The following is a 288,358-nucleotide window of genomic DNA, read 5'->3' on the forward strand; positions in this document are numbered from 1 at the left end:
AAGTGCAAAAAGTGTTTTTTCCACACTAATACAAGTGCAAAAGTGGTTTCCTGCACCAACACAAGTGCGAAAAGTGGTTTTTCAACACTAACACAAGTGCGAAAAGTGGTTTTTCAACACTATCACAAGTGCAAAAAGTGTTTTTTCCACACTAATACAAGTGCAAAAGTGGTTTCCTGCACCAACACAAGTGCGAAAAGGGGTTTTTCAACACTAACACAAGTGCGAAAAGTGGTTTTCAACACTAACACAAGTGCGAAAAGTGGTTTTTCCACACTAATACAAGTGCAAAAGTGGTTTCCTGCACCAACACAAGTGCGAAAAGTGGTTTTTCAACACTAACACAAGTGCGAAAAGTGGTTTTTCACCACTAACACAAGTGCGAAAAGTGGTTTTACAACACTATCACAAGTGCAAAAAGTGTTTTTTCCACACTAATACAAGTGCAAAAGTGGTTTCCTGCACCAACACAAGTGCGAAAAGTGGTTTTTCAACACTAACACAAGTGCGAAAAGTGGTTTTTCAACACTAACACAAGTGCGAAAAGTGGTTTTCCACACTAATACAAGTGCAAAAGTGGTTTCCTGCACCAACACAAGTGCGAAAAGTGGTTTTTCAACACTAACACAAGTGCGAAAACTGGATTTTCAACACTATCACAAGTGCGAAAGTGGTTTTTCCACACTAATAAGTGCAAAAGTGGTTTCCTGCACCAACGCAAGTGCGAAAAGTGGTTTTTCAACACTAACACAAGTGTGAAAAGTGGTTTTTCAACACTATCACAAGTGCAAAAAGTGTTTTTTCCAACACTAATACAAGTGCAAAAGTGGTTTCCTGCACCAACACAAGTGCGAAAAGTGGTTTTTCCACACTAATACAAGTGCAAAAGTGGTTTCCTGCACCAACACAAGTGCGAAAAGTGGTTTTTCAACACTAACACAAGTGCGAAAAGTGGTTTTTCAACACTATCACAAGTGCAAAAAGTGTTTTTTCCACACTAATACAAGTGCAAAAGTGGTTTCCTGCACCAACACAAGTGCGAAAAGTGGTTTTTCAACACTAACACAAGTGCAAAAAGTGTTTTTTCAACACTATCACAAGTGCAAAAAGTGTTTTTTCCACACTAATACAAGTGCAAAAGTGGTTTCCTGCACCAACACAAGTGCGAAAAGTGGTTTTTCAACACTAACACAAGTGCAAAAAGTGTTTTTTCAACACTAACACAAGTGCGAAAAGTGTTTTTTCAACACTAACACAAGTGCGAAAAGTGGTTTTTCCACACTAATACAAGTGCAAAAGTGGTTTCCTGCACCAACACAAGTGCGAAAAGTGGTTTTTCAACACTAACACAAGTGCGAAAAGTGGTTTTTCAACACTATCACAAGTGCAAAAAGTGTTTTTTCCACACTAATACAAGTGCAAAAGTGGTTTCCTGCACCAACACAAGTGCGAAAAGTGGTTTTTCAACACTAACACAAGTGCGAAAAGTGGTTTTTCAACACTAACACATGTGCGAAAAGTGGTTTTTCCACACTAATACAAGTGCAAAAGTGGTTTCCTGCACCAATACAAGTGCGAAAAGTGGTTTTTCAACACTAACACAAGTGCGAAAAGTTGTTTTTCCACACTATCACAAGTGCAAAAAGTGTTTTTTCCACACTAATACAAGTGCAAAAGTGGTTTCCTGCACCAACACAAGTGCGAAAAGTGGTTTTTCAACACTAACACAAGTGCAAAAAGTGTTTTTTCAACACTATCACAAGTGCAAAAAGTGTTTTTTCCACACTAATACAAGTGCAAAAGTGGTTTCCTGCACCAACACAAGTGCGAAAAGTGGTTTTTCAACACTAACACAAGTGCGAAAAGTGGTTTTTCAACACTAACACAAGTGCGAAAAGTGGTTTTTCCACACTAATACAAGTGCAAAAGTGCGAAAAGTGGTTTTTCAACACTAACACAAGTGCGAAAAGTGGTTTTTCAACACTATCACAAGTGCAAAAAGTGTTTTTTCCACACTAATACAAGTGCAAAAGTGGTTTCCTGCACCAACACAAGTGCGAAAAGTGGTTTTTGAACACTAACACAAGTGCGAAAAGTGGTTTTTCCACACTAATACAAGTGCAAAAGTGGTTTCCTGCACCAACACAAGTGCGAAAAGTGGTTTTTCAACACTAACACAAGTGCAAAAAGTGTTTTTTCAACACTATCACAAGTGCAAAAAGTGTTTTTTCCACACTAATACAAGTGCAAAAGTGGTTTCCTGCACCAACACAAGTGCGAAAAGTGGTTTTTCAACACTATCACAAGTGCAAAAAGTGTTTTTTCCACACCAATACAAGTGCAAAAGTGGTTTGCTGCACCAACACAAGTGCGAAAAGTGGTTTTTCAACACTAATACAAGTGCGAAAAGTGGTTTTTCAACACTAACACAAGTGCGAAAAGTGGTTTTTCTGCACTAACACAAGTGCGAAAAGTGGTTTTTCAACACTAACACAAGTGCGAAAAGTGGTTTTTCAACACTAACACAAGTGCGAAAAGTGGTTTTTCAACACTAACACAAGTGCGAAAAGTGGTTTTTCATCACTAACACAAGTGCAAAAAGTGGTTTTTCCACACTAATACAAGTGCAAAAGTGGTTTCCTGCACCTACACAAGTGCGAAAAGTGGTTTTTCAACACTATCACAAGTGCAAAAAGTGGTTTCCTTCACCAACACAAGTGCGAAAAGTGGTTTTTCAACACTAACACAATTGCGAAAATTGGTTTTCAACACTATCATAGGTGCAAAAAGTGGTTTTTCCACACTAATACAAGTGCAAAAGTGGTTTCCTGCACCAACACAAGTGCGAAAAGTGGTTTTTCAACACTATCACAGGTGCAAAAAGAGGTTTTTCCACACTAATACAAGTGCAAAAGTGGTTTCCTTCACTAACACAAGTGCGAAAAGTGGTTTTTCAACACTAACACAAGTGCGAAAAGTGGTTTTTCAACACTATCACAGGTGCAAAAAGTGTTTTTTCCACACTAATACAAGTGCAAAAGTGGTTTCCTGCACCAACACAAGTGCGAAAAGTGGTTTTTCAACACTAACACAAGTGCAAAAAGTGTTTTTTCAACACTATCACAAGTGCAAAAAGTGTTTTTTCCACACTAATATAAGTGCAAAAGTGGTTTCCTGCACCAACACAAGTGCGAAAAGTGGTTTTGCCACACTAATACAAGTGCAAAAGTGGTTTCCTGCACCAACACAAGTGCGAAAAGTAGTTTTTCAACACTAACACAAGTGTGAAAAGTGGTTTTACCACACTAATACAAGTGCAAAAGTGGTTTCCTGCACCAACACAAGTGCGAAAAGTGGTTTTTCAACACTAACACAAGTGCAAAAAGTGTTTTTTCAACACTATCACAAGTGCAAAAAGTGTTTTTTCCACACTAATACAAGTGCAAAAGTGGTTTCCTGCACCAACACAAGTGCGAAAAGTGGTTTTTCAACACTAACACACGTGCGAAAAGTGGTTTTTCAACACTAACACAAGTGCGAAAAGTGGTTTTTCCACACTAATACAAGTGCAAAAGTGGTTTCCTGCACCAACACAAGTGCGAAAAGTGGTTTTTCAACACTAACACAAGTGCAAAAAGTGTTTTTTCAACACTATCACAAGTGCAAAAAGTGTTTTTTCCACACTAATACAAGTGCAAAAGTGGTTTCCTGCACCAACACAAGTGCGAAAAGTGGTTTTTCAACACTATCACAAGTGCAAAAAGTGTTTTTTCCACACTAATACAAGTGCAAAAGTGGTTTCCTGCACCAACACAAGTGCGAAAAGTGGTTTTTCAACACTAACACAAGTGCGAAAAGTGGTTTTTCAACACTAATACAAGTGCGAAAAGTGGTTTTTCAACACTAACACAAGTGCGAAAAGTGGTTTTTCTGCACTAACACAAGTGCGAAAAGTGGTTTTTCAACACTAACACAAGTGCGAAAAGTGGTTTTTCAACACTAACACAAGTGCGAAAAGTGGTTTTTCATCACTAACACAAGTGCAAAAAGTGGTTTTTCCACACTAATACAAGTGCAAAAGTGGTTTCCTGCACCTACACAAGTGCGAAAAGTGGTTTTTCAACACTAGCACAAGTGCAAAAAGTGGTTTCCTTCACTAACACAAGTGCGAAAAGTGGTTTTTCAACACTAACACAATTGCGAAAATTGGTTTTTCAACACTATCATAGGTGCAAAAAGTGGTTTTTCCACACTAATACAAGTGCAAAAGTGGTTTCCTGCACCAACACAAGTGCGAAAAGTGGTTTTTCAACACTATCACAGGTGCAAAAAGAGGTTTTTCAACACTAACACAAGTGCAAAAAGTGTTTTTTCCACACTAATACAAGTGCAAAAGTGGTTTCCTGCACCAACACAAGTGCGAAAAGTGGTTTTTCAACAATAATACAAGTGCGAAAAGTGGTTTTTCAACACTAACACAAGTGCGAAAAGTGGGTTTTCAACATTATCACAAGTGCAAAAAGTGTTTTTTCCACACTAATACAAGTGCAAAAGTGGTTTCCTGCACCAACACAAGTGCGAAAAGTGGTTTTTCAACACTAACACAAGTGCGAAAAGTGGTTTTTCAACACTAACACAAGTGCGAAAAGTGGTTTTTCCACACTAATACAAGTGCAAAAGTGGTTTCCTGCACCAACACAAGTGCGAAAAGTGTTTTTTCAACACTAACACAAGTGCAAAAAGTGTTTTTTCCACACTATCACAGGTGCAAAAAGTGTTTTTTCCACACTAATACAAGTGCAAAAGTGGTTTCCTGCACCAACACAAGTGCGAAAAGTGGTTTTTCAACACTAACCCAAGTGCAAAAAGTGTTTTTTCAACACTATCACAAGTGCAAAAAGTGTTTTTTCCACACTAATACAAGTGCAAAAGTGGTTTCCTGCACCAACACAAGTGCGAAAAGTGGTTTTTCAACACTATCACAAGTGCAAAAAGTGTTTTTTCCACACTAATACAAGTGCAAAAGTGGTTTCCTGCACCAACATAAGTGCGAAAAGTGGTTTTTCAACACTAACACAAGTGCGAAAAGTGGATTTTCAACACTAACACAAGTGCGAAAAGTGGGTTTTCAACACTAACACAAGTGCGAAAAGTGTTTTTTCCACACTAATACAAGTGCGAAAAGTGGTTTTTCAACACTATCACAAGTGCAAAAAGTGTTTTTTCCATACTAATACAAATGCAAAAGTGGTTTTTCAACACTAACACAAGTGCGAAAAGTGGTTTTTCAACACTAACACAAGTGCAAAAAGTGGTTTTTCCACACTAATACAAGTGCAAAAGTGGTTTCCTGCACCAACACAAGTGCAAAAAGTGGTTTTTCAACACTAACACAAGTGCGAAAAGTGGTTTTTCAACACTATCACAAGTGCAAAAAGTGTTTTTTCCACACTAATACAAGTGCAAAAGTGGTTTCCTGCACCAACACAAGTGCGAAAAGTGGTTTTTCAACACCAACACATGTGCGAAAAGTGGTTTTTCCACACTAATACAAGTGCGAAAAGTGGTTTGCTTCACTAATACAAGTGCAAAAGTGGTTTCCTGCACCAACACAAGTGCGAAAAGTGGTTTTCAACACTAACACAAGTGCGAAAAGTGGTTTTTCAACACTATCACAAGTGCAAAAAGTGTTTTTTCCACCCTAATACAAGTGCAAAAGTGGTTTGCTGCACCAACACAAGTGCGAAAAGTGGTTTTTCAACACTAACACAAGTGCGAAAAGTGGTTTTTCAACACTATCACAAGTGCAAAAAGTGTTTTTTCCACACTAATACAAGTGCAAAATTGGTTTCCTGCCCCAACACAAGTGCGAAAAGTGGTTTTTCAACACTAACACAAGTGCGAAAAGTGGTTTTTCAACACTAACACAAGTGCGAAAAGTGTTTTTTCCACACTAATACAAGTGCAAAAGTGGTTTCCTGCACCAACCAACACAACTGCGAAAAGTGGTTTTTCAACACTAACACAAGTGCGAAAAGTGGTTTTTCAACACTATCACAAGTGCAAAAAGTGTTTTTTCCACACTAATACAAGTGCAAAAGTTGTTTCCTGCACCAACACAAGTGCGAAAAGTGGTTTTTCAACACTAACACAAGGGCGAAAAGTGGTTTTTCAACACTATCACAAGTGCAAAAAGTGTTTTTTCCACACTAATACAAGTGCAAAAGTAGTTTCCTGCACCAACACAAGTGCGAAAAGTGGTTTTTCAACACTAACACAAGTGCAAAAAGTGTTTTTTCAACACTATCACAAGTGCAAAAAGTGTTTTTTCCACACGAATACAAATGCAAAAGTGGTTTCCTGCACCAACACAAGTGCGAAAAGTGGTTTTTCAACAATAACACAAGTGCGAAAAGTGGTTTTTCCACACTAATACAATTGCAAAAGTGGTTTCCTGCACAAACACAAGTGCGAAAAGTGGTTTTTCAACACTAACACAAGTGCGAAAAGTGGTTTTTCCACACTAACACAAGTGCGAAAATTGGTTTTTCCACACTAATGCAAGTGCAAAAGTGATTTCCTGCACCAACACAAGTACGAAAAGTGGTTTTTCAACACTAACACAAGTGCAAAACGTGTTTTTTCAACACTATCACAAGTGCAAAAAGTGTTTTTTCCACACTAATACAAGTGCAAAAGTGGTTTCCTGCACCAACACAAGTGCGAAAAGTGGTTTTTCAACACTAACACAAGTGCGAAAAGTGGTTTTTCAACACTAACACAAGTGCGAAAAGTGGTTTTTCAACACTATCACAAGTGCAAAAAGTGGTTTTTCAACACTAACACAAGTGCGAAAAGTGGTTTTTCAACACTAACACAAGTGCGAAAAGTGGTTTTTCAACACTAACACAAGTGCGAAAAGTGGTTTTTCATCACTAACACAAGTGCAAAAAGTGGTTTTTCCACACTAATACAAGTGCAAAAGTGGTTTCCTGCACCTACACAAGTGCGAAAAGTGGTTTTTCAACACTATCACAAGTGCAAAAAGTGGTTTCCTTCACCAACACAAGTGCGAAAAGTGGTTTTTCAACACTAACACAATTGCGAAAATTGGTTTTCAACACTATCATAGGTGCAAAAATTACCACACTAATACAAGTGCAAAAGTGGTTTCCTGCACCCAACACAAGTGCGAAAAGTGTTTTTTCAACACTAACACAAGTGCAAAAAGTGTTTTTTCAACACTATCACAAGTGCAAAAAGTGTTTTTTCCACACTAATACAAGTGCAAAAGTGGTTTCCTGCACCAACACAAGTGCGAAAAGTGGTTTTTCAACACTACACAAGTGCAAAAAGTCTTTTTTCAACACTATCACAAGTGCAAAAAGTGTTTTTTTCCGACACTAATACAAGTGCAAAAGTGGTTTCCTGCACAACACAAGTGCGAAAAGTGGTTTTTCAACACTAACACACGTGCGAAAAGTGGTTTTTCAACACTAACACAAGTGCGAAAAGTGGTTTTTCCACACTAATACAAGTGCAAAAGTGGTTTCCTGCACCAACACAAGTGCGAAAAGTGGTTTTTCAACACTAACACAAGTGCAAAAAGTGGTTTTTCAACACTATCACAAGTGCAAAAAGTGTTTTTTCCACACTAATACAAGTGCAAAAGTGGTTTCCTGCACCAACACAAGTGCGAAAAGTGGTTTTTCAACACTAACACAAGTGCGAAAAGTGGTTTTTCCACACTAATACAAGTGCAAAAGTGGTTTCCTGCACCAACACAAGTGCGAAAAGTGGTTTTTCAACACTAACACAAGTGCAAAAAGTGTTTTTTCAACACTATCACAAGTGCAAAAAGTGTTTTTTCCACACTAATACAAGTGCAAAAGTGGTTTCCTGCACCAACACAAGTGCGAAAAGTGGTTTTTCAACACTATCACAAGTGCAAAAAGTGTTTTTTCCACACTAATACAAGTGCAAAAGTGGTTTCCTGCACCAACACAAGTGCGAAAAGTGGTTTTTCAACACTAACACAAGTGCGAAAAGTGGTTTTTCAACACTAATACAAGTGCGAAAAGTGGTTTTTCAACACTAACACAAGTGCGAAAAGTGGTTTTTCTGCACTAACACAAGTGCGAAAAGTGGTTTTTCAACACTAACACAAGTGCGAAAAGTGGTTTTTCAACACTAACACAAGTGCGAAAAGTGGTTTTTCATCACTAACACAAGTGCAAAAAGTGGTTTTTCCACACTAATACAAGTGCAAAAGTGGTTTCCTGCACCTACACAAGTGCGAAAAGTGGTTTTTCAACACTAGCACAAGTGCAAAAAGTGGTTTCCTTCACTAACACAAGTGCGAAAAGTGGTTTTTCAACACTAACACAATTGCGAAAATTGGTTTTTCAACACTATCATAGGTGCAAAAAAGTGGTTTTTCCACACTAATACAAGTGCAAAAGTGGTTTCCTGCACCAACACAAGTGCGAAAAGTGGTTTTTCAACACTATCACAGGTGCAAAAAGAGGTTTTTCAACACTAACACAAGTGCGAAAAGTGGTTTTTCCACACTAATACAAGTGCAAAAGTGGTTTTTCAACACTAACACAAGTGCGAAAAGTGGTTTTTCAACACTATCACAGGTTGCAAAAGGTGGTTTTTCCACACTAATACAAGTGCAAAAGTGGTTTCCTGCACCAACACAAGTGCGAAAAGTGGTTTTTCAACACTAACACAAGTGCGAAAAGTGGTTTTTCAACACTATCACAGGTGCAAAAAGTGGTTTCCTGCACCAACACAAGTGCAAAAAGTGGTTTCCTGCACCAACACAAGTGCGAAAAGTGGGTTTTCAACACTAACACAACTGCGGAAAAGTGGTTTCCTTCACCAATACAAGTGCGAAAAGTGGTTTCCTGCACCAACACAAGTGCGAAAAGTGGCTTTTCAACACTAACACAAGTGCGAAAAGTGGTTTCCTGCACCAACACAAGTGCGAAAAGTGGTTTTTCAACACTAACACAAGTGTGAAAAGTGGTTTTTTCCACACTATTACAAGTGCAAAAGTGGTTTCCTGCACCAACACAAGTGGGAAAAGTGGATTTTCAACACTAACACAAGTGCGAAAAGTGGGTTTTCAACACTAACACAAGTGCGAAAAGTGGTTTCCTTCACTAACACAAGTGCGAAAAGTGGTTTTTCCACACTAATACAAGTGCAAAAGTGGTTTCCTGCACCAACACAAGTGCGAAAAGTGGTTTTTCACACTAACACAAGTGCGAAAAGTGGTTTTCAACACTAACACAAGTGCGAAAAGTGGTTTTTTCAACACTAACACAACCGCATCCCAGTCTTCCCCCCCCCCCCCCCCCCCCCGCGATATAATTGCCTGCTCACGTTAAACGCCACGCGAAGGTGCCGGCCGTTCATTGCTGCGGTACGAGTGAACACCCGGAGCGCGAGGTCGGAGCTGGACCTCACCTCCTACCATCGACGCCTACCTACCAGCTGCCCGGACCCTTCTCCTCCTTCCCATCAGCCCTGCCATCCCATCCTTTCGTGTAAGTGTGTTTGTTCTGTCCTGGGAGTGATATATAAGAGTGTATAAGGTTTGCCCTGTGTATCTGCTTCTTCTTCTTCACTGTACATGCCCTTTCGTTTCTTCCTTGGTTGTGGTTTTGTACATAATTAATAAACCTGTGTTCTTCCTTCTTATTCTTTGGGTTTCCTCTCATCCGGTCGCTTTAGTGATTTCTCCACGCCGCATCGATATACGTGGCACGATTTGGCCGACCGTTGTAATCGGGTTTGTCTTTTGTTAACGGCCTGAGTCGTGGCTCGCTTTGCTCGGCGTGTCCATTACAGCCGCGGCCTGGGCGGGGCTCATTTCCTCGCTTACCGGAAGGCGCTGGTAATTAGGTAATAGGAGCAATTGGCCTACCACCCTATTCAGCGCTGACCGGAAGTGACGTCATAGCTCCAGGACTCGGACGGTCAGCTTAATAGACGAGGGGATTGACCCCCCCCCCCCCCTCGGTAAGGGGAGCGCCGTAACCCGAGATCCGCAACAATATATAGTTATTTATTGCTTAGAAAACCGATGACGTTAAACATCCCAAGGTGTCCTTTGCGAAGATGAAGAGAGTTGTTAGCATACCTCCGTCAGGTAAACATTTTACGTTTTGTATCCCAGAGTAGACAAGAAAATCACAATACAGAATCACATTTCATCAAAATCATCCATCCACAACTTTTTGAGATATCCTGCTTTGTATCGTTTATGGCCATATCTCCCAATGGTGAAGAATCACTTTAAAAATTTTAGTAGCCGGATCCGGATCCTCACCAAAATTGAATCGATTCTTCCTTGTCACACACACAACCTGTCCACCAGGTTTTGTCCAAATCCATCTATAACTTCTTGGGATATCCTGCTATATGTTGGTTTTAGCCCCATCTCTCAATGGTGAAGAATCACTTTAGAAATTATACTAGCCGGATCCGAATCCGGATCTTCACCAAAATCTAATAATTTCTTCCTTGTCACATACGCTACCTCACCGCCAAATTTCGTCCGAATCCGTCCATAACTTTTTGAGATATCTTGTCCACAGACAGACCGACAGATAGTGGTGAAACCATAACCTCCATCCACCTTTGGTGGCGGAGGTAATTTTTTTTGAGGTCAACATAGGCCAAAGGACAACAATTTAGGTGCCATTTCTAAAATCCTCAATTGTCATCCGATTGACTTAAATTTGAACAGGCGTTGTATGTTGTCACTGAAGTGTTGTTCTTGAGGTCAAAAGGGCAAAGTTGCAGCGACTAATTTTGCAAGTACCGGTCTATGACCGCTTATTTATTTGTTCATTTTTTTTAGTTTATTAATTTATTCTGTTTGTTTGTTTATGAATTTATTTAAATGTAAAATGTTCATTTCCCATTTTAAGGTGCAGGATGGACCACTCTCTCCTTCCAACCCATTTAAATGATCCTCGATGAGGGCTTGCCTTATTATTATTTTTTAAGATGAAGAGACCACATAAAAAATGAGGAATGAATTGTAGAAGTCACCATTTTATTGGAGCCAGAGCTTACATTGGAATAATCATATCGATTTGCAAAAGATGAAGTTTCACAACAGTGAGCAGGAACTTTTAGTAAGTATAAAGTCTTAATCTCTGCCAGTTTGAGAGTGGGACCATAAATCCATTGTAGAAATAAAATGTACTATGTTATATTATGCTATTTAATACCGTGATTGCAGCAAGGTTGGTGTTAAACTATCATGTTCTACAAGTAGGTTTATTACGATTAAAGTCACAAATCAAGGAGGGGAAGGAGGGCTGTGCAGTCTTTGGGGCACGCGTAAGCTTGTCCGACAGTCCGAGGCATTTGGTACATCATGTACCAGCACTGCCGGGTGCGTGGATAACAAGAAACGTTACCGCAATGCTTCTACCTCGTCGTTACCCTAATCTCTTGGAGGAGTGTGTTTGACATGTCAAGTCTGTTTTTCATTGTTCTGAGAAAAAAGAGCAACAGAATAAAAAGAACCACAATGTTAAGCTCGATTGCATGGGAGCTTACAAGCTGCATGCTGTGATGTGTTTGTAAATAGTATTAACTAGCGTGGATCGGCTCGCTACACTCGCCACATCACATATCGCTACAGAGGCACGGGCTTGCTTTAACTGAGGATAATGACTGTGTTGTGTCATGATTTACACTAATCATAATACAAACATTTATTTTGTACAAATGTATTTGTAATATTGGTGATATTATTTATTTGTAATTTATTTGTAATCAAAAAATGTCCAAGTGGTATAAAGCTCTAAATGGTCAAGGGTCCAAGCTGGTCAAATGGATGTAAAGTGTCTTTAGGATCTTAAGGGTCGTTGTGGTCTTTGGGGTCTGTGTCTTTTGGGTCCTCTGGGTCTTGCAGATCTTTATTGCCTTAAAGGGCCTTTAAAGGTATAAGGGGTCTCAACGGTCGAAAGATATATCCCAACAGTATGTAATTAGACGTACGTAATTAATAGACAGGAATGCCTTCACTCGACATTCAAACAGTACGTAATAGATAGTCGCATGGCTTCACGGACCATGTTTTCCGTTTTTATAGATACGAGAACATAAGACCCATCGCTTTGCTGACGGAAATACCAATCTTTGCTGTGATGGCTAATGTATGGGGGAAGAAAGAAAAAAGGATTCCTGGGAGATCCTCCTCTCCGGGCAGAGAGAACCAACGTTTGATCATCAATGGTGTTGGCATTTGCAGTTTTGACACGTGTGTCCATGTACCCACACAAAAAAAAAAGATTAGCTTTTTAAACACAAATGAAACAATGTCGCTAATGCTGCCTACAACATTAAAGAAAGAAATTTGGAGGAATCCCAACATCAGTGAGGTAAGTTTTACTTGCAGAACTGAGCGAAGATCTATTGTAATCTATATACCCCACAAGTATATAGATTACATCAACTCATCCTGGGAATTCTTCCAATGTAAACTGCTCTCTCTCATGCACAGATTTATCCCATTTCGTCTTCAGTTGTCATACCCTTCCTCCCGTCCATGATACACTGAATCTTGTGGTGAGGCAGTTGCCCAGAAACAACTTGCCTTCACCTCATGGAAGGCTAATCCAACGGAAGGAAATCTCATTTCCTTTCACAAAGCTCGGAACAAGTGTGTGTCTACCCTCAGGAGAGCTAGGAAACAATATCTCTCCTCTCTCAAGACTGAACTCTCAAACCTGTCTCCCTCCTCCAAATCTTGGTGGTGTCTGGTCAAATCTGTTTCTGGTGTTCGTTCCCCCTCCATCCACTCCCTTACCTCAAACGGCTACACGGCTGACATTGCACGTGAAAAAGCTGAATGCCTCAAATCTGTGTTTGCCTTAAAATCTTGTGTCCCAAACCCATCTCTCTCGAAAACCCCACCTTACCTAGTCGAGCCCAGCTGCTCCCGGACTCTGTGTCCTTCTTTCCCGACAAGATGGAGAAGTTTCTGTCAAACCTCGACTCTGATTCTGCAACTGGACCTGACGGCATCAGCCCACGGGTCCTAAAATCCTGGTCTTCCGCTCTTTCTGTTCTCTTCACCCTCCCTTTTTCTCAAGGTCATCTGCCATCAGCTTGGAAATAAACAAACATCACCGCTTTACACAAAAAGGTGCAAAAACAGATTCTTGCAACCACAGACCAATCAGCTGTCTCAATATCATCAGCAAGGTAATGGAATCAATCATTGCTTCTGATATTAAATCCTTCCTCTTCTCCAATGGCTTGATCTCGGATCATCAATTTCGATTCAGACCAGGTCACTCTACTCTGGACATGCTGCTTCTGCTGTCTCAACAATGGATGGAGGTCCTTAATGCCAAACAGGAAATTAGAGCTGTCTCCCTCGACATATCACGTGCCTTCGATACGGTCTGGCACCCCGCTCTGCTCACCAAACTCTTCTTATGTATCCATGGTAACCTCCACGCATGGCTTGCTGACTTCCTCTCCTCTCGTAGTTAACATGTGGCCCTAAATGGAATACTCTCATCTCCTTTTCCTGCTCAGGCTGGAGTTCCTCAAGGCAGTATTCTAGGCCCTGTGCTTTTTCCAATCTTCATCAATGATCTCTGCCACTCTCTGAAAAATCCTCTCTATCTCTTTGCTGATGACTCCACTCTCTGCCGCTCCATTCCTCATCCCTCAGATCGGCAGTCTGCAGCCTCCTCACTCTCTGCAGACCTGGACAAAATCACAGACTGGTCAAACAAGTGGAACATGTCTTTCAATCCTGACAAATCTCACACTCTTACAATGTCTCTCCGAAGAAACCATCTGGCAAAACCCTCCCATCTACTTTCTTAACAATCCTCTCAAAGAAGTTCTGTCACTCAAGCTTTTGGGTCTCACTATCTGCCATGATCTTTCCTGGGAAAACCACATTTCCAAGCTGGCCTCCAAAGCCAGTCGTCAACTGGGCATTCTCCGTCGTGCGAAGTCCTTTCTTAGCACACCTAAGCTCCTCACCACATATAAAGCTTTAATCTGCAGTGAAGTGTGGTGAAATGAAAAAGTGAATGAACAAGTGAAGGTGAGCAGAGAGTCTTGATTTTGGCAGTTTCACCATAAGAGGGTAGCTGGCAGATCTTGTGCGTCCTGCAGGAATATTTGGGGGACAGAACCCAGAGAGAGCTGAGGGAGCAAGGCTGGAGAGGAGTCGGTAGAAGACAAAGACCACAAACCTGCCTGCGGTGAGCGAGTGAAAGGCCCTCGGAGTTAGCTTCATCGCAGGAGATTCCAATGATTCCGAAAGCTTTGGTTTCGACAGCGTGAAGCCGAGCTAGGTGTGAGGCAGGAGCACCAGAGTTAGGTGCTGTTTTTGTTCCTCACCCTGATTCCCCCTCTTCTTTCCTGCTCCCTTTATTAGTCCCCTACCGGTTTACACCGGAGGGGACTATAGGTTTGCACGCCGTCCCTCCGTCCGTCAGTCCGTCAGTCCGTCAGTCCGTCAGTCAGTCCGTCAGTCCGTCAGTTCGTCAGTTCGTCAGTCCGTCAGTCCGTCAGTCAGTCCATCATGCAAAGAACAGTTTTCCGGACTTTTTTTTCTAAACGCTTAATGCTAATGATTTCAAACTTGTCACATGGTTTCCTCATGATACGTTACAGGTCAAGTTCGAACTTCACGACGTTTCGATCATTTTTGACAAAGTTATGGCACTTTGAACTTTGGTAATTCTGATAATTCTGATGATCCTTAGCTCAGTGCCATTTTAAGTTTTAATTTCCTTTAAAAACCCATTTCTCTGCAATAATTGGACCGATTGAGATCAAATTTTCACCACATGATGGACTCGGTCTGAAGAATATTTTAATGGTAATTATGACGTCACAGGTCACGTGGTTCGGCCGCCATGTTGTTTTTCGTGAAAACACGAAAACCCCTTTTTCTCTGCAATGGCTGAACAGATCGAGGCCAAACTTTGCAGGTAGAATCGCATACCCATGACGAAAAAAAAAGTCAGCGAGCATGACGTCATGCATCACATGGTTTCAGAGTTATGACATTTTTAAGCATGAACCTTTAAAACCGAGCTCCTCCGTCATTTTGATCCAATCGAGGGGAAACTTCACAGATCTGTTCAGCATGTCAGTCTACTAAAATGTCATTTTGGAATTCGCGATAGGGCACGTGGTTTGGCAGATATCGTTAATTAAACGAAAATAATTTAAAAAAAAAAAAAAAAGGATATCTCTTGAATCGCTCGTACCTCAGACCATGAGTTGGTAATTAGATAATTCACACTGCAATACGTGCAGGCCGCTCCACGGAGCGACCTTGCGGTCTTATCAACGAGGCGAGGTGACACACGTGTCTCAGCATACCTCAGATCAAGTTTGAAAACCAGCAGCAACCGTGCATAAATTTGCATATTCGATCATTTTTGACAAAGTTATGGCACTTTGTTTATTCTAGAGTTCTCCTCAAGCCGTAACGCGCACCCTCAGCCTCGTCTCGCGAACGTCAAAAGCGCGACAGAGCGCGCTCTTTCAAGAGGGGCGGAGCCAAGCCGAGCAACATACACATCGATCATTGATCTTGAAAAACAACGTATTTTGTCGTGCTTCTGCTGACCTGTCTGCGAGTTGTATAAATCGAAGTCCCGAGTGCGAATCACAGGTGAGCCCGTCCTGAAGTAATTAGTGATTGGGAACGATTCAGAACCTGTAGGTAAATAACCCTTGGTAATTTCCCCAACAGTTTTCCGGACTATAATTTGGAGCGCGGTAAGTCAAAGCTGTTAATATTCCTTGTGTACAATATGCTGTAATCGTGGACTGTTCTTTAAAATGCTTTCCTAGAATAAGCATCAAGTCAAAAACGTTTTCACTGAATTTTGTTTCCATTGACACAATTCTTCATATCAGGCAAGAATACATTGAATTCACATAGTTTACCAATAAATCAACAATACATCTAGGGAGGTTGGAGTGTCACTTTACCATATGCTTCTGTGCGTATAATCTGCGTGAATACTTCTTTAAATACTTGTATGTATATACTTGTATGTATCTCATACTCTGCCCTCTTAGCAGTATATACAGTACGCGTCAGAAGTAACCTAGCTTCCACGGTCCGCGAATAACCTGGTTAGGATAACCCGGTCAGGATAACCCGGGCAGGATAACCCGGTCAGGATAACCCGGTCTCACATCATCCGCGCCCACATCCAACCGTGCATAAATTTGCATATTTAATGAGGTTCGTCTGTCACACTTTGGCTTCGTGCGACAACTCCACCAAACATTGGCTGATTTCAACAAAATTTTGTACACACGTGTCTCAGCATAACACAGATCAACTTTGAAAACCAGCATCAACCGTGCATAAATTTGCATATTTAATTAGATCCGTCTGTTCGTCTGTCACACTTTGGTTTCCGTGCAATAACTCCACCAAACATTAGCTGATTTCAACAAAATTTTGTACACACGTGTCTCAGCATAACTCAGATCAAGTTTGAAAACCAGCATCAACCGTGCATAAATTTGCATATTTAATTAGATCCGTCTGTTCGTCTGTCACACTTTGGTTTCCGTGCGATAACTCCACCAAACATTAGCTGATTTCAACAAAATTTTGTACACACGTGTCTCAGCATAACACAGATCAACTTTGAAAACCAGCATCAACCGTGCATAAATTTGCATATTCGATCATTTTTGACAAAGTTATGGCACTTTGAACTTTGGTAGGGGACATGTATTGCAGCGCAATACTCAGAATGCTTGTTTTATGTTAGCTCTTGTATGAGCCTCGACTTAGTATACACACATATATATATATATATATATATAATATATATATATATATATATATATATATATATATATATATATATATATATATATATATATATATATATATATATATATATATATATAAATATATATACTAGCAGAAGTACCCGGCATTGCCGGGCGGGGGAGGGGAGGGGGGAGGGGAGGGGAGGGGAACGGGGGGGAGGGGAGGGGAACGGGGGGGAGGGGAAAAGAGGGGGGGAGGGGAGAAGAGGGGAGGGGGAGGGGGAGAGGGGAGAAGAGGGGGAGGGGGAGAGGGAGAGGGGAGAGAGGGGGGATGGGGAGGGTGAGGGATGGGAAGGGAAGGGGAGGGGGAGGGGGAGGGAGGGGAGGGGGAGAGGGAGGGGGAGGGGGAGGGAGGGAGGGGGAGGGGGGAGGGGGAGGGGGAGAGGAGGGGAGGAGGGGGAGGGGGAGGGGAGGGGGAGGGGGAGGGGGAGGGGGAGGGGGGGAGGGGAGGGGGAGGGGAGGGGGAGGAGGGAGGGGAGAGGGGGAGGGAGGAGGGGTGGAGGAGGGGGAGGGGGAGGGGGAGGGGGGAGAGGGGAGACGGGAGGAAGGAAGGGGGAGGGGAGGGGTGGAGGGTGAGGGATGGGAGGGGGAGGGGGAGGAGGAGGGGGAGGGGAGGGAGGAGGGGGAGGGGAGGGAGGGTGGAGGAGGATGGAGGGGGAGGGGAGGGGTGAGGGGAGGGGGTAGGGGGGGGAGGGGGAGGGGGAGGGGGAGGGGTAGGGGGGAGGGGAGGGGGGAGGTTACATTACACCGATTTACATTGAAAACTGCTGAAATATGTACGCAACTTCAACTTAGCACAGTTTAGTAAATACTCGAGATAAATCCATGCGGTAAAAGATTGCTGAGAGTTGCTAAGACCTACGACTTAGAAATTCCACCTGGACACACTTCAGGGGGCACTTTCAAAGGGGAGATGTGCTTATTCTTTCTAAAAAATATTTTAGGTGTGGTATAGACACGATATTTGCATGCATCGGTATCAAAAATCGAGCAAATATGGTAAATATTACTCACGTGAAACCAGGATCCGTCTCGGTGGTAGCCATGAATGTGTAGATGTCACATGATCGGTCATGAAGTGGTTAAGTCCAAAATATGACATACCATGGCATAAAAACGATTTGCCCGCAAAGCATTGCACCGCAACGGCGGTCACAGAGTGCCATCCACAGCGTGACGTAAGTAGTGCGCGCAGCGCCCCTGGCGGAATTACCGGTCCCTATCAAAGACATATAATTCATATCGCACAAAATCGACAAAAATTGACACAAAACACGATCGCTTTTCGCTCTGAATTACGTGCAAACGTGTGACGGAAATCACCATCGCCCAGCATCGAATGCCAACCAAGATGGCGCCCGGTAACTGCATCTCCACCTATGTGGAGTGAATGGCAATGGTCACATCACGTGATCGCTCTGAGCGAATCAGCGAGCTGTTCTGACACCGGCTGAGATTAGCGGGTACTTCGCTGAAATGCGCCTGAGGTAAATATGAATAAAAAATATGGATCTCGTCAAATATTTTGAGTTCGGCCATGTTCGTCCCAGGCTCAATTGCCATGTTTATGCCAAATATCAAGCACGTGAGCCTGTTTCGGAGTCTATCGGTAACATTACACACACACGCACACACAAACTGTGTTTTATATATATAGATATAAGCAAGTGGAGGTGGATGTGCACCTGCTGGCCCACCTTAGCTGACCGTAGAGGTTGAAGGGCTGGAACGGGATGATGCTGAGGTCCTCGATTGAGGACCCGGTCAATGAGGCACACTTGTGCCGGCCAGGTGTGTTTTGAAAAAAAAAATATATATATATATATATATATATATGAATGAATGATGAATTCATATGTATAATTCATTCATATAATTCATTCATTCATGCATATATATATATATATATATCAATGAATGAATGATATATATCTATCTTTAAAGAAAAGAAGAATATGAATAATTGTAAAACGGCTATTTTTGATCGGTCAATTATGTATTTTAACGATGTTGTCCAAAAATTGCATTGATGCTAATGGATGTGAAATCCACCACTGACAACTTGTTCGTACTTTATAGGTTTCAACGTTTGTATATTGGTTGATTTTTTGAGACTGTGTTGTATTAAATCTATGGCGTGTTTCAGTCATCCCTACATAGGAAGTCCACCAACTTTCTGATAAAAGCCAGTTATTTTGTGGACCATGTATGTGTGGACTGACTGCCATTGTCCCATTGGTTTGATAGGTTGCCTGACTCCACCCACAACTGTACCATCAAAAAACAAAATCATACGGCTGCCATTTTGTGAAGCCACATCGGCCGTAGGCCTATGGTGTCAGCCCATGGCCCAGTGCAATTGGAATTATCCGAGCTATATAACGATGATGTATTATACAATGCATTCAGAAAGTATTCAGACCCCTTCACTTTTTTCACATTTTGTTATGTTGCAGCCTTTTGGTGAAATCGTTTAAATTAATTTTTTCCCTCATCAATCTACACTCAATACCCCATAATGACAAAGAGAAAACAGGATTTTAGAAAGTTTTGCAAATTTATTAAAAAGAAAAAAAAGAAATATCACATTGACATCCCCTCCATTACTAAAGGACTTTAGGTGCTTTTTTGCAAACTCCTAGCGAGCATTCATGTGTCTTTCACTGAGGAGAAATTCATGTCTGTCATTCATGTCTGGCCACTCTGCCATAAAACCCAGATCGGTGGAGTGTTGGAGTGATGTTTGTCCTTCCGGAAGTTTCTCCCATCTCCACACAGGATCTCTGGAGCTCAGCCAGTGACCATCGGGTTCTTGGTCACCTCTCTTACCAAGGCCCTTCTCCCCCGATTGCTCAGTTTGTTCGGGCGGCCAGCTCTGGGAAGAGTCCTGGTTGTTCCAAACTTCTTCCATTTAAGAATTATGGAGGCCGCTGTGCTCTTGGGAACCTTCAATGCAGCAGAAATTTTTTTGTAGGCTTCCCCAGATCTGTGCCTCGACACAATCCTGTCTCTGAGCTCTGCAGGCAGTTCCTTTGACCTCATGGCTTGGTTTTTGCTCCGATATGTATTGTCAGCTGTGAGACCTTATATAGACAGGTGTGTGCCTTTCCAAATCATGTCCAATGAATTGAATGTACCACAGGTGGATGCCAATCAAGGTATAGAAACATCTCAAAGATGATCAAGAGAAATGGGAGGCACCTGAGCTAAATTTCAAGTGTCATTGCAAAGGGTCTGAATACTTATGTAAATGTGATATTTCAGTTTTTTCTTTTTAATAAATTTGCAAAACTTTCTAAAATCCTGTTTTCTCTTTGTCATTATGGGGTATTGAGTGTGGATTGATGAGGGAAAAATGAATTTAAACGATTTCAGCACAAGGCTGCAACATAACAAAATGTGAAAAAAGTGAAGGGGTCTGAATACTTTCTGAATGCACTGTATATGCACATAAGCACGCATGTTTTTGCTTCATTTATGTACCAAGGGTTATTTTAATTATTTTTGGGAGGGATTGCAGCAGTGGTATGTGGCCTATATAACCCTCTCAAATAAAGGAATCAGCAATTTGTGTAATAAATTAAGGTTTTTGTACACACTTTGGGTTTTAGCCCGAGTTTTCAAGGCTGAATAGTGTAAAAATACAGAAGGTCGCCCGTCATTTTGACAAGCTTTTCTGCTTGTAATAATAATTAATAATAACTAGGGCATGCCCGTACTATATCTATATCTAAAATTATATCCCCCCCTCTATTTACATGAAATGGTTTGGTCCATGAAATGTTTTGGTCCATTCGCAACGCCAAAGCGAACGGCGAACGCTTTACATGAAATGGTTTGGTGCATGAAATGTTTTGGTCCATTCGCAACGCCAAAGCGAACGGCGAACGGCTTGCGAGTACAGTGACAATCCCCCCGGGGTTTTTATTAGTTTTAAAACATAGTTTAACGCCAACATAGCGCCAACATAGTTTGCAAACGTGAAATAAATGAATACGCTCTCAAATGTGCCATCCGAGGCAGAGTGTGTCCGCCACGTTCGGCACACGCGATAGCTCGCTGCTCTCTGATTGGTTGAATCGTTTTTTGGACATAGCTCGGTAAGTAATTGTCCGATTAATATGAAACCTTGAAAAGGCACATCCTCGGGTCCCCAGCAATATACCTGGCAAGTTTCAAGTATATCGGACCCGTGGTTGTCGAGAAACAGCGGTCACAGACAAACAAACGTACAAACAAACACACAGAGATTACTGGAATTATAGATAGACTAGGGCATGCCCGTACTATATATAAGCTAGGACGTGCCCGTACGTGGGTGCCCGTTCCTTGCCAAAAAAAAAAAAAAAAAAAATTTGTGTAGGGGTGTGTGTGTGTAAACATCCTAGGGCGTGCCCGTACGTGGGTGCAAAAAAACATGCGTGCAAACAACAACAACAAAAAAAAACTTTGAAACCACGTGGCAGTAACGACCACAGAACCCCCCCCCCCCCCCCCCTCTATTTACATGAATGGTTTGGTCCATTCGCAACGACCACAGAACCCCCCCCCCCCCCTCTATTTACATGCAATGGTTTGGTCCATTCGCAACGCCAAAGCGAACGGCGAACGGCTAAATCGCCATAGCTCGGTAAGTACTTGTCCGATTAATTTCAAACCTTGAAAAGGCACATCCTCGGGTCCCCAGCAATATACCTGGCAAGTTTAAAGTATATCGGACCCGTGGTTGTCGAGAAACAGCGGTCACAGACAAACAAACAAACGTACAAACGTACAAACGTACAAACAAACACACAGAGATTACTGGAATTATAGATAGATAAAGGCCCATATTTTTGACAGATCTTTGGGGCGTTCCAACAAGTCACCAAACATTTTAAGGCGAGAGCCTATCTTGGACAGATGACCACTATCACAGCATGCCCAAATGAACATGCAACAACAACAACAACATGCATTTTAAGGCCATTGTCCCTGCTAGAGCGGGGGTTAGCCTTGCGGTCCCCATGACAATCTTCTCCATTTTGCCCTATTTTCTGCATCTCTCCTTGTTAACCCCCTTGCCCGCATTTCTTCTTCCACCGTCTTTAGCCAAGTCTTTCTCGGTCTTCCCCGTCCTCTACTTCCTTCTACATTCATTTCCATCACTCTTCTCAACCAGTCACTTTCATCCTTCCACAACACATGACCAAAACATCTCAACCTGTTTCTCTTCACAGCATCAATCACAGGCTGGATGGCATCACCATCCATCACACACAGGCATCACATGGCATCCATCATGACATCACATGGCATCTATCACGGATGGCGTCACCCAAACAACCCTTTATAATATTCGTTATATAGCAAATGAACATGCAGGAATTTGTAATTTGTTCAGGGTGCCAGTGATATCTCGCCAGTTCTTCGCGAAATACAATGTGGGGTATTAGACGACAACCAACACCCCAGTGCTGGCAGACGGGTCATCCAGGTTACCTCCCATCAGAGGGATGGTGCACACATTGACGACAGCTCCTTGTGTGCGAAACACCAGCGTGACAGTCTATAGGTTGGTCCAGATTCGAACCCAGGCTAGACAGCTGAAACTCACATACCGCCAACTTATCCTGCCAACCCGAAATTTTAATAACACCGGATATATTCAACAAGCATTTTGCAAAAGCATCACGAGTAACCACGTGCAAATGCAATGTGCTTCATTTCAAACTCTTGGGATGCATGGATAAAAAAACGACTCCATTGTACCAAGTGCAACATGAATGGACTCAAATTCTGCCTTACCTGAAAACATCCAACATTCGGAAAGATGTGTTACGGAACTTGAACACGGTACACAAATTACGTTAATCGCAGAGAACGCCTTATTGAGAATGTGAATAAAGCAAAGACAGAACTTGAGATTTTAAATATATTTATTCAAACTCAAACATTCAAACCTCCAATTAATTTACAAAACGCAAGATCATTTTGAATGATGGAGGTAAGAATCGTAAAGAATATTTGATTAGACATAGCAAAGTGTTTGATTCGATTTTACATTATCGTTCACGAGCAAAGGGGATTTCTGAACAACCAAGATGCTGAGGTGCAAGAATACATGCTGTAACATCGAATTCCTTACACCATCTACTAAAGATCACTTCCCCTTTCAACGAGAGCACCGACGAGATCACCCGTCAAGGACAGGTGTACATGTTAATCAGCAAAATCATTGCTTTCACTTGATTCAATGAATGCACCTTGTAAAAGCCCGAGGGAAGGTGCTTACATTGGAGGAGATTACAAACAAACAGACATATTGCTTCCAAATTTATGGTCTTTTGGTGCCATGTTTGGAAAAGTACAATTTTTACTTGAAAAATGTGCACAAGTAATTAAAAGTAATTACATTTTTACACAAATGTACATGATCAAGGCAAATGCCCTCTCCCATTACCAACCCTTCCTTTAAACTATGTAAATATCTCACTCACTACAATAAGTTAAACTAGGATACTCGGTAGAGCGCATACCTCCGCCAGGCTGAACACGTTACGTTTTGTATCCAACTGATTGGCCGGATCTGGATTCCGACCTGAACCAAAATCTAATCGGCTTGTTCTTGACCTAACCAGCTCGTCCACCAAGTTTAGTCATAACTAGTCCATAACGTTTTTTAATATCATGTTAAATAATCTGTTTTAGCCTGATCTCTCAATGGCGAAGAATCACTTGAAATTAAATAATTAGCGTATCCGAATCCATATCTAGATCTTCATCAAAATTGAATCAATTCTTCCTCGTCACACACCCAACCTCTCCACTAAGTTTCGTCCAAATCCATCCATAACCTTTTGAGATATCCTGCTATGTATCGGTTTTAGCCCCATCACTCAATGGTGAAGAATCACTTTTAAAAATTCTACTAGCCGGATCCGAATCTGGATCTTCACCAAAATCGAATAATTTCGTCCTTGTTACATACACTACCTATCTGCCAAATTTCGTCCAAATCCGTCTGCAACTTTTTGAGATATCTTGTTCGCAGACAGACAAGACAAACAAAAAGACAGGGGAGAAAACATAACCAAACCATAAATAATATATATATCTGAATTTATAGAGTGCAATACATGTTAAGAGAGGAGTCCAGAAATCTCAGTTGTAGGGACTGATGACATGTAATTTTTCGTGTGTTGATGACAGATCACCTGCCAGCAGCAGCCACCTCCCAACCCCGCTCCGCCAAACCTCACCCCATTCATTGCCAACTTTCCTTCTTGCAACCATCATCCTACAAACCTTTTCATCATCTTTTCAATGCTGGTGAAAAACACAGTCTCCTTCAGAGCAGATCCAGCTTCAGAATGGTTTGCAGTCAGTCAATGGGCCTGTTAGGGTAGCTAATCGGCATCTGATGCAAATGACGAACGTCCTGCTGGCTGTCTTCATCGTTTATTGAAGAGAAGTCGTGAAAAGCAACGAGGACAACCATCTCGGCTTACAGCGAGGTCCCAGTCTGAGAAACACGAGTTAAAATCAATTTAATGACAGAGAATGACACTTCGTGGACAACCCTGTTCTTGCACATGATTGCCATCTTGATATGATAGACAATGAAATGTGGAATTTGATTTATCAGAATGTGTTGTCTATTTAAGTAACTCTATTAATGACAAATTAAAGATAAGCATAGAATATTTCTCGATTTCTATCTTTTTGGGTGGGGAGGAGAGAAGGGGAGTTTGGGGGGAGGGGGGGGGAGTGAAAGGGGTGGTGAGGGTGGATTGGTCAATGCCAGGGTGATATGTCATGGCCTTAATTTACTCTTTTTTGAGGAGGGGAGTAATTTCCATATTACAACTTTATGAAAGAACGACCGATCCATGGAACAAATGTGTTTGTAAAATAAGATCCTACTGTACCAGAGACACGTCAAGGACACAGAACGGGGCACGGCACGTGGGGCAAGGTGCTCGGCCACCGAGCCAGCGTTCCGGCCGCTGTTGGTCCTGCCGACTGGCAAACCACCTACCCATGCAGGCCAAGCACCACATGGGTCGGCATCTGCACATCTCACATTCACCAGCCGCTGATGCACCACAGCGATGGAACAGTTTAACATTGGCTGGGCCCTGCATGCACCCAATGCATGGCTCAAATTCCTAAGGAGTAGAACGAAAACAAGTACATGCAGCGGTCATCCATAACTGCATAGATATTTTTTTAACACCAGCAAATGCCAATATTACCGGTCTCTTTTAGTGACAAGACAGGAGTTACGTTTATTTAGGCAATGTCATATGTAGGAAGGATTTATAGAAATAACACGATGAACAAGTGTTTCTGACATGAAACGTCACATTATTAGATCTCTGTTCTGGGACATCAAAGGCAATTCAAACAAGCTTTACGCCTAGGTCCCCCGTCGGTGAAGTGATGTGAGTTGACAAAGTGGAAGACGCAAGGCGGCCATCTTGGATTTTGACGTGGCGACCCAATTTTCAATAGCGTTCTTCCTTATCCCTAGATACACCCACACACCAGATTAGAAGTTGGTACTTCGCTTATTTTTCAAGATATTTCGCTCACAAGGTTCAGACATACATGGCGATGGCCATCTTGGATTTTGACTTGGGTTGCACCCACACACCAAATTAGAATTCCGTCCTTCGCTTACGCACGCACGCACGTACGGACACACGGACGGACACACGGACGGAGGGGAAAACTATAGTCCCCCTTTCGCTCCGCGGTGCGACGGGGGACAATAAAGTGGTTTTTCCTCAATAAGCCTATTGTACACAGTCGGTTACGATGGGAAAAAACCATTCTACAGATTCAGGAAGATAATTTGGAACAAAACTGTCGTGCACCCCACACACCCATAAGATAACTGAATAAACCTTCACTTCTATCAGGGACATACATTGCTGCATTCATTTTCGGCAGAATTGGTATCAAATGAAGACCAAGGCACTTCTGCAAAGGACTTCTATGACTCCATGGGACCGACTCAATTGGTGAATTTTTCCAACCCTGATGTCTCCCAATGGCAAATCTTCCCTTATGGACTTGGTGAGGACCATCTTCCCTTATGGACTTGGTGAGGACCAACTTCCCTTATGGACTTGGTGCGGACCAACTTCCCTGTCAATTTTTCTCTGCCCCAATTGGCTCATTTGATCGTGTTTTTGAAGGTCAACATCTCTCTGGCCATTCTCAGAGAACAGTCTTAGCACCGGCGAGTCTGGCATGAATGAAAATCAGCCATCACACTTCAGGACTGGTCTCCTACATCTACTGCCTCTGATATGAACGCAGTCTGGGAATACTTCCACAGAAACCTGCTCTCTCGTATGCGCAGATTAATTTCATCTCGTTTTCAGTGATCTTACTCCTACTGTTCACTGGTAATTCCCTGTTTGTCGTAAAAAAAAAAGGCGACAAACAGGGTTGGCGGCAGGAAGGGCATCCGGCCGTAAAACATTGCTTCAAAAAGGGGACCGAAAAACAACAACAACCACGGTGCCCGAAAAAGGCCAACCCCCGCTTGCGGGGGAAAATGGCCTCTAAAGGTGTTTTTTTTTTTTTTTACTCCTACTGTTCTTGGAACTCTGAATCCTGTAGCGAGACAGTTGCTTTAAAACAACTTGCATTCTCTTCCTGGAAGGCAAATCCAATCGAAGGCAACCTCAGATCATTCCACAACAAGTCTGTGTCTACTCTCAGGAGACAGAAAACACATCTGTCCAATCTCAAGAATGAGCTTTCTAACTTGTCTACATCCTCAATACCTGATAGTGCGGGAGCCCAGAAACATTTGTTTCACATCTCGAGTACAAAAGGTTTGAGGCCTGGAATATATGCATCTATGATAGGAGACCCCAAAAAGGCAATTCTTAAGTTCTGCAATTCTGCACAGCAACCAGGGGGCGCCACCAAAGACCCCTAAATGTGACTCTTAATTCACAATTTGAGTACATCTTTCAAACTTGTCTTAAAATGTTCTCTATAGGAGTGGAAATCAGAATTCCCAATTCTTAAGTTTTCAATTTGTGTATTAGGTCGCTTAAGAACGACCTAATTAATGCTAATTAACGCTAATTAGCATTTTTAATTCACAATTTGAGTACATCCATGAAACATATGGCAATGTATTCCTTAGGTCATCCTAAATCAAGATCAGTCATTCTTAAGTATCCATTTCATGTATTAACCCACTTAAGAACGCAAAATGTACTCATTGACCCCGTCCCTGGCAAGGTGAGTGTTAATTCACAATTTGAGTACATCTTTCAAATTGGTCCCAAACTGTTCAGTAGATCATCGTGAATCAAGAACAGCAATTCTTATGTGTCCATTTCATGCATCAACCCACTTAAGAATGCAGTCAGTATTGTAACGGAATTTGGGTTGTCACTGGCTGCTATCCCCCCTCCACTCCCTGGCTGGCCCTCCCTTATATGCAAGGGAGGGGCTGGAGTGCTGACCTGAGGGCAGGCCCCAAGTAGACACCCACACCAGTGCTGAGCATGCACACACCTGTCTGGCTGGCCGGATCGAGGGTGTTCAGTTTTGGTTAAGGAAGGAGTTTTGGCCTCCCAACCAATGGGGAGGCTTCTTCCCTAACTTGAGCCAATTACACCCTAAACAGGAAGTGCCTCTCTACAGAAATGACTGTCCTGCAGTGAATAACTGGGACCAATATACAACATTGTTTGGGGAATAATAACCAGTGACTTAAAGGGAAATATTAACACATTATCAATCCAGGTTTGTGACACTATCTTGAGGGACGAACTTTCTGGGACACCCTGTAGAGGGAGTTGTCGGTTTATCATAGGACCTAATCATGGGGAATCTCCTGCTCTTTCCCTCCATAGATTCTCTGAATCGGCTGCAGAATGTCTGATGTTGCCTGCAATGCCTAGATCACTGCTTAGGTAAGTCAACAAATAGGGTTAGGGTTTGGGGTTAGGTGGCAAAACCCCGGCAGAGGTTGTAGAAGGTGACGACTCCTTGGATGGACATAAATGTGGGGCATTGCTATGGTGAACATCACTGGTGGCTTTAACAGGTGGCGTTTGGGATGAGATGGCGGTAAAGTTCTTGTAACAAGAAACATGGTAACCCTAACCCTAACCCTAACCCAACCCTAACCCTAACCCAACAAACAATACTATGCTGTAGGCCTAATAAGCATTCGGGGCCGATACAGAATTATGTAGCCCTAGGCCTAGGTGGCGCGCAGGAAATGTCCAGGCAGATGAGGGTATCCAAAGTTCTGTATGCATACCGATTTCAGGTTCGAACCACAGCTGAGTAGAAAATAATGACTTATTGCCTCAAAATTTGAAATAACTTCTTTTGGATTTCACTGACCAAAACTGACTGACTCGCCATGCTCACTGACCACCCGCTGTGATTTTATTTTTCAGACAATGATTTGAAACATGCAACCATGGAATCGGCCACCAATACTACGCCTACTGTCCAGCCTACTGTCCAGCCTACTGTTTCATCATTGGAACGCAGATGTATTCTTCACATCCAACGCAGTGCAGACAAGAAAGCTCGTCCAGACGTTCTACCTTTCAAGGATACGCAATGGGAAGCAGTAGAAACAGCAGCAGCTAATAGACGGCAAAAGCAACATTTCCAGGACTCTGTCTATTGTGGTGTAGTTCAGAGATTGCCTACGTCTCCTGCTGAAATGGATGGTTACCATGTTTCTTGTTACAAGAACTTTACCGCCATCTCATCCCAAACGCCGCCTGTTAAAGCCGCCAGTGATGTTCACCGTAGCAATGCCCCACATTTACGTCCATCCAAGGAGTCGGCACCTTCTACATCATCTGCCGGGATTTTGCCACCTGTTTGTCTATTCTGTGAAAAAAAGATAAAACGACTCAAAGGTGGAAGCGTCGAACTGTTGGGAAGATGTGAAACCATTGAAGCCGGTGTATCGATCCAAAATGCAGCAAAGACATTAAATGACAGTAAGGTTATTCCAAAAGTAGTTGATACGGATTTAATTGCCAAGGAGGCCCACTACCATCATTCATGTAAAAGTGCGTATTTGTTGTCAGCCAATCGAGTTTCCCAAAAGGACACACGTGAAACAAAAACGCCTTCTGAGACCAGTGTGTTGGACATTTTTGCATACATTGAGCAATCTGTAATAATAGACAACAGACCTGAACTTCTTAATTCTGTATATGAACGTTATCTTGATATTTGTTCGGCATCCGCAGAAACGCCCAGGGGAAGCGCCTTCAGCCTCTCTAGGACATTGATGAGTCACTTCAAAGCGCGCATAAAGATACAGAGTTCACTTGGGAAAAGGCTTGGAAACATCTTATATAATGCAGAAACCGCAGATGATGCAATTCGTGTTGTATATGATTACACATCTACTGATGAGAGAACAATCGCCAAAGCAGCATTGCTTTTGCGCAACCAGTTGCTCAAGGTTGAAAAGGTCGACCTTCCTGAATGTCCGACATTGGAGGATTTAAGAAACGGGGACTCGTCACCCCCAAAACTTGTAGTAGATTTTTTCAATATTTTGTACGGAGGGCTAAAACCAGAGCGATATACAGAGTCAGTAAAGCGCCGCGCAAATTCGTCTAGTCAGGATGCCTTGTTCATTGTACAACGGGGTCGCGCAAAACCTGCAAAACATGTAGCTCTTGGTATGAGTGTTAAGTCGGTCACTGGCAGTAAAAAAATGGTTCAAGTCCTGAACAGGTTTGGTCACTGTTTAAGCTACAACACATTGGAAGAAGTTGAAACTGCCACAGCTGAATCCATTCAAGAACAGAAGCTTGCTTGTCCAAAAGGAACAGTCGTAGGTAAACCAGTCGGATTAGCCTTCGACAATTTCGATGAGATGACTCAAACCATGTCTGGAGCCAATTCGCTGCACGATACCATGGGTATTCTGTACCAAAATGTGCCAGCACCTGATGAAGAACGTGAAGCATCTGCTGTCATGGCAGTTTCAACCTCAACTAGTGCTCGGCAAGTAAAGACAGGCAAAAGGAAGAGAACCCTTGAGAGTACAGATACTGCACTCCAGCCATATAGGAAGATACCAAAGATGACGAAGTTCAGTTACAAAAACACTGCAGTCTACAGCCTTCCAGATGTTAGCAACAAGGCTCGCCACCTGGACCTCGTGTGGATGATGAGCCATGCCATTGGCAATGATGTATTGCCTATTATGTGGGTTGGGTTTAATGCAAGCATTTGCAGTGACCACCTTCCAAAACAAGAGGTTCTATATATGCCAAACTTACGCCAGCCTATCACCAGCCTAGAGGTCGTGCAGGAGACTCTCCTCATCACGCAGAGGTGTGCTAATGAGACGGGACAGAAATACGGAATAGTCAGTTATGATCTGGGCGCAGCCAAGCCGGCACTTCAAATACAAGTGACTGAGAAACCGAAATTTGATAACATTTTCATAATGTTAGGCCCATTCCACATCGAAATGGCTTTCTTCAAGGCTATTGGGAAACTCCTGTCCAACTCTGGAGGACCAGAAATGCTGATTGAATCTGAGGTACTTGCAACCGGATCCTTAAACGGATTTTTGACGGGGAAACATTTCAACAGGTGCAAGAGATTGCACCCCATACTAGCCCTTGCTCTTGAGATGCTACACTTCTCATCCTTCTTAGACTCTTACCCACACAGAGAAGAAACAGAAGCATTGATAAGCAGCATTCAACTGACCACGTGGGAGCAGCTTCAGTCTGCTCTAGACTCGGACGTCTTCAAAGCATGCACAGCCGCGTATGAAGCATATACCCAAGTGACAAGATCTGGAGGCCATGGTGCAACCGCCCAGTTTTGGAGAATGTATATAGATTACATTCATAAATACCACGAGCTCGAACGGGCGATTCGAACGAATGATATCGATCTCTATACATACTCACTGACCGGACTCATTGGACTGTTCTTTGCTACAAACCATGTAAATTACAGTCGGTGGCTGACAAAGTTCCAACTCGATTTGATGAACATGGAAGACAGCCATCCTGGCCTACGTCAAATACTGGAAGCAGGCGTCTTTACTGTACGACGAACAGAACATCCATTCAGTAGATGCCCGGTCGACTTGACTCTAGAACAGACGATTAACGCGGATGCAGCTTCGAGAAGAACTGGATTCACTTCTTCAACGAATAATTATGCGGCACGACTTCGCTGGATGCTTACGAAATCCACTAGAGCTTCATTCGTTAGTCTACTCCACGAAATGGCTGGGCTGATAGTCAAAGAAGACACAACTGCTGAACTGAGACCTGCACGAATAAAACGTGACGATAGAGATGTGAAAACCATGGTGAAACAAATCCAGGATAGTTGCAATCCGTTTGGGAACGAAACAGATGCAGATACCATGTTGTACAACATCCATACAGGAAGGGCAACTAGTGAAACAGTCCGCGAAAGTTTACTGAATGTGCCAGCAAGTGGAAGGACATTACACCAGGCATTCATCACAGCATGCGAGGCCGATGACAGTAGGTTTGAACAACCCATAAAGAAAGCTCCTCTCAAAACATTCGTAGACGAATGTGCCAGAAATAGACGAACACCGGATAAGAAAGTGGCAGTTCTGAAGTGTACTCGTGATTTGATGGGCCGCCTAATAATCCTTGCATCAAAGCGTGATGTTGACCTGCAGCATATATTCCAATATCCCCTTACACCAGTACCACTCACGATGTGCAATCCTGATGAGAGCATGGTCAAGACAGATAAAAGTAAGTTGCTTAACTTACTGGAGAGCAAGGAGATCAAAGGAGACGGACCTCAACAGATCAATGCATACGTAGTAGATGGACAATATCTTCTGCACACCCTACCTCCAAACTTACCACCCACATATGGAGGTCTAGCGAGGAGCATACTCTACCAAGTATTGTCATTGTCCAAAGTCCGGGTACACGTAGCCTTTGATGATTACCCTCAACCGTCACTGAAGGATGCAGAAAGAGCCAGACGGGGGACAACAGCCGAGGACAGCAGATCCTACATTATTACTGGTCCAGCACAAAGAAGGCCCAACGATATCAGCAAAGCGCTAACGTCCAGGTCATTCAAACGGGAACTTCCTGATTTTCTTGCAAGAGAATGGCAGGATCAAGCATACGCTCATATACTTGGGACCTGTGATGTCTTCCTAGATGTTCCGTCAGGCCAGTGCTTCCATTTCCACGTAAGCGAAGGAGAGGTCAAGCGAGATACCGTAGACATGCTCAGTAACAACCATGAAGAAGCGGATACCAAGATCTGCATGCATGCAAAGGCAGCAGACACCTCGAATGGAAATGTAGTAATACGCGCCTCAGACACGGACATAGCTGTTATTCTGCTCTATCATTGTGAGAAATTCAGCAGCCACATCTGGATGGATGTCGGTACTACATCCAAGCGTAATCGGAGGCTCATTGACCTAACAGCGATATCCAAGTCACTGGGACCACAACTGTGCAGTTCCCTCCCTGCCTTCCATGCCTTTACCGGCTCGGATTACACCGCAGCATTTGTAAGAAAGGGCAAGGTTCAGCCCTTTAATAAGCTGGAAAAGCTGCCCGATGTACAGCAAGCTTTCAAAGCTTTGTCAACAGATGGACTGCCAAGCGAGAAATGCAAGGACACACTCTTGAAATTCACTGCTATAATGTATGGAGCCAAAGAGAAGTCGAAGGAAACGTTAAACGCCTACAGGTTCAAGACCTTTGAAAGAATTTACAAGCCCAAGTTAAGAGGAAAGAACCCACTTGAAAAGCTGAAGGGAGCTGATGCCAGTAGTATTCCTCCATGCGAAAGAGAGGTTGCTGCCCACATAAAGCGTGTATCGCTTGTTTCAAGAATGTGGGCCAATGCTGACCAGCCAATCATCCAGCAACACCCATCAGAGGATGACGGATGGGAACTAGTGGGAGATCAATATAAACCCATCTGGTTTGAGGGAGACCAACTTCCGGAGTCGCTCGTTCCAGATGATGAAGAATTAGCTGATGCTGACGATGATGAGGTCCTAGCGCAGTCATCTTCTGATGAAGAGGACGTTGAAGGAGATGGTGATGATGGTGATGTGTAGGTTTACAATCGACCAAACCTGTTCATACGATTATATTCAGTACGGTACATATCCAAAGCATCCTGACAGGGAATTTGTAATGTTTTTGAAATTTTAAGCAAAATAATGTTAGGAATGTTGGATAAAACAACATATATACAATCATGTTGATGTTTGAGATAAATTCAATAATTTTTCGTTGATATAGTTAGTTGAGTTTTTACATACATTAAAATTTGTTTTTAGTTCAGGGTAATTAGCTTAAACATGTTAAATAGTTTATAAGCGATAGTCAGAGATAAAACAGCAATATCGCTAATAGAGTAAAAGTTAGACATTAGGTATTAATTTTTATAAAATTAACATTAAAAATTGTTTTTTGTTCCGAGATTTGAGATTTAATTGTTGATGGGCGGTAGAACCAGGACGCCAATTTACTACATGACTTACTATGATCTGATTTTGAAGCATAATTCATGCATACTAAGTACATTTTTGTGTAGTTTATAAAAAAATAAAACATTGTGTTTGTATACAATCTATGTTTCTCCTTTTTGTCAGTGTGCATTCTTAAGTGGGTTAATACATGAAATGGATACTTAAGAATGACTGATCTTGATTTAGGATGACCTAAGGAATACATTGCCATATGTTTCATGGATGTACTCAAATTGTGAATTAAAAATGCTAATTAGCGTTAATTAGCATTAATTAGGTCGTTCTTAAGCGACCTAATACACAAATTGAAAACTTAAGAATTGGGAATTCTGATTTCCACTCCTATAGAGAACATTTTAAGACAAGTTTGAAAGATGTACTCAAATTGTGAATTAAGAGTCACATTTAGGGGTCTTTGGTGGCGCCCCCTGGTTGCTGTGCAGAATTGCAGAACTTAAGAATTGCCTTTTTGGGGTCTCCTATCATAGATGCATATATTCCAGGCCTCAAACCTTTTGTACTCGAGATGTGAAACAAATGTTTCTGGGCTCCCGCACTATGATGGTGCCTTGTCAAGTCTCTGATGTATTATGCTCTCCTTCCATCCCTTCCTTCTCATCGAATGGCACCACAACCGACTCAGCTTGTAAGAAGGCCGAACGCCTCAATTCTGTATTTGCTTCAAAATCTTGTATCCCAGACTCCTCTCTCTTTGTACCCACCTTTCCCAGTCATATCCAATTGCTCCTGAATCCTGTGTCTTTTGCACCTGAGAAGGTGGAAAGGTTTCTGGCAACAATTGACTCTGTCTAACTGGACCAGACGACATCAGCTCATGTGTCCTAAAAACCCGACCTGCTGCTCTTGCACTTCCTCTCTTTGTCCATTTCACCCTGCCATTTACCACAGGTCATCTTCCATCGGCTTGGAAATCAGTCAACATCACAGCATTACATAAAAAGGTGCAAAATCCGGATCCCATTAACTACAGACCAATTAGCTCACTTCCAATCATCAACAAGGTCATGGAATGAGGAAGACATCACAGTTGATATAAAATCATTCTTTTTTTTTTCCACCAACCTCATTTCACATCATCAATTTTGATTCAGACCACATCACTCTACCTTGGAGGCCCTCAATGTCAGATAAGAGATCAGGGCCGTCGCTCTTGACATATCTCGAGCTTTTGATAAAGTCTGGCATCCCGCCTTACTCTCCAAACTCTCTGTCTATGACGTCCAAGGCCAACTCCTCTTGGATTACTGACTTCCTCTACTTTCATAGCCAACGTGTGTGGCTCTCAATGTAATCCTTCCATCTCCTCTCTCTGTCAGGCTCGAGTGTCCCAAGGCAGTCTCCAGAAAATCCTCTTTGTCCATTTGCTGATGACTCCACCCTCTGCCGTGACATCCCTCATCCTTCACACAGACAGGCAGTAGCCTCTTCCCTCTCTTCAGATCTTGAAAAAAAAATCACAAGATGGTCAAACACTTGAACATTTCTTACAATCCTGAAAAATCCCGCAAACTCTCTCTCCAAAATCACAGTTCCGCAAACCCTCCCATCAACTTTCTCAACAACCGTCTCCAAGAGATTATCACTCAAGGCTATGATCTCTCTTGGGCAAGACACATTTCATCCTCCATCGTGCAAAGTCCTTCCTTGGCACACCTGAGCTCCTATCCATCTGCATGGCTTTCATCCACAGCTTTATGGACAACTGCTCTCCCCTCTGGGTTGGCGCCCCTACCTCACATGTTGGTCACCTTGGTAAAGCAACCCACGACCCCTCCCAAAAGTTTTTACTTATGCATCCATTTTGTTCACCCCTTGTCTTCTCCCCCACCCCTCTGTTTCCTGAATCCCTTGTTTGTCCATCTCCAGCTACTTTCCCCCTTCTCCTGCTGTTCCTTTTGTTATGCTGCTTCCTTATCCGTTTTGTGTTCTCGCTCTTCCACGAGCCTTACCTCTATGTGAAAAAGGGTTTCATTTGTTTTGTTTCTTTGTTTTTTTGTATACTGAATCGAGGCTCGTGAAAGAGCTAACATTTACATCACAAACAAATCAACCAGACAAACAAAATATATAAAAAGAGGGAGCGGAAGACAAGATGGGGAGAGAAAGGGAAGCACACAAACACAACATTTGAGAGCAGGGAGATGTGTGGGAGCGAGAGGGCTTGGGGGCAGAGGGCGTGGGAAGGGGGGGGGGGGGGGTGGGAGAAGTATAAAACACAAGGACACCAAGGACTTCCAGGACAGAAGTTGGTATTTCAAAAAAGTGGAATTGGGGTGAAATTAGCGGAGGTAGAAAAGATCAAGGTTTTAGATGGGGGAAGATAAGAGATGGTGGTGAACAGCTGTTTTAAAGACCTGGAGGGTGGAGTGGGATTGAAGAGAGTGAGGGAGTTTGTTCCAGAGGCAGGAGAAAAGAGGAATGAAGGAGTGAAGGTGAGCAGAGAGTCTTGATTTTGGCAGTTTAACCATAAGAGGGTTGCAGGCAGATCTTGTGCGACCTGTAGGAATTTTGCAGGACAGAGCCCAGAGAGAGCTGGGGGGGAAAGGCCAGAGAGGAGTCGGTAGAAGATGGAAAGAGCACCAACCTGCCTGCGGTGAGTGAGTGAGAGGCCCTTGGAGTTAGCTTCATTGCGGGAGATTCTAATGATTCTGAACGCTTTGGTTTCAACAGCGTGAAGACGAGCCAGGTGTGAGGCAGGAGCACCAGCCCAGAGGGGAGAGCAGTATTCCATTGAGCTGCGGATGAAAACCTTGTATGTGGTGAGGAGCTCAGGTGTGCCAAGGAAGGACTTCGCACGACGGAGGATGCCCAGTCGGCGACTGGCTTTGGAGGCCAGATTTGAAATGTGGTTTTCCCAGGAAAGATCATGGCAGATAGCGAGACCCAAAAGCTTGAGTGACAGAACTTCTTGGAGAGGATTATTCAGAAAGTGGATGGGAGGGTTGTCCAGTCGGTCTTTTCGGAGAGACATTGTAAGAGTGAGATTTGTCAGGATTGAAAGACATGTTCCACTTGTTTGCCCAGTCTGTGATTTTTTCCAGGTCTGCAGAGAGTGAGGAGCCTGCAGACTGCCGATCTGAGGGATGAAGAATGGAGCGACAGAGAGTAGAGTCATCAGCAAAGAGATAGAGAGGATTTTCAAGACAGTCAGAGAGATCATTGATGAAGACCAGAAAAAGCACAGGGCCCATAACACTGCCTTGGGGAACTCCAGCCTGAACAGGAAGAGGAGATGAGAGAAACCCATTCAGGGCCACACATTGACTACGACTAGAGAGGAAGTCCGCCAGCAATGCGTGGAGATTTCCATGGATACCAAAAGAGGAGAGTTTGGGGAGCAGAGCAGGGTGCCAGACCGTATCGAAGGCACGTGATATGTCAAGGGAGACAGCTCTAATTTCCTGTTTGGCATTGAGGACCTCCATCCATTGTTGAGAAAGCAGAAGCAGCATGTCCAGAGTAGAGTGACCAGGTCTGAAACCAAATTGATGGTCAGAGATCAAGCCATTGGAGAAGAGGAAAGATTTCATATCTGAAGCATTGATGGATTCCATGACTTTGCTGATAATTTGGAGAAGGCTGATTGGTCTGTAGTTGCTGGGATCTGTTTTTGCACCTTTTTTGTGCAAAGCGGTGATGTTGGCAGATTTCCAAGCAGATGGCAGATGACCTTGAGCAAAAGAGAGGGTGAAGAGAACAGAGAGAGGGAGTGAAAGAGCGGAAGAACAGGATTTTAGGACCCGTGGGCTGATGCCGTCAGGTCCAGTTGCAGAATCAGAGTCGAGGGTTGACAGAAACTTTTCCACCTTGTCAGGAGGAAAGGACACAGAGTCCAGGAGCAGCTGGGTACGACTGGGTACGGTGGGTACAGAGAGGAATGGGTTTGGGACACAAGATTTAGAGGCAAACACAGAGTTGAGGCATTCAGCTTTTTCACGCCTGGTGTTGTTTCCATTTCTCCATTTCACGCCTTAAAATGCCTGGTGTTGTTGTTGTTGTATACTTAAGGTTAACAAGGTGGTTAACAAGGGGAGATGCAGAAAATAGGGCAAAATGGAGAAGATTGTCATGGGGACCGCAAGGGCACAAGACTAACCCCCCTCTTGCAGGGAAAATGGCCTTAAAATGCCTGTTGTTGTGTTGTAAGAGATCATCTTCCCGAATTTAGAGTTTGAAACTCACCTGCAGGTGTGCAGGCATGGCACAGTGAGGGTTTAGTTCCACCTGTGCACGAAATGCATCCAGGAAAAGGTCGTTGAGGGTCTGGTGAATCACTACATTGCTCACAGCATGAATAGGGGCCTGGAGTTTCTCTCTGAGCTCTCCATATTCTGTGGAGTTCAATCTGTATGGGCAAAACATGTGGTTATCATAAAATGGAAACTGCAGAACATCTCAGATGACTGCTGCTGTCACAACTGACTGCTGTCTGACTGACTGCTGTCAAACATCTCAGATGATCTCAAAAGTATTGCCATATTCCCTCAACCGTCCACCTTCTTAAATCACAGTTGGTGCGAATACGTCACTTTCAAAATGAAGTAATCTGTCACAAAATGCTGGACACGCTTGCATAGAAACTCCCAACACCGGGATTCATTGGGGCAGTCGAATGTATATCGTGCGCACCAGAAAGGATTGCTACCTAAAAATCATTCACAAAGCTTCTAAAACAAGTTGAAAATACTTGTAAACGTATCGTCGGGAAAGGGGTGTGCCTCTGCACAACAAAAGAGTTGTTGAACTTTCTGAACTTGCACAAAAACCTGATAGCCTGTACACATGGCACAGCGCAAGTGGTTTACTGAGCCCAATTGGACAAAGGGGGAATTACTATCCCCAGCATAAAATGTATTTGCCATACTTCCCAACCATCACCAATACCCCCCCCCCCCAACCCCCACCGCTTTCCAGGACCCCTCCCAAAGAGAGTGGTTATTTTTAGACATACTGCATGAAAATGAGGGTATTCTCGTGTGTACGTCTGCTCATTATTGAATTCAAAATGGCTGGACCAATCTGGCTAGACAACTTTCAATTTTCACCTGCAATATGTGGAATAGCGCAAGTGATTTAACGACTGATCCCTGCCTAATGGATGGGGGCATTGACACTAAGTTTCGCTCCTAAGGATTCCAAAACTTACTGCTATAATACAAGCAAAAATGTTGACAATAAAACCCGTCAAGTTAATTTTTTTCATGTCTATCCATTTTTCATGTCATATGTTGCAGAATGTCTAAGTAAGCATCACAAGTTCGGATGAAACACAGGTCTAATATTTAGCACACCAACCTGATGTCAAACGGTGTCACTTGAGGGTTTCTGCTGCTCACGCGTACCGTTAACATCTGCACAGCTGTGCTCGTTTCGGCCGAAAGGGTGTGATGCCGTGCCTCCGCCAGCTCAAGGCGTGCATCCCTCTGCAAGGCCACATTTACACCGTACGCCGCAGTGCGAACCACCCACGAGTCTGTCACGACAACACGACCCTCTGGAGGGCCCCGTGAAAACTTGTCGATGCGACAAAACTCGGTGTTAAGCAACGAAGCAGCCGCTCGCCAGCCTGCACCCGTCGGCGCCTGGATCGCCAGGCTATGCGCCAGCGGATGCCCATCCCAGCTGTTACGGTGCCATGCCAATCCCACAAGGGCAGCCCAGATTGGCAAGCCAAAAGCCACCGTAAGAAAGACCCGCCAAGTGAATGTATCGGGAAGTGTAGAAAACAGATTCTTGTGAGGTGCGGCCACTCCGAGACCCACATAATAAACTGCAAGCACAACATACAGACAACGTTTCCAACAGCAAAGCATGCGAACCGCTCAAGAGTCAGCTCATTACAGCTGAAACAGCATAACACTCCACCAATCACCTTCTTCTTCTTCTTTCGTATGCAGCAAATGGCTGCTGGTCGCATCATTTGCTGGGGAGCAGCTGCACCACTGATGCAGTGCTCCCTGTAGATTAAAGCAGGAATTCGTAATTTGATCACGTTGCCGGCAATAGCTCGCCTACTCTTCACAAAGGACAACGTGGAATCTTTAACGTCCACCAACTAATGTCGGCAGACGGGTCGCACAATTTAATGTCCATCCGGGTGACGGCACGTGCATCGATACCTCGCATTGTCTGAAAGGATGATAGTTTATAGCTGGGTCGAGATTCAAACGCAGACTAGACACTCAGAGATGAGTGTGCATACCTCTAAGGCCTCGGCTATCTTTCCAGTCCTACCATTTACATAATGAAAGGTGGAATTTTCAGTCAGACAAAATCATGCAAATCAGTTTCTTGGTTTTAGAATCTTTTTGTTTTTAAACGTAGTTGAGGAAGTAATATCATCGGAGTTGATGAGTAATGAAGTATATTTCATGAAAAAAGTGCAAATGCAATGCAACAACTTCCTTAAAACCAGCTAACCCCTCAAAATAATAGAGATGGCAACTCACAAAGAGGCAAAAATGAGTGAAGTAGCAGTGCAGCGGCCGTACGGCGCATGTGGAAGCGAACAAAGTCCAGGTCCTCACTGCCCAAGAAAGCAGCTAGCAGGCCATGGACGGTGATGCCCGCAGAGCGAAACTCGGTCGGTGTGAGCAGGAAGCAAATGGCGAACAGCAAGTAGGCAAAAGTGAAGACTGCTTCAGGCGATTCCATGCTGTCTGTGAGGCTAAGAAAGAGCGTACAATGGTTCAATATCCTGCGAGGATTTAATCGCAGAGGAATCAGATGAAAACTTAAGGCAAAAGGTTAAAGGATATTAAACAATCACATGAACAAAATCTTGTGAACATATTCACAACGGAGTAAACATCCCTGCCATATTCCAAATTTGGAACAACATCCATTTTTTCAAGAAAAACAAATACATGTATAGAGCCACAAAAGTTAAACGGATTACTGTATCGCAAAGCACAACTAGAACAGCACTCAGTAGAGAGCACACCTCCACCTGGTTGGCCATATCAATTATCACTCAATGATGAAGAATCACTTAAAAAATTATACTGGCTGGATTCAGATCCGGATCTTCACCAAAATTGAATCGATTCTTCCTTGTCACACACACAACCTGTCCACCAAATTTCGTCCAAATATATCCATATTTTTGAGATATCCTGCTATGTATTGTTTTTGGCCCAATCTCCCAATGCAATGGTGAAGAATCACTTAAACAATTAAATAATTCTCATATCCGAATCCATATTCAGATCTTCACCAAAATCGAATCGAATCCCCTTTGACCTTTTAGTTTTAAGACCCTTTAAACCCCTTAAGACTATTGCAACCCTTTAGACAGACTTTAAATTACACCCTTTTTAGATCCCTTCACCTTTACACCTTGCGATCTTTAGACCATAACTTTTCAGACCTTTGACCTTTACACATTTACAACTAGACCACTTAGACCTTGAATTTAGCACATCCTTCCATTTAATTTCCACGCAAAACAAGTCCTGATTAAGGTCTGTAATCTGCGATTGCTCTTTCTTGTTCCCAATTCGGAAATTCAACGCAGGAGGCCATTAGGCCCATCATCCCGCTTATAGTTATATTTCTGCCAATATCCATGTACCCCTCCATACCCAATAGTTACATTCTAGGCACGGCACTTTAATTAAACCTTTCCAGGGACTCATTTAACGCATTAACTAATGCGAGTGAAAGAGCTGGCCTTATCTTAATGTCCGTACCTTCAAGTTCGTCGATGTGAAGCCAAGCGGGTTCTTTTTTGTCAGAAGTTACTTTACAAACAACTACGGGATCCCAAAATGATAACAAAGGGTAGTTGAACCAATATCTCAGCCTGGGATTTAATTTAGAAACATTATTATACCTTTAGTAACAGGAGTCAACATAAACCGTGTACATTTCCGTCACTATCTCTACTCCTTCACATACCTTCGCCTTCAGGCTGCATTCGCTAATTCATTAATTGAGTAATACTAATAACTCATTCCTTCCAGACGATGAATGATACGTGTCTATCTAATTCGTGTATTCCTCAGTAGTGAAACCTTCAATAATATTCCTCTGGGTAGTGGGGATACTTTCTAAAAAATACACCATAATCTAAATACTTTTTTTTTTTAATTAATAAAATAAAAAAAGAAGCCCCCGCTAACTACACCGCTTAGACATCATGCACATAAAGTACCGCTAACTACACCGCTTAGACATCATGCACATAAAGTACCGCTAACTACATCGCTTAGACATCATGCACATAAAGTACCGACAACTACACCGCTTAGACATCATGCACATGAAGTACCGCTAACTACACCGCATAGACATCATGCACATAAAGTACCGCTAACTACACCGCATAGACATCATGCACATAAAGTACCGCTAACTACACCGCTTAGACATCATACATATAAAGTACCGCCAACTACACCGCTTAGACATCATGCACATAAAGTACCGCTAACTACACCGCTTAGACATCATGCACATAAAGTCCTGCCAGCTACACCGCTTAGACATCATGCACATAAAGTACTGCCAACTACACCGCTTAGACATCATGCACATAAAGTACCGCTAACTACACCGCTTAGACATCATGCACATAAAGTACTGCCAACTGCACCGCTTAGACATCATGCACATAAAGTCCTGCCAACTACACCGCTTAGACATCATGCAGATAAAGTCCTGCCAACTACACCGCTTAGACATCATGCACATAAAGTACTACCAACTACACCGCTTAGACATCATGCAGATAAAGTCCTGCCAACTACACCGCTTAGACATCATGCACATAAAGTACTGCCAACTACACCGCTTAGAGATCACATAGCGTGTAATATAGAAAAAGCTGCACCGACAGGCGGACGTCGGAGTTGCATTGTCGGAATGATCCATTTCAATTATAAAAGAGAATCAACTGAGAATAAACTTTCAGCTTCTCCTTAAATCAACGTTTGGCTCCTACTGCCGCTGATATTAGTGAATGGCCCTCTTTTTCTAGAACGGTTTCGGACGAGTGTCCCAAATACCTCAGAGCCTAACTGCCACGATATTGTGTGAAGCTATAAAATAAATAAATAATAATATGAATTTTGAAGAACTCCGCAGACGAAGTAGTTCCATCATTGAGATTATGATATTACCCACCGATTATTATCAGAACGGTCAATCCTCACATACCTACGGTAGTCAGAACCATTTCCGAAGTCGACGTTTGTGAATCCCCTTGCTATTCTTAAATGTCACAAAGATTTATTTTCTGTTGGTACAAAACAAATTATTTTTAATCCTGTTTCTTTCCAGAGAAGAAGAAGATTCGCCACACGTGCGCGGAAGGAAGTTGACCCGCACGTGTCGTGCGTTCCGTTCCGTGAGTGCTGTAGAGTTCGTCCTCTGTAAATCGATGAGTAATGGCGAACGCGGTAGAAATGCAGGAAAAAGTAAACAACGCTGTAAATGAGATGTTAGAAACGTTAGATAAGGAGCATATCCGAAAGATGCAGGTAATTGTCTCACTCTTGGTTTGTCCGACTCATAACTTTGGAGGTAATTCTCTGCCTCGTACCTTTTCCTGTCGAGAAATGCAAAAGCCTGGGAGGATTATAAAATGACCGGTTGTTAAGAGCATTTGTAATTGGAGCTTTAGACGTACCAGGAGTGCCCCTCTTCGTGTTTTTGGATACAAAATGGGGGCTTGTGAAAAAGTGAGCTGACAAAGGGTATAAAGACAACTTGGTGGCAGTAAGGCCACCTGTTGGCTGAAACAAGCGGAAGGGGAGGGAAGGAAACGCTAATTGACCTGCAGGTAAGAGATTCAGTGAGGTAGAATTCATGGGGGTAGAAAAGATTGTGGATAGGGATGGGTGATGACCTGAGATGATGGTGTACCAATTACTTAAAGTCTTGGAAGGAAGAGGGCAGCTGAACCGTCTCCAGCAGGCAGTTCGACAAACTGGAAGAAAAATATATAAAGGAGGGGGCACAGGTGGAAAGCCTCAATTTGGAGAGTTGACCCACAAGGTGGTCAGTTTGTGCCTCGGATAAGCTGGACGTGGGAAAGAAGAGGAGGGCTAGACCGCAGGAGAAGCTGTGAAAAACGAAGTCCACTGACTTCTGTGATAAGAGAACAACAGGCCTTGTAGTTTATTTAGCCTCTTTGTGGGAGATGCCAATTATGCTGTGTTTTCGGTTCCACAAATTTCAGGAAAGACAGATGTGATGCTGGAGCCCCAACCAGTAGGGGAGAGCAGTTGCGATTGAACTCCGGACAAAGTTCGCATAGGCTGAGCAGTTCTTGTTTATCAAGGAATGACCCGATACTCCGGAGATTGCCTCATCCCTAGCTGACTTTTAAGCCCACTTTTACTGTGTGGTTAGCCCAAGAGAGATTATGGCTCATGGTGAGGGTGAGAAGTTCAAGGCACTGAACTTTCATCAGACCATCGTTTAATCCATCCGAGGTCGACCAACCGCTGCCCGCCTGTCTATGATGGAGTACTGTACGACATGTCGTGAAGCCTTGTGCAAAAAGGAAAATAGTTTTCCAGAGCATAGTGAGGTTAATGTTGATGAGGAACAAGACTGGGCCGACGACACTCCCTTAGGGAACTTCACCCTGCGCCAAAGAAAAGAGGGTTCTTTTGAGCGCACTGCGGTGCCTACTGTGTAGTGGAGGTGGTCAGAAACCCTTCTGTAACTAAAGGCAGCGAGCATGGAAAGCAGAACAGGTTGCCACACAAAAACATCCAAGATTTGCCCAGGTAGATGGTCCTAACTTCCTGTTAGGACCATCAGGTGAGAGAGGAGTAGCAGCCTATCCAGAACTGAGTGATCAGGATGGAATCCAAACGGAGTCAGAGGTCAGGCTGTTAGAAAATAAAGATTTGACATCACCAGCAGTGAGAGAGTGCATGACTCTGCTCATAATTGGAAGTAAGCTTGCAGGTCCATCCTCTTGTGGATGGGAGTCATCGTTGCAAAAGTGGGACAGACATATGCGTGCTTTGTCCCACAAGTGGACAACATTTGATGAATACAAAATTTTATGGTTCATAAAACACCCAAAATTGAAAACACCGTTGGTGTGACCATAAATGCTATTTAATGTTGAAGAAAGTTGTGCAAAAACTTTTTCATAGTTTCTTTTTCCGGATTTTCAGAATGAAACGCCTGTTGATTTCCTGAACCCGCAACGCCACTTGTACAATTGTATAAAGGTGTACAAAAGTTGTGAACTTTTTTTTTTTCTTCATTTTGGGGGAAAATAACATTTTTCTTCATTCCAACAATAATGATTATTACGTCGCATGATTAAAGTTACATGGATTTAAGAAAAATTGGCAATACATAGTTATTTGGAGTTTCTTTTGTACATTTGTAACAATTCCAAGCCCATTGAAAAAAAATGATCATCTTGTTTGTTTTCAAATTAGGGTGTGTGAATTATGCCCTATGTGTGTGCCCTATAGTGCCCCCTATAGTGTTATCTCACCCCCTCTCTCCCACAACTCTCTCGTTTAGTACATAATATGCAGATGGCCTCCTTGTTGATATAATTGATGTGCGAATCGAATCGTTCAGTTATCTCTCCTGGCGGACAATGAGCATGTTGTGGCGATTATCATCTGTTGCAGGCCCGCATGTTCCGCTGCAGTGCCGAGTGCTGTGACGGCAACAAAGGCTCCACTCAGTCTGTCCGGCAGTGTATCGAGCGCTGTAACGCTCCGCTTACCCAAGGCCATGCTCTGTTTACCGCCGAGTTACAACGATTTCAGGTGAAACCGTTTTCCTTTGCTTTTACAGTTCAGTTTGAGCTGAGGCTCTCAAAGGTTTAACGTGAATGATTCTCTACATTTACACACAATAGATGTACCCAGTTCTGACAACTTGGAGGTAGAAACATTGGTGTCTGCACTAGCTGTAGCCATCTTGTTAGAAAATGTTGTCTTGTGTGTGGTGGTAGTAAAGAGATTCATGACCATACAGTGAAATAAATAATTAAATGTCTGATCCAGGTCTTTGAAATGATGCCAAACGAGTCCCAGCATTCTATTGGCGTTCTTGGCAGACTCGCCAATATGAATATCGAACTGCAAACTAGATTTGCAGGTGACTCCGTGGTCTTGACCCCACACGCGTAGCTCAAAGCGGGGTTAAGCAATTGCTTCACTCTGTCCGTCCATCAGTCTATTTCTATGATTGAGGAACTACTTGATTTCAGTTTAATTTTATATTTTGAACGCTATAGAACATGAACCTGCAGTTTAGCAGGACTGTCCTTTGCCTCTGAATTTGGCCAATTGTACGGAATCTCGTCCCGAGCGTGCATGCGGACAACGCGGTATCGCAATTGCTTCAGTCTGTCTGGCAGTGAAACAAAATTGAAAATCATTCCAAACAGGAAACTCACTGTTTTAAGGACATCCTAAAGGACAAACAACAGGCATGAAGAACTAATGTAACATGTTAAATAAGGTGGTGTATAAGACTGTGCATCAACGGCGGTAAACTTCCAATTCAATGTTTTTTTCTACAACCTTTAAAACTTATTTTATTTCAATTTAATTATATATTTGAACAATATTGAACACTAATCTTTTTTTTCACTTCCAAAATCGCTCAATTTAGCAGTACTTGAGCAAAATATATAAAAGATATTGTTACGGTTCTCCGCCGCCCTTCTTCCCTTTACCAAGGGGGGATTAATCCCCTTGTTCTTTCTGGGCTTGGCGGAACCGAGAGACTTGAAACGCCTCTTCCGGACAAACGCAAGGTAGGGTTTCGGGACAATCCTCGCTCGTACCTAAATCCCTGCGCCGCCACGGAAGCGGGGAAGCAAGCCTCGCACGAGCCACGTGTAATTTGGGGTCCACCGAGCGGATTGCGTACCACGTGGTCCGTGCAGTCACCGTTAATTATTGGACCCCGATTCGAGCGGTTCTACTCGTACTACGCTTAATCAATGAGGAAATCACGAGAACGATCGAATGGAAAAGGAAGAACACAGGTTTAATTATTATTCCCACACATATATACAATGATCGGTGGACGCAGAGACACAGAGCAGTACTTAGTCAGTCTTATCTTACTCCCAGACTCGAGCCCGTCACACTCACACAGGGAATTGCAGGTAGGTTGATGTTCCAGCCAGACGCGTCGACGTGGTCGTCCAGGAACGGCCCCGTCCGGCTCTCCACGGTCCCAGCACGTCCCGCGAAGATGGCAAGCAGGCGGTGGAAGGAACCTCGTAGCGTGTCTCCCGAACAAAGGCAGCCGATGAGGTAGAACGGAAAATACGCGTCTCAGCGTGGCTGGCGGTTACACAGCCGTTATCACTCGCGTGACTTAATGCACTGTACGCGGCTCGGCCTCCAGCTCAACTGAGCGTCACTTTATAATAGCGCGTATTCCGGTTCATGTGCGTTTTCCTCCACTCGCGTATCTCTCAATTCCTGCTCATCAACGAGTCCTCTCATCAGTCCTTCAGTTCATCAGCCAGTCCTCCCGCGCTAGTCCTCCCACGCTAGTCCTCCCGCGCTAGTCCTTTGTTCAACGAGTCCTCCCGCGCTAGTCCTCCTGGGGGCTTTGCGCGATGGGTTATATAGATACGCCCCGACCCTTCTTGAACCCTCTCGAACCTTCCAACCACGCCCTGTGACGCAGTGCTGCCACCACAACCTCCGAGCCCTGATTGGCGGCTCGTGCTTACCGTCAGCTCCTCTGGCGCCCCTCATTCGGCTCCGCCCCGACCCTCCTAGGCCTGCCTCGTGTTAATTCGCCCAAAATGAACCAAAGTCAGCGCAAAGGGGCATGAGGCTAGGGAGGCTGGAGAGTCAGTAGAAGTAGGACCTATTCTCCTGACTCTACTCAACGCAGAACTAACATAGGAAAAGGACTAAGCTCACAAATACTAAGAGATAACTACACTATCGCGAGGCTACATGTTGCTTGTGTGACTAACTATGAGGGGGAAATTTTAACCTTTATTATACTGACTGTACAAAACTCAAAACCGCAACAATGTTACCCCGTCTCGACCAATCAAAATTGGCACACACCTAGGGCGGAGGAACAGGGAGATCAGGACAAAGTTGCGGCGACTAGTGATGCAAAGACAGAGCTAACTTTGGTCAACATATCTTTATTTAATTACATACAGGGTGAGTCAAAAGTAGCGCTCGATTTCAGGGTGAATCAAAAGTAGCGCCCGCGCCCGATTTGCTGTTTTTTCGGCTGTCAGATTCTTTCTGGGATGTCATGTTGTTAATAATTGTCTTGCAGATTATTAATTTTCTTAATTTATTTATTTTTGTTTTTGTTTTGCAGGTTATTGCTGAGAGTTTGGAAAGTTACTGAATATTTATAAACAGAAATCGGGCGCTACTTTTGACTCACCCTGTATGTACATCTTTCTCAAATGTTGTTCCAACATTGTCAGTTTCTCCAAGAAGAGTTGGCAGAAGGTCCAGTTCCTGATTGTTCCGTTTGACCTATCAGCTTCGTACAGTTGCCATTGTGTCCGTTATTCCGAGTTCACGAGCAAAGCTAACATAGATCGTGCTCTGAAACGCAATGCAAGAGTTTGAAAGACCTTCCCATGTCCTTTATCTCAAGACTTCACGGTAAGGTGTTCTATGAACTCGAATTTTTTTCTAGTGCTTTTAATGCTTCGGATAAACTTTTTTGCATGAGCTTGCATTTTTCTAAATTAAACGAATAAGCCATGTAGGTCATTTCTGCTTACAGTCCAAATGTTCTTGTAAGGAAGTGTTGGTGCAGTGATGACTGTGGAACATTTGCTTTGGTATTATCTGTAAAGAGGTCTGCTGAGGTCACTGGTAGCCTCGTCGATATAAACCAGAAATGCTTGCAGAACTCCAATTGCAACAATAGCCCACGATGATAGATGTGTGTCCTTCGACTCCGACACAATCCAACGTGGGCTCTCTTATTATATACAAGCTTACATATATGGTCTTCCTGCTCCTGCCCTCAATTACCTCGGCCTTCCCCAAGCCAGCCCAGGTTGCTTGCATTCCTCAAGAAACCCACACCTGCTCACTCTCATTGAGTTGAGGCTGCCTTCATCTGCCCCCTTATTCTTTCAAATGTGCTGCTCATCACTACTTCACGCACATTCACAACCTCTTGTGCATGCGCAAAGCTCAAATTGCCAGCCATTGCCGGTTGGTTCGATTGACATTGAAATATAGTATCAGAGACACCTATGCCTCCAACCCAGGTTGATTGATGCATGAAAAAAAGAGGCTTCTTCATTCTTATTTTTCTTCTTCCTGCTCATTGTCTTGCCTGCTGCGTCAACTTGTCGTGCCACGGCCCTCCTCTCATTACTCTGTCGTATATTCTCCGTCACATTTTATGTCGACCCAACATGATGTATCTGGAAAAAATCACCTCATAGAGTCGTAGACCATGTTGAAGAAATCTTATGATAATTTTCTTTTCTAACATTGCAGTTTGGTGTCGTTTCAGGAACGACTACAAAGATGTGCGATCCAGTGCAGTGACAAGGCTCAGGATGCGCACGATTTGGGTTCTTCCAAGGCTGAAACTCAGACCCGGCTGGAGTCGTGTGTAACTTCCTGCGGCAAGGAGCATCTTGAACTTTTGCCTGGAATAACACGACGTCTCCAGGAAGCTTTTGCAAATGTACCTCACTGAGGATGCGTTCTCCAAACTTTGGCCAGAACAATTTAACTTTCTGTCAACCGATGTCAATTTAATGGCGTGGTCTCCTAGTCTGCGATTGGCTACACATTTCAAGGACCACTGTTGGCAAATTTGATCTCCACCAATAGCATCTCGTATTTGACCTTCACTGCATTCTCCTCCGTGTTAATTGTGCACGTCTGATGCGAATCCTATTTCCCTCACCTGTATCCCTTGAAGGCTCTAACATTGCAATTAAACGTTGTGTTCCGATGTAACTTGTAATGGCAGTCATTTTTATGGACATTTTTGATCCACATATTAAAATATAATCACAAATAGTCTTGGGGAAAAAACCCGTTGATTCAATGTGTTTGTGTTTTCAAAACACACCGGCCTACACAAGCATGCCTTGCTTACCTGAATCATCAGTCAATGGACCCCATAATCATTGTTGTTTCAGCCACTTGTATTGAGGCTCTTGGAGGAGCAAGAACACAGAACGGATCAGGATGTAACAAAACAAAAGGAACAATAGAAAGAGAGGGGAGACACAGCAACGGGAGGGTTGAGGATCAAAATAGAGGGAAACTTAGACAAATAAAGGATGTGGGGAAGACCGAGGGTTAGGGGAGGACACATGGGATGAACAAGATGGATACGGCCACAAACTCTAAGGAAGGAAAAAGTGTAAACGTGGAAAGAGGTGGGATTTGGGAGGGTTAATGGAGGTACAAAATATCATGGTTTTGGATTGGGGATGATCTGAGATGGTGGTTATACATCTGGAGGAGAGAATGATATTTAAAAGACTATGGAAGTTGGATCCCCAGGATTGAAGACTTCCTAATCAAATTTAATAGGCCTCCATTTGTGGAGATCTATGGCTGTGCCAACTCACGACGCCTGTCATGGACGCTCTGGCTCACTGACTCTTTTCTCCCGCACTTGGAGTCCAAGTTACAAAACCCATCGATGCAGAGGGATCTCCATCAGAATTGGTCATTAACTTCCTTTTTTCAACCACAATAAATATGCATCAGTCACGTCCTCAAAACCAAGCTTGGCGTTGGCTTAACTGTTAACATGGCTGGCTTAAGATCTTGGAGTCTTTAGTTTGAGCCCGTCGTCCTGTTAAATAACACAAGGTGGGTTGCTCGAGTCTGTCATCCTTAGGAGGTCGGCAAAATGAGTACCAGCTTATTGGAAACGGGGCACTGCGTCAGTGGAACATTGCGCTTTCAAAAAATGATGCAACCTTAATTAAGTTGTCCGAGCAGTGTCCATGTGTTGAATACCTCTCCCACCCCCACCCCCTTCCCGTGCCTCCTCCCCCCAAACCATCTCCCTCCCACAGATCACCCGATGTCCCTGCTCTCAAATGTTGTACTTGTGTGCATCCCTCTCTCTCCCCATCATCTCCCGCTCCCTTTATCTTATGTTTTATGTGTCAGTTTGCCTTTTTATGATTAATGTTAGCTCTTACACGAGCCTCGATGTTGTATACAAAAATAAATAAATAAATAACCAGCAGCCACAGGCTGCGCACGAAATAATAAAAATCCCCCAAACCGAATTATTTAAATGCATCTTTATTTTGGATGGCTGGTGGAGGCAAATGAGGTAGTCGGTCATTGGACCACTTTCTTTTTAGCTTTTGAAAGCGCAAATTAGGCAAAAATCTAAACAAAAGGTTTTGTGCAAAGAATGGATGAAATTCCAGCGTACATTTTAATCGTTGCGGCTAACATTGGTCACAATTGAACTTGTAAAATTTCTTACTGAAATTTAATAATTAAAAGTACCTAATCAAAATCGGTCTGTACATATATGAATTTGTGCTGTAATCAAGGCTGAAACAAAATCCCGTGTCATGTTTTCAGAGTTTTGGACGCAGAGATCCCACGATGGGTTTATGGCCGCAGAACTCCTGCCACCACGACGGTCTCTCGAAAACCTTCTCCCCCTGCAGAATGGCTCCCCAGAGATTTTGATATATCTGAAGGGAGGCAAGAAAGGATGTGTGAGGAGCCACAGTAAAATTAGCTCATAAGTAGATGTGCGCAGCAGCGAAATCAGACATGACACTGGGACTGAAGATACTAAGACTAATTAAACCATTCTAAACTAGAATTGCACTCTGTAGAGCGCAAACATCGGCCAGGCTGAGCAGTTTACATTTTATATCCCACCAGCAAATACCACCCGTCGCTTCATTGACGGGAATACTAAGAAGGGGGTTGGCGAGAGACAGGAGGGGGAGTGAGTGGGGCGGAGGGAGGGGTGAGAGAGAAGGGGATGGAGGGGGGAGGTTCCACTCTCTCCTTCCCTTCCCCTCGCTCTAATCCCCCATCCTTTCCTCTCCCCATCCCAATCTCTTCCCCTCTCACCCCGGCCCTCCTCATTCTTAAACTATGTCAGTCACAGTGGAAATTCCACGTAATGTAAAATGTGACTTCAAGACCTCAACAATCCCTCCTCCCTCCCTCCCTCCCTCCCTCCCTCAACTTCCACCCTCTCCTCTCCCCCTCTACACCCACTGCCTCCTCTCCCCACTCTTCCCCCTCCATCACAACTTTCTCTCCCGACTCCCCTCCCTCTCTCACCCCACTCCCCACGCTCTCCTTCCCTCTCCCCCCCTCTCCTCCTTCCCTCCCCCTCAATCTTAAACTATGTCAGCGACAGTGGAAATTCTACATAATGTAAAATGCGACTTCCAGACCAAAGCGATACCCCTTCCTTCACCCCTTGAGCCCCCACACCCCCTCTCCCACCTCTACATCTAATCTCTCCTCTCCCCCTCCACCCACTCTCCCCCCTCCCCCAATTTCAAATTTTCAGGTTCTTCAGGTGTAAAAACATCTAATTTTGTCCAATTTTCTCGGTAATTGTTTCAGTCGAGTCTGAAAACGATGTCAGCGACAGTCAAGAATGATATCACAAAAAATATATAGTATTACAAAAGCTTTCAAAGTAGCTTTCAATTGGTTAAGACATAACCCCCATATTTCCTCTCGCCCGCTCCCCTCTATTTCCACCCCCTCCCCCTTCTCTCTTCCCCCCCCCCCCCTTCTTTCCCCGTGGCTGGAAATAACTTTCAAAAAGGTCCTATAAAGTATGCATGCATCTCACAAAACAGTAGCAGGGACCCATCCATTTCCCCCAGATTTTATAAATTTTCATTTCCCCCCATATTTCCCCCAATTTCATTCAGAACACCTCAGGGAACCCCTGAAAATGCAAACACGTAGAATAGACCATACAGATAAACACTCCCCCGGTCCAAAAGCCACACATATGTCGAGTTACTTAAAATGCATTTTTTGGTGTAAAAACGTCTAATTTTGTCCAATTTTCTCGGTATTTGTTTCAGTCAAGTCTGAAAACTATGTCAGCGACAGTCAAGAATGATATCACAAAAAATGAGATATCATGAGATAGGATAGGCTGAAATAAAAGAATAAATCATGAGATAGGCTGAAAGGGTTTAGCTTTGTGAGGCCTCAAAGCTAGGGGAATTTTAAACGTTAATAAAATCAAAACCCAAGACCCCACCAACACGTCACTTAACTTGTTCTTGTCAGGAAACACTCGTCTATCCAAATATCCACATGCGCACCCACTCGCTTTATCATTTCATAAAGAAGACACGTTGATTCAGTCTTCAAATCCACACCAGAAGCCTATGGGGCGTCCGAGCTATGTGGAGCGAACAAAATGGTGGTGATTTGATTTTGAAGCCACTCCCTGAATAAGGAAAGCCACATCCACAACGTTATAGTTATAGTCATGTTTTGGAATGGCCAAGTCAAAGTCCAGATTTAACCCAAATGAAATGTATGTTGTGGCAGAACCTGAAGTGATCAGTTCATACAAGTTTGTTGCTCTTTAACTGCCACTATTATCCCACCTTGTGGGGTCGGCCGGGGGAAGCTTGGCCCAAGTATTTTCACGAACTGGCCTGACCAGGCCTGACATTCGCCGAGTTATTGCAGGAATTTGGAATTGGTGCCGGTGATACTCGCCTACTCTTTGCAAAGGACAGGATCTTTAACGTGCACCAACCCATGCTGGCAGACAAGACTCCCAGTTTAACATCCATCCGAGGGACATTGATAACATTCCGACAAGCCTGGTGTTGGCTTAGCGGTTAGGGTGCCGGCTTGGAATCCTAGGACCCTGGGTTTGAATCCCGGTCGATCGCTGAATTAACGCCAGGGGGGTTGACTCGGCCTGTCATCCTTCCGAGGTCGGCAAACTGAGTACCAGTTCCCTGTGTGTTGCAAGAGGCGACCAACAGGGTTGGCGGCAGGAAGGGCATCCGGCCATGAAACATTGCTTCAAAAGGGGACCAAGGTGCTCGAAAAAGGCCAACCTCTGCTCTGTGGGGAAAAATGGCCTCTAAAGGTGGTTCTTCGAGGGACATTGATAAATCACCCTACCTGTGAAACACCGAACTGACAGTTTATAGCTGGGTCGGGATTCAAACCCAGGCTGGACAGCTTAGAGACGAGTGTGCGTACCTCTAGGCCATCGTGTCAGCCTGAGCAGTTCATGCAAGAAATCCCACAAATATCTCTGAGATGAAGCAGTTCTGTAAGGAGGAATGGGCCAAAATTCCTCCAAGCCGATGTGCAGGACTGATCAAGAGTTACGGGAAACGTTTCGTTGAAGTTATCGCGGTTCAAAAGGGTGCCACCAGTTACTGGATGTAAAGGTTCACATACTTTTTCAGGCAAAGAAATTGAATGTTGGATCATTTTACTCAATAAATGAAAAAGTAGATTTTTGTGTTCTATTTGTTTAATCAGGTCCTCTTTATCGATTATTAGGACTTGGATAAAGATCTGATCACATTTAGGTCAAATTTATGGCAAAATACAGAAAATTTTAATGGGTTCACAAACTTTTTCTCACCAATGTGTGCTCGTATGCGATTGATAGGCCACATCTCAGCCGAGCCGTTGCTTCAATGGGGCCGCTACTATCACCAATGGTGCCTACGTCTCAACATGCGGAAGTCAGTCTGCTCTGTTTTCCACCTTCAAATAGTAGTGCAGACATTCAGCTCGAAGTCCAGCTAAATAACGCCCGGCTTCCCTTCACGCATTCTCATACCTACCTTGGCATGCAAATAGACTAGGCAGCATGCAGAGAAGGTCGCATGGAAAACAGCTACTAGAGTTAACCTTATCCGCAGACTATCTGGCCATGATTGGGAAGCTGATTTCACTACCTTACGCATCTCAACACTTGCCCTGGTTCACGCCCCTGCAGAATACTGCATGTCTGCATGGGGGAGGAGCCACCACACTAAGAAAATAGATGTGCACCTCAACTCTTCCTTAAGGAATATCAATGGATGCCTTCGCCCTACTCTCAATATCACCTCCCAGTGCCCAATATCCAACCCAATCACATTAGGTGAGCAGCCTCCACTAGACAACCAGCCCTCAATGCATCTGAGAACCCTGACCACCCCTTGCACAACAAGCAAAAATAATATCTACCCCCCCACCAAGCCACACCGCCAAAGTTTGAAGAGCCGCAAGCCCTTTACGAGAGTAGCTCAATCCTATATCACAGCAGACGATGGCCTGAGCAAACACACGTGGCAGATGAAGCAATGGCGTACCTACCGACCCGGCGGCCGTCTACAGCACCTTCCCTGTTGCACAAGCCCCCTGGTTGTAGTCTGCCTAGAAAGGAATGGTGTCGCCTTAACCGGCTCCGATCGGGTGTTGGCAGATTCCATCACAACATGTTCTTCTGGAACCTTGCTGACTCATCCAACTGCAAGTGTGGCCTCCCTCAGACTGGGGATCATCTTGTGCAAAACACCCCCATATATTGCCTAGAGGGAGGATGGCAAGAACTGCAGCACCTGACCACAAGGGCCGAGGCTGGCTGAAAAGCGATAACTTCACGATGCAGACCAACAACTCGGAGACTCAGGTAAGAATAGGAAGGCCGGATCTGCATCTGGACCTGAATCAAAATCCAATTGGCTTGTTTTTGTCACCTACCCGTCTTCCACCAAGTTTTGTCATAACCCACCCACAACCTTTTTTAAATATTATGCTTTATATGGTTTTTGGCCCCAAGTCTGAATGCTACAAAATGATTTCAAAAAATTTAAATATTCTAGTACCCGGATCCGGATCGGATCTTCACTGAAATTGAATCAATTCGTCCTTGTCACACACCCAACCTGTCCACCAAATTTGATCCGAATCCATCCATAACTTTTTTGAGATATCCTGTTCAAACAAATAGACAAACAGACAGGGGTGAAAACACAACCTTTGTCCACCTTTGGTGGTGGAGGTAACAATAAGAGAAAGGTGAGAAGCAGATCAAGTAAAGTAAAGTAAAAATAAACTTCCAATCTGTAGAAATCTGGCACAACTGTGTAATGCGGATCAACGCTCCGATGGGTTAGGTAGTTTTTTCTGGATTTATTGACATTCCACGAACAACTCCATACCTGACCGTCAGCGTATCCGATAGGAGAGTGGACAATGAAATCCGGAAGAGCAAAGGAATCCACCAGGGACACAGCGTCATCCTTCAGCTGCATGTGACGTAACAGCAACGGGGTTTGGGAAAGACAGTGTGATGAATGAAGGGAAACAAGATGGGAATCAGGTTGGAAAACTCCTCAACCCCCCCTGCCGACACACCTTCATTTGAAAGCTGATAATAATAAAATTGCTTTCATACTGCGGTTCCCAAAATGAATCACCAAGTTGAAGAAAATACAAGATGTAAAGTCATTGTTACCTGTGAGCACAAAGCAAGTATAGCTTGTCGGATGAAACCCAGAGACTTTCCTTCAACCATATATCCACCTGCATCCACAGGTACATTGCAGAACGATTGAACACATGACAATACAAGCTGAAGGAATGCAAAATGTCATTAATCCTTTCCTTGTTTAGATATTTTAATGCGACTTGAGGCTCCTAGAGGAGCTTATACATATATCACATATAGGACAATAACAACAGGAGACACTATTGTACTGTACATTAAATAAAAGGCCATTAGTAGACAATGATCTTCATCAATGATCTCTCCGACTCTCTGGAAAATCCTCTCTATCTCTTTGCTGATGACTCCACTATCTGCCGCTCCATTCTCCATCCCTCAGATCGGCAGTCTGCAGCCTCCTCACTCTCTGCAGACCTGGACAAAATCAAAAACTGGTCAAACACGTGGAACATGTCTTTCAATCCTGACAAATCTCACACTCTTACGAAGTCTCTCCGAAAGGACCGACTGGACAACCCTCCCATCTACTTTCTCAACAATCCTCTCCAAGAAGTTCTGTCGCTCAAGCTTTTGGGTCTCACTATCTGCCATGATCTTTCTTGGGAAAACCACATTTCCAAGCTGGCCTCCAAAGCCAGTCGCCGACTGGGCATCCTCCATCGTGCGAAGTCCTTCCTCGGCACACCTGAGCTCCTCACCACATACAAGGCTTTCATCCGCAGCTCAATGGAATACTGTTCCCTCCTCTGGGCCGGTGCTCCTGCCTCACACCTAGCTCGGCTTCACACTGTTGAAACGAAAGCTTTCAGAATCATTGGAATCTCCTGCGATGAAGCTAACTCTGAGGACCTTTCACTCACTCACCACAGGCAGGTTGGTGGTCTTTCTGTCTTCTACCGACTCCTCTCCGGCCTTGCTCCCCCAGCTCTCTCTGTGCTCTGTCCCCCAAATATTCCTACAGGTCACACAAGATCTGCCAGCAACCCTCTTCTGGTTAAACTGCCAAAATCTAAGCTCTCTGCTCACCTTCACTCTTTCATTCCCCTTTTCTCCCGCTTCTGGAACTAACTCCCCCACTCCCTTCAATCCCACTCCTCCCTCCAGGTCTTTAAAACAGCTGTTCGCCACCATCTCTTATCTTCCCCCATCCAAAACCTTGATCTTTTCTACCCCCGCTAATTTTCACCCCAGATACACTTTTTTTTTGAAATTCCAAATTCTTTCCTGGAAGTCCTTGCAGTGTTTATATGTTTGAAACCTCTACCACCTCCCCCCAAGCCCCCCCCCCCCCTCCCACATTTATATCGATGTCTTGCTCTCAAATGTTGTGTTTGTGTCCTTCCCCCTCTCTCCCCATCTTGTGTTCCGCTCCCCTTATTTTGTGTTTTATGTGTCGGTTGACTTTTTGTGTGATTAATGTTAGCTCTTTCACGAGCCTCGATCCTGTATACAAATAAATAAATAAATGAAAAAATCAACAAAATATCTGGGATGTGAACCTGGGATCCCAGCATCATGAACTGTGTTCAGTTACGTTAAAAAAGAGACAACAGTATGGGTGTCCATGAATGATGTGCAAGACCTTGCCTTGGTACAGGGTGCTGGCATGGCGCTCAAGGCTCCAAAGGCCACACAACGCATCGATGCGACGTAGGACAGGACGCAGGTCTGGTGTCGTGTCCGGAGACTCCACGAGCTCATGGAAGTGCTGCAGCACTTGCATCTCAATGGCAGCAAGGGCCAGAGGTTTGCAGAAGTAAACCTGCAGCATATCATTCCACTGGTGTTCAGTTGCCTCCAACTCGTATTATTACAATAACTTTGGTGTCCTTCAAACTTAATGCTAAAAGGTTTCTGCTGTCGAACCGTTGGAACCACTACAGTACATTAAATATCGAGGTCCTGATATTCCTCTTCACTCCTGGAAAGATGGACTTTTAAAACAGACGTCTTTATGATTTACAACCAAGTAACCCGATTATCAGCTTTCGATCGGTACCATTTTAATTATTCCACTAGCATGGGTGCCAGCCGTTGCTCCGGGGAAAACCTGAGAAGGTGGGGGCAGGAGAGAGTGCAGGTCAGTGGGGAGGGAAAGGGGGAGGGGGGAGGCGAGACAACAGATACACACGCACACCACACCCTCACACACACACGCACACACACACACACACACACACACACACACACCACACAACATCGTCACACACACAAAACACCCTCTCACACACATACACCACACAACACCCTCACTCACACACACACACCACACCCACACACACACACACACACACACACACACACACACCATACAGCACCCTCACACACACACACACACACACACCACACCACACCCTCACACACACATTTCTCCTTTTCGTTATAGAAGTACAAATCTCTAAGTTTTACAGACAATGCCTCTCTCGGTAGTTTTCCGGTACCTGTGAGTCATTCCTTGCAGCAAAGTCACTCTTTCCTGAAGTCAGCTCCTGATCGACCTTGACTGCAGATTCATGAAGCAGATAGCACACTAACCATCTGTAGGCGGCCAGAGGGACTGGGGAAAGTAAAAAAAAAATGGAGGCAAATAGATGTTTCATTTTGGTAGATCAGATATTGAAGCATCTCTGAGATGGTCTGCCAAGCAATGTCCTGAAATACTATCAATAAGTCGGTAGACTTCTTATATACGGATGGCCTGGACACTCCATTGGCTCAATATAACATGAATCCTCAAAAAAAATCTACCAGGATAAAACTTATAAACCTGTATCTGCGGAGAATTTCCCATCCAATAACACTCATTAAACTTTGTGACATCATCACTGAACTAGAAAAATGAGCGACACAAAAGCTCCTGTTTCTTCTTCTTTTTATTCTTCTTTTCTGTCGGACTAACTCAAAATTGGTTTAAGCTACAAACTTGGTTTAAACACAAATCTACTGCATTTTTTCATGGGAAGGTGCAAACTGATCGAAATTTTAATGGCTTGAAAGGATTCCAAGAAAAGTACGTAAAACTGCATTCCTTCACAAAGGAATATGAAGAAAAGAGGAGTGGGCGGGGCTACAACTGTCAATCAGTCTGATGGGGCGGGGCAGCAAGAGACATTCGCCCAAGGGCCAATCAGATCCATATGGATGTGGTTAATGGTGGAATATTATCAGGTTTGTGTCTAGAAAGTACATACTACGAAAACATGTACTGCTGAGAATGAGTGTATGTCTGTCTACAAAGTACGTATGAATAATACACATGCATGAACTATCGGGAATGCCTCTTCGTGATGGTTGTACCCCCCAACGGAAAAATCGGGGACCAAATATTCCCCACTCTTCCCCGCTGCCCGTGTTCATCAGGGAAGCACGGTCACGATCATAGCACTAATCGATCCCCATGAACTGACCCATTCTCTCCACCCACTCCTCTTCCTTTCCCCTTTACCCCCTCCCTTCTCCCCCATCCACCACAACATATTGAGGTCAATCGACTGCCTCTGTGCTGCTGCCCTGTTCGTGCGGGGCAAGCACGTGGCCAATAGACAGCAATGTAGCGGTTGCCGCTGAGCGTACACAATCGCCTAACACCTGCCGATGACGCAACCAGGGAGCGATCACTGTACCGGGCTCGCCGAGGCCGCCCGGGCATGCCCAGACTCGCCTTTCCCGGGCTCGCCCAGGCCGCCCGGGCATGCCCAGACTCGCCTTTCCCGGGCAAACGCTCCAATCGGCATGCCGCGCCCGGCTTGGGAGGCGTGGCTTCCGGCATGACGTGTTTGATTGTGCTTATATATATTGCTACCCAATAAACGGGCTTTGGAGAGTACCCGAGTTTTCGTTTTACCAATAAAGGAGCTCGGACGAATTCCCATCTTTTGTCGCGTCAATCCTTTCGACTCGCGTAGGAGCACAGCTCCTCACTGGTGACCCCCGAAATGGACACGGCAGTTACCCTTAAACTGCCTACCTTCTGGGAGGCTCAGGCGGTGGTTTGGTTCGCCCAGGTAGACTCCCAGTTTGCCCTGCGAGGCATTACCGCAGACGACACCCGCTTCCACCATGTGGTAGTGGCACTCAGCTCCGCCACCGCGGCCCGCACCCTGAGCCTCCTCCAGCACCCGCCAGCCGCTGACAAATATGGCGCGATCAAGACGCTCCTCCTCGACGCATTCGCCCTTTCACCGGCAGAACGCGCACGACGCCTGCTCGACCTGCCCGAGCTCGGCGACACGCGCCCGTCCGAGCGGATGGACTACATGCTCTCGCTGCTAGGTGAGCACTCCTCGGATTTTCTTTTCCGGGAGCTGTTCCTCCGCCAGCTACCTAGCCAGGTACGCTTCGCCCTGGCAGGCATGCAGATCACGGATCCCCGCGCCCTCGCCAGGGAAGCCGACAAGATCTCCTCGGCAGGCCAGCACATCGGGGCAGCTACCTGGAGCCCACCGCCATCCGAGGCGACACCCATGGCGCCCGAGCGCCCGGTGCGGTTGGAGGCCGAACTGCCAGTGCGACTGGCAGCCGCCACGCCGCGCCGACCGATTCCAACACGACGGCCGGGGCCTCCACCTGACCAGGCATGGTGTTATTACCACGCTAGGTTCGGACAAAAGGCTCGGACATGCCGACCCCCATGCACTTTCGGCGAGTCGGGAAACGGCCGGGCCGGCGTTCATTACCAGCCATGAGCGCCGGCCACTCGGGCAACTTGCTTTTCATCAAGCACAAAGCGTCCGGGCGGCGTTTTCTTTGTGACACCGGCGCCCAACTCAGCGTCATACCCGCCTCCGAGCAGGACAGGCAGACCGCCGTTTGCGGCCCCTCCTTGGTCGCTGCCAACGGATCGGCCATCCGCACCTTCGGCCCGCGCAACGTCACCCTCTGCTTTGGCAGCCAGCACTTTAATTGGACCTTTGTGATGGCAAGCGTGCCCATGGCTTTGCTAGGCGCCGATTTCCTCTGCGCACACGGGCTGCTAGTCGACGTAAAACGGCGTCGCCTCGTCAACGCCGAGACTTTCAGCTCCCTGGCATGCACAATGAGCAGCTCCGCGCCGACCGAACTATCATGCGCCCTCCTGGCGGCGAACGAGTTCGCTCGCCTGCTCGCAGAGTTCCCGGCCCTCACGCGGCCGACGTTTTCGGCCGTCGCAGTGAGACATGGTATCGAGCACCACATACCAACTACGAGCCCGCCTGTCTACGCCAGAGCCCGCCGCCTCGACCCGGCCAAGCTCGCCGTGGCAAAGGCCGAGTTCGACACGTTGGAGCACCTCGGCATCGTGCGGCGCTCCGATAGCGCGTGGGCCTCACCTCTGCACATTGTGCCAAAGCCGGGGGGCGGCTGGCGCCCATGTGGCGACTACCGCCGCCTCAACGACGTTACCACCCCCGACAGGTATCCTGTCCCGCATATCCAGGACTTTTCCGCCCGTTTGGCGGGGCGGGTCATTTTCTCGAAAATTGACTTGATACGGGGATACCACCAGGTACCTGTCAGGCCGGCCGATGTCCCAAAAACGGCCGTCATCACACCTTTCGGCCTGTTCGAATTCCTGAGGATGCCGTTTGGCCTCAAGAACGCGGCCCAGGTGTTCCAGCGCTTGATGGACGGCGTGCTGCGCGACCTGCCGTCCTCTTCGTCTACCTGGACGACATCCTCGTCGCCAGCACGTCCCGGGCCGAGCACCTCCTCCACCTCCGAACACTGTTCGGACGCCTCAGCGAGCACGGCTTAATCGTCAACCCGACCAAATGCCACTTCGGCACGACGGCCGTTGACTTTTTGGGCCACCACATCACCAAGAACGGGGCCGTGCCACTGCCAACCAAGGTCGAGGCCATCACCAAGTTCCCGCGTCCCCGCTCCATCAAGGCCCTGCAGGAGTTCCTCGGCATGGTGAATTTTTATCACAGTTTCGTGCCCCGCGCTGCTCAGCTCATGCGGCCCCTTTACGAAGCCTTCCGGGGCAAGCCGGCCAAGCATGACGTCGTCTGGTCCGCAGACATGGACGCGGCATTCACAGGCACAAAGCTGGCCCTCGCCGACGCAACGCTGCTTGCTCACCCGGTGCTCGACACTCCCATCGCCCTCACTACGGACGCCTCTGACTACGCGGTGGGCGCCGTACATGAACAATGGGTGAACGGGGTTTGGCAGCCACTCGCTTTTTTTAGCCGGCAACACCGGCCGAACGAGCTAAAATATAGCACATTTGACCACGAGCTCCTCGGTCTATACCTGGCCGTTCGCCACTTCCGCCACCTCCTGGAGGGCCGCCCGTTCACGGCTTTCGTCGACCATAAGCCGTTGGTTTACGCGATGGCCAAAGTCACGGAGCCGTGGTCGGCCCGCCAGCAGCGCCACCTCTCCGCCGTGTCGGAGTTTACCACGGACATCCGGCACGTCGCCGGAAAAGACAACGCCGTGGCCGACTGTCTTTCTCGGGCCAGCGCGAACGCGGTCCACCTGGGCGTGGACTTCGTGCTTATGGCGGCCGACTAGACCGCCGACACCACGGTGCAAGCCCTCCAGGCGGTGGACACGGGCCTCCGCCTGGCCGACGTCCCCTTCGCGGACACTGTCCTGCTCTGCGACGTCTCCCAAGGCCAGCCTCGCCCCGTCGTGCCCGTTGCCTGGCAGCGCCGCATTTTCGCCTCCCTCCACGGCCTTTCTCACCCGGGCCGGAAAGCTTCCCAGTAGCTGGTGTCGGCGCGTTTCGTCTGGCACGGAGTTCGACGGGACGTCCACGACTGGGCCAACGCCTGCACGGCCTGCCAGCCGGCCAAGGTCCACCGCCACACCCAGGCCCCGCTGGCACCTTTCACCGTGCCCGAACGGCATTTCGACCACGTCAATGTGGACCTGGTGGGCCCCCTTACCCCACCACGAGGTTTCACACACCTGCTCACCATGGTGGACAGGACCACCAGGTGGCCGGAGGCCGTTCCCCTCGCTTCCACCACAACCGCCGACGTGGCGCAGGCTTTCATCGTCACCTGGGTCGCCCGTTTCGTCGCACCGTAAGACATCTCTTCGGACCGCGGTCCGCAGTTCACCTCCGAGCTTTGGGGCACGGTCGCCCGCAACCTGGGGGTCAAGCTCCACCGTACCACGGTCTACCACCCCCAAGCCAACGGGTTGTGCAAGCGTTTTCACCGCTCCATGAAGGCTGCGCTCATGGCCGGCCTTCAGGACGGCGGTTGGGCCGACCGGCTGCCGTGGGTTCTTTTGGGCCTCCGCACGGCCCCCAAGGAGGACCTCCAGGCGTCCACCGCCGAGCTTGTCTACGGCCAGCCGCTACGCGTCCCGGGCGAGTTCGTGCCCGACGCTACCAGTCCCTGGTCCGCGGCTCGCCAGCGCTCGGACCTCCAAGAGGCCGCCCGACGGTTTGCCCCCGTGCCAACGTCCCGCCACGGTGGCCCCCAGTCCTACGTCCCGCCAGCGCTTCGCACAGCGGAGTACGTTTTTGTGCGTCACATGACGCACACCGGGGGCCACTCCGGCCGCCGTACGACGGGCCCTTCCGGGTCCTGCGACGGGACGACAAGTCCTTCGTCGTCGACATCGGCGGCAGTTCGGACCGGATTTCAGTGGACCGCCTCAAGCCGGCGCACTTGGACATCGACCAACCACCACGGTTGGCCCTTCCTCCGTGGCAAGGCCGCCCCCCGTCCACGGTTCCCCCCGCTCGACCACCCACCACCACACCGGACCCCCCCCCCCCCCCCCCCACGACCCTCCAGGGGTCGCTTCGGCCGGGTCATCAGGACCCCCCTTAAATTGACCCTGCCGGTGCAAGTCGATTCTGGGGGGGCGCGTGTCGCGGTTGCCGCTGAGCATACACAATCGCCTTACACCTGCCGATGACGCAACCAGGGAGCGATCACTGTACCGGGCTCGCCCAGGCCGCCCGGGCATGCCCAGACTCGCCTTTCCCGGGCTCGCCCAGGCCGCCCGGGCATGCCCAGACTCGCCTTTCCCGGCCAAACGCTCCGATCGGCATGCCGCGCCCGGCTTGGGAGGCGTGGCTTCCGGCATGACGTGTTTGATTGTGCTTATATATATTGCTACCCGATAAACGGGCTTTGGAGAGTACCCGAGTTTTCGTTTTACCAATAAAGGAGCTCGGACGAATTCCAGTCTTTTGTCGCGTCAATCCTTTCGACTCGCGTAGGAGCACAGCTCCTCAGCAACACACATATTTCTATAAAATACGTACCATTTAGGATGTTAGATCGTCTATAAAGTACATACAGTACCAATACAATGTGAGCACTGATCACGTCTATAAAGTTTGTACTACAACATTTTCAAAGCAGTACTAGATCACAGTTACTGAAGGTGCTCTTGTCACATACTCCAGGCAAAACATTTTAGAACCAAGCAAGCGAAAAAGCGATTATTGCCGATACGTGAAAGCCCCTCAACCCATGCCTGCAGGAAATGGATTTTTTGGAATGCTGGCCGCATTTTCCTTCCAATCATCATGTAACTTTGTTCAAACATTCTCCATGTGTAGGCGCTCCGATGTTGAATGTTTTGTGTCAATCGCTCAAGAAGATGCGGAAAAAACTAATTTTAAAGCTAATTAAGGGTAAAAAAAAATTGAGGGCTTTGGTGGACGTTCCACGACATGGTCAAGGAAGGTTGTGGACGCCTATTACTAGTTAGTAGGTTATCATAAATTTGGGAATTTCAATCCCTCTTAATAAATAATGGATGAAATAAGAAATAAATATCCTGAAGTTGCACAAGATCAATGTGGTCAAAACCTTTTACAGGATGTTCTGGACAACTCAGCAAGGGAAGAATGGAACAGAACACGTCGCTCTTCCATGAGCCTCAATTTTTCCCCCCAAGCCCTCTCCCTCCCACAGATCTCCCGATGTCCTTGCTCTCAAATGTTGTACTTGTGTGCTTCCCCCTCTCTCCCCATCTTGTCTCCCGCTCCCTTTATTTTGTCTTATGTGTCCGTTTTTGTTTTTTTTGTCATTAATGTTAGCTCTTACACGAGCCTCGGTCTTGTATAAAAACAAAAACAAAAAAAACTAGAACGGTACTCGGTAGAGCACATACCAACACCAGGCTGAACAGTTTATTTTTTGTATCCCACTGATAGGTCAGATCTGGATCCGTACCTGAACCAAACTCTAATCGGCTTGTTCTCGTCACCTAACCAACTCGTCCACCAAGTTTAGTCATAACTCGTCCATAACTTTATAAAATATGTTATATAATCGCTTTTGGCACGATCTCTCAATGGTAAAGCATCACTTAAAGATTAAATAGATCTCGTACCCGAATCCATATTCGGTTCTTCACCAAAATCTAATAATTTAGTCCTTGTCACATACACTACCTCTCGGCCAAATTTCGGCCGAATATGTCCACAACTTTTTGAGATATCTTGTTCACAGACAAACAAACAAGAAGACGTCATGCGGAGCACGATACTTGCAACCCCCCCCCCCCCAACCCCCCAAAAGTTTTCCATTGACACAGCAAATTGTCCATTTCATCAAGATTAAAATTTACAATCTTGATCAAAGCTCGGGTCAACAGGATGAAAAGTGACGATTTTTCAGATGAAAAATGATGATTTTGTAAGGTTGACCTTGAGTTGACCTTTGACCTTTTGACCTCAAAAATAGTTAGTTTCCCTATTTAGTGACTCAATGTGCAAATGCTGTTCAATTTTCAAGTCAATCGGATGAAAATTGAGGATATTAAAAATTTGGCCTATGTTGACCTTTTGGCCTATGTTGACCTCAAAAATAGATGGTGGTTGAATTCAGTGACCATATATATAAATCCTCTTAGAAGTTCAAGTCAATCAAATGAAAATTGGTGATTTTAGAAATTTGGCCTATGTTGAACTTTTGGCCTGTGTTTACCTAAAATATAATATGTGGTTGACTTCAGTGACCAGATATGCAAGCCCTCTTCAAATTTCAAGTCAATTGGATGAAAATTGAGGATTTTAGAAATTTGGCCTATGTTGACCTTTTGGCCTATGTTGACCTCAAGTATACTTGGTGGTTGAATTCAGTGACCAGATATGCAAGTCCTCTTCAAATTTCAAGTCAATCAGATGAAAATTGAGGATTTTAGAAATTTGGCCTATGTTGACCTTTTGGCCTGTGTTTACCTAAAATATAATACGTGGTTGAATTCAGTGACCAGATATGCAAATCCTCTTCAAATTTCAAGTCAATCAGATGAAAATTGAGGATTTTAGAAATTTGGCCTATGTTGACCTTTTGGCCTATGTTGACCTTTTGGCCTAGTACATCTAAAATATAATTTGTGGTTGCATTCAGTGACCAGATATGCAAGTCCTCTTCAAATTTCAAGTCAATTGGATGAAAATTGAGGATTTTTAGAAATTTGGCCTATGTTGACCTCAAGAGTACTTGGTGGTTGAATTCAGTGACCAGATATGCAAGTCCTCTTAAAATTTCAAGTCAATTGGATGAAAATTGAGGATTTTAGAAATTTGGCCTATGTTGACCATTTGGCCTATGTTGACCCCAATAATACTTGGTGGTTGAATTCAGTGACCAGATATGCAAGTCCTCTTGAAATTTCAAGTCAATTGGATGAAAATTGAGGATTTTAGAAATTTAGCAAAGTTGGTGACCTTTGGCCTATGTTGACCTTTTGACCTATTGACCCCAAAAACAATAGCCTTCTTGCTTTTGACCAACTCTACCATTTGGTGAAGTTTCGTGAAGATCGGTTGAAAATTGTGACCTGTAGACAAACAAACAGACAGAACCACAAACACAACCGACCAATATACTTGAAAAATCTTCGATTTTGCAAGTAACAAGCAAACAGGGGCGAAAACATAACCTCCATCCACCTTCGGTGGCAGAGGTAATAAATGAATATGTCAAAACAGATTGCAGTAGATTGCATTGTTAATGCATTTGGTGGTTGAGAATTACCAGCAGGATCCAAACATTGTTCCACAGTGGTAGCACCAAATCTCTCCTGCAGAATATACTTGGAATCAGAAAGGAAGTCCAGGGAGCAAAGGTGGAATTCCATTTTCTCTCCTAACAAGGAAAAACAGCATCACAAGGTGAGTCCACAGCTAGAAAATGCAATGCTCAGAAGCTTGTGGATGTGAAAGACCCCAGGATATCATTGAAAACTAGAACAGCTCTCGATAAGTGCATACCTCCGCCAGGCTGAACAGTTTATGTATTGTAGCCCACTGATAGGCCGGATCTGCACCCATGTATCTGAACCAAAATCTAATCAATATTTATCCGAGTCATGCAACCAACCTTCCCATCAAATTTAATTTGAATCCTTCCACAACTTTTTGAGATATCCTGCTCACAGACAGACAGACAGACAGTGGTGAAAACACAACCTCTGTCCACCTTCAGTGGTCGAGGTAATAAAAAGTAAGACGATGGGCCAGCACCTTAAACAACCTCTCATATGTAGTCCACCCTCTAGTCGTTTTTGCAGTTCACTCCACATTGTGTCATACCCCCATCCCTCTGCAAAGCCGTCTCTTACTGGTGATCTGGAAATGATTCAATGCAAGTCTGACAAATGGAACGTGTCCTTAAATCCTGGAAAGTCTCACCGTTTCACCCCTATCTCTCTAGCAGGATCATTAAAACTAACCCACCTGTCTATTTCCATGGTCAGCCACTGAAAGAGGTTCACTTTCTTGAACTTATAGGCCTCGCCATCAGCCATTACTTCACCTGGCCCGACCACATAGCAAAGCTGGCCTCCAAAGTCAACCAGAGACTGGGAATCCTCTGTCGATCCAAGTCTTTCATTGGAAAATTCAGAGCTACTCACGCCTTTGTCCATAGCTGAATGGAATACTGCTCTCCACTGTAGGTTGACACCCCCAGCATAACCACTGTCTCTCCTGGATTATGCGGATTCTAAAGCCCTGCGATGAGGCCGAAGCACAAGGTCTGTTGCTTTCACATCGCAGGCAGGTCGGTGGTCTCTATGTTTTCAACCATATCTTCTCCAATATCGCTCCATCTTCTCTCTCAGTCTTCCAACCCTCCCCAGCAACTCCAGGATGCACTCGTTCTTCCACCAACTCCCTCCCGGTTAATCTTCCAAAATCCAGCTTTTCCTCCATGTGGAATCACCTTCCAGAGGCCGTTCTTTCCCACTCTTCCCTCCAGGGCTTCAAGCAGACAGTGCAACAGCAACCCACCCCACCCCACCCCCCGCCCCCCCAGCCCAACCCATGATCCTTATTACCCGTTGGATCATGGGTTGGTGTGGGGGAGGGGGGGGAGTGCTGTTGTAATAATCCTTATTACCCGTTGCACCACTGCCAGTTCAACTTGCTCTTCCATGAGCCGTGCTCTTGTGGAGTATTTTCTTTTTGCAAACTCCTCGTATATCTCGAACCAGAGTGGTCACGAGGCACTGCACCAGCTGTTTTAACCACATACCAAGTCTTCAGTGCATTCAAGAAAAGAATGATTCAACCAGCATACCTATAATGTCTTTCAATCATGACAAATCTCACTCTCTCACTTTGTTTCTCTGAAAAGACCGTCTGGACAACCCTCCCATCTACTTTATGAACAATCCTCTCCAAGAAGTTCTGTCACTCAAGCTTTTGGGTCTCACTATCTGCGATGATCTTTCCTGGGAAAACCACATTTCCAAGCTGGCCTCCAAAGCCAGTCGCCGACTGGGCATCCTCCGTCGTGCGAAGTCCTTTCTGGGCACTTCTGAGCTCCTCAGCACATACAAAGCTTTCATCCGCAGCTTGATGCAATACTGCTCTCTCCTCTGGGCTGGTGCTCTTGCCTCACACCTAGCTCAGCTTCACACAGTTGAAACCAAAGCATTCAGAATCATTGGAATCTCCCGCGATGAAGCCCTTTCTGAGGCCCTTTCTCTCTCTCACTGCAGGCAGGTTGGTGGTCTTTCTGTATTCTACCGACTCCTCTCCGGCCTTGCTCCCCCAGCTCTCTCTGGGCTCTGTCCCCCAAATATTCCTGCAGGACGCACAAGATCTGCCAGCAACCCTCTTCTGGTGAAATTGCCAAAATCAAGACTCTCTGCTCACCTTCACTTTTTCATTCCTCTTTTCTCCCGCCTCTGGAACAATCTCCCTCTCTCTCTTCAATCCCTCTCCACCCTCCAGGTCTTGAAAACAGCTGTTTACCACCATCTCTTGTCTTCCCCCATCCAAAACCTTGATCTTTTCTACCCCCGTTAAAACACCCCAAATCTGCCTCTTTCAATCCCCAACTTCTTTCCTGAAATTCCTAGTAGTGAAATTCATAGTAGTGTTCATTTGATTTATACCGTGTACCCCCTCCCTCCTCCCCAGCCCTCTCCCTTCCACAGATCTACCGACGTCCTTGTTCGCTACTGTTGTTGTGCTTGTGTGCTTCCCTCTCTCTCCCCCTCTTTTCTCCCGCTCCCTTCATTGCATGTTTTATGTGTCTGTGCATGTTTTCATGTTCAATGTGTTAGCTCTTACACGAGCCTCGATTCTGTATACAAAAAAAAAAAATCCCCTTAAATAATAAAAACAATCATCAATCAATAAGAATAAAAAACAAATCAATAAATTGCATTCAGCTGGGCAGAGAAAAATTGCAATGAAAGGTACCATGAAGTGCAGCGAGAAAGTTAGAAAAACCAAAACACCTTTGGAGGAAAGCTCATTTTGTGGGCAATTTCCTATAAAAGTGGGGACTTGTAGGGGAGGGGATAAAATGAATCAACAAAATTGAAGAAATTAATGGATGAGAATGGATAGAGAGAAATGTGGACACAACTTTGGTGGGTAAAGAAAGAAAAGGGAATTAAGAAGACATCCCAGAAGAACCTTTGTACTGTATAGCATTAATTATCGAGACGGACTCCTAATATGGGAACATAAAAAGGATAAAAAGGTGTTAAAGAGTAAACATATTTTAACCATCTTTACCAACACAGAAGGTGAACGCAGGATATGTTTCCACCCCTGCGTGTCTATCTGTGAACAGGATATCTCAAAAAATTGTGGACGGATTCGGACCAAATCTGATGGACGTGTTAGGTGTGTGCCAGACAAGGATGAATCATTAGATTTTGGTGAAGATCCAGTTCCGGATACTATAATTTTAAAGTGATTCTTCACCATTGAGAGATAGAGTAAAAAAAATTATTTATATATATATATATCAGTTACTATGCGATTTCATACCATCAGTGGTGAACCGCCATTAAGGTATCCCATCCAGCTATGCTGTACCTTAATGGGAGCGATAAGTACCATCTGCCACATGGCACATTATCTCTGGTATCCTCATTATATGGAATCGCCTGGATGCAGCCGGGAGTAACCAATCCAAATATATCTTCAGTTCTCCAGCTTTCAATGAGCGCACGTAATGACGTCACTGCCATGTACACATGCTCTGCCTGTCAAGCTCTCACTCAAGAGAACCCTCTGACAGAGCAGAATTTTGATCTTAGTTCAGATACTGTCATAATAATAATACGAATTCAGACTCACTGCGTTGTCCTGATGAGCCCCAAAAGGGCGAAACCAGGTCGGTAACTGTGAGTTTTACATACACTTATGACAGTATCTGAACTAAGATCAAAATTCTGCTCTGTCGGAGGGTTCTCTGGAGAGCTTGACAGGCAGAGCGTGTGTACATGGCAGTGACATCATTACTTGCGCTCATTGAAAGCTGGAGAACTGAAGATATATTTGGATATATATATATATATATATATATATATATATATATATATGGCATGATATCTCAAAAAAGTTATGGACTAGTTCTGATTAAACTAGGTGGATGAGTTGGTTCGGTCACAAGAACAAGCCAATTCGATTTTGGTTCAGGTCTGGATCCAGATCCGGCCTATCAGTGGGATACAAAACGTCCAGCCTGGCAGGGGTATGCACTCTACCGAGAGCCGTTATACAGTAGTTATATATATTTTTTCAATAGTCAATCCCCCAATCAAATGCAACCATGTGGTTTAGATGTGCATCAATTTGCTGACAATGTACTCTTATCCTAACCTCTCTTGAGCTGTTTGTGGCAGGAAAGCAGGAAGTTACTCGTTTGCTGCAGCAGGACGTTGTTATCTCCTTCATATGTGGTGGTTGGGTCATTAGTGTCACGCAGGAATCCTAGGCGGTTCACTGCAAACAAATCAGAACCAGGAACATGACAACTGTAAGAAGCACATGACATGCTTAATCAATAGTGTTCAAGGCTCATCGATGAGTTTGTACGTATAATTACATTTCAGTCAAGTACATCGTGTTCCTTTTGCAGTATTTGAACCTGTGATCACAGAATCATGAGCTAGGTGCTCAGATGGGTTTGATAAACAGGTGAATAAAACTCAAAGATTTTTGCCTTGAATCGCACGTCATTCTCTCAGGAAACGGAGTTTACTGCTTTACAACTCATCAAAGGAGAGCAATTCCCAAGGAGATGAAGAACAGAATGAATGGTTCAGATAAAGACACAGTAAAGGAACAAGTTGCTGAAGTAAGAATATAATAAAATCTGCAAGATTTCAGATCCATTTTGGTACAAAGAGTTAAAAAGAGAAAGTGTGCCTGCAGTGTCATCAAATACAATATTGCTTTATGGCTTTTGCTGCAAAATATCTCTGTATTGTTTGAATTACTATCTTCTAATACATTATTCTCAATTCGTGTTTATTTGTTTATATATGCTTCACAAACTAAAAAAAAAACTACTGAACAAACTCCAACCAGGTTTTGCACGTTCCCTAAAGGTACCCTAAGTATGGTTTCTGTCGGGATAGCATATCTGGGGTAGGGGATTCAGGGTGGACGGAAGACCTCAATTCTCTCTATGTAAATGTGTATCATATAGGCACCGCTCCTGAGGTGAGGGTGGGTTTACAAGTCATTCGTCCGTAATTCTGGCGAGATTTAAAAGCTTGCGGACAGTAGAGCAAAATGAAACTGCCTCCTTCAATCATGAGGATTCTTGCAGAACAACTTATGGTTCTTTGACCGTGCTCCGTCCTTTTTAAATGTTTTGCTTCAAGCAAGGAAGCGTACCATTTTTAAAGCCTCGGTCAGAGGTCATAATCAGACCTCTGACCTCTCCAACTCGGAGAGGACGCTCTAACCATTACTCCTCCAAGTCTGGTTTCCAGGAAATTGTTGGAGAACGTCATGCTTTTTATGAACCTGGACAACCGCTGGAGATAGGTCTCTTCAAAAATGTTTTAAAACACTGGGAGGAGTTGTATACAAGCCAGAATTTTAACCCTTCAGTTTTGGAGACGTGTCTGTTTCTTCCTAGTGACATCAGCAGCACAGAAATAAGCTTAAGAAGTGTTATGGATTCGTCACTTCCGTTGTGGTGGTTTGCATCCACTGTAAATATTTCTGATTCCATGTACTATTATTGTGTTCAAAAGGTTTATTGTTCATGAACTGTTTTCAAAGGGTAGAAAAGTTAATGTTAAAAGAAACAGGAAACAGGATCGGGAACCAGACAACGAAGAGGAAGAAGAGAGAAAAGAGGGCGGAGCGAATGAGTCGGACAAGAAAGCCGAGATGCTCCGGGTTCTGAAGCGAACGTTGGCAAGCCAGAGTCACTAGCGAACTTTCGGGTTTCCGGGAAAGGGATTCCTACGACAGAGTTGTCATCACTGTGACCGGACAACCTGCGTGTCAGGTTTTGCGATCAATTCAGGAGAGAATCATCGCCGTGCCGTGCGCCACGAGACCGGGTCGTCGGCCATTTTGACTCGGGCAGGACTTGTGCTTCGCTCGCAGTTTCGTCTCTTTTCGACCATTTTCACCGCATGCAGACGTCGATCTGGGGCATGTGTGTGACGTGGCTTTTTGAAGGTTACTTTGTCCATACCCGAGGGTGTGATCTCTCAGTCGCCTGTAGGGTGCCTTTGGATTTCCCAGCCGCCTTGAGGGCACCTTTGTACAGCTTCAGCGGTGTGTCGGTACTTGCCATCCACACAGGATTCTGGTCTCGATTGGACATCGTTCTGGTGATCGCTGGAGTGAATCAACTTCATCTGGAAGCCGGGAATAAGAGACATTGGGGAATGCTCGTGTTTCACTCACTTGGAGCACAGTGAGTTATATATTACAAAACTGATAGTACCATCATAGGACATATTGATTGTACTTTTGAATACTATTGTTGTTGTACTGTTATTCTTGTGTGATCTTAATACAATATTTGTTTGTGAGTAACAATTGGGGTGGCTTCTCCGTTGATCTTTGACACACAGAATAACACATTTTTCTGCCGTGACTCCTCTCGGGGCTCGGAGGTACACCGTGACCATGGGGTCGGGGAGGAGCACGTAACAGAAGGCAAGACCTTTAGTTAAGCCTGTACACAGCTCGACTCCACATGACCGGTACTTTTATCAAACCAAGCACTCGCATGACCCAAATGCCATCGGTGATGTCAGTATGCATTCGCTTATCAATGGACAGAGAATCAGAGGAAAGAAATCCTCCATCAAACCCGAGTTTCTTTATAAATGTTCTAGGCTCGTGGAAGAGCTAGGACACAGAACAGATGGATCAGGAAAAAAACAAAGCAAGGGGAACAGCAGGAGAAAGGGGAAACGGCAACAGCAGGGCGGAGGGAGAAAGCAGATGGAGACAGACAAACAAGGGATGCAGGTAACAATGAGGGGTAAGGGAGAATGTAAGGGTGGACAAGATGGAAACATAATCAAAATTTTGGGAGAGGTGGGGAGTGGTTAATGGGTGGAGATGGTTTTGGATGGGGGATGGCCTGAGATGGTGGTGAACAGCTGTCCTGAAGACCTGCAGGGAAGAGTGATATTGAAGAGAGTGTGGTAGGTGGTTCCACAGGTGGGGGAAAAAATAGGAATACATGAGTGGAGGTGAGTTCTGCAATAAAGGATGACAAACTTTGCCAAGAGGATACGAAGGAATCTGCTGCTACTGGTACAAACATGACTGAAGCGATATAATTTATTTTAATTTGAGCAGTGTAGCGGTTACCGCTGGATGCACACAATCGCCTTGCACCGGCCAGAACACGGCCAGACGCGCCTCTCCCGGGCATGCCCGGACTCACTGTTCCCGGGCACGCACGAACCTCCCGGGCATGCCCGGTCTCGTCTTTCCCGGGCATGCCCGCTCTCGCCTTTCCAGGGCTCGCCCAGAGCGTCCGGGCATGCCCGCTATCGCCTTTTCAGGGCTCGCCCAGAGCGTCCGGGCATGCCCGCTATCGCCTTTCCAGGGCTCGCCCAGAGCATCCGGGCATGCCCGTTATCGCCTTTCCAGGGCTTGCCCAGAGCGCCCGGGCACGCCCAGCCTCGACTTGCCAGGCCGCAGCCAAACACGCCCAGGCAGGTCCAGACTCGCCTTTCCAAGGCTCGCCCTTGGCACCCGGGCATGCCCGGTATAGCTTTTGCCGGGCAAACTTCCCGACATAAATGTGTATATATATTGCTGCCCGATAAACGGGCTTGTCAGAATACCTGAGCTGTTTTGTTTCAATAAAGCAACTCGGACGAATTCCGTCTTTGGTCGCGTCAATTCTTTCGACTCGCGTTGGAGCGCAGTTCCTTCATTGGTGACCTACCGACATGGATACGGCAGTGACGCTTAAACTGCCTACCTTCTGGGAGGCTCACGCGGCTGTTTGGTTCACTCAGGCGGACTCTCAGTTCGCCCTGCGAGGCATCACCGCGGATGACACCCGCTTCCACCATGTTGTGGCGGCGCTCGGTTCCGCCACCGCGGCCCGCGCCTTGAGCCTCCTCGAGCACCCGCCGGCTGCTGACAAATACGACGCGCTGAAGACACTCCTCCTCGACGCTTTCGCCCTCTCACCGGCAGCACGGCGCCTGCTCGCTCTGCCCGAGCTCGGCGACACGCACCCGTCAGAGCGCATGGACTATATGCTCTCGTTGCTCGGTGAGCACTCTCCGGATTTTCTGTTCCGCGAGCTGTTCCTTCGCCAGCTGCCTCACCTGGTACGCCTCACCCTGGCTGGCACGTTGATCACGGATTCCCGTGCCCTCGCCAGGGAAGCCGATAAGATCTCCTCGGCGGGCCAGCACATCGGCGCGGTTACCTGGAGCCCGCCGCCGTCCGAGGCGATGCCCACGACGCCCGAGCGCCCTGCGTGGTTGGAGGCCGAACTGCCGGTGCAACTGGCGGCCGCCACGCCGCACCGCCCGCTTCCGACACGACGGCCGGGGCCTCCACCTGATCGGGCGTGGTGTTATTACCACGCCAGGTTCGGACACAAGGCTCGGACGTGCCGGCCCCCGTGCACTTTCGGCAGGTCAGGAAACGGCCGGGCCGGCGTTCATTCCCAGCCATGAGCGCCGGCCACTCGGGCAACTTGCTGTTTATTCGGGACAAAGCGTCTGGGCGGCGTTTCCTGTGTGACACCGGCACCCAACTGAGCGTCATACCCGCCTCCGAGCAGGACAGGCGGGACGCCATTTGCGGCCCCTCTTTGGTCGCTGCTAATGGCTCGGCCATACGCACTTTCGGCCCACGCGTCGTCACCCTCTGCTTCGGCAGCCAGCGTTTTCAATGGACTTTTGTGACCGCCTGCGTCCCCATGGCTTTGCTGGGCGCCGACTTCCTCTGCGCGCACGGGCTGCTGGTCGACGTCAAACATCGTCGCCTTGTCAACGCCGAGACCTTCAGCTCCCTGGCGTGCACGATGAGCAGCTCCGCGCCGACCGAACTGGCGTGCGCCCTCCCGGCAGCGAACGAGTTCGCTCGCCTGCTCGCGGAATTCTCGGCCCTCACGCGGCCGACGTTTTCGGCCGTCGCGGTGCGGCACGGGATCGAGCACCACATACCCACTACGGGCCCGCCGGTCTACGCCAGGGCCCGCCACCTCGACCCGGCCAAGCTCGCCGTGGCGAAGGCCGAGTTCGACGCGTTGGAGCACCTCGGCATCGTGCGGCGCTCCGATAGCGCGTGGGCCTCGCCACTGCACATCGTGCCAAAGCCGGGGGGTGGATGGCGCCCGTGTGGCGACTACCGCCGTCTCAACGACGCTACCACCCCCGACAGGTACCCGATCCCGCATATTCAGGACTTTTCCGCCCGTTTGGCGAGACGGGTCATCTTTTCGAAAATTGACCTGATACGGGGCTACCACCAGGTACCTGTCCGGGCGGCCGACGTCCCGAAGACGGCCGTCATCACGCCGTTCGGCCTGTTCGTATTTTTGCGGATGCCGTTTGGCCTCAAGAACGCGGCCCAGGCGTTCCAGCGCTTGATGGACAGCGTGCTGCACGACCTGCCGTTTCTTTTCGTCTATCTGGACGATATCCTCGTCGCCAGCACGTCCCGCGCCGAGCACCTCCTCCACCTCCGAACACTGTTCGGTCGCCTCAGCGAGCACGGCTTAATTGTCAACCCGGTCAAATGCCACTTCGGCGCGACAACCGTTGACTTTTTGGGCCACCGCATCACCAAGACCGGGGCCGTGCCGCTGCCGACCAAGGTCGAGGCCATCACCACGTTCCCGCGTCCCCGTTCCATCAAGGCCCTCCAAGAGTTCCTCGGCATGGTGAATTTTTATCACCGATTCGTGCCCCGCGCTGCTCAGCTCATGCGGCCCCTTTACGAGGCCCTCCGGGGCAAGCCGGCCAAGCATGACATTGTTTGGTCCGCGGCCATGGACGCGGCCTTCGCCAGCGCCAAACGGGCCCTCGCCGACGCAACGCTGCTGGCTCACCCGGTGCTCAACGCGCCCATTGCCCTCACTACGGACGCCTCCAACTACGCGGTGGGCGCCGTCCATGAGCAATGGGTGGACGGGGTTTGGCAGCCACTCGCTTTTTTCAGCCGGCAACTCCGGCCGAACGAGTTAAACTACAGCACGTTCGACCGCGAGCTGCTCGGGCTATTCCTGGCCGTTCGCCATTTCCGACACCTCCTGGAGGGCCGCCCGTTGATGGCTTTCGTCGACCACAAGCCGTTGGTCTACGCAATGGCTAAGGTCACGGAGCCGTGGTCGGCCCGCCAGCAGCGCCACCTCTCCGCCGTGTCGGAGTTCACCACGGACATCCGGCACGTCGCCGGCAAAGACAACGCCGTGGCCGACTGTCTTTCTCGGGCCAGCGCGAACGCGGTCCACCTCGGCGTGGACTTCGCGCTCATGGCGGCCGACCAGACCACCGATGCCTCGGTGCAGGCACTCCATGCGGCGGACACGGGCCTCCGCCTGGCCGACATTCCCTTCGCAGGCACCGTCCTGCTCTGCGACGTCTCCCAGGGCCAGCCTCGCCCCATCGTGCCCGTTTCCTGGCAGCGCCGCATCTTCGCCTCCATCCACGGCCTTTCTCACCCGGGCCGGAAAGCTTCTCAGAAGCTGGTGTCGGCGCGTTTCGTCTGGCACGGCCTTCGACGAAACATCCGCGACTGGGCCAACGCCTGCACGGCCTGCCAGCGGGTCAAGGTCCACCGCCACACCCAGGCCCCGCTGGCACCTTTCGCCGTGCCTGAACGGCATTTCGACCACGTCCACGTGGACCTGGTGGGTCCCCTGCCCCCCTCGCAGGGGTTCACCCACCTGCTCACCATGGTGGACAGGACCACCAGGTGGCCGGAGGCCGTGCCCCTCGCCTCCACCACCACCGCCGACGTGGCGCAGGCGTTCATCGCCACCTGGGTCGCGCGCTTCGGCGCACCAGCGGACATCTCGTCCGACCGCGGCCCACAGTTCACGTCTGAGCTTTGGGGCACGGTCGCCCGTTCGTTGGGGGTCACGCTGCACCGCACCACGGCCTACCACCCCCAAGCCAACGGGTTGTGCGAGCGGTTTCACCGCTCCATGAAGGCCGCACTCATGGCCGGCCTTCAGGACGACGGTTGGGCCGACCGGCTGCCGTGGGTCCTTTTGGGCCTTCGCACGGCCCCCAAGGAAGACCTCCAGGCATCCGCCGCCGAGCTCGTCTACGGCCAGCCGCTCCGCGTCCCGGGCGAATTCGTGCCCGACGCTACCAGTCCCTGGTCCGCCGCTCGCCAGCGCTCGGACCTCCAGGAGGCCGCCCGACGATTTGCCCCCGTGCCGACGTCCCGCCACGGTGGCCCCCAGTCCTACGTCCCCCCGGCGCTTCGCACAGCGGAGTACGTCTTTGTGCGTCATGACGCGCACCGGGGGCCACTCCGGCCGCCGTACGACGGGCCCTTCCGGGTCCTGCGACGGGGCGACAAGTCTTTCATCGTCGACTTCGGCGGCCGGCCGGACCGGATTTCTGTGGACCGCCTCAAACCGGCGCACATGGACGTCGACCGACCACCACGGTTGGCCCTTCCTCCGCGGCGAGGCCGCCCCCCGTCCACAGTTCCCCCCGCTCGACCACCCACCACCACGTCGGACCCCTCCCCACGACCCTCCAGGGGTCGCTTCGGCCGGGTCATCCGGACCCCCCTTAAATTGACCCTGCTGGTGCAGGTCGATTCTGGAGGGGCGTGTGTAGCGGTTACCGCTGGATGCACACAATCGCCTTGCACCGGCCAGAACACGGCCAGACGCGCCTCTCCCGGGCATGCCCGGACTCACTGTTCCCGGGCACGCCCGAACCTCCCGGGCACGCCCGCTCTCGCCTTTCCAGGGCTCGCCCAGAGCGTCCGGGCATGCCCGCTATCGCCTTTTCAGGGCTCGCCCAGAGCGTACGGGCATGCCCGCTATCGCCTTTCCAGGGCTCGCCCAGAGCGTCCGGGCATGCCCGCTATCGCCTTTCCAGGGCTCGCCCAGAGCGCCCGGGCACGCCCAGCCTCGACTTGCCAGGCCGCAGCCAAACACGCCCGGGCAGGTCCAGACTCGCCTTTCCAAGGCTCGCCCTTGACACCCGGGCATGCCCGGTATAGCTTTTGCCGGGCAAACTTCCCGACATAAATGTGTATATATATTGCTGCCCGATAAACGGGCTTGTCAGAATACCTGAGCTGTTTTGTTTCAATAAAGCAACTCGGACGAATTCCGTCTTTGGTCGCGTCAATTCTTTCGACTCACGTTGGAGCGCAGTTCCTTCAGCAGACTGAATCAGCCGCAGAGCTCCTCACCACATACAAGGCTTTCATCCACAGCTCAATGGAATACTGTTATCCCCTCTGGGCCGGTGCTCCTGCCTCACACCTAGCTCGGCTTCACGCTGTTGAAACCAAAGCTTTCAGAATCATTGGAATCTCCCACGATGAAGCTAACTCGGAGGGCCTTTCACTCGCTCACTGCAGGCAGGTTGGTGGTCTTTCTGTCTTCTACCGACTCCTCTCTGGCCTAGCTCCCCCAGCTCTCTCTGTGCTCTGTCCCTCAAATATTCCTACAGGTCACACAAGATCTGACAGCAACCTTCTTATGGTGAAATAGCCAAAATCAAGACTCTCTATTCACCTTCACTCTTTCATTCCTCTTTTCTCCCGCCTCTGGAACAAACTCCCTCACTCTCTTCAATCCCACTCCTCTCTCCAGGTCTTTAAAACGGCTGTCCACCACCATCTCTTATCTTCCCCCATCCAAAACCTTGATCTTTTCTACCCCCGTTAATTCACCCCAGATCCACTTTTTTGAAATACCGACTTCTTTCCTGGAAGTTCTAGCAGTGTCCAAGCCCTCTCCATCCCACAGATCTCCTGATGTCCCTGCTCTCCATCTTGTTCTCCTGCTCCCTTTATCATATGTTTTAAGTTTTATGTGTCAGTTTGTCTTTTTTGTGATCAATGTTAGCTCTTACACGAGCCTCGACCTTGTATACAAAAAAGAAAGAAAAAAAAAGAGCTGACTTTGGAAACGTGAATATTTTGTTTATTTGTGCCACCGCGTCCTCGAGATGTACAATAACATTATCTGAAATTGAAAAAATATATTTTGTTAGTATAAGCATCTAAGACAGCACCCTGGTCAAGTCCTAAATTCCTCGTATGCTGCAGGCCACATGAGAACCCTTCCTAATTCACCCCCTCAAACAAAAATTGCCTCAACATTCTCATGGGATTCCATGTATGGTTAAAGTCCAACAGGAAATCATGTCAGTTCAAATTATTATTTTTACTTCATTGGTACTATAAAAACGACCCACAATGCACTTGTACCACTAGACTCACTTGCCAGGTATCCATGGCCTCCACATGCCTCACGGCACTCCTGAATAGAATCACGGGCTGTCCAACTGCACAGAGGCTTGAGAGCACATGACCAGGCGTGGAACTCGCGGCCCATCTGGCTCTGCCGGTTGAAACATCGAAAATATGCACAATGAGCCACTATGTGTTTAGTTGCATTATTAAAATGTGTTTTGTACAACAACAAACAAATGACCTAAATGGTGTTTTGCCTTTTTCCGTTAACATACTAAAATCATTCGAAGAGATAGTATTGATGAATGTAATATGCTTTCTTCAATGCACATCATTTCATAGATCTTCATGCAGGCTCAAGAAAGAGCCAGAGAAGATCACGCTGATAATACATTGGTGGGACAAAGGTAGACGCTAGACCTACAGACACACAGAGTTAGTGAAAGCATAAATGTTGACAGGTCGGGGTATGACAGGATAGATGTGAGATGCTTCCTTGTTGGACTGGATGTAAGAAGCAAAGAATAAAACATTGGACAAGAGGTGAACCCCAATCAGTAGAAAGTGGGACACTGAAGGTAACAGGAGCACAAATAAGGTTTCAGTGAAAACATACATTTCAAGTATCCACACCAACAGTAACACAAGTGAAGTAGCACAGACTCTATTTTTCCAATGCACATCTGAACCGTTTACAAATTTAACAAGCATTGAAGTCCCAAATACATCCTGAAGTGGGTGGCACATCTGGGGAAGAGGATAGGGGTCAAGGATCAAACGGATTTGGACTCCTCTTGTCAATACAAACTAGAATAATGCGACTGTATCGCCAATATGCCTCCGCATAGTCCCACAACGGGTAGATGCCATCGATCACTGTCCTAAAAATAAACAAGTTTGATTTAAATCCCTTCAGCTGATTTCAAGTATCCCATTTTCATCAGCCATGACTGGTTTCACATCCATCGGTGAAGCATTTTCAGAGAAGCATTTTCATTTTTCGTACATGTATACACAATCGTCGGTTAATGGTATCGAGTATTCTGCGGCCTAGTACTCGTAGGCTTGGACTACCGTACCGTCTCCGACCTTGTGGTTTGTTTTTCTCTCAGCGATTCGTCGAATGCGCTGAAATTATTTTCGTTCACTGTTTCGTCCCAGTCGTTCACCCCGTACCTCCTTGTTTAATATCTGTACTCACAAAAAAAAAAAAAAAAAAAAAAAAACCCCAAAAAAAACAATTTCCTTCCCAGGTCTTATTCGTTTATTTGTTCTTTTTGTTCGTTCGTTCTTCGTTCGCGATCACGCGGTTAGAAATGTATAATCTCTCCCCTGAACAACTATTTTCTCTCATATATTATAACACCCTTTTCTTCTTTTCCTACAAAAGGATGCTTTCGTCTTGCTCACCAAATCTATTCATTCCAAAAAATATATATAATACCATCTCTTACAGTTCCTCCTTTCTACATTCCCTAAACTATCCAGAACTCCATCCCTCCTCCAGTGTCCTCAAACGTATTTTTGACTCGAAGGTCTCAAACTCATTTTGCAAAAAATATTCGTTTCCCATGAATCGTACACTTTTCAAAATCCAATCTCACCCCTCCCCTCCAAATCCTCCCCATCACTCATCCCTTTCAAATCTCCCCCCTTGCCCCTTCCCTCCCCTCCCTCCTAAACTCCCCCCACACCCCTCCCCTCCGAGACTCTCCCTCGCTCCTCCCCTCCTAGACTCCCCTCTCACCCCTCCTCCTCAAAGCATCCTCCCTGCTTCTTCCTCCTTCCAACTTTCACCTTCATCTCCCCAAACCTTCTGCCTTGCTCTTCCCCCTCCTCAAATAACACCTCACTGTGCCTCACCCAATCTCCATCAAACCTTTTGTCCGCCCCATTCTTCCCTTTCTCCAAGCTATTCTGAAATCTCTGACACACCTTCAACAGCTCTCCCTACCTCTTCCTCCTCTTCCACATCTTACCCTACCCCTCCCCCCCCCCCCCCCCCTGTTCTGGACCCGATGCTCCCCCTTCCTCTTCATTAACGGTATGGACCTCAAACATCCGGGGCCTTCGCTCAAACTTGACTGACCTCTCCATACAGGTTGCTTCTGACAAACCAGATGTGATCTGCTTAACAGAAATTTTCCTCCTTCATGATGTCTCTGATGCCTTGGTATCTCTCCCAGGTTACTCCCTCCTCCGGTATGATAGACCTGAGCCTCGTCCTGGAGGTGGGGTTGCTATCTTTATAAAAAACTCTCTTCCTCACTCGCCCTCCACTGCCCTCTCTCCACCTCACCCCCAGGAATACCTTTGGCTACGGCTTCCCCTTCGCTCCCACCTTTTGTTCATATGTGTGTTGTACCGTCCACCAATCAGCGATGACTCCATCTACATCTCACTGTCTGATAATATGGACCAACTTCTATCTACCCATCCCAACTCTCTCTTCCTCATATGTGGTGATTTCAATTGTCACCATGCCAGTTGGCTGGGTGTGGGTACCTCTCTCACCAGCCATGGCTCTTCAGCAAAGGAATTCTGCGACTCACTGGGACTGACACAATCTGTCAATTTCCCGACCCGGATCTCAGTCAACGGAGCATCTTCTCTTCTGGATTTGGTTATGACAAACTTCCCTGAAAATGTCTGCTGCTCTTCTTCTGCTCCAATCGGCTCATCTGATCATGTGCTTGTCAAAGTGGACATCTCTCTGACCATTCTCAGAGAGCCTCCTCAGCGTCGACGAGTCTGGCATTTCACTCAGGCCAACTGGCACGGTCTTCAAGCAGCCATCAATCATCTGGACTGGTCTCCCATCTCTACCGCCTCTGACATCAACTCATCCTGGGAATTCGTTCAAAGTAAATTGCTCTCTCTCATGCACAGATTTATACCATCTCGTCTTCAGTTGTCATACCCTTCCTCCCGTCCATGGTACACGGAATCTTGTGGTGAGGCTGTTGCCCTGAAACAACTTGCTTTCGTCTCCTGGAAAGCAAATCCAACGGAAGGAAATCTCATTTCCTTTCACAAAGCCCGAAACAAGTGTGTGTCCACCCTCAGGAGAGCCAGGAAACAATATCTCACCATTCTCAAGACCGAACTCTCTTATCTGTCTCCCTCTTCCAAATCCTGGTGGCGTCTGGTCAAATCTGTTTCTGGTGTTTGTTCCCCCTCCATCCCCTCCCTCACCTCAAACGGCTTAACGGCTGACTCCGCACGTGAAAAAGCTGAATGCCTCAACTCTGTGTTTGCCTCTAAATCTTGTGTCCCAAACCCATCCCTCTCTGTACCCACCGTACCCAGTCGTACCCAGCTGCTCCTGGACTCTGTGTCCTTTCCTCCTGACAAGGTGGAAAACTTTCTGGCAACCCTCGACTCTGATTCTGCAACTGGTCCTGACGGCATCAGCCCACGGGTCCTAAAATCATGTTCTTCTGCACTTTCACTCCCTCTTTCTGTTCTCTTCACCCTCTCTTTTGCTCAAGGTCATCTGCCATCTGCTTGGAAATCAGCCAACATCACCGCTTTGCACAAAAAAGGTGCAAAAACAGATCCCAGCAACTACAGACCAATCAGCCTTCTCCCAATTATCAGCAAAGTCATGGAATCCATCATTGCTTCAGATATTAAATCTTTCCTCTTCTCCAATGGCTTGATCTCTGATCATCAATTTGGTTTCAGACCTGGTCACTCTACTCTGGACATGCTGCTTCTGCTTTCTCAACAATGGATGGAGGTCCTCAACGCCAAACAGGAAATTAGAGCTGTCTCCCTTGACATTTCACGTGCCTTCGATACGGTCTGGCACCCTGCTCTGCTCTCCAAACTCTCCTCCTTTGGTATCCATGGAAATCTCCACGCATGGCTGGCGGACTTCCTCTCTGGTCGTAGTCAACGTGTGGCCCTGAATGGGTTTCTCTCATCTCCTCTTCCTGTTCAGGCTGGAGTTCCCCAAGGTAGTGTTCTGGGCCCTGTGCTTTTTCTGGTCTTCATCAATGATCTCTCTGACTCTCTTGAAAATCCTCTCTATCTCTTTGCTGACGACTCTACTCTCTGTCGCTCCATTCCTCATCCCTCAGATCGGCAGTCTGCAGCCTCCTCACTCTCTGCAGACCTGGACAAAATCACAGACTGGTCAAACAAGTGGAACATGTCTTTCAATCCTGACAAATCTCACACTCTTACAATGTCTCTCCGAAAGGACCGACTGGACAACCCTCCCATCTACTTTCTCAACAATCCTCTCCAAGAAGTTCTGTCGCTCAAGCTTTTGGGTCTCACTATCTGCCATGATCTTTCTTGGGAAAACCACATTTCCAAGCTGGCCTCCAAAGCCAGTCGCCGACTGGGCATCCTCCGTCGTGCGAAGTCCTTCCTTGGCACACCTGAGCTCCTCACCACATACAAGGCTTTCATCCGCAGCTCAATGGAATACTGTTCCCCCCTCTGGGCTGGTGCTCCTGCCTCACACCTTGCTCGGCTTCACGCTGTTGAGGCCAAAGCTTTCAGAATCATTGGAATCTCCTGCGATGTAGTCAACGCCGAGGGCCTTTCACTCACTCACCGCAGGCAGGTTGGTGGTCTTTCTGTCTTCTACCGACTCCTCTCCGGCCTTGCTCCCCCAGCTCTCTCTGTGCTCTGTCCCCCCAATATTCCTTCAGGTCGCACAAGATCTGCCTGCAACCCTCTTCTGGTTAAACTGCCAAAGTCTAGGCTCTCTGCTCACCTTCACTCTTTCATTCCCCTTTTCTCCCGCCTCTGGAACAAACTCCCCCACTCCCTTCAATCCCACTCCTCCCTCCAGGTCTTTAAAACAGCTGTTCACCACCATCTCTTATCTTCCCCCATCGAAAACCTTGATCTTTTCTACCCCCGGTAATTCACCCCAGAGTCCTTGCAATGTTCATATGTTTTAATCCTCTCCCACCTCCCCCCAAGTCCTCCCGATGTCCCTGCTCTCAAATGTTGTGTTTGTGTCCTTCCCCCTCTCTCCCCATCTTGTCTACCGCTCCCCTTGTTTTTTGTGTTTTGTGTGTCGGTTTGTCTTTTTGTGTGATTAATGTTAGCTCTTTCACGAGCCTCGATCTTGTATACAAAAAAAAAAAAAAAAAAAAAAGGGATTTTTTTAATTATCGGCTTTCAAGCTAATATGGCTGCCACACCACGTGACATATGACCATAAACTAGAGTAAAAAAATGGACACTCTGCATATGTATGGGTAGGGGATCACATTTGTGAAGTTTCGTGTTGATCAGATAAGGTTCGTTTTATATCCAAGATGGCTGCCAAACCACGTGACCTACGACATCATCAGTTTCAAACTATATGCAGCATTGGTGTTAGATGATATTTGTAAAAATTCGCATCGATAGGGTAAGCGGTTTCAGAGGTATAATTATTTAATATTTTCCTTCATTCCAATATGTCTGCCACACCATGTGATCAATGATGTTTTCTTGATAATCTTTCAATCACCATGCCTAGTCAATGACACAAGTAAAGTTTCGAGTCAATCGATTTGGTGGTTTGGGAGAAGGTGCTTTTTTAAGGTTTTAGGTAAAATCCAATATGGCTGCGAAACCATGTGACCTACGATGTCATAAATTTAATATTTCAATACAAATGGGTCATAGATCATGTGCATGCAATTTCAGATTTTTAGGATAAGGAATTCCATTAAAACATTTTTCACTGGTATACCACTTCACCTATTATGTCATCATGATCATGCTTTTGTTCCCTATTGGAAGTATTTGACAATGTGCCAAGTTTCAATTTTTTCCATTCAGCGGCTTCCGACAAATACTTTTTTAATTATTTGCGTTTAATCAAAAGATGGCTGCCATACCACGTGAACTATGACATCACAATTATCATAAAAACATTCTGCATGGGTGTCCCTCCAACCCTGAAATTTTTGTCTCAATTGGACATGTGGTTGCTGAGAAAAAGGAGGTTTCGCCCGTATGGACGGTCGGACGTACGTACAACCCGAAAACATAATTCCCCCAGCCACCTTCGTGGGTGGTTAGGAACAAGGAAACAAGGAAAACAAGGAAACAAAAAGGAACAAGGAAGGAAAAATAGAAAACAAGGAAGGAAATAATGGTTAGAATGTCCGATGGGAGTCTGGGAGGTTGGCGGCTCTAGGTTTCTTGTAAGGAAGCTCGTTTTAAACGGTGAAGCCGCTTTAATATTTGGCTATGATCTTCCTTCCATCAGTCCATCCGTTAGTCTGTCCGTCCGTCAAAAAAATGAAGAAGAAACTTTCTACCTCACCATGATTAATGCTAAAGAGTTATAAAGTGTAATCCTAGAGGGTTCTGAAGGGTAATTCTAAAGGGTTCTAAAGGGTAATTCTAAACGGTAATTCTACAGGGCTCTAAAGGGTAATTTTACAGGGTTATAAAGGGGAACTCTAAAGGGTTCGAAAGTGTAACTCTAAAGGGTAATTCTAAAGGGTAATTATAAAGGATAATTCGAATGGGTTTTCTAAAGGGGAACTCTAAAGGGTTCTAAAGTGTAATTCTAAAGGGTAATTCTAAAGGATAATTATAAAGGGTAATTCAAAAGGGTTCTAAAGGGTAATTCTACGGGTTATAAAGGGGAACTCTAAAGGGTTCTAAAGTGTAATTCTAAAGGGTAATTCCAAAGGGTAATTCCAAAGGGTAATTCCAAAGGTTAATTCTAATGGGTTTTCTGAAGGGTAATTCTAAAGGTTAATTCTAAAGGGTAATTCAAAAGGGTTCTAAAGTGTAATTCTAAAGGGTAATTCTGCAGGGTTCAAAAGGGTACTTTTAAAGGGTTCGAAAGGGTAATTCAAAAGGGTTCTAAAGTGTAATTCTAAAGGGTAATTCTGCAGGGTTCAAAAGGGTACTTTTAAAGGGTTCGAAAGGGTAATTCCAAGGGGTTCTAAAGGACAATTATAACGGGGTTGAAAGGGAAATTCTAAAGGGTTTTAAAGGGTAACTCTAATGGGTTCTAAAGGATAATTCTAAAGGGTAACTCTAAAGAGTAATTCTGAAGGCTTCAATGGGGTAATTATAATGGGTTCTAAAGGGTAATTCTAAAGGGTAATTCGAAATGGTAATTCTAAAGGGTTCTAAAGTTGTCAGCATCCGGAAGTCCTGTAACTTGCATGGATTGCACACATACTGCCAAACTGCACCGCTTCCTTCGGACACGGGTGCGATTTTTTTTTTTAAGAATGAAAAGGAAAACACATAAAGAAGAGAAAAAACCTACATGACACAGAGTGAACCGTTTATATATTTGCACCTTCACAATATTTGATGCCATTAATGTCTGCGTATCACTAAGTGAGTCTTGTCTGACGGCCTTCTTTACATCACTGTTCCCCTTTGCTTTCTGATAAAAACCAAAAAAAACATGGTTTCCATGTCGTGTTTCGACAGATTTGAAAAACCCCAAGCTGTGAATGGTGCCCCCACGCATTTGTCATGGAGCAGTGATGGTTTGTGGGCTTCTGGTAATTGTCCAAGTTAGTCCATCCTAAAAACAAATAACCTGCAATTACCGATTGTTTATTCATTTTGAGGTTTGGCTTAAGATTTTTTTAAAAATTCCCATCAATAGGGTGAGCGTTTTCAGAGAAACAATTTTTCGAATATTTTCCTTAAATCTAATATGGTTGCCAAACCATGTGACCGATGACTTTTTTTTCCCAACATTATATCCCCATGGCTAATCGAACAAATGGTTAACATTTAGCATCAACCTGTTCAGTGCTTTCAGAGAAGAACAACAATTTCATTTATGCAGTTTTTGCATAAAATCCAATGTCTGCCAGACCATGTGACTTATTACTTGATAATTTTAAAACTTTATTCCCCAAGGCTAGTAGATCATATGTGTGGAGTTTTGCATCAATCTAGTACGCCGTTATGGAAAAGAAGATTTTTGAAGGTTTTCATTTTCAATCTAATATGGCTTCTGAACCACATGACGAATGACATCATCAATTTAATTCTCCCATACAATTTTTTGTGTAGATCACACTCAAGAAATTTCAAACTGATCGGATCAAGTGTTATACTTGTCTAATTATGACATAATGAAGGCATCATCATGAATATATTGTCGCGTTCATCGGGATTAACACCCCTGGTGACGGATTGCCAACCGAGCTTTAACTCCGAGGCGTTCACCCAAACTATGGTGGTGCCTTTTATACTCGCTAGGGTGGAGGGTGACAAGGCTTATCTGCATGGCCGGATACGAAGCGGGTTTTCCGAACCACCAACAAATAAACAGGACAGACCACAAGGGATTGAAAATGTAACAAATAATGCGTTTAATAAAAATAAATTCCAGGATAACAGAACTGTACGGTAAACTAAAATTCCCAAATTGAGACGTCTCCAGATGGACTCATGAAACAGACACAGGGATAAATAAAATAACGAAAGTAAAAATATGTGTGGTGCATTTGCCTGATACTCCGCCTGCCATCCGTGACTGTCCGGGGTCGTCACAGATCCCGCGTCTCTGTGCGGGAAAACACGCGTTGGCGCCAAGTCGTGTTTACCTGCCAATTGCCGATGTGAAGCGAACAGGCCCTCGCTCCTTCCTCGCCATCCCACGCTCCACCAAGCGCCACTGCAAAGAGCCAACACCAAGGAGAGAGAGAAGAAGAGAAGGATGCGTCCGCCTTCACTCGCAGCCAGGAACAGAGAGAGCACGCGAATGCAACCGCCTACACCAAGCCCAGCACGTGAGAGAGCAATGCGTGACTGCTTGCGATCAAAGCCAGGACAAAGAGAGTATCTGCGACCGCTCGTTATGCTAGCCACGAACCAAGAGAGAGACATGCGACTGCACAGTATGAATGTTGGCACCAAGAGAAGGAAAATTGTGGGACATGTCCTTTTTGTCCCTCGTGCTGGAACATTCTACAATGAAGTCCGCGCGCGCTCCAATCAGCGAGTGCCATTGCATCATCCAATCATCACCTCTCGGGGCGGGGCCTCACGCCCCTTCATGCCGGCCCTTGTGATGACTCAGCTGGTGGCGTCCGTGGTAGTGTTCGAATGTCCGGATCCGGTCGCTTTATTTAGTGTATTTAGTATAGGTATTTAGTATAGGCCCAACCCTGGTGTTGGGCTAGCGGCTAGGGTGCCGGCTTAGGATCCTAGGATCCTGGGTTCGAATCCCGGTCGATCGCTGAATTAACGCCAGGGGGGTTGACTCAGCCTGTCATCCTTCCGAGGTCGGCTAATTGAGTACCAGCTCACTGGTAATTCCCTGTTTGTCGTTAAAGGCGACAAAAAGGGTTGGCGTCAGGAAGGGCATCCGGCCGTAAAACATTGCTTCAAAAAGCGGACCGAAAAACAACAACAACCACGGCTCCCGAAAAAGGCCAACCCCCGCTTTGCGGGGAAAAATGGCCTCTAAAGGTGGTTATATAGTATAGGTGCGGAGTGCATGGCTGGTGTTGTGTGTGTCATAAGGAAAAAAGGGAAAACCACAGAGGCAATTTGCATACAGGGAATTATTCCTTATACCCTAGCTAATTAGCATAGCTTCACCACTCGTATGGAGACAAATATACAACCTTACCGGACATGCGGGCCGACTTAGTTACAAGAGGGTTTCTACACAACATCTGGAGCACACAACCCTATACAATCCTACCTGTCCTAAGGTATGCCTTTGCCTACCCCCCATAAATGTAACAATATGTTGTTCGCCGTGGCACGGACTTCATAATGAGCCATGTTTCAATTTTTTTCCATAGAGCAGTTTTGGAGATATAGAGGTGCAAAGTTTTTCGGTTTTTCCAAGTTGGCGCCCATAGCACGTGAGGTCATAATTATCATTTTTAAAAGTCTACATGAGTACAGGGGAAGGCATTCCATGGTGAAAATTTTGTGTCAATCGGACCAACGGTTGCAGAGAAAAACATACTCACATTCTGTGCAAACAAACAGATAGACAAACAAACGGACCCAAATGCAATACCCTCTCCTCTGGTGAGTGTGGAACTCGGTAGTGCGCATATCTCCGCCAGGCTGAACAGTTTACATTTTGTATCCCACTGATCGGCCAGATCTGCATCTGGACATGAACCATAATCTAGTTATCTTGTTCTTGTCACCTATCCAACTCATCCACCTAGTTTCGTCCGAATCTGTCCATAACTTTTTGAGATATCGTGCTATATATTGTTTTTGGCCCTACCTCCCTATCTCTTTGTGAAGGACACATTCTTCTTCTCCTCCTCTTCCCTTTCAAAGGGGTGAGGTCTAATGGCACCAAGCTTCTGCCCTGCCTTGACCATGATACTCCTCCACTTCCCTCTGTCCTCAGCCAGCTCTCTCCATTCTCCAACCACCTCCACCTTACTGATATCCCTCTTCACACAATCCTCCCATCTCAACCGTGATCGACCCCTTTTCCTCCTACCTTGTTCTCTCAATTGATCTGCTCTCTTTGCCATTCTCTCTTCCCCCATCTACCCCAGATGTCCAGCCCATCTCAGCCGGCATTTCACCAATCTCCCCGTCAAACTCATCTGCACACCAATCTCATCCCTCAGTTCATCCATCATCCTTTGATCCACCCTCTTTACTCCTGCAATCCTCCTGACAGATGTTCTTGCAAACCTGCAGCCTCTGTTGTCTCTCTGTCAGTGCCACCATCCCTAAACGGTAAATGTAGGCCGGCATTACACATGACATAAGAACCTTCCTTTTCAATCTTCTTGAAATATTTCTGTCTGCGATGACACCCTCTACCCTCCTCCACACATCGCACCCACCTGAACAATCCTCCGCACTTCTGCTTATTCTACAACTCAGCTCTGCACCTCAGCTCTGTGACTTACCATCCCCGGTCATTGTTCCCCCCAGATACACAAACCTATTTCCCTGTCTGATTTCCTTCCCATGTAACCTGATATTCATTTATTTCCTCTGCTGTCTGACCCATATCACCTCAGTCTTCTCCATACTTATTTTCAGTCCATGTTTCTCAAATGCTTTCTTCCACTCACCCAGTACCTCCTGCATCGCCAGCCTAATCTCCACCACAATGGCCAGATCGTCCATATACAATATCCATCCTAGAATATCTTTCATGTTTTACCTTCCTGTTTACCAGATCCATCAACATGATTAACAGGAGTGGGCTGAGAGCACTTCCCTGTCTAAAACCGATGTTCGCGCTGAACTGCTCCGAAATCCCAGGACCAACCACAACTCTTCCCTTTGTTCCCTTGTACATCCCTTCCACCAACCTAACTTCTGCTTCCGGCACTCCCATCCTTCTCGGTGTTGCCATTACAATCTCTCTTGGGACAGTCATTGGCCTTCTCCAGGTCCACAAATTCCAAAGCCATTTCACCTTGCACCTCCAACCTCTTCTCCACCAGCTGTCTCAGGGAGAACATCCCACCCATTGTTCCTCTACCCTTTCTAAACCCCTGCTGCTCTTCTCTGATCTCCATCTCCACACTCTTCCTTATCCACCCCTCCAGAATCCTCTCTTGCGCCTTCATGACATGACTAAGGAGATGAATGCCGGTGTACTTTCCCAGATCTTGAATGTTCCCTTTCCCCTTCCATATTGGCACAATTAACCCTGTCCGCCAATCCTCCAGAATTGAACCCTCTCTCAAACATACATTCAACAGACTCTTCGTCTGACTGACTCAAACTTCTCCCGCTGCAATTATAATCCCTGTGCACACCTCATCAATGCCTAGCACTCTTCCCTTATTCATCCTCTTCAATGCTGTCCACACCTCCTCTTCCACGAACTCCACCACCTCCACCTTCCTCTCTACATATCTCGGCAGCTCCAACTCACTGTTGCCTCCTCTCCAGTTCAAAAGCTCTTTGAAATATCCTTCACACACCTTAAATACTACCTCCCTCTCTGTCACTAGCCTCCTGCCATCATCCTTAATCACCATCCCTCCCATTCATGTCTTGGCTATCCTCATCCCTGTCCCGAGCCAATTTATTGATAATCTTCTTCCCATCATCATCTTCCAGCTTGTTGTACACCTACACTGCCATATCATTCCTCACCTTATCCACAGCTCTCCTGGCTGCTTTTTTCTTTTGCCCGTATAGGTACAGCAACCATGAATCCAGTTGCCTCCCTCTATCCTTGACCTTCTCGATCCTCTTCCAAAACTCATTCTTTTCACCAACTGCCTTCGCTGCTTCCTCGGTCCACCATACCTAGCTTCTACCCCTTGACGATGCTCCCTTTCCTGATGTCCTTCCACACAAAACTTCTGCAAATCCCAGAAATGCCTCTCCGCACTTCTTCCACTCTTCCTCCAAACCTGCCGCTTCTTCGCTAAAGACACCATGGAATATTTACTGTCCACCAACAAATGTCGGCAGGTGGTACGCCTGTTTAACGTCCATCTGAAGGACGGCACACATTGATGAATCACTCTACATGCGACACATTCTACCTTTATGGCTGGTTTAGGATTCGAACCCAGGCTAGACAGCTTTGATGGCTTGTTTGCGTACATCTAGGCCATCCTACCAGCCCTAGATGAATCATGTGGATAGCTTCACATTGGAAAACTCACCTGATGAGCATGATTCATTCATTCTCTCATTCTCTCTCTCTCTCTCGTCTTTTTTTTTTTCTTTTTTTTTTTCTCTCTGTCTCTCTCTCTCTCTCTCTCTCTCTCTCTCTCTCGCCCCCTGCTGGCCGTTCGTGTGTTGGGCGTGGCAAGATGGCGGTTGTGCAGTTCGGGGAGGTGTGAGTTGCTCTGGCTGTCGAGTGTTCCGGCTGTTTTCCCTTATTATTTCAACCTTTCCCTCGCCCCCACGACCCCCCTGTTGTTCTCATATCATTACTTCATTCGTATTCGTGTTTCCTCCCCTGTGCTCGAACCTTTCCCCTGTATTATCTTTTCCCTCCCTTCCCTTCCTTGAGACAAGAGAGAGACAGAGCGCATGCGGTGGGTGATGGTAAGTGAGTTTGTTGCTTTCCATTGCATCCGCATGTTCTTATCGCTTCGTGTAAAGTGACGAGAACTGTTTTTTGAATTAACTACATTCTCACTTTGCCGTCGCCATACTTATCACGGCCCAGGCCGGCATGACGAGCGTCCGTTCTCGCAGTACCGCGTTCGGATCGTTAAGCAGGAAGCATGGCCTCACATGCGTCCCTCCAGCTCATGTTGCGGTCGAGGCGATTATTATCGCCGTCGGGGAAATTATCGGAGCTGAAAATGTCCTTGCAGCTTCGAGAATGAACAAGAAAGTTGTTGTTTTCGTGTTACAACAAGCAATGGTTGCGAGTGTTGTGGAATCGGGTTTATCCGTCGAGCCCGATATTTTCATCCCAGTTTCACCATTTGATTCGCCATCGGTAAAAGTTCTGGTTTCCAACATTCCGCCATTTTTGGAGGACGAAAAAGTCGAGCTTGCTCTTCGTAATTTCGGCACAGTCGTGTCCCGCATTTCAATGGTTCCCTTACGGTGCCGTGACGATCGTTATAAACACGTTTATTCCTTCAGACATCAATTATTTATGATTTTGAATGAAAACCGTCGTGACCTTGATGTTAAATTCACGATAAAACATGATAACTACAATTATCAAATGTATGCAACAACAGAGGTGTTAACGTGCTATGCCTGTAATCAGCATGGACACCTGCGGAGGGATTGTCCGAATAATCTCCCTGATGCCAATTCAGCGTCCAATCAGAACACCACACCACCTGAAGGACAGGAATTTCTTCCTACGCCTGAAAGACGGGACTCTTCTTCTTCACCTGAGGGACAGGAATCACTTCCTTCACAAAATGCTCACCCAGGAGGGACGAATGATGCAGATGATGGCTTCACAGTTGTAACCCGGAATAAAGCACAGAAGCGAGCAATTGATACCAAATTAGACAATCAAGTGAAACCCAAGAGGTCTCCTTCCTATGCGCAAGTGGTAAGAACACCTGCCAAACAATCACCTGAACCCATTCCCATGGACTCACCTCCTGAGCAGCCCTGCACTCCTGTTGTGAGTACACATGAAACTGTTACTCCCACTGTGCTTGATGAACCGGAGATCCCTCGTGGAGTCGATGAGACCCTCTCCCAATCCCCACCATGCACAGATGCCACAGTTAAAATCGATGCACCGGATGTACAAATTGATTGTGATCTGGAGGTGGCTGTACCTGCAGCATCTGAACAAATTGCTCCTGAAGAACCGCAGGAACTTGTGGTTGACAGCATGGGTTACGAGTCTGATGGAACATCTTCTGTTGCTTCGACCTTAAGCGACACAGGCAGCGATGTTCCTCCTCACAACCTTGAGGTTGATTCCTCAGTATCTCCCGATGCCGTTCACGCCTTCTTACACAAAAGTTTTCGCAAAAAGGGGGTCAAAATTAAAGATAATTTTCTAGTCCTAGAAGATTTCATTCAAGTGGCTCGACTAATGATTTCTAGACCGGATCGGTACAACGTTGCAGACCCTCAACGTCACCGGTTAAGGAAATTTCTAAGTCGTGCTCGGAGCGAACTCAAAGACCATGGCTGATGTCCTGCCGGTGCCCCATCACAATGAAACTACGCATTGCCAGCCTTAATATCAACGGTGGTCGCACATCTCTTCGTAAAGTGCAAGTTAAACAACTAATCGAGTGCAACAAGGTTGACATCTTGTTGTTGCAGGAAACTCATTCTACTGAAGGTTCTTCAGCTGAGTGGGAGTTGTTTCTTAAAGGGCATTGGTTCTTTAGCAATCTATCAAGCCCAATTGCTGGGATAGCCATCTTCTTTCGGCAAACTCTTCCCTTGACTTCGGTTTCCTTTAAAGAAATTGTGAAGGGATATTTAGCCTCGCTGACTTTCTCTGTTGGTCAGCAGCTTTTCACAATAATCAATGTGTACGCACCAAGTACAAATGCTGAAAGATCTTCCTTTTTTGACTGTCTTGACTCGTATCTTGCTGGTGTTCCCCCTGACCACTTTCTATGTCTTGGAGGAGATTTCAATTGCACACTTAACCCCTCCCTTGATAGGAATGGAGCTGAGCCACATGCAGCCAGTACAAGACCTCTCGTTCGCTCAATCTCAAGATTCAAGCTGACAGACATTTGGAGATTGCAACATCCGATGCAGCAACAATTTACTTGGTGTCGCTGCTCTAACAACTTAGTGTCGCTAGCTCGACTTGATAAATTGTACGTTTCTGACCATTTCCTCAACCTCGTCTTAAACACCTCTATTCTCCCATCTGGGTTTTCCGATCACCACATCATCACTATGCATTTTCAGTTGCCACTCATAAAGGTGGTGAGCCCTTATTGGAAGTTCAACACAACACTTCTTCAAAACGAATTCTTTGTTGCATCCTTTAGGGCCTTTTGGGCACATTACATCACGATGGATAAAGAGTTCTCGTGTTTACGTCAGTGGTGGGACAACGCTAAAGCTCAAATTAGAGTTTTTTGTCAAAATTTCTCACGACACAGTACTCGGGATCACGATGTAAATATAGATCTGGTGAAGACACAAATTCTTCACTTGCAAAACAAAGTGTCACCCTCTCGTAATAATGGGCAGCAGCAGATGCTGTATGAAAAGAAAGCCCTGTTAAATGAATTACTGGCCGAACGTGCAAAGGGTGCACTGGGCACTCCTTCGGATGAGAATGACTCATTTGCAACAACTAAATAACCCGAGCAGACTTTTCTTCAAGCTGGAAACTGCCTCAAAAAAACAAAAACAAATATTGTCCTTGCGTTCTGCTGGCGGAAGGATTTTGACTGATCCAAGTGACATCAAACTTACTATTAAGACTTTCTTTTCTCACCTCTACTCCTCCAAGCACACTTTCTCAAACCACATACATTCATTTACCGCATCCTTGCCTACACTTACTGAGACACAGAATTCGACTGCTGAAGGCAAAATAACATTGGACGAACTCACTAGTGTTTTAAAGACCTTGCCCACCAGCAGGGCACCTGGCTTAGACGGGTTGCCAGTGGAATTCTACAGCACCTTTTGGGATTTGCTGGGACCATGTCTACTAATTGTCTTCATAGAAAGTATACAAACTGGTGAACTTCCCTTGAGCTGCAGACATGCCATCATTTCATTAATCCCTAAAAAGGGAGATCTTCAACTTGTTGAGAACTGGCGCCCGATCTCTCTACTCTGTACTGATTACAAAATCCTGTCTAAGTTACTCGCTAATCGCATAAAAACCTTAATTGGGTACGTTGTATCCCCCGACCAGTCTTATTGTATTCCCGGCAGATCGATATTTGATAATATTTTTTCTGTTCGTGATTTGATTTCGATTTGTCATTGTCAGAATGTTAACACCGGGCTGATCTTTTTAGATCAGGAAAAGGCCTTTGATAGTGTTGACCATTTGTATTTACTTGAAGTTTTGAAGGGGTTCGGGTTTGGTTCCTTCTTTATTTCTTGTATCAAGCTGCTGTATCACAACAACTTTAGTTTGGTGAACATCAACAACAGTTTATGTTCACCTTTTCCTATTCAGCGAGGTATTAGACAAGGCTGCCCTCTTTCCGGGTACCTGTATTCACTTTCCATTGAACCCTTGCTGATTCACTTACGCCACAAACTTTCTGGGTTCTTGGTGACACCTCTTGCTAATCCTGTTAAGGTGCTTGCGTATGCTGACGATTTGTGTGTGATTGTTAACACTCAGTCTGCCATTGCTGCCCTCACAAGTGCTCTATGTGAATTCAATTTGGCATCCTCTGCTACTGTCAATTGGAGTAAGAGTAAAGCCTTGTGTCTTGGTCCTTCTGGGTTATTTATCCCACCTTCCCTGCCTAATGCTTTGCAGTCGAGGTATGATGGTGTTAAACATCTCGGTGTGTTTCTTGGAAATGAGACCTTTTCCTTAAAGAACTGGGATCAGATGGTTGATCACATCTCCCATATCCTTAATTGTTGGAAAAGATTGTCCAGCCTACTGTCTTATAGAGGTCGAGTGCTGATAATTAATAACTTGGCTGCTTCCAAACTCTGGTATCGGATGACTGTCTTACAACCACCCAAATCGCTAGTCATTAACTTGCAGCGTATCCTTGTTAATTTTTTCTGGAACGGTATGCACCGGCTCCGAGCTGATCTTCTAAGTGTCCCCTTGGATAAAGGAGGTCAAGGACTTGTGGACATTACCAGTAAAATACTGGCTTTTCGACTAACCACCTTGCGCCAACTTCTCTACAAGGAAGTCCTGTCTTGGCGGCCCCTGGCTTCTTGCTTGTTGCAGCAAGTGGGTAAGCTCAGGTGTGGCCCCGAGCTCTTTCTACTCGATCTGCAGTGAATAGACATCTCCTTGCTGCCCTCCTTTTATCGAAGTCTCGTGAATGCCGGTCAGTGCCTCCTCCCAGTACGAAACAAGGATACATATAAATTTTGGAATTTAATGTGTGAACCCGTTTTCTACAACAGCCTATTTTGCCATGATTGCCAAAGTAGGTCCCTAATTCAATCTTTTATCGAATCTGGTTTTTTTCTTGTCAAGGATTTTGTTAATCATACTTATTCTGGATGGCAGACCCCCAACCAGATTTCGGAAGTATGCAACGTTACCTCAGCCCGACTAATTGGACAACTTCTTCGTTCAATTGTTAAAGTGTTCATCTCTTTTAATTTATCATGGCCTCTACTGCATGATGTTCAGAACACAAAAACAATGCACCCTGACTTCCCTGATTTTTGTTTTTCTGGTGCTCCTTCCACAAAGCCTCTACAAGCCTGTGCAAAGGCTACTTTGTACGTGCAATGTCTTAATGTTGTCATCTCTGCTAACCCCAATAGCCCACTGACCACCCACTGGAAAGAGCTTCTACCTGCAGGGGCTCCATCCTCTCCTACCTGGTTGTCGATGTACGCGTTACCTGTGTCTAAACGTGCCGGTGATATACAGTGGAGGCTTGCACACTATTCTTTGCCTTCCAACACGTTTCTCAAACGACTGAACCTCGTGATATCAGATGACTGCCCTTTTTGCCATCACTCCGAGGACACTTTCCATGCATATGTCGGATGCCAAAGGCTAGCTCCACTTTTTCAACTCCTGAAATATGTCTTCCAGAATTTCGGTTTTTGTTTTTCTTCTTATCTTTTTGTGTACTGCATGCCTGTGTCTAACGAGAATGTCGGTTCTCAAATCGTTAATTTTTTACTTGCCGAGGCGAAACTCGCGATATATATTACGCGGAAGAGTCGGGTCTCTGGGACAAGCTCACCGGAATGCAGTATTTTGTTAGCCTTTAAAGGCCTCGTGTCTACCCGCCTTAAAATTTAATTTAATTTTTACCGAGACACTTCTCGGCTTGATCACTTTGTTCAAAAATGGTGCAAAACTGAAATCCTGTGTAAGGTGGAGGGAGATGAACTTTTTTTGCTGCTCTAATTATAATTAATGTCATGTTTTTCAATTCCTTGATTTAATTATTTTGTTGACTGCTATTGAATTACTTGGTTTGTTGTGCTTTTTTATACTTTTGTAATAAAAGACCTTAAAAGTCAAGTCAACTCACTCACTCTCACACACACTCTCACACACACACACACACACACACACTCTCTCTCTCTCTCTCTCTCTCTCTCTCTCTCTCTCTCTCTCTCTCTCACACTCTCACACTCTCACACTCTCACACTCTCACACTCTCACACTCTCTCTCTCTCTCTCTCTCGCGCCCCCTGCTGGTCGTTTGTATGCTGGTTGTACTGTCATGGCGTCTGCTTGTGGAGGCCTGTGAGTGCTCTGTGTTGTTGCTCCATCCCCCCCCCTCCCCCCTCCCGTTTTCCCCCCTCTGTGTCCTTGTACCTGTTCGTGGAGTCTTCCTGGTGATTCCCATATACGTTGAGACGGGAGAGAGAGCCGGAGAGCACAGGGTGATCGCTGGTAAGGGTTCGCCGTTTTTGGGCGTCGTCCGATCGGTGTTTGCTCCTTCATCTTAAACCTCTATTTCCTTTTTTTCCTTTCGTTTATCCTTCCTTCAGTTTGTTTTGTTGCCTCCCTTTTCCGAAGTTAGGGAAATCGGAGAGGTCTGATTGCTTCCCATTCCCGGAGTTCGGGTAGGGAAGATTGTATTATATATTCACCCTCCCCGAGTTGGGGAGGGGTTGTAAGTGCAGCTGTTCCAGCATGGCAGCTGCACTATCTCGATTTACGGCCTTTCAGAGCCTGACCCGTAAGCACGGGTTCTTTTGTGTACCTCCGGAACGTGAGGTTAGTGTCGAGGACGTTGTCCTCGCAACCGGTCGTGTTGTCGGGATCGACAAGGTTGTTGCCGCTTCACGGATGAACAAGCGGATCGTTATTTTTTTGTCCGACGTGGATTGTGTTCCACAAATTGTCGAACAGGGTTTGACAATCGATCCAGATTTATTTGTAATGATTTCCCCACTAGATAGCCCAGCGATAAAAGTCGTGATATCAAATTGCCCCCCATTTGTATCCGACGATGTACTAATTAAAGAGTTGTCCCGATACGGTACCATCGTGTCTCGTATCTCCATGATTCCCTTTGGGTCACGAAACAACGATTTAAGGCACGTGGTTTCATTCCGGCGGCAAGTGTTTATGATTTTAAAAAATTCCCAGAAGGATTTAAACCTTATAATAAAATTAAAACATCAACAGAACGAATATACAGTGTACGTGTCCACCAACGTTCTAAAATGTTTTGGCTGCGGACAATTTGGGCATGTTAAGCATGACTGCCCCCGAAAAGAGAATTCTCCACAAGTGCAACCTCCCCTCCGAACCGGGAATAAGCAACCCCCCCACCTTCCCACCACCGGTCCAAATCCTTCCACCACTGACCCAAGCCTTCCCACCACCGAACCAAGCCCTCCCGCCGCCGAACCAAGCCCTCCCACCACCGACCCGAACCTTCCCACCATCGACCCAAGCCTTACCACCACTGATCCCAATCTGTCCACCACCGACCCAAGCCCTCTTACCACCAATCCAAACCCCCCCGCCGTACCCCCTTCCCCTCCCCTTGAAACAGGGGCCCCTCCCTCTACTGAAGGATCTAATTGCAGCCATCTCCTGTTAACTATAGATCTCACCCCCCAGGCAACATCGTCCAATCACAGCTTGTTGCCTGCTATAACTGATCCTACCTCTCCCGCCGTGGTAGCCGATGGGAATCCCCTCCCGATGATCACGTCCTCCCTCCCCCCCCCCTCCCCCCAAACCCTTGCAATCTCTTCCCACTAACCAGGACGAGTTTCAATTAATCTGCCCAAAAGGAAAAAGACATCTGCAAACAACAGATGAAAACGGTCATCTCTTTAAAAAACCTACAACTGAAAACCGACAGCCCCCCCTCTCTGGCCTAGATTTGTCCCTCGTCACAGAAAATCGTTTCTCGGTATTGGAGGACATAGATGTGGATGAATCCTCGCCCTTGTCTACTGACCTAGAAACTGATATGGTTGAACCGCAAAAATTAGTACCCCCCCCCCCTGCTCCCCTCCCCGTCCCCCCCCCCCCCCCTCTATGGACTATGCCCCATCCGATAACGTGGAGGGATGTGATGACGGTGAGGAGATAAATGATGAAAACCAGTGTGACACACCATCTGAGCCATCTGATATAGATGACTCTGTTAGTGAATGTGGTAGCCTCAAGGAAGAAGAAATCCCTCCAATCCCTCCCTCCGAGATAAAAAGGTTTCTTAAGGACACATTCCGAAAAAGGAATGTTGTAATAGAAACCTTTTTTCCGGAGCTACCTGATTTTATACATTCCGCTAGACTGATGGTAAAACGGCCCCACGTTTATAATTTCAATTCCTCCCAACGTCACCGTTTAAAGAAGTGGTCGCAAAAAGCTAAGAATGAACTGCTATCAAAAAATTGAGTGGTGGTCACTCCTCCTTATAGCTGTAATGAGTTTTTCCATTTGTAGCTTGAATATTAACGGAGGATGTAGCTCTGTCCGCAAAGTTCAAGTAAGGGATTTTTTATTACAGAAGAAAGTCGACATTGCCCTCTTACAAGAGACCCATGCCAACGACTGCTGTGTCGCAGAGTGGTGTAGGCTCTTCCCCGGCCTGTCCTTTTTTAGTAACGGTGACTCCCGCAAAGGCGGTGTCGCAATAATTCTTAGCCCCTCCTTTTCGCCTTCATCGCTTAAATTCGACGAAATACACAAGGGATCCCTAGCATCCCTAGAATTCCACTACTGTGGAAAATTCTATACTATTTTTAATATCTATGCCCCAAGTACGCCTGTAGCTCGGCGAGTTTTTTTTAATGACCTTGGGACACACCTAACGTCCCTCGACAGCCAAAACGCCCTAAAAAACCGAGACAATCATGTTTGTGTTGGTGGAGATTTTAACTGCACCCTTCAACCCCAACTAGACAGGAACAGTGCAGAGCCCCATCCTGCCTCCACAATCCCTCTCACCAAATTTTTAAAACAAATGAATTTGACAGATATATGGCGGGTACAGCACCCATCAATCAGGCAATACACATGGTGTCGATGCATTCAGGGTAATATTGTACTTGCTCGCTTGGACAAGTTTTATATTAATCCTCCACTTGAACGCCTCGTTCTGTCATCCAAAATTTGCCCATCAGGATTCTCGGACCACAGCGCAACATTTCTCAAAATTTCTGCCCCCTGCCCGAAACACAAGAGTGCTTTTTGGAAATTTAATAACAACTTACTTGATGATAGTACCTTTAAGGACATTTTTCCAGAAATTTGGAATATTCTGGTTGCCTCCCAAGGGAATTTCTCAAACCTCAGACAATGGTGGGATAATGCCAAAACGCACATCAGACTATTCTGCCAACAATATCGTGCGTATGGTGTTCAAGAGGAAAGAAAAACCACAACCTTACTTGAAGATGAAATCCTGGAATTACAGGAACAGCTTCAGGGAACCGCAAGTGTGAGCTACCAGGGAATGAGGCAACAAATCCATGGAAAAACGGCCTTACTGAATTCCATATCCGAAAGGCGAGCACAAAATGCTTTATTGCGCCTGAAGATGAGGTACATACACGACCTTGATGCTCCAACCAAATTCTTCTTCAGCCTTAAAAGGGGGGCCTCTTCGTCAATGATTACACGCTTGCTCCATGATGGGGAACTCCTTTATGAAGATGGCAGAATCAGGGAATGTGCCCGGAAACATTTTAAACAACGGTTTATGCGGCATGACATTAACCAGGATGCAATATCGGAACTTGTTTCTAACCTTCCAACATTGGCGGAGGATCAGAAGCAGCAGTTGGAGGATCCTCTTAGGTTACCTGAGCTCACCGCTGCCTTGAAGGCCTTAGAACCTGATAAAGCCCCTGGACTGGATGGGCTGACAAGTGAATTTTTCCAGTTTTTTTGGGACACCATTGGACCTCACCTACTGCGGGTATTGAATGAATGTTTAGAGGATGGACAACTGCCGTGGAGTTGCCGGAGAGCAGTCACCACCTTAATTCCTAAGAAAGCGGACACTCAACTTATAGAGAACTGGCGTCCTATTTCTGTTTTATGTACGGATTATAAAATTTTAGCCAAAGCCTTGTCTAATCGAATGAAACCTTTTATGAATGTACTAATAGGAGAACATCAATCCTTTTGTATTCCTGGACGTACTATTTTTAATAATATCTTTCTTATCCGTGATACCATTCGGTTTTGTAACAATTTTAATATGAATGTTGGTCTGTTTTTTATTGACCAAGGAAAAGCCTTTGACTGTATTGACCACATGTACCTTTTTAGAGTTTTAGAGAATTTTGGGTTTGGACCTATTTTTATCTCGTACGTTAAACTTTTGTATTGTAATATATCCAGTGTTCTTAAAATTAATCAAGTATTGTGTAGCCCCATTGCTGTACAACGGGGAGTACGGCAAGGTTGCCCGCTATCTGGACTTTTATACTCTCTTGCCATCGAACCTCTTCTGCTCCAATTACGTACGCACATTTCTGGCTTCACTGGATCAATTCTTACCACACCGCTAAAAGTCTCTGCCTATGCAGATGATGTCTGTATTTATATAAAAAATAGTGCTGACGTCACTGCGGTGGCTCAAGCACTAAAAACATATTGTCAGGCTTGTTCAGGCCAGGTAAACTGGAAGAAGAGTGAAGCCCTTTGGATAGGACCTGGAGATTGCCCGCCAATTGTCCTACCAGGAGGAGTGAACTGGCAGAAAAGTGGCATTAAATACCTCGGTTTTTTCCTCGGAGACAACACCTTTGAGCAACAGAACTGGGTGGGATTACCAGACAAGGTAATGGCAAAACTGGCCCGCTGGAAAGGACTTCTTTTTCAACTTTCGTACCGCGGAAGAACTCTCGTCATTAACAATCTTGTCGCCTCTATGCTATGGCATAAGATGATATGCCTACAACCGCCCGGGAGCCTTCTTATTACACTGCAAAGAGCATTGTCGACTTTTTCTGGAGCGGGAAACACTGGCTCCAACCCCCCGTGGCATACTTACCACTCACTGAAGGTGGCCAAGGTCTTATTGATATCCGCAGCCGGATTATGGTCTTCCGGCTTCATATCGTGCGCCAACTTGTATATGGAGATGAAGCCCTACTCTGGAGGCCTCTGGCTAACTGCATATTACAGCTTACATGCAAGCTGGGTTACGACCGAGAACTTTTCTTGATGAACCCTCATCAAATCGATTCATCCTTGCTGCCCACCTTTTACCAAGGGGTGATGAACGCCTGGCAAGCCCTGTCCTTTTCCCGTGAAATGGCAACATACAACATGGAAATGTTGTTGAATGAGCCCCTATGCTACAACCCCTTCCTGGAAAACAGCTTGAATAATAGGGGACTCGTTCAACGCTTTGTTGATGCCAAGCTGCTGCGAGTGAAAGACCTCATGACAGAGTCTGGGAGCTACCAGCTGAGTGCTGCCGCTGTGGCACAAAAAACCGGAATAAAATCTGTCAGGATCATCTCTCGGTTCCTTCAAGGGATATCCACAACGTATCGTAATACCTGCGAGGAACTTGGCCCTTCCCCCGAGGAAACAGCGGGTGACTTCCCCAAACTGCTAGTCTTCAGCCCGCCACTTAATCTGTCCCCTGGCCTGAACAGCCCTGATGATACTGCATTATCCCTTCCCGCCTTTCCAAAGAAAACTTTGTACAACGCGTACGTTAAAATTTTATACGCAAAAACATTTTCTGGGCACCCGAGGCTTCGATGGCGGGATGTTTTACCCCCAATACCCCCCAATTGCCCCAATTGGCGAAGTTTTTATCTTTTGCCTACTCCAAAGTATGTTGGAGATATTCAATGGAAACTTGTACACTGGATTTTACCTTATAATGTTTTACTGAACCGGTTTTCTACTGCTAACTCTAATCTATGCCCTTTCTGTGCATCCATTGAAACCCTACCGCATATATACCTTGAGTGTGAACGATTGCAACCTCTTTTTACATTCCTTCAGGAACGCTTTGTGAAGCTTGGTTCCCTCTTCAATCACAATGTTTTTATTTATGGTGTTTTAGGACCGTCTTCCCTTAGAAATGTGGTTTTAATGAATTTTTTAATTGGCCAGGCCAAGTTTGCAATTTATAAATCCAGAAAGAAAAAAATGGGAAACGCTTCTGACTCGTCATATGATGTACTGCTCACCTTTAAGGCTCTTGTAAATGCAAGACTAAAGCTAGAGTACCGGTTTTTTAAAATGAACAAGAATTTAACATGTTTTAAAGAAAAGTGGGTTTTTAATGATGTCATATGCACACTTGATGATGATTTGATAATAATTTTTCCTTGAGACCATTTTTATTGTGCTTTGTTTCTTTATGACTGAACATTACTGATTTTTTGTACTCTTGTAATAAAAGGAAGAAACAGTCAGTCTCTCTCTCACTCTCTCTCTCTCTCTCTCTCTCTCTCTCTCTCTCTCTCTCTCTCTCTCTCTCTCTCTCTCTCTCTCTCGCGCGCCCCCTGCTGGTCGCTGGTGAGTCGTGCGTGGGTGTGGCAATCATGGCTGCTGTGTGTGAGGAGCTGTGAGTACTGTGTTGTGTTGTTGCCTTTCCCATCCCCCTTTTCACTCCCTCTGTGTCCTTGTACGTGTTTGTGAAGTTTTCCCCGTGTTTTCATTCTTTGTTGAGACAAGAGAGAGAAAGAGAGCGCGCATGGTGAGTTTGGTGCGAGTCCTAAAGAACCTTGTGTTCTTCGGGCCTGTGCTCTGCTTGCCGTGTTCTTCATTACCGTCGTTTATCGGCTCCCTTATTCTATTTCTTTTCTTTTTACCTTCGCCTGCAGGCTTTGCTTGCGAGAGGTTCTATTTTGTTTTGTTTTTTCAAATATTTCCTTAGTTTTGGTTCATTTATCGCTATGGCAAACAGTCGTTTGCAGAACAGCATTTACGAGTCACTTACTCGTAAAAATGGGGTAATCGTTAGTCCACCCGACGGGGTTCGGGTCGATGACGTCGTGATGGGCTTGGGTGAACTCGTTGGTTTTGAAAATGTGTTAGCAGCTTCAAAGATGAACCAACGAGTTGTTGTTTTTCTTTCCGAGGAGCGCTATGTCGCTCAGGCGGTTGAAACTGGTTTGTCCTTACCGCCAGATATTTTCGTTAACGTTAGTATGTTGGACTCACCGGCGGTGAAAATCACTTTATCTAATTTACCGCCTTTTGTTAAAAACGAACAGATTTTGTCCGTTTTAACACAGTTTGGCACCGTGGTGTCAAAAATTTCCATGATTCCCTTCCGTTTGCGTTCGGATTCTACAGTCCGCCATATCATGTCCTTCCGGCGGCACTGTTACATGGTGTTAAAAAACAATGCTCAATCGCTCAATGCTTCAGCTACGTTGGTCGTTGAAAATCGAAATTATCGAATGTACATCGCAACAGAGACAATGACGTGTTTCACGTGTGGTGCCTTCGGACATTTAAAAGGTGCTTGTCCGAAGTGTGTATCCGGTGGCACATCTAGACAGTCAGGAACAAATGCCGATCCTAGTGGCACATCTAGACGGACAGAACCAAATGTCGATCTTCGCAATTATAATGGCGCGTCTGGGACGGCAGATCAGCCTTCACATTCGAGCGCGGAAATCGATAATTCACCGGCTGATGACGTGGGTTTTACTACCGTGTCCTCCAGGAGGAGTTATAAAAGAGGAAGCGGTAATGAGGACATACAGGCGAGCGTTTCGAAAAAGATAGCGCCGTCAAACGAACGTAATGTTTCTTTTTTAGAAACAGAAGCCCCTGCAGCTGGTCTTCTGCTGCAGAATAGGTTCAGTGTGTTTGCTGAAATGGAAGAAGACGTTTCCGTTCATTCCTCTCATGAACAAGGACCAAGCGCAATGCCCCAAGATGGTGTGGTAACCCCCCCGGTTACTGAAACTAAAGTCAAGAACCACAAACCTGCTCTCGTCCCGCACCCTGCTGACGATGAAGTGTCTGAAGTAATGGAGGCAGAAGAAGTAGCAGCTCCAGAAGGAGAGTGCAAAGCCTCTGATACAAAAACGTTAATCCCTGTTACGGTTTTTAAAACTCCCGCTGTGGAAACAGCTGCACCTTTAGTAGAAGACGATATTCCCGTTATGAGAGCATCGGTTTCGGTGTGTGGGGAAAAAAATGAAGACCTTTCAGATTACGACTCAGATGGGGCCTCGTCGCTCGCCTCTAGTGCTAGTAGCGAGGTCTGGAATGACCCAGCAATAGCCAAGGAACTGGAGGGTGATGATGATTTATCACCCATGGAAATTCTAAAGTTTCTTCAGGACACCTTTCGAAAGAAAAAGGTTAAAATTATAACCTTCTTCCCGAACCTGTCTGGCTTTATAAACTCCTCAAGACGTCTCCTCCTTAAGGCTGAACAACTTGGTGTGACTGAGTCACAAGTATTTCGCCTGAGAAAGTGTGTATTGAAAGCTCGGAAAGAGCTACAAGCACACCCTAACTTCCCTGTACATGATAAATCTTCCCTACCTACACCATGACCTTCTCTGTTGTAACTTTAAATATAAATGGGGGACGTTCACCCCTGCGTAAAGCTCAGGTAAAGTTGCTTGTCGAGCAAAAACATTTCGATGTTGCTCTTTTGCAAGAGACAAGATGTAGCTCTTCGTGCATGAGCGAATGGACTCGCATCATGAAAGGACAGTGGTTCTTTAGTAGCTTGACCTGTCCTAGTGCTGGAGTGGCTATTTATTTAAATCCTTCTTTCTGTCCTGAAAATGTCACTTTTAAGGAGATTACTAAAGGGCATTTAGTCTCAGTTAATTTCTTTTATAATGGTTACAAACACACTTTAATAAATGTATATTCACCCAGCACGAGCACAGAAAGATTAGTTTTTTTCACACAGTTAGAAATGTCCCTCACACACCTTGATTTTGATGGTCTTGTTTGTCTGTGTGGGGACTTTAATTGCACACTGTATCCCACCCTTGATCGTAATGGAGAAGAGCCCCACCCATCAAGTACAACACCCTTAAAGAGAGCATTGTCCAAATTCTCCCTTATGGATGTATGGAGACTCCAGAACCCATCTGCACGGCAATACACGTGGTGCCGATGTGCAAATGGCCGGTTATCTCTTGCAAGGCTAGACAGATTTTACATAAATAATGACTCTCTAAATGTCATAGACCATGTTGACACCACCCCAAGTGGTTTTTCGGACCATCACATGGTTGTTCTTCATATACTCTCCCCGGCTCGAAATCGTGGCACTGCCCATTGGACCTTCAATGTGAGTCTTCTGCAAGATGACGCTTTTCCTGTCGCCTTCCGAGCCTTTTGGGAAGCCTTACTACTACGGAAGCCTTCCTACTCCTGCCTCACACAATGGTGGGACAATGCGAAAACCCATATTAGGACCTTTTGCCAGCAATATAGCTCCTTTTGTACAAGGAATGAATCTGCGCTGCAATCTCTAATTGCCAAAGAAATATTGTCTCTCCAGTCAAGCCTCCCAGCTCCCAGTGCCGAAAGGACTAGTTCTCTAATAGCAACGAAGAAAGCACTCCTTGCTCAACTCTGTGCAAAACAAGCCAGAGGGGCTCTAATAAGGCTACGAATGGAGAACTACAGCTCTATGGATACTCCTTCCAAGTTTTTCTTTGCTTTGGAAGTGTGGAAGTGTAACTCAGTGTAACATATTGATTGGCCCTGGTAACTTATTAATTAACCTGGTAACAAAGCAGATACATTGTACATGCAAACTCTGTTAAAGACGAGTTTGTAAATGAGTGTCAGAATGTGTATGAACAATGTAATCTCTTGAAACACCTGGTCAAGGCCCCAGGCTAGAGCACCCCCCCCCCCCTGCTGTGTAAATGGAAATCACAGCAGGAGGGGAGCGAGCTGATGCCAGGACTCGGTGCGATGCATGACCTCGGGACATTAGCGGAGAGGAGATTAAGTCCAGTTTGGCGATATAACGAGAGCAAACGTTGAGTAAAGTAGACTTGTCCTCAGAAGCCCTGCCCGACGGAACGATGGAATGAACGAGTACGGCGCTGCGGAAGAACATCAGCCGAACGAAAAGGACCATGGAAAAGAGTTAATCTCAGCCATTGAATAATGCGGTATTATTTGGTAAATGGAATGAAGTGAATAATAAACCAGACCTTTTGTAAACCTGAGTCCGGTCATTGGAGTCCTGTGAGTCATACACGAAATTCTTCCACAATATGGAGGCACCGCTGAAATCAATTGTACAAGCAAGTAAAAGGTGAGTGTGTCTTGTTTAGTCCAATATGATTTACGAACTTGGAAGTTATGTGTACATACATGGGGGAGCAGGTGGTCTGGGGCTTCTTTGCGCACCGATGCCGCGATATAGGTGGCGTGAGCCATCACGAATGGGATTTCGATAAACGACTGTAGCAATTTATTCGTTTTTTTTCTAAATGATTTCTGTAAATACGTATTTTTGCGCTGGTTATTAAAGGGCCTTACTGTGACCTGGAAGCAAACGGAGCAAGTGTGCACCTTGCGACCGCTTGCTTCCAGGACGTGTAAGGCCGGTACACTCGTTTACCCACCCGCACACGTATAAAGTACTACTTTTTTTTTTTTTGCACTTGTTCGAAGCACTTGACTTGCTCGGCGCTCGGCGAGCGACAGGGAACCGGGAAACGGAATTATATTTATATATATATATATTTCCAATATGGTACACCGGCCACAACGATTTTAGCGATTATCCGAGTTTTTTTTTTTTTTTAACGATTTCTGTAAATACGTATTTTTCCTGCGCTGTGTAATTCTTCTGACACGCGCCACGAAGAAACGCACCACTGATGTGCATGAAGCGACTTGTTTGCCGGTTCGGTAAGGTCCGTCCGTACACGTGTACAATCGTGTACACCCGTTTTAAATAAATAATTTTTTTTTCAGTTTTCCCGCCATGCCTATAAATTCATGACAGACAACCCCCCCTCATGCCGGTCCAGAATTATGATGAAAGATGGCGATGGAGAAAAAAAAAAATTGCATAAAATATAAAAATTGATCTGCTTGATGTTAGTTTAAGGGCTGTTCCAAATTTATCCTGATTATGAGAGATAATTACAGGAAATGTGTACTGTTCTTGTTTGGAGATTATAAGACAAAAACAGCAGAGTGGGAATCGGCAGACAATGGAACAGCTAGCGACGAGTGTTTTGTGAGTAGCAACCACTCTCTGGTCGAGGCTCATAGAAAAAAATTGATACTTATTGATTTGGCACGCTTACAATAGATATTAATGGCGAGGGTTCTGTGGTCGTTCGCTTTGGCTTTGCGAATGGACCAAACCATTGCATGTAAATAGAAGGGGGGGTTCTGTGGTCGTTACTGCCACGTGGTTTCAAAGTTTTGTTGTTGTTGTTTGCACGCATGTTTTTTGCAAGCACGTACGGGCGAGCACGTACGTGCGGGCACGCCCTAGTATATATAAATTGAGGTAATATTAAGTTATGGAATTAATTGCTTTCAACAATGCAAAGGGTGACAAAATATGGGATTTTAATGGGATTTTTTTAATGGGATATTGGTTTAGGAATGTTTAGAGGTCATTGCAATGTGATAATGACTTGGAACTTGCTGTTGGAACTTGTTGGAACTTGTTGTTGGAACTTGTTGTTGGAACTTGCTGTTGGCACTTGTTGGAACTTGTTGGAACTTGTTGTTGGAACTTGCTGTTGGAACTTGCTGTTGGAACTTGTTGTTGGAACTTGTTGTTGGAACTTGCTGTTGGAACTTGTTGTTGGAACTTGTTGGAACTTCTTGGAACTTGTTGTTGGAACTTGTTGTTGGAACTTGCTGTTGGCACTTGTTGGAACTTGTTGGAACTTGTTGTTGGAACTTGTTGTTGGAACTTGCTGTTGGAACTTGCTGTTGGAACTTGCTGTTGGAACTTGTTGTTGGAACTTGTTGTTGGAACTTGTTGTTGGAACTTGCTGTTGGAACTTGCTGTTGGAACTTGTTGGAACTTGTTGTTGGAACTTGCTGTTGGAACTTGCTGTTGGAACTTGTTGGAACTTGTTGTTGGAACTTGTTGTTGGAACTTGTTGTTGGAACTTGCTGTTGGAACTTGTTGTTGGAACTTGTTGGAACTTGTTGTTGGAACTTGTTGTTGGAACTTGTTGTTGGAACTTGCTGTTGGAACTTGTTGTTGGAACTTGTTGTTGGAACTTGTTGTTGGAACTTGTTGTTGGAACTTGCTGTTGGAACTTGTTGTTGGAACTTGTTGTTGGAACTTGTTGTTGGAACTTGTTGTTGGAACTTGTTGTTGGAACTTGCTGTTGGAACTTGTTGTTGGAACTTGTTGTTGGAACTTGTTGTTGGAACTTGTTGTTGGAACTTGCTGTTGGAACTTGTTGTTGGAACTTGTTGTTGGAACTTGCTGTTGGAACTTGTTGGAACTTGTTGTTGGAACTTGTTGTTGGAACTTGCTGTTGGAACTTGTTGTTGGAACTTGTTGTTGGAACTTGTTGTTGGAACTTGCTGTTGGAACTTGTTGGAACTTGTTGTTGGAACTTGTTGTTGGAACTTGCTGTTGGAACTTGCTGTTGGAACTTGTTGTTGGAACTTGTTGTTGGAACTTGCTGTTGGAACTTGCTGTTGGAACTTGTTGGAACTTGTTGTTGGAACTTGTTGTTGGAACTTGCTGTTGGCACTTGTTGGAACTTGTTGGAACTTGTTGGAACTTGTTGTTGGAACTTGCTGTTGGAACTTGCTGTTGGAACTTGTTGTTGGAACTTGTTGTTGGAACTTGCTGTTGGAACTTGTTGTTGGAACTTGTTGGAACTTCTTGGAACTTGTTGTTGGAACTTGTTGTTGGAACTTGCTGTTGGCACTTGTTGGAACTTGTTGGAACTTGTTGTTGGAACTTGTTGTTGGAACTTGCTGTTGGAACTTGCTGTTGGAACTTGCTGTTGGATCTTGTTGGAACTTGTTGTTGGAACTTGTTGTTGGAACTTGTTGTTGGAACTTGCTGTTGGAACTTGCTGTTGGAACTTGTTGGAACTTGTTGTTGGAACTTGTTGTTGGAACTTGTTGTTGGAACTTGCTGTTGGAACTTGTTGTTGGAACTTGTTGGAACTTGTTGTTGGAACTTGTTGTTGGAACTTGTTGTTGGAACTTGCTGTTGGAACTTGTTGTTGGAACTTGTTGTTGGAACTTGTTGTTGGAACTTGTTGTTGGAACTTGCTGTTGGAACTTGTTGTTGGAACTTGTTGTTGGAACTTGTTGTTGGAACTTGTTGTTGGAACTTGTTGTTGGAACTTGCTGTTGGAACTTGTTGTTGGAACTTGTTGTTGGAACTTGTTGTTGGAACTTGTTGTTGGAACTTGCTGTTGGAACTTGTTGTTGGAACTTGTTGTTGGAACTTGTTGTTGGAACTTGCTGTTGGAACTTGTTGGAACTTGTTGTTGGAACTTGTTGTTGGAACTTGCTGTTGGAACTTGTTGTTGGAACTTGTTGTTGGAACTTGTTGTTGGAACTTGCTGTTGGAACTTGTTGGAACTTGTTGTTGGAACTTGTTGTTGGAACTTGCTGTTGGAACTTGCTGTTGGAACTTGTTGTTGGAACTTGTTGTTGGAACTTGCTGTTGGAACTTGCTGTTGGAACTTGTTGGAACTTGTTGTTGGAACTTGCTGTTGGAACTTGTTGGAACTTGTTGTTGGAACTTGTTGTTGGAACTTGCTGTTGGCACTTGTTGGAACTTGTTGGAACTTGTTGTTGGAACTTGTTGTTGGAACTTGCTGTTGGAACTTGCTGTTGGAACTTGTTGTTGGAACTTGCTGTTGGAACTTGCTGTTGGAACTTGTTGTTGGAACTTGCTGTTGGAACTTGTTGGAACTTGTTGTTGGAACTTGTTGTTGGAACTTGTTGTTGGAACTTGCTGTTGGAACTTGTTGTTGGAACTTGTTGGAACTTGTTGTTGGAACTTGTTGTTGGAACTTGTTGTTGGAACTTGCTGTTGGAACTTGTTGTTGGAACTTGTTGTTGGAATGTTTTGGGAACATTCAAATGTTGGGTTTTGCTAACGTTTCCACAACGTCGCCACAACGTTTCACTTTCGTTGTTGCAACGTTTTGCTCCAACGTTTTGGGAACATTCAAATGTTGGGTTTTGCTAACGTTTCCACAACGTCGCTACAACGTTTCACTTTCGTTGTTGCAACGTTTTGCTCCAACGTTTTGGGGACATTCGAATGTCAAGTGAATCGAATGAGAATTCAGGAATTATTTCATTATTAACGATTAATGAAGTACTTATTTAATTAATTACATTTCTTATTACATTACAGTAATTACATTACAGTAATTACCTGAGGTAATTACAGTAATTACAGTTCCGGTAATTACAGTAATTACAGTAATCATTACAGTAATTGCAGTAATCTTATTACAGTAATTACATTACATTAACTCAGGCACCTTTTGAGTAAGGAAGCTGATATTTGGACATGACACTGACCAAGTGATGTGGCTGTCAAGGAAAATATTGATTTATTGATTAATCATTTAATAAATTAACTCGTTGATTTATAAATGACTTATTTAATTAAAATTCCTGAGAGATACATCTTCGGATGAAATACTTGCAGATTGGTTATGCTATGAGCCAATTGATTAAGGAAAATATTTTGTGATGGCCATATTGGCAATTTCGTGGCCATATTCGTGGCAACTCAGTTAGTGCCACTGCACCTTTAAAATGCATCCCTGCGTTCATTTTTCGATCGATTGAGTTGAAATTTTGAACAATCGGATCTGGACTGTCGTTGTTAACGACTCTAGCACGCACTCGTCCAATCAAGATGGAGCGGTATGGTCCCCGGATCATCACTGCCCGCAGTTTTAATTAATTTTACTTTTCTCTTGGGCATATAATTTTGAAGACATGCATGTCATGATAGAGGAAATGTTTGTTCTGTTAAACGGAATAAATGTTGTTTATTTGTGTGGGTGTGTATTTTTGTGTATTTGGATATATTTTCACGACTAATTCCAGTTATCGTCCTGCAAAAGGTCTGCTCGTTCTTTTCCTTTGAGTCGTAAATTCCTGTTGAATTCTCATTAAAAAGCGGAATTAAGTACGCTGTGTGATGATGGAGATCCTTGATGACGAATCAGGAATAGTGAATGAGCAGACAAATATCACGGATGGTACACCAGATAGGGAAAATGTAGATGAAACCCCTTTTTGCTCAGGTGCTGTGTAGCGCTGCACAAAGATCCATATGAGCGGGGCCTGGGTGCTGTGTAATTAGTACACAAAGAACCAATTACTAGGGTGCTGAATAAACACAAAGATCCATTTTTGGAGCTGGTTCTCCCGGTGCTGTGATTTATTCAAAGAACCAAAATCTTGTAAGAATTAAGATATGATTTGTCGACATCATAAATACTTTAATATATGTAACGATTTTTGTAACGATCATCCTGCAAAAGGTCTGCTCGTTCTTTTCCTTTGAGTCGTAAAATCCTGTTGAATTCTCATTAGAATGCGGAATTAAGTACGCTGTGTGATGATGGAGATCCTTGATGACGAATCAGGAATAGTGAATGAGCAAACAAATATCACGGATGCTGCGGCTGGAGCAGGGGAAGCGATTTTTGAATTGTTCAGTGATTATTCGATATTGTTATGACTTATTGTCAATAGGTATACTAAGTGGCCATGAGGTAGCCTGTTGCTATGTACAGTTTTATTCTATTGTTGATTATACCACATAGCTGTGGTGATAAAGGAAATGTTCGTTTTAAATAGATGATTATGATAGGACCATGACTATAAAATCATGATGATTATTATGAATGATATCATAGGGTTCAAATGCAGAATGCTGCATGAACTTGGGAAAGAACTTTCAAGCCCTATGGGATAAATTGGGTATTACAAGCGATGGAGTTTCAAAATTTAGCATGATTGAAGAAATTCTACAGTCTTATTTCAGGAGTTTTACGAAATTTATATTGCCAAGAGATTTTGGATACTATTAAAAGAAAAATGATGAGATGTTTTTCCCAATGAACTTTAATATCTGCCATCCATTTTGGCTGTCTCACGAATGAAGGATGAGTTGCCTTTAGTGGTTGCAAAGAAAATTTGTGGAGACCAGGCAAAATGGGGAAATATGTCAGATATGACCCTAGGACAGGACGGTGATTCATCAATTAACATGAGGTACGAACCAGAGGTGACGACCGATGAGATTCGATCTCAGTCAATGGATGGACCTGTCCTGACATCATTGGGGAAAGGGCTTATGCAAGGAGTCATCCAAAATGATTAATTTGATTTATTGATGAATATTGATGAATTAATTGAAATTGAATAATTGATTGAATTGTTAATTGATTGAATCTAATTGATTGAATTTAATTGAATAAATTTAACTGAATAAATTGAACTGAATAAATTGAATTGAATATATTGATTGTTTGATTAATGAAAATGCGGTCTCAAGAAAGAAGCTTTGATATCTTTGCGAGATATTATCAATGTGGAGACAACCTGGGAAAATTGAGCAAGGTGGTGAGTTTATATACAGATATATATGTGCGGTTACCATTGTGTGATTTCCCCGTCAAACAGAGCGGACACCTGAGGATTCACCCATTTCATACTGACCCTCCGGCTCATCTGCAAATACTGATCTGTGAGATTGGATTGTGCAAAAGCCACAGCTGAGGGAGATTCTCTGGAAATCACCGTGTGAACAGGTGGAGAGACCCTTCCTGGAGGTACGAGTGAAGCTTTAGAGGAACAAACTACAACACATCCAACGCTACTTTGATAAAAGGCAGAATGGGAAATGGAGCCTACAAGAATACACAAGGACAACCAGAGATTCCACAAAAAGGTACTTGTACACATCATATGTACGACCGTTATGGTGCCGAAGCTATAAGGCAGGTCGAGAATTGGTATTTGTGGACAAAGGGACATGATGAGGAGTTTCCAAGAGATGGTACATTTGAGCGAAGTCGATTGGAAAGATTAGAACAAAGATTGAAAGCCAGAAAGAGACAGAATCTAACGGTAGACTGGCTTGCATTCCATCTTTGGGATGGTGAATCCAGACAACGGGAACAGCAAGAACAGATAACGGATGTAGAATTTAAAATAAAAAGGATACAGGATACAGTGGAGGAGACAAATGCACAACTGCCCTCGAAATTAGGAATGAAAGTGACAGTTGTCCCATCTGATTTCCAGTTGTCTCCCCAAAAAGGACGGTACAGAGAATTTTTTCGTGTTTCAGGAGATAACGAGAGATTGCAGTGGCAACTCAGGGATGTAGAGATGCAGCCCAGCAATACAAGTGCACAGGTGCACAGCCCAGGTAACGACAGAAGCCGGTGCTTCAACTGTGGAGAGATGGGACACTGGATAAGGAGATGCCCATATCTGAGCAGAAGACAATTTCGACAGGGAAACCAAGGACAAAGAAACCAAGGACAAAGAAACCAAGATCAAGGGTACCAGTGCTGACCGATACCTCAGACAATGATTAGGCCTTCATTGCGACAAATCCCAAATGACGATTGGCCTCAACAAATTAGATTACTGGACAAACATGAATAACTGTCGATGATTCTTGTGTCTGAAAAGTTTTCAGAGCAAGAATGATTCATTTTTCTTTTTGCTTGTTAACAAATTAATAATTAATTGATCAAATGCCAAAATTGGATCTTCTATTTTGGGCACAGCAATTTTAAATTTACAAAGTTTGGAACAATTGCGTTGCAATTGTTGGCAAACCAAGTAACAAGAGTCACATGATGATCAGGTGGGAATTTCGGACTATTGTTCCGCACAATTGATAGGTCAATGGTCGACTGACATGCAAATGGGTGTGTAGTCAAAATTTGGATAGATTATTGTGAAGGCAGAAAGGGTAATTTCAATTTGACATCATAAAGGTTTTCTAAGAATGGACTTTTGGTTCATTTGTCTATAAGCATTTTGAATTTGATTGACAAATTTTATGAAATTGAAATAAAATTGACACCCATCTGATCTGTAAATAATGGTTCCAACGCAAACAAATATGCATAATGCATGTGTGTGTGTGTTTTTGTGTATCAATCTTACAAGATTGTTGACACCGACAGTGTGCCTGTCTGGAAATGGATAGTTATATGTGGATGGGATTGGGATATGTGGATGGGATTGAATATCCAGAGAATCCGTAAAATAAAATAGAAATATAATTTGATTATGAACATTATCTCTTTTGTCAAGGGAAATGGAATATAAAAAATTTGATGTGCTGGGTTATGAGCAGCCATTAATTAATAGTAAAATTGTGAGTAATTTTGGGATTCCATTTTTGATAGAATGTATATGAGAATAACATCTATTTATGGATATGAGCTTCATAAAAGGAAATGAGGAAGTACAAAAACATCCAAATTTGGGAGAGGTCTTACACTGACTTCCCAGAATACTCGGCTCATGGATTTTATATATATAAACTTGAATTTTATCAGCATATAAATTGTGCTGTATGTAATGGATGTGTTTTAGGCATAGATGATATGGGAAAAGAGTAAAGAAAATTTTGCTGGTTTGAACTATTGTGGGTTTTCAGTTCTGGAGTTTAAACAAAGTCACTGGTTAACAGATGAGAAAGGATAGTAAATAAATTATTCTCTGCTGGGCAAATTAAGTACGATATTACTAAGACTTATGAGAGCTATTGTTCCGCCTTACAGCAGTGGAAAATTATTGGAAAAAATTAGATCCAACATAATGAATCTATAAAAGAATGTGATAGGGATAATATCCTCAATTTGTACTAATTATTTGATTGTGGGTAAAGGAATTAAGTCATCGTAGTGGATTGTTAACAGCAGCCTGAAAATGTCCTGAGAGTGTGCATCCATGTAATCAGAAATCCCAGATTTGTTTTTACAAACAACATTTTGGTAGAGGTCTTGTGTGGAACACTTCCTTGGTAGATAAAAAACGGTACTGCATGCTGGCAGCCACTTTTGCGGCCAGTTAGGCCAAACAAATTGAGAGGAAATTGTAGTTAAATACGTAAGTTACACATGGCTATTTGTAAAAAAGGAAATTTGTTGAGATGGGAAACATTTTTTCGAAGGTTTATTAAGGTGTTATAATATGACATGTGGCAAGGCAAACTATTGGATGGGAAAATTAGATCTGGCTATAGAATAAATTTATTGACCCCTTGAAGTTAATCCTTCGAATCATTGTTTCACTGGCATTTTTGTTCAAATTGGAAATAGTTTGGTAGAGCTTTGGTTAAAACCTTTGGTTGCGGTATCTTGGAACGAATTGATAAACCATAGGAGATTGATAAGAATAGAAACAAATATGGACCCAAAATAGAAAGTTGGATTCATGCCTCTCATTGCAAGCAAGCACATGGGGCTAAGGTGGACGATCCCACAGAAAATGAGGCTGCACCTAGCAGCCCAGCAGAACATTCAGTGGTAGAAAAATGATAGTCGTGATTTACAGTCATTTGAATTACATTTTAACACCCCTTGCATTGATAAACATTACATTTTCAACATGTGATATTCCTACTTGGAATAGTGACATTTATTTGCCTACATGACATACAATTATCTACTGATATTAATACAGCATGAGTGAAAAAAAAATGTATCACAACTACACTCATGATCAGGGGATTGAGTTCAACCCCGGGAGATAGGGGGATCAGGGTAAGACAAATAATCTGATTATGTTACATATTAAGGGATTTTCTTTATTTACCTTTTAGGAAGCTTGTTAGTTTGGTATATAATGTTAAATGTCATCGACATATAACTATGTCATAGGTATGAACATATACAAGGAGTAGCAGACTTGTTTGTTGGTTTAGTAGTTATATTGGCAATTGTTTTAGTGGTGGCTTGCTTGAAAGCCTTAGTGACGGTGTGTTTGAATAAGGTAACCAACAACACGATGATAACGCATGAAGTGACAAATGAGGAAAGAAATGTGGAACCAGAAAAGGAAGACTTTTATGGCAACATAAACAGTAGAATTAAGATAATGGCATAACGACAATGTTATGAGTTGTGTCAATTACAATATCAATGAACTCATATCACCACGAGTGACACACTGTTAAAAAAAAAAAAAAGAGGGAAAAGAAAAAGTGGAGAGGAATTATGGTAATAATACATTATGCTTAATTTGTTGGTTTGGGAAAATTGTTGTTGGGAATTAGGTATTCCCGTTTGTGATTGTAATCATATACAATGCTATTCTTAGTTTAGTAATAAAATACATACCTGATTGAATATTATTTGTGTGACGCATATAAATGAATATAACTTTTTGAGTTAAGGAAAAACAACAAATTGTTGAATGTGAAACTGTCGGAAGATATACATGATTATGCTGATTTCATGGTAAGATGTACCCTATCTGATTCAGTGTGTGCGGAAAGCAGATTCAGATATGACTGAGCATAAAGATAAGACGAGATCACATTTTGGAGGGATTGCTAACGGAATTGGGAAGAAGTTCGAGAAAGAAAATTTGTGGCTAAAAAATGAAGTTAATCGTGGCATACACCCTCTTTCTCAAAGAATGATGAAGACATTCTCCCGTGTAACTTGGAGATGAATGCTTACCTTCACCAAGGAAATTTATGTGACCATTTGCCTGGATCACACTGCAACATATGAAAGAAAGGCGATCACTTACTCTTGTTCGAAGACTTCGAACATTCACCACATCAGAAGTTGCAGGACAACGACATTTTACCTGCAACCTCTGTGAAATGCGGGGACATATGTTATTACTTCACCAACGTCCGGGGAACCAGCATGGAGCTGCAAAAACGGCTGTGCCCTTGTCACAACAGCTGTGCACGATTCTGCTGGTTGCTCCTGGTAAGGACCATGAATGACCTGAACACCATGGTCCCAACATCAGTGTGGATGCATCCGGCATCCCTGTTCCACATCTTGCTGGCCAATCAACGTCACACCAATACTTGCTGCCCACTCACAATGAGGGAGGAGGCAAGTCGACTACAACTGGGTGAAGGCCTTGTTCAAGGAATCATTATGGTTCACAGCAAAAAGTGGCAAGAATGCTACATGGAGAGAAGGGTCAGTCTATGACTCCGCAGTGTTACCACAACAGCGAAATCCTACACGAAGTAGTGCAGGAGCTATGAAGACATTAGGAGAAAATGTTTCATACCTGGATTCAAACACAAGTGATCAGCCCTTCCTTTCAAACAAAGTCAACATTTGTGTGGAGGCAAACGTTTTTTGCCAGATGGTGCAGATGCTGTACAAAACTTGAAAATGAAGTGAAATTGTTGTATCTTGGTGATGGTGAAGTGTTGTTTTGAAAATATATTTGTGATGCAAATGCAATAGATTGAACGATATGGAAGAAGTCAATGACCAACGAAATGTTTTGTGATTCTTGCAGGATGACGGTGTATGCCTAAGGGAATTTGATTACCAAAGTGATTGATTATTTACTTATACTTGTAATGATGTTTACTAGTAGTGATTGATTGTTTACTTATATTGATGTTTAGATTAATGGTTAATATAAACAAAAACAAAAAGATGAGGGAATTGTGGAAGTGTAACTCAGTGTAACATATTGATTGGCCCTGGTAACTTATTAATTAACCTGGTAACAAAGCAGATACATTGTACATGCAAACTCTGTTAAAGACGAGTTTGTAAATGAGTGTCAGAATGTGTATGAACAATGTAATCTCTTGAAACACCTGGTCAAGGCCCCAGGCTAGAGCACCCCCCCCTGCTGTGTAAATGGAAATCACAGCAGGAGGGGAGCGAGCTGATGCCAGGACTCGGTGCGATGCATGACCTCGGGACATTAGCGGAGAGGAGATTAAGTCCAGTTTGGCGATATAACGAGAGCAAACGTTGAGTAAAGTAGACTTGTCCTCAGAAGCCCTGCCCGACGGAACGATGGAATGAACGAGTACGGCGCTGCGGAAGAACATCAGCCGAACGAAAAGACCATGGAAAAGAGTTAATCTCAGCCATTGAATAATGCGGTATTATTTGGTAAATGGAATGAAGTGAATAATAAACCAGACCTTTTGTAAACCTGAGTCCGGTCATTGGAGTCCTGTGAGTCATACACGAAATTCTTCCACAGAAGCACGAAAAAAGAGAAACCAGCAAATAACTTCGCTGCAGGCACCAGGAGGCCGAACAACACACGATCCAAAAGACATTAGAAGCTTGACAAAACGATACTTCTCTGACTTGTATTGTGCCAGAAACATTAAAGAAGACATGATTCATTCCTTAACCACTTCTTTGCCCACCTTGTCCGAACCTGCATGTCAACAACTTGACAAGGAAGTGACTCTTGACGAACTTTTTACTGCTTTGCAAACTTTGCCCACAGGTAAAGCTTCTGGACTTGATGGAATCCCTGCAGAGTTCTACAAAACCTTCTGGGATTTGTTGGGACCTGAGTTGCTTGACCTCTTAGTTGATAGCCTACGATCAGGCTTGTTACCAATCAGCTGTCGCAGGGCTATACTTGCTCTCATACCTAAGAAAGGAGACCTCCAGCAACTTAAAAATTGGCGTCCCATTTCGCTCCTCTGCACGGACTACAAGATTTTCTCAAAAGTTCTTGCCAACCGCCTTAAACCTCTGATTGGGGAGATTGTACACCCCGATCAATCCTATTGTATTCCTAAAAGGACAATACACGATAGCATTTTTATTGTACGTGATATGATCGATATTTGTATTGCTGAACATAGAAATGTTGGTCTGGTGTTTTTAGACCAAGAAAAAGCTTTCGACACGATTGATCACTCTTATCTCTTTGCTGTTTTACGGGGGTTTGGTTTTAAGGAAAATTTTATTTGTTATATTAAAATATTGTATAACAATATTTTTAGTTTGCTCAAAGTAAATAACATTTTAAGTCAGCCTTTCCCTGTTACCAGGGGTATTCGTCAAGGGTGCCCCCTGTCTGGCCTTCTATACTCCCTATCAATTGAACCTTTACTACATCGTTTACGCACACGGCTACAAGGGTTTTATCCTCTGCCGTTAGAAAATCCCGTAAAGACCATTGCTTATGCGGATGACCTCTGTGCAATTGTGTACTCCGATGACGATGTTCGTGCTCTGGTTGAGTCTGTCAAGGAATTTAGCCTGGCAAGCTCGACTAAAGTTAATTGGGAAAAGAGCAAAGCTTTTTACTTAGGTCCACAGAATGAAACTCCCCCTCCAACCCTACCAGGGCAGCTTGTATGGACCAATGAAGGAATACATTACCTCGGTGTCTTTCTTGGAACTCAAGATTTTATTTCAAAAAACTGGGAGTCGCTGATTACCAAAACTGAGCAGCGGTTGATAAAATGGAGGGGACTATTGAGGCAGCTTTCCTTCCGGGGTCGTACTCTGGTCATTAATAATCTCGCGGCATCAATGCTCTGGCATGTTTTCAAAGCACTGCAGGCCCCAGGTTTTATCCTTAAAAAACTTCAAAGCTTTTTTGTGGATTTTTTCTGGGGGGGGAAGCACTGGCTCCGGCCAGGAATACTAAGCCTGCCGATTGCAGAAGGTGGACAGGGGCTAATAGATGTGACGAGCAAAGTGATGGCTTTTCACCTCCTCTCAGCACGAAGGCTTCTATACTCCGACGTCCCATGGAAAGCCTTTGCCCATTGCTTGCTTAGGCAAGCTGGGAAACTTGGCTATGGTGACGAGCTTTTTCTTCTTGACGCGAAGCACGTGGATATGACATCGGTCCCGTTGTTTTACCGAAGCATGCTGGAAGCGTGGCAGGCTGTTTCTTTTCGCCGTGACACCAGTGCTTACTCCCTTCAGATGTTCCTAAATGAACCAATATTTCTAAATTCTTTCTTTGATGGGGTCTGTAGTGACAGATCTTTCATGCAAAAGTTTATTGATGCCGGTGTTACCAGAGTAAAACACCTCAGGAACCCCTTTGTACATAGATGGAAGCCAGCTGCTGACATTGCCGTGGCCACCAGTGTGAGGTCCATCAGAGTCATTGGCAGAATTTTCTCTGTGATTTTACGGACCTTTAAGCAAACCGGGTTAAAATGGGACCCAGACATAGAAGATGCCCTCCATCGATCCCAATGTCCTTTCCCAAATCTTTTAATTTTATTTCAAAGTTTTAGGCTCTTTACCCAGATGGAGAAATCCTCAGTGTACAATCTATGTGTTCTCACTCTTTTTCCTGGCAAACCTGCAGAGCCACAAGCTCAATGGCGAGCGCTGCTTCAAGCTAACCGTTTCACAACAATAAACTGGCAGGTGATGTACAAAGAACCTACTGTCAAGCGCTCGGGTGATCTACAATGGCGGTTAGCGCACAACATCCTGCCTTGCAACATCCTGTCCCACTGTATATGTCCTGAAAACTCGGAATTGTGCCCCTTTTGCGACACCCCAGAGACCATTTTTCACATTTTTATTGAATGTTCAAGGTTGGCCTCGTTTTTTAAAATCCTGTCACGTGTGATCCGGGGGCTCGGTTTGACTTTTACACATTGTGTTTTCATATTTGGTTTTAATGTCTTGTATCAATGTAAAAATGAATGTCTTTTAGCAAACTTTCTGTGTTCTGAGGCAAAACTTGCCATTTATTTATCGAGGAAACGTAAACTGCAGAACATTGACGTTTTAGATGATGACGTTTTAACTGTTTTTAAAGCATTGGTTACATCGCGTGTTCTTTTTGAGTTTGAAACTCAAGATCCTGTTTTATTTAAAAACCGGTGGTGTGCGAAACAATCCTTATGTGGTATGATTGGTGGTGTTCTAACAATCAATTTATAAATCTAAAGTATTGCTTCTTTGTTACCCCTTCCTTTCCTGGTTATTTCTTTTGATGCCTGTACAAACATCCTTCACCATGTAAAACTTGTTTTCCTTGTAATAAAGGGGAAGAAAAGTCAAAAGTCTCTCTCTCTCTCTCTCTCTCTCTCTCTCTCTCTCTCTCTCTCTCTCTCTCTCTCTCTCTCTCTCTCTCTTTCTCTTTCTCTTTCTCTTTCTCTTTCTCTTTCTCTTTCTCTTTCTCTTTCTCTTTCTCTCTCTTTCTCTTTGTTTGACATTTCTAGATAAGTCGAATGAATAGCCACATAATCAGTAAAAACAAATTCGTCAGAAATGAAGAACGAATGGTGGGGCAGGTAAAGATAGGCACAAGATCAGGCCCTGTGATGTCATGTTTTAACATTACCTGTTTCTTGCTGTTTTCCTTCATCAAAACTGACAGCATAAACTCTGTATACTGCATGTGCAATATTTTAGCGAAATGGTCAAGAGCGTAGGCAGCAGCAATGTATGGAATCAGACGCCATTGCTGCAAATAAAGACATAAAAGTTGTATAAAGAACACCTCTGTTCTAGTCCAAGCAAATATATTATTCCTCGCATAGGTAATTAAATTTGCCCGGGAATAAAATTCAAAAATATCCCATTGATTTGCTTTCAGAAATACACCATAATCACACAACGTATTTATGATTACTTGTCTCCCGAAAAATGAAGTTACAACAGGAAAGTTGCAATTACGATGCAATCACCTGTAGCTGGTACTCCAGTACAGGTAATTCTTCCTCGTCATCAGAAGGCGAAAATTGCCGGCGCACCGCAGAGTAGCGCACGGTAATAGTCAGGCCCACTATCATATTCGTGATAGAGGAATTGGAAATGGAAATTCTTCCTGATGACAGGATGCCAAGGCTGGCTCCAAAACGATCCTTTGAATCCTGAGGCGGCAAACGTTAGTGAAGCAATACAACTTCAGCTTGTATACATCAGATTGAGGCTCATGGAAGAATCTACTCATAAACTGGTACTCATGTTAATTATTGCTTTCTAATAAATCAATAAATATCTTTCTTGTGAAACACCACTTTACTTCAAGGTTCGTACCTCTCTCTCTGCCCTTCTCTCTCTCCCCCTCCCTCTTCCTCTCACACCTCACTCCCTTCCGAGTTCCGAGTGTCAGTTCCGAGTGGTAGTTCCGAGTGTCAGTTCTGAGCATCAGTTCCGAGTGGTAGTTCCAAGTGGTAGTTCCGAGTGTCAGTTCCAAGCGTCAGTTCTGAGTGGTAGTTCCGAGTCTCAGTTCTGAGCGTCAGTTCCAGGTGGTAGTTCCGAGTGTCAGTTCTGAGCGTCAGTTCCGAATGTCAGTTCCGAGTGGTAGTTCCGAGTGGTAGTTCCGAGTGGGAGTTCCGAGGGGTAGTTCCGAGTGGTAGTTCTGAGTGGTAGTTCCGAGTGGTAGTCCAGGCTAGGCGCCCAGAGAACGTGAGGCTGATACGTACCAAGTGGAATGAGAACGGAGCTGCAGGGCGCTACCACATACACCGCACCTCTCACTTGCCCTTCTCAATCACCTGCACCATACAACTTGTTCGTTACACATGAGCCAAACAGCTCACATACGGGTGAGGCCAGGGTCGATATCATACCCCACCGGTTCCACTTTATCTGGCTACCATCCTTGCTTATCCTGCTTCCCGAAATGATTGAGGCACCTGTGTCTGCAGATTAGTGGTAAGATGAATGACTAAAGGACAGGCTTGTGTGTTTAAGGGTACTGTTCTTTCTTTGTGACACTGCCTTTGCTTTGCAAATGACTGTTTGCTTATAAATACGTGCCTTCTACTAATCATGACCATTCGTTTCCAACCTGACTGATCGTCTCTTTCTCTATTGGTTATGCACTAGTGTGTAAATACTGGATGGGAGGTTTACCCCGCAGTTTCACAATGGTCATCAACTAGCCTAAGACCCACTTAAGATTCAGCTCAGCCATTCTTGATTTATAGGAGTGGGGCATCAAGAGCACAGTTCCCTCCCTATCTGGAAGGATTAATTTGGCGGAAAATTTACACCAGAATTGGACGCGAGGACCCTGTCTAAATTAATCGTCTCGGACAGCGTCCATGGGGGGTGGAGGGGGGGGGCAGGAGGCAAGAGAGAAAGGGGGTTCATCAACTTTTCGTTGAATATATGCTGGTGAATGTGGCGTTCATCACGTTTCTGAGTTAAGTGTGATGCGGATCAGGAAGAAGAAGAAGCCTTACTATCAACTTCATACACTTCTGGAATTGTTTGATTTATTTGTGTTCAAATGTCTGGTGATTGTTTTGTATTTATTTTTGCGAATGTGTACTTGTATATAACTGTCATTAATTTAAAAAGGCTTCGGCACTATCGAGCAATATAAATAAATAAAAATCCAAAAAAACGAACTTTTTTTTTTCATAATTATTAAAAACAATTTTTGGCCTAAACACTCACAGGCACTCACTGATGAACCTCTGAACGTTTGACGAAGATCCGCTCAGCCATCTCTGAGAAAAATGGCGACACACAGACAGACAGACACACACACACACACACTCACACAGACCAACAGCTCTCTTATATAGTAGATTATACACAAACTAACGGATGTTGATACTTTGAGACTGGGTAGTCTCTGTTCCATCTCCTGAAACCCACCCATGTGTGGAGATAGCCGCCAAAAACAGCAACTTGCATGCATGCACACACGCACACACACACACACATCAGACAAAGATAAAAGGTAATAAGCAAAAAATTTGGCTGCAATAATGAATCTTGGATCCAGAAGTGGAGAATGTAAAACCCCATCAGCCTATGAGGAGCAGCCCAACTCCATTGGGTGTCTTCGAAGCACAGATCTCGTGTAATTTCCGATGACATACATCAATCAAAACTTCGAACCTCAACCTCTGCATGACTTGAGAGAAGCCATGACTGACCTTGTATGGTGTGACGTATCTTCCCTCTGGAGTCACATCCGCGGTACGGTTGAGGAGACTCTCTCTTGGAATGTGCACATTGTCGAAGAGAACAAACCTGGCGGGAGGAATGCAATATAATTAAGAATCCACATTTCAAAAAACATTTAAACTTTCACTGTAAAAATGAATGGTCTTACCCATTGTCAAGACCATTGAGGCCGAGCTTCATGCCCATGTCTCCCACCATTACTCCAGAAAGAGGGAGCAACGTCTTTGGGTGCCTCACCTGTCACAATAATCATCTCTCCATAAAGATCGTCACGTTCCCACTTGAATCCAATCACATGTCAACCACACAAACCTAAACTTATTTAACAGGTTTTAGATTCATTTTCATGATTATGGCTTTACTCATGCCTAAAAACTTGCCCTTACCTGTACAACAAAGGTGTGCAAACCATGGTGCTGCCCATCAGCTGTGTACAGTTGTGCATACACCACAGCATGAGTGGCATTCTTGCCCAGGTTCCCAACCCAACACTTGGCTGCTTCAATGTCGGGTGTATTTAACACGAACTCCTGTGAGAGGGACATCATGAAGTAGTTGCATGAGTGAAACTACAATACAGTATGGATCCACTGTGACCAGACGTCCCATAATTTCAGGGATCGTCCCGTTTTACACGGAAGTGTCCCGAGACATGTTTCGTACCTTCCTGGGACAACATTTGTCCCGTAGTTTCAGAATTGTGGCTTATTGTGGTCATGGTACAAATTACCATGATGACTTATGACTTATGGCCTTATGACTTAACATGTTCGAGAAGCCATCTCAGACATATTTAATTTCTTAAAACCTCATAGATTTATTTAAATATTTAAAACCTCAGAACTTATTTAAATATAATTAAACCTCAATAGATTTATGGGGTTCCACCCCTGACCTCCACGAAAGGCAATGACCCTCCACCCTCAAGGGGTCCTGAAGCAGCCAGCTTGATCCCTGCTTGAGTGTACATTGGTATTTTCATGTTGTTGTCATTTCGGATGCAGCCTGTGGCTGTTGGTTGCATCATTTCTGGAAGTGCGGATGTGCCACTGATGCAGCGCCCCCTGTTACCAGTAAGCTGGTACTCATTTTTCTGACCTCGGAAGGATTATAGGCTGAGCCAACCCACCTCGTGTTAATTCAACACGACAGGGGCTCAAACTGAAGACCTTAAGATCTCAAGCCAGCCACCGTAACTGCTAATCCAACACCAGGCTTGTTATTTTCATGAGAGCCGGTCACTCTGCATGGACCAATGGTCCGCAGAAGGGCTTCAAACATGGTTGCCATAAGTAACAACACCAAGGTTAAAAATTTCATTCATTTTGTGGCGTCTTTCAAAATTAAAAAGTTTCAAGTGCGTTAATTACATTTCTCGTTTTCTAAAAAGACGCTTCCTAGTTTTCATTAACTTGAACCCATCAATATTATCAAAAAGAGTTTCAGTGTAGATTTGTGTGCGAATGCATTTTGTTACCTACACTTCTCATTGATGTATAAGCATACATCTTTTTACCATTTCAAATGGATAATGTGTAACCATTCACAATAATAGGTTCTATATTACGTGATTGTAAGATGGTAGTTATAACACGTAAACTTATTTCAAGTAAAGTTTGAAATTTGATAAATTGCAAGAAATTTTAATTTTAAATCGAATTCACCAAACCAGAAAATGATATTTGTCTGAGTTTGAGCAATAAAAACTTCATATCAGAGCAAAAGCAGAAAATAATAATCAATTTTAAAATGAGCAAAGCAAGCCTCAATCCACCTGAGTTTTGTACCTGGGTACCAAGGCCCTACCTGTGTGGCAGGCTCGTACTTGGCAGTTGTTCTCATACCCTTTGAATTGCTGCCATGACTCAACTCGGTCAATGCAAAACAGCCGAAGAACTGCAAACCAAGCAGGAGGACAGAGTAAAACGTTTCAAGGCAGATACCACATTCAATTCCACCTGCAACAAACGTAGGACGAACTAAAGAAATATTTACTCTGGATTGACGAGTGAAAATATTGTACCTCATATTCAAAACCGAAGGCGCCACCAACTTGTGTCCCTGCTCAATTGGCAAGCCTCAGGTCTTACATTTCGTCCATCGAGCGGTCAACCAGGACATCCGTCTTCAGTTCAGGATGAAGGTCTTTCCCAACTACAACAAAGAATACTGCACTTCCCTTTGCCCAGATATTTGTTGGAGTCAGCAAACGCTTAAGAAGTACATTTACGATTGAAACTAAAGTCAGCGGCATAACTTGATAACAGAATTGAGCTGTTCAGGGAGCCGAGGCATAAAACTGGATGTGCTGAGGGTGGACACGGAGGCCTATGTGTGAGGAATCTGTGTAAAAATTAGAGCATCACCTGCAGTCAAGTGTTTTCATCCTGCTTACAGAGGAATAATCCATGCATTGCGTTCCTCCAAGCCTGTTCCTTGGTGTAATGCGGTTAGAGCAGAGGGTGATGAGCTCTTGACAGACGAGTCTGAAGTGAAGGCCCGCTGGGCCTGTTACCTTGAGTGGCTTTACCAAGCTGACCCACCAGCTGTTGAGTTTGATGGCAGGGGGTGTTACTATCCCTATTGCTAACCCTCTAATCAACTGTGAACCACCTTCGTTTGTGGAAACACAGGCTGCGGTGAATCAAGTGAAAGGGGGAAAAGCTCCCGGGATTTGTGGCGTCCGTGCTGAGCCTCTCAAGGCTGGTCAAAATGCTGTACTCATGTTGTTGCATGCAGTTGTGTGCTCTGCTGGAGCACATGCATCATCCCAACTGACTGTAAGAAGGGCCTTGTTGTCCCTCTCTGGAATGTACCGAGGGGTGATGCTGCTCTCAATGCTGGGCAATGTATTTGCTCGGAGATTTTATGATAGGGTTCGCCTCCATCTGCTTGAGCACCAGCACCTGGAACAGTCTGTCTTTACACCAAGGAGGTCAACGATTGACCATATTATTGCTCTCTGGGTCCTCACTGAATGCAGGCAAGAGTTTCAGCAGAGGCTGCTTGCGGCCTGTGTTAATCTCGGCAAAGTGTTAAATTCAGTGACATGGGATGCCCTCTGAAGAATCCTGAGTCTTTGTGGGATTCCGCCAAAGCTGATTGACACTGATACTGAGAGTGCTGTGAAGTGTGGTGGTTCCTTCTCTGACTTATTCACAGTTGCTACTGGAGCTTGTCAGGGGTGTGTACTGGTCCCCACACTTTTCAGCGCTTGTATGGCCTGGTTTATGTGGAGGATGCCATGTCAGAGAGATCTAGCTGTGATGCTAGATGTGTCATAGTTGTGCTATAGTTGTGTCAAGATCTCTGACCTTGATTTTGCAGATGATACAGTCATCTTTGCGGAGACTCTGGACATCCATCCTTACAGGGGCCCTCAATGCACTGAATGAGGAGTCACAGCCACTGGGATTACAGGTCTCCTGGGTCAAGACTAAGATCCAGTCTTTCAATGACATATTGGATGCTGCTATCGTGTCTGTTCCTGTCTGTGGAGAGGAGGTTGAAGTCATCGAGTTATTAAATTACCTTGGCAGTGATATTCATGTCTCTGCATATTGTGAGCTAGATGTTGATAGACATCTGGGTTGGGCCTGGGAAGTCATGGATTCACTGGACAATGGGTTGTGGCACTGTGGTTGGACAGCTTGGACTCTGACTAAGAATCTGAAGAAAAACTTAACTCCTTCAGTATCGGGTCTCTTCAGACAATCCTCAGCTATATCTGGTTGGACTTTGTCCAACAGAGTCTCTCAGCGAGGGAGCATCGTGAGTGGAGGAGGGCAACGGGTTGACTACGTGTCTCGTGGGTGTAGCAGGTTGATCGGCATCTCAAGGTCATTGGGATGGGCCAGGCGTCTGCCTGGAGGATGGCTAAATGGAGGCTCCTGGGGCACTGGCAGAATGAGGATGTGGCGACGTGCTGCTCTGGCACATGATTCCTCCCATACCTGACCTGACTTTTTGCCAATGGACATAGGGTGTTGAAATTTTGTTTGTCAGACTTAATGACTTCTGCCCCTCTTTTTTTGGAGCAACTGAAAACTTGTAACAATGCTTCGTGAGTCAAAATGCTTGACCAATTAGAACGGCACTCGTAGAGCGCATAGTCTCGTGCCACGTGCTCATTGTGAACACAATACCATAGTTAACTGAATACGCTGCTGTTATGGCCCACTGCTATTAGGGACCATTTACCCGTATCATCCATATGCCCTATTATGTCACATACATTGCCATTATCCGTAGTTTTATTGATTTTTGATTGATTATTAGAATATTGTAATTTAAAGTTATTAGTTTAAAGTTTCACCTTTCACTTACTCACCGCAGGCAGGTTGGTGGTCTTTCTGTCTTCTACCGACTCCTCTCCGGCCTTGCCCCCCCAGCTCTCTCTGTGCTCTGTCCCCCAAATATTCCTACAGGTCGCACAAGATCTGCCAGCAACCCTCTTATGGTTAAACTGCCAAAATCAAGACTCTCTGCTCACCTTCACTCCTTCATTCCTCTTTTCTCCTGCCTCTGGAACAAACTCTCTTCAATCCCACTCCTCCCTCCAGGTCTTTAAAACAGCTGTTCACCACCATCTCTTATCTTCCCCCATCCAAAACCTTTGTCTTTTCTACCCCCACTAATTTCACTCCAGATCCACTTTTTTGAAATTCCAACTTCTTTCCTGGAAGTCCTTGCAGTGCCCATATGTTTTATACCTCTCCCACCTCCCCCCAAGCCATCTCCCTACCACAGATCTTTCGATGTCCCTGCTCTCAAATGTTGTGTTTGTGCCCTTCCCCTCTCTCCCCATCTTGTCTAACGCTCCCCTTAATATATGTTTTATGTGTCGGTTTGACTTTTTGTGTGATTAATGTTAGCTCTTTCACAAGCCTCGATCTTGTATACAAAAAAATATAAATAAATAAATAAATAATATCTAACGACCACTTTTGTGCACATTAAGGCTAAATTGCTTAAATGAAAGTGAATATGAAAAGAAAAGACAAACGATATTCACCATGGCTAGTTGATCATATGTATGAAGTTCGATCTGTTAAACGGTTCTGGAGAATATTTTTTTTACATTTTTATTTTCAGTCCAATATGACCATCAGACCACATGACCGATAACGTCATAAATTTAATTTTTCACTCACATCGGATTGTAGATTAGATATACTAGGGCATGCCCGTACTATATATATATCTAAAATTATATCCCCCCCCCTCTATTTACATGAAATGGTTTGGTCCAAAGCGAACGGCTTGCGAGTGGTGACAACCCCCCCCCCCCCCCTCTATTTACATGAAATGGTTTGGTCCAAAGCGAACGGCTTGCGAGTACGGTGTTTTTTATCGGACCCGTGGAATTATAGATAGTAGTTTTAATTAGTTTTAAAACATAGTTTAACGGCAACATAGTTTTCCAACGTGAAATAAATGAATACGCTCTCAAATGTGCCGTCCGAGGCAGAGTGTGTTCGCCACGTTCGGCACACGCGATAGCTCGCTGCTCTCTGATTGGTTGAATCGTTTTTTGGACATAGCTCGGTAAGTAATTGTCCGATTAATATGAAACCTTGAAAAGGCACATCCTCGGGTCCCCAGCAATATACCTGGCAAGTTTAAAGTATATCGGACCCGTGGTTGTCGAGAAACAGCGGTCACAGACAAACAAACAAACAAACAAACAAACATACATACAGAGATTACTGGAATTATAGATAGATGAAGTTCAGATTTCTCAGATAAGGAATTCAATTCAACCAATCATGGCTGGAATACCACTTCACCGATGACATCATCATTATCACCCCATGCACACCATGGGGAGTTAAAAACACATGTCAAGTTTCAATTTTATTCATTGAACGGTTTCGGAGAAAACAATGTCCACATTTTTTTTCCTTTAATCCAATATAGCTACCATACCATGTGACATAAGAGGTTAGAGTTATCAATGAAATATTCTTATTGGGGAGTCATTTCTATGTTTATAGTTTCACCTTGATCAGGCAAGCAGTTGCAGCGAGAAACATTTTTAAAGTGAAAATATATTGACATACAGTCACGTGAAAAAGTAAGTACACCCCATGTAAAGTTTTGACTTTTTCAACATATTTCAACATACAGCTATTTGATCTTCATTTCAACAATATTGATAGATAAAGGTGATATAATGTAACAAATATCATGAAACATTTACATTGTGTAGTCCATTGTATAATTTAAATAAACATAAATGCAAATTTCGCATGTGGAAAAAGTAAGTACACCCTTGGCTCTAATAGGTGGTATTGGCCCCTTTGGCAGAAACAACCTCAAGTAGGCGGTTCTTGTAACTGTCTACCAGTCTCTGACATCGACTGGGAGAAATTTTTTCCCACTCCTCCATGCAGAATTATTTCAGCTGTGCGATGTTTGAGGGGTTTATTGCATGCACAGCTCGTTTCAAATCCCCCCACAACATCTCGATGGGATTTAGATACGGGCTTTGACTGGGCCATTCCAGAACCCTCCATTTCTTTCTTTTCAGCCATTCCTTGGTGAATTTACTGGTATGTTTAGGGTCATTGTCATGTTGCAAGGTCCACCTTCGGTTGAGCTTCAACTTCTGAGAGATGGCCTCATATTATCCTCAAGCACCCTCTGGTACAATGAATAATTCATAGTGGATTCTATGATGGTGAGCTGCCAAGGCCCTGATGCAGCAAAGCTGCCCCAAACCATAATATTTCCACCACCATGCTTTACAGTTGGTATCAGGTTCTTGTGGGCAAATGCTGTCTTTGGTTTTCGCCAAACATGTCTTCTGGTATTGTGGTCAAATAGCTCTACCTTTGACTCATCTGTCCAGAGCACATTGTTCCAGAAGTGCTGGTCTTTGCCTAGGTGTTCATTGGCAAATTTTAGCCTTGCCCTGATGTTCTTTCTGGACAGCAAAGGTTTCCTCCTGACACACCTCCCATGTAGATCAAATTTGGGCAGCCTCTTTCTAATGGTAGACTCGTGCACTTTGACATCAACAGTGGAAAGAGCTACCTGTAGGTCCCGTGATGACATTCTGGGGTTCTTAGAGACTCCCTCTCAGCATCTTGCGGTCTGCTCTCAGGCTGAACTTGCTGGGACGGCCTGGCCTGAACAAGTTGGCAGTTGTTTGGAATCTTCTCCACTTGTAGTTGATCTTCCGGACAGCCGAATGATTGATTTTAAATTGTTTGGAGATCTTTTTAAATCCCTTCCCATACTCGTAGGCATATATAACCTTCTTTCTGAAGGTCTCAGGGAGCTCTTTTGATCTAGGCATGGTGACGCCGGACACTTCAACAACAAAGAGCAAACCAAAGTAAATGTCTGAGGTTTAAATAAGACAGGTTCCTCCAAGATCCTCTCTGACGATGTTCTAATCATTTGCACCTGAGCTGGTGCACCTGATTCTAATTTTAGGTATTTGAAGTGGTGATAAATGTAGGGGTGTACTTACTTTTTCCACATGCGAAATTTGCATTTATATTTATTTAAATTATACAATGGACTACAAAATGTAAATATTTCATGATATTTGTTATATTATATCACCTTTATCTATCAATATTGTTGAAATGAAGATCAAATAGCTGTATGTTGAAATATGTTGAAAAAGTCAAAACTTTACATGGGGTGTACTTACTTTTTCACGTGACTGTAGACATGGACACACACCACACACACACAGACACACCTTCTGAATCCTGAATTATGGAGATAAGAATCAACAACACATGGACGGCACACAGACAGACAGGGGCATTTCAATAGTCTCGCATCCTACTGGACAACTGGACAACTGGACTGGATCGACTGGACAACCCTCCCATCTACTTTCTCAACAATCCTCTCCAAGAAGTTCTGTCACTCAAGCTTTTGGGTCTCACTATCTGCCATGATCTTTCTTGGGAAAACCACATTTCCAAGCTGGCCTCCAAAGCCAGTCGCCGACTGGGCATCCTCCGTCGTGTGAAGTCCTTCCTCGGCACACCTGAGCTCCTCACCACATACAAGGCTTTCATCCGCAGCTCAATGGAATACTGTTCTCCCCTATGGGCTGGTGCTCCTGCCTCACACCTGGCTCGGCTTCACGCTGTTGAATCCAAAGCTTTCAAAATCATTGGAATCTCCCGCGATGAAGCTATCTCTGAGGGCCTTTCACTCACTCACCGCAGGCAGGTAGGTGGCCTTTCTGTCTTCTACCGACTCCTCTCCGGCCTTGCTCCCCCAGCTCTCTCTGTGCTCTGTCCCCCAAATATTCCTACAGGTCGCACAAGATCTGCCAGCAACCCTCTGATGGTTAAACTGCCGAAATCTCGGCTCTCTGCTCACCTTCACTCTTTCATTCCTCTTTTCTCCCGCCTGTGGAACAAACTCCCACACTCCCTTCAATCCCTCTCCTCCCTCCAGGTCTTTAAAACAGCTGTTCACCACCATCTCTTATCTTCCCCCATCCATAACCTTGATCTTTTCTACCCCCACTAATTCACCCCAGATCCACCTTGTTTGAAATTCCAACTTCTTTCCTGGAAATCCTGGCAGTGTCCATATGTTTATACCTCTCCCACCCCCCCCCCCCCCTTCACATGCCTCCCCCCCTTCACATGCCTCCCCCCCAAAGCCCTCTCCCTCCCACAGATCTCTCGATGTCTCCATGTCTCTCGGTCCCTGCTCTCAAATGTTGTGTTTGTGTCCTTCCCCCTCTCTCCCCATCTTGTCTACCGCTCCCGATGTTATTTGTTTTATGTGTCTGTTTGTCTTTCTGTGTGATTAATGTTCGCTCTTTCACGAGCCTCGATCTTGTATACAAAAAAAAAAAAAAAAAAAAAAAAAATCCTAACAATAGTTTTGCACGATCATATGCCACACATCGTTACCTCCGCCACCAAAGGTGGATGGAGGTTATGTTTTCACCACTGTCGATCTGTCTGTTTGTTTGTCCGTTTGTGAAGAAAATATCTCAAAATGTTGTGGAAGGATTCGGACGAAATATGGCAGAGTTGTAGCATATGTGACAAGGACAAAATCATTAGATTTTGGTGAAGATCCGGATTCGGATCCGGCTACGAGAAATTTTTAAGTGATTCTTCACCATTGGGCGATAGGGCCAAAAACGATACATAGCAGGATATCTCAAAAAGTTGTGGACGGATTTGGACGGAACTTGGTGGAGAGGTCGGGTGTCTGACAAGGGCGATTCGATTCGATTTTGGTGAAGATCTGAATATGGATTCGGATATGAGAATTATTTAATTTTTAAGTGATCATGACCATTGGGAGATTGGGCCAAAAACGATACATAGCAGGATATCTCAAAAAGGTATGGATGGATTTGGAAGAAACTTATTGGACATGTTGTGTGTGTGACAAGTAAGAATCGATTCAACTTTGGTGAAGATCCGGATCCGGATCCAGCACGTAGATTTTTTTAAAGTCATTCTTCACCATTGAGTGATATGGCCAACCAGACGGAGGTATGCTCTCTACTGAGTGCCGTTATAGTTTAAATTATTAAATAGTAACACATTAAACTAGAACGGCACTCAGTGGAGCCGAAATGTACCTCTGCCAGTTTGAACATTTTATGTTTGGTATCTCACTGATCGGCCTGATCTGGATTCGGACCTGAATCAAAATCTAATTGGTTTGTTCTTGTCACCTAACCAAGTCATCCACCTAGTTTTGTCATAACTCGTCCACAACTTTTTGAAACATCATGCTATTTATCGTTTTTGGCAGCTCATCTCTCAATGATGAAGAATCACTTTGTCATTTAAAAAATGATCGTATCCGGAACCGGACTTTCACAAAATTCGAATCAATTCGTCCCTGTTACGCACCCAACCTATCCACCAAGTTTCGTCTGAATCCATCGAAAACCTTTTGAGATATCATACTCACAGACAGACAAACACAGACAAACAGACAGGGGTGAAAACATAACCTCCATCCACCTTTGGTGGTGGAGGTAAATATTCAATTTGGTGGGAGTAAATATTCAATTTGGTGGGGGTAAATATTCAAAAATATTTTTAAATATAAAAAAACACATTAAAATATTCAATAGAAACACGTTAAAATAGTCAATAGTAACATTAAAATACACTCGGACCACAGCATTCGCGGTTGCAACATTCGTGGGCCCCGTGTATTCGCGGTTGATAAATTGTGACCTGCTTCTACATTTGCGGCCCTGTGTCCTGCAAATTTGCGGTTTTTGGCTGCCCCCCCCCCGGCCCCCCAAAATTTATGAGCGGCGAGCATGATCTGCTTCTACATTTGCGGCCCTGTGTCCTGCAAATTCGCGGTTTTTGGCTGACACCCCCCCCCCCCCCCCCCAAAAAAAAGATTCATGAGCGGCGAGCATGACCTGCTTCTACATTCGCGGCCATGTGCTTTGCAATTTTACGGCTATTCGCAACCACATAAAAATGTTTTAGCCGCGCTATAAGTGAGCTTCACGTGATATCCCACCATCTGTGTATCGCCTGCCTCTCCCTCAGTGTACGACTTTGCAGCACCTTCATTTGGGTGGTCTTCAGACTTTGAGGAGTTGATTGGAATTTAATTCATCATCATAATTTGAAAAGTTGCGTGTGTTTGCGTGAATAAATATTTTAAATGGTACATGATTCACAACAACAACAACAACAGGCATTTTAAGGCCATTTTCCCTGCTAGAGTGGGGTAAGCCAGCTTTAATTAAACTTTAATTAAATAATCTTGTTCTATGTTAGCTCTCATACGAGCCTTGACTAAACATACAAAAAAAAAAAATCTTGGAAATGGTACATGATCGTGTTGTATTTTTTTTGTTTGTTTGTTTCACGGTGCGGTATTGGTATGCTGGTTAAGCACTTTTAATAAACTGTAAGCGCGTTCCTTCAATAAATTGGAAATGGTACATGATCGTACATGATCGTACATGTTGTCGTTTTTTTAATTTGTAAGCATTTTTTATGAAACTGTAATCATGTGCATTCACCGTCGAAAACATTTTAAACTATAAAAAATTTCCCCTATGAATCAGGAACCGCCAGGAACTTATAACCTATCCCCCTTTTCCCCATTGAAACAATGGCATGGCATACATTTGTGGATTTGCATCGACATTCATGGGATTTGCTTCGATATTCGCGGGATTTGCCTCGACATTCGGGGATTTTGAAATTCTTGGAAACTATCCCCCTTTTTACATTGAAACAATGCCCCCACATTCGCGGTTCCAACTTTTGAGGCATTTTCCAGGAACGTATCCCCCACGGATGTCAGGATCCGAGTGTATTCAATATCAACACATTAAAATATTCAATAGCAACACATAAATATATTTATTAGTAACATTGCTCTGAAGGCATCCATGCAAATTATACAAATACTTTAGTCTTGCTAAAAGAAAAAGTCAAGGAAAAAAGCTAAATAGCACGAGAGTCATGAATATCAAAAGAAGAATACTGACATGCATGTTTATAACTTGTTCCACAATGTGCTCATGCCTTTCAGATCCTGAGCCCCTCAATGTGCTCACAAACATCTAAGGGAAGAAGGGAAAGACAAAGAAACAAAGGTTCGTTAAGAATAGCTCCAGCAAGAATAGGTTCAAGCCTTTTGTTAAGAAGAGGTTCAAACTCCAGTTGAGTCATACCAAAGACATTTATATGGTATGTGCTGCTTAGTTGCTTGACACTCAGCATTTAAAAAGATAGAGGATGGGCAAACAACTATAGGTTGGCAATACCATTGCAGGCTTTGATGGACCTAATGGCCCCTCCTACATTTAAGTTTCTTAAAAGGGAACTCATATTATTACAATTTATTGTTTTTTGTCATTTTACATGTCCTATCATTTTACATAGAAACAGCACACTTGTGCTAGACATTTATTGAAGACCTAACTCGTCTATCTTACTCCTGTTACCCCCCTATGATTGTTCCTGCAACAGTATTATCATTTTATAAGGAGATTGAAAAATCATATTTGGTTAGCCGATGACAGAGGTAAGCATTAATTTAATTAACACACTTTAAACTTTTTAATTTAGAAAGACGTCACAAAATGAATGAATGAGGTTGCTTTTGTCTATTTCCTTGCCATATTGTCTATCTAGCCTGGGTTTGAATCCCGACCAGGCTATAAATTGTCATTCCGGTGTTTCACAGGCAGGGTGATTTATCAAAGTGTGTGCCGTGGACATTAAACTGAGCATCCCATCCGCTGTAATTAGTTGGTGGACAATAAAGATTCCTTGGTGTCTTTCTCGAAGAGCAGGTGAGTTATCGCCAGCACTATAAACAAATTACAAATTCCTGCCACAACCAAGAACAGTACTAGGGGCACTGCAGCAGCAGCATAGCCACGCCCTCAGCCAATTATACTACCTCACAACCTTGTGCTGCATACAAAAGAAGAAGAAGCAGACGAGGCTCTAAAGCTAAGTGTGTCGCATACAAAATGAGTGAAAGAACAGGAAGTTTTTGCCTTGCTAGGATTTACGAATTTACTGTTTGTAAGAACAGAAATTATTACTTTCTATCCAATGTCGATTTGGGGAAGAAAAAAAAGAAGATTTTTGCACTTATGATATTTAACTCATTTGTTAAGAGGCAGGAAGCCTGACTGATGAAAAGTCTTGAATAAAAAAAAATCGAGCCCTGTCCGGACGAAGTGGTTCAATTTGGCATTTTTAATACGAAATAGGCAAAGCCGAGAAACTAATGAAATCCATTAAAATTACCCTTTATAATTACCCTTTAGGACCCTCTAGTATTACATTTTAGAACCCTTTAGAATTAAACACGGTGGGCTAGAAAGGTACTTCTTTACTTTTGACAGACGGATGGCTGGACAGATGGGAGGAAGGACATAGCCAAATATTGAAGCGGCTTCACAACTTAAAAACGAAATGACAAACAAACATTTTAGTCTAAAAACAACAACAGATCAAGACTGAGCATATAATCATGGATTACAACGTAGTTCATGTATCACAGTAGATCTGAGAATGTAGCTCTGCATGTGGACTCACACACTCACTGACACATATGCTGATCACAATAGCCACTACCACCCCTTCATGAAGGGGTGAGGCTAATCATTGACCTCTGAAAAAGAGCACAAGTACTTATACGAATTCAAGTATGGTGTTGAAAAAAAAAAACCACGTATCTGATCGCTCTGTTGCTCACCCCCATGCTGAGGAAGTACTTGCCCAAAAGCGAAAAGTCATACATGCCCAAGCATCTGCTGAGTGCGGAACCTTTAAGTGGGTAAACCAATAACTCCTGCAACGTCAAGAAGTTGTATTCAAAGAGTCGGCGACAGCGCAGAAACGAAAGCTCCCGCTGTCGCTCGAGGGACACCTCCTCACCAGGTCGGCGAGCAAACAATGGGTCTTGCTCGAGCACATCCCAGATACGTTTCTGCCAGAACACAGAATGGCTATGTTTAATCACCATGCGGGGAAAGAAAAACATAATAGTAAGGCACTTCTGAGACATCTGGAAAACAGTCACACTTTGTTACATATTTTTGAGGAGTAGATAAAAATGTTTTTGATTTTGAAAGGTTTGCTTCGTTGAAAAGATGGAGTATTTTTTTAAAAACCTTTCATGGAGTATTAAAAATATCAACAGCCCTTGTATCTATCAGACTGGAGCACTGGAATGGCTGTCATGTAATGTTTTCACAACAGTTAAAATAAACTAGAACTAGAACGCCACCCAGTAGAGCGCATACTCCCGCCGTGGGTGGCCGCTGCTGAGCCCTATCTTCCAATGGTAAAAAATCCTTCAAAAAATTCCTAGATCCGGAATAATATCATGAGCTTCACCAAAAACTAATCAATTCTTCCTTATCCCAAGGGCAATCATCCCACCAACTATCATCCAAATCCATTCAGAACTTTTCCAGATATCTTGTTCACAAACACACGAACACACACACACACACACACGGATGGACACGATCGAATGCATTACTCCCTGGCGGGAGTAACAATGCGAATGTATCGCCAATATGCCTCCGCATAGTCCCACAATGGGTAGATGCCATCACTCTGCATATGTATGGGTAGGGGATCACGTTGGTAAAGTTTCGCGTTGATCGGATAAGGTTAGTTTTTCTATCCAAGATGGCTGCCAAACCACGTGACCTATGACATCATCATTTTCAAACTGTATGCAACAGTGGTGTTAGATGCTATTTGTAAAATTTCGCATCGATAGGGTGAGCGGTTTCAGAGATATAATTATTTAATATTTCCCTTTAATCCGAAATGGCTGCCAAACCATGTGACCTATGATGTCATAAATTTTATATTTCAATACAAATGGATGATAGATCATGTGCATGTAATTTCAAATTTTTAGGATAAGGAACTCGATGAAAACATTTTTGGCTGGTATACCACTTCACCTATGATGTCATCATTATCATGCTTCTGTTCCCCCATTGGGAGCACTTGACGATGTGCCAAGTTTAAAATTTTTCCATTCGTCGGTTTCTGAAAAATAAAAAAAAATTAATTTACTTTTAATCCAAGATGGCTGCCATACCCCGTGACCTATGACGTCACAATTATCATTAAAAAAAAACATTCTGCATGGATGTCACTCCTACCCTGAAAGTTTCGTCTCAATCGGACATGTGGTTTTTTTTTTTGGTTTTTTTTTTTTTTTTTTTTGGTATCCGGTTGCTGAGAAAAACGAGGTTTAGCCCGGACGGATGGATGTACGGATGGATGTACGGATGGACGGACGGATGTACGGACGGATGTACGGACGGACAACCCGAAAACATAATGCCTCCAGCGACTTTGTCCGCAGAGTCATAAAAACAGAGAAATAAGAAAACGATGATCCATGCCAAAGCAACTTGTGATAAAAGTTTACCCAGTACTACCAGTAGCATACACAGAAGGTGTAAACACATTGCTGGGTCAACCGGAACCAGGTTTTGTGTTTATACATCGCCTATGAGGTTGTGTTGAGCTCTGCTTATAACATGGATATACACACTCAGGTAAACAAGTTAAAATAAGAAACATATGATGAACATTAATTTTACGAGTAAAAATTAAAAAGTAAAAAAAGTAAACATTAACTTACGAGTGAAAACTTTATCCTTCTGTTCCATAAAGATAAATGTATGAGTGAAAGTTAAGCATTAAAATGAAGACCCATGAAGGAAGGTGGTGCACCTGGAAACGTAGCACCTCTTCTCCAACGAAGAACAGAGCGAGACGGCGCCAGTCGAATGAAGCAGAGCGCCGGTATGCGTCAAGTGGGCCAGCAGGTAAAGGAGGTAAAAGTGAAACCAGGTCAGCTTGCACATCCTCCTGGGACTTCCCCATCATGCACAATGAGTTCAGTACACCTTGAGTGGAGAAACCAATGGACATATATGATGAAATGGTGCTGGCAGGATATCCTATCGAGGTATGCATACTCACCTCAAAGCTGTCTAGCCTGGGTTTGAATCCCGACACACCTATAAACTGTCATCCCAATGCTTCGCAGGCAGGGTGATTCGTCAATGTACGTACCGTTCCTCGGATGGATGTTAAGCGGGCGTCCCATGTTTATTACCTCCGCCACCAAAGGTGGATGGATGGAGGTGATGTTTTCACCCCTGTCTGTTTGTCTGTTTGTTTGATTGTGAACAAAATATCTCAAAAAGTTGTGGACGGATTCGGACCAAATTTGGCAGAGATGTAGCGTATGTGACAAGGACGAAATTGTTACATTTTGGTGAAGATCCGGATTCGGATCCGGCCACTAGAATTTTTTTAGGTGATTCTTCACCATTGGGAGATAGGGCCAAAAACGATACATAGCAGGATATCTCAAAACGTTGTGGACGGATTTGGACGACACTTGGTGGGCATGTTGTGTGTGTGACAAGGAAGAATCGATTCAATTTTGGTGAAGATCTGAATATGGATTCGGATATGAGAATTATTTAATTTTTTAAGTCATTCTTCACCATTGGGAGATGGGGCCAAAAACGATACATTGCAGGATATGTCAAAAAGTTGTGGATGGATTTGGACGAAACTTGGTGGGCATGTTGTGTGTGTGACAAGGAAGAATCGATTCGATTTTGGTGAAGATCTGAATATGGATTCGGATATGATAATTATTTAATTTTTTAAGTGATTCTTCACCATTGAGTGATGTGGCCAACCAGGAGGAAGCAGGCTCTCGACTGAGTTCCGTTCGAGTTACTCCCGCCAGGGAGTAATGCATTCGAGTGTGTGTGTGTGTGTGTGTGTGTGTGTGTGTGTGTGTGTGTGTGTGTGTGTGTGTGTGTGTGTGTGTGTGTGTGTGTGTGTGTGTGTGTGTGTGTGTGTGTGTGTGTGTGTGTGTGTGTGTGTGTGTTCGTGAACAAGATATTTGGAAAAGTTCTGAACGGATTTGGATGAAAGTTGGTGGGATGATTGCCCTTGGGATAAGGAAGAATTGTTTCGTTTTTGGTGAAGCTCAGGATATTATTCCGGATCCAGGAATTTTGTGAAGGATTGTTTAACACTAGGGCATGCCCGTACTATATATATATATCTAAAATTATATCCCCCCCCCCCCTCTATTTACATGAAATGGTTTGGTTCATGAAATGTTTTGGTCCATTCGCAACGCCAAAGCGAACGGCGAACGCTTTACATGAAATGGTTTGGTCCATGAAATGTTTTGGTCCATTCGCAACGCCAAAGCGAACGGCGAACGGCTTGCGAGTACAGTGACAATCCCCCCCCCCCCCCCCCCTCTATTTACATGAAATGGTTTTAATTAGTTTTAAAACATAGTTTAACGCCAACATAGCGGCAACATAGTTTGCCAACGTGAAATAAATGAATACGCTCTCAAATGTGCCGTCCGAGGCAGAGTGTGTTCGCCACGTTCGGCACACGCGATAGCTCGCTGCTCTCTGATTGGTTGAATCGTTTTTTGGACATAGCTCGGTAAGTAATTGTCCGATTAATATGAAACCTTGAAAAGGCACATCCTCGGGTCCCCAGCAATATACCTGGCAAGTTTAAAGTATATCGGACCCGTGGTTGTCGAGAAACAGCGGCCACAGACAAACACACACACACACAGACACACACACACACACACACAGACACACACACACACACACAGAGATTACTGGAATTATAGATAGATTGGAAGACAGGGCTCATTTTTTTTAACATTATCTTCTATATATTCTATATTTAACATTGTGATATGAAAATAGTTTTCATATTTGTTGTAAATGTAGTTTAAACTCGTGGTTATGCGTTAGAGCGGTGTATTTTGTTAGCAGCGTCGTCTTCAAGGTTTTGTTTTTTTCTAATAAAGACATATTCTGTCATTTTCAAACCACCAAAATGTGTATTAGGTTTCCCCGTTTCATAAAATGTATCGTTTGTTACGTATAATGCTTTAAAACTGTTTTTTTTTTTTTCACCTCAGAAGAGATATCAACATTTACCTCAGCGAATGTCAATCGCGGTGTCAGTATTTGATGAACTTATAAAGACTTAGGTGAGTTATAAGTGTGACAAGCATGTGCACGGGATTCTTCCCAGAAGAATGAGTGGTCGCATTAGCTTGTACGACTTAAACTGAGCGAGTTTTGGTTTGACGTTTGGGCCAGTTTTACATGTTGTATCCCTAAGGAATGAAACGAACGTTTTCCTGGCTTACAATTTTATTTGAAGTCACACATGCCTCAAAATACACTCACTTATATAGAATTGAACGCTGAATCCGAAAATGTAAGTGAAATTGCCTTGTTTTTCTTTAACATTATCTTCTATATATTCTAAATATATATCTGTGCAGTGTCTGTCTTGTGTTGTCTTGTCTTGTGTTGTCACTGAACTACTCCCTCAAACTTTTGTGAAATCGTACTATTCCAACTTGACCCACGGCGGGAGTATGCGCTCTACTGAGTGGCGTTCGAGTTGACAATGTGTTAAAAGGAGTTTTTATTGACATTTTATTGACACTACATTTTATTCACAATGTGTAACTTGCCCTTGGTGTCAGAGGCAGCATTAGGTCCATGCAACCCATGCAATTGCATGGGGCCCCCACACGACCAATCATGGTTCACAATCTTTGGAGACGGTGCCGACGAAACATGTAAACTTGTGCGTGGTGATAAACACAGTGCAAATCCTCATATAAACACAGATAAACCCAATCTATTTTGAGCAGGTGCATGAATCTCGTCCTCTGATCTCCTTTTCTTCATCATCCATTGCATTGATCTTGTCCAACACGTGACCTCGCTCTTACATGGGCCTCGACTTTGTATGACAAAGACCAACAGGGCATGGTTTGGGGGTTTGACCCTTGACCGAGGATTTTGTCTCCCAACAATGATTAACCCGTCTGTCTCGCCCGAGTGTCGACAACATGATTCCGATCACGCTTCGTCCGATCAATGGTCGCTCAGGGCCCGATTCAAGTTGATGTCGATGATCGCACCGCCACGTTTAACGATCATTATCAAGTATCAACATGGAGTTCAATGACCCATGGTAAACACCACGCTCCACTTCCGCCTCGCTGATTCGTCAATTATAAAATATTACAAAAACAAATTTCATTTTCGGAATAAGATTTTAAAATGGCCTTTCGTGTGATAACATGCATAAAGTGTCCATAACACTCCACTAAATACAAGGAGCGGGCCATGTTGTTTTTGATCATTACGACTGAAAGAATCATGCAGGAGGAGAATCTCCGATCGAGAAATGGCGGATGTTCAACTTTTCCCACAGCGACTCTTCAGGGCGCTGAAAGCACTCGGTTTATACACTGAGTCAAAAAATAGTCTTCGCTTTAAACCGGTGCTTCAATTAAACACCACATGATGACGTCAAAACGTTATGAAAAAGTTGGGCGCACGTCACACACAAACGTGTTCACACTGACAAACTCACCCCACCGGTTGCAGCAAGCAGGAAGAGATGGAAGTCCACGCGCACCCTGACGACCCCTGCAGGCTGCAGGCAGCATGGCAATCCCGGACTGCGCCCTCTGACGACCCCTGCAGGTGCCCGGCGGACCTGGACCGCGCACTCTGACGACTTCTGCACGGCGATCTTGGTCCCGGTGCACCGTCTGATAAAAGTCTGAAGAGACGGTCATCTGATCACGTGTTCAAACTGTAAACCAAACGGCCACAATCCCCGCCATTCTGCACCCATGGTCGTCTTTGCGAGGACAGTGCTCGGCGTCTCCACTTTGTGTTCAGAAGCTGCAGGAACGGATGAAGAGAAGACCATTTGGTCCAAAACGTTCAGTCCATGTTTCTTAGGAGGGGGTGGAGGAGGGACTCGATATCCCACGTGGTTTGGAAAGTGAATTATAAATGTTTCAATGGGGCAGCCCTCGATGGAGGCCCAAAATCGTTGGAGGATCTGGGGGTGTAATATATATGGAAGGTAAACAGACAGTACAATGTCAGGTAGATGGATACAGGTAAAGCTCCACCTCCTCCGACCTAACCTCCACCTCCTCCAACCTTCGACTTTGCTGTGCTCCTCCCCTCCCTCCTCAAACAACACCTCACTGTCCCTCTTCTCATCACCATCAACCCTTTCGTCCTCCTCATCCTTCCCTTTCTCCTAGTTCTTCTGTAATCTCCGACACACTATCAACAGCTTTCCCTACCTCCTCCTCCTCTTCTTACCCTACCCTTCCCCTGTCCTGTACCCGATGCTCCCCCGCTCCCTTCATTGACGGTATGGACCTCAAACATCCGGGGCCTTTGCTCAAACCTGATAGATCTCTCCATTCAGGTTGCTTTTGACAAACCAGACTTGATCTGCTTAACAGAAACTTTCCTCCTTCAAGATGTCTCTGATTCCTTAATATCTCTTCCTGGTTACTCCCTCCTCCGGTACGATAGACCTGAGCGTCGTCCTGTTGGTGGGGTTGCTATCTTTATTTTAAAAAAACTCTTCCTCACTCTCCTTGCACTGCCCTCTCTCCACCCCAACCCCAGGAGTACCTCTGGCTACAGCTTCCCCATTCGCTCCCACCTTTTGTTCATATGTATTCTGTACCGTCCTCCAAACAGCGATGACTCCATTTACATCTCCCTGTCTGAAAACATGGACCAAATTCTATCCACTCATCCCAACTCTCTCTTCCTCATATGTGGTGACTTCAACTGTCATCATACCAGCTGGCTGGATGTGGGTTCCTCTCACACCAGCCATGGCACCTCAGAAAAGGACTTCTGCAACTCACTGGGACTGACGCAGACACAATCTGTCAATTTCCCGACCTGGATCTCAGTCAATGGAACATATTCTCTTCTATACTTGGTTATTACTAACTTCCCTGCAAATGTCTGCTGCTCTTCTTCTGCTCCAATCGGTTCTCCTGATCATTTCCTTGTTAAAGTGGACATCTCTCTGGCCATTCTCAGAAAGCCTCCTCAGCGCTGACGAGTCTGACATTTCACTCAGGCTGACTGGCACGGTCTTCAAGCAGCCATCAATCATCTAGACTGGTTTCCCATCTCTACTGCCTCTGAAGTCAACTCTTCCTGGGAATTCTTCCAAAGTAAACTGCTCTCTCTCATGCACAGATTTATCCCATCTCATCTTCAGTTGTCATAACCTTCCTCCCATCCATGGTACACTGAATCTTGTGGTGAGGCAGTTGCCATGAAGCAACTTGCCTTCACCTCATGGAAGGCTAATCCAACTGAAGGTATTAATCTCAGTTCCTTTCACAAAGCTCGGAGCAAGTGTGTTTCTACCCTCAGGAGAGCCAGGAAACAATATCTCTCTACTCTCAAGACTGAACACTCAAACCTGTCTCCCTCCTCCAAATCCTGGTGGTGTCTGGTCAAATCTCTCTCTGTCTCAAGTCCCGAATCCATCTTTCTCTGTACCCACCTTTCCAAGTCGAACCCAGCTGCTCTTGGACTCTGTGTCCTCTCCTGCCAAGGTGGAGAAGTTTTTGTCAAACCTCGACTCTGATTCTGCAACTAGACCAGACGGCATCAGCCCACGGGTCCTAAAATCCTGCTCTGACACTCTATCTCACCCTCTCTCTATTCTCTTCACCCTCTTTTGGTCAATGTAATCTGCCATCTGCTTGGAAATCAGCCAACAAAAAGGTGCAAAAACAGATCCTTGCAACGACAGACCAATCAACTTGCTCCAAATAATCAGCAAGGTCATGGAATCAATCATCGCTTCTGACGTCAAATCCTTCCTCTTATCCAATGGCTTGATCTCGGATCATCAATTTGGTGTCAGACCAGTTCACTCTACTCTGGACATGCTGCTTCTGCTGTCTCAACAATGGATGGAGGTCCTCAATGCCAAACAGGAAATCAGAGCTGTCTCCCTTGACATATCACATGCCTTCGATACGGTCTGGCACCCCACTCTGCTCACCAAACTCTCCTCCTATGGTATCTATGGAAATATCCACGTTCCCCAAGGCAGTGTTCTGGGCCCTGTGCTTTTTCTGGTCTTCATCAATGGGGGTTGATTCAGCGTTGAATTAACGCCAGGCGGGGTTGACTCTGCGTTTAATGAACGCCAGGCGGAGTTGACTTGGCGTTTAATGAACGCCAGGCGCGGTTGACTCGGCATTGAATTAAAGCCATGCGGGGTTGACTCGGCATTATATTAATGCCAGGCGGGGTTGACTCGGCGTTGAATTAACGCCAGGCGGGGTTGACTCGGCGTTCAATTAACGCCAGGCGGGGTTAACTCGGCGTCCAATTAACGCCGGGCGGGGTTGATTCGGCATTCAATTAACGCCAGGCAGGGTTGACCCAGCATTGAATTAACACCAGGTGGGGTTGACCCGGGGTTGAATTAACGGCAGGCGGGGTTGACTCGGCGTTTAATTAACGCCATGCGGGGTTGACTCGGTGTTGAATTAACGCCAGGCAGGGTTGACTCGGCATTGAATTAACGCCATGCGGGGTTGACTCGGCGTTGAATTAATGCCAGGCAGGGTTGACTCGGTGTTGAATTAACGCCAGGCAGGGTTGACTTGGCGTTGAATTAACGCCAGGCAGGGTTGACTTGGCGTTGAATTAACACCAGGCAGGGTTGACTCGGCATTGAATTAACGCCAGGCTGGGTTGACTCGGCGTTGAATTAACACCAGGCGGGGTTGACTCGGCGTTGAATTAACACCAGGCGGGTTGACTCGGCATTGAATTAACGCCAGGCTGGGTTGACTCAACATTTAATTAACGCCAGGCTAGGTTGACTCGGCGTTGAATTAACGCTAGGCTGGGTTGACTTGGCGTTGAATTAACGCCAGGCGGGGTTTACTCAGCGTTGAATTAACGCCAGACTGGGTTGACTCTGCGTTGAATTAACGCCAGGCTGGGTTGACTCGGCATTGAATTAACGCCAGGCGGGTTGACTTGGCGTTGAATTAATGCCAGGCGGGGGTTGACTGGGTGTTGAAATAACGCCAGGCATGGTTGACTCGGCAATGAATTAATGCGTTGAATGTTAAGTCTCTCCGACTCTCTGGAAAATACTCTCTAACTCTTTGCTGATGACTCCACTCTCTGCCGCAACCCTCATCCCTCAGATCGGCAGCCTGCAGCCTCCTCACTCTCTGCAGACCTGGACAAAATTACAAGCTGGTCAAACAAGTAAAACATGTCTTTCAATCCTGACAAATCTCACACTCTTACTACGTCTCTCCGAAAAGACCGACTGGACAACCCTCCCATCTACTTTCTCAACAATCTTCTCCAAGAAGTTCTGTCATTCAAGCTTTTGGGTCTCACTATCTGCCATGATCTTTCCTGGGAAAATCACATTTCCAAGCTGGCCTCCAAAGCCAGTCGTCGAATGGGCATCCTCAGTCGTGCAAAGTCCTTCCTTGGCACACCTGAACTTCTCACCACATACAAGGCTTTCATCCGCAGCTCAATGGAACACTGTTCTCCCCCTCTGGGCCAGTGTTCCTGCCTCAATAAGGGGAGAAGGGGAGAAGGCCGGCGAGAGAACCATTACAATATATATACATATACATATACATTCTTAATAATAAAAATTAAGAATAAATTAATTAAGAAGTCCTTCTTTGGCACACCTGAGCTCCTCACCACAATCAAGGCTTTCATCCGTAGCTCAATGGAATACTGCTCTTCCCTCTGGGCCAGTGTTCCTGCCTCACACCTAGCTCGGCTTCACGCTGTTGAAACCAAAGCTTTCAGAATCATTGGAATCTCCTGCGATGAAGCTAACTCCGACGGCCTTTCACTCACTCACCGCAGGCAGGTTGCTGGTCTTTCTGTCTTCTACCGACTCCTCTCCGGCCTTGCTCCCCCAGCTCTCTCTGTGCTCTGTCCCACAAATATTTCTCCAGATCGCACAAGATCTGCCAGCAACCCTCTTGTGGTTAAACTGCCAAAATCAAGACTCTCTATTCACCTTCACTCTTTCATCCCTCTTTTCTCCTGCCTCTAGAACAAACTCCCTCACTCTCTTAAATCCCACTCCTCCCTCCAGGTCTTTAAAACAGCTGTTCACAACCATCTCTTATCTTCCCCCTTCTAAAACCTTGATCTTTTTTACCCCCATTAATTCACCGCAGATACACTTTTTTGAAATTCCGACTTCTTTCCTGGAAGTCCTCGCAGTGTCCATGCGTTTTTTTTACCTCTCACCCCCACTCCCCCCTTCCCCATGCCTCCTCCCCCCAAGCCCTCTCCTTACCACAGATCTTCCAATGTCCCTGCTCTCAAATGTTGTACTTGTGTGCTTCCTTCTCTCTCCCCCCTTCTTGTCTCCCACTCCCTTTATCATATGTTTTATGTGTCAGTTTGTCTTTTTGTGATCAAATGTTAGCTCTTACACGAGCCTCGATCTTGTATACAAAAAAAACAAAAAACAAGCAAACGAGGTTTTAGGTTCATCATCATTGCCTATTTTAAAATACAGTCACATGAAAAAGTAAGTACACCGCATGTAAAGTTTTGACTTTTTCAACATATTTCAACATACAGCTATTTGATCTTCATTTCAACAATATTGATAGATAAAGGTGATATAATATAACAAATATCATGAAACATTAATATTTTGTAGTCCATTGTATAATTTAAATAAACATAAATGCAAATTTCACATGTGGAAAAAGTAAGTACACCCCTACATTTATCACTACTTCAAATACCTAAAGTTAGAATCCGGTGCACCAGCTCAGGTGCAAATGATTAGAACATGGTTGGAGAGGATCTTGGAGGAACCTGTCTTATTTAAACCTCAGACATTTAGTTTGGTTTGCTCGCTTGAAAGCCCGCTTGGAGTTTGCAAAAAAGCACCTAAAGGACTCTCAGAATGTGAGAAACAAGATTCTGTGGGCTTTCACGTGTCTTTCACTGAGGAGAGGCTTCCGTCTGGCCACTCTTCCATAAAGCCCAGATCGGTGGAGTGTTGCAGTGATGGTTGTCCTTCTGGAAGTTTCTCCCATCTCCACACAGGATCTCTGGAGCTCAGCCAGAGTGACCATCGGGTTCTTGGTCACCTCTATTACCAAGGCCCTTCTCCCCCGATTGCTCAGTTTGGGCGGGTCCTGGTTGTTCGGGTCCAGGAAGAGTCCTGGTTGTTCCAAACTTCTTCCATTTAAGAATTATGGAGGCCACTGTGCTCTTGGGAACCTTCAATGCAGCAGAAATTTTTTTGTAGGCTTCCCCAGATCTGTGCCTCGAAACAATCCTGTCTCTGAGCTCTGCAGGCAGTTCCTTCGACCTCATGGCTTGGTTTTTGCTCTGATATGCATTAATCAGCTGTGAGACCTTATATGGACAGGTGTGTGTCTTTCCAAATCATGTCCAATCAATTGAATTTATCACAGGTAGACTCCAGTCAAGGTGTAGAAACATCTCAAAGATGATCAAGAGAAATGGGAGGCACCTGAGCTAAATTTCAAGTGTCATAGCAAAGGGTATGAATACTTATGTAAATGTGATATTTCAGTTTTTTTTCTTTTTGATAAATTTGCAAAACTTTCTAAAATCCTGTTTTCTCTTTGTCATTATGGGGTATTGAGTGTAGATTGATGAGGGAAAAAATGAATTTAAACTATTTCAGCAAAAGGCTGGAACATAACAAAATGTGAAAAAAGTGAAGGGGTCTGAATACTTTCTGAATGCACTGAATCTACCATTTAAAACACAATGTGTGTGTGTGTGCTTGTGTGTGTGTGTCTGTCTGTCCCCCTTCATAAGAGTAGCTTTTAAACTAAAGGCTTTGAGTTGTGCTTTAGGAGGGATTTGAGTGGGGTTTTAATGGGCAATCTTTGAACACGAGTGTGTGTCCACCAGTCAAAAGATCTAAAAGACTCCGAGGACCCAGAAGACCCCAAGGACCCAGAAGACCCCAAGGACACAGAAGACCCCAAGGATCCAAACGACCCAGAGGATCCAAAATACCCCAAGGACTCTGAAAGACCCAAAAGGCCCCAAGGACCCAGAAAACCCCAAGAACCCAGACGACCTATAAAGACCCCAAAGACCGAAAAGACTGAAAAGACCCCAATACCCTTAAAGACCCCGAAGACCCAAAACACCCCAAAGACCCTAAATGCCCAAAAGACCCTTAAAGACTCAAAAAAACCCAAAGACCCAAAATGCCCAAAAGACCCTTAAAGACCCAAAGGACCATGAAGACCCAAAATATCCAAAAGTCCCAAAAGACCCTGAAGACCCATAAAATTCATAGTGAGCCGATCCACGCTCGTAAATTAGAAATTAACACTACACAGGAATTTAGTGTTCTGTTTTGGTCACCATATCTCAGGATGGATGTGATTGTCATTGAGAGGGTTCCGCATATGCATACTCGATTTATTCCAGGACTAGTTTAACAAGAGGGACAATTGCTTTGCAATACACGTCCACTATGGGTGTGGTATTTTCTAAGTCCTAAAGGGCACACAGTGCCTTCAGAAAGTATTCACACCCCTTCACCTTTTTCACATTTTGTTGTGTTGCAGCCCGATTTTTAAATAGATTAAATTGAGATTTTTTTTTCACTGGTCTACACATAATACCCCATCATGTCAAAGTGGAATTTTGTTTTTAGAAATTTTTACAAAATAATTAAAAATGAAAAGGTTAAATGTCTGACGTCAATAAGTATTCAACCCCTTTGTTATGACACTACAAATTGAACTCAGGTGCATCCAATTTCCTTTGAAATCATGAGCGATACGTGATATGCCTTCTTATTTCCAAAATACCCTTTTTTGGTTAGTTGGACCAAGGGTAACAATCATTTGAATTCATGCGATCAATTCCACATTGTTTGATGGCAAACTACGTTGGTTCAGAACTTCACGCGTCTCATGGGTATTCCATTGAGACTTTGGAATGGTGATTTATTGCATTTGAAGTGTGACACTCGGTGCGAAAATTCCCAACATCTGGAATATGCCGACCTTTTTGTTTGTTACGCCAGGAGGCGCCGCTTCCTAATACACAAAGTCTTCACCCCAAAGCAAGTATTGTCAAATATTTATTTCAAGGCAGGAAGCGCAAGTTTGTGTTTCGGAGAAGAATCCATAATCACCAAAATTGTGAGAAACGCAGAGTCGAGAATACAGGCAACTTTGACAAACATTTATTTATTTTTATGCAGAGTCGATGCTCGTGGGAGAGCTCCAGAACATTCAACTGATCAGAACGCAGGAGAAAAAGAGAAACGGCAGAGGGGGGAGTGGACACTGACTGTAAGGTTGGAGGACAAATGAGGGATGTGGAGAGGGAGGTGGGAGAGAAGGATGCATGGGGTAGACAAGATGGATAGGCTACAGAAGGAAACTCTCAGTGGGGAAAAAAACTTGAAATTTGGAAGGATGTGAGCATGCGGGTAAGGGTGTTGGTTAATAGGGATATTAAGTATCATGGTTTTGGATGGCGATGATCTGAGATTTTACATTATACTCGGGGAGCCAACAGGGTTTGACCGTAGTGGTCTGCTGTAAAATATTGTGTATGTCTATATCCACCCTCGAATACTTTCTAGATGCATAACCCAGCAGATCGGCGACTGTGAGATTTTGTGAGATTTTTTACAGAATATAATATGATCGTCCACTGCGTTGGCCGAAGCTTTGCATTCGACATACAGTCGTGGCCAAAAATATTGGCACCCCTGCACTTTTTTCAAATAATGCACCATTTCTTCCAGAAAATTGATGTAATTAAAAAACATTTTGGTATGCACATACACTACCGGTCAAAAGTTTTACAACACCTCAATTTTTCCAGTTTTTATTGAAATTTACGCAGTTTAATGTCTCAATGTACTCTGAAATTAAGCATAGAACAAATAAACAATTGGAGATAAAAAATAAGTCATAGAATCATTTTGTTTAACCAAATTTAATTTAAATTTTTGACTCGGCAAAGTAGCCACCTTTTGCAGATATAACCGCCGAACACACTCGTGGCATTCTTTCTACAATGGAAATCAAATATTGTTCGGGAAGTTCTTCCCAAAACTGTTGTGGAAGTTCCCACAAATGTGTTGCACTTGTAGGTTGCTTTGCTTACACCCTTCTGTCCAGTTCATCCCAAACCAGCTCGATGGGGTTTAAATCTGGAGACTGAGCTGGCCATTCCATGATTTGAAGCCTACCGTCTTGTTCTTTTCCTCGAAGGTAGTTTTGACATAGCCTGGAGGTGTGTTTAGGGTCATTATCTTGCTGTAGGATGAACCCCTGACCAACAAGGCGTTTACCAGAGGGTATTGCATGGTGCTGCAAAATGCTGTGGTTGCCCTTTTGGTTCAGGGTGCCAATCACTCTGTGCAAGTCGCCGACTCTGGATCCAGCAAAAGAGCCCCAGATCATCACGCTTTCTCCTCCATGTTTGACAGTTGGTGTCACACACTGAGGAACCATCCTTTGCCTACTCGACGGCGTACAAAAACCCTGCGTGATGAACCAAAGATTTAAAATTTTGATTCATCGGTCCATAAGACCTTCTTCCAGTCTTCAGTAGTCCACTGGCGGTGCTTCATGGCCCAGGCAAGCCTCTTTTTCTTATATTGCCATCTTAGCAATGGCTTTCTTACCGCCACTCGACCTGTCAAATCTGCAGCTTGAAGTCTTCTCTTCACAGTTGAAACTGAGACTTGCTTACTTCGACCAGTGTTAAGCTGTGCTTGAAGCTGTTGTCCTGTGATGCCGCCTATCACGCAAGCTGCTGACTCTCAGAAACTTGTCTTCTGATTCTGTTGTGGCTTTGGCTCTGCCAGACCTCTTCCTGTCAGAGTTTCCTCCAGTTTCCAAGTGCCTTTTGATGGTGTAGGAAACTGTACTCACTGACACCTTGGCTTTCTTTGCAATTTCTCTAAGGGAAAGACCTACACTTTCAAGGGTTTATAATGGTCTGTCTGTCTTCCTTTGTTAATTGCCTTTTTATTGCCATTATGATACCAATATACTACTTCCTGCAGTGCAATATTGTCCAAATAATGCTTCAGAGGGTGTAATAACAGTCTGTTCCAACACTGTTTTTATACAGACAGGGGTTTTGTAATCAAGTAGTCAGCAGAGGTTGGGACACCTGTAGGAATTGTTTGCATCAACTTTCAAGGCTTCAATTACTTACATTGCTGCAGAACAGCTGTAAGTTAACCCATTATTTGTTCCCTGAAGAAGACCTTTTTTTTTACAATATAACTGTGGAATTTACATTATTTTCCCATTTTTGCTAACCTAAACTTTTTTTTAACCTCGAGCAGTTTACTGCTTACCTTTGTACCATTTCAGGTTATTCACTGTACTTGAATTACTTAAATTTCAATAAAAACTGGAAAAATTGAGGTTTGCTAAAACTTTTGACCAGAAGTGAATATATATATATATACAGTGCATTCAGAAAGTAATGGCCTCTAAAGGTGGTTTTTATTCAGAAAGTATTCAGACCCCTTCACTTTTTTCACATTTTATGTTGCAGCCTTATGCTGAAATCGTTTAAATTCATTTTTTCCCTCATCAATCTACACTCCATACCCCATAATGACAAAGAGAAAACAGGATTTTAGAAAGTTTTGCAAATTTATTAAAAACAAAAAACTGAAATATCACATTGACATCAGTACAGTCACGTGAAAAAGAAAGTACACCCCATGTAAAGTATTGACTTTTTCAACATATTTCAACATACAGCTATTTGATCTTCATTTCAACAATATTGAAAGATAAAAGTGATATAATATAACAAATATCATGAAACATTTACATTTTGTAGTCCATTGTATAATTTAAATAAACATAAATGCAAATTTCGCATGTGGAAAAAGTAAGTACACCCCTACATTTATCACTACTTCATATACCTAAAATTAGAATCAGGGGCACCAGCTCAGGTGCAAATGATTAGAACAAGGTTAGAGAGGATCTTGGAGGAACCTGCCTTATTTAAACCTCAGACATTTAGTTTGGTTTGCTCTTTGTTGTTGAAGTGTGCGGTGTCACCATGCCTCGATTAAAAGAGCTCTCTGAGGCCTTCAGAAAGAAGGTTATAGATGCCTACGAGTCTGGGAAGGGATTTAAAAAGATCTCCAAACAATTTGAAATCAATCATTCGACTGTCCGGAAGATCATCGACAAGTGGAGTAGATTCCAAACAACTGCCAACTCGTTCAGGCCAGGCCGCCCCAGCAAGTTCAGCGCGAGGTCAGACCGCAAGATGCTGAACAAAGTCTCTAAGAACCCCAGAATGTCCTCACGGGACCTACAGGTAGCTCTTGCCACTGTTAATGTCAAAGTGCACGAGTCTACCATTAGAAAGAGGCTGCACAAATTTGATCTACATGGGAGGTGTGCCCGGAGGAAAACTTTGCTGTCCAGAAAGAACATCAGGGCAAGACTAAAGTTTGCCAATGAACACCGAGGCAAAGACCAGCACTTCTGGAACAATGTGCTCTGGACAGATGAGTCAAAGGTAGAGCTATTTGGCCACAGTACCAGAAGACATGTTTGGCGAAAACCAAAGACAGCATTTGACCACAAGAACCTGATACCAACTGTAAAGCATGGTGGTGGAAATATTATGGTTTGGGGCAGCTTTGCTGCATCAGGACCTGGGCAGCTCACCATCCTAGAATCCACTATGAATTCTTCATTGTACCAGAGGGTGCTTCAGGATGATGTGAGGCCATCTGTCAGAAAGTTGAAGCTCAACCGAAGGTGGACCTTGCAACATGACAATGACTCTAAACATACCAGTAAATCCACCAAGGAATGGCTGAAAAGAAAGAAATGGAGGGTTCTGGAAAGGCCAAGTCAAAGCCCGGATCTAAATCCCATCGAGATGTTGTGGGGGAATTTGAAACGAGCTGTGCATGCAAGAAACCCCTCAAACATCGCACAGCTGAAATAATTCTACATGGAGGAGTGGGAAAAAATTTCTCCCAGTCGATGTCAGAGACTGGTAGACAGTTATAAGAAACGCCTACTTGAGGTTGTTTCTGCCAAAGGGGGCAATACCACCCATTAGAGCCAAAGGTGTACTTACTTTTTCCACATGCGAAATTTGCATTTATGTTTATTTAAATTATACAATGGACCACAAAATGTAAATGTTTCATGATATTTGTTATATTATATCACCTTTATCTATCAATATTGTTGAAATGAAGATCAAATAGCTTTATGTTGAAATATGTTGAAAAAGTCAAAACTTTACTTGGGGTGTACTTACTTTTTCACATGACTGTATGTATTCATACCCTTTGCTATGACGCTTGAAATTTAGCTAAGGTGCCTCCCATTTCTCTTGATCATCTTTGAGATGTTTCTACACCCTGATTGGAGTCCACCTGTGATAAATTCAATTGATTGGTCATGATTTGGAAAGGCACACACCTGTCTATATAAGGTCTCACAGCTGACAATGCATATCAGAGCAAAAACCAAGCCATGAGGTCGAAGGAACTGCCTGCAGAGCTCAGAGACAGGATTGTGTCGAGGCACAGATCTGGGGAAGCCTACAAAAAAAATCTACTGCATTGAAGGTTCCCAAGACCACAGTGGCCTCCATAATTCTTAAATGGAAGAAGTTTGGAACAACTAGGACTCTTCCCAGACCTGGCCGCGTGGCCAAACTGATCGATCAGGGGAGAAGGGCCTTGGTAAGATAGGTGACCAAGAACCCGATGGTCACTCTGGCTGAGCTCCAGGTATCCTGTCTGGAGATGGGAGAAACTTACAGAAGGACAACCATCACTGCAACACTCCACCGATCTGTGATTTATTGCAGAGTGGCCAGACGAAAGCCAAACAGTTCAATCTTGGTTTCATCAGACCACAGAATCTTGTTTCTCACAGTCTGAGAGTCCTATAGGTGCTTTTTTGCAAACTCCAAGCGGGCTTTCATATGTCTTTCACTGAGGAGAGGCTTCCGTCTGGCCACTCTGCCATAAAGCCCAGATCGTTGGAGTGTTGCCGTGATGGTTGTCCTTCTGGAAGTTTCTCCCATCTCCACACAGGATCTCTGGAGTGACCAGTGACCATCGGGTTCTTGGTCGCCTCTCTTACCAAGGCCGTTCTCCCCTGATTGCTCATTTTGGCCAGGTGGCCAGCTCTAGGAAGAGTCCTGGTTGTTCCAAACTTCTTCCATTTAAGAATTATGGAGGCCACTGTGATCTTGGGAACCCTCAATGCAGCAGAAATTTTTGTAGGCTTCCCCAGATCTGTGCCCCGACACAATCCTGTCTCTGAGCTCTGCAGGCAGTTCCTTCGACCTCATGGCTTGGTTTTTGCTCTGATATGCATTGTCAGCTGTGAGACCTTATATAGACAGGTGTGTGCCTTTCCAAATCATGTCCAATCAATTGAATTTACCACAGATGGACTCCAATCTAGTTGTAGAAACATCTCAAAGATGATCAAGAGAAATGGGAGGCACCTGAGCTAAATTTCAAGTGTCACAGCAATGGGTCTGAATACTTATGTCAATTTGATATTTCAGTTTTTTCTTTTTAATGAATTTGCCAAACTTTCTAAAATCCTGTTTTCTCTTTGTCATTATAGGGTATTGAGTGTAGATTGATGAGGGAAAAAAAGAATTTAAACGATTTCAGCATAAGGCTGCAACATAACAAAATGTGAAAAAAGTGAAGGGGTCTGAATACTTTCTGAATGCACTGTATATATTGTCATGTGGTTCCCTCAATTAACACTGAAAGAACCATGGAAGGCAAACGAGCGTTAATGGAGGCGTTTTAAATCCAACTATATGGCGGATTATACCCGAGGAGGAAGAAGAGTACCGACTTACCTGGACGGGTCTCGCCGACGTCTTCAGCCTGCAAAAATAACTCAAATATATATTCATTACATGGCCAAAAGTATGCGGGCACACCTAATTAGTGGATTCGGCTCTTTCAGCGACACCCATTGCTGACAGATATAGATAATCAAGCACACAGCCATGCAATCTCCATGGACAAACATTGGCAGTAGAATAAGCTGTACTGAAGAGCTCAGTGACTTTCAACGTGGCACCATCATAGGATGCCACCTTTCCACAAGTCAGTTCATCAAATTTCTGCCCTGCTAGAGCTGCTCCGGTCAACTGTAAGTGCTGTTATCGTGAAGTGGAAACGTTTAGGAGCAACACCAGCTCAGCCGGAAAAGTGGTAGGCCACACAAGCTCACAGAAAAGGACCTGCCGAGTGCTGAAGCGCGTAAACATCGACTGTCCTCGGTTGCAACACTCACTGCCGAGTTCCCAACTGCCTCTGGAAGCAATGTCAGCACAACAACTGTTCGTCGGGAGCTTAACGAAATGGGTTTCCATGGCCGATCAGCCGCACACAAGCCTAAGATCACCATGCGCAATACCAAGCATCGTCAGCTGGAGTGGTGTAAAGCTTGCCGCCATTGGCTGCTGGAGCAGTGGAAACGCGTTCTCTGGAGTGATGAATCACGCTTCACCATCTGGCAGTCCGACGGACGAACCTCGGTTTGGCGGATGCCAGGAGAACGCTACCTGCCCGAATGCATAGTGCCAACTGTAAAGTTTGGTGGAGGAGGAATAATGGTCTGGGGCTGCTGTTCATGGTTTGGGCTAGGCCCCTTAGTTCCAGTGATGGGAAACTTAACGCGACAGCATACAATGACATTCGAGACGATTGTGTGCTTCCAACTTTGTAGCACCAATTTGGGGAAGGCCCTTTCCTGTTTCAGCATGGCAATGCCTCCACGCAAAAAGCGAGGCCCATACAGAAATGGTTTGTCGAGATCGGTGTGGAAGAACTTGACTGGCCTGCACAGAGCTCTGACCTCAACCCCATTGAACACCTTTGGGATGAATTGGAACGCCGACTGCGAGCCAAGCTTAATCGCCCAACATCAGTGCCCGACGTCACTAATGCTCTTGTGGCTAAATGGAAGCAAATCCCCGCAGCAATGTTCCAACATCTAGTGGAAAGCTTTCCCAGAAGAGTGGAGGCTGTTATAGCAGCAAAGGAGGGACCAACTCCATATTAATGCCCATGATTTTGGAATGAGATGTTCGATGTTCGGGTGTCCACATAATTTTGGTCATGTAGTGTACCTATTTTGGGGTATACTGCTTTATTCTACCAGGTGACCGCTCAGGGGAATTGCTCCTATCTTTTATTGTGATGTATTGCACCATCCTCTTTATAGAGCATCAGTACTGCCTCAGCAGTTTCTTGGCAAGTGTTATACAACTTATACTGGGTGGTTTGCCATTGCCTTCCGAATGTAGGTCCATGCTCTATCCTTTTAAATGTTATGACCTGACCAGGGTTCAACGTGCTGCTTCCCAGTTTCAGAGCAGACGCTCTAACCATTACACCACAATACTAATTCAAACAACACAACAACTCGCATCACAACAACAACGCATGCAAGGAACCACTACCCAAAAGGTGTTCCTATACAATCACGTTGATTTTCACAACTTCATACCAGTCCTGAAAAGTGTTATTTCTCTCTTAACGGCTCCATCAGCAGAACAAAATGGTTCATATGAAAGAGAGGGCCGGGGCTGTGCGGTGGGGTGGGGGTGGTGAGCGCAGCGAACTTGGATCATTGCACTGCGAACACAAGTCTCCCAGTGTCTTCAACTCAATCGGCGCTGCGCGTCTCCATCACTCTCTTTCTGCCCCTTATTCGCTCACTTCTCTCACTCGGGAACATCATCCTCACCTCCTCCCTTCCAGAAGCATCCCTACTGCCCCTCCCACATCTCCTCCGTCCTCCTCCCATCCATGAGGATCCCCTTGACCCCTCCCACATTGCCTCCCGCCCCCTCCCGTCCATGAAGATCCCCTTGACCCCTCCCACATCACCTCCCGTCCCCTCCCATCCATGAGGGACCCTTTGGCCCCTCCCACATCGTCTCCCGTCCCCTCCCATCCATGAGGATCCCCTTGACCCATCCCACATCGCCTCCCGCCCCCTCCCATCCATGAGGATCCCCTTGACCCCTCCCGTATTGCCTCCCGCCTCCTCCCATCCATGAGCATGCCCTTGACCCCTCCCGCATTGCCTCCCGTCCCCTCCCATCCATGAGGATCCCCTTGACCCCTACCCACATCGCCTCCCGTCTCCTCCCATCCAGATTGCTCCTCCCACATCCTTCTCCACACCCCTTTGAACCTCCTCCCAGCATCTCCGCTCATTATTGTCAGCGCACGGCATGCCGGGACCTCAGTGCTATTGAGTGCAGTGACTGCTCCACCTCGCTCAGCTCCCGATCCCAACTCCGACTTACAACCACCACGTCCTCCAAACACCACGACGATGCATAGCGGAGCCGCGCTGCTGCTGCTGCTGCTTCCATTGCCACTGTTGGGTGCTCCATCTCCACCGTCCGCCTGCTCAGGATCCTGCGAACGAGACCGCTGTCCCCCGCTGCCCAGCTCGGGCTGTCCGGTGGGGGTCCACCTGGACGCGTGCCGCTGCTGCGAGGTGTGCACGCCCGGAGAAGGCGAGCCCTGCGCACCGCCGGGCTCCCAGAAAGCATGCGGCATCGGACTAACGTGCCGGGACACGGAGGGCAAGCGTAAGGCCAAGGGTGTGTGCTCGTGCAAACGCGTGGGACCGGTGTGCGGCGTGGACGGGAACACGTACACCTCTGCGTGCAAGCTGCACGTTGCGGGGGTCAAGGCGCTGCACGCGGGGACCTGTCGCTCAGGTGGGTACACGACCCGCGGCCGCGTTTCGATCCAAGACCCAAGGTGAGCACGTCATGCCGCCATAACCCCAAATCGCTTTACCCTTCTCTACTCGCCGAACTCAGGCAATCGTCCCACTTTCCAGGAACTCCGTGCATGCGTTTGGCAAGAAGACCGCGCCGGGTGCCAAGGGTTCACCTGCCAAGTCGCCCGTCTGAGACGTCTCGCGCGTGACGGATGCACCACCTGCCCCTTTCGTCGAGACACATCGTTAGTGCTGAGGTCGAACGTAGGTTCGTAGATGTTATTGGCGCCAAAATCCTTGACAACTGCTTCAGAGAGACCTTCCACCTTTAACCTGCCATTGAGCAACGTATATCTAAGATATCTCACCACCTGTTCGCCCCTCTCTCCTTGCTTGTTACCTGCGCTCCAGATCCCTCCCACGAGTTTATTTTATAACTTATCATGAGCAAAGCGTGAAACTTCCCATCTGGTGCTCGAAACACCTTTACTTTAGACGGATCCGGTGCAATTCAGGCGGCTCGAGAGTAAAGGTGAACACTTTTCACCAAAACGTGTAACTTTGCAGCCAAAGTGTAAATATCCGTGCGTGGATCGCCAACCACACATGGTACGGTGCGCACACCAAGCAGCTGAATACACCGCGATGTTTTTAACCCTCACTGTAATACTTCAACTATTCTTACCTTCGTGCACCTTACACGAACATCATAGTCGACAATGGGCAGGTAAAATATCTACTAGTACGAGTACTCTTGTCAATCTGAGATGACATAGGGATCATCTATAACCTTCTTTTCCTTCCTTTTCCTTCCCAGCAGTAACTAGGTGGTTTGACTTTTCCTTCCCAGCAGTAACTAGGTGGTTTGACTTTTCCTTCCCAGCAGTAACTAGGTGGTTTGACTTTTCCTTCCCAGCAGTAACTAGGTGGTTTGACTTTTCCTTCCCAGCAGTAACTAGGTGGTTTGACTTTTCCTTCCCAGCAGTAACTAGGTGGTTTGACTTTTCCTTCCCAGCAGTAACTAGGTGGTTTGCCTTTTCCTTCCCAGCAGTAACTAGGTGGTTTGACTTTTCCTTCCCAGCAGTAACTAGGTGGTTTGACTTTTCCTTCCCAGCAGTAACTAGGTGGTTTGCCTTTTCCTTCCCAGCAGTAACTAGGTGGTTTGCCTTTTCCTTCCCAGCAGTAACTAGGTGGTTTGACTTTTCCTTCCCAGCAGTAACTAGGTGGTTTGCCTTTTCCTTCCCAGCAGTAACTAGGTGGTTTGCCTTTTCCTTCCAAGCAGTAACTAGGTGGTTTGCCTTTTCCTTCCCAGCAGTAACTAGGTGGTTTGCCTTTTCCTTCCCAGCAGTAACTAGGTGGTTTGCCTTTTCCTTCCCAGCAGTAACTAGGTGGTTTGCCTTTTCCTTCCCAGCAGTAACTAGGTGGTTTGCCTTTTCCTTCCCAGCAGTAACTAGGTGGTTTGCCTATTCCTCCCCAGCAGTAGTTAGGTGGTTTGCCTTCTCCTTCCCAGCAGTAACTAGGTGGTTTGCCTTTTCCTTCCCAGCAGTAACTCGGTGGTTTGCCTTTTCCTTCCCAGCAGTAACTAGGTGGTTTGCCTTTTCCTTCCCAGCAGTAACTTTTTCCTTACCAGCAGTAGTTAGGGCAGGAATTTAGAATTTGGTCTTACCTACTCTTCGAGAGGGACATCGTGGGATCTTTAACGTCCATCAACTAATTCCGGCAGACGGGACGATGAACCACCCTGTCTGTGAAACACCAGGTTGGCAGTTTGTAGCTGGGTCGGGATTCTAACCCAGGTGGGTGGTTCGTGTCAGTTTGTAGCTGGGTCGGGATTCTAACCCAGGTGGGTGGTTTGTGGCAGTTTGTAGCTGGGTCGGGATTCTAACCCAGGTGGGTGGTTTGTGGCAGTTTGTAGCTGAGTCGGGATTCTAACCCAGGTGGGTGGTTCGTGTCAGTTTGTAGCTGGGTCGGGATTCTAACCCAGGTGGGTGGTTTGTGGCAGTTTGTAGCTGGGTCGGGATTCTAACCCAGGTGGGTGGTTTGTGGCAGTTTGTAGCTGGGTCGGGATTCTAACCCAGGTGGGTGGTTTGTGGCAGTTTGTAGCTGGGTCGGGATTCTAACCCAGGTGGGTGGTTTGTGGCAGTTTGTAGCTGGGTCGGGATTCTAACCCAGGTGGGTGGTTTGTGGCAGTTTGTAGCTGAGTCGGGATTCTAACCCAGGTGGGTGGTTCGTGTCAGTTTGTAGCTGGGTCGGGATTCTAACCCAGGTGGGTGGTTTGTGGCAGTTTGTAGCTGGGTCGGGATTCTAACCCAGGTGGGTGGTTCGTGTCAGTTTGTAGCTGGGTCGGGATTCTAACCCAGGTGGGTGGTTCGTGTCAGTTTGTAGCTGGGTCGGGATTCTAACCCAGGTGGGTGGTTTGTGGCAGTTTGTAGCTGGGTCGGGATTCTAACCCAGGTGGGTGGTTTGTGGCAGTTTGTAGCTGAGTCGGGATTCTAACCCAGGTGGGTGGTTCGTGTCAGTTTGTAGCTGGGTCGGGATTCTAACCCAGGTGGGTGGTTTGTGGCAGTTTGTAGCTGGGTCGGGATTCTAACCCAGGTGGGTGGTTCGTGTCAGTTTGTAGCTGAGTCGGGATTCTAACCCAGGTGGGTGGTTTGTGGCAGTTTGTAGCTGAGTCGGGATTCTAACCCAGGTGGGTGGTTTGTGGCAGTTTGTAGCTGAGTCGGGATTCTAACCCAGGTGGGTGGTTTGTGGCAGTTTGTAGCTGTGTCGGGAATCTAACCCAGGTGGGTGGTTCGTGTCAGTTTGTAGCTGGGTCGGGATTCTAACCCAGGTGGGTGGTTTGTGGCAGTTTGTAGCTGAGTCGGGATTCTAACCCAGGTGGGTGGTTCGTGGCAGTTTGTAGCTGAGTCGGGATTCTAACCCAGGTGGGTGGTTTGTGGCAGTTTGTAGCTGTGTCGGGATTCTAACCCAGGTGGGTGGTTCGTGTCAGTTTGTAGCTGGGTCGGGATTCTAACCCAAGTGGGTGGTTTGTGGCAGTTTGTAGCTGGGTCGGGATTCTAACCCAGGTGGGTGGTTTGTGGCAGTTTGTAGCTGGGTCGGGATTCTAACCCAGGTGGGTGGTTTGTGGCAGTTTGTAGCTGGGTCAGGATTCTAACCCAGGTGGGTGGTTCGTGTGCAGCCACCCGGCTGCTGGTTGCATCATTCTTCTGTGAGTGCCTCTCTATAACCAGTTGTCTGGTACTCATTTTCCCGACCTCGGAAGGATAACAGACCGAGTCAACCACACCTGGCGTTAATTCAAGAGGATTCGAACTCAGGACCTTAAAATCCCCAGCCCGCCGCCCTAACCATTAGGCAACCCAGGTTATACAGCCTAAAGGTGAGTATACGTACCTCTTGGCCCACCACTAGTACTAATACTTGTCGAATGGCCACAAATATTCCAACCTGCTTGTGGCGTCGGCCGGGGAACGTTTTTGGCCCGAAGTCTTTCACGAACCAGCTGGGCTGGACCGATGTTCGACTGCGCCCGATTAAGGCAGGAGTTAGTAATTTGTTCCAGGGTGCCGGAGTTAACTCACCTATACTCTTCCCAAAACGCCCCGTGCTATCTTCAATGTCCACCTTCCGATTCTAGGACATGCTTCCGAGGCAGGCCGCGCTTTTCGATGCAATGTCTGCCCGGTGCCAGCTGCGGATGATTTGGGATTCGGTCAATTTGTTCTGCTTTCTTTCCTGGATGGCCATATTTGTACTGTTACTCTGTGCTTGCAGATGTAAACCTTTCCATGGTACACACCGCACTGCAAGACCAAGCAACGGGCGCCCATTTGGACGAACTACCAAGCGGTACCAGAATCCAACAACCTCTTACTAACGTCAATGGAATTTCCGCATCCTAACATTAAATTCTTCAGTGTTTCTACATTTCAATCATCCCGACGCCATTCATTCTCCGTGCACCTTTTTGCATGGCGAAAACAAAACATGAATCATCAGTCACGTCCATGCCAGAATTGGTGTCTCGTGACGCCATTGTGCCATAGATAATAAAACAACTAAATAAATTTGACAGATGATCTACGGACGATACATTTAATAGATTAGCAACGGTACCCGTCCTACGGGCGGGGCTTCAATTGGGAGGCCCGAATGAAAAGGCAAAATATCAGAAATTGAAGGCTTTTTTTATTTTAAACGATTTATATAAACATCCGTTAAATCATATCACACGCAAATCATCAAAATCTAAACAGTATCTTTACTATAATTCACCAAATGTCCGTCTGTCTGTTCGAAGGTACCGTAAAAACTGCTGAACCGATCGCACAGATATTTTGGGTGGGTAATCCTGGGGCCCCTGGGAGTAAAATAGGCTATTTAGTTTTCCCAATTTCAGCTTTGGTCTCCAGCATTCTCCGGTTTGGACTCCTGCATAACATTCGCGTTCGCATAACGTTCATTGTGACGATGTTCTCATTGTGACGATGTTGTGACGATGTATGTGTTCAAGGTAGTGTTTGACGTGACGGTGTGAACGTAATTTCGTAATGTTTTTCGTTTCGTAATCCTTTAATGAACGTTTAATGTTAAATGAACGTTTAATGTTAAATGGACGTTTAATGTTTAATGAACGTTTAATGCCCTTCGATGTCCGGGGCCGCACGCGTGCTACACTGGACGGGCCAGCGTGTACCTTACCCTTCGCCGTCATGCTCGGGTAAACCGCTAAGCCCCATCCGTGATGGGGACTGGGGCTTGAGAGAGTGTCCCACGAACGAGGAATTCCCAGTAAGCGCGAGTCATCAGCTCGCGTTCATTAAGTCCCTGCCCTTTGTACACACTGCCCATCGCCGCACAAACATCACAATGAAGCAAAATCACAATTCACAGTGATATGAACAGTGATGTGGCTTTTATTGAAATTCTAAAGATACTGTTTTGATTTTGATGATTTACGTGTGATATGATTTGACAGATGTTTATATGAATCGTTTAAAATAAAAAATTTCTGCCTTCAATTTCTGATATTTTGCCTTTTCATTTTGGCTTCCCAATTGAAGCCCCGCCCGTAGGGCGGGTACCGTTCCTAGTTTGTAAAATTTCAATAAAAGCCACATCACTGTTCATATCGGTAAATATTATTCCATCGTGTTTGGAAAAATTGGAAAATTGGAAAAACAATATAGCCTATTTTACTCCAGGGGGTCCCAGGATTACCCACCCAAAATTTCGTTGTGATTGGCTCAGCCGTTTTTGCGGTACCTGGGAAAAGACGGACAGACAGACCGCCGGACATTTGGTGAATTATAGTAAGACTAGCAATGGTTCCCGCCCTATGGGCGGGGCTTCCATTGGGAGGCCCAAATGAAAAGGCAAAATATCAGAAATTGAAGGCTTTTTTTATTATAAACGAATTATATAAACATCCGTTAAATCATATCACACCCAAATCATCAACATCTAAACAGTATTTGTAGAATTTCAATAAAAGCCACATCACTGTTCATATCAGTAAATATTATTCCATCGTGTTTGGGAAAAATGGAAAATTGGAAAAATAATATAGCCTATTTAACTCCTGGGGGTCCCAGGATTACCCACCCAAAATATCGTTGCGGTCGTTTCAGTCATTTTTGCGGTACCTGGGAACGGACAGACAGACAGACGGACATTTGGTGAATTATCGTAAGACTAGCAACGGTACCCGCCCTACGGGCGGGCTTCAATTGGGAGGCCCAAATGAAAAGGCAAAATATCAGAAATTGAAGGCTTTTTTTATTTTAAACGATTTATTTAAACATCCGTTAAATCGTATCATGCAAATCATCAAAATCTAAACAGTATTTGTAGAATTTCAATAAATGCCACATCACTGTTCATGTCGGTAAATATTATTCCGTCGTGTTTGGAAATACTGGAAAATTGGAAGAATTGGAAAAAAAAATTGGAAAAACAATATAGCCTATTTTACTCCAGGGGGTCCCAGGATTACCCACCCAAAATTTCGTTGTGATTGGTTCAGTCGTTTTTGCGGTACCTGGGAACACAGACAGACATTTGGTGAATTAGAGTAAGATGTTGAACGTTACAGCACTGGCATGGATATGGCTGTGAGATGATTGTTCTTATTTCCAAAATGCTTTTGCAACCGGTGCATATACTAACCTATCATTTTTAATGTGTGGCAGAGTTAAAAAGCACCTGAAAACACATCCACGCGATTTTCATTCTCCCACCTTCATTCAAAAAGATCTTCTTTAAAGGTCTTTCCATGACATCCTTCCTTTATGGTATGGAGGGCACTGCATCGGTGTCACAGCCATGCTCTCGGCCAATGATGCTACCCGACAGCCTTGTGCTGCATATGAAAGAAGAAGAAGAATATTATATGGCACTCTATGGTAGAGCTAAAAGGTAATGGTGTCTCAAAGGTGCTGAATGGTTTATCACACACAGTAAGTAACAATTTGTGGTACAATAATGTATATTTTTATGTTACGTGAATGGGACTTGGTCGGGTTCGGGTTGCTTTGCCTCTATGAAGGCGTCGTCATGTGCCCCACACGTGCGTGCGATGGTCAGATGGTCAAATAGTCTCCACCACCTCGCATGTACCCTGCAAGCTGAATCAGTACAGTAATTTGCATATTTGTATCGTTTGTGTTATCTTATTTTACTGTTTCGTTCACTTTTTCAGTTAAAATTTACCTTGCACATACTACACAAAACAAAACCCTTAATTTGTGGATGGCTGAATGTGAATGACTTAATGCACAATGTTTGCAATATGGGGTGTGGTGCTTCCTCCTTGTAAAATCCCTAAAGGCTCAGAGTTCTCCAACTCCAATTTCAGCTCGTTTTGTTGATACTGAGACAGACATCTAAGAAAAGACTGAATACGTAAGACACTTGTGTGGTAGAGAATAGACAAACATGGGCAGACAAGTGAAAAGGCTTCAGATTTGTATATGTATACAAAGTCTAGGCTCATGGATGACCTATAATACAGAACAGAACAGCGACATAACGAACGAACGGAAAAAACAGTAGAAAGAGGGGGGGGTGAGGGGGGGGGGGGGACACCAACAGCACGATAGACAAAATAGAGCGACACTTGGAGGAATAAAGAACACGAGCAGAAGCCCGTGGGAAAATACCACGATATAAAAAAGAAAACAAAAATAAACCTTTTATTCTTGTGTAGGTTGAAAGAGATCACACATTGGAGGTTATATATTTCTTAACAAGAAAGAAAAAAATTCAGCAGTGATTGAGGCAGCTGTCTGTTGCCTATACACCACCCGGTTCAATTTTCTATCTGATTTAAAAAAAAAAAAAAATTCCCGGAAGTTTGCATTAATTTGAAGCAACTTTTACTTGATATTTGTTTTCTCTCCGAGGAGTGTCTCCATGTTTTAAGGTGGGAGAACAGGCAGACAGCATTAGCCTAATATATATATATATATATATATATATATATATACTAGCAGAAGTACCCGGCATTGCCGGGCGGTGGAGGGGAGGGGAGGGGAGGGGGAAGGGGAGGGGAGGGGGAAGGGGAGGGGAGGGGGAGGGGGAAGGGGAGGGGAGGGGGAGGGGGAAGGGGAGGGGAGGGGGAGGGGGAGGGGGAAGGGGAGGGGAGGGGGAGGGGGAGTGGAGGGGAAGGGGGAGGGGGAGTGGAGGGGAAGGGGGAAGGGGGAGGGGGAAGGGGGAGGGGGAAGGGGAGGGGAGGGGGAAGGGGGGAGGGGGAAGGGGGGGAGGGGAGGGGGAGGGGGAGGGGGAGGGGGAAGGGGAGGGGAGGGGGAAGGGGAGGGGGGAGGGGAAGGGGAGGGGAGGGGGGAGGGGAGGGGGAGGGGAAGGGGAGGGGAGGGGAGGGGGAAGGGGAGGGGGAAAGGGAGGGGAGGGGAGGGGAACGGGGGGGGAGGGGAGGGGGAACGGGGGGGGAGTAGAGGGTGGGGAGGGGTGGGGTGAAGAGGGGGGGAGGGGAGAAGAGGGGAGAGGGGAGAAGAGGGGGGGATGGGGAGGGTGGGGGATGGGAGGGGGAGGGTGATGGATGGGAGGGGGAGGGCTGGGGGGGAGGGGAGAGGGGAGGGAGGGAGGGGGAGTGGAGAAGGGGGAGTGGAGAAGGGGAGGTGGAGGGGGGAGGGGAGGGGGAGGAGGGAGTCAAGTCGGAAGTCATTGTCATCAATTGAATGTCGCATTTATTTTTTATTCCCTGTCAAAATGGCATTGGTCCCGCATTCCAAACCCAGAAGTCGGAAGTCATTGTCGTCAAATGGCATTGTTTCACTCTCTGTCACATGCCATTGGTCCCATATCAATCGGATGAAGTTGAAAAATTAAAGTTACGAAGTTTCTCTGGGATGTACTGATTCCGAATATGAAGTTGAAAAATTAACGTTCCGAAATACGCTGATGACGTCATAATTTTAAAACGCGACGTTTTTTAAATTTTAAGGTGTGCTGTAGTTGCTCTGAGACGTACTAATTCCGAATATGCCTTTGGTTTTGCTCTGCGAAGAGTAGTTCTCGAGTTATAAGAGGACAAACAAACAAACAAACATACTTTACTGCTATATATATATATATATATATATATATATATATATATATATATATATATATATATATATATATATAGATTATATATATATATAGATATATAGATATATATTATACATACATACTGTATGTATACATATATATACATATATATACATATATATATACATACCAGCAAAGGTACCCGGCTTTGCTGGGTAACAATGAGTCGCTTCCTGACGGAAATATGAATAAGGGGAGGAGGGGAGGGAGGGAGGAGGCGAGAAGGGAGGAGGAGGGGAGGGGGGAAGGAAGGGGAGGGGGGAAGGAAGGGGAGGGGGGAAGGAAGGGGGAGGGGGGAAGGAAGGGGGAGGGAGGAAAGGGGTGGGGAGGGGAGGGGGAGGGGGAGGGAGGAAAGGTGTGGGGGAGGGGAGGGGGAGGGAGGGAAACGGTGAGGAGAAGGGAAGGTAGTGGGAGGGTAGAGAGAGGAGGGAGGGTGGAGGGGAGAGAGAGAAATGAGGGAGGAGAGAAGAAGGGAGGGTGGAGGCGGGAAATGATAATCGATCGTATTTCCAAGGCAATGCACGTTTGAGTCGGCCGAAACAAAATGGCGGCTTAATAACCCAGCGAGATGCAGTGGGCTGACCAAGACGGCGGGCCGCCATATTGGTAAGCCACCACATCGGGTTTTTTATTATGAGCACCTTGTTAATCATCTTCTAAAAGGGTGTTATAACACACCCAGACACCCAGTTTTCATCCTTGCAATTTGTTGGAGGTCCAGGTGTATGCATGCAAAGTTTGGGGCTGCTAGGTTTCGTGGTTTTGGAGTTATGGAGGAGACAGATGGACGGACATTGCCTTTTATTATTATAGATTGGGAAGAATGAGAGCAAGGGGGTGTAAATAAGATGGATATAGGCAGAAACTCTCAACCACAGAAGTGTAAGTGAAACATGGGGAAGAAGAAGAAGAAATGACAAATTAAATGAGAAAGAAATAAAACTGGAGAGTTCATAGAACGCGATGCCCCACGAAGTGCTGAAGTATATACCATACTTCAATTTTAATAGAATAATGTTTTTAAAGATCATTTTAAAAACTTCTGGAAGTTTAGTGCTTTTGAAGAATTCTTGTATACCACCCTAATACATACCTTATTTAAAATGTCCCAAGTACTGCTAAACGGGTGGTTCTTGGAAGTGACAAAAAGGTGATTTGTGTTCTTCAGTGTTCAAGTATATAATTCAATTCAGATTTTAAAAATAACCCCCCTCCTCCCCCCCGAGTTGTCTGCTCATCTCTTGAGGTTGTAGATCAGACCGCTACTGATTTGGGGGAACGCCCCCCCCCCTCCTCCCCGCCTCCCAGGAGCTCCCTGATCCAAAATCGAAAAATCTAAGCCCGAGTCATCCTGTGGATCATCGAGCAAAGACCAAAGGGTTGTATTGGGTTTCAGAGCAATCGGTTGGTAAACAAAGGACAATAAGGATCCAAAGTTTGGGGGTTAACTTGCAGCCCTCTCCCCTCCCCCTCCTCCCCGAGAGCATCCATGATTCAAAATCGGAAAAATTTAAGCACAGTTGACTGTGCGGGATATTGTCTTATATTCACATGTCAAGTTTCAGAACAATTAGCCAGGTGATAATGGAGGAGTAGCAAAAATAGCAAAAAGTTAATAGACGGACGAACGCCTAGATGGACAGACATCCGACCCATTTTATAAGTTCATCTCTTCGAGAATCGAGATGAGATGACCTAATAAAGATTCTAAAAGTGGTATAAATAAAATAATTTTGGGATTTTCCATCGTTTTTGAATCACGCAGTGAATTTTACATCACCCTTTATAACACGTTACATTACTTTTTCATGCCTGTTGCTTGTGTCATTTATAACGTCCTTAAAACAGTAAGTTTCCTGTATGGAATCATTTTCAAATTTTTTAACTGCCAGGCAGGCAGACAAAGTAAAAATATAATCTCGCTCCTCTCTGCGCAATTGTGATCGGGAAGAATTCATAGCTAAGGTATGGTAAAAGGGCAAACTTGTCTTCCTATCTATGGTCTGATTCGTGTTCAAAATGTAACGTTCAATTTAAATAAGTTGTTCCTCAATCATAAACTGACGACCCTTAACTGACATTTGTAGACAGACAAATGGATGGACGGACATGAACCAATTGCTTAACCTCACTCTTTGCTTCGCTTGCGCGGGGTAAAATAAAATGAAGAGGGTGAGCGAGTGGGGTGAAAACCCAGCAACTTGGAAAGAGGTGGGCTTGGGGATGGTTAATGAGGGTAGAAAAGATCATGGATTCGGATGAGGGATGACAAACAAATAATATACAGATAAGAGTGAGAAAAGTTACGAGATGGTGGTGAGATGTCACCTTGAGGACTGGCTCAGGAAGCACGATCCTCAGAACGGTTACGGGAATTGATTTAAGATAATACAGTGAAATATCAAGACGTGCAGGTACAGGAAAAGGGCATTCAGGTGATTTTGCAATCTTATTCCAGCATCCCTTATTATACTATTTGTGCTTATAAAAAGATGTAAATAGAAGTTTTAACAGCATAGATTTGAATTCACAACCAATGAGAAGTATTGTCCAGAGCCCAGAGAAAAAAAGATGCAGGATGTTCTTCAACTCGGAAACTAGATTGGACCAAGTGGGACAGTATGTGTTAGGTCTTGTATTTCCCCTGTCAAGGAAGGAGGCCCAGAGGAAGGATGTGGTTGTACATGTCTGAAACATGCCAGGAGACTCACAAATAGGTTGCTTATTCGGGTGGTTAATAATAACAAGAAGATGCATGTTGGTGCATATTGGAGGTTGGAAGTGGAAGTTATGGAGACAGTTATCTGCTTAGACTATTATAATTACTAGCGGCCACTCCTGCCCTAAGACCAGGACGGCGTGTCTAAGAGACCACGGACGCCATTTTCAGGTCTCAACTCTGGCAGGATTTTCGCACCCAAGGTCAGTTCACCGTACCAGTGAGTTAAGCGAGGCAAAAGGGAAACTGTACCAGTGGTAACGTAACATACCTTAGTCAGTCGGCCAAGCGAAACCAACATTACGTAACCACGTCTGAGTTCGAACTTAGATAACAAATCTGACCTGGCCAAACGCCTCAGCATTCGTATAATGCCATCAGAGTGGATAGAATAACTCAGGCCATGGTTCCTTAAAGAAATGGCCTTTACTGGCAGTAGCAAAAATGCAAGAATTTACAGTGGCTGGCCAAGCAGGTATTTACAGGCAGAAAAAAACAATTAAATGACATACATGCACAAAATTACAGCATGTATACAATTCCCCCTTATCCCCGACGTGACAGACCTGCTCTCAGAACCTTATCTTCAATGACAACACTCGACACTACATATGCTGGTATCATGCATCCTATGTAGAAGGGAGATGAATGATTGGCAAAGAATGATGGGATGAATGATTGGCGACGAAGATGAGCAGAGATATAAATAAATAGATGTGGACAGGACAGACCCCATGCACATCATACACTTCTTTATTCTGGCACCCATGTCCGGACTGAAACTGGGATCCTCTGCACTCGCTCCCCTCTTGTACCTCATACAGCTGCGGCACCGTTGTTTCCCCATGGTGCAGTGACATCACTTGCGGCACGTATGCCTTGTGTCTCCTGACAGGGAACCAGTGTGTTGTATATGGGTCACACGGTCCAGCGACGTAGCAATCGGAGATGGGGACATGAAAGCAAAGGTGTGCAAGCCGGAAGGTAAAGAGATAAGGAAGATAAGAAGAAGAAATCATATCTTTCTCGCAGGAAGGATGGAGACGGAAAAACGCAGGAAAGAATGAATGCCGAAGACGAATCATGTGACGGGAAATGAACAGCGAAGCGCGAAGGAAAGTGAAATAAATAACGCAAGAGAACAAGCAAAGTGAAAGGAATGACAGAGGGAAGAATGCAAAGAAGGAAGGATGAGAGGACAGAAGGACGAGAGGAGACACGCGTTGTGCGAATACTAATAATCGATCGAGCACCTAGCAAAGTCTGTGATTCTTTCAAGGAGCAAAGCTTCAAATCTCTCAGCCCTTTCTTTCCCACACCATTCTCTCTGAGAGGCTTTACACACAGGCTTTTTATAGATCTTGAAATTCCCCCACGCCTTGCTTTGCACCCTCCCCTCATCCATGGGCGAAGCTGCCTTTGTGCTGGATCTTGGCACAATATTCTTCGATCGGTGCTCAGAACTATGCCTGAAACAGCCCGCGGGCCGCTCATGAACAGAATCGGCACGCGAGCACCAGTTTTGGTGCAAACTTTTGCTACAGGCACCCATGAAGCAGTTTGCAACAGTTTTGGGGGACTGTGCGGATAATGGGTTTGTGGGTAAGGAAAATATGCGGCAGAAGGTTTGTGGAATGGAATGTGGAATGACGAAAATGATTTTTGGGATTTCTCACTACGATATACCACTCTCACTATATACAGTCATGTGAAAAAGTAAGTACACCCCATGTAAAATTTAGACTTTTTCAACATATTTCAACATACAGCTATTTGATCTTCATTTCAACAATATTGATAGATAAAGGTGATATAATAAAACAAATATCATGAAACATTTACATTTTGTAGTCCATTGTGTAATTTAAATAAACATAAATGCAAATTTCGCATGTGGAAAAAGTAAGTACACCCTTGGCTCTAATCGGTGGTATTGCCCCCTTTGGCAGAAACAACCTCAAGTAGGCGTTTCTTATAACTGTCTACCAGTCTCTGACATCGACTGGGAGAAATTTTTGCCCACTCCTCCATGCAGAATTCTTTCAGCTGTGCGATGTTTGAGGGGTTTCTTGCATGCACAGCTCGTTTCAAATCCCCCCACAACATCTCGATGGGATTTAGATCCGGGCTTTGACTTGGCCATTCCAGAACCCTCCAATTCTTTCTTTTCAGCCATTCCTTGGTGGATTTACTGGTATGTTTAGGGTCATTGTCATGTTGCAAGGTCCACCTTCGGTTGAGCTTCAACTTCCCGACAGATGGCCTCACATTATCCTCAAGCACCCTCTGGTACAATGAAGAAATCATAGTGGATTCTATGATGGTGAGCTGCCCAGGCCCTGATGCAGCAAAGCTGCCCCAAACCATAATATTTCCACCACCATGCTTTACAGTTGGTATCAGGTTTTTGTGGTCAAATGCTGTCTTTGGTTTTCGCCAAACATGTCTTCTGGTACTGTGGCCAAATAGCTCCACCTTTGACTCATCTGTCCAGAGCACATTGTTCCAGAAGTTCTGGTCTTTGCCTCGGTGTTCATTGGCAAACTTTAGTCTTGCCCTGATGTTCTTTCTGGAGAGGAAAGGTTTCCTCCTGGCACACCTCCCATGTAGATCAAATTTGTGCAGCCTCTTTCCAATGGTAGACTCGTGCACTTTGACATCAACAGTGGCAAGAGCTACCTGTAGGTTCCGTGATGACATCCTGGGGTTTTTCGAGACTTCTTTCAGCATCTTGCGGTCTGCTCTCGGGCTGAACTTGCTGGGGCAGCCTGGCCTGAACAAGTTGGCAGTTGTTTGGAATCTTCTCCACTTGTAGATGATCTTCCGGACAGTCGAATGATTGATTTCAAATTGTTTGGAGATCTTTTTAAATCCCTTCCCAGACTCGTAGGCATCTATCATCTTCTTTCTGAAGGCCTCAGAGAGCTCTTTTGATCTAGGCATGGTGACGCCACACACTTCAACAACAAAGAGCAAACCAAACTAAATGTCTGAGGTTTAAATAAGACAGGTTCCTCCAAGATCCTCTCCAACGATGTTCTATTAATTTGCACCTGAGCTGGTGCACCTGATTCTAATTTTAGGTATTTGAAGTAGTGATAAATGTAGGGGTGTACTTACTTTTTCCACATGCGAAATTTGCATTTATGTTTATTTAAATTATTCCTTGGACTACAAAATGTAAATGTTTCATGATGTTTGTTGTATTATATCACCTTTATCTATCAATATTGTTGAAATTAAGATCAAATAGCTGTATGTTGACTGTATCTGTATCTTCATTTCAACAATATTGACAGACAAAGGTGATATAACATAACAAATATTATGAAACATTTACATTTTGTAGTCCATTGTATAATTTAAATAAACATAAATGCAAATTTCGCATGTGGAAAAAGTAAGTACACCCCTACATTTATCACTACTTCAAATACCTAAAATTAGAATCAGGTGCACCAGCTCAGGTGCAAACGATTAGAACATCGTTAGAGAGGATCTTGGAGGAACCTGTTTTATATAAACCTCAGACATTTAGTTTGGTTTGCTCTTTGTGGATGAAGTGTGCGGCATCACCATGCCTAGATCAAAAGAGCTCTCTGAGGCCTTCAGAAAGAAGGTTATAGATGCCTATGAGTCTGGGAAGGGATTTAAAAAGATCTCCAAACAATTTGAAATCAATCATTCGACTGTCCGGAAGATCATCTACAAGTGGAGAAGATTCCAAACAACTGCCAACTTGTTCAGGCCAGGCCGCCCCAGCAAGTTCAGCCCGAGAGCAGACCGCAAGATGCTGAAAGAAGTCTCTAAGAACCCCAGAATGTCATCATGGGACCTACAGGTAGCTCTTGCCACTGTTGATGTCAAAGTGCACGAGTCTACCATTAGAAAGAGGCTGCACAAATTTGATCTACATGGGAGGTGTGCCAGGAGGAAACCTTTGCTGTCCAGAAAGAACATCAGGGCAAGACTAAAGTTTGCCAATGAACACCAAGGCAAAGACCAGCACTTCTGGAACAATGTGCTCTGGACAGATGAGTCAAAGGTAGAGATATTTGGCCACAGTACCAGAAGACATGTTTGGCGAAAACCAAAGACAGCATTTGACCACAAGAACCTGATACCAACTGTAAAGCATGGTGGTGGAAATATTATTTCCAATATTATATATATGACAAGTGACAGGCCAAGTTTATAGCTGGGCCAATACTTGCCCTCCTAGGATTCTTGTAGCTGAAGGGTGCTCAACTACAAATGGATGTTAGTACATCTCATGGAGATCTCTCATGCATAAATTGAATACATTCAGTTTTTACACTCCTCCACCGACAATTGAATCACACGAGTTAAGATCTCCCTACCTTGTGGTAAAATGACACTTTTAGAACGATACAACTATCACTAAAAAGACACAATTTCTCATCTTGGCAGTCGAACTAAACACGTGGCTGTCGCACTGTCTCTGATTGTTCAATGAGGTTGGCCTTGCTTGAGCCACCCAGTATCAAGCAACTAACAAATAAAATGTTACTGTACATTCCAAGTGTTCAACGTTCAACCCTTTGAAATTACAATTATTTAAAAATTAGAAACTTTATTTCCGTTTTTTGAGGTGAACCATGTGGAATCTGTTTCAGTAACTGCTTCAACTTGTTTGCGCTTCACTCACTGACCTCTTCTTCTTCTTTCCCTCTTTCTTCCCAACAGCGATTGCAGAGGAACACAATGGCAGTCTCCGCTATAAGTTCAACTTCATTGCGGATGTGGTTGAGCGCATCGTACCTGCTGTGGTACATATTGAACTCTACACAAGGTGCCAAAGTGCTGGGGAATATTTTACTGTACTTTATTTACTGAACTATGCGGTTTTTCAAGATTTCTGTTCATTACATATTTATTGGGAGAGGGAGCGCAATGGAGAAAGTTGAAATTGAAAAAGGGAAGGGAAGGCTTGGCAATAGGAGAGAGAGAGATAAAGAATGGTAGGGGGGTGTGGGAGAAGAGAAAGATGTTTGGGAAGAGATAGGAGTAAGCAGAAGGAATGGAAGGGACATCTACGGAGCACAGGGGTCAACATTCCATCATATTTTGTACGTAATAAATAGAGAGCATGTTCCGATGATTATTTCCTCAAGTTGGAGAGATTCGGGACAGTGGCTACCACCGGAAAACCCTAACCATGAGACGATGATGGGAGTGACTTGTGCTTGACGCACTTGGAGGAAAAAGAGAAGCCATTGCCAAGGCCTTGAGCTTCTTGTCGGGAGCGTGAGACCTTGGGCAGACTAGCTTCCTCTCAATTGGATGTGACCAAATGCAAAGAACTTCACTAGTTTGTTTGTTTGTAACTGTCCCCGGTGTTCTTACAAGGTCTGGGTATGTGATTTGTTTATTTCGCAATACGTTTCTAACTTAGTAAGAGTATTGAGACGAAGATCTAGATTTGTCGGTTGGTTATAGCTCAGCATTTAGGAAGAGATCTGTTGCACCACCAATCTCGATGTTTTGAGTAATTCTGCTCCCTCTTCCCCCTTGCAGACACCCATTCTTCAACCGCAACATTTCAGTGGCGAGTGGCTCAGGCTTTATTGTCTCTGACGATGGCACCGTGGTTACAAATGCACATGTCGTACTCAACAAGCGTTTCATCAAGGTTCAGCTCCATGACGGCAAGTCATATGAAGCCACTGTGGTCGATGCCAATGAGAAGGTTGACGTCGCCACGATACGGATTAAAACAAAGGTAGTCATCATATCATGGGAATGGGAGATTGGGAGATGGCGTCTGGGGTTAGGGGGGACGGGGTGATGATAGACAGGGCAGAATGCATGGACATATTCAATATGATCTATAATGGCGTGTGCGTGTGTATGTGTGTGTGTGCGTGCATGTGTGCATGCATGCGTGCGTGCTTGTGTGCGTGCGTGTGTGTGTGTGCTTGTGTGTGTGCTTGTGTGCGTGTGTGTGTGCATGTGTGCGTGTGTGTGTGTGTGCGTGCTTGTGTGCGTGATTGTGTGCGTGTGTGTGCGTGTGTGTGTGCTTGTGTACATGTGTGTGTGCATGTGTATGTGTGTGTGTATGTGTGTGTGCGTGCTTGTGTGCGTGCTTGTGCGTGTGTGTGCTTGTGTGAGTGTACATGTGCGTGTATGTGTGTGTGTGTGCTTGCTTGTGTGCTTGCTTGTGTGCGTGCTTGTGTGCGTGCGTGCGTGTGTGTGTGTGTGTGTGTGTGCATGTGTATGTGTGTGTGTGTACGTGCATGCGTGTGTGTGTGTGTGTGTGTGTGTGTGTGTATGTGTGTGCGTGTGTGTGTGTGTGCGTGCGTGCATGCGTGTGTGTGCGTGTGTATGTGTGTGCGTGCGTGTGTGCTTGTGTGGGTGCGTGTGTGCATGCATGCGTGCGTGTGTATGTGTGTTTGTGCTTGCTTGTGTGCGTGCATGCTTATGTGTGTGTGTGTGTGTGTGTGTGTGTGTGTGTGTGTGTGTGTGTGTGTGTGTGTGTGTGTGTATGTGTGTGTGGTGTATTACAGATAGCAACAATGTTTTTTTTACAGGCTCCAAAGCTCATCTAGTTGCTGTGATACAAATCAAGCACACGATCTGACAGATACAGGAGACAACACCAGACCTGCCTTTCACGGGGGGGGGGGGGGGGGGGGGGGAGGGGGAGGGGGAGTGACGTCACTTCCCATAACACTCAGGGCCCCAGCAATATCATATTTATTACATCGCCTTTCTTTCCGCTTCAGCAGGACAATACAGTAACAACACACAACATGCATTTTAAGGCCATTTTCCCTGCTAGAGCGGGGGTTAGCCTTGCGGTCCCCATGACAATCTTCTCCATTTCGCCCTATTTTCTGCATCTCCCCATGTTAACCCCCTTGCCCGCATTTCTTCTTCCACCATCTTTAGCTAAATCTTTCTCGGTCTTCCCCATCCTCTACTTCCTTCTACATTCATTTCCATCACTCTTCTCAACCAGTCACTTTCATCCTTCCTCAACACATGACCAAACCATCTCAACCTGTTCCTCTTCACAGCACCAATCACAGGCTCTATTCCCATCATCTTTTGCAATTCATCATTTGTCTTCCTGTCTCTCAACGATACTCAGGACAATCAAGGACAATCAATACAAGGACAATCAAGGAGGAATTTCCTCCTCCCCATGGATGCCAACCTATGGGGTTGTTTGTCCGTGCTCTATCATTTTTATATGCTGGGTATTTAAGCAAGGAAGCAGCACGTAATGTTTAAAGTCTTTGGTATGACTTGACCGGGGTTCAAACCGCCGACCTCCCAGACTCCATTTTGCCATTGTAATGCTCAAACAATATCAATAATATTCATCAATCGAGAGAATCTTTAGTCTATTTATATGCCTTTCAATATTGCATTTTACCTCAGGCTCTTCTTTTTAGCCGCGTGGCAGACGCTGGTCATAGAGTGCCCTCTGCTGTTGTTGTTGTTCTTCTTGTTCTTCTTCTTCTTCTTCTTCTTCTTGTTCTTGCAGAGAAGACAAAACCTCAAAGCTCCACCCATTCTGGGAACCATAGCTCCACCCATTCTGGGAGAGGCTTCATATAAACAAATATCCACCATTTTATTAACTCGCATAGCTTTGAGACCTGTTTTGTAGGCCCGTGGTGTCTTCCTCTCTCACACAGTTCTATTTAAAATCAAATTCGATATATCATTTCATTTTTCACAGTCGCTAACATAGTTTTAGACTCGGTTGAAAAAAAACGGGAAGAAAATCCGATGAAAGTTGCCCTTTATAGAACGAAATGAATTCTCAAAGGCCTGTAACTTCAAGTCCATTGCGATATTTTTTTTTTAATCGCGGCATGGTCAGTCATACACCGCCCGAAATAAGAGATGGGAAAATGCCGAGATATATATATTTTGTTTAAATCGCGGCATGCTCAGTCATACACCGCCCGAAATAAGAGACGGGAAAATGCCGAGATATATATATTTTGTTTAAATCGCGGCATGGTCTGTCATACACCGCCCAAAATAACAGACGGGGAAATGCCGAGATATATAAAAAATTCGTCCATTTGATGACAATCGTCACGATGAAATATTTAATTTATACGTCGTCACAATAATGTGGAGAGAGGAGCATAGCTTCGTTCACGTGTCGCCACACACGGGAAATTGCCGAGATATATATTTTTTTCAATCGCGGCATGGTCAGTCATACACCGCCTGAAATAACAGACGGGAAAATGCCGAGATATCTATCTATAATTCCAGTAATCTCTGTATGTCTGTATGTCTGTGACCGCTGTTTCTCGACAACCACGGGTCCGATATACTTGAAACTTGCCAGGTATATTGCTGGGGACCCGAGGATGTGCCTTTTCAAGGTTTCATATTAATCGGACAAGTAGTTACCGAGCTATGTCCAAAAAACGATTCAACCAATCAGAGAGCAGCGAGTTATCACGTGTGCCGAACGTGGCGAACAGACTCTGCCTCGGACGGCACATTTGAGAGCGTATTCATTTATTTCACGTTGGCAAACTATGTTGGCGTTAAACTATGTTTTAAAACTAATTAAAACTAATTTGCGATTCTTTCGCTTTCCTGCGCGTTTGTGCACGCTATGGCGATTTCTTTACCAAACTCCGCAAGCCGTTCGCTTTGGACCAAACCATTTCATGTAAATAGAGGGGGGGGATTGTCACCGTACTCGCAAGCCGTTCGCTTTGGACCAAACCATTTCATGTAAATAGAGGGGGGGGATATAATTTTAGATATATATATATAGTACGGGCATGCCCTAGTATTAAAAATTCGTCGCCACACACGGGAAATTGCCGAGATATATTTTCACTTTGCACAAAAATAACATCAAGTAATCGAATCAATAGGAATGTCCTGTGCCTATAACATCGACGTTATAGGCACAGCTGCATCTAGGCATTGTGTAACATCGACGCGGCTTTTGTTTTAATTAAAACCTTTTGTACTTGTTTCTTCTTTCGATGCAATTTTTTCACAGACATCACTGAAACAATTAACATTCAACACTCAACACGTGCACAAGTAGGACAACATTGTAATTCTGATTACACTTCCAAGTTGACAGGCAGGAAACCTATTGTTCTTGTTTGGATTATTATCTGTATAATATTACGCTTGTTTGTCCATCCGTGTGTAACATTATTTGTACGGTGGGTTTTAATTGTGTAACAGGGGTTTTAAGTGTGTAACAGGGGGTTTCAAGTGTGTAACAGGGGGTTTTAAGTGTGTAACAGGGGGTTTTAAGCACGTAACAGGGGGTTTTAAGCATGTAACAGGGGTTTTAAGCGTGTAACAGGGGGTTTTAAGCATGTAACAGGGGGTTTTAAGCACGTCAAATGGGGTTTTGAGCGTGTAACAGGGGGTTTTAAGCATGTAACAGGGGGGTTTCAAGTGTGTAACAGGGGGTTTAAGCATGTAACAGGGGGTTTTAAGTGTGTAACAGGAGGTTTTAAGTGTGTAACAGGGGGTTTTAAGTGTGTAACAGGGGGTTTTAAGCATGTAACAGGGGGTTTTAAGCATGTAACAGGGGGGTTTTAAGCGTGTAACAGGGGGTTTTAAGCATGTAACAGGGGGTTTTAAGCACGTAAAAGGGGGTTTTGAGCGTGTAACAGGGGGGTTTTTAGTGTGTAACAGGGGGTTTCAAGTGTGTAACAGGGGGTTTTAAGCATGTAACAGGGGGTTTTAAGTGTGTAACAGGGGGGTTTTAAGCATGTAACAGGGGGTTTTAAGTTTGTAACAGGGGGGTTTAAGTTTGTAACAGGGGGGTTTAAGTTTGTAACAGGGGGGTTTTATGTTTGTATCAGGGGGTTTTAAGCATGTAACAGGGGGTTTTAAGCATGTAACAGTGGGTTTTAAGCATGTAACAGGGGGTTTTAAGCATGTAACAGGGGTTTTAAGCGTGTAACAGGGGGTTTTAAGCATGTAACAGGGGGTTTTAAGCACGTCAAATGGGGTTTTGAGCGTGTAACCGGGGGTTTTAAGCATGTAACAGGGGGGTTTCAAGTGTGTAACAGGGGGTTTAAGCATGTAACAGGGGGTTTTAAGTGTGTAACAGGAGGTTTTAAGTGTGTAACAGGGGGGTTTAAGTGTGTAATAGGGGGTTTTAAGTGTGTAACAGGGGGTTTTAAGTGTGTAACAGGGGTTTTAAGGCTTGAAGTGGGGAGGGGATTTAATCCTTCGGGTTGGGAGGAGGAAGAGGAGAAGGTGGTTAAGTACTTGAGGTTAAGTACTGGGGGAGTTTAGGACTTTAAGTCATATTTTACATGAGCGGAGATTCCGTGGGTCCCTGATAGTTATTATTTTTGTCGTATTATTATTATTTATCGAGTATTCTAGATTTTTGTGTAACGACTTTAGGAAAAATGGTTTCAGCTGGCTATGTCAATCTGCTATGTCAATCAGCACATGTTTATAGCACCCTTGGAACTAACCAATGTTTTTGTGGATTTAATCCTGTATTGGCGGCCATGTTGGATTTTGTCCAAAACATAAAACAATCTTCTCCAGAACTACTAAACCGATCACTATGAGATTTGGCAGACAGCTTAAGCACCCTCGAGACAGTATCGAAGTGTGAGTTTGAAGCTTCTGCTCTGAAAACTCTGGAAGCTGGTCATGTTGAAATGATCACGTGAGTGCGGCCACGGTCTCTGAGGTAAAATGGCCTCTAAAGTTTGACTTTCATGAAGTTGGATGATATCATTGAATACCCCATGGCTGAGGCTTTATATCTTATGAGCTATGATGTCCGTCCCCATTAGCAACGTCTCAAGCCTGTACACGCAGATCGGTTCTAAGGCCTTGGATGCTTACTTTAAAAAAAGTTCTTCAAAGTCTGATACGGTACCATATTTAGTAGTTGCTCAAGCTGTCTAAGACTCTGCTGACACAAAATTGGGAATAACCAGATGTTTTATAAGGTTTTAAACCTTTTTGTTATAAACCCGACACACCTGAGTGGTCACGGTCTCTGAGGTAAAATGACCCTTAAGTTTGATTCCCACCAAATTGAATAACACAATTGAATGCTCCATGAGTTGGGCTTTACTGTGATATGTGGATTGATGATGAAGATGTTATATTTCACAATTCTATTAATATAAATGACCTTCCCTGAAGTAAAATGGCCTCCAAAAACTGACCTTTATCAAAGTGAATAACATCACTGAATCCTTGTGTAACAGGGGGTTTTACGCGTGTAACAGGGGGTTTCAAGTGTATAACAGGGGGGTTTAAGTGTGTAACAAGGGGTTTTAAGCATGTAACAGGGCGTTTTAAGCATGTAACAGGGGGTTTTAAGCATGTAACAGGGGTTTTAAGCGTGTAACAGGGGGGGTTTAAGCATGTAACAGGGGGTTTTAAGCACGTAAAAGGGGGTTTTGAGCGTGTAACGGGGGGTTTTAAGTGTATAACAGGGGGGGTCTACATTTTGCTACAATATAGGAATTGTTATGGGATGCTTTACATCTTTTTCCTGCTGACAATGAATTTGCCTGCTGAAAGGTTTATGGTTTCTATCCCACTGAGAGACCGGATCTGGATTCAGACCTGAACCAAAATCGAATCGGCTTGTTCTTGTCACCGAACCAACTCTCCCACCAGGTTTATTCATAACTCGTCCATAACTTTTTTGAATATCATGTTATGTATCGCTTTTTGCCCGATCTCTCAATGGTGAAGAATCACTTAGAAAATTAAATAATTCTCATATCCGAATCCATATTCAGATATTCACCAAAATCGAAGCAAATCGTCCTTGTCAGACACCCAACCGGCCCACCAAATTTCGTCCAAATCCGTCCGCAACTTTTTGAGATATCCTGCTATTTATCGTTTTTGGCCCTTTCTCCCACTGGTGAAGAATCACTTAAAATATATATTAGCCGGATCCGGATCTTCACCAAAATCTCATCATTTCGTCCTTGTCACATGCGCTACCTTCTCCGCTAAATTTTGTTTGAATCCGTCCACAACTTTTTGAGATGTCTTGTTCACAGACAGACAGGGTTGAACACATAACTTCCTTCTTTGGTGGCGGAGTTAACTACGAGGAAGGTTACTGGCCATGATTTTGCGTTGACTTGTTGTTTATCATTTCAATCTGCACAATTAAGTTCTCATTCATAATGTCACAATGTCAAAAAAAAGTGCAAGAAAAGGCCATTCGGCCCATCAAACAAGTGCCAAACTGCCCTCCCAGCACTCTTGCCTCTCAAGCAGTGCTCTCTCACATGGGAATGTTGGTCACAGGCCAAGGCCTGTGTGGCCTTTTGTCATCCTCAGGAGGTACATTATCTCTGCCCTCACAAAAATATCTCCTATTTGCATTTCTCATGAGATTTTATGATAATCTCATGAGATCCCCAAAAACAAGAGCTTTGTTTTGTAAGAGTTGCCAATCTGATAAAATAACATTCTGTTATGATATTACTGAAGTAGTTATACTCACTATGTTTAAGTATGCTGTTAGTAGTATGATAGTAGTGTAGTATGTATGTATATATATGTATGTAGTATGTATGTATTATGTATGTATGTATGTACATAGTATGTACATAGTAGTACGTATGTATGTACATAGTATGTACATAGTAGTATGTATGTACATAGTATGTACATAGTAGTATGTATGTACATAGTATGTACCTAGTAGTATGTATGTACATAGTATGTACATTGTACATAGTAGTATGTATGTATGTACATAGTATGTACATAGTAGTATGTATGTGTGTACATAGTATGTACATAGTAGTATGTATGTATGTACATAGTATATACATAGTAGTATGTATGTATGTACATAGTCGTATGTATGTATGTATGTATGTATGTTTGTATGTATGTATGTACATAGTCGTATGTATGTATGTATGTATGTATGTACATAGTCGTATGTATGTATGTATGTTTGTATGTATGTATGTACATAGTCGTATGTATGTATGTATGTATGTACATAGTAGTATGTATGTATGTATTATGTATGTATGTATGTATGTATGTATGTATGTACATAGTAGTATGTATGTATGTATGTATGTATGTATGTATGTATGTATGTACATAGTAGTATGTATGTACATAGTAGTATGTATGTTAGTTAGTAGTATGTTAGTATGATAGTAGCACACTGTTGAAGCAGTTTTTCTCACTGGTCTTTCCACTACCTTGCAATTATAAATGATGAGCATCTGATGATGTAATCCATGGTACAGTTTGATTGTTTTTTATTTAATGGGAGGATGCACATTTGCTTCTTCCTGTTCTTTCGATTGCAGCACATGGCTGCGGATAGCATCGTTTGCTGGGGACACAGCCTTTCCACAGATGCAATGCCCTTCGAGATACAAATAGGTTTACTACAGGAACGTGTAATTTATCCAGGGTACCGGCGATAACTCGCCTACTCTTTACGAAGGACACCGTGGGATCTTTAACGTCCACCAACTAATATCAACAGACAGGATGCCAGTTCAGCGTCCATCCGAGGGATGGCACACGCTGTTGTGTATACACCGCCTAATTTTCACTTATATGTATCGAGTCAAAATGGAATATGTACGTATGTACCACGACTGCATTTGATCTCAGAGGTACAAAACAAATCAGGTACAAATTTGCCATCTGTGGTTTTGGTTTAATAAAAAACTTGCAAAGTCTTGCCAGTAGAACGTGAATGAAACTGTTGAATACACCCCAAGTGATCGAGGGACGGCACACGCATTGATGAAGCACCCTGCCTGTGAAACACCGGGATGGCAGTTCATAGCTGGGTCTGGATTCAAACCCAGACGAGACAGCTTGAAGGCGAGTGTGCATGCATCTGGGGTTCGAGGACATCCTGACAGCTTATGTGTTTTTGTTGTTGTTGTTGTTGTGGCAGGACAAGCTCTCCGTGCTACCACTTGGTCGATCCGCAGAGCTACGGCCAGGCGAGTTTGTCGTCGCCATCGGTAGTCCCTTCAAGCTGCAGAATACAGTGACAACGGGCATTGTGAGCACCGCACAGCGTGGTGGAAAGGAGCTCGGCCTCGAGGGCTCAGACATCGACTACATTCAGACGGACGCCATTATAAATGTATGATGCCCACGCAAACAATCGAACAGCGGGTCACTCATTGTTCCTCCAGGAACATGGTCCAGCAAAACCTCAAGACCTCAGAACACAAAGTTTTCTTTTCCACCTCGCAGTGGAAGTATGGCTTGGCTAAATATTATGCGAGCACAAAGGCTCGTGGTTCAAATCCACTGATTTCTGTTGCTCGTCCAGCTGCTGAAACCAGTTATGTTTAACTTTAAAATGTGTTTATCTGGCAAAAGCACAATAAACACAAATCTGCCTTTTGGGTTTGGCACGTAACGTTATAAAATGTATTCAAGTTTAGTACAAGGTATTTGGTTGGTCGAATTCCAAAGGTGCGTTTGGTTCGATTGTCAGTACGCGGCGAGTTGGAAGGTGACCTGAACAATAGGCAGGGTAATGGAAGGATGTCATTCCAGGTGAAGTCTTTAACATTGTTCAACAATACAAAAAGTACAAACGTTGCAAAATAATTACTGAAAACGGCTTATAATAATTAATTATAATCGTAAAAATAATAATAATTACAATAATTAATGAAAATTATTTATTTATTTCATTTTGGCAGTGAATATTTCGTAATGAAGGAACACTTCTGAATCGAGAAAAGTGGTTTCAGGTTGTTTTGTTTTTTTCTTTGTTTTTTGTGTACAAGGTCGAGGCTCGTGAAAGAGCGAACATTAATCTCACAAAAAAATCAAACCGACACATAAAGCATATAATAAGGGGAGCGGTAGACAAGATGGGGAGAGAGGGGGAAGCACACAAACAACATTTGAGAGCAGGGACATCGGGAGATCTGTGGGAGGGAGAGGGCTTGGGGGGACGAGGCGTGGGAATGGGGGGGAGGCGGAGAAGTATAAAACACAAGGACACTGCAAGGACTTCCAGGAAAGAAGTCGGTATTACAAAAAAGTGGATTTGGGGTGAAATTAACAGGGGTAGAAAAGATCAAGGTTTTGGATGGGGAAAGATAAGAAAAGGTGGTGAACAGCTGTTTTAAAGACCTGGAGGGAGGAGTGCGATTGAAGAGAGTGAGGGAGTTTGTTCCAGAGGCGGGAGAAAAGGGGAATGAAAGAGTGAAGGTGAGCGGAGAGTCTTGATTTTGGCAGTTTAACCATAAGAGGGTTTAAGGGGTTCAACCATAAGATTTAACCATAAGAGGTTAATCCGATGACACCAGACCAAGTATCATAATAATGACAAACATTTTATGATCTAGTTAATATGGGATCTCTTGGGTCTGTCCAATGTTATGATGGACAAGAGGAATGTTTATCATTCCTGTAACTTACTTGTACTTGGGGGAGAGTTTGTGAACAATTTAGATTATTTTTTGTTTAAAGGAATGGAGGTGAGGGAATTGGTGAGAAGCGAAATATGAGTGTATGAGACATACATACATGTGTGTATCCGTATAAAATGTAATTAATAATGAATGATAACCTCATATGTCATTGTTTCCTCCTGAATCCATTACATGCTGAAACGCTGGACAGTATGGGAACTCCGGAGGACCTCTGGTTAACCTGGTGAGTTATTTCACTTGTTTGTGATGTTTTCTCAGCCCTTGTTAAATGTAATCTTTTTATTGACTCTTCACTTTAAGACCAATTCACCTCCATTTTGTATCCACGTATTTATATATTGTTATAAAGTAAAAATATCGATCCAACGACTACAACTACCAACTACTACTTTCATGTCCAAGTCTTTCACCATAAGGTTGGCCAGGCCTGACGTTCAACTGAATGTGGCAAGTATTTGGAATTTGTACCGGACGCTGGCAATAACCCATTTGTTCTTTGTCAGAGACACAGCAGGATCTTTAAGGTCCACCAACTAAATCTGGCAGACGGGACAACCAACATAATGTCCATCTGAGGTACAGAGCACTTTGTGATGGAGTTCCCTCTTTTTGATACACTTCCTAGTCTAGGTAGCTCATAAGTGAGTGCATTACCTATATACCATCTTGTTGGACAATTCTTGGTATCAATATCATGTATGTATGTATGTATGTATATATGTACACACTAAGTATTGATACCATGTTAATATGTTTTAGCTTCACGAAAAAGAAACATTCTGAACTCTCAACAAACCCATTCCTTTGAGTAAATATCTGAGGAATGCAAACTTGGCATTATGCATTACCATCCATGAAATGAGGACTCGGAAGTGCCACCTCTGCTACCTGGCAGACTGAATTTAATAAAGGTCACATATCCTTAGACCTTTTGCCTGAGGTCCATGAGCGTTCCCCTGCTGGAATATATGAAAGACATCTGAACTAACCCCCGCTCCCCCGAACCCCCGAAAGACTAACCCCCGCTCTAGTGGGGAAAAATGGCCTTAAAACGATCATTCATTCATTCATTCATTCATTCATCTGAACGGTATTTCCTGCTAGTTGATTTAGCTTCTTCGCCAGAATGCCTCGACGTTTCCACAACGTGCTCGGAGCCTCTTCGCTTTCTCCGCCAAAAAGCAGAGAAACAGATCCGTGTGAGTGAACACACCTGCACAACAGGGCATCACTTCAATATCATATAAAGTGACCTGAACTTTTGTACACCAACACTTTTCTTTGGCAACTCGTCGATTTTCAACATGCCAAGAATGTGCCTGGACAATTTGTTCCTGGACCAATTTTCACATTCAAACGCTGCCTCGGTTTCAACAAGCTTGCGCTCTGCAAAAGCATCCTGAATCCTGAAACAAAAGTAACATTTTGTTGTTCGCGTGGTGATACTCTTTTCAATGTCGACTGGAAGTTGGTGACCTTCATCGCTAGAGAATTCCAATCAACAAGTTGCATTGGCCTGGCAACCCGAATGAATCGTGGGATCTGTGCGTCTTGGACATGTTCGGTAGGCATTTTAAGCTCCTTCTTTCAGCAGGTTTGCAAACAATCACAAGATGAGCTGCAATTCCATCACTTTTGGCAAAGCTTAGAAGAACCCTTGGAGCAACGTAGCTTCCAGTCTCAGGGCAATACCGTTTATTGGCAGCATTACATTCATAACCTCTGCCATCGAAGGTGGATGGGGGTCATGTTTTCATCCCTCTGTCTGTCTGTTTGTGAACTGAATGTCTCAAAACGTTGTGGACAAATTCGGACAAAACTTGGTGGTTAAGTTGGGTGTGTGACAAGGACGAATCGATTCGATGTTGGTGAAGATTCGAATCCGGATCTGGATCAGAGAATTTTTTAAGTGATTCTTCACCATTGAGTGATCGGGCTAAAACCGATACGTATATATCATGGTATCTCGAAAGGGTCTGGACGGATTCGGACGAAAATATGTGGACAAGTTGCTTGTGTGACAAGGACGAATCGATTCGATTTTGGTGAAGATCCAAAGTCGTTAAGCTGGACGTCCCATCTGCCAGCATGAGTTGGTGGATGTTGAAGATCCCACGATTCATTTCGCGCAGAGTATGCGAGTTATCGTGGGCATCCTGAACCAGCTTTGTATTCCTATCACCTTCAGTTGAACGTCAGACCTGGCCATCCGGTTCGTGAAAGACTTTGGCCAAGCGTACATGCTTTATGAGCCACTTGCATTCATTATATGGGATTTCAAGCTGTAGACCCTGCATCATGAGCTGAGTACTCAGATAGGAACGCCATACAATACCCGCGAACCCTGAATGCATGTTATAATGTTATAAAAGCTATCGCTGGTTTTACATGGTGTTATGCAACCAAAATCCTTTGCATGGATACTTATGTGACACACCTTAAAAACAGCTCATCTTCCATGCGCACCTCTATTTGGCAGATAACATGTATAGTCGTGGATTTACTGAACTAACTGTTTGTGTAGTGAAAGGCAGTAGTTGGGATACAATCCAAAGGTTTAAAACGCTAGTTTTTAATTCCACACGTCTGTTGAACTTGTTTTTGAATTTTGGGTTTTAGGTTGACCTCTGCCAGGCTGAACAGTTTACGTTTTGTATCCCACTGATTGGCCAGATCTAGATTCGGACCTGGACCAAAATCGAATCGGCTTGTTCTCGTCACCGGACCAACCAATCTACCAAGTTTTGTCATAACCTGTCCACGACGTTTTGAAACACCGTGCTCACAGACAGACGGACAGACAAACAGTAGTAAAAACATAACTTCCAGTGGTGGAGGTAACTAAATAATTTCTTCAGGATGCCGGCAAAAGCTTGCCTCGTCTTCATGAAGGGCACCGTGGGAACTTCAACGTCCACCAACTAATTCCGGCAGGCAGGACATTAATAAGCCATAAAACGTATTTTGAAACTTTATAATATATTACACACTTTATATAGAAACGTAAAGGTCGTTAAGATACAATGCAACATAGGTCAATAAAGACCGACAATAGTATCCGTTTGTTATAAACTATTTTCGTTTTTATCACCGAAAATACTTTCCTTTCTGATATATTCCGTGGCTCGGTTTGACAGTTCGATCTAACGAAAGCAGAATATAAAGCGAACATATTGTGGGATTTCTAACACGTGTTGATGGGAAATGCATCAAAACACAATGGCTTCCCTTTTTAGAGTAACATCTCCTAAACCAGCGATTACACTTATACATGTTTGGTCAAAATAGGATATTTGGCCGAAGTTAAACCCCAGCTGCATTTGATCCCAGACTTGGCTTCAGGTACAAATTTGCCGCCTGTGCTTTTGGTTTAAAAAAATTTTTTTTTTTTTTTGTATACAGAGTCGAGGCTCGTGAAAGAGCTAACATTTATCAAACAAACAAATCAAACAAACAAGCAAACAAAGTATATAAAAAGGGGAGCGGTCGACAAGATGGGGAAAGAAGGGAAGGAAGCACACAAACACAACATTTGAGAGCAGGGACATCGGGAGATGTGAGGGAGGGAGAGGGCCTGGGGGGAGGCAGGATAGGTATAAAACGCAAGGACACCAAGGACTTCCAGGAAAGAGGTCGGCACCTCAAAAAAGTGGATTTGGGGTGAAATTAGCGGGGGTACAAAAGATCAACGTTTTGGATGGGGGAAGATAAGAGATGGTGGTGAACGGCTGTTTTAAAGGCCTGGAGGGAGGAGTGGGATTGAAGAGTGAGGGAGTTTTTTTTTTGTTTGTTTGTTTTTTTGGATACTGAATCGAGGCTCGTGAAAGAGCTAACATTTACTTCACAAACAAATCAACCAGACTAACAAAATATATAAAAAGAGGGAGCGGAAGACAAGAGAAGGGGAAGCACACAAACACTTGAGAGCACACAACATTTAAGAGCAGGGAGATGTGTGGGAAGGAGAAGGCTTGGGGGAAGGAGGGGTGGGAAGGGGGGGGGGGGGGAGAAGTATAAAACACAAGGACATCAAGGACTTCCAGGACAGAAGTTGGTATTTCAAAAAAGTGGAATTGGGGTGAAATTAGCGGGGATAGAAAAGATCAAGGTTTTGGATGGGGGAAGATAAGAGATGGTGGTGAACAGCTGTTTTATAGACCTGGAGGGTGGAGTGGGATTGAAGAGAGTGAGGGAGTTTGTTCCAGAGGCGGGAGAAAAGAGGAATGAAGGAGTGAAGGTGAGCAGAGAGTCTTGATTTTGGCAGTTTAACCATCAGAGGGTTGCAGGCAGATCTTGTGCGACCTGTAGGAATATTTGGGGGACAGAGCCCAGAGAGAGCTAGGGGAGCACGGCCAGAGAGGAGTCGGTAGAAGACGGAAAGACCACCAACCTGCCTGCGGTGAGTAAGTGAAAGGCCCTCGGAGATAGCGTCATCGCGGGAGATTCCAATGATTCTGAACGCTTTGGTTTCAACAGCGTGAAGACGAGCTAGGTGTGAGGCAGGAGCACCAGCCCAGAGGGGAGAGCAGTACTCCATTGAGCTGCGGATGAAAGCCTTGTATGTGGTGAGGAGCTCAGGTGTGCCAAGGAAGGACTTCGCACGACGGAGGATTCCCAGTCGGCGACTGGCTTTGGAGGCCAGCTTGGAAATGTGGTTTTCCCAGGAAAGATCATGGCAGATAGTGAGACCCAAAAGCTTGAGTGACAGAACTTCTTGGAGAGGATTATTCAGAAAATAGATGGGAGGGTTGTCCAGTCGGTCTTTTCAGAGAGACATCGTAAGAGTGTGAGATTTGTCAGGATTGAAAGACATGTTCCACTTGTTAGCCCAGTCTGTGCTTTTGTCCAGGTCTGCAGTGAGTGAGGAGGCTGCAGACTGCCGATCTGAGGGATGAGGAATGGAGCGGCAGAGAGTGGAGTCATCAGCAAAGAGATAGAGAGGATTTTCAAGAGAGTCAGAGAGATCATTGATGAAGACCAGAAAAAGCACAGGGCCCAGAACACTGCCTTGGGGAACTCCAGCCTGAACAGGAAGAGGAGATGAGAGAAATCCATTCAGGGCCACACGTTGACGACGACTAGAGAGGAAGTCCGCCAGCCATGCATGGAGATTTCCATGGATACCAAAAGAGGAGGGTTTGGTGAGCAGAGCGGGGTGCCATACCGTATCGAAGGCACGTGATATGTCGAGGGAGACGGCTCTAATTTCCTGTTTGGCATTGAGGACCTCCATCCATTGTTGAGACAGCAGAAGCAGCATGCCCAGAGTAGAGTGACCTGGTCTGAAACTAAATTGATGATCAGAGATCAAGCCATTGGAGAAGAGGAAAGATTTCATATCCGAAGCAATGATGGATTCCATGACTTGGCTGATAACTTGCACCGTCTTGTCAGTAGAGCAGAGATGAAACTGTTGAATACACCCCAAGTGACGTTTTCCTAAAGCCGTGGTCCCAACCCGCCGTACTTGCAAGTGCGTGCTGTCTACTTGCAAAAACGTGGGCAAAATTTGGGGATCCGTACGTGGTGAGTACCACCTCAGTACGGATTTGTGAGCACGCAGACACGCCGTAGCACTTTTAGTGCATGAGGAACTTTCGCTGCGTTCGGGATGCGGTCGGGCTACGGATTCACCCCAGTACGGGTGACGCGCGTGCCTTCTACAGCCAATGAGCGCACAACGCACTGACTCCGTGAGTCTTTTAAATTTTTCCCACGGTCACTTGCTCTACAGACGGCGCACTTCCACGCACTTACAACATGCGAGTGAGTAAGGACACCGTACGTGAGCAGCACGTGTAAGTACGGCCTCCGTACGATAACGTGGCAATCGCACGGAGATCGTACGTTGTAAGCAAGTTGTAAGCACGTACAACTCACTTACCACGTGTGCAACGTACGATGCACGCAACCGCTCACGGCCAGGCGTGGCGTGCGGGCCACGTACTTACACCTTGCGCAACCGTGCGAGTGACGTGCGTTGACGTACTCTCTCCCTACTCTTGCCACTCCCTCCCCACGTTTTCGGAAAAACGTGGCGGCCGTGGCCTCCCCAAAAAACGTACGGACTAAAAACACGCACGGTGGGTTGTGACCGGGCCTTAAGTGGATTTTCCTTCCTAAATGGAATATTCAGCAATAAAACAATTGTTTCTTTCGTATTGCACATTAAATCTATCGTGTCCATCACTTGTGTTCTCCGATACCCCTCATTCCTTCCCACATCCCTCATTGTCCAAGTGTCCATCTATTTTGTCCTTCAACCCTGCAGTTAGTATTTCCTCCCTCTCTTTCTACCGTTCCTTTTGTTCTGTTGCATCCTCATCCATTCATTTATATACAAATAAATAAATATAAATTTCATGAACAGGTATTTCATGTGGACGATGCTTTCTCTCTGTAGGATGGCGAAGTGATTGGCATCAATACACTGAAGGTCACCGCTGGCATATCCTTTGCCATTCCCTCTGACCGCATCCGTGATTTCCTGCAAAAGTCCAACAGTCGGAAAATCAGAGGTACTCAAGCCACATCAGCCTTCTCCTTCCTTTAAGTACCTGCTATTCTACCACAATACCCATAAATAAGAGTACTGTATATCTATCATGTACTGATTCATGAGAATATCTTGTTATCGTTTTTGATGTACCACCAAGCACGCTTTGTGAATGATTACATGTCCACTGCTCAGAAAGAGGAAAGAATGATTTAAACTTTAAATATGCCAAATGACCTGTTATAGGATTCACCTTTCTAAATTATTATTGCACAAATGAAATGAAAACCTTTTTCCCTTTCCAAAAGTTTCAGAGCCAGAAATCAGACTTGTATTCCATTGCTATCAAGGAACTCACCCACTGCTGGGATACATGTGACACTGCCTCAAAACTACTTGGAAAACGATGTTTACCAAAGTCCACTAGTATGGGACCATTGCTTCACAGTTGGGGACAGAGAGGACATTTTGATTGCTAAGGATGAAGTATATTTCAGAAGAATTTTGTTCCATGTTATTTTCGTACGCAGCACATGGCTACAGGAAACATCATGGAATTTGTAATTTTCAGATTCATCAGAGCAGGAATTTGTAGTTTGTTAATGGTGCCGGCGATAACTCCCTTATTCTTCACGAAGGACACCGTGGGATCTTTAACATCCACCAACTATCCAAGCCTGGTGTTGGCTTAGTGGTTAGGGTGCTGGCTTGGGATCCTAGGATCCTGGGTTCGAATCCCGATCGATCGCTGAATTAACGCCAGGGGGGTTGACTCAGACTGTCATCCTTCCGAGGTCGGCAAATTGAGTACCAGCTTGCTGGGATGAATGATCACGGTGTGTACCCCGGTTTAGAATAGGTACACCGTATCCCTGCGCATCGTAAGAGGCGACTAAGGGTTGGCGTCAGGAAGGGCATCCGGCCATAAAAACATTGCCTCAAACAGGGAACCATGATTGTCATGGGGCCCGCAAGGCTAACCCCTGCTCTAGCGGGGAAAATGGCCTTAAAACGATCATTCATTCATTCATTCAACTATTGCCGGCAGACCGTTTAACAATATCCAAAGGACGGCACTTACATTGATGCATCACCTTGCCTGTGAAAAGCCGGGATGACAGCTTATAGCCAGGTCGGGATTCAAACTCAGGCTAGATACCCTGAGTGCCTGGGAATATTTTTTGAATGCCTGGGGCCTGAGTGCCCCTGCTTTTTCTGGGGTTGCCAGGATAGCCTAGGCGAGGCTATCCTGGCAACCTCAGAACAATTTTGATAAAACAAGAAATATTTGCTCATGTATTCTTTTTTATTATTTAATACAAACTCATCACAAAGTCTTCATCTCTACTAGTCCACTGTATTTTATGAGACAGGCTATAAGCAAACGATGGATTAACGCAGTATAACGCTTACTTTTCTAAGATAACGGTTTGAAAGGTGACAAATTGTATACATTTAGAAACTTCCATACCTGCAAAGTAATTTGGCAGCGACATTCTAGGTGAGGCTCAAATATTGTCGAAAAAGAAAACTCGGAATGACCCTCTTGAGTTTTGAGCAGCGTATGAAGGTGAATGTCTCACACTTACGTGCTGGTAATCCACCTCCGCTGATGGACTCTTAAATGCACACGCAGGTGAAGAAAAGCCAACGAAGAAGTTCATTGGCATCAGGATGTCCACACTGAACCCAAGGTGAGAATTAATTAGTTTAATTTATCTTCCCAATTATCACATACTGTCTTCAGTTATCATGAAAAATTTGTGTTTTCTTGGTTAGAAACCCGCTGCTGGAGACCAGCTTTTGTAATTGCGTATCTTCAAATGTGGCTTACGAACAGCATAAGTTTTTGCTGACGAGAGGTGTTCTCACCGACCAGAGGAAGAACAGGCCCATACAAAGAAGAAACACTCCAACGAGCGTCTCCTCAAAAATATTCCCAGGCATGCTTAGTTTTGAAGCCTGGTGTTGGCTTAGCGGTTAGGGTGCTGGCTTGGGATCCTAGAATCCTGGGTTTGAATCCCGGTCGATCGCTGAATTAACGCCAGGAGGGTTGACTCAGCCTGTCATCCTTCTGAGGTCGGCAAGGTGAGTAACAGTTCACTGATAATTCCCTGTGTGTCGCAAGAGGCGACCAACAGGGTTGGCGGCAGGGAGGGCATCCGGCCATAAAACATTGCTTCAAAAAGGGGACCACGGTGCCCGAAAAAAGGCCAACCCCTGCTCTGCGGGGGAAAATGGCCTCTAAAGGTGGTCTCATGCTTAGTTTTTCACAGTATAGGAAAATTATTTTAAATGATCCTTGGCAAAAAAAAAAAATCATACCCAAGAATTAGACAGGACATATATCAGACTTGCTGCAATGTTGGAAAACAAATTCCTGTGGCCAAAAATCGATACGTCTATAATCGCTGTCTGCAGCTCATAATGCCAAGGAGTGAACTCGCTGTTCAAACAAAGACGTTAAAGCTAAACAATGACAAAATGGCTCCATGTGCTTTCCTTTCTCAGCGTTTAAACATACTTTGAGGTATTGTACCCAAAAAAAAGTCTCTCCTCGAGTAGTTCAGACCCTTCTGGTATTGTCCTGCCTTCTTAGGTGTGTGTGCGTGGTCGAGTGTGCCTCATAGATTATTGAAGGAGCTGAGACGATATGGTGAGGGGGTGACTCCCACTTCCGGCATCTACATCCACGAGGTCATCACCGATTCCCCTGCTGCCAAGTAAGAACTTCCAGGATGTCATACTTAAGCATCTAAATGATATGAAGGCGGTTCACATGATATACCAGTACTTTTGATTGTAACCGCAGAGCAATGTACGTAGGTACGAATGGTTGCGCCAATTTCCTGATCTGTTGCAGGCCTATTTTGTTTTGTCCCTTCAGGAACGCATTTAGGATAAGAGTGCGCATAGTTTGTGTTAGTCCCCAATGAAGGCCACTCTGCGGATGAAAAGTTTGACTTTTTGAGCCTTTTTTTTTTTTTTTTTTTGCTTTGTTTTGACAAGGCCTCATGTTGGTTGTGCTCTAGTGTTTTCCGTTGTGCAATCTTACAATTTTGCTGAATATAAAGTTGCTCTTAGGTTTGGTGCGACTTTCTGCAAATTTCATACCAATGAAACTCGGTTTACGATCCACAAAGTCGGTAACTGTGTATTTTAGACGATCAATGCAAGGTAACGTCAACGCAGGTTAATGAAAGGCTCATGAAGGAGCTTGGACATGTATTAAATGTGGGGTAGAAACTGATCATTGCACGTTTCATCGTAAATGTAAATTTACAGTAAATGTGGGGTATCATTGTATGTTTACGTGAATTAGGATATCACTGCATGTGGCACGTGACCCTGGGATCCCAGCATATTGAGCTAAGTTCTCAGATGGACACATCAAGTGGACCGACATCTGAAAATCAAGTTAGTGACCGAGTTATGACCCGTTAATATAATTTGCCGTCTTTATTGTCCAGGGCTGGTCTGCGTGAGGGTGACGTCATTGTCCGCATCAACGGCAAGGCAACGGAGGAAACGAGCGTCATCCAGCAGGCTGTGCGCAACGAGTCGGTGCTTTCTGTGGTGGTGCGACGTGGAAACAAGGACTTGAAATTCACTATTGTTCCTGCAACTGTGGATGTGTTCAACTGATGTTCCAATCTTTCTTCCCTCCTTTCCCTTCACATCTCCTCTCCTACAAACCCCCAATCATTCACAATCCCTGATTATAAGCAACCAGGCAAACCACTCCATTCACCGCTGTCCCTCTGGTAGGCCTGACTGTCTGCATAGCTTTACTCCCTTGATAATTGCACTTTTAGGGACGTGTGTGCCTTAAATGTTTGCAACAGGAAGGGAAAGGAGGATGGGAGATGGAAAGTCCCCTCAGTTGCTATAACAACCGCCTCCTCATTTGTACCGCGTTCTTTGTTCACTTTGAATAAGATCCTCATCTTGATAATATCCGTATTTTTGATAAGGTCCTGAAGTTAAACAATTGGTCCACGATTTCCATTCATGCCAATACCTCTACATGGTGCACCAGGTTGTTGATTTTTTTTTTTTGGGGGGGAGGATAATAATAAATAACCATTCCTTTCACGCCGTGAGTCTCAGAGGAGCTGCCGAGGCAGTTTCAGTGGCTGAAGAGTACAATCCTGGACAGGTTGCCACTCCGATGCAGGATACTCTAATGGCCTATTACCCAGGAAGCTGGTACTCATTTTGCCGACCTCGGAAGGATGACAGGCTGGGTCAACCCAACTGGTGTTAATTCAACGGTACCCAAGACCCTAAGATCATAAGCCAACCACCTTAACCGTTAAGCTAACACCAGGTGTGAGCCAGGAGAGCCCTGTATTAAATAATTTTGTTTAAAAGAATATACCTTACCTATCCGTGGGAAAGCCACTGGTTTGGCAATGCCATAGCAACTGGATTGCTCATTTGATGAAGATTGCTATGTAACATAGAATATCACAAGTGAAACGATTAATGGTTGATGATTAATTAATTTTTATTTATTTAATTAATTAATTAATTAATTAATCATTAATGATGATTAATCGATTAATAAAATATCACAAATAATGACTGCCCGCTGAGGCCCTGTGATTGATGGAATCGACTAACTTCAGGAGGAATTGCAAAGGCAGAGCTTCCGAAGCCATGCTGTTTCAGAACAAAAGGTAAAAAAAGGACCAGGTATTCCGGAAATTATTGCATGAGATAAGTAATCTGCAATAATTTATTTGAATATTGAAAAAAAATTGAAATCTAGTCACAACGTTAAAACGCTTTCCATCGATAAATGTAATACGCAAGATATACCTGTTGATGTAGGAAAAGCAATATGCATGGTATACCTGTTGATATGGGGGAAGAAATACACTGTACACCTGTTGATGTGGGGGGGAAACCATACTCATGGCATATCTGTTGATGTAAGGGAAGCAATACTCATGGTATACCTGTTGATGAGGAAGTGCATACTCAAATTTCCACGAAACATCATGGAGGGCAATCACATTCCCACATTCCCACATTCCCATGGCACGTTATCCTAACTGTTTTTAAACTTTTCAATCATTCCAACGTTTCTCATTCTTGAGTGTGAATCCTTCATTATGTCATCACACAGGAGGTATTTAGGGTTTGTTTGTAAATTCTCGATGCAATAGTTTTTCATAACGGAGATCGCTCCATCATGAGATGGATTTTTATAACGCAGAAGTTGGTGGAAGTTATAACTAACAAGGTGTTTCTGATTTCACATTTTCTGTTTAGAATTCACCTTTGGGTAAGGGGAAGAGGTGTGTGGTTTTTTTTTTTTTAATGCACAGATTTACATGAGATTTTCTTTCCTTTTAAATTTAACAATGCATTGCTTATATATGATTGAAATGTATTAACATCGAACTCTCTATTTTGATTAACTGCGATGAAGCATTATGATTTCTCTGAAAGAGATTTGGGGTAAAAAGCAGGCCTTGACTGTAAAACCGGCTTTCTTTTGTAAATACAAAAGTCTTTAAATCCTCAATTCTTGCAGTGTTCTTTCTTTTGAGGGTGGAGGTTTGCAAAACTCACTTGTACTCGCTTGTTGATACAAAACAGGACGGCTTTTTCAGATCTATATAATTAATTACTTAAATTCCTTTGGAAATAACCAATGCTGATTTACAAACTCCAATCTACTTTGAAGTAACCAATGCTGATTTACAAACTCCAATCTACTTTGAAGTAACCAATGCTGATTTACAACTCCAATCTACTTTGAAGTAACCAATGCTGATCTACAAACTTTACTCCACTTTGAAAAGTAACCAATGCTGATTTACAAACTATAATCCACTTTGAAGTAACCAATGCTGATTTACAAACTCCAATCTACTTTGAAGTAACCAAAGCTGATTTACAAAGTTTAATCCACTTTGAAGTAACCAATGCTGATCTACAAACTTTACTCCACTTTGAAAAGTAACCAATGCTGATTTACAAACTATAATCCACTTTGAAGTAACCAATGCTGATTTACAAACTCCAATCTACTTTGAAGTAACCAAAGCTGATTTACAAAGTTTAATCCACTTTGAAGTAACCAATGCTGATTTACAAAGTTGAATCCATTTTGAAGTAACCAATGCTGATTTGCAAACTCCAATCTACTTTGAAGTAACCAATGCTGATTTACAAAGTTGAATCCACTTTCAAAAAGTAACCAATGCTGATTTACAAAGTTCAATCCACTTTGAAGTAACCAATGCTGATTTACAAACTTTAATCCACTTTGAAGTAACCAATTCTGTTTTACAAACTTTAATCTACTTTGAAGTAACCAATGCTGATTTACAAACTTTAATCCACTTTGAAGTAACCAATGCTGATTTACAAACTCCAATCTACTTTGAAGTAACCAAAGCTGATTTACAAACTTTAATCCACTTTGAAGTAACCAATGCTGATTTACAAACTTTAATCCACTTTGAAGTAACCAATGCTGATTTACAAATTCCAATCTACGTACTTTGAAGTAACCAATGCTGATTTACAAATTTTAATCCACTTTGAAGTAACCAATGCTGATTTACAAAGTTGAATCCACTTTGAAGTAACCAATGCTGATTTACAAACTCCAATCTACTTTGAGGTAACCAATGCTGATTTACAACTCCAATCTACTTTGAAGTAACCAATGCTGATTTACAAACTATAATCCACTTTGAAGTAACCAATGCTGATTTACAAACTATTATCCACTTTGAAGTAACCAATACTGATTTACAAAGTTGAATCCACTTTGAAGTAACCAATGCTGATTTACAAAGTTTAATCCACTTTGAAGTAACCAATGCTGATTTACAAAGTTGAAGCCACTTTGAAGTAACCAATGCTGATAGACAAACTATCATCCACTTTGAAGTAACCAATGCTGATTTACAAACTATAATTCACTTTGAAGTAACCAATGCTGATTTACAAACTATAATCCACTTTGAAGTAACCAATACTGATTTACAAACTATAATCCACTTTGAAGTAACCAATACTGATTTACAAAGTTTAAGCCACTTTGAAGTAACCAATGCTGATTTACAAACTATAATCCACTTTGAAGTAACCAATGCTGATTTACAAACTATAATTCACTTTGAAGTAACCAATGCTGATTTACAAACTATAATTCACTTTGAAGTAACCAATGCTGATTTACAAACTATAATTCACTTTGAAGTAACCAATGCTGATTTACAAACTATAATTCACTTTGAAGTAACCAATGCTGATTTACAAACTATAATCCACTTTGAAGTAACCAATACTGATTTACAAAGTTTAATCCACTTTGAAGTAACCAATACTGATTTACAAACTATCATCCACTTTGAAGTAACCAATGCTGATTTACAAACTATAATCCACTTTGAAGTAACCAAAGCTGATTTACAAACTATAATCCGCTTTTAAGTAACCAATGCTGATTTGTGGCAATCGATCATTTAGCTTTTTGCCTGGGGTAAGCCAACATGTACGCACACTCGCCTCGAGGTCGTCCAGACTGGGTTCCAATGTTGGCCCCGGCTATAAACCATCATCTTGGTGTTTCACAGGCATGATGAGGCAGCAACGTGTGTTCCGTTCCTCTGATGGACGTTAAACCGGAGGACCCTCCGTCTGCCAGGACTGGGGGCTTCATGGACATTAACGTTCCCACGATGCCTCTCGCGGATCCATTACAAGGAACCTAAACACGAGAGGATGCCATTAGGCTAATGAAAGCCGACACTATTATTACCAACCTATGGTTCATAATATGCGTGCTCCATCATTTTTCGTCAAGCAAGGAAGCATCACGTACCATTTTAAAAGTCGTTGGATTGACTCGGGTGGTGTCGGACTCTAACCGTTGACCTCCCAAACTCAGAGTGGGCACTCTTACCATTATTCGACCGAGTAAATATGTTCGCAGGTCATCGCTGGCACCCTTTTTTTTTTTTTTGTATACAAGATCGAGGCTCGTGAAAGAGCGAACATTAATCACACAGAAAGACAAACCGACACATAAAACATATAACATCGGGAGCGGTAGACAAGATGGGGAGAGAGGGGGAAGGACACAAACACAACATTTGAGAGCAGGGACGAGAGACATCGAGAGATCTGTGGGAGGGAGAGGGCTTTGGGGTGGGGCATGGGAAGGGGGGGGGGTGGGAGAGGTATCAAACATATGGACACTGCCAGGACTTCCAGGAAAGAAGTTGGAATTTCAAACAAGGTGGATCTGGGGTGAATTAGCGGGGGAAGAAAAGATCAAGGTTTTGGATGGGGGAAGATGAGAGATGGTGGTGAACAGCTGTTTTAAAGACCTGGAGGGAGGAGTGGGATTGAAGGGAGTGTGGGAGTTTGTTCCAGAGGCGGGAGAAAAGAGGAATGAAAGAGTGAAGGTGAGCAGAGAGCCGAGATTTCGGCAGTTTAACCATCAGAGGGTTGCTGGCAGATCTTGTGCGACCTGTCGGAATATTTGGGGGACAGAGCACAGAGAGAGCTGGGGGAGCAAGGCCAGAGAGGAGTCGGTAGAAGACAGAAAGACCACCTACCTGCCTGCGGTGAGTGAGTGAAAGGCCCTCAGAAATAGCTTCATCGCGGGAGATTCCAATAATTCTGAAAGCTTTGGTTTCAACAGCGTGAAGCCGAGCTAGGTGTGAGGCAGGAGCACCGGCCCAAAGGGGAGAACAGTATTCCATTGAGCTGCGGATGAAAGCCTTGTATGTGGTGAGGAGCTCAGGTGTGCCGAGGAAGGACTTCGCACGACGGAGGATGCCCAGTCAGCGACTGGCTTTGGAGGCCAGCTTGGAAATGTGGTTTTCCCAAGAAAGATCATGGCAGATAGTAAGACCCAAAAGCGTGAGCGACAGAACTTCTTGGAGAGGATTGTTGAGAAAGTAGATGGGAGGGTTGTCCAGTCGATCTTTTCAGAGAGACATAGTAAGAGTGTGAGATTTGTCAGAATTGAAAGACATGTTCCACTTGTTTGACCAGTCTGTGATTTTGTCCAAGTCTTCAGAGAGTGAGGAGGCTGCAGACTGCCGATCTGAGGGAAGAGGAATGGAGCGGCAGAGAGTGGAGTCATCAGCAAAGAGATGGAGAGGATTTTCCAGAGAGTCGGAGAGATCATTGATAAAGACCAGAAAAAGCACAGGGCCCAGAACACTGCCTTGGGGAACTCCAGCCTGAACAGGAAGGGGAGATGAGAGAAATCCATTCAGGGCCACACGTTGATTACGACCAGAGAGGAAGTCCGCAAGCCATGCATGGAGATTTCCATGGATACCATAGGAGGAGAGTTTGGTGAGCAGAGCTGGGTGCCAGACCGTATCGAAGGCACGTGATATGTCAAGGGAGACAGCTCTGATTTCCTGTTTGGCATTGAGGACCTCCATCCAATGTTGAGAAAGCAGAAGCAGCATGTCCAGAGTAGAGTGACCTGGTCTGAAACCAAATTGATGATCAGAGATCAAGCCATTGGAGAAGAGGAAGGATTTGATATCCGAAGCAATGATGGATTCCATGACTTTGCTGATAATTGGAAGCAGGCTGATTGGTCTGTAGTTGCAGGGATCTGTTTTTGCACCTTTTTTGTGTAAAGCGGTAATGTTTGCTGATTTCGAGGATGCTGGCAGATGACCTTGAGCAAAAGAGAGGGTGAAAAGAACAGAGAGAGGGTGAGATAGAGCGGCAGAGCAGGATTTTAGGACCCGTGGGCTGATGTCGTCTGGTCCAGTTGCAGAATCAGAGTCGAGGTTAGACAAAAACTCCTCCACCTTGTCAGGAGAGAAGGACACAGAGTCCAGGAGCAGTTGGGTTCGACTGGGAAAGGTGGGAACAGAGAGAGATGGGTTTGGGACTAAAGATTTTGAGGCAAACACAGAGTTGAGGCATTCGGCTTTGTCACGTGCGATGTCAACTGTGTGGCCATTTGAGGTAAGGGAGGGGATGGAGGGGGAACAAACACCAGAAACGGATTTGACCAGACGCCACCAGGATTTGGAGGAAGGAGACAGGTTTGAGAGTTCATTCTTGAGTGTGGAGAGATAGTGCTTCCTGGCACTCCTGAGGGTAGACACACACTTGTTCCGAGCTTGGTGGAAGGAACTGAGATTGCCTTCAGTTGGATTAGCCTTCCAAGAGGCAAAGGCAAGTTGTTTCAGGGCAACTGCCTCACCACAAGATTCAGTGTACCATGGACGGGAGGAAGGGTAAGACAACTGAAGACGAGATGGGATAAATCTGTGCATGAGAGAGAGCAGTTTGCTTTGGAAGAATTCCCAGGAAGAATTGATGTCAGAGGCAGTGGAGATGGGAGACCAATCCAGACGATTGATGGCTGCTTGAAGACCGTCCCAGTCGGCCTGAGTGAAATGCCAGACTCGTCGACGCTGAGGAGGCTCTCTGAGAATGGCCAGAGAGATGTCCACTTTGACAAGCACATGATCAGAAGAACCGATTGGAGCAGAAGAAGAGCAGCAGACATTAGGAGGGAAGTTTTTCAGCAGACATTAGCAGCAGCAGCAGACATGAGCAGGGAAATAACCCTGAACAGATTATTAATTTCTGCTACTTGAACATCAGGCCTGGCCAGACAGTCCCAGAAACACCTGCCGGTCCCCAGTTTACCCTGTGTGATCCCACAAGAAGGTGAGAATAATTGCAGCCTTAAACTAGAAGGGCACTCAGTCGAGAGCATACCTCCGCCAGGTGAACAGTTTACGTTTTGTATCCCAGAGTAGACCAGAAAATCACAATACAGAATCACATTTAATCAAAATCATCCGTCCACAACTTTTTGAGATATCCTGCTATGTATCGTTTTTGGCCCTATCTCGCAATGGTGAAGAATCACTTTTTAAAATTCTTGTAGCCGGATCCGAATCTTCACCAAAATCTAATCATTTCGTCCGTGTCACATACACTACCTCGCTGCCAAATTTCGTCCGAATCCGTCCACATTTTTTTTGAGATATCTTATTCATAAACAGACAGACAGACAAACGGACAGACAGGGGTGAAAACATAAAACTAGTGTCTGAACAGACAGCTGTAATACCACGGGGGAAAGGGGGGGGGTGAGGGGGTGGAGTAACTACCTTACGAAATAACACCTTTATTACTACGGAGCGGTGGGGGGTAGGGGTGGGTCACTACTTGAGATTTAACACATTTAATACTACAGGGCTGCGCAACCTGCCTGGACCGGGCCTACATACTTGCTCCACTTACTATAGATATAGTCCTAACAAGCCAAACCGGCTTATTTTTCTTTTCACACTACATTGTAGAATTGTAGCCCTTATGCAGAACCTCCATGGTTTCTTCTCTTGCTGTGTTATTCTAATTGCTGGGTTGCGACTTCTCATCTTGACCTCTGCGGTTCACTGTCGACATGGTCCCCAACTGTCTCACCCCAGTTGTTCATTCCATATTTATGGTTGACTTGTGTCTCAGACCTCAATGAGTCATTCAAACCGCTCTTGTGAACGTTTCTACCATTATACTCATCGTACATACCTGGTTCCCTAATCGCCATGAATTCTTACTTTCCTCTGCCCTGTCTCTCCTCTCCTTTGTTGTCTCCCTGTTTACCATCTGAAACATATTCTCCTTTATTTTCACTTTTTCTCTATCTCATGATAATTTCACTGATAATTTTCTGCATCATCACTGATAGTGGGAGATTTCCGATAATCCAAATGCAGCTTCATCACTGATGGGTGGTTGAAACATACATCTTACTATAATTCACCAAATGTCCGTCCGTTTGTTTGTCTGTCCGTCCATTCGAAGGTACCGCAAAAGCAGCTGAACCGATCGCAACGATATTTTGGATGGGTAATCCTGGGATCTCCTGGAGTAAAATAGGCTATAACGTTTTTTCCAATTTCAGTGTTGGCCTCCAGCATTTTCAGGTTTGGACTCCCGCATAACGTTATTTTCCCGGGTGCCGCACAAACGGCTGCACCGATCAATGCACAGCTGAAATGATCGGCTGCACCGATCGGACTCGGTGACCTCGGACAAACACCTTTTATAAGGACATGGATTGAATCCCTGCTTGAGGAGAATGCCAACCCACCCCCCCCCCGCCCCCCCCATCACGGTCGTCTCTCCAACTCACAATCCCACGAGATATGTGGAAAGGACGACCCAAAACCAATTATCTTCTTTTTGATTCGTATATAAACATCATTAAAAGTAAATAATGACCTCGGCCAAAGTTCAAACGACGTGAGTTTAATCTCTACATGAGAGAATTCCACATAGCTATTTGGGCGGTGTATAAGCTAACAGATCGCTGTCTCCATCGATCTTGCCAAGGCCGTAACACCTATCGGCTCAAAATAATTTTAACTGTTGACTTGGTAGTTTTTACAATGAAGGAAACACGTATCGGGAGTACATATAACATAGCGATTGTGAATGTGACAGCTCTGAGGCGTCTTTCGCTTCGCATCACAGTGACGGTGAGCACCAACATGGCGGCTGTGAGATTAAAATCTGGCTTCAAGCCCCCTCACCGCCCAAAGCCATCAACCAGACATATTAACACGCTCCTCCCCCTTCATTCCCGTTCTTCAAAGCAAAGCGGTAAAAATTGTTGTATCGTCATTATACAGACTTGGCATTTAATATGGAATATTTTTTTTGTGGGGGTGAACTTCAAGATGTCTTAGAACCAAAAGTTCATTGGAATTATGTTGAAATTATTCTAGATTCTGTTAATGTGACCTTTAAAAGAAACAAAAAATCACATTTGACATTTCGAAACAAATAAATTGATCCTTGAAAGTGATGTAAACTGATATCGAACTCAATTAATGGACAGTACTGTGTTAAACTTCTGTACGTTTTCCAGAAGTATCTCTTTATTTTGCACATTAGACAAAAAAATTTTAAACAAAAGTTAAATTACGACTGGGATTACGGACAGTAAAATTACAATTCAGTACTTCGTGTAACCCCCACGAGCATTCAGGAGAGCACGTAAACGTTGACGCATGCTGTTCACGAGATTTGCCAAGGTTTGGACAGGAATCGCTTGCCATGCAGTGACAATAGCCTGCTGCAATTCACGCACAGAGGTCGGCTGCTGGTCCAAGTGGTCGATTTGACGAGTTAATTCTGCCCACAAGTTCTCTATCGGATTCATATCCGGGGACATGGCAGGCCACTCCATATGCTCTACACGACGGTCAGCAAGAAAGTGTTGGATCATGCGAGCACGATGAGGCCGTGCATTGTCATCTTGGAAGACAAAGTTTCCTCGAAAGGCTGCACGAGCAAATGGAAGCAATGTTTCTTCCAGGATGGCCCTGTACTTGAACTGGTTCAGGTTTCTATTCAGAACAACCAGGTCAGTTTTTCCCCATGCATGAAAAGCAGCCCAAACGGTCACCCCACCACCTCCAGCTTGGACTCTTGGCACTATACAATCTTTGTTGTAGGCTTCATGCACTTGTCTGCGCACTCGGACATGGTCATCTTGACGATAGACCAGAAATCTAGACTCGTCACCGAAGATCACGTGATTCCAGTGTCCTGGCTGCCATTGACGGTGCTCTCTGGCCCACTGCAATCGGCGCTGGCGGTGTTGTCTGGTCAGGCGTGGCTTTCTCAGGGGATGCCTGGCACGATAGCCTGCTTGAACCAGTCATTGGTTGACTAGCCTTCTGGATACAGGCACATTTGTCAGTTGCTGCCACTCAGCCCAAAGCCGATTAGCTGACTTGGTACGGCCATTGCGGACTAACCGGTGCAGCTGGCGATCATCCCTCCTGGTGGTTCTGCGGGGACGTCCTGGCCTCGGTATTGGAGTAGGGACACCCCTCTGAGCATTTCGTTTCAGGATCTTGGACACCTGACCTTGAGTGATGCCATACTGCCGAGCAATAGCACGCTGTTTCATGCCGTAATTTCGTAAAGCCACCACTCCAAGACAAACAGCATTGTCGAGTTGACGGACCATCTCCAGAGGAAGCGGCAATAACTTTTGGAGACGTGCAGCAGTTGTTTTCCACTAATACAGAACGCAACAACCCTTGTATACCCGACTGTGAAGCCAATCATCAAATGCACCTGTCCGTACATTTTGCCTCGCCACCTGTGATATAATCCTGTTGTTGACTTCTTGCTGCGACAGACAATCAGTGACATTTTTTTTTTTTTGTTTTGTTTTGTTTTGTATACTGAATCGAGGCTCGTGAAAGAGCTAACATTTACTTCACAAACAAATCAACCAGACAAACAAAATATATAAAAAGAGGGAGTGGAAAACAAGATGGGGAGAGAAGGGGAAGCACACAAACACAACATTTGAGAGCAGGGAATTGTGTGGAAGGGAGAGGGCTTGGGGGGAGGAGGCGTGGGAAGGGGGGGGGGGGAGGGAGAAGTATAAAACACAAGGGCACCAAGGACTTCCAGGACAGAAGTTGGTATTTCAAAAAAGTGGAATTGGGGTGAAATTAGCGGGGGTAGAAAAGATCAAGGTTTTGCATGGGGGAAGATAAGAGATGGTGGTGAACAGCTGTTTTAAAGACCTGGAGGGTGGAGTGGGATTGAAGAGAGTGAGGGAGTTTGTTCCAGAGGCAGGAGAAAAGAGGAATGAAGGAGTGAAGGTGAGCAGAGAGTCTTGATTTTGGCAGTTTGACCATAAGAGGGTTGCAGGCAGATCTTGTGCGACCTGTAGGAATATTTGCGGGACAGAGCCCAGAGAGAGCTGGGGGGGCAAGGCCAGAGAGGAGTCGGTAGAAGATGGAAAGACCACCAACCTGCCTGCGGTGAGTGAGTGAGAGGCCCTTGGAGTTAGCTTCATCGCGGGAGATTCCAATGATTCTGAATTCTTTGGTTTCAACAGCGTGAAGACGAGCTAGGTGTGAGGCAGGAGCACCAGCCCAGAGGGGAGAGCAGTATTCCATTGAGCTGCGGATGAAAGCCTTGTATGTGGTGAGGAGCTCAGGTGTGCCAAGGAAGGACTTCGCACGACGGAGGATGCCCAGTCGGCGACTGGCTTTGGAGGCCAGATTTGAAATGTGGTTTTCCCAGGAAAGATCATGGCAGATAGTGAGACCCAAAAGCTTGAGTGACAGAACTTCTTGGAGAGGATTATTCAGAAAGTGGATGGGAGGGTTGTCCAGTCGGTCTTTTCGGAGAGACATCGTAAGAGTGTGAGATTTGTCAGGATTGAAAGACATGTTCCACTTGTTAGCCCAGTCTGTGATTTTGTCCAGGTCTGCAGAGAGTGAGGAGGCTGCAGACTGCAGATCTGAGGGATGAAGAATGGAGCGACAGAGAGTGGAGTCATCAGCAAAGAGATACAGAGGATTTTCAAGAGAGTTGGAGAGATCATTGAGGAAGACCAGAAAAAGCACAGGGCCCAGAACACTGCCTTGGGGAACTCCAGCCTGAACAGGAAGAGGAGATGAGAGAAACCCATTCAGGGCCACACGTTGACTACGACTAGAGAGGAAGTCCGCCAGCCATGCGTGGAGATTTCCATGGATACCAAAAGAGGAGAGTTTGGTGAGCAGAGAGGGGTGCCAGACCGTATCGAAGGCACGTGATATGTCAAGGGAGACGGCCCTAATTTCCTGTTTTAAAACATGGTTCTTTTAAAAGACATGGTTCTTTTAACAAATAAATCACCAAAGTGTAAAAGAAACTCACCAGATTGATATACTGAGTTAAGAAAGTAAACCTAAGTCAAGAAAAAAAAATATATTCCATATTAAATGCCAAGTCTGTATATTACGACCAATGGTACCTGCCCTAAGGGCGGCGCTTCAATTGGGAGGCGCGATTTATATAAACATCCGTTAAATATCACACGCAAACCATCAAAAGACATATTTTCTTCAGCCATGGACAGCTTTATGACGCCATGAGTCGCGTTGGCAGCAGTGACAATATAAAAATGTTTGCCAAGAACTTGAAAGAGAGAAAAGGAACTTTTATCAGCAATGTCGTGTATCCTGAAGTTCTAAGCTGAAGAAGAGGTTTGTACCTGCGTACAAAATCATTCAATTCTTTTCCTAAAGAAAAGCGTACAGTTGATATCACTAATCACGGTTTGAAAGACGATGGAATAATATTTACCGATATGAACAGTGATGTGGTTTTTATTGAAATTCTACAAATACTGTTTAGATTTTGATGATTTGCGTGTGATATTTAACAGATGTTTATATAAATCATTTAAAATAAAAAAGCCTTCAATTTCTGATATTTTGCCTTTTCATTTGGGCCTCCCAATTGAAGCCCCACCCTTAGGGCAGGTACCGTTGCTAGTCAATCTAATTCAGCGTTCAAATTCTGAGAAAACATTTTCCAACACAGGTGTAAGGATGGACGACACGGCAGCAACAATAAGGTTCTTCAAGGTACCTTGGTTTTGAAGGAGCTGGGGCTCCCACGTCGATCGGAAGAATGGACGCGACAAAAAGCTGGAATTCATCCGAGTTGCTTTAATCAAACCAAACACTCAGGCACTCTGAAAAGCCCGTTTATCGGGCAGCAATATATATACATATTATCCCGGAGCGTTTGCCCAGGAAAGGCGAGAGGGGGCGTGGCCCAGCGTCCTGGCTGCGGCCTGGCAAGTTGAGGGCGAGCCTGCCCGGGCATGCCCGGGCGTCCCGACCGAGGCCTGGCAAGTTGAGCGCGGGCCTGCCCGGGCGTCCTGGACGAGCGCGGCATGGTGATCGCTCCGCGTCCTTGATAGGTGCAAGGCGATTGTGAAAACCCAGCGGTAGCCGCTACACACGTCCCCCCAGAATCGACTTGCACCGGCAGGGTCAATTTGAGGGGGGTCCTGATGACCCGGCCGAAGCGACCCCTGGCGGGTCGTGGGATGGGGTCCGGTGTGGTGGTGGGCGGTCGAGTGGGGGGCACCGTGGACAGGGGGCGGCCTCGCCGCGGCGGAAGGGCCACCCGTGGTGGGTGGTCGACGTCCTCGTGCGCCGGCTTGAGGCAGTCCACCGCAATCCGGTCCGACCTTCCGCCAATGTCGATGACGAACGACTTGTCGTCCCGTCGCAGCCCCCGGAAGGGCCGGTCGTACGGCGGCCGGAGTGGCCCCCGATGTGCATCGTGACGCACAAAAACATACTCCGCTGTGCGAAGTGCTGGGGGGACGTAGGACTGGGGGTCACCGTGGTGGGATGTTGGCACGGGGGAAAACCGTCGGGCGGCCTCCTGGAGGTCCGAGCGCTGGTGAGCTGCGGACCAGGGACTGGTAGCGTCGGGCACGAATTCGCCCGGGACGCGTAGTGCCTGGCCATAGACCAGCTCGGCGGTGGATGCCTGGAGGTCCTCCTTGGGGGCCGTGCGGAGGCCCAAAAGGACCCACGGCAGCCGGTCGGCCCAACCGCCGTCTTGAAGGCCGGCCATGAGCGCGGCCTTCATGGAGCGGTGGAATCGCTCGCACAACCCGTTTGCTTGGGGGTGGTAGGCCGTAGTACGGTGGAGCTTGACCCCCAGGTTGCGGGCGACCGCGCCCCACAGCTCGGAGGTGAACTGTGGTCCGTGGTCTGACGAGACGTCTGCCGGTGCGCCAAAGCGGGCGACCGAGGTGGCGATGAAAGCCTGCGCCACGTCGGCCGTGGTGGTGGAGACGAGGGGAACGGCCTCCGGCCACCTGGTGGTCCTGTCCACCATGGTGAGCAGGTGTGTGAACCCCCGTGACGGGGGGAGGGGGCCCACCAGATCCACGTTGACGTGGTCGAAACGTCGTTCGGGCACGGTGAAAGGTGCCAGCGGGGCCTGGGTGTGTCGGCGGACCTTGGCCCGTTGGCAGGCCGTGCAGGTGCTGGTCCAATCGCGGACATCCCGACGAAGGCCGTGCCAGACGAATCGCGCCGACACCAGCTTCTGGGAAGCTTTCCGGCCCGGGTGGGAAAGGCCGTGGAGGGAGGCGAAGATGCGGCGTTGCCAGGTGACGGGCACGATGGGGCGAGGCTGGCCTTGGGAGACGTCGCAGAGTAGGACAGTGTCCGCGAAGGGGATGTCGGCCAGGCGGAGGCCCGTGTCCGCCGCCCGGAGGGCTTGCACCGTGGTGTCGGTGGTTTGGTCCGCCGCCATAAGCGCAAAGTCCACGCCCAGGTGGACCGCGTTCGCGCTGGCCCGGGAAAGACAGTTGGCCACGGCGTTGTTTTTGCCGGCGACGTGCCGGATGTCCGTGGTAAACTCCGACACGGCGGAGAGGTGGCGCTGTTGGCGGGCCGACCACGGCTCCGTGACCTTGGCCATGGCGTAAACCAACGGCTTGTGGTCGACGAACGCCGTGAAAGGTCGGCCCTCCAGGAGGTGGCGGAAATGGCGGACGGCCAGGTGTAGACCGAGGAGCTCCCGGTCAAACGTGCTGTATTTGAGCTCGTTCGGCCGGAGCTGCCGGCTGAAAAAAGCGAGTGGCTGCCAAACCCCGTTCACCCATTGCTCATGTACGGCGCCCACCGCGTAGTCGGAGGCATCCATGGTGAGGGCGATGGGAGCGTTGAGCACCGGGTGAGCGAGCAGTGTTGCGTCGGCGAGGGCCCGCTTTGAGCTTTGGAAGGCCGCATCCATTGCTGCGGACCAGGCGATGTCGTGCTTGGCCGGCTTGCCCCGGAGGGCTTCGTAGAGGGGCCGCATGAGTTGAGCAGCGCGGGGCACAAAGCGGTGATAAAAATTCACCATTCCCAGGAATTCCTGCAGGGCCTTTATGGTGCGGGGACGCGGGAACGTGGTGATGGCCTCGACCTTGGTTGGCAGCGGCACGGCCCCGTTCTTGGTGATGTGGTGGCCCAAAAAATCAACGGCCGTCGTGCCGAAGTGGCATTTGGCCGGGTTGACGATGAGGCCATGCTCGCTGAGGCGCCCGAACAGTGTTCGGAGGTGGAGGAGGTGCTCGGCCCGGGACGTGCTGGCGACGAGGATGTCGTCCAGGTAAACGAAAAGGAACGGCAGGTCACGCAGCATGCCGTCCATCAAGCGCTGGAACGCCTGAGCCGCGTTCTTGAGACAAAACGGCATCCGCAAGAATTCGAATAAGCCGAACGGCGTGATGACTGCCGTTTTAGGGACGTCGGCCGCCCTGACAGGTACCTGGTGATATCCCCGTATGAGATCAATTTTCGAAAAAATGACCTGTCCCGCCAGACGGGCGGAGAAGTCTTGGATATGCGGGATCGGGTACCTGTCGGGGGTGGTAGCGTCATTGAGACGGCGGTAGTCGCCACACGGGCGCCATCCACCCCCCGGCTTTGGCACGATGTGCAGTGGCGAGGCCCACGCGCTATCGGAGCGCCGCACGATGCCGAGGTGCTCCAACGCGTCGAATTCGGCCTTCGCCATGGCGAGCTTGGCTGGGTCGAGGCGGCGGGCCCTGGCGTAGACCGGCGGGCCCGTGGTTGGTATGTGGTGCTCGATCCCATGCCGTACTGCGACGGCCGAAAACATCGGCCGCGTGAGGGCCGGGAACTCCGTGAGCAGGCGAGCAAACTCGTTCGCCGCCGGGACGGCGCATGCCAGCTCGGTCGGCGCGGAGCTGCTCAATGTGCATACCAGGGAGCTGAAGGTTTCGGCGTTGATTAAACGACGCCGTTGGACGTCCACCAGCAGTCCGTGTGCGCAGAGGAAGTCGGCGCCTAGCAGAGCCATGGGCACGTTTGCGGTTACAAACGTCCAAGCAAAGCGTTGGCCGCCGAAGCAGAGGGTGACGTTGCGCGGGCCGAAGGTGCGGATGGTCGATCCGTTGGCCGCAACCAAGGAGGGGCCGCAAACCGCGGACTGCCTGTCCTGGTCAGAGGCGGGTATGACGCTCAGTTGGGCGCCAGTGTCGCACAGGAAGCGCCGTCCGGACGCTTTATCCGTGATGAACAGTAAGTTGCCCATGTGGCCGGCACTCATGGCTGGTAATGAACGCCGGCCCGGCCGTTTCCTGGCCTGCCGAAGGTGCACGGGGGTCGGCATGTCCGGGCCTTCTGTCCGAACCTGGCATGATAGTAACACCACGCTTGGTCAGGTGGAGGCCCCGGTCGTCGTGCTGGAGGTGGTCGGCTCCGTGTAGCGGCCGCCAATTGCGTCGGCAGTTCGGTCGTCGACCGTGCCGGGTGCTCGGGCGCCATGGGTGTTGCGTCGGACGGCGGTGGGTCCCATGTCGCCGCTGCGATGCGCTGACCTGCGGCGGAGATCTTGTCGGCTTCTCTGGCAAGGGCCCGGGGATCTGTGATCGTCGTGCTTGCCAGGGCGAGGCGTACCGGGTTAGGCAGCTGACGGAGGAACAGCTCCCGGAACAGGAATGCCGGAGAGTGCTCGCCGAGCAGTGAAAGCATGTAGTCCATTCGCTCGGAAGGGCGCGTGTCGCCGAGCTCGGGCAGGTCGAGCAGGCGCCGTGCGCGTTCCGCCGATGGGAGGGCGAAAGCGTCGAGGAGAAGCTTCTTAATCGCGCCGTATTTGTCAGCGGCTGGCGGGCTCTCGAGGAGGCTCAGGGCGCGGGCCGCGGTGGCCGAACCGAGCGCTGCTACCACATGGTGGAAGCGGGTGTCGTCGGCCGTGATGCCTCGCAGGGCGAACAGGGAATCCGCCTGTGCGAACCAAACCGCCGCGTGAGCCTCCCAGAAGGTAGGCAGTTTAAGGGCGACTGCCGTGTCCATGTCGGTAGGTCACCAATGAAGGAGCTGGGGCTCCCACGTCGATCGGAAGAATGGACGCGACAAAAAGCTGGAATTCATCCGAGTTGCTTTAATCAAACCAAACACTCAGGCACTCTGAAAAGCCCGTTTATCGGGCAGCAATATATATACATATTATCCCGGAGCGTTTGCCCAGGAAAGGCGAGAGGGGGCGTGGCCCAGCGTCCTGGCTGCGGCCTGGCAAGTTGAGGGCGAGCCTGCCCGGGCGTCCTGGACGAGCCCGGCATGGTGATCGCTCCGCGTCCTTGATAGGTGCAAGGCGATTGTGAAAACCCAGCGGTAGCCGCTACAGTTTCGTACAAGTTATTCAAGGTACCTTGGTTTGCTAGTGTAGACTTTCATTTTTTTTTTAACTCCAGAGATAAAAAAAAAAAAATCTAAAGATGTTAAGTCGGGTTAACGAGCTGACCATTTCATAAGTTCTCGACCAATCCAACGGTCTGGCAAAGTTTGATTTAAAAACACTTTAACAATTCCAGCAAAGTAAGGTGGTGCCCCATCCTGTTGAAAGATAGCTCTTTGTAACAAGTCGGGATTTTCTTGGAGTTGCGGAATGAAGAACTCTATTCCTTGCAACTATTTTTTTGCCACCTCCGCCCCCGAAGGTGGCCGGAGGCATTATGTTTTCAGGTTGTCCATCCGTCCGTCCATCCGTACGGGCTAAACCTCGTTTTTCTCAGCAACCACATGTCCGATTGAAACGCCCATGTGTAGGATTGAACCCCATGCAGAATGTTTTAATGATAATTGTGATGTCATAGGTCACATGGTATGGCAGCCATCTTTGATTAAATGCAAATAATTTAAAAGATTTCTCGGAAACCGTTGAATGGAAAAATTTAAAACTTCGCACATTGTCAAGTGCTCCAAATGGGGAACAAAAGCATGATAATGATGACATCATAGGTGAAGTGGTATAGCAGCCAAAAATGTTTTAATCGAATTCCTTATCCTAAAAATCGGAAATTGCATGCACATGATCTATGACATATTTGTATTCAAATATTAAATTTATGACATCATAGGTCACATGGTTGGCAGCCATATTGGATTTAACCTAAAACCCGAAAAAACATCTCCCAAACCATCAAATCAATTGACTCGAAACTTTACGTGTCATTGACTAGGCATGGCGATTAAATGACCACGAAAACGTCATTGGTCACATGGTGTGGCAGCCATATTGGATTGAAGGAAAATATTAAATAATTATATCTCTGAAACCGCTCACCCTATCGATGTGAAATTTTACAAATATCATCTAACAGCATTGTTGCATATAGTTTGAAAATGATGATGTTGTAGGTCACGTGGTTTGGCAGCCATCTTGGATAGAAAAATGAACCTTATTCGATGAACACGAAACTTCACAAACGTGATCCCCGATCCATACATATGCAGCGTGTACAATTTGAAGGTCATATGTCACGTGATGTGGCAGCCATATTAGCTTGAAAGCCGATAATTTTAAAAAATCCCTTCTCTAAAAACGGCTTTGCAGATCGATGTGAAACCAGTCACGGCTGGTGAAAATGTGATACTTGAAAACAGCTGAAGGGATTTAAATCAAACTTGTTTATTTTTAGGACAGTGAACGAGGGCATCTACCCGTTGTGGGACTATGTGGAGGAATATTGGTGACATAGTCACATTGCTCTAGTTTTTTTTTAAACTTTTTATTGCGGAATAAAGAACGGACCATGTTGGAGCACGAAATGCTGGTGACAGTGTCTGCATTCATCAAAGAGAGAAAGGCCTTCACAATCAGCTTCATAGCGGGAGATTCCAATGATTCTGAAAGCTTTGGTTTCAACAGCGTGAAGCTGAGAAAGGTGTGAGGCAGGAGCACCAGCCCAGAGGGGGGAACAGTATTCCATTGAGCTGTGGATGAAAGCCTTGTATGTGGTGAGGAGCTCAGGTGTGCCAAGGAAGGACTTCGCACGACAGAGGATGCCCAGTCGGCGAATGGCTTTGGAGGCCAGCTTGGAAATGTGGTTTTCCCAGGAAAGATCATGGCAGATTGTGAAACCCAAGACCCAAGACAAGATGCAAGACCCATATATATGAGACCCATATATTTAACATATTGTCTGATATGTGAAATATAGCCTCATCATTAAAAATGAGGTTTGATTTAAAATGTTTGTCTAATTATATCCGTTCAATTGAACCTTGACAAACATTTACTCTTATTTAATTATCCTCTTCTAAAAGTTTATTTACTGTTTGCATCGTCTAACATTTAAACCTCAAATCTTTATCAAGGATATCATGAACAGAGCTTTTCGGAATGTTTAACTCAAGTGATGCTCTCCTAATTGACTTTTTAGGGCCGTTGGTAGTAAATGCCTCCATAACAGCATTCACCCTTTCATTTGGCTTTCTTGGCCTTCCAGCAGATTTCTCCTTCTGGACAGATCTTCTGGACAGAGTCTTTCAGGTGCTGGTTTGTTCATTTCACAATGAAAAACGCCTTTGGGCTTGAGTGTTGAACCACATTCATGGACAAATCTCACAATTTTTGCTTTCTCTTGAGGACTCGTCATGATACCAGAAAATGGGGTTTCTCCTGAAACAGGAAAAAGATACTGAATCAGGATCTCAAATTACAATAAAACGATTCCGCGTTCTCTGTAGAAAATTGGTGTCAGCTGAAAGGCCAACAATACCCCTTGGAAAGCTACGAGAGACAGCAAATTTTGCCGAACGTTACATCTGCAAGATGGCGCCCCTCACAATGCAGCGCTTGCGTATTGGCACTGCTCCGCACAGCTGTTTTAATCCAGATCCGATTTGCGGGGATTAAACTCAAGACCAGACAAAGCTGAGTCAGGGAAATTCCAGAGAACTTACTATGGCAGAATAAAAGTCCCGTACTTGGCAAAATAATCATACTGGTTGGCTACGTCAGTGGGAATGGAAGCAACACACTTCCCCGAAGCATACGTAACATATCGATGAAGAAGAATGGAGCAGAAAACTACAACAGACATGTTTCGTCACCCTGCTGCGAGACAACACTACAATGAAAATACACAGATAACAAACTACGAAGATTATGACACATCAGGCAAATATGATGAAAAAGAAATCTCCATTTATTTTACAACCACAGTTGGCAAGTCTTGTTAAGTGTACTTACTTATTGGCAAGCGGAGGATTGTTTGGTGTATTTAAGGAGTGTCCAGCTTGTCTACTTGACGTTGATGTCCTTGTGACCTCCTGATTCAGCCAAGTGTCTGAGACAGCGGCAAGGATTGTACCGAGTGTACTGAAACAAGGGAAACAAGTTAACAGTGGCACTGGCAGGTAAGTAGATTGTGGAGACCTTGGTTTGTCTGGATTGTAAATTAATTTTGCCAGGAGAGCTGGAAATGGGGTTTAACTTCACATGTTGCGGCAGCCTTTGCTACACCATAAAGCATAGCACCTTCTCAGGCATGCGGAAGCTTGCAGGTAAGTTTCGGTATAAGAACGAGTGTGAACTTGAGTTGGAGGTATGTTCAGAGAGATATCCTGTTCTGCATTCTCTTGTGTGGCTGTGCAACACCTCAGGTGAGCCCCGCTACGACTGCACCTGTCATGAGCTCCAATGACTGGCAGTCTGGAGTGAGCGGCACAGACGTTGCTCGAGATGGAGTGTGACACCTTGTTGGGTGCTATGTATGGACCCGGACACCACTCCTGGGCTCAACACTGCTGGGACGTGCACCGAGGAGCTAGGTACCGTGTCCCTAAAGGTCATGAACATCTCAGAGCGTTGATTTAAGGCTTGAGCAACGAAGACGAGAGCATTGTGATGTCATACAAATTATGTTAATAGTTCAGGGTTTATACCTATAATGACCCCATAGTCAGGTTCACTATGTTTTTTCGTTCAAAATCATGGTAGATTAGCAAACCTATACATTTTTGGAAACGTTATTACATGGAAAATCTGAAAATCAATGTTTACATTTGCCAATTCCGACCAATTCGATTCGACCAATTCGACCAATTCGACCAATCGACCAATTCCATTCGACCAATTCGATCATTCGACCATTCGACCAATCGCTTCGATCGACCATTCGACCATTCGACCAATTCGATCGATTCGATTCGATTCGATTCATCGAATTCGATTCGATCGACCATTCGACCAATTCGATTTGCCAATCAATTTGACCGACCTTTGCTTGTGTGGAACTGACTGTGAAAACGATGCGGACTATATTGTCGGATACGACACACAGGACAGTGATGACGAACTCTAAATGGCATATTCTGTAATCGTGTATGTTTGATGCCATTGACTGCCTGTGTATATTTTGTCATTGACTGCCTGTGTAGATGTGAAGTTATACTGACTGCATGTGTATATATGATTTTGCTGACTGCCTGTGTATGTTTGGTGATATGAATTATTGTGACACATTTTGATGTTATTAACTGCCTGTACAAAATGATAACATGCGTTTGATTATGCAACTTATCGCGAATATAAAGACAGTATTTTGCAATTCAAAACCTTTGGTTCGTATCTTACCATTCCCCATAGCACTAATTTGATACTTTCATTGGATTCCTTGTCCCTGAAAATATAGGTTTAGTATATTTTAAAAAGTTTTTAGGGTAATTAGAGGCAGAAATAGAACAAAATATGTATTTTACAGTGGCCATTTTGAAAATCTAAAATGGCCGCCATACAGGTATCTCTCCAAATGTAAACATTGATTTTTAGTTTCCTTATGCTATAACCTTTCCAAAAATGTATAGGTTTGCTAATCTACCATGATTTTGAACGAAATATGATTTATTGACATAGTGAACCTGACTACCACCTGCACTCTTTCCACCCTTGGCTCCCAATCAAGCCCTGCCCATCCTCCTGAACAGGCCACATGATGAATGGTTGTGGATACTCTTAACTCATGAGGAAGAGAGTTCCGGTGAGTGCATTTGGAGGATTTTCTCGGCCTAGAGCGGTCGTGACTCACGGACATCCGAGATGACGTGTTTGTGTGTGAAGTCCATGCAGTCAGCGAGCAGGAGCACCTGCTCAAACATGTGATCACAGAAAGAGAAAAACCGGCACGGAAATGTTATTTTTAAACAGCCATGTTTAATCAACTACAATAAACACGATGTGGAAGAGCAACAAGTACGTAACCTTCATTTAAAAAAAGAAATAATAAATTGAGGAAATCATTTCCTTGAGAGCGTTACGGTTCAACTTGATAATCAAATTTAGTTAACTAGACAAACGAGAAACAAAAGTATGGTAACTCCGGCAGGGAGAACAAGGCTGTGCTAACCACCATGGGAAGCAAGGCTGCATGTTAACCACCATGGGAAGCAAGGCTGCATGTTAACCAGCATGGAGAACAAGGCTGCATGTTAACCAGCATGGAGACACAGGCTGCATGTTAACCAGCATGGAGAACAAGGCTGCATGTTAACCACCATGGGAAGCAAGGCTGTATGTTAACCACCATGGGAAGCAAGGCTGAATGTGAACCACCATGGAGAACAAGGCTGTTTGCTAACCACCATGGGAAGCAAGGCTGTTTGTTAACCACCATGGAGAACAAGGCTGCATGTTAACCACCATGGGAAGCAAGGCTGTATGTTAACCACCATGGGAAGCAAGGCTGAATGTGAACCACCATGGAGAACAAGGCTGTTTGCTAACCAACATGGGAAGCAAGGCTGTATGTTAACCACCATGGAGAACAAGGCTGTATGTTAACCACCATGGGAAGCAAGGCTGTATGTTAACCACCATGGAGAACAAGGCTGTATGTTAACCACCATGGGAAGCAAGGCTGTATGTTAACCATCATGGAGAACAAGGCTGTATGTTAACCGCCATGGGAAGCAAGGCTGTATCTTAACCACCATGGAGAACAAGGCTGTATGTTAACCACCATGGAGAACAAGGCTGTATGTTAACCACCATGGAGAACAAGGCTGTATGTTAACCACCATGGGGAGCAAGGCTGTATGTTAACCACCATGGAGAACAAGGCTGTATGTTAACCGCCATGGGAAGCAAGGCTGTGTGTTAACCACCATGGAGAACAAGGCTGTATGTTAACCACCATGGAGAACATGGCTGTATGTTAACCACCATGGAGAACAAGGCTGTATGTTAACCACCATGGAGAACATGGCTGTATGTTAACCACCATGGAGAACAAGGCTGTATGTTAACCACCATGGGGAGCAAGGCTGTATGTTAACCACCATGGAGAACAAGGCTGTATGTTAACCGCCATGGGAAGCAAGGCTGTGTGTTAACCACCATGGAGAACAAGGCTGTATGTTAACCACCATGGAGAACATGGCTGTATGTTAACCACCATGGAGAACAAGGCTGTATGTTAACCACCATGGGGAGCAAGGTTGTATGTTAACCACAATGGAGAACAAGGTTGTATGTTAACCACCATGGGGAGTAAAAGTGTGCTAACTACCATTGGGAGTAAAAGTGTGCTAACCACCATGGGGTTTGAAAGTGTGCTAGCCACCATGGGGAGTAAAAGTGTGCTAACTACCATTGGGAGTAAAAGTGTGCTAACTACCATTGGGAGTAAAAGTGTGCTAACCACCATGGGGTTTGAAAGTGTGCTAACCACCATGGGGTTTGAAAGTGTGCTAACCACCATGGGGAGTAAAAGTGTGCTAACCACCATGGGGTTTGAAAGTGTGCTAGCCACCATGGGGTTTGAAAGTGTGCTAACCACCATGGGGAGTAAAAGTGTGCTAACCACCATGGGGAGTAAAAGTGTGCTAGCCACCATGGGGTTTGAAAGTGTGCTAACCACCATGGGGAGTAAAAGTGTGCTAGCCACCATGGGGTTTGAAAGTGTGCTAGCCACCATGGGGTTTGAAAGTGTGCTAACCACCATGGGGAGTAAAAGTGTGCTAGCCACCATGGGGTTTGAAAGTGTGCTAGCCACCATGGGGTTTGAAAGTGTGCTAGCCACCATGGGGAGTAAAAGTGTGCTAGCCACCATGGGGTTTGAAAGTGTGCTAGCCACCATGGGGAGTAAAAGTGTGCTAGCCACCATGGGGTTTGAAAGTGTGCTAACCACCATGGGGAGTAAAAGTGTGCTAGCCACCATGGGGTTTGAAAGTGTGCTAGCCACCATGGGGAGTAAAAGTGTGCTAGCCACCATGGGGTTTGAAAGTGTGCTAACCACCATGGGGTTTGAAAGTGTGCTAGCCACCATGGGGAGTAAAAGTGTGCTAGCCACCATGGGGTTTGAAAGTGTGCTAACCACCATGGGGAGTAAAAGTGTGCTAGCCACCATGGGGAGTAAAAGTGTGCTAACCACCATGGGGAGTAAAAGTGTGCTAACCACCATGGGGAGTAAAAGTGTGCTAACCACCATGGGGAGTAAAAGTGTGCTAACCACCATGGGGTTTGAAAGTGTGCTAGCCACCATGGGGTTTTAAAGTGTGCTAACCACCATGGGGTTTGAAAGTGTGCTAGCCACCATGGGGTTTGAAAGTGTGCTAGCCACCATGGGGAGTAAAAGTGTGCTAGCCACCATGGGGTTTGAAAGTGTGCTAACCACCATGGGGAGTAAAAGTGTGCTAGCCACCATGGGGAGTAAAAGTGTGCTAACCACCATGGGGAGTAAAAGTGTGCTAACCACCATGGGGAGTAAAAGTGTGCTAACCACCATGGGGAGTAAAAGTGTGCTAACCACCATGGGGTTTGAAAGTGTGCTAGCCACCATGGGGTTTTAAAGTGTGCTAACCACCATGGGGTTTGAAAGTGTGCTAACCACCATGGGGTTTGAAAGTGTGCTAGCCACCATGGGGAGTAAAAGTGTGCTAGCCACCATGGGGTTTGAAAGTGTGCTAACCACCATGGGGAGTAAAAGTGTGCTAGCCACCATGGGGTTTGAAAGTGTGCTAGCCACCATGGGGAGTAAAAGTGTGCTAGCCACCATGGGGTTTGAAAGTGTGCTAGCCACCATGGGGAGTAAAAGTGTGCTAGCCACCATGGGGTTTGAAAGTGTGCTAACCACCATGGGGAGTAAAAGTGTGCTAGCCACCATGGGGAGTAAAAGTGTGCTAACCACCATGGGGAGTAAAAGTGTGCTAGCCACCATGGGGTTTGAAAGTGTGCTAGCCACCATGGGGAGTAAAAGTGTGCTAGCCACCATGGGGTTTGAAAGTGTGCTAGCCACCATGGGGAGTAAAAGTGTGCTAACCACCATGGGGTTTGAAAGTGTGCTAACCACCATGGGGTTTGAAAGTGTGCTAACCACCATGGGGTTTGAAAGTGTGCTAGCCACCATGGGGAGCAAAGCCATGCCAAAAGTCGAATACAGCAAATGACAAGGGCGCTGCTTGAAGCAATATTTATTTGCCTGAAAGATATTATTGGTCCATGAATCAGCATGTGTCTGTTGGTTTCATACACCCCACTGATCCCTTCTCCAATAAAGTTGTGAAATGTAACCAAATAAATAATACAAAACCAAAAAAATATTTCAAGATTGAATTGTCACAAACAAGCAAGGGGAGTGAAACCACCGAGTTAAACCACAGCTTTCCCAAATAAAGTAGACGTAGTTGACAGGTGATACCATATTTTTGCAAAGTGATCATTATCAGCGTACCACTGATGGGTGACCAACACTTGACTGCTCATGAGTGTAAGGTCGGAATCACATTTGCATACCTTTACAATGACCACAGTAGTTCATCAAACATGCATTTCCCCAGGTCATCTTCCATCTACTTGAAAATCGGCCAACATCACCACATTACGGTGCCTTCAGAAAGTATTCACACCGCTTGTCTTTTTCACATTTTGTTGTTTGCCTGAACTTAAAATGGATTAAATTGAGATTTTTTTGGGTCACTGATCTACTCATAATACTCCATAATGTTAGTGCAATTTCTTTTTTGGAAATTTTACAAAGTAATTGAAAATTAAATACAGAAATGTCTCATTTAAATAAGTATTCAATCCCTGAGTCAATGCCATTTGCTATATTCGACTTTTGAGGTGATTACAGCTTCGAGGTATGTCTGTATCAGCTTTGCGCATCTGGATTTAGTGAGTTTCTCCCATTCTTCCATGTATATTTGCTCAAGCTCTGTCAAGTTAAAGGGGAGCGTCGGTGAACAGCAATATTCAAGTCTTTCAACATATTCTCAATTGGATTCAAGTCTGACCTTGGGCTGGGCCACTCAAAGACTTTCACGTTCTTGTTCTGAAGCCATTCCAGTGTTGCTTTGGCTGTATGCTTGGGGTCATTGTCCTGTTGGAACATAAATCTTTGCCACAGTCTAAGGTCTTTTGCACTCTGAAGCAGGTTCTCCTCAAGGATTTGCCTGTATTTGGCTCCATTCATTGTTCCCTCTATCCTTACATGTCTCACTGTCATTGCCGCTGAAAAGCATCCCCATAGCATGATGCCCCACCATGTTTCACGGTAGGGATCTGGGGTTAGATGTGTGATGAGCTGTACTTGGTTCTCACCAGATGTAGCGCTTTGTATTCAAACCAAAAGGTTCCATTTTCATCTCATCGGACCACAGTATCTTTTTCCTCGTGCTCTCAGAGTCTTTCACATGCCTTTTTTGCAAACTCCAGGCATGCTGTCATGTGCCTTTTTCTCAGGAGTGGATTCCGTCTGGCCACCCACCCATAAAGCATAGATTTGTGAAGTCCTGCAGAGGCTCTTGTCCTTCCGGCAGGTTCTCCCATCTCAGCCAAGGAACTCGATCATTCCTTTTTTCCAACAACCTCATCTTAGGTCACCAATTTGGATTCAGACCTGGTTACTTCACCTTGGACATGCTGTTTCTTCTCTCACAACAATGAATGGAGGCCCTCGATGTCAATAATAAAAGGCAGTGTCCGTCCGTCCGTCTTCTCCATAACTCCAAAACCATGAAACCTAGTAGCCCCAAACTTTGCTTGCATACACCTGGACCTCCAACAGATTGCTAGGATGAAAACTGGGTGTTTGGTTGTGTTATAACACCCTTTTTGAAGATGATTAACGAGGTTTTCATAAGAGAAAACCCAAAAAAGCCTTACCAACATGGCGGCCCCCCATCTTGGTCAGCCCACTGTCACTCGCTGGGTTCTTAAGCCGCCATTTTGTTTTGGCCTATTCAAGCGTGCCTTGCCTTGGAAACACGATCGATTAATCATTACATAATTGAAGCATCTCATCAAAATCTGGATTTGGATATGAGGATTGGATTCTGTAGACTAAATTAATGTTTAAATCTGGAGTGAAATCTGACAAAATTTACCATATCTTGCTATTCTTATAACTAAGTGTATATATTCATTTATTTAAGCGAGGCCGTCATGCTCCTTCTGGGGTTAGTTTTTTTTACTTACCTTAATAATAATTTTTAACTTAATTCATACTTCTATGGGATAGGGTGTCACTCCACTGTACCTGCAATCTGTTTTTAAAATTCCCTCTAGATGATGGACCCAGATTGCGCACATTTTAAAGTACTAGGGCATTGCCCGTACTATATCTATATCTAAAATTATATCCCCCCCCTCTATTTACATGAAATGGTTTGGTCCAAAGCGAACGGCTTGCGAGTACGGTGACAATCCCCCCCCCTCTATTTACATGCAATGGTTTGGTCCAAAGCGAACGGCTTCCGGAGTTTGGTAAAGAAATCGCCATCGCGTGCACAAACGCACAGGAAAGCGAATGAATCGCAAATTCGGTTTTATTAGTTTTAAAACATAGTTTAACGCCAACATAGTTTGCAAACGTGAAATAAATGAATACGCTCTCAAATGTGCCATCCGAGGCAGAGTGTGCCCTCCACGTTCGGCACACGCGATCGTTCGCTGCTCTCTGATTGGTTGAATCGTTTTTTGGACATAGCTCGGTAAGTAATTGTCCGATTAATATGAAACCTTGAAAAGGCACATCCTCGGGTCCCCAGCAATATACCTGGCAAGTTAAAAGTATATCGGACCCGTGGTTGTCGAGAAACAGCGGTCACAGACAAACAGACGTACAGACGTACAGACGTACAAACGTACAAACGTACAAACAGAGATTACTGGAATTATAGATAGATTAAAGAGGTGGTGTCCCGGAGATTTGTTTTTGTTTTTACGTACGGTACACCGTTTTTTATTGCACCAGATCGCATTGATTCACATTTTTGTGCGATCTACTTTCATTATATATTAATACAGTTGTATATAGTTCTATTAAAATATCTACTATAAAAATACACTTGTTAAAAAAACAAAAAACATCGTGTTTGGAACTCCACTGTGTTGAACTCTATCTTTGCAAGTGAAAGTCTAGCATTTTGCTTGCTTGCTGTGATTTGCACATTTTTCTGATTTCCTGCTTAAATTTCACATATATAGAAGACTATTGAAAGGTAAATCTTTGTGGTTGCCGTTTTTGTGTTTGGTGTACTTTATCTGTGCTGTCCACCCGGAGACGTCCGTAGACACCCGGAGAACAAATAAAGGCTTTTTAGCAGTCAGAACTGCTGCTAAGCTCAATTTTGGAGCTGAAATTTTTAAATCTGGCTCAGGTTAAGAGTCTCTGGCCATCATAACCTATCATTCTCTTTGCTAACTCCTCCTCTCCTCCTCACCTTTTCTACCCCCCCCCCCCCCCCACTCTCTCTGTCCCCTCTTCACTCTTCCCTCCTGAATAAAGTGCCACACACCCCTTCCACACACCTCTCGCTCCCACCCTTCTCCACACTCCCCCTCTCTTCTGGAGTTTATAGCATAGCGACGTGTGGTGAGGGGTCAATCTCCCCCTCCACCCCACCCCCCCCACTTCCTGGCTCCACCCTCCATCCCTTCTCTCTCTCCATCCTGCTCCTCCCCCTCCTTACTCACCCACCCCTCCTCAGCCCCTCCCTCCTCTCCTCCTCCACCCACCTTTCTTCTCACCTCCCTCCTTTCTCTCTCTCCCCCTCCCCTCCCTCCTCCTCCTTCACCCCCTTCCCTCTCTCTCCTCCCCCTGCCCTTCCCTCCCCCATTCCCCTCCCCTCCTCCTCCCCACTCTCATTACCACATCAGCCTTCACACAATTTTTATTTTCTCATTAAATTTAGCGACCTTTCTCTGCCACGTACGTAATAAATAGATGACCCGTAAGGAAAGTGTAGTGTGTACTCGATGGTGGCCGCAGATTTCGAGAAAGTGACGTGTTTTTCCGACATATAGGCCAGCTGTGGAGGTTTACTGCGTACGAGTGAACGTTTCCATAAGAGAACAACATAAGTGGTCATTGTGTTGTGCGCACTTGAGCACGTGACCCAGAACGAATCACTGGGTTATCGCCATTGAAAAGCACCACAAAGTGTAAAAGGTACAATGGTGCAGGATGTGCAACGATCCCTGCTAATGGATCACGGGAGGTTTGTTGGGAAACTGCGTCACTTGAGTTGGTGTCATAGACCGGCCAGGTGTGCAGGTACAATGACATTGGGCTTCAACTAAATATCGAAGGCTTTCCTTTGTCCGACTCAGCGACCACCTGAGATGCGGAGGGTCTTTCAGAGCCAATGGTGATCAGAACATCTGCGGTGCTTATGAGAAAGTCATTGCTCGTTTGGCTTGGCCTTCACTACTTGATGACGTTTCCGCAAGAATGTGGGAAACTGTGAATGGAATAGAATGGACATTTGGTTGGTAAAGCCACAGCATGATGTAATGATGAATGGAATTCTTGTACATTGTTTTAAAGTTCACGGAGGAGCTTGTAGGACAACACTGGACATGTAATGATGCAGGACAATAACATTAGGAGACGTCATTGTAGACGTTTATATGAATCACAAGGCTGTCAGTAGACAATGGACAAATAAATATGGGACAAGGCATTTAAACTTGACATTTAAACTTACATTGTCATTTGACACAATGAAAGTACCGATCCTCAGTTCATATCGGTACCTTAGTTCATTTTACACAATTAAAGTACCGATCCTCAGTTCATATTGGTACTTTAGTTCATTTTACACAATTAAAGTACCGATCCTCAGTTCATATTGGTACCTTAGTTCATTTTACACAATGAAAGTATTCATCCTCTGTTCATATTTGTACCTTAGTTCATTTTACACAATTAAAGTACCGATCCTCAGTTCATATTGGTACCTTAGTTCATTTTACACAATTAAAGTACCGATCCTCAGTTCATATTGGTACCTTAGTTCATTTTACACAATTAAAGTACCGATCCTCAGTTCATATTGGTACCTTAGTTCATTTTACACAATGAAAGTATTCATCCTCTGTTCATATTTGTACCTTAGTTCATTTTACACAATTAAAGTACCGATCCTCAGTTCATATTGGTACCTTAGTTCATTTTACACAATTAAAGTACCGATCTTCAGTTCATATTGGTACCTTAGTTCATTTTACACAATTAAAGTACCGATCCTCAGTTCATATTGGTACCTTAGTTCATTTTACACAATGAAAGTATTCATCCTCTGTTCATATTTGTACCTTAGTTGATTTTACACAATTAAAGTCCCGATCCTCAGTTCACATTGGTACCTTAGTTCATTTTACACAATTAAAGTACCGATCTTCAGTTCATATTGGTACCTTAGTTCATTTTACACAATTAAAGTACCGATCCTCAGTTCATATTGGTACCTTAGTTCATTTTACACAATTAAAGTACCGATCCTCAGTTGATATTGGTACCTTAGTTCATTTTACACAATTAAAGTACCGATCCTCAGTTCATATTGGTACCTTAGTTGATTTTACACAATTAAAGTCCCGATCCTCAGTTCACATTGGTACCTTAGTTCATTTTACACAATTAAAGTACCGATCTTCAGTTCATATTGGTACCTTAGTTGATTTTACACTATTAAAGTACCGATCCTCAGTTCATATTGGTACTTTAGTTCATTTTACACAATGAAAGGACCCATCCTTGGTTGATATCGGTACCTTAGTTCATTTTACACAATTAAAGTACCGATCCTCAGTTCATATTGGTACCTTAGTTCATTTTACACAATTAAAGTACCGATCCTCAGTTCATATTGGTACCTTAGTTCATTTTACACAATTAAAGTACCGATCCTCAGTTCATATTGGTACTTTAGTTCATTTTACACAATTAAAGTCCCGATCCTCAGTTCACATTGGTACCTTAGTTCATTTTACACAATTAAAGTACCGATCCTCAGTTCATATTGGTACCTTAGTTCATTTTACACAATTAAAGTACCGATCCTCAGTTCATATTGGTACCTTAGTTGATTTTACACAATTAAAGTCCCGATCCTCAGTTCACATTGGTACCTTAGTTCATTTTACACAATTAAAGTACCGATCTTCAGTTCATATTGGTACCTTAGTTGATTTTACACTATTAAAGTACCGATCCTCAGTTCATATTGGTACTTTAGTTCATTTTACACAATGAAAGGACCCATCCTTGGTTGATATCGGTACCTTAGTTCATTTTACACAATTAAAGTACCGATCCTCAGTTCATATTGGTACCTTAGTTCATTTTACACAATTAAAGTACCGATCCTCAGTTCATATTGGTACCTTAGTTCATTTTACACAATTAAAGTACCGATCCTCAGTTCATATTGGTACTTTAGTTCATTTTACACAATTAAAGTACCGATCCTCAGTTCATATTGGTACTTTAGTTCATTTTACACAATTAAAGTACCGATCATCAGTTCATATTGGTACCTTAGTTCATTTTACACAATGAAAGAACCGATCCTCAGTTCATATTGGTACCTTAGTTCATTTTATATAATGAAAGTATTCATCCTCTGTTCATATTTGTACCTTAGTTCATTTTACACAATGAAAGGACCCATCCTTGGTTGATATCGGTACCTTAGTTCATTTTACACAATTAAAGTACCGATCCTCAGTTCACATTGGTACCTTAGTTCATTTTACACAATGAAAGGACCCATCCTTGGTTGATATTGGTACCTTAGTTCATTTTATATAATGAAAGTATTCATCCTCTGTTCATATTTGTACCTTAGTTCATTTTACACAATTAAAGTACCGATCCTCTGTTCATATTGGTACCTTAGTTCATTTTACACAATTAAAGTACCGATCTTCAGTTCATATTGGTACCTTAGTTGATTTTACACTATTAAAGTACCGATCCTCAGTTCATATTGGTACCTTAGTTCATTTTACACAATGAAAGTACCCATCCTTGGTTCATATTGGTACCTTAGATCATTTTACACAATTAAAGTACCGATCCTCAGTTCATATTGGTACCTTAGTTCATTTTACACAATGAAAGTACCCATCCTTGGTTCATATCGGTACCTTAGATCATTTTACACAATTAAAGTACCGATCCTCTGTTCATATTGGTACCTTAGTTCATTTTACACAATTAAAGTACCGATCTTCAGTTCATATTGGTACCTTAGTTGATTTTACACTATTAAAGTACCCATCCTTGGTTCATTGGTACCTTAGTTCATTTTACACTATTAAAGTACCGATCCTCAGTTCATATTGGTACCTTAGTTCATTTTACACAATGAAAGTACCCATCCTTGGTTCATATTGGTACCTTAGATCATTTTACACAATTAAAGTACCGATCCTGAGTTCATATTGGCACCTTAGTTCATTTTACACTATTAAAGTACCGATCCTCAGTTCATATTGGTATCTTAGTTCATTTTACACTATTAAAGTACTGTTGTGGATATGAGAATTGTGTTTTTTTTATTGTGTTTTTTTATTGTGTTTGCTTTATTCTGGACCCTCCTGCCTCCAGTGTTGTATAAAGGTCAAAGGGCGTTCCCGTAGTTAATTCCATAAAGCATACACGTTAGCCAATCATAGATTTCCCCCTGGTTGATAGTTATATCTTTATTATGTGTATTAGGGTAAGGCCTTGTCTTCCATTAAGATGACACTCCATTGCACCAAGTGAAATAGAGTAGATTCCTTTCACTTTCCCCTTTCATCATTACCAAGCCTCGATTGCTAATTACATCCCCTCCAAAACCACCATTGAACATGTGCTCGGGTCGGGGAAGAAGGGCGTGCCCGCCCGTCGTCATCAAGGGCGGAGCCAGAGGGTCACGCGACCAACCAGGGCCGAGGTGAGCACACCGATGGGCGTGTCCTGAAGGCCGGCGGCTTGATCGCCGGAGGCGCTATAAAAGCGCGCGCGCAAGGTTCTGCAAAAAGAACATCCAGGGAAGCACAAAGCCTGCTATTCGTCGCCTTGCTCGCCAAAGTTGAACCAAGCAAGAGAGAAAGAAGGTGGTTGGACAGAGAGACGTGCCAAGAAAGAGTTGAGCCAGAGAACCAGCAGCTTTGGGTTACACAAGCAGCGTTGACTCCACCAGGCAGCGTCGACCCGTTACCCCGCGGGAACCAGATTGCGGAGGCATCGGTGGCGTCGAGGTCCAGCCCGACGTCCCGTGCGGGATCAAGCCGAACCATCTGCCCCAGCTAAACCTTCCCAGTCCTCCTTCCAGCATTTACTCCTGCCTTTCCATCCTTTGGTGTACGTGAGTTTGTTCTGTGTGTCTTGTCCATGGGTATTTAATTAAGCTTGTATAAGGTAATAATTGCACTGTGTCTCTAATTCTTCTGTATATTATTTTCTTATCTTTCCTTCTTCCTTGGTTACTTTGAGCGTGTATATAGTAGGAATAAATTTAGTAGTATTTCCAACCTTTTTTTCGTCTTCTTCTTCTTCTTCTTCTTCACATCCGAGTCGCTTTTGTCTTTTCCATATTGAATATCTGTGGCGCGATCCGGCCAACGTTCGGGAATCGGGTTAGTCGGGGTAACTGTTAGGGCCACGGGGCCTCCGCTCGGCAAAACCAACATCTTATCCGCGGTCCGTAACAATTGGTGTCAGGAGTGTCGGATTCGGACCTGGGACTAAATTTATTTAGCTCAAATTTTGGAACACCAATTGTACTATTGGCAGTAACAATTGGTGTCGGGAGCGGGGTCGGACCCGAAGCGCGCTTAACGCGCTCAAAATTACGAGCTGCCAAAATTTGTGTTGTTTTAAAGAAAAACCCGAATTTTGAAATCGCGCCATGGCTGGTCAAGGCGACGGGATGTCGGTGGGAGAGATAGACGGGGTAGAATCGACCCAGGACCTCGGGGAAATGTATGTGGAGGAGGGCAATGAGGAGGTGGTTGAGGAGGTTTCAGGCGCGCAAAATGGCGCTCTCGCGCATGAGGTTACGGGCGCGCAAAATGGCGCCTCGCACATGGCTACGGCGACCACGCCCGCGACCGTAGCAGCGCCGCCGGTGGATTCGAACCTTTTTTGCTGCAAATGGGGGCCCTTATGGACAAAATGGGTGAGCAATTAAGAGAGGGGTTAGACAAGAAATTTGAGGGGTTAGACAATAATTTTAAGGGGTTAGACAAGAAATTTGAGGGGTTAGACAATAATTTAAAGGGGCTAGACAAGAAATTTGAGGGGTTAGACAATAATTTTAAGGGGCTAGACAAGAAATTTGAGGGGTTAGACAATAAATTTAAGGGGTTAGACAAGAAATTTGAGGGGTTAGACAAGAAATTTGAGGGGTTAAACAAGAAATTTGAGGGGTTAGACAAGAAATTTGAGGGATTAGACAATGGGATAGAAGGGGTGAAACATGGGTTAACGGGGGTGGAAAATAGAATGGCTGCCCAGGAGAATCAGATAGAGGGGGTGAAAAATGGGTTAGAGGGGTTAGAAAACAAGATCGAAAACAAATTGCGGGAAATAGGGGAGCAATCCGCCCGAGAAATTAAACAAATGGGAGAGCAGATAGAGGAGGTGAAAATCGGGGTAGAAACCAAATTGGATGCTCAGAGGGATGAATTGGGACAGATGAGGGTGGCATCTACAAAAGAGAGGGAGGAGATGAAGGAGGAGATACGACGAGGTGTAAGCGAGGAGGTCTCGGGGGTACGCGAGGAGGTAAAGCGAGGTGAAAAGCGTATGGAGAAAGAGGTGAGGAATAATACGGCGAGGTTACAAGGGGGAATAGAGGGTCTGACGAGGGGAGTAGAACAGCTGACAGTGGGACAAAAGGAACTCGTAGACCAAGTGGAAAAGAACACTGCAATAATCGGGGGGTTAAAAGCGACACAAAAAGACATAAAAAATGAATTAATAGCGACACAGAAGGAATGTCAGATGGTACATGAGGGGTTGACGAAGAAGTTGGAAGAGGTGACAGAAGTAATGGAGACGAAGGACCGAGAGGTAAGGACGCACATAGAAACGGTTAAAGTGGCGTTAGAGGAAGAGATAGAGGGGGCGCACCGGGAGATGAAGGAGGTAAAGGAAAAATTAGAGGAGGTGGAAGAAGGGGTGAGTGAAATTAAGAAGAGACGAAGGGAAACTAAAAAGGAGATAAAGGAGGAGGTAATGGAATTGGTACAAGGTCTGTGCTCGAATCGTGATGATGTTCTCACTAACCAAATAAAGAGTTTGCAGGTGGCAGAGGAGGTGCGGAGACGAGGTGCCAAGGTGAGTGGCGATATATTCGGAAAACTGCAAATTTTGTGCGAGACACGAGGAGAGGGAGCAATTGGGCGATTCTGCCCCGATTCTCGTCGTCCGGGCAACGCGGTTGAGAGGGCCAATTTTGCCACTAACCGCGGATGAAGAATTTGGAGATTTGGCTTGGAGCACGGCCCAGCAGGAGGATCCTGTCCTGGGACCGATGTTCAATTGGGTCAAATTGGGGCAAAGACCAAAGGGGGAAGAGGTCACCCCCCTCGGGGCGCAAACAAAGGCATATTGGGCTCAGTGGCAGACCCTGGAGTTGAAAGGCAACATCTTATATCGCAAGTGGGTGGAGGTTCCCTCTGATAGAACTTCCTGGCTGGTGATAGTCCCTGACAAATTCAAGAACGTCATCTTACAACAGGTGCATGGCACCCGCTCCGGCGGCCATTTGGGCAGGACAAAGACAATATCTCGGGTCCGCCGGAGGTTCTATTGGGTGAATATGGGGCGCGACATACAGGACTGGTGTCGGAGATGCGACGCCTGTTCTGCCAAAAAGGGACCAGCACGGAGGATGAGGGCCCCCCTTCAATTACACCAGGTGGGGGCCCCCCTTGAGCGGGTGGCTATGGATATTCTAGGACCGCTGCCCCGCACCCGCCAAGGTAATAAGTATATCCTCGTTGTAATGGACTATTTCACCAAGTGGCCGGAGGCCTATGCCCTCCCCAACCAAGAAGCAGGGGTGGTAGCACAGGCCTTCGTGGAAGGATTTGTATGTCGGCACGGGATTCCACAGGAGCTGCACACCGATCAGGGACGAAATTTTGAGAGCCAAAGCCCCAAAGCCCCAAAGCCCCCCCCCCCCCCCAAAGCCTTCGCCCTCTCTCAGATCTCTCGATGTCTCCATGTCTCTCGGTCCCTGCCCTCAAATGTTGTGTTTGTGTCCTTCCCCCTCTCTCCCCATCTTGTCTACCGCTCCCGATGTTATATGTTTTATGTGTCGGTTTGTCTTTCTGTGTGATTAATGTTCGCTCTTTCACGAGCCTCTAGATCTTGTATACAAAAAAAAAAAAAAAAAAAAAAAAAAAGTGTGCAGACTCCTGTCAATTCGGAAAACCAGAACCATGCCCTTGCGGCCACAATCGGACGGGATGGTGGAAAGGTTCAATCGAACATTGATCCAACAACTGGCATTGTTCACCACCACCCGTCAGGATGACTGGGACGAACATCTCCCGTACCTGTTGATGGCCTACCGAACTAGCCAGCACGGGGCCACCGCAAGCAGTCCAGCGTTGCTTATGTATGGGCGGGAGTTACGGGCTCCCGCCGACTTGCTATGCGGTCCCGTGCCAGACACCACGGATACACCGCCGAGGGAGGGTTACGCACGTCACCTGGAGGAAGGCATGGAGCGGGTCCATGCCTTCGCCCGCCGCCAGCTCCATCTGGCGGGGGCCAAGATGAAGCGCAGGTACGACGACCGGAGCCAGGGGAGTCAATACGCTCCGGGGATGAAGATTTGGTTCTTTAATCCCCGGAGGCGGAAGGGCAGGTGCCCAAAACTCACCTCCCCCTGGCAAGGCCCGGGAGTCGTCCTGTCGCAAGTCTGTGACGTGGTCGTTAAGATCAAAATGGGGCCACGGGCCCCCCCTCAGATCGTCCATGCCGACCGGATAAGACCTTATGCCGGCGAGCAGGCGCCCTCAAGGATCGCCTCGGCTCTAGATGCCGAGGCAGGACCCAGTACCTCTTGCGACGGGGGCTCGTAGCGTCAGAGGACTGGGGGGATGGTAGTGAAAGATGCCCGATGTGGTGGGATGGCAACTCTGCCATCTCTCACATGCGGGGGCGAAGGAGCACTAGTTTTATGGGGTTTATGGCAGTGAAAACTAGCCCGGGAGGGTTAGGATATAATGATAGGGATCTAGAGAAGATGACAATAGGTAACATTAAGATTAGTTAGTGACAATGATACCGGTAGTGGGGACGCAGGTAGATTAGAGTGGATGATAATGACGTGGTATGTGCTTAGTTTAAAGGGAAGACGGGGAGCACTAAGTTAGCAGGGCAACAGGTAGTTCAGATGATGCTGTGTGTGTGGTTAAAAGGTGTGATTGCACAGGTGTGCAACTGAACAGGTGTATGGAGCAGTGTTTGAGTGAGTGATAGTGATGTGAGTTGTGCTGACCAAATGCTCCTGGGAGGAAGGAGGGTGCAGGTGGCACCAGGTGTGATTGCACAGGTGTGCAACGACAGGTGTAAGGAGAATGGTTGTATGGAATAAATGGTAGTGTGGAATATCTGGAGTATTGGAATGGATGGTCGTGGAGTGAGTATGGTGGAAACTATGGAGTGGAGTGGATGGTGCGAAGGTGTGAATGGGGGAAGGATGGACCCCCATCACGAATACCCGGGGAGGGTAGTGTAAGTGTTAGGTAGAGGGTACAGGTAAATTGTGGTTGGATATTGGCATCTGTGGTGCGGGTGAAAGAATGGTGTTTGGATGGGTGCATTAGTGTTGTGGAAATGGCTGGGCGTGTAGCCTATTAGTGTGTGTAGTTGGCTTGGGCACTCCACCACTGTGGGGATGTCGGCCAGGTGAGGCCGCAGGTGGGCTCTGGGAGCCGGTAGAGTTGTTGTGGATGGGGCCCGAGGATCCGGAGGACGGACCCGGGTAGCCCAGTGCCAGAGGGCACCGAGGGGTGACAGAGCCAGGAGGGGCCTTCCCCAGTTAGATAGGTTAGGTAAGGAGCAGGTAAGCTCGGAGGCAACTGCAGTGGTGGAGGTGTGCAGGTGGGTAGACCTGCTGGGAGAGCTACACGACCCAGCCCGGGAATTGTGCAAGGGCACAGGGAGATGAATCGGGAGAGTGAGACCCCAAATTGAGAAGCACCACAGTTTGGTCAATGGGAATTGGTTTTTAAAACCACATAGAGTAAGATTGCCAATGGTTTGGCAGGGAAAGACCCCGGGTAGTGTAAAGTGTGTTAAAGTCATTTAGAGGATAGTTAGGATTGAAGTCTCCTCGCACCATCTACATCCACTCACCTGAGATGACGTACCTCCACACCATGCCAGGTGGTTTTTAATTATTTTTGATGCAAATGTTTGGATTGTGAGACGCATCATGACGTGGGTGTGACATTGTGCTGATGTTCCATCTCTGCCTCCTTATGAGGTTTGATGATGAATTGGGTGATGGCAAATTTTGGTTAGAGGGATTGTGGAGACGAATTTGGTATAGAAGAAATATGGGGAAGACGTGACAGTAGTGACGAATTTGTAAATGTGTAGATTTTGTAAATGTGGGGTAAGGGGAAGGGTAGAGTAGGTGACAGGGGGGGGTGACGTACGGTAGGGACGAGCTTTCTCACTTCGCTCTCCGTACGCACTTCACCTTGCATTGCCTTGTTTGATGTGTACCCTTGTGACCTTACCCCTCGCTCATCTGTCTTTCCCCCCTTTTGTCTCCCACATGAGGACCTGTGCACCACTGGGCGCCGAGGGGAGCGTGCGTGAGTCCGCCATTGTGCGCCCGGAACTCCCAGAACCAGCTGTCTGCATCGATGCACCACATTATGGGCCACATGTCAGTGGCTGAGCACCACTTATGGACCCCATGGGTTGGGGCATGGCCCCTCTGCTGGAACCGGCCCTGAAGGCCCGAAATCTTGCTGGCGGACCTTGGCCACAGGGCACCGATGCCCCACAGGTGAACCATACATAGTCGGCCCCCTGAGGGCCATAAATAAATAAAAAAGGACACATTGGGTGCATTTTACTAATCCAAATCGGCCGCCAGCAAAGAAAATGACAACATCTGGAAGATAGTAATAGCCAGCAGAGGGAGCCGAAGAGCAAGAGACCACCTGCAGGGTTAGGGGTTGTCGATTTATTTGATTCATGAACAATGATGACTGTGCACCGATTGGTGCTTGAGGGTGTGTTGGTGCGTTTTGGGTGCTTTCATGGTGCATTGATGCAGAGCAGACTGTCCCTCCCCCCCCCCCCCCCCCAAAAGAACAATCACAGGTCCTGGGTTAGTTTTGTAAATAAAAGCAGAATCATTGTAAATAATGCTCCCCACCGTCAGTGTATAGTTTGAAGACCATTCCGCAATTCGGTTAGCTGTCGGCGTGAGTCTGTTAGGTAGGGTGCAATGGAGCAGCGGGACATATTTATTTATGTTTTAAAACTGTCGCACTCAGGGTCAGGTTAAAAGTAGAGGGAACTACACCTACGTGTCACACTAAGTTAAAGTTATAGGCCCGACACATGCCTAAGAGGAGGAGGGTGCAGTGTTGTGGATATGAGAATTGTGTTTTTTTTTATTGTGTTTTTTTATTGTGTTTGCTTTATTCTGGACCCTCCTGCCTCCAGTGTTGTATAAAGGTCAAAGGGCGTTCCCGTAGTTAATTCCATAAAGCATACACGTTAGCCAATCATAGATTTCCCCCTGGTTGATAGTTATATGTTTATTATGTGTATTAGGGTAAGGCCTTGTCTTCCATTAAGATGACACTCCATTGCACCAAGTGAAATAGAGTAGATTCCTTTCACTTTCCCCTTTCATCATTGCCAAGCCTCGATTGCCAATTACATCCCCTCCAAAACCACCATTGAACATGTGCTCGGGTCGGGGAAGAAGGGCGTGCCCGCCCGTCGTCATCAAGGGTGGAGCCAGAGGGTCGCGCGACCAACCAGGGCCGAGGTGAGCACACCGATGGGCGTGTCCTGAAGGCCGGCGGCTTGATCGCCGGAGGCGCTATAAAAGCGCGCGCGCAAGGTACTGCAAAAAGAACATCCAGGGAAGCACAAAGCCTGCTATTCGTCACCTTGCTCGCCAAAGTTGGACCAAGCAAGAGAGAAAGAAGGTGGTTGGACAGAGAGACGTGCCAAGAAAGAGTTGAGCCAGAGAACCAGCAGCTTTGGGTTACACAAGCAGCGTTGACTCCACCAGGCAGCGTCGACCCGTTACCCCGCGGGAACCAGATTGCGGAGGCATCGGTGGCCGTCGAGGTCCAGCCCGACGTCCCGTGCGGGATCAAGCCGAACCATCTGCCCCAGCTAAACCTTCCCAGTCCTCCTTCCAGCATTTACTCCTGCCTTTCCATCCTTTGGTGTACGTGAGTTTGTTCTGTGTGTCTTGTCCATGGGTATTTAATTAAGCTTGTATCAGGTAATAATTGCACTGTGTCTCTAATTCTTCTGTATATTATTTTCTTATCTTTCCTTCTTCCTTGGTTACTTTGAGCGTGTATATAGTAGGAATAAATTTAGTAGTATTTCCAACCTATTTTTTCGTCTTCTTCTTCTTCTTGACATCCGAGTCGCTTTTGTCTTTTCCATATTGAATATCTGTGGCGCGATGCGGCCAACGTTCGGGAATCGGGTTAGTCGGGGTAACTGTTAGGGCCGCGGGTCCTCCGCTCGGCAAAACCAACATCTTATCCGCGGTCCGTAACAGTACTGATCCTGGGTTCATTTTGGTACCTTGTTCATTTTACACAATGAAAGTACCAATCCTCTGTTCAAATTGGTAGAATTGGTTCAATTTACACAATGAAAGTAACGATATGAACCGAAGATGTTCTGTGTGATATCTTTGTTGTTAAGAAAAATTATTTCGTTGTTTATTTTTGAGTTCTTTCAGCCAGCGCACGAATAAAAGGTTACTTTCCAATTTTTATTTTTCTGTCCAGGTATTTTTACCATGGGCGTCCAGCTCGTCCTGGTACAAAGGAGTGCAGGCTCTACTGAGAGATTCATGAGGCCCATCACATCCTGAATTATCACAGTTTTCAAGAGAATGTGGAGCAACTTGTCATCACACTTGATGTTTCGTACACAGGCTGTGGCTGCTGGTTGCATCATTTTTCTGGAAGCGCGTCTGTGCCGCTGATGCAGTGCCCCAATCACCAGTGAGCTGGTACTCAATTTGCCGACCTCGGAAGGATGACAGGATGAGTCAACCCCCCTGGTGTTAATTCAACGAACAATCCTAGGATCCCAAGCCAGCACCCTAACCGCTAGGCCAACACCTGGCTTACGTCATCACAGTAAACGGTGGACACACATCCTGACACACAAAATTCAGCAGGGCATACCAGGAGCTGCATCAACATATCATGTATGTATGGTCGGCATGTTCATGATCTTCGATAAATGGAAAGCTTTTGATTTGAATCATGGGGATGCTTCGTGAGAATCTTTGTAAACGTCTGACATTCACAGGCAATCGCTCCATTTATCCGCCGGGCTGATCCAATGCGTTAGTGATCCACCGATAGAATATTTACCCTGCGCTCGCGAATCGAAAATCAGGGTTAAGCATTTGGGTGCGCACGTGCGTCCGTGTGGCGTACATGCGTGCATTCGTGTCTGCATTTTTAAAATTCATTTTCTCGGCAACCTCTGGTCCGATTGACAAGAAATTTTACCATAGGAGTGCCTCCGCCTGTATCATTTTATTATTTATGATTATGACGGCATAGGTCACGTGGTACGGACACCATCTTAGAAAAAAAATTACACCTTTTTCCGAAACAGCATATATCTCCGAAACAGCTCAAAGGAAAAAGTTTAAACAAGGCTCATTGTCAAGTACTCCCCATGGGGAATAAGATATGTTAATGAATGTTTGAGCCCTGGTGTTGGGCTAGCGGCTGGGGTGCCAGCTTAGGATAACATAAAATAATAATAAACCCAAGGATCCTGGGTTCGAATCCCGGTCGATCGCTGAATTTAACGCCAGGGGGGTTGACTCAGCCTGTTCATCCTTCCGAGGTCGGCAAATTGAGTACCAGTTCACTGGTAATTCCCTGTGTGTTGTAAAAAAGGCGACAAACAGGGTTGGCGGCAGGAAGGGCATCCGGCCGTAAAACATTGCTTCAAAAAGGGGACCAAAAAAAAACAACAACAACCACGGTCCCCGAAAAAGGCCAACCCCCGCCTTGCGGGGAAAAATGGCCTCTAAACGGTGGATTAATGAAGGTGTCATCGGTACCTTCATTATGACGTCATAATTCGACAAGTATAACGCTCCATCTGATCAGTATGAATTTTTTTCTCTGCAACTGTTAGTCTGATGGACACAAAATTTTCACCATAGGAGCACCTCCTCCAGTAGAATATTTTAATGATAATTATGACGTCATAGGTCACGCGGTACAGGCGCCATCTTGGAAAAACGTTGCACCTCTATATCTTCAAAACCGCTCCAAGGAAAACATTGAATGTGGCTCATTTTAAAGAACTCCATATGGGGAATAGGTGTTGTTAACGATGACGTCATTGGTGCCATAATTAAGACGTCATCATTCAACAAGGACAACGCTTAGTCTGATAAGTTCTAAATTTCTTGAGCGTAATCTACGCAGCAATTATATTAGAGAATATAAATTTATGATGTCATGGCTCACGTGGTCTTGCAGCAATATTGGATTTTAAAAAAAACCCCTTCAAAAACAGAAGAGTTGGCTCGCACCAAGTTGACTGCACAGGGTAAGTATTCAATGAAAACTATCTAGTCTTACATGTTTTGCCTTTAAAAAAAAATTCCTTGATCAAAGAATTCCAATGATTCAGACCTTGAAACCAGGGTACAGTTAACTCTTCGCGCAGACACAACAAAGCTAAACATGCCATGTGTGGAATGGTGACCTTAGACTCTGATAGCAATGGCCTTATATATTCAACTCGCAGGTTGAAGCGAACATAACGACCATTCTTTGTTTGTATCCCCAGCATGCGAAAGTGGAACATTCGATAAACTTCGACGGCCAAACCAAAGATGCGATCAAGGTCGGCTCCGATTCTGGTATACAAATAAGCAGGCTATCCAGCTTGAATCTCAAGAACAAATGTCTGGGACGTAACATGTGTATGCTTCCTTACCTCGTTTAAATTACAAACATCTCTTCCCTCCAGGTGAATCTTTACGAACTTTCAGTTTTTGGAGTTCTGATTTATAACCGCAGTCACGTGATCGCTGACTCTCAGCTCATAAAATGTAACAAAAGTGGTGACAAAATCCGTCTCCAATTGAAACTGGGTGTTTTTCTCCCATTTGATAATACACTACTTGACCAAAAGTATGTGGACACCCGAACATCGAACATCTCATTCCAAAATCATAACCATTAATGGAGGTGGTTCCCCCCCCCCCCCCCCACCCCCTTTGCTGCTATAAAGCCTCCACTCTTCTGGGAAGGCTTTCCACTAGATGTTGGAACATTGCTGTGAGGATTTGCTTCCATTCAGCCACAAGAGCATTAGTGGCGTTGGGCACTGATGTTGGGCGATTAGGCCTGGCTCGCAGTCGGCATTCCAATTCATCCCAAAGGTGTTTGATGATTCATCACTCCAGAGAACTCGCTTCCACTGCTCCAGAGTCCAATAGCAGCGAGCTTTACACCACTCCAGCCGACGCCTGGCATTGCGCATGGTATCTTAGGCTTGTGTGCGGCTGCTCGACCATGGAAATCCATTTCATGAAGCTCCCGACAAACAGTTGTTGTGCTGACGTTGCTTCCAGAGGCAGTTTGGAAGTCGGTTGTGAGTGTTGCGTCCGAGGACAGACGGGTTTATGCGCTACGCCCTTCAGCACTCGTCAGTCCCATTCTATGAGCTTGTGTGGCCTACCACTTCAGGGCTGAGCTGTTGTTGCTCCTAAACGTTTCCACTTCACAATAACAGCACTTACAGCTGACCGGGGCAGCTCTAGCAGGGCAGAAATGGTTGGAAACGTGGCATCCTATGACGGTGCCATGTTGAAAGTCACTGAGCTCTTCAGTACGGCACATTCTACTGCCAATGTTTGTCTATGGGGATTTCATGGCTGTGTGCTTGATTAATATATACCTGTCAGCAATAGGTGTGACTGAAACAGCCAAATCCTTTAATTAGAAGGGGTGTCCAAATACTTGAAGTCATGTAGTGTATGTCTGTAAACTACATAGATGGTAAGAAAGAAGAAGAGGAAGAAGGCATTGTTAAAGGGGAGAAGAAGAAGAAAACATTGCTAAGTATACTGTCCCAAAGAACTTTCCATTCCATGCTTAAACCCTGATTAAAGACTTTTGGAAAACAAAAATTTGGCAATAACTATATTTCTCCATCTCTATCTCTAGGGATTTCTCTATCCGTCTGGCCACTCTGCCATATAGCCAAGATCGGTGGAGTGTTGCAGTGATGGTTGTCCTTCTGGAAGTTTCTCCCATCTCCACACAGGACCTCTGGACCTCAGCCAGAATGACCATCAGCTTCTTGGTCACCTCTCTTACCAAGGCCCTTCTCCTCCGATTGCTCAGTTTGGCCGGGCAGCCAGCTCTAGGAAGAGTCCTGGTGTTCCAAACTTCTTCCATTTAAGAATTATGGAGGCCACTGTGCCCTTGGGAACCTTCAATGCAGCAGAATTTTTTTTGTAGGCTTCCCCAGATCTGTGCCTCAACACAATCCTGTCTCTGAGCTCTGCAGGCAGTTCCTTCGACCTCATGGCTTGGTTTTTGCTCTGATATGCATTGTCAGCAGTGAGACCTTATATAGACAGGTGTGTGCCTTTCCAAATCATGTCCAATCAATTGAATTTACCACAGGTGGACTCCAATCAAGGTGCAGAAACATCTCAAAGATGATCAAGAGAAATGGGAGGCACCTGAGCTAAATTTCAAGTGTCATAGCAAAGGGTATGAATACTTATGTCAATGTGATATTTCAGTTTTTTCTTTTTAATAAATTTGAAAACTTTCTGAAATCCTGTTTTCTCTTTGTCATTATGGGGTATTGAGTGTAGATTGGTGAGGGAAATAAATGAATTTAAACGATTTCAGCATAAGGCTGCAACATAACAAAATGTGAAAAATGAAGAGGTCTGAATACTTTCTGAATGCAATGTATATTGTGAGTGCAATTAAACCTGCGTCTCAGGTGTTATTACCAAGTGTGAGTCATAGTTTGAGAAATCAAGCGCCTCCATTACGGGCCGATATGCCATTTTGGCCTCGAAGAAGAAGAGGCTGTCGGCTTGGTGCATCTTGTTTTGCCGTTGGGATTTCCATATCGACCTCATCGTGTTGATTGCCGTTGGTTTACCTATCAGCTCAATTCCCATATCGACCTCTCACCTCGTAATTCCTCATCCACATTCGCGCCAATACCTGCCTATCGATTTGCTGTTCTGCACGACCTCAAACTTCAACCAGCGTGGGGATCCGCACACGGACTTTGGGGAATGTTACATTCCACTTACGTTTTCATATCATGAGTTCATTGCTTTGAGAGCATTGGGGAATGATGGTACCATCATATGTATTGTTCATTTGATGCAAGTGACAATTTCATTGTACTTTCTTTAATAGTGTTATTGTTGTGTATGTGAGAGTTCTTAATACAATTACTTGTTTTGTTCTACAATTGCATTGGTGTGGTTTTACCATGGTTTATTAGAAAATGCAAAATAACAAATCTTTCTGCCATGTTCCCTCTCCAGACTCTGAAGTGCACCGTAACCGGGGTTTGGGGAGGTAATACGTAACAGAAGTTGGGGGCTCATATGAATGAACGAATGATCATTTTAAAGGCCATTTTCTCCGCTCGAGCGGGGGTTAGCCTTGCGGGCCCCATGACAATCATGGTTCCCTATTTGAGGCAATGTTTTTATGGCCGGATGCCCTTGCTGGCGCCAACCCTTGGTCGCCTCTTCGATGCGCAGGGATACGGTGTACCTATTCTAAATCGGGGTACACACCGCTCATCTGGGATTGAATTCCCTAACATCCTCATCTGGGATTGAATTCCCTAACATTCCCAAATTTAACATTCCCAAATTTGACATTTCCAAATTTGACATTCCCTAACATTCCCAAATTTGACATTCCCAATTTTGACATTCCCAAATTTGACAATTTTTGTGTGAAGGTTAACAGGCTTGCTAACTAATAGTCACAATGGTGTTTGACGTGGAAAATTTTGTGACGTCCCCGAACGAGGCACAGTTCCAGGCGTTAAAAATATCGGAACTTAGGACGTTGGCCAAATACTGTAACTTGGAGGTCCGAGTTAATATGAAGAAGGCAGAGATTCAGACGTTGGTGGTAGAACATTCAGTGGGAGAGAGAAAATGGGAAGAGGTAGCATTGGATTGGTTTCCAGAGGAAAAAGGAAATATGGAGCTCCAGAAAATGGAGATGCAACTGCAGAGCCAGGAAAGATTAAAAGAGTTGGATTTGAAAGCAGAAAAGGAACTCGAGGAGAAAAGAGCAGAGGAAAGAAAAGCAGAAGAGAAACGATAACTCGAGGAGAAAAGCGCAGAAAGGAACGAGAATTTGTGGAGAAAAGAGCAGAAAAGGAACAAGAACTCGAGGAGAGAAGAGCAGAGGAAAGGAGAGCTGAAAGGGACTTAAAGGAATGAGACATGGAGTATCAGAGGGAAATTTAACTCAAGGAGCTTGAATTACTGGGAGGACAGAGAGAAATCTTATCTGTACCGGATAGTTCGACAACAAGTCAGAATTATTGGGATATTGGTGGGCATGTCAGACTGGTTCCACCCTGTAATGAAAAGGAGGACGGCAAGTTCTTTTTACACTTTGAAAAGGTGGCTCAGATGTTAAAATTGCCTGTGGAGTCATGGACTATGTCAGTGCAAAGTTTTCTGGTGGGTAAAGCTCAAGATATATTTTCAGCTTTACCGATTGACCAATGTGCAGATTATGAGACAGTCAAGAAAGCCATTCTCAAAGCCTATGAATTGGTCCCCGAAGCTTACCGACAAAAATTTAGGAATGCCAGGAAGTGGGAGAATGCAACCCATGTGGCGTTTGCAAGAGAGAAGGAATCTAGGTTTGATAGGTGGTGTGACTCGAAAGAGATTGGGGAAAACTTTAACCGTTTACGATAATTGATTTTGGTGGAAGAATTTAAACAGTGTGTCCACGCGGACATTAAAGTTCATTTGGATGAAAGAAAAGTACCTGAGTAGTTTGAGGCAGCAACCGTGGCAGATGACTATGCCTCGACACACCGGATGGGGTTTCAGAAACCGAATTTCCTGCCAATAGTCAGGTTCAGTATGTCCAGATCTAAAGTTTCGTTGGATTTTTTGGGGGATTTGGAAAACGATATATTTTTGGAAACTATATTGTATAGTCAGTCAGAAAACCAAAGTTGCTATTTGCACAGACTCCTGTATGGCGGCCATCTTGGATTTTAAAAATTGCCACCGTAGAACTAATTTTTCTCAATATCTCAGCTTCTAAATAACATAGAGCTTTGATTCTAACGGCTAAACATACATTTTCAAGGGCCCCGAATCCAATGGTAACAAGTTCGATAAGCTAGACATGACCATAGAGCTCCTATGTGGCGGCCATCTTGGATTTTTCAAACTGGCCGCCGTAAAATTGATGTTTCTCAATATCTCAGCTTCTAAACAACATAAAGCTTTGATTCTAACGGCTAAACATACATTTTCAAGGGCCCCGAATCCAATGGTAACAAGTTCGATAAGCTAGACATGACCATAGAGTTCCTATGTGGCGGCCATCTTGGATTTTTCAAACTGCCCGCCGTAAAATTGATGTTTCTCAGGATCTCATCTTCTAAATAAGACGGAGCTTTGATTTTTCTAAATCCCAAAAACAATCCAACGAAATCTAAAATCTGGACATGCTGAACCTGACTGTGTTGACTGTAATGAGAAATACTATTCTACTGCGAGTGTTTTGCCCTTTGTGGGCCTTTGTGGCATACTGCCAAATAACACACAGATACTCCTAATGTTCATGAGAACTTAAAATCTGTTTACGGGTGGACAAGCTACTAAAGTAATAAGTTTGATCCCCAGGGTACAGCTGAGGAAAATAATTAGTTTACAGCGTGTGTTTTTGTATTATTTATATACTGAGCAATATACCTGATATTGTGGTGATGGTGGTAGTGTATTTGTAGCCTATTATACATCAATATGTCTGTGGTGGTGGTTGTATATATCGGTGACGGTTCCCTTTGCTTTGCTGTCTTTGCAGGTTCTACATGTCACATTATGAGTGAGATGCAACAAGATGGTGAAGGGGCGGGGCAAGCCCAGGAGTCCACGAACTGTAAGCAGTGCATTTTATGCAAGGCTGATGATGTCAAGAAAGGATCCTTGGTGTTAAACCCCAGAATAGATTCCTACCAACATTTATAGAAGACAATAGAAGAAAGGGCCAGTTTGCATGATGGCATCTACGTTCAAGTCCATAAACGACTCCAAAACAGCACAAAAGAAACACTCTCTACAGAGAAGGCAGTTTGGCATCGCACTTGTTACTCCAGTGCAACTAACAAGAGCGAGATACAACGTGCCAGAGACCACCATGCGCATGCAGTAACAACTGGACACTATACTGCAAAAAAACGCGGACAGAAGAGAGGAAGCACAGAAATGGACGAGCCAGGCTCATCAACATCTGATGCAACATCCCCGTTCACACGCTCGTGTACAGTGCCACTGGATAAAGAGCAGTGTTTCTTCTGCCAAAAAGATGATGGCCAACTACTCTACCAGGTTAGGACTGAAAATGCTGGTCAAGAGCTTAGAGAGGCTGTAGAGAAGTCCCAAGATGCATTATTGAAAACATGATTCAACACATGTATCTCACCAGGTGATGCACACACAATTGACCTTTGCTACCACAAATCTTGTTGGAGAAGACATGTGTTCCATGTAGTACGAGACAGACCTAGCGCAAACAGAAGCAGCGCAGACAAAGAACTATTGCTGCAACGGGCAAGTCTAATTGAGATGATCAACCTGATAGATGTCAAAACACAAAACCAAGCTTATCTCTCCATGGATGACATTGAAACCACTTATGTCAATATGATTGGCGCAGAACACTTGGAAAAGCATGTACCTACATTCAATAGAAAGTGGCTGAAAGAAAGAATCGTCACTGAGTTGCCAAGCGTGACATCTGTTCTCCAAAAAGACCGAAGAAAATCGGCCATCCTCTACTGTCCAGATGCATGTGAGGAAAGCATGGTTCATTCTGCAATCACAAGTGATGGCGATGACGAGATTCATATCCTCGACAAGTTAGCAAGAGCAGAAATTCACCCCGAAGATCAGCAGCAGACACCAGCTGCAAGTGTTCTACAAGAAGATCCAATGGACACAAGAACTATGGCATCCACATCTAGTAAACCGACAAGTCGGAAGATTGCACTGGTGGATGGAATGGTACTTGTGCATAAGCTGACAAAGAAACCAGCCACTGTAGTGAAAGTCAACGATCTGGGTGAATGCTTCAATGACAGACTCATGTCTCTAAGAAAAGATTGTGATGAGATCATACTGGTCTTTGACACGTACAAAAACGATTCTCTGAAGAGTGCTACCAGGGCTAAAAGAAGGCAAGGAAAGGACGCAGTACAGTATCAAGTCAGAGATGACACCAACATCAAACACATCCCAATGAGCAGATTCCTTTCTCATGACAAAACAAAGGCTGATCTGACTGACTATCTGGCAGCGAAAACTCTAGAATAAAACAGTCACTCATCCAAGTTGATCATCACGTCTGCTTCAGGGCGTACTAGGAGCAACAGTGACCTGCTCTTCGAGGACAACAACCATGAAGAAGCTGACACCCTGTTGATCCACCAGGCCGTGCTGGCATCCCAGCAAAACCCACATGATGCGCAGTTGGTGTTCTTCTCTCCCGACACAGATGTCCTGGTACTAGTCATAGCAAACTATGACCTACTGCTGAGGAATACATCCATTTCCATGGCCTCTGGAATACTTCAAATAGAGCCACTGTGGACAGCTCTAGGGGTCGAAAGAGCAAAGGCGTTGCCAGCCTTTCATGCTTTCACAGGGGCAGACAACACTGGGAGGTTCTCTCGAATAGGCAAAGCAACCTGGCTGCATGTCTACCTCAAAGCAAGTGAAGATGTCATAGACACCGTGCGAATGCTTTCAGATGCAACTGAAGTGACGGAGGACATGTTGTCCACACTAGCTAACTTTGTATGCGCTGCTTACTCTCCAAATGGCATCCACATCGACAGCATCCCCGAACTACGATGGTATCTCTTTTGCAAACACATGGCAGAAAGTGACAGGCTTCCTCCTACTCTTGGAGCTCTCAAGCAGCACATCCTTAGAGTCCATATCCAAGCCAGAGTGTGGGGTCAGGCAAGCATTGCTCAACAGGATCCTCAGCTGAATCCCCTGCAAAACGGCTTTTACAAAGACACGGATGGACAAGTGAAACCAACCACAACTGAGGAGCCTCCAGCCCCCAAGGCCATCATTCAAATGGTTAGATGTCAGTGCAAAACAGACTGTTCTTCATCTAGATGTTCCTGCAGAACAAACAACTTGGCTTGTACAGACCCTTGTCAGTGTGACATCCAGTGCCAAAATGATGAGGACTCTCAAGATGTGATGAACGAAAGCGATGATGATGATGATGATGATGACTTTACTCAATGATGAATCAAAGCTCTGTGCTCTTTAGAAGGTGAGTTACATCAGTTTTACGGCGGCCAGTTTGAAAAATCCAAGATGGCCGCCACATAGGAGCTCTATGGTCATGTCTAGCTTATCGAACTTGTTACCATTGGATTCAGGGCCCTTGAAAATGTATGTTTAGCCATTAGAATCAAAGCTTTATGTTGTTTAGAAGCTGAGATATTGAGAAACATCAAGTTTACGGCGGCCAGTTAGAAAAATCCAAGATGGCCGCCACATAGGAGCTCTATGGTCATGTCTAACTTATCGAACTTGTTACCATTGGATTCGGGGCCCTTGAAAATGGATGTTTAGCCATTAGAATCAAAGCTTTATGTTGTTTAGAAGCTGAGATATTGAGAAACATCAAGTTTATGGCGGCCAGTTTGAAAAATCCAAGATGGCCGCCACATAGGAGCTCTATGGTCATGTCTAGCTTATCGAACTTGTTACCATTGGATTCGGGGCCCTTGAAAATGTATGTTTAGCCGTTAGAATCAAAGCTGTATGTTATTTAGAAGCTGAGATATTGAGAAAAATTAGTTCTACGGCGGCAATTTTGAAAATCCAAGATGGCCGCCATAAAGGAGTCTGTGCAAATAGCAACATTGGTTTTCTGACTGACTATACAATATAGTTTCCAAAAATATATAGTTTTCCAAATCCCCCAAAAATTCCAACGAAATTACATAGTGAACCTGACTACAAGAGGTAGCCAGGGGATTTACATAAATCAGGTTTGGAGAGCAAATTCTCATGGAGGCGGCCCAGAGAGGAGTATCAAGCAAAATCTGGAACCTCAAATTTTAGTGATCAAAAGACTGACTATCTAAGGCAGACCTACCTTCCAGGGGCCCAAGGCAGACTACGGAGTTTTCCTCTGGGCCAACTTGCGCTTTTTGCAAGAAACCTGGGCATTTGATGTCCCAATGTTATGCCCTGAAAAGGAGAAATCAGGATCGGAGTCAAGCTACTTCAACTCCGAATGCGTTAGCCAGTGTGAGAAATCGTCCTTGGAGGACAGTGACTTGTGAAGGTCCCGTGCCAAACTTACTGCATTGGAGAACAACCTTATCCAAGAGGGTTACAAACCTTTTATTTCCCAGGGGTTTTTGTCACTGGATGGGGATTTAACTAACCAGACACCTGCTCGGGTATTGAGGGACACGGGAGCACATCAATCTTTGATGCTCGAGGGCATTTTGCCATTGTTGGAAAAAACTGCAACTGGGGTTAGTGTTCTCTTACAGGGGGTTGGTGGCTTCGTTAAAGCTCATCTTCATGTGATCCATTTAAAGTCGGAGTTGGTGTCAGGACCGGTCACTGTAGGTTTACAAGCCAATCTTCCTGTGGAGGGAATTTATTTTATTGTCGGGAACGATTTGTCTGGTGGTCGAGTTTCAGGTCATCCAATATTCGTTGAAAAGCCCAGTATGGAAAATAACACAGCGCAGTTGGAGCAGGAGATTCCGGGTATCTTTCCATCATGTGCATTGACTCGTGCTATGGGTAGGAAGCGCTCTGAAGAGAATGAGAAGGAAGGTGATGTGGATTTGGGTTCCATAGAGATATTGGGGGAATGGTCTGGGAGACACGGTAGTAAAGGGAGTGACACCAAGAAACCTAATGATAAGGTTTCATCTGGACCAAAGGATAAAATGGAGTGTCCGTCAGAGACATCTGGGAACGATGTTGAACAAACAGTGCTTGTCCAAAAGAGACGTGTTGAAGAGCAACACAGAGATTCTGAACTCCGGAGTTTGAATGGTAAGGCCATTACAGAGGAAGAGGATATAAAGGTACCTGTTGGTTATTTCATTAAAGGGGAAATACTTATGAGAAAATGGAGACCACCGAAGGTATCAGCGAATGACAAGTGGAAAGTCCATTACCAAATTGTGGTGCCACAACCGTACCGGAAGGAGATATTGAGTTTGGCACATGAGACACCTTTGGCCGGGCACCTTGGAGTGAACAAGACATGTGACAGAATTTTGGTACATTTTTTCTGGCTAGGATTGCGACGTGATGTGGCGGAATTCTGTAAATCTTGTCATTCTTGTCAACTGGTGGGCAAACCTTATCAGAAAACCCCTTCAGCACCTTTAAAACCATTTCCAGCTTTTGAAGAACCATTCAGCCGGGTCATTATTGACTGTGTAGGTTCTTTCCCTAAAACTAAGGCTGGACATCAGTATCTGCTGACCATCATGTGCACTTCCACTCGGTTCCCAGAAGCGGTGCCTCTTAGGAAAATTACTGCGACAGTTATTGCGAAGGCCTTGGTTAAATTTTTCACTTTGGTTGGCCTACCTAAGGTCATCCAGTCTGATCAGGTGTCCAACTTCACGTCAAAGCTTTTTCAGCAAGTGGTACACCTGTTGGGAGTGGAGCAAGTGAGGTCAAGTACTTACCATCCCGAGATCTTACTGCTTCGAATGTAGCAGTAAGAATGTGATCAGAACTTACTGCTTCGAATGTGACAAGGATTGGGATGAGGGAATACCCCCCTATTGCTGTTTGCTACAAGGGAGTCTGTTCAGGAGTCATTGGGATTCAGTCCTTTTGAACTCGTGTTTGGACACTCTGTTTGAGGACCTTTGAAACTGGTGAAGGAACAGTGGCTACAGGAGGAGTCGCAGTCAACTGTGTCAGAGTATGTGGCAACTGTTAGGCACAGATTGGCTAAGGCCTGTGAAGTAGTGAGAGGAAACTTGAAAGCAGCACAGGAGAAATTGAAAGTGAGACATGACAAGACTTCTCAGATAAGAAATTTCAGTCCTGAGGACCGAGTGCTCGTGTTTCTTCCAGTCCCAGGTAATCCGCTACAGGCTAGGTATTTTGGTCCCTTTGCCATTGAAAGGAGGGTCAAAGAAATGGATTATGTGGTGACAACTCCAGACTAACGTAAAAAGCGGCAGCTGTGTCACATGAACCAACTGAAGAAATATTATGAGAGGAAGCCTGTGGAAAAAATGGCTCCTGTCTCACCTGTCGTACCTGTAGTCAGAGTGCAAGAGAATCCAGAGTTTGAGGCCAGTGTGAAGTTCAATAGCATTGTTGTCCAGGCTTGTCCCAGATTGACAAACACTGAAGTGTTAAAGAACCTAGACCAGAAATTTGGTCATTTGACGAGGGAACAACAAGGACAATTATCCAACCTAATTTCTGGGTTTGCGCATTTGTTCACAGATGTACCTGGTCGTACCGATCTGGTATGTCATGATATTGATGTGGGGGAGGCCATTCCCGTGAAACAACACCGCTACTGGATGAACCCTGTAAAGATGGATTATCTCCAGAAGGAGGTTCAGTATATGTTGGAGAACGACATCATCGAACCAAGTGTGTTGGTTCCAAAACGCGATGGCAGTTTTCGCTGTTGTACGGATTTAAAACGGGTTAATGCAGTGACAAAGACAGATTCGTATCCCATCCCCGAGGATTGATAGAATAGGCCCAACTAAATTTGTGAGCAAATTTGACTTGCTGAAGGGGTATTGGCAGATTCCTCTTACCGATTGGGCAAAGGAAATTTCGGCCTTAGTCACAGCGAGTGGGTTGTATCAGTACAAGGTTCTTCCCTTTGGGTTGAAAAACGGTCCTGCTACGTTTCAACGACTGATTAATAAACTTATTGCAGACCTTGATGGGGTGGAGGCTTATCTGGATGATGTCATCATCCACACCATGACAATGGAAGATCATCTCAAACAAATTCATGCATTCTTCAAGAAATTGACCGAGGCAAGGTTGACCATCAACTTAGCTAAGAGTGAGTTTGTAAAAGCACAGGTGGTGTTCCTAGGCCATGTCGTAGGTCAGGGTCAGGTGCAACCAGTGACAGCCAAGATTTAAGCCATTGATCGCTTCCAAATTCCAAAAGGGCAAAAGGAGCTTATGATATTCTTGGGTATGGCTGGTTGGTACCGACCCTTTAACGAATTTGCTGAGGAAAGAGACCAAGTTTGTTTGGGATGACAAATGCCAGGCTGCCTTTGCCCAAGTCAAAGCGATATTGATGAGCTCTCCTGTCCTTTGCAGCGCTAGATTTTCGAAAACTTTTCAAGTTGGCCATCGATGCAAGTGATGTGGGGCTAGGGCAGATCTACTGCAGGAAGGTGATGATGGCATTGATCAATCCGTGTGCTACTATTCGAGGAAGTTTGACAGACATCAGAAAAATTATGCCACTGTGGAAAAAGAGACCCTTGCTCTCCTACTAGCTCTACAGCATCATGCTATGGGTAGGAAGCGCTCTGAAGAGAATGAGAAGGAAGGTGATGTGGATTTGGGTTCCATAGAGAACTCTACAGCATCATAGCTCTACAGCATCATGAGGTGTATCTGAGAACTACCACCTTTCCTATAAATGTTTTCACTGATCACAACCCCTTAACCTTCATTCAAAAAAGGAAAAATAAAAATCAGAGGTTGATGAGATGGAGCATGTCTTTACAAGAGTTCAACTTGGAAATGAGGCATGTAAAGAGCAGAGACAATGTAGTAGCCAATGCTTTTTCCAGAGTGAATTAACCTTGAGGATTCCTGTGCGTTGTTTGGAATTTTTTTGGCATATGGGATTTGATCAGCCATAGTTTTGATTTGTAGTTGTTGGGTGTGGGTATTACTTTTGGGTGTTAAAGATACTTTTTGTATGGAAAGAAAGTTTTCACTGTGTTCAAACTTTCTTCCTTGAAGGTGGGGAGTGTTACGGATCCGTCACTTCCGCCTCTGTTGTTATTATATAGTTGTAGGATTTTTAGTGTCAGGTGATTTTGTTGTTAAGATTTTTGTGTAAAATAGAGATGATTTTCATAAAAGGTAAAAATAAATGTTTGTGGAGGAAAGAGGAAAACACGGCAAAGAACCAGAAGGTGGAGGAGGAGTAGGAGAACAGCCTTGATAGAGATACAGCCATGAATCTGCGAGCTGCGAGAATCTGCATGGCTGCGAGCGGACTTTTTTGATATTGGTCGCGAATGAGTTGAGGCTTCCCAGGAAAGGGATTGCCCGCGACATCATCATATATTGCGATTGCAATTAAACCTGCGTCTCAGGTGTTATTACCAAGTTTGATTCGTCGTTGGAGAAATCAAGCGCCTCCATTACGGGCCTATACGCCATTTTGTCCTCGAAGAAGAAGAGGCTGTCCGCTTGGTGCATCTTGTTTTGCCATTGGGATTTCCATATCGACCTCAGCGTGTTGATTGTCATTGGTTTACCTATCGGCTCAATTCCCATATCGACCTCTCACCTCGTAACTCCTCATCCACAGTCACACCAATACCTGCCTATTGATTTGCCGTTCTGCATGACCTCGATCTCCAACCAGTGTGGGGATCCATGCACGGACTTTGGGGAATGTTACATTCCACTCATGTTTGTCATATCATGAGTTCATTGCTTTGAGAGCATTGGGGAATGATGGTACCATCATATGTATTTTCCATTTGATGCAAGTGACAATTTCATTGTACTTTCTTTAATAGTGTTATTATTGTGTATGTGAGAGTTCTTAATACAATTACTTGTTTTGTTCTACAATTGCATTGGTGTGGTTTTACCAAGGTTTATTAGAAAACGCAAAATAACAAATCTTTCTGCCGTGTTCCCACTCCAGACTCTGAGGTGCACGTAACCGGGGTTTGGGGAGGTAATATATAACAATACACATACGCACACATACACGTACACACACCTATACTCACCTCTTTCCCTGGAGAATCGATCCCCCATGACACAACGATCGCTGCTGTTTATTCGTCAATCCATTCTCACTGACAGTGCTAACATGTTGTTTGTGCTTCAAATACAAAAGGAAAAGACTTGACCTGCTTCGTGATGACTATCCAAGCTTTATGAAACAGTCTCAGGCTCTCAGCAGACTCTGCCATGCATGAGAAGAGAAATATAAATAAATAGCACCGCAAGGCAGGCGTAAGCCCTCAGCCCATGCATGGTGAAAGGAAGCAATGATGATAATTTGTTATTTGAAGCGAAGTTGTATTTTGTATAGCGAATATCTAGCGACAGTATAGCGATTTTGTATAGTTGTATAGCGAAGAAGTGAAGAAGTTGCCAGAAGGAACTGCAAGTAATTAAATTTTCACCCATGAATCCATTAACCCATTTCGCACCCATGAACCTTCCTCTACTCAACCCCAACACTCACTGCAAAAATGGATTTAATCGGACAAGTCGTTCTGCTTGAAATTGACGGAAACCAATTTCAAGATGGCTGCCGTGGCGGCCATATTGAAAATCGCAGCGCGCCCATTTTCGAAAGGCACCTTCCTCTACTCAAACCCAACACACACTGCAACTAGAACGCCACTCAGTAGAGCGCATACTCCCGCCGTGGGTTTAGTTGGAATAATACGTTTTGTTTAACATCCCCTCTCCCCAAAACAATAAATGAAAAAGAAAGTAGGCCCTAACTGTCAGAGAATTAATTTTGATATATCTCGGAATTGGAGGAGAAAAACATCATTTAAGAATAAGAATAAAAGCTTTTATGCAGTAAAACAGTAAAAATCTTTCCCCAAAAAATTCCCTCAAAAACATTCCTGGATCCAGAATAATATCCTGATCTTCACCAAAAACTAATCAATTCTTCCTTATCCCAAGGGCAATCATCCCACCAACTTTCATCCAAATCCATTCAGAACTTTTCCAGATATCTTGTTCACAAACACACTAACACATGAAGATACGAACACACACACACACGGACGGACACGATCGAATGCATTACTCCATTGCGGGAGTAATAAACCTGAAAATCGCAGAGCCAGAACCAGAATTATTTATTTGGTCTGGGAAGCCCACGCGAGGTTTCTTGTTCTTCAGCCTCTCACAACACTGGGTGAATATGCGATCTTTTTTTAAAAAGTTGGAATTTTGCCAAATCTGTTTTATTCGTTTGTTAATATACCTCAGCCATTGACAAATCTGGAATTATAATTTTATTTGAGGTTCAAATTAACCCGGGAGATTGTGTCAAATGATGCCTGCAAGTCTGTACATGTGATAAATAAATTAATCGTCCACAGTCGAAGACTCTTCTTCTTCACACAATAACAACTCCTAGCTTCCATACCGTACATCCAATGATCTTCAAAGTTTGCACACTTGTTAGTCTTCATGACTTCTACTAGAGTATGAAGTTTCACGGCGATCAATGAAGTGGTTCAAGAGATAGAAATGTTTTTATTATTTGCGTTTAATTGACAATGTCTGCCAAACCACGTGAACTATCGTAAATTCCAAAAGGAAATTTTAGTGGACTGATATGCTGAACAGATATGTGAAGTTTCCCCTCGATTGGATCACAAATGAGGGAGGAGCTAGGTTTTGAAATGTTTGTGCTTAAAAACGTCATAACTCTGAAACCATGTCATGCATGACGTCATGCTCGCTGACGTTTTTGTTCGTCATGGGTATGCGATTCTGCCTGCAAAGTTTGGCCTCGATCTGTTCAGGCGTTTTGGAGAAAATTGGATTTTAGTGTTTTTCACTCAAAACAATATGGCGGCCGAACCACATGACCTGTGACATCATAATTACCATAAAATATTCTACAGACCGAGTCCCTCCTATGGTGAAAATTTGCTCTCAATCGCTCCAATTATTGCAGAGAAAATGGTTTTTAAAGGAAAACAGAAAAAAACTTTCCCAAAAAAATTCCCCAAAAAAATTCCTGGATCCAGAATAATATCCTGAACTTCACCAAAAACTAATCAATTCTTCCTTATCCCAAAGGCAATCATCCCACCAACTTTCATCCAAATCCATTCAGAACTTTTCCAGATATCTTGTTCACAAACACACACGAACACACACACGCACACACACACGCACACATACACACACACACACACACGGACGGACACTATCGAATGCATTACTCCCTAGCGGGAGTAAAAATGGATTTAATCGAACAAGCCATTCTGCTCAAAATTGACGGAAACCAATTTCAAGATGGCTGCCGTTGCGGCCATATTTAAAATCGCAGCGTGCCCATTTTCGAAAGGAACCTTCCTCTACTCAACCCCAACACACACTGAAAAAATGGATTTAATCGGACAAGCCGTTCTGCTTGAAATTGATGGAAACCAATTTCAAGATGGCTGCCGTGGCGGCCATATTGAAAATCGCAGCGTGCCACTGAACCTTCCTCTACTCAACCCCAACACACACTGCAAAAATGGATTTAATCGGACAAGCCGTTCTGCTCGAAATTGACAGAAACCAATTTCAAGATGGCTGCCGTGGCCGCCATATTGAAAATCGCAGCGCGCCCATCGCAGCGCGCAGGGTTCCCCCCCCCCCCCCCCCCAAAATAGGAATTTGCTTTTACTTCTGAAACTACACACACTATTTTGATGTAACTTGGCCACAACCTTCATACCCAAAGTTTGTTCACGACACTGAAAAAAAACAGACAAACAAGGGTGCAGGTAACCATTTGGGGTAGGGAGAATGCAAGTGGTTGACAAGATAGATACGGAAGCAAAGAAAATGGCTGGGGTGGGGTTGGGTTGACGAGGGAAGAAAATATCATGATTTCGGATGGGGAATGATCTGAAATTGTGGTGAACAGCTGTGTTGAAGACGTGGGGCGATGGATGACATTGAAGAGGATGTGGAAGTTGTTGTTGTTGTTGGTTGTGGTGATGTTGTTGTATAGCCCCAGACAGTTCTCTTCAACAAGCCTGCGGCATGGAGACAGGCAACTGATCTCCCAGGAGCGACAAAGAGATTCCCCACATTTAGGATGGTGTACCCCCACCTTCACAAAGTCGGGGCCAAGACAGAGTTAGAGAGTTAGAGAGTGTGAGCGCGAGTGTGAGAGTGAGAGAGAGTGTGAGAGAGAGTGTGAGAGTGTGAGAGTGAGAGAGAGTGTGAGAGTGAGAGAGAGTGTGAGAGTGAGAGAGAGTGTGAGGGTGTGAGAGTGTGAGAGTGGGAGAGTGGGAGAGTGTGAGAGATTGAGAGAGTGAGAGAGTGAGAGAGAGAGAGACTTTTTATTACAAAAATATAAAAATACAAGCCAGTCGGTGAAGATACTATTCAATACAGGCACAATAATCAAAAACACAGAAAAGGAAAAAAAGATAATGACAGGAAAGGAAAGGAATTCAAAACAGTACAATGAACTAGAAAAGAAAAACAACAACAGAAAAACCGACCACACACTGATTCAATCCAAACAAACCTACAAATATATCATCAATTCATTCTCCTGCACCATGCAGATCCCATCAAAACACCAAATGTTCATAAACTCATCAATACATTTCTTTCTTTCAGAAACACAAAATTCAAGTTGGAGTCTTGCAGATATCAAGGCATTAAAAAAGAACAAGACATCACATTGCCCAATCGGCTTTCCTTTCAGTTTTTCCTTCCTCGATAAATAAATTGCCATTTTCGCCATGGCCACTAAAAACAAAAACAACATATGTACATGTTCTTTCATATCATTGAAACCAAAAATAAACGATCGCAGAGAAAAAGTGATCTTCATTTTTCCAGCCATGTAATTCAGCCATTGAAATAAAGGCACAAGCCTTGCACAATCAACGTACGCATGGAACATATCCTCTATGTAAACACAGAACGGGCAACACGTCGATGTGGGCGCGAAATGACTCACTAATTTATTAGACGGAATGATCCAGTGTATCATTCGCCACTGGAGATCACCAGTCCTTTTGCTTACCAGCTTACTGTATATTGATTCCCATGCAGGCTCAGATGGGAGTCCTTCCGGCATTAGCCCTTTCCACCCGGCCACTCCATTTAACGGTGAGTTCCCAAGCAGAACTGCAGTACATAAACGATACAGGTCTTCACTACTGCATTTCTGAAAAATGTTTTGTCCCTCACTAATTGGGGGCAAGTCTCCGTGACTAGGCTGTACCAATAAACCAGGAAATTGCCAGTCATTGGAAGTCACCAAAACTTCCTGGGTCCATCTTAGTCTAAGTTGGAAGCTTTTCTTTACTATTTCCTTTAGGACTCTTCCGATTATTCTGTTTGACCATATTGCAGTCATCTCAGCTATCTCTTGCACCGACTTCCACCCCCAACCAGAATCATGGCGGAGGTCCAACACTTTGATTATGCCTGCTGTAATAAAGTGTTGATAAAAGTCTCGGCTTCTTGGAATTGCAGGAAAAAGCGGGTTGTAAAAAAGGAGTTCTTCCACAAACATGTTTGTAGCATAGGTTTCTTGCTGGCAACTAGTCGAAAGGCTTTGCCAGGCATTCAGAAGGCTCTGATAGAATGATGGTAGATGAGATGTGTCGACATGTCGGAGTTGGACTAAGAAAAGTTCAAGGCCGTATCCGAGCCCGCTTGCTTTTCGCAGCACGTGATAGGCCAGAAGTCGGCTTGGCAGTCATTCCTTGTACAGCAACTGCTGTATGGTACACAGCCGAAAAGCCATGATACGACTTTTTATGTCGATAAGTCCCTGGCCACCTTCAGACAAGGGGCTACATATGACATTTGGTAGTAACCAATGGTGACCACTCCAAAACAAATCCACCAGTAGCCCCTGCACTGCCTTTAGTAGTGCCTCCGGCGGCTGAAGGCAGATAAACCTATGCCACAGGGAAGAAGCCACCAAATTATTAACCACTAGAACCCTGCCTTTGTAGGAAAGATGGGGCAGAGCTCGTTTCCACAGTCCCAGTCTTTTTTTGACATGCTCAACAATCCCGTCCCAATTTTTGAGGACGTAATGTGGAGATCCCAGGAAAACCCAAAGATATTTGACGCCATCTTCCACCCATTTTAATTTTGTTGGTAGATGCACAGGTGGTACCAGCACTCTTCCAGGTGGAATGTTCTTGAGACAGGGAATCCATAAGGCCTTACTCTTGTCCCCAGTTACACTTCAAAGAAGAAGCGAGGCAAAAAAGATTTAAACATTCAACAAGTGCTGGGATATCACTCTCCTTCTTAACAACCACACAGACATCATCTGCATAAGCCGATACAACTCCTGAAGGACTCCCACCCAGGGGATACAGTCACTCCTGAAATATTTTTCCTAAATAAAATTAGGAGTGATTCCATTACCAAGGAAAATAATAACCCAGAAACCGGGCATCCTTGTCTCACCCCTCTTTGAACCTGTACCGGAGAGCTGAGTTCGTTATTTATTTTAAATAAACTAAATATATTGTTGTACAACAAAGTCACGTCGGCCCTAAAATTGACACCAAAGCCACATGCTTCTAGCACACCATACAAAAAAACATGATCAACACTATCAAAAGCCCTTTCCAAATCAAGGAATATTATCCCAAAATCTTTTTCCAAGCAATCACATTCCATTAAATCTCTGATCAAAAAAACATCATAAATAGATCTGTTTGGGATGCAGTAATTCTGATCATGGTGGACTAGATCACGGATTACCGTCTTCAACCGACTGGCCAACACTTTAGACAATATTTTGTAGTCCGTACATAATAACGAGACCGGCCGCCAATTCTTTATCTGTCATAGATCTCCAGTCTTTGGAATCAGCGACACCACTGCTCTTCTGAAGCTTAGTGGGAGTTCTCCAAGCACCAAGGATGATTCTAGGACATTCAATAATTCAGGGCCCAAAAGGTCCCAAAAAACCAAGAAAAATTCTGCCGGTAGGCCGTCAATCCCAGGAGCTTTCCCCGAGTCCATTTCACTTAGGGCCTGCGTTAGCTCAGGCAAAGTAATTGTTGAATCCAGGCCCAGGCACTGAGGCTCAGTTAGGGATGAAAGGTGAGAAGTTAAAAATTCCATGGTTTGCTCACAAACATTTTGTTTTGCATAAACTTTTGAAAAAAACTCTAATGCACAACCTTACATCTCCAGGGTTGGCAACCATGTTTCCCCTAAAGTCTTGTACAGAGAAAAGGGTTTTGGGTGACTTATTTACAAAATCCATTTGGAAAAAAGATTTACTAGGGGTGTCTAATACCTTTAAATTGTTTATTCTTAATCTGATTAACAAGCCTGCTGCTTTCTCCTGAATCAGCTCTCTCAGTTGAGCCTTCTTTTCAACCAATAACCTGTGGTCTCTTCTGTTATTATCTTTAGCCAGTTTACACTCTAACCGTATAATATCAGCTTCTAAACAAGCCATTGTTATATTTTTTACGTCAGTTTCATTTGAAACAAACTGCTGACAAAACACTCTAATCTGAGCTTTTGTGTTATCCCACCAAAATGCTAAAGAAGAGAAAGAGGGCTTTTTTGAAAGTTGGATGACCCAAAAAGCACGGAAGGCGTCTTTAAACAAAGCATCTTCGAGAAGACTGGTATTGAATTTCCAGTATGCACTTTGGCATAAGGGTTTTTTTTTTTTTTTTTTTTTTTTTTTTTGTATACAAGATCGAGGCTCGTGAAAGAGCGAACATTAATCACACAGAAAGACAAACCGACACATAAAACATATAACATCGGGAGCGGTAGACAAGATGGGGAGAGAGGGGGAAGGACACAAACACAACATTTGAGAGCAGGGACCGAGAGACATGGAGGCATCGAGAGATCTGAGAGAGGGCGAGGGCTTTGGGGGGGGATCTATCAGCCTATCAGCCTTTCCACACTCTCTGAGTTGGTCCTGTTTCCTTGAGCTGAAATCAATGAGGTCAAAGCGATGATGATCATCCACATCATCGGGCCCAATACCATCTACACGTGTGTCCAACTGCAGTTCCTGATTGTTCTCTGGGTTCGGGAGCCTCGACAGTGTGTCCGATAACATCATCTCACGGCCGGCCTTATACTCCAGATCAAAATCGTAGCCTTGGATTTTCACAAGAAGGCACTGGAGCCGTGGAGGGGCGCTTGTAAGCGGTTTGCTGATGATCATGACCAATGGTTTGTGGTCTGTGTATACCTTGAAGCGTTTCCCAAACACGTAAGTATGGAACTTCTGTATGCCAGCAACAAGGGCCAGGGTTTCTCGTTCAATGTTTGAATATGCAGACTGAGTGGGTGTCAGAGTTCGTGATGCAAAAGCAACAGGCTTGTCATCCTGCAAAAGGCATGCACCCAGTCCCTTCTGTGACACATCCACTTCCAAAACTGTCTCCTTGTCATGATGATAGTATGTTAGACAGGCGTCTGCATCAACACTCTGTTTCAGTTGCTCAAATGCAAACTGATGGTCTTCCTGCCACAGGAATGGCACTCCATTCTTCAGTAAATCTCGGAGGGGTGCCACTTTATTCGCAAAGTGGGGAATATGTGGTGACAGATAGTTCATCAGTCCAATGAATCGGCTCAAGTCTTCCTTATCCTGCGGTGACGGCATCTTCCGGATGTCACAGATCTTCCCAGGATCAGGTGAGATTCCTTGTTTGCTGTTGATCGAGCCGAAGAAGTTGATACGGTCGGTCTTGATGATACATTTCAAGGAGTTGAAAACTAGACCCTATCTTCATGCTATTTTCATCAGGTTCAGAAGATTACGATCATGCTCCTCTTCAGTTCGTCCTGATACCGCCACATCATCGGAGATACCAATACAGCCTGGTGCTTGCTCGAGTATGTGGTCCATGGCTTGCTGGAACAGATCCTGGCTGACACATAACCCAAAAGGCAATCTCTTGAAGCACCAGCACCCAAAAGGTGTGCGGAATGTGGTCAACTGTGAGTTTATGTACCAACGGTCAAGTCGAGCGAAGGTCATTCTCCCATTGGCACATCGTCCCCAAGTATACTCAGATTTGTTGGGGTAATGCAGTCTCCATGCATCTAGCACACCCACTGCCGAAAAATAATTTAACAAATCAGTACTACCTTCGGGATGAGGTTCTGCTGTATTTCGGTCTATACTGGGTTTAAAGGTGCAATTAAAGTCACCCCCTCCCCCCCCCCCCCCCCCCCCCCATGCAAATACAATTAATGAGATCTATCGACTGCATGTGTTGAATTAAAGATGAAAAGAAAGCTCTTCGTTCCACAGTCTCACTTGGTGCATAAACGTTGAGTAAACCGAAAATTTTCCAGTGTAAACCGAAAATTATTAATAACCAGTTCCAATGAAATAAACCGGCCTTTAATCACCTCCTGGAAGAGGCATGACTCAAGTACTAGGCCTGGTCTGAGTAAAAAGGCTACACCAGCAGAAGAAGAAGAAGAAGACATGTTGCTAAAAAAAACACTGTCCCTTAAAGAGGCGACACCAGTCGTACTCCACATTTTGAATTATATGTGTTTCCTGGAGTAAGAGTACATCAATTTTCTTGCACTCAAATAAACTTTTCACCTGAACCTGCCGGTTTTGGCTTGCACCCCCGCAGTTCATATTTAAGGTTCCAAAGGTGACTTTTTCATGGATTCCATTAATTCTGACTCTTCGTTGCACCAGAATGTGATTGTATGGTACCAGTAGTAAGTTTAGGACCTCCCAATACCTCCCCACAATCTCATCTCCGCATCCTCCCATCATCTCATGAAACCACAACACCAACAACAACAACAGCGGCGCGGGGAGTGCGCGTCCTCACTCCGGCTTGGTTAGCCGCCATTGACCATGTGCTCCGACGGGGTTACCACACAGGGGCTGACTGTCAGCTCCTCGTCAAGGGCGGAGCCCGGTAACCCCCCCGCACCCAATAAGAAGTGGCGGACCGATTCCATCTGGGGCGGAGCTAATGAGCCGAGGGCGTGTCACTCCCCGCTGGATATACGCAGCCACTTACCGGAGGTGACGTCAGATGCGCCCCCAGCTTGGAGAGAGAAGTCGCCACCTCCAAGCGCTGGATACCTCCCGCCTCTTTGGACCGGACCGGGTCGATTCTGCCCCTGAGCCAAGGTGCACCTTGAGCCATCGATTCTGCCCTTCCTTGCCATCAATCCCTGTGTGAGTCAGTCTTGTCCCGTTTGTCTGTGGTCTGTCGGGAATAAGATAAGACCGTGTCTAAGTGCCCACCTTTCTGTGCTGTACCTCTTGTCCGTGTAATCTAAACATTCTGCAAACCCATATTATAACCTCCTCCGGAGGTCTTGAGAACTGTACCCCTGGTGTCGTGTCATTTAACCCAGCCGTTGTGTCCTTTCCTTCATTGATCTAGCGTAGCGCGATTCGGCCAACGTTCGAGTGTAATCGGGTAACTTGTGCGAACACGGCGGCCATTCCGCTCGGCCCACCATAACATCAAAGTCGTGTCCGTAACAATTGGTGTCAGGAGTGGGATTCGGACCTGGGACTAAATTTGTTAGGCCCAAATTTTGGAACACCAATTGTACTATTAGAGTAACAATTGGTGTCGATGAGTGAGATCGGTCCCGGAGCGCGTTTCACGCGCTCGAAATTATAACGGCGAAATTTAATTGTGTTTTACAAAAAAAAAAAAAAAAACCCGAATTTTGAAAGTGGCAGACCAAGACGGCTGGGTTCCGGTAGAGGAGAGTGAGGCAGGGTCGATCCAGGACCAAATTGAGGGACATGAGGAGAGCGAAGCAGTGAGGGTAGCAGACGCACAAAATGGCGGCCTCGCACACATGATTATTGTGGCGCCAAATTTAGCCGCGCCCGTGACCGTAGCAGCGCCGCCGATGGATTGGGGCCTATTTATGGAACAAATAAAGGCGCTCATGGTCCAGACAAGTGAAGACCTGAGGAATGACTTGGGAAACCAAATGGGGGTAATGGGAAACCAAATGGGGGTAATGGGGAAGCGGATGGATGCTCAGGGTGAGCGATTGGAGGGCCAAATGGGGGTAATGAGGGACGAAGCGAGGGGTACCGGTGAGGGGTTAGACAATAATTTTAAGGGATTAGACAAGAAATTTGGGAAGTTAGACGACAAATTTGAGGGGTTAGACAACGGGATAAAAGAGGTGAAAATGGGTTAATGGGGGTAGAAAACAGAATGGCCGCTCAAGAGAATCAAATGGAAGGGATGCAAACGGGGTTAGAGGGGTTAGAAAACAGGATGGAAGGCAAATTGAGGGACATGAGGGACCAAGCGGAAAGGGAAGTTAAACAAATGGGGCAGCAGATAGAGGGGGTCAGAATGGGGGTAGAAACCAAACTGGATGCTCACAGGGAGGAAATGGAGCAGATGAGGGTGGCATCTGGGCAGGAGATGCAAGTGATGGGAGAGGAGATCAGAGGAGGTGTGAGTGAGGAGGTCGGAGGAGTGCGCGAGGAGGTCAGAGGAGTGCGCGAGGAGGTGAGGCACTGTAAGGAGCGCATGGAGAAGGAGGTGAGAAAGGGGACTGTAAAATTGCAAGGGGGTATAGAGGAGTTGACGCTGGGAGTAGAACAACTGACAGTGGGACAAAAGGAGTTGGGGGACCAGGTAAAGAAGAACACAGCGGTAATAGAGGGTTTAAAATCGACACAGAAGGAGATGAAAAAGGACGTAGGGGTAATTAAAAAAGAGTGTCAGACGGTACATGAGGACCTGACGAGGAAAATGAACAAAGTGGTAGAGGTGATGGAGGTTAAAGAGCGGGAGGTGCGGGAGCACACAGAAAAAAATAAAGTGGAGTTAGAGGAAGAACTTAAAGGGGCGCACGAGGAGATGAAGGAGATGAAACAGAAATTAGAAGAAGTGGAAGAAGGGGTGAGCGAAATTAAGAAGCGACGGAGAGAGGATAAGAAAGAGATAAAAGAGGAAATAAAAGAATTGGTCCAAAGTCTGTGTTCGGATCGTGATGATGTGCTCATTAACCGGATGAGGGATTCGCAGGTGATGGAGGAGAAGCGAAGAGGAAGAGGACCCGGTGTAAGTGGTGACCAATATGGTCGTGCGTATGATGCGCCAGGGGATTTAAGAAGCTTGGGGGTCGAGATGGACCCGGGTGTTCGTGAGAGGCCGTTGGTGAAGTGTGCGACAGGTCTGGTGTGCGAAAAAGGAGGTGTGCGAGAAAGTCCGACTCTGGGGTGTGTGAGGAAAAAGTGCGTGCCAAGGAGTGAAGGTGCTGGCGAGAGTGAGTCGGTCGTAGCACGTGTGCGAGGGAGCACATGGAAGCGCGGTGTGGTAAGTGTTACAGAGGGTGTGACGGGAGAGTGTGCGCGAGAAAGGTGTGTGACGGACAGGTGCATGGGGAAAGAGTGCGCTGTCAAAGGCAAGGAAGAATTCACGCCGGTGGTGAGTGTTACAGAGGGTGTGACGGGAGAGTGTGCGCAAGAGTGTGCACGAGAGAGGTGTGTAACGGACGGGTGCATGAGGAAAGAGTGCGCTGTCAAGAGTAAGGGTGAGTGCGCTGTCAAGAATGGAGGTGAGAGTAGTGAGAGTGACAAGGAGCGTGAGTTGGTTGTGACAGGTGAGCGAGGATGTACACCTGGAATGGAAGGATGCACATCTGGAATGGTAGAGCGTGAGTGGGAATGCACGCTGGAATTGGTAGAGAGGCACGTGGTTGGGTGTGCGAGTGAGAGCACACCTGTGATTGTCACAGAGGAGGTGACCGAGGAGGGGGCGCGAAGAGGTGTGTTGGTGAGGTGTGCGAGCGACGAATGTGTGCCAAGGTGTTCGGTGGTCAGGTGTGTGACCAAGGCTGGGAGTGGAATGAGTGTACCTGGGTGTGTTAGAGAAGGTACTACGAGGAGCATGAAAACGGCTGCATGTATGAGCAAGAAAGGGGTAGCGTATGCATGTAAGAATCCAGGTGAAGCATCGACGGTAACCAGGTTAGAGGTTAGAACGACTTATAGCCGAATCGGGCCCTCGGTGCGCGTCGGGCAGCTTCGCGTGCCGCGAGGACCAGCGGGGATCCGAACCACGGCGGTTTCGAAAGAACCGCCGTACGCGATCCACGCTGTGCCTCGCTTGGAACGGCCGCGTCCAGGCTCCACTAGGCGGAGCGGGCAGCTGGATAGGAAGGGTCGTCATGGCGACCACGTTTTGTTGAGACGTGCCGGCAGGTCGAGATCGGGACATTGGATGGCTCCACGCCGAGGTGGTGCGTGGGATCTCGGCCCGGGTAAGCCCCCGTCCCTGCCACGAATGCGGGACGTATCCAGCCGCTGGCACAAAACAACCCGTATTCATTGCTTGGCTGTACGAAGCCGAGCTTTAAAAGGGAATTGGCGCACCGAGAGGATGTAATAAGTAGACGGGTGATAGTGATAGTGATCGTGATTTGATACGAAATTTATAATAGTGGGTAGAATTGGCAGTAAATGGAAAATTTTTGAATTGGTTGGAATTTGGACGAGCAAAATTTATAGTGAGAGACCCCCGATGTGGTGGGATGGCAAATCCACCATCCCTCACGGAGGTGGGGCAAATGCGCAATAGTTTATGGGGTGTATGGCAGTGAAAACCCACCATCCCTCACGGAGGTGGGGCAAATGCGCAATAGTTTATGGGGTGTATGGCAGTGAAAACTAGCCCGGGTGGGTTAGGATATTGATAGGGATCTAGCGAAGATGACATTAGGTAACGTTAAGGTTTAGATAGTGACTGATACCTGTAGTGGGGACACAGGTAGATTAGTGTGGATTATAATGACGAGGGAGCGCAATAGTTAAAGGGACGACTGGGAAGCGCAAGTTTCAGAGGGGAGTAGTTAGATGAGATGATGCTGTGTGAGAACTGGACAGGTGTGTGGAGCAGTGTGGAGCAGTGTATGAGTAGTGAGTGTTGTGGATCAGCGCGAATGCGCTTGGGGAGAGAAGGGTGCAGGTGGCACCAGGTGTGAGAGCACAGGTGTGCAAGTACAGGTGTGTGGAATATATGGAGCAGAGAATGAGTGGTGTGGAGAGAGTTGGAGTAAGTGGTACGGAGTGGTGTGCATGGTGCGAAGGTGTGAATGGGGGGAAGAGTGGACCCCCATCACGGATACCCGGGGCGGGTAGTGTAAGTGTTAGGTAGAGGGTATAGGTAAATTGTGGTTGGATATTGGCATTTGTGGTGCGGTTGCAGAATGGTATTGCGGATGGGTGCATTAGTGTTGTGGAAATGGCTGGGCGTGTAGCCTGTTAGTATGTGTAGTTGGTTGGGCACTCCACCACTGTGAGGATGTCGGCCAGGTGAGGCCGCAGGTGGGCTCTGGGAGCCGTTAGTGTCAGTGGGGCCCGAGGATCCGGAGGACGGACCCGGGTAGCCCAGTGCCAGAGAGGGCACCGAGTGGGGAGAGCGCCAGAGGGCCTTCCCCAGGTAGTTAGGTTAGGGTAAGGAGCAGGTAAGCTCGGAGGCAACTGCAGTGGTGGAGGTGTGCAGGTGGGTAGACCTGCGGGGAGAGCTACACGTCACGGCCCAGAAATTGTGCGAGGGCACCGGGAGATGAATCGGGGGAGTGAGACCCCAAATTGAAAAGCACCACAGTTTGGTCAATGGGAATTGGTTTTTAGAACCCATAGTGTAAGAGGGCCAATGGTTTGGCAGGAGAAAGACCCCGGGTAATGTAAAGTTGTTAAAGTCATTTAGGAAATAGTTAGGATTGATGAACCTGTCGCACCATACGCAGCCACTTACCTGTGGTGATGATGATGACTCCACACCTGTGTTTTCTTTGTTCTGTGTGCAGGAAATGAGAATTGCTGTGTGGATTTGTGAGACGCATCACGACGTGGATGAGACATTGGGGTGATTCCATCTCTCCCTCCTTAGGAGGGACTGATGATGAATTGGTGATGGCAAATTATGATGTTGAGTTGGAGATGGCAAATTTTGATGAGAGTTGAAAATGGCAAATTTGATTGGTTACGAGGGAGAGAAGACGAATTTGGTTTATGGGAGGAACGGGGAAGACAGTAGGGACGGTTGTTGATTTGTAAAGTAGATGTTTATGGGTAGTGTTGTGTTTTGTGGATACAGTAAGGGGTAAGGGAGGGGCAATGTAGGTTACCTGGTTGGGGGGGGGGGCATACGGTAGGAACGTACCTGTCTCACCTGGTTCCCATGTGCCCCCAGTGTGCATCATCTTGTATTGCGTGCACTTTTGCGCCCTTACCACCTTACTCACTTGTCTTTTCTTTTGTCTCCCACCTCCGAGGATCTGGCTTTGGGGCAGAGAGAGAGGAGAGAGAGGTGCTGGCTCCGCAGTTGTGGGCCTGTACTTTCGCTGCTTGCTGCCTGGATCGATACACCATATGGACCGCAATTTTTGTGGCCACCCACCATGGACCGCAGTTCTTTTGCGGGCAAGCACCACCCATGGATGGACCTATTGGTCAACGTGGCACCTATGCCATACAGGTGAACCACTAATAGTTGGCCCCCTGACACCACAATACAGAAATGGACGCGGTTGGCGCCTTTCTTTATTTTTAAAGAAGCAAGAAGGCCAAGTGCACCACATGAAGGCAAGACCAGCGGCAGAACATCGGCCGGCTGCGACACCACCGGTGATTGTTGAACACTTTATTGGTGCACCGGATGGTGCTGACTGTACATGATGGGGTGGTGCTTTTGGTGCTTGGAAGGGGTGCTCTGCACATTATTAAAGGCCGTAAGGCCACAGAGCACTCGTGGGTTGGTGTATCGATGCTGGCATGCGTGCTCTCTCTCTATGCATAACATCTGCAAGTGTTCCTCCAAAAACAGGTCCTGGATCGTAGTGTAAATATCAGTGTAGTCTTGTGTAAATAATGCTCCCTACCGGCTGTATGTTTAGTTTGAGAATTCTTTCCGCGATACGGTTATCCTGTGGGTGTGTTTCTGTGAGGAGAAGGGTGCAACGTCGCAGGGGGACATATTTACTCATTTGTGAACATCTGTAAAACTGTCGCACTCAGGGTAGAGTTAATAGTAGAGGGAACTACATCTGAGTGCCACACTAAAGTAGGTAAAAATTTATCGGGTCGGGACGCCCCGAGGTAGAGAAGGGTGCAATGTTGCGGATATGGGATTTGGCCTCCATCCATATCCGCTTGTAAATATTCCCCTATTTCCCCAATACTCCCCAACTATCCCCAATCCCCCATTCCCTAGTCCCATTGTCTGTAAACAACACTCTGTAGAACCGACCTTCCCCTTTTTCCCCCATTAAATGTCGTGCCCAGGTTCACCGCATCTCACGTAGACAACTATAGGACATCTTGCTAGTTATTCTTAGTCTATGTCAGTTAAGGACTCGTTTCCATTAATTCTGACTCTTCGTTGCACCAGAATGTGATTGTATGGTACCAGTAGTAAGTTTATGACCTCCCAATACCTCCCCACAATCTCATCTCCGCATCCTCCCATCATCTCATGAAACCACAACACCAACAACAACAACAACAGCGGCGCGGGGAGTGCGCGTCCTCACTCCGGCTTGGTTAGCCGCCATTGACCATGTGCTCCGACGGGGTTACCACACAGGGGCTGACTGTCAGCTCCTCGTCAAGGGCGGAGCCCGGTAACCCCCCCGCACCCAATAAGAAGCGGCGGACCGATTCCATCTGGGGCGGAGCTAACGAGCCGAGGGCGTGTCACTCCCTGCTGGATATACGCAGCCACTTACCGGAGGTGACGTCAGATGCGCCCCCAGCTTGGAGAGAGAAGTCGCCACCTCCAAGCGCTGGATACCTCCCGCCTCTTTGGACCGGACCGGGTCGATTCTGCCCCTGAGCCAAGGTGCACCTTGAGCCATCGATTCTGCCCTTCCTTGCCATCAATCCCTGTGTGAGTCAGTCTTGTCCCGTTTGTCTGTGGTCTGTCGGGAATAAGATAAGACCGTGTCTAAGTGCCCACCTTTCTGTGCTGTACCTCTTGTCCGTGTAATCTAAACATTCTGCAAACCCATATTATAACCTCCTCCGGAGGTCTTGAGAACTGTACCCCTGGTGTCGTGTCATTTAACCCAGCCGTTGTGTCCTTTCCTTCATTGATCTAGCGTAACGCGATTCGGCCAACGTTCGAGTGTAATCGGGTAACTTGTGCGAACACGGCGGCCATTCCGCTCGGCCCACCATAACATCAAAGTCGTGTCCGTAACAATATTTAAGGTTCCAAAGGTGACTTTTTCATGGATTATCAAAAGGCTTGAGCTGTTGTTGGGAAATCTCGCTCCCTGCTTTTGTAACAGCCTTTCTAAGCCGATGAAACAGCGACCTTGTTAAATGAAATTCAGCCGGCCTCCTAATTATGTCCTTTGCAGCCTGGATGAATGAAATTAAATCAGGAAAATGATCTTTTACAATCACATTTCGCTGTCGGTAGGTGTCATTTAGAAAATAACTAATAAGTTGAGGGGCTATGGATGACTGATACGATGAAGATTGAGACAACTCAGTCATCTCAACTTCATCATCTGATTCTGACAAATCAGAAACAGCTCTGCCCGGGTCACATATATCAGTCTGCACCATCCCCATTTTGATTCCAGCCAAGTCTGAAGATTTGCTGGAATGTTCTATTGTAGAGTCATCTTCACTCTGATACCCGGGACATTCAGCAGGAGCTGAAATCTCGGCTTCACCCTCCTGTAGGGAGATGTTCACTGGCTCAGTTGACGAACCAGTGTCATGATTTAGATCTTGCATTGGTAAAGAGGAGCTTGGGGCTGAAACATTCCCATTCCGCTCGGTCTCAGCAGGAAGTGAAGGTTGCGGCTCACTAATGAGCTCACCATCATCTTTAGTCTCGCCATCTACTTTTTCTCCCAAGTTTTCGGTGCTGCCCGATAATGTTTCAGAATTAATTAATTCAGGTTCCTTCTCCCTGGTGTCAATACAGCTTGTGGACACCTGAGAAAAACGTTTCAGGGCGTCTTCACCCACACTGTCTTTATCCAACACTACCTTTTTCAAAGTAATGTTGGAGTTACAAGCACCAGGTGCTCATCGTTTTTTTGTCACCACAATGGGATTTTCTTCCATCTCCTCACTGCACGTAGCATCTGCCACAACAGGTGGGTTATCCTGGATTATTTCATTATTTACCGAATCAGCGGTGTTGTCATTTTCACTAACACGAACAGGTGTATTATCCCGACTCCTCGTGTGCGAGGGAGCGGCGGTAGGAACCGTTCGGGTATTTCGATTTACCTTGTTTCGTACGTTAGAGACCGGGGTGTTATCTCTTTTACAATCAGCGTCACTATGCCCTGCTTCACCGCACCTTACACACGATACCTTCGGACAAAACCTTTTCACATGGCCAAAAGCTCCGCAATGAAAACATGTTAATGAGGCCGATGACGCATACATCTGGTACTCATGGTTGTTCACCTTTACCTTGAACGTGATGTTTAACCCCGTGTCATCGCCTCGATCCGGAAGCACCATATACACCTGCCGTCTAAAGCTCATCACATGTTTCACACGTTCATCGTGAGACCGGAGCGGAATTAATTGTGATTTTCGACACCACTGTTCCGTTTCGGGATGAAACGGACATCAGCTGATCGCAGGTTATAGGCCTAAATGAGGGTGCATTAGATATGACGACCCTCATCGACGGAGTGTCCATAGGCGACGCCAAGACAAAGAGACCTGTCTCTGTGGTGAATCCCGCACTAACAACATCGTGAACGAATTTTTCATCGGACACAAATACAACAACTTTTTGATTCATTCTCGACGCTGCTCGTACATTCTCACAACTGATTATTTTCCCCACCGACAAAACAATGTCCTCGGTGGAAGTTCCTTCGGGTGGAACACACACAAATGCATGCTTCCTTGTTAAGTTGTCGAACGCCTCTAACCGAGAGCGTGTATTCGCCATCCCAGCGAATTAACACCCCCCACTTGTCCGAACCGGACAAGTAGGTACCAAACCGAAATAAATCAAACTAAAATAAATAATAAACGTGCATTATAAGCACAAAAAGGCTTACAAAGCGTCGTAGAAGCGGTAGGCCGCACCCAAAATGGGCCCGCTCTCAGTCCTCTCTCTCTCAAAGACAAAGGTGTAGAAAGGATGAAAACAAAACGCCAAAGTACACAGGATGGAAAAGGAGAAGGAGGGGAGGGCAGGAGAGGACAAAATCGCACAAAGGACTCACCACAACACAGAGCAGTTGCTCACAGCCGCCATGACGCTACACCCAACACAAACGGCCTGCAGGGGGCGGGAGAGAGAGAGAGAGAGAGAGAGAGAGACTTTTGACTTTTGAAGTCCTTTTATTATCAAAATAAAACAAAAAAAATGTATTTATATCTTTACACCAATCATAAATACATGAAAAAGCAATGAAACGAAAAGGTTACAGAAGTATCACGGCACACAATTTGCCAAAATAAAACATTAACTTTATACAACCTACAAAAATATTACCAGTTGGTTCTCACGAACCTCACACAACCCTTCATGACACCAAGTATTGGTGAATTCATCAAGATTGTTTGCATCCTTATAGAAACAAAACTCTAGTTTAAGTCTTGCTGACACGAGGGCATTGAAAAACAACATTACATTGCATTCCCCGGCAGGTTTACCGTTCAATTTCTCCCTTCTTGAAAGATATATTGCCAGCTTGGCTGTTGCGACAAGAAACCTCATTAACATATTTTCCTTGCTTGACTTGGCATTAAAGCCGAAAAGAAAAGAACGCAACGAGAAAACAACCTTCATTCTGTGTGCCACAAGATTAAACCACCGAAACAAAGGAACCAATCTCACACAATTAATGAAGGCGTGGAACACGTCCTCCGTACATATGCAGAATGGGCAACATGTGGATGTAGGAGAGAAATGGTTGATTAACTTATTGGAGGGGACTATCCAGTGGATCAGTCTCCATTGGAGATCACCAGATCTTTTACTTATGAGCTTGCTATACATGGAGTTCCATACAGGTTCAGAGGGGGGTCCCACAGGCAACAGTCTCTTCCACCGGATTACTCCATTTAGCGGCGTATCCCCCAGCAGTAACTTGACACATGACTTGTATAGCTCTTTACTGCTAGTCTCTTGAAAGGGGCTTATCCCCATGCTAACTGGGGGTAAGTCTTCCAACTTGAAGTGCACCAGTAACCCAGGAAAAACCCACTCATCGTGCAATGGTTCGAGCTCGTGGGACCAGCATACTCTCAGCCGTACCCCTATTCGTATCACCTCTCTCAACACTTTTGCAGTCACTCTTTCGGACCGAATTCCTGCTAGCTCGGCTACTTCTCGAGCTGATTTCCACCCGCAACCTGAAACTTGCCGGAGGTGCCATACTTTTGTGATGCCGGCAATTATGAAATGCTGGCAGAGGTCCCTACTTTTGGGTATGTTTGGGAAAAGCCGATTGCAGAACAAAGGCTCTTGTGCAAACATATGGATGTTGTAGTTGTCTTCTTGACGGCACACTGTGAGGTTCTGCCAAGCATTCAACACACTCTGATAAAAAACAGGAAGAGGAGATGTGTCAACTTGTTGAAGCAGGACCAAGAAACATTCGCGGCCATATCCCAGCCCGCCAGCTTGCCGCAAAATGTGGGTGGCCAAAACATGGTTTGGTAATTGTTCTTTCACCAAAAGTTTTTGCACAGTGCATAGCCGAAAGGCCATTATGCGGCTCCTGATGTCGACCATACTCTGGCCACCCTCGGCCAATGGACGGCATACAACATTTGGCCGTAACCAGTGATGCCCTCCCCAAAAGAACTCCAACAGTTACCTTTGCACTTCCTTCACCAAGCCTTCTGGTGGTTGCAGGCAGATGAATCTGTGCCACAAGAAGGAGGCGACGAGGTTCTTGACTACCAAAACTCGGCCCTTATACGAAAGGTGAGGCAGGGCTCTCCTCCATCTACTCAATCTCTTTTTTACGCGTTCAGCGACACCTTCCCAGTTTTTCTGGCCGTACTGTGGGGATCCAAGGAACACTCCAAGATAGCGAACACCTCCATCCACCCACTTTAAACTTGCAGGAAGGTGTATTGGCGGGTCTTGCGCCATTCTAGATGCACTGTCCCTGACAGAGGGAACCCATAGCGCTTTGCTCTTTTCCCAGTTGCACTTCAACGAGGAAGCTAAACCAAACAAATGTAGGCACTTAGCCAGAGCTGCAATGTCGTTATTGTTTTTAACAATGATTGCAACATCATCAGCATACGCCGATACGACAACTGGAGGATGATCAGGAGATATACTCATTCCAGAAACGTTATTCCTTAGTAACACGAGAAGTGATTCCATTACAAGGGTGAACAGTAAGCCGGAGACGGGGCAACCTTGCCTTACCCCCCTTTGAACCTGTATGGGAGAACAAAGCTCATTGTTCACCTTAACTAAACTGAATATATTGTTGTACAATAAAGCAATATAAGTTCTGAAATTATCTCCAAATCCACAGGCTTCAAGCACATGATTCAAAAAGACATGATCGATGCTATCAAAAGCCTTTTCTAAATCAAGAAAAATTATACCAAAGTCATTCTGCACACAGTTGCCATCTATGAGATCTCTAATGAAAAATATGTTATCATACATAGATCTACCTGGAATACAATAACTCTGATCAGGGTGAACCAAATCGCAAATTACCCTTTTAGCTCGATTCGCCAGAACTTTTGAAAGGATTTTATAATCAGTGCATAGTAGAGAAACAGGTCTCCAATTCTTCATTTGTCGCAAATCACCAGCCTTTGGAAGAAGGGACATCACCGCTCTTCTCAAACTTAAAGGCAATTCTCCATGAGTCAGTGATGATTCAAGAACATGCATCAGTTCTGGACCTAATAGTTCCCAAAATTCCACATAAAATTCAGCCGGCAGACCATCGATTCCAGGGGCTCTTCCCGAGTCCATTCCAGCCAGGGCTTGCGTTAACTCCTCGAGCGTAATTGGCGAGTCCATATCCAGCCGCTGGGACTCGGTTAACGAGGATAGGTGAGAGGTTAAAAGTCTCATTGTTTCATCACAAACAACCTGTTTTGAAAACAGTTTGGAAAAGAAGTCCTGAACACATAACCGTCTGTCTCTGGGATTTACAACGACAGCTCCGCCAGGATTAATTACAGAAAAAATGTTCTTGGGTGCTTTACTGACAGAGTCCAGATGAAAAAAAGCTTTACTAGGGGTATCTAAAACCTTTAAGTTCTTAACCCTTAGTCTGAGCAACAACCCTGCTGCTTTCTCCTGGATTAACTCTCTCAGCTGAGTCTTCTTTTCTAGTAATAACTGGAAGTTTCTTGCATTATTATTTTTAGCAAGTTTACCTTCGAGCTGTACAATGTCAGCTTCCAAACAAGTCATTGTTATATTCTTAACATTTGTAATGTTTGCTCTAAACTGTTGACAAAACACCCGAATCTGGGCTTTCGTATTGTCCCACCAAAGATTAACTGAAGAAAAAGAGGGCTTTCTTTGGATTTGATTAGCCCAGAAAACTTGGAAGGCTTCTTTAAATAGACCATCTTCTAGAAGACTGGTATTAAATTTCCAGTATGCACTTTTATTTATTGACTGAGGAAAAAGAAACCCCATGGTTACTAAATGATGGTCTGAGAATATTGATGGAAAATAATCTGGAGAGACTATAGCGTTTCTAAAAGGTGAGTTTATATACCATCGGTCGAGTCTCGCAAAGGACACTCTTCCTCTGGTGATGCGGCTCCAGGTGAACTGAGGTTCATTGGGGAAAAGTACCCTCCATACATCTAGCAAACCCACCCGAGAAAGGAAAAGGGATAAATCAATACATGATTCGGGATGAGGTTCTGCCGAGTTCCTGTCCATTACAGGTTCAAAGGTACAGTTAAAATCACCCCCGATACACACACATTGGTTTAGATCAACTGTCTGCAGGTGATTAATCACAGACGCAAATAAAGCTTTCCGTTCTGTGCTCTCACTTGGTGCGTACACATTGAATAATGTGAAATGGAAATTATTAACCTCCAGTTCAAGAGAGCTGAATCGGCCTTTAACAATCTCCTGGAAGAGGATTGACTCAGGTACTAGCCCTGGTCGAAGTACGAAAGCAACACCTGCAGAAAAGGAAGACAGGTTGCTAAAAAAGCACTGTCCCCCAAAAACGCGACACCAATCATATTCTACGTTTTGGGTGATGTGCGTTTCCTGCAGTAAAAGTACATCGACATTTTTGCGCCGAAACAAACTTTGCACTTGAGCTTGGCGGTTTGGGTTTGCACCTCCACCGTTAATGTTCAAGGTGCCAAAGGTAATTTGCTTCATTCCTTATCAAAAGGTTTGATTGGGTGTTGCGAAATCTCAAGACTGGCTTTTGTAATAAATTTCCTGAGTCGGTGAAATTGTGACCTTGTTAGTGGAAATTCTTTGCCCTTTCTTGTTATTTCCTTTGCTGATTGAATAAATGAACCTAAATCAGGAAATGTATCCCTGATAGTGATAACTACATTTCGCTGTCTATAGGTTTCATTCAGAAAGGAGAGTACGAGTTGAGGAGATATCATTGGCTGACTCAACTGAGACTGAGACAACTCAGGCACCTCCTCATCCTCATCAGATTCCGACAAGTCTGACAAGGTCCCTCCAGGATCGAGGATGTCGGCCTCCGTGGTCACTATGGGAATTGTCAGTATCTCTGGGGATTCGCTGGAGAGCTCCACTGTGCAATCCACGATGCCATGGTGATATTTCTGCTCGTCAGAAGTTGAAGCCTCGGTTTCATCCTCTTGTGGAGCACAATCTACCGAATCGATGAGCGACTCGGTGACACAGTTTTGAATCTGCATCGGTAGAGCAGCACTGCAGAGGGATGAGTCAGTCACTGTCTGCTTGTTCACAGTGACTGATGTCAATGATCGTAATGGTTCGTTCGAGGGTTTATCAACGTATTCAGCGTTGCAACTTATTTCACCCATATAGCAATTTGCGTCCACAGAGTTTGTACACAAACTTTCAGACATATTATCCTCAATTGCAGCACCCGATTCACCATCCTTTTTTTCAAACCCGATGGAAGCATGAGGAACACATTGAGGTGTGTGTTCAGCTACACTGACCTTCTCCAATACCACCTTTTTTGGATTACTGGTAGAAAAATTATCAACCGACGCCCTTCGTTTTTTAGAACCAATAATAGGGTCCTCCTCCATTCCTTCACTACATGAGGGAATCGCAGCAAAGGTTGTGCGAGTTGGGGTCGCTTCGGTTTCTGTGACAGGAAGTGAAGTGCGATCGTTTTCTAGACTCGGGATATGCGCATCGATGCTGCTATTGTTCGTCTCACTGCAGGAGGGAACAGCAGGAACCGGTAAACTCACAGGATTAACTCCAGTCGGGTGAATAGGAACACGAGTATTATCATTTTTACAATCGGTGTATGCGTGGCCATTTTCCCCACACTTTGAACACGAAACCTTGGGACAAAAACGTTTAACGTGACCAAAGGCTCCACAGTGAAAACACGTTAGTGAGGCTGACGAGGCGTACATTTGATACTCCCGATCGTCGGATTTTACTTTAAATGAAATATTTAACCCTGTATCATCACCACGATCGGGAAGTACCATGTAAACTTGGCGACGGAAACTCATAACGTGTTTTATCCTCTCGTCTCGGCTCTTCAGAGGGATCATGGACATTCTCGACACAGCTGTTCCATAACGAGAAAGGACTGACATTAGTTTGTCGTTTGATATAAATGGTGGTACATTTGATACAACGATTTTCATCGCTGGAGTATCCATGGGGGACGCTAACATAAAAACACCACCTTCTGTGGTTAAACCTGCACTCACGACGTCGTGAACAAAGTTTTCTTCGGACAGGAAAATAACAACTTTTTGATTCATTCGTGAGGCAGCTCGGACATGCTCGCACCCGATTATTTTCCCCACTGCGAGTACCACATCCTCAGTGAGGACTCCTTCTGGTGGAACACACACAAATGCATGCTTCCTCGTTAGGCTATCGAACGCCTCTAACCGAGAGCGTGCATTCGCCATACCAGCGAATTCAACACCCCCCACTTGTCCGAACCGGACAAGAAGGTATCAAACCTAAATAATCGAACTAAAGTAAGTAATAAACGTGCATTATAAGCACAAAAATGGCTTACAAAATGCCGTCGAAGCCAGTAGGCCGCACCCAAAATGGGCCCGCTCTCACTCCTCTCTCTCTCGAAGACAAAGGTGTAGAACGGATGAAAACAAAATGCCAAAGTACACAGGATAGGAAGGAGAGGGAGGGGGGGGGCAGGGGAGGGCAGGAGAGGAGGAAAACTCACAAAGAACTCACTACAACACAGAGCAGTTGCTCACAGCCGCCATGACGCCACACCCAACACAAACGGCCTGCAGGGGGCGAGAGAGAGAGAGAGAGAGAGAGAGAGAGAGAGAGAGAGAGAGAGACTTTGACTTTTGAAGCTCTTTTATTATAAAGGTAAGAAAACCATACAAGTCATGCAAATAATAAAGTCACCACAATTCAGAACATGTGCAGCCAAACAACAACAATAAAAACACCAAGCACTAAAATAAAAAAACTTAACAAACCATGATCAAGTTTACAAAACCCACCCTTTGCACACCATTTTTCCACAAAGGTTTGTAAATCATCTTTCATTTGGCAAAAAGAAAATTCCAAGCGTAACCTTGCCATGACTAGAGCCTTAAACACAATTACCACATCACATAAAATATCAGCATTTGCCAGGAGCTTTGCTTTTCTTGTTTTGTAGATTGCTAATTTACCAATAGAAATTAAGAAATTAGCAAGAGCAGTCTCAGAGCGTTTTTTATAACTAAGTGGTGTTCCAAAGATAAAAACACGTGTAGAAAAAGAAAAGTTCATACGATTAAAAAAAGTTGATAAAAAACCAAAGAAGGGAGAGAGTCTTGCACAATCTACGTAAGCATGGAAAAGGTCTTCAGAAATCATAAAAAAAAGGGGCATTCCACTGAATTATCCTCATTAAAACGATGTAATAAAACATTGGAGGGCAACACCATATGGGCGAGTCTCCAAGCAATATCACCAGTCCTTTTAACAATCGGTGAAACATACATTGCAGACCATTGCGGATGGGAGGGAGACCCAGAAGGCAGTTTCTCTTTCCATCGAGCCCCAAAAGAAAGAGGCTGTAACGAGGGAAACCGAACTGAGATACACAAACGATACAGTCTCTTTTTATCCTTGCTGGAAAGTGGCGATGAGGATAGCAAGATAGATGTTGTGGCGCTATCAGCTGGCAGGCTAGAGCTAACACAGATCTGTGGTGGTGTATGGTGGTCACCAATGTTGGCGGTTGAGCTCAGGCCCAGGTGCCTAAAAACACACAGGATTTCCTGTAGGACCTTGGCTACGCTCCTCAAAGATCTGATGCCAGTTCTTACTTGAAGATGTCCTGCGGAGAACCAACTGTTCCTGTTACAGTCACGAAGGTCCCGAGTCGTTTTCATGCCAGCACTCACAAAACGTTGCACAAAGGCACGTGAGCGAGGAATAGCAGGAAAGAGGGCATTGTAGAAAAGGGGTTCCCGGAGGAACCTTTCACTGTTGTATGTCCCCATTTGGCGAGTTATTGAAATGGACCGCCAGACGTTCAAGACATCTTGGTAAAAGTCAGGGAGCAGCGAAGCATCGACATGTTGCAGCTCCATGAAGAAGAGTTCACAATTGTACCCAAGTATGCCGGCTTGTTTTAGTATACAGTTTGCAGTCGATTTCCAGGGCAAGGCCTCCAGAAATATAAAACGACGAGCTGTAGAGACTCGGAAGGCCATCACCCGACAAAGAATGTCCACAAGCCCATGACCTCCTTCTGCCAGTGGGAGGCAAATAGTCTCTGGCTTTAGCCAGTGTTTGCCATCCCAAAAGAAGTCAAGTAAACATTTTTGGATTGACGACACCAACGTTGCAGGTGGCTGCAAGGCAATCATTTTATGCCATAAGAGAGGGGCCACCAGGTTGTTAATGACCAGGGCACGACCTCGGAAAGACAAGGTCGACAAAATTCCTCTCCATCTGTTTAATTTGTTGCTGATTTTGTGGAGCAAACCATCCCAATTCCTTTTGACAAAGCCTGGGGTTCCAAGGTAAACACCGAGGTATTTCACACCTTCTTTTTCCCATGTCAAATTCATAGGGAGAATTGGAAGGGCAGAAGGTGGCGTACCGCCGACCCAAACTGCTTTGCATTTCGACCAATTAATTTGCGTTGTACATGCTTGAGAGTATACCCGTAGGCACTCAAATAGCAGAGCAATGTCATTACTGCTGCGAACAGCAACACATACATCATCAGCATAGGCCGAAATGATAACGGGATTTTCTGATGGAGTCACTGAAAATCCCATAAGAGAAGATCGTAAACGAATCAAAAGGGGCTCAATGCAAAGAGAGTACAAGATTCCAGATAAGGGACAGCCTTGCCGAATTCCCCTCCCAATCCGCAAAGGTGAACAGAGACCATCATTGATTTTGATCAAGCTAAAAATGTGATAATACAATAAGGATACATATGAAATAAAGGATGCCCCAAAACCAAATTGCTTTAAAATGTGAAACAAATACTCATGATTAACAGAGTCAAAAGCCTTTTCTTGGTCAATAAAAAAGAGACCAGTATGTTGTTGTTGAAATGCACAGATTGCACACACATCCCACAGGTCTCGTACCAAAAAAATGTTGTCGTGCATAGATCTGTGCATAACACAGTACGATTGATCCTGATGCATAACTGTGCTTAGAACAGTCTTTACACGGTTAGCTAGCGTTTTGGCAAAAATCTTGTAATCTGTGCAGAGAAGAGAGATTGGTCGCCAGTTCTGTATCAATTGCAGGTCGTTTTTCTTAGGGATAAGGCAAACAACTGCACGCCGACAACTAAGGGGTAACAATCCCTCACGCAGACTGTATAAAAACACTGAGTGCAAAGCAGGACCAAGCATGTCCCAAAAGGTTTTATAAAATTCAGCTGGTAACCCATCAAAACCAGGAGCCTTATGATCAGCAAGGCCATCGAGCGCAGTTTTAAGTTCACCGAGAGTAATGTTCTCATCCAAGACATGCCGTTGATGCTCATCTATCTGCGGTAAATTGGTCGTAATATTCTGCATTGCAGGCACATCATTTGGCTTAAAGGAAAACACATTCTCAAAATAAGACCGAACAAAATGAACAATCTCCGTATTATCACTAAGAATATGCCCATCACTAGCCCGAAGACGAAGCATTTGCTGGCTCGCCTTCGTCGTCTTCTCAAACTTAAAGAAATCTTTACAACATGTGTCTGACGACAGTAAACCATTCACTCTCAGCCTGACTAAGGCACCAATACCATTTTCTTGAATTAATTCCTTAAGCAGAGTTTGTTTTTCAAAGTGGAGTTGACACCGTCTTTCATCACTGAGGACCTCAGCACCTTCCTGCAATCGTAGAATTTCTTGTTTCAAGGCATCAATACATAATTGTTTACTTTGAGAGCAATTGGTTTTGTATTGCTGACAGAAAACACGGATCTGCGCTTTAGCATAGTCCCACCACTGACAGAGATTTAGGAAACGATGTTGGAAATACACAACCTTGTCCCAAAAAACCACAAAGGATGATTTAAAGAAAGAATCGCTCAGAAGTGAGGTGTTAAAGGACCAATACAGGGTGCGGCGTTTGAAACGAGGAAAAGAAAAGCACAGTTTTACCAAAGAATGATCAGAGAAGCCTGAAGGGACAATAGCCGTATATGTCACAAGGTTGACAGCAGAGTTAGGAATATAAAATTTATCAAGACGAGCAAGTGAAAGATGATTTAGTAAAACCCGACACCAGCTAAATTGCTGCAGGTTTGGGTGTTGTTGCCGCCATACATCGTTGGTCATGCCGCGAAATTATACTGGAAAGAGGCCTACTTGAAGCTGGATGTGGCTCTGCACTGTTCCTATCTAAAGTTGGGTTTAAAGTACAGTTAAAGTCACCCCCTAAGCACAACAACGTATCAGAAGAGAGGTGTCTCAGGAAATTAAAGGACTGATTAAAAAAAGTTCCTCTATCTGTGCTATCGCTTGGAGCATAGACGTTAAAAATATAAATAACCACCTTTAGAGGCCATTTTTCCCCACAAAGCGGGGGTTGGCCTTTTTTGGGAACCGTGGTTGTTGTTGTTTGTTGGTCCCCTTTTTGAAGCAATGTTTTACGGCCGGATGCCCTTCCTGACGCCAACCCTTTTTGCCGCCTTTAACGACAAACAGGGAATTACCAGTGAACTGGTACTCAATTAGCCGACCTCGGAAGGGATGACAGGCTGAGTCAACCCCACTGGCGTTAATTCAGCGATCGACCGGGATTCGAACCCAGGATCCTAGGATCCTACGCCGGCACCCTAGCCGCTAGCCCAACACCAGGGTTGGAGCATAGACGTTAGCAAACATAAATCGTTGCTGATTGTATTCAAGCTCTACAGAGGCTAGATAGCCTGGTACGATTTCCTTAAAGATGGGGGGGGGAGACAGACAAACGTGAACTGACAAAAAAAGCAATACCCACACTCACAGAATCTGTATTACTAAAAAACCAAGTGCCAATCAGCTGTTGCTGCCAATCAGCCATGCAGTCTGCAGTGGCACGAGTTTCTTGCAATAAAAGTACATCAATCTTTTCCCTCCTGGCTAATTGCACAGTTTGGGACCGACGCAGCTGACTGCGCCCACCATTAATGTTCAAGCTTGCTATGTTCATAGAAACATAGGCAGCAACACAGCCATTACAGGTTTAATTCTTTCCTTGCTGTGACAAGGTACCTCTTCAGTCTTTTCAGTGATTGATCAGAAATATGAAGGGCCGCAGATTGTTGTACAACTTCCTGAGCCCCACGAATGAAGGCGTGAGTATCAACGAAGAAATCGCAGATTTTCACGCGCTTTTTACGGTAAGTTTTTTGTAGGAAATCCACGATTTCAGCAGGAGGGACAGAGCCTCCAGAGACATGCTCTGATGAGAAGTCGGCCTCACCATCACTCAGTGAGGCAACGGAAGAACCTCCATCAGAGTCACAATCATTGCATTGAGAGTCCATTGCCGAGGCAACGGGCTCATCGACGCGAAAATCTGAGACTTCAGCACTATCACCCTGCTGACCATGAGCTTGACAAGGCTCAGCTGCCTCAATGGAGGATTCCACAGACAGATCACTAGTTCCAACACACTCACCACTCCCCACAGAGGGAGGGGTGGCACAATCAACACAAGCTTCAGCAGGGGACACACATGGAGGCTCAACCTCACATGGAGGTTTACCCTCAGAACACTGGAGAGACTCAGGTGCTGTCTGGCCAACACATACATTTTCAGCATTTATCACATTACCCTCAGAGTATTCTGAAGGCGGGGGAGGTTGAGGAATTTCCTCAACTGGAGGAAACTGCTGAGGAGGAGGTCGCGCTCCACCATAACCTTCACTAACCACTTGAGCGAAGGTTGGAGGACCGGCCAAGACCTTATTATCAGGCTCGTTGAGGTCGCTAGAAGGTGGGAGGGTTCTTTTCCTGGTTCTCTGTTTGTCTACAATGGGGTTTGCGTCAGCACCATCCATACTGTTTACATCATCGACAACGATCTCAGTAGAGCCCTGCTGTTCATCACCATTCAGGCTAGTGACTCTATCTGTGGACTTTTTCGGGCACGAGTCTTTTAAATGACCATATTGACCACACTCAAAACAAACTAGAGACTCTGTGGAGACAAAGACCCGATAAGTGTGACCTTCGACCTTGAAGGGCAATACCGCATTTAAAGAGGTTACACCACACGGTAAGATCATATAAACAAAACGACGAAAGGACATGACGTGTTTTAAACGGTTATTTTTCCCTCGTACAGGAACCATAGTAACTGAAGAGACGACAGAACCAAGTTTGTTTAGTTCAGTAACCAGGTCTTTGTTCTTAAGGAACGGAGGAGCGTTAGAGAGAGAAACCCGAACTGCCGGTGTGTCGAGTGGACATACCTGAACAAACACGTCGGGAGCAAAGAAGAGCCCGTGCTCGACTATTTGAGCAACCATGGGCACTGTGGAAACAAAGATTACCACGCGTTTATTCATGCGAGAAGCCGCTTTTACATTATCCAAACCGATTAACTCTCCGACCGCAAGGATAATGGCCTCGACGTCGATTCCCGACGGAGGTGAGCAAACTAACCCATGCTTCCGGGTTAGCGCTTCAAGAGACGTGTAACGAGAGCTATCCGCCATCGTTTACACGTTTAAACAAAGGATAAATGTATAAAGGGTTAATGAAGCCAAAAAGCTCCAGTAAACAAATGAAAAATAAAAATATTTACGAAAAAAGAAACGGAAAAAGTATTATGATTTGTAACACGAGGCGAAAAAAACCCAAAGAGGGAACCGCCCTAAGGGGGAACCTTTACCGGTCTCACCACGTGTGCTCTCTCACTTTCTCACTCTCAAGAGGGGGGGAGGGATGATAACGTGGAAGGGTGACACACAAAAGACGGAACAAAGGTGAGAAAAGGTAAGGGGAGGGTAAAGATACAAACCACGAGCACGGAGCTACAATGCCAAGACACGAACAGACGCCATGACACCGCACCCAGCGCACCGACAGCCGATAGGTGGCGACAGAGAGAGAGAGAGAGAGAGACTTGACTTTTATGTCCTTTTATTACAAAAGTATAAAATAAAGATTTTGTACAGTCAAAACAAAATAAACAAACTAGTTACATACAATTTTACCATCGGGGAAATCAAAACCAACAAACCGTTAAGCTACCAAAAAAGCACAAAGGATATTTTTAAAGACTAGAGAGAAAGCACCAAACGGCCATCAGATATTTTACAAAAATCATCATTGACACACCACATTCTTTCAAATAGTTCAAGTTGGCTGGAAAGCGAGTAACAGTAAAAATCAAGTTTTATCCGGCTTTCGCAAAACGCTCTGAACATTGCTACAGTATCTGTACTGTACAAATCATTCCTTATCTTTGATTTTCTGGTTTTGTAAATTGCCAATTTTGCTTGGGAAATGAAAAAGTTTGCAAGAATTGTTGCTTGGATGTTTAAGGGGCTACTTGGACCAAAAATGAAGATTGGAAAATTGAAATCAATGGAAAGACGTGCAAATAGCACTTTCAAGAAAACAAAAAGAGGAGTTAAACGACTGCATTGAATATACGCATGGGGCAAGGTTTCTCTCTGTCCACAAAAGGGACACTGATCACTTGTCGCTTGTGAAAAGCGGTGAATGAGAGAGTTTGTGGGTATTATCCAATGTGCGATTCTCCATTGGAGATCACCAGCACGTTTTGGCACAGGATTTTTATAATACCATCCCCAGTTTGGGGAGAAAGGAGGAGTGTGCGGCCAGACTGCAGACCACCTGCAAGGTGCTGGGGGAGACAAGGAGGGGAAAAGAGCTTTTAAACATTGGAGATACAAGGTTTTACGGTTACCACTGGAAGAGGAAAAGGAGCGGCCAAAATTTATTGGCTCCAAGTTTTCAGAGGCCGACAAAAGAAGGTTGGGGAAAGGAGAGAGGCTCGGCTCAGAGGGAGGTACAGGATGAACCAACCAAGGTTGGGAGGTACCGTAGGCACGAAGCACCACCCTTATACATCTGTCTAGTTGGCGAGATGATCTGACGCCAGTCACCTAGGCAATAGCAGCAACACTTAGCCACTTATCATTTGCATTGTTTCTAAGGTGGCACACTTTAGTTATTGATGCAGCCACAAACTTTTGAATGAAGACCCTGCTGTTATCAAAACCCTCAAAAAGTGAGTTGCAAAACAGTGGCTCGTTGAAAAACATGGCTCTCTCGTACGTGGTATGATCGCGATGGCTTTTGAGAGCTTGCCATGCATTTAACAAACTTTGGTAGAAAGAGGGGAGTGAAGAGAAATCAAACATTGTCAAGTCCATCAGGAAAAGCTCCTTAGCATGACCGAAATTCTCAAAACGACCCAAAATACAGCATGCAAGTTGCCTCAAAAGCACAACAGGCTCGTGCAACAAGGACCATATCGTGCGTAGACGAAAAGCCATGATTTGGCATTTTACATCGACAAGTCCTTGACCACCCTCAGATATCGGCAAATTCAATCTTTCCGGTCATAGCCAATGCATTCCAGACCAGAAGAAATGAGTGACGCTCTTCTGTATTCCGTCGATTAACCCAGCAGGTGGTTGCAGAGCCAAGACCCCCTGCCACAGAATGGAGGTAACCAGGTTGTTTATGACCAATACTCTGCCACGGTAAGACAATTGGCGGAGTAGGCCTTTCCATTTTATTAAAAGCAGTTCAATGCGTTCAGGCAAACCTTCACAGTTATGCCTGATGAAATCTCCAGGACCTAGAAAAACTCCCAAAAACCTGATCCCATCTCTTCTCCAAGCAATATTTGTGGGGAGAGACAGGGGTGAGGGGGGGGGGAGGGGAGAGTGGGGGTTGGGAAAGGGATTCGAGCCACAGTGCCTCAGTCTTTTTCCAATTGATTTATGCTGACGAGGCTCTGTTAAAAAGTGTTAAAGCATGCATCATCTTAGCAATGTCATCAGAGTTTTTGATACAAACACATATATCATCAGCGTAGGCAATGGTCTTTATAGTGTGGTTTAAACCTCTAACAGTGAAACCAGTCAAAGACTTTCGAAGCATGTTTAAGAGGGGTTCAAGGGAAAGGGTGTATAAAGCACCTGACAGTGGGCAGCCCTACCTGACACCTCTTTTAATACAAAAAGGGGGCACAAGCTCATTATTTATGTTTAGCAGGGCAGATACGTTTGAGTAACACATATGTATACATGATAAAATAAAGGGTCCAAAATCAAATCGATTTAAGACTTCGGACAAGTATTCATGAGCAACATAATCAAAAGCCTTCTCCTGATCTAGGAAAACAAGGCCAACACTTTCATGATGGATATCACAAACATCAATCAAATCACGAATAACAGAAATACTGCCATGGATATTACGACCAGGAACACAATAAGTTTGGTCCATGTCTACAATGTTCTTTAAGAAGGGTGAAAAACGTAAGGCAATAGCTTTGGAAAAAATCTTGTAATCAGTACATAGTAATGATATTGGCCTCCACTGGGAGATGAGTAAAGGGTCGCCTTTCTTTGGAAGCAAGGTAAGTACTGCTCTTCTGCAGCTCAGCGGGAGTTCATTCTTT

The 288,358-nt window shown here is 45.1% G+C and overlaps 5 protein-coding genes across 11 annotated transcripts; 3 read left to right on the top strand and 2 right to left on the bottom strand.

The window, feature by feature from the left end:
- Nucleotides 1-22,775: 22,775 nt before the first annotated feature.
- TMEM129 (transmembrane protein 129, E3 ubiquitin ligase) lies at nucleotides 22,776-41,884 on the bottom strand. Of its 2 annotated transcripts, none has more exons than XM_078771912.1 (6): nucleotides 41,116-41,884; nucleotides 39,874-40,091; nucleotides 38,720-39,194; nucleotides 37,607-37,769; nucleotides 24,786-25,025; nucleotides 22,776-24,379 (listed from the first exon to the last, which is right to left on the bottom strand). In XM_078771912.1, the coding sequence occupies exons 2-6, from the start codon at nucleotides 40,076-40,078 to the stop codon at nucleotides 24,362-24,364; spliced, it is 1,101 nt and encodes a 366-aa protein (XP_078628038.1). In that variant the 5' UTR covers nucleotides 40,079-40,091; nucleotides 41,116-41,884; the 3' UTR covers nucleotides 22,776-24,361. The 2 variants fall into 2 exon arrangements, with proteins under 2 accessions (XP_078628038.1, XP_078628039.1); XM_078771913.1 differs by having other exon boundaries at nucleotides 41,324-41,650.
- Nucleotides 27,745-33,503, top strand: LOC144890984 (uncharacterized). Its single transcript, XM_078772878.1, has 3 exons — nucleotides 27,745-27,806; nucleotides 28,302-30,190; nucleotides 33,183-33,503. Exons 2-3 carry the CDS (start codon nucleotides 28,325-28,327, stop codon nucleotides 33,219-33,221), a joined length of 1,905 nt encoding a protein of 634 aa, XP_078629004.1. The 5' UTR covers nucleotides 27,745-27,806; nucleotides 28,302-28,324; the 3' UTR covers nucleotides 33,222-33,503.
- Nucleotides 41,885-42,712: 828 nt separating the features above from the next.
- Nucleotides 42,713-49,350, top strand: TIMCC (TIM double twin CX3C motif chaperone). Of its 3 annotated transcripts, none has more exons than XM_068104533.2 (3): nucleotides 42,713-42,773; nucleotides 45,037-45,177; nucleotides 48,896-49,350. In XM_068104533.2, exons 2-3 carry the CDS (start codon nucleotides 45,043-45,045, stop codon nucleotides 49,082-49,084), a joined length of 324 nt encoding a protein of 107 aa, XP_067960634.1. In that variant the 5' UTR covers nucleotides 42,713-42,773; nucleotides 45,037-45,042; the 3' UTR covers nucleotides 49,085-49,350. The 3 variants fall into 3 exon arrangements, with proteins under 3 accessions (XP_067960634.1, XP_067960635.1, XP_067960633.1); XM_068104534.2 differs by having other exon boundaries at nucleotides 42,725-42,949; XM_068104532.2 differs by having other exon boundaries at nucleotides 42,725-42,906.
- A 1,298-nt stretch (nucleotides 49,351-50,648) lies between these two features.
- On the bottom strand, nucleotides 50,649-145,753 carry ACOX3 (acyl-CoA oxidase 3, pristanoyl). The gene is made up of 18 exons (XM_068104529.2): nucleotides 145,190-145,753; nucleotides 141,452-141,627; nucleotides 139,440-139,673; nucleotides 137,713-137,787; nucleotides 128,037-128,126; nucleotides 126,617-126,760; nucleotides 126,379-126,467; nucleotides 126,200-126,296; nucleotides 123,989-124,174; nucleotides 123,643-123,765; nucleotides 79,950-80,070; nucleotides 70,890-71,012; nucleotides 66,796-66,906; nucleotides 58,288-58,403; nucleotides 57,434-57,608; nucleotides 55,856-55,923; nucleotides 55,560-55,646; nucleotides 50,649-51,071 (listed from the first exon to the last, which is right to left on the bottom strand). The coding sequence occupies exons 1-18, from the start codon at nucleotides 145,395-145,397 to the stop codon at nucleotides 50,952-50,954; spliced, it is 2,343 nt and encodes a 780-aa protein (XP_067960630.2). The 5' UTR covers nucleotides 145,398-145,753; the 3' UTR covers nucleotides 50,649-50,951.
- A 15,152-nt stretch (nucleotides 145,754-160,905) lies between these two features.
- Nucleotides 160,906-200,230, top strand: LOC137418465 (serine protease HTRA1A). 4 transcript variants are annotated; one of them, XM_068104528.2, is made up of 10 exons: nucleotides 160,906-161,439; nucleotides 165,219-165,293; nucleotides 177,478-177,583; nucleotides 178,309-178,513; nucleotides 186,692-186,886; nucleotides 188,389-188,421; nucleotides 194,602-194,716; nucleotides 196,331-196,388; nucleotides 197,313-197,417; nucleotides 198,165-200,230. In XM_068104528.2, the coding sequence occupies exons 1-10, from the start codon at nucleotides 161,046-161,048 to the stop codon at nucleotides 198,337-198,339; spliced, it is 1,461 nt and encodes a 486-aa protein (XP_067960629.1). In that variant the 5' UTR covers nucleotides 160,906-161,045; the 3' UTR covers nucleotides 198,340-200,230. The 4 variants fall into 4 exon arrangements, with proteins under 4 accessions (XP_067960629.1, XP_067960626.1, XP_067960628.1 ...); XM_068104525.2 differs by having other exon boundaries at nucleotides 160,908-161,439; nucleotides 197,325-197,417; XM_068104527.2 differs by lacking the exon at nucleotides 165,219-165,293 and having other exon boundaries at nucleotides 160,908-161,439.
- Nucleotides 200,231-288,358: the final 88,128 nt, after the last annotated feature.

This window comes from Myxine glutinosa, chromosome 2, assembly GCF_964187855.1.
Source record: "Myxine glutinosa chromosome 2, kmMyxGlut1.1, whole genome shotgun sequence".
NCBI classification, from domain to species: Eukaryota; Metazoa; Chordata; class Myxini; order Myxiniformes; family Myxinidae; genus Myxine; species Myxine glutinosa.

What these genes read in the sequence shown, in the direction of transcription:
- ACOX3 (XM_068104529.2), bottom strand. Translation starts at nt 145,397, where the DNA reads ATGACCGTCTCTTCAGACTTTTATCAGACGGTGCACCGGGACCAAGAT. An exon ending in TGCACACCTTTGTTGTACAG is followed by an intron (nt 126,468 to 126,616) that starts GTAAGGGCAAGT and finishes TTATTGTGACAG; the next exon opens with GTGAGGCACCCAAAGACGTT. An exon ending in AGGAAAACAGCAAGAAACAG is followed by an intron (nt 80,071 to 123,642) that starts GTAATGTTAAAA and finishes TTCAACCGGCAG; the next exon opens with AGCCAGATGGGCCGCGAGTT.
- TMEM129 (XM_078771912.1), bottom strand. Translation starts at nt 40,078, where the DNA reads ATGGAATCGCCTGAAGCAGTCTTCACTTTTGCCTACTTGCTGTTCGCC. An exon ending in GTGACACCGTTTGACATCAG is followed by an intron (nt 37,770 to 38,719) that starts GTTGGTGTGCTA and finishes TTGCCCATACAG; the next exon opens with ATTGAACTCCACAGAATATG. An exon ending in CCATGCCTGCACACCTGCAG is followed by an intron (nt 25,026 to 37,606) that starts GTGAGTTTCAAA and finishes TCTACTCCTTAG; the next exon opens with GAATTTGAGCCATGCATTGG.
- TIMCC (XM_068104532.2), top strand. Translation starts at nt 42,814, where the DNA reads ATGGCGAACGCGGTAGAAATGCAGGAAAAAGTAAACAACGCTGTAAAT. An exon ending in AGCATATCCGAAAGATGCAG is followed by an intron (nt 42,907 to 45,036) that starts GTAATTGTCTCA and finishes CATCTGTTGCAG; the next exon opens with GCCCGCATGTTCCGCTGCAG. An exon ending in CCGAGTTACAACGATTTCAG is followed by an intron (nt 45,178 to 48,895) that starts GTGAAACCGTTT and finishes GTGTCGTTTCAG; the next exon opens with GAACGACTACAAAGATGTGC.
- LOC137418465 (XM_068104528.2), top strand. Translation starts at nt 161,046, where the DNA reads ATGCATAGCGGAGCCGCGCTGCTGCTGCTGCTGCTTCCATTGCCACTG. An exon ending in GAGGACCTCTGGTTAACCTG is followed by an intron (nt 188,422 to 194,601) that starts GTGAGTTATTTC and finishes TTCTCTCTGTAG; the next exon opens with GATGGCGAAGTGATTGGCAT. An exon ending in ACCGATTCCCCTGCTGCCAA is followed by an intron (nt 197,418 to 198,164) that starts GTAAGAACTTCC and finishes TTTATTGTCCAG; the next exon opens with GGCTGGTCTGCGTGAGGGTG.
- LOC144890984 (XM_078772878.1), top strand. Translation starts at nt 28,325, where the DNA reads ATGGAATCGGCCACCAATACTACGCCTACTGTCCAGCCTACTGTCCAG. An exon ending in CTATCACCAGCCTAGAGGTC is followed by an intron (nt 30,191 to 33,182) that starts GTGCAGGAGACT and finishes TAGTTAGTTGAG; the next exon opens with TTTTTACATACATTAAAATT.